The sequence below is a fragment of the Pelophylax lessonae genome (genome assembly GCF_965119305.1).
Source record: "Pelophylax lessonae genome assembly, chromosome: 10".
In the NCBI taxonomy this organism is placed as follows: domain Eukaryota; kingdom Metazoa; phylum Chordata; class Amphibia; order Anura; family Ranidae; genus Pelophylax; species Pelophylax lessonae.
This window is the reverse complement of record NC_138777.1, coordinates 70852001-71140358: the sequence shown is the minus strand read 5'-3', so window position 1 is coordinate 71140358 and position 288358 is coordinate 70852001. Positions and strand designations below refer to the sequence as shown.

Below are 288358 nucleotides of genomic sequence, written 5' to 3'. Positions count from 1 at the left end.
CAACCCGGGACAGATCAGAGGCTAGCTATTGTGGAATGCACTAGCCCTGACTGTCCCGGGGGTATTCTTATTAAAAAAACTTTCCCAGGGTGGAACTCTGCTTGAAGTGACACACTGCAGAGCTCTGAGAGCTGATTGGAGGGAAGTGAGACACACCCCCCTGTACACAGGAATAGAGCTGAGGCTGTCAATTTGCTGGAGGTCTCTTCCCCCTGTCACAATTTTTCTTGGTGTCAGGAAAAGTTGTTAGAAGTGACTTATGCTGATAGCAGATGAAGGAAGCAGCAGACAGAAGTTATACTTAGCCTTTGTTTACAATAGTGTGTGTAGAACACCACATGTGATGTCGCCCCCACGTTCCTGTGCACATCACATGCGATCAGTGCATCTGCAAAGTATTCACAGCGCTCCACTTTTTATTATACAGCCTTATTCTAAAACTGATTAAAGCGGTAGTATACTCAATTTTTTTACTTTTACCTACAGGTAACCCTATAATAAGGCTTACCTGTAGGTACAATTAATATAATCTACTAAACCTGCACGGTTTAGGAGATATTTGCCTTGCATGCTGACTCTAGTGGCGCATGCGCTCTGAAGGTCAGAGTTCCCTGCTGGCTACTTGCCGGAAAGTGACGTCATTGCGGCCTCGGCCACACACAGCGCTGGAGACGCCGAACCCGGAAGAGACGCAGAGGGAACATGACAGCTCCCGCAGTGGTGTCCGGGCATCCGTGTCGGGGCTTCGTTCTAAGGTATTTCATAAAGCGCTAGTATGTGATGCATGCTAGCTCATTATGCCTTTGTCTTGCAGGGTTTGTCCTTTTTTTTTTTTTTTTTTTTTTGTTTTTTTTTTTGCAGTATACAACCGCTTTAATTCATTATTTTCTTCAAAAGTCTACAAACAATGCCCCGTAATGACGTGAAAGAAGTTTGATTGACCTCTTTGCAAATTTGTTAAAATAAAAAAAATCCCATGTACATAAGTATTCAAAGCCTTTGCTCAATACTTTGTTGAAGCACCTTTGGCACCAATTACAGCCTCAAGTCTTTTTGAGTATAATGCTACAAGCTTGGCACATCTATTTTTAGGCAATTTCTCCTATTTTTCTTTGCAGGACCTCTCAAGCTCCATCAGGTTGGATGGAGAGCATCGGTTCACAGCCATTTTCAGATCTCTCCAGCGATGTTTAATTGGGTTCAAGTCTGGACTCTGGCTAGATGACTCAACATTCAGAGTTGTCCTGTAGCCGCTTCTTTATCTTAGCTGTGTGCTAAGGTTGTTGTCCTTTTAGAAGATGAACCTTCCCCCCAGTCTGAGGTCAAACACCTTGGAGCAGGTTTTCATCAAATCTGCATTTATCTTTCCCTCCACCCTGACTAGTCTCCCAGTTTGTGCTGCTAAAAAATATCTACACAGCATGATGCTGCCACCACCATGCTTCACTGTAGGGATGGTATTGGTCAGGTGATGAGCAGTGTTGGTTTCCTCCAGAGATTACTTCTTGCCATTCGGGCCAAAGAGTTCAATCTTTGTTTCTTCAGACCAGATCATTTTGTTTCTCATGGTCAGTCCTTCAGGTGCCTTTTAGCAAACTCCAAGTGGGCTGTCGTGCCTTTTACTGAGGAATGGATTCCATCTGACCACTCTGCCATACAGGCCTGATTGGTGGAGTACTGTAGAGATGGTGGTTCTTCTGGAAGGTTCTCCTCTCACCACAGAGAAATGCTGGAGCTCATGTCATCAGGTTCTTAGTCAACTCCCTGACTAAGGCCCTTCTACCCCGATTGCTCAGTTTGTCCAGGTGGCCCGCTTGAGGAATAGTCCTGGTGGTTCTAACCTTCCATTTACAGATGATGGAGGCCACTGTGCTCTTTGGGACATTTAATGCTGCAGAAATTTTTTGTACCCTTCCCACAGATCTGTGCCTCCCTACAATCATATCCCGGGTGTCTACAGACAGTTCCTTGGACTTCATGTCTTGGTTTGTGCTCTTACCTGCACTAATTGTGGGACCTTGTATAGACAGGTGTGCCTTTCCAAAAAAATGTCCAACTGAATTTACCACAGGTGGACTCCAAGTTGTAGAAACATCTCAAGGGTCCTTTAACATGGGCTTTCCGCCCAGCGGACTCGGCTTTGCTCAGTGGAGGATTGACCTGCCAATCCTTGCTGAGAAGGCAGATGACAGATCAGTCTCCGCTTACTGTGCAGTGATGGGACCTGTCGGAGCCCCGCTCTCCTCTATGGGAGATTGGATGAAAATGGGCCGCCTGTCCGATTTCATCCGATCCTCCAGACGGATGGAAAATAAGGTTACTATCCATCTGGATTTCACGGATAGGATAGCAGCGGGTATCGGCGAATGTCACTGCTGACATCCGCTGCCCCATAGGGGAGCATTGAGCATTCGATCTGGTCCGCTTGGAAAAACTGACAGGCAAACCTGATTGGAAAGCCCATGTGAAAGGGGACCGAGGATGATCAGTGGAATCAGGATGCACAAAGCTCAATTTTGAGTGTCATGGAAAAGGCTGTAAATACATATGTACATTGGATATGTTTTTTTTTTTTTTTTTGTTAATTATAAATTTGCGAAGGATTTCAAACAAACTTTTTTTTTTCACGTTGTCATTATGGGGTATTGTTTGTAGAATTGTGAGGAAAATGATACATTTAATACATTTTGGAATAAGGCTTTAACATGGCAAAATGTGGAGAAAAGTGAAGTGGTGTGAATACTTCCGGATGCACTGTATATTTTGCTGCACCTGAATTGCATTGCATGGGTATAAACACCCATTTGGTGTGATTCTGGCAATCGCACTGCATTTTTCGATCCGCTTTGGGGTGACGTTAATCTAACATTGACACCTGCAGCAGATTGGATGGACGCTGCGCGATTGCTATGCAAGGAAACGCAGTGAATCTTGTTTCCCGCATTCATCAGTGTGAACTAGGGCTTGGTGCCCTGGGCTGAGCCAAGTACACAATATATAATATAGACAGATATACTTTGTTCATATTTCGTGTCTCAGGTTTACAGCCACTTTAATCACTTGCTGCAAAATCCAAACCTGTATATCATTCTGCTTCAAATATTTGTACCAGGGTAATGTCTGCAGCTTTTGTAGAGCAGACGGGTCGGCCTACTTGTTAAACAACCCATGTGGCTAAGTCCCCCTCCCCCCTACTCCGCCTGGGTCTCCCGTCGTATCGGTAACCCTGAGCCACCAGCCGTCACGTCCGCTGGCTGGCTGGAGACCCGAACAAAGCCAGAATCTGGTTTCACCAGGTCTCTGATGTAGTAACCTGGAAACAACGACCCTTCCGCTTTACTCGGCAGCCAACGCCGCCAGTTTTTAAAAAAAATCAAAAGTATTTAAAACCGCTGATTTTGGCGTTTTGGATATTTTGAAGTACAGAGGAGGAGTTTTGGGTCTTCAAGACCTCAGATCCTTTCATAAAGAGTACTGTCACTGCCTATTACTGTCACAAGGGATGTTTACATTCCTTCTGACTAAAAAAAAAAAAATTTCTGATCATTTTTATTGCAAAGGGACAGGGTAAAAAAAAAAAATTTTTTTTTAAAGCGCCCCATCCCTCCATGGCAGAGCACCAAAGCAAATGCCTATATAAGTCACGCTTCAATTGTAAACAGTGTTCAAAACGCATATGTGGAGTATCGTCATGATTGTCGAAGCGACAGCAATATATCTAGCACAAGACCTATGCTATAACAGTTAACCATTAAAATGTTAAAGCAGGGCTCAACAAACCCCAGGCGCCAGGTCTACACTGCGGCAGGTGTCCTCTCCCCATGCCAGGCATCCCAATTCTCCTGCGAGGTGTGGGAGTCTCCCGAATGCGGTCTGTGGCTCCCTGACACCCCCCAGGTGCCATGCGATGTTCTGGCTCCGGGCTGTTAGAATGGAGCTGATGCTTCCTGTATAGTTCCGGCTACGTACTGTCACAGGCGGAGTGATATCAGATGCACTCTGCCTGTGAGAGGAGAGATACAGGAAGCCTTGGCTTTGCATGCTTCCTCCAGCTCCACTCATCACTCTGTTGGTGCCTCTCAGAGCAGCCAGCAGTACCAGCCAGCAATAAATCACATGTGCTAGGGGTATAACTAGCCTCCAGCACATAATTGTTAATATCCCAGCATGTGCAGTGTTTCTGACTCCTACCTCCACCATGACCATTTCAAATCACTGAAGTGGTCATGGTGGTTAGTGTTCCTTTAATATTGCAGAAGAAGTAAACCCCTGTATGCTGATTGCATTTCATTTGATCATCCTCTAGTTGTGTTGAATTGGGGGGATTGTCAATGAGTTTGCCACCTTTCTGAAATTAGTTTTTGCAGGTTGGGATGTCTGCCATGCCACCCCCGCCCCTGGGTGTGTGGATTAAGATGCTGCTTGATTTTACTTGTAAACAGAAATGTCAGAAATATGCCAGGTCTTGAAGTTAAAGTGTTGTTCTTAAGGCTCAAGATTTTTTTTTTTTCCTTCGTGCGTTGTATGGGTGATGGTAAAAAAAACCTACCTGAGCGTCAATGGGATCCAGTGATGTGCTCGAGAGCCTCTCCTTGGCTAAGACAGCAGTGGGAGCCATTGGCATGTTTGTTAAGCCTTTAATATCACTTTAAGGCCTCGTGCGCACTGGACGTTGGGTGTCTGGTGACTTTTTCCTCCTCTAAAGGCCCCTGCATGTTATGCTTTAGTGCATGTGTCTGTGCACACCTTGGCGTTTAGAGGCACAATAAACCCCCACTGCCAACATATTCAGGAGCAGCAGCTTTTTTGCAGAAAAAAACGATTGGCACGTCTAAAGTGTTATTGCTAGGTGGGTAAGAGCTTGAATGTTAATTTTGATGGCTAAAGTACATTTTTATGTTGAATTAAAGCCCAAGAACTTGACACACCTATGCATATTACATTAGACATGTTTTTTCTCAAGTCGTCTTCCAGGACAGCCCATGAGACCTAGGGCTCCTCCCACCAGGACAGGAAACGCGTTAACCCCACCAGATAAAAGGCGGTCCTTTAGCCCTCTCCCTTCAGTATTGGTGTTTCCTCCGTACGGGGGTAACCTGTTTCCTGGTACCTGGTTTTTGGGTCTCATGGCCTGTCCTTTGGAGACTTTGGAAATAATCCTACATGGACCTCTCCTGCCCAGTAAGATACCTCAAACCTGCAGATTAGTGGTGGCTGCTTTTCTCCTGCCCCCAAGTGCCTGGGGAGGGCCAAGACAGCTGGTGGCATCCGGGGAAGCAAGAGGGATCCTCTGTCCCACCCAGTGGCCGCATCCTTGCAGGCAGCATGGCTGGCTGTGCAGGGGAAGGAGAGTGTTTGCAGATTAAAAAGGGGGTTTCCTGTGCACAGCTCCTGCCTTCCACCTTTGCCCAAGGAAGTGGTGAAGGTAATTTCCCTTCACGGGTGACATCAGCGAGCACCGGAGACGCTGGTTCCTGTCTCCTTAAAGCGCGGAAAGGAGGCGGCTGGTGTTTGTGGCACCCAGCAGAGGCTGTGGAACACAGTAAAGAGCAGGATGAATTCCTCTGCAGCTACTGCTTAGGCAGCGGACGCAGGCTCCTGCGCCAACACCTCTCAGGTAAGCCTGGGGATTCTTACCTCTTGCATATCCTGTGGGGCTTTTTCTCCTCCATCATTGCTGTGTTGGACTTGGTGAAGGGGCACCTTTCCCTTCTCCTGCTACTGGGGTGTTTGGAGACCTGGATGGTCTGTTTTCTTAAACTAGGTTTTTCTTTTATATGTTTGCAGACAAGGGCTCCAGACAAGGTCCAGATGCAACCACCCAAAAGGAAATGTTCAAATTTCAGGGAAAAGCTGAGCTCTTCGTGGAGTAAGTGGTCTGCCCCTCGTGCATAGACAGTTTAGTGAAGGATGACCCAACTATAGCCTCTCAAAAAATGCTCACTTTAGTTGGAAATGAGCTTTCCTCTACATTTATTTCCTTTAAGGCCCTTATTGGCAAAATGCAGAGTTAACTCAGTCAGTCCTCTGATAGGACTGTGGCTGGAGCTCCGCCGCAGGGTGTGGGTTGTGAGGATCCAAGAGAGGAGTCTGCGTCTCCCCATTCCTCACTGGGGGAAGAGCCTAATGCTAGCCATACACTAGCCGAAAAATCATTTAAACTCATTTTTCGAAAAACGAACACTCGGCCGTGAGAGCAGACAGTTGTGCCATCATGTAATGACCAAATTTTGAACGATAAATCGTTCAATGGACATGAATGAATCAGTTTTTCATTCATTTTGTCACATATGCCTAGTGCAAACAGTACAGGCTAGAAACACTTAACCTTTCGATTTATCGTTAGTTCGGCAGAATTTTCCAAACTGTTCCTTCGATTTTTCAGCTTTGAACAATTTTCTATTTGTGCCCGTTAACTGGACGAAAAACGGTAAACGATTGAATGGACCAAATGACAAATTTTCAAACGATTTTTCGGCTAGTGTATGGCTAGCATTAGAATAGGGAATCCGTCAGGTACAAGTTGTCACTAGAAGATGTTGATGATTTGTTAAAGGCTGTCTGTTGCACTTGAAATTGAAGAGAAGGTTCAATTATCAAAGCATGATATGTATGGGGGAATACATAAGAAGACCAGGGCTTTTCCTGTGCACAGCTCCCTTCTGGATACAATTGGATTAGAATGGGAGAATCCTGAAAGGAAACATTTTTTTTTTGTTTTCCAGCAACCTGAAAAGGTTGTCTCCTTTCGATGACACGGCGCAGCCGTGGAACAAGTATCCTAAGTTGGACGCACCTCTTTCAAAAAATTTCCAAGAATATGAATCTAGCCTTTGATGATATTGGTACGCTTAAAGACACCATGGATAATATAGGGGATATCTTGTTGCACAGGGTCTGGGAGGCATCCAGTACTGGTCTAAAACCGTCCTTAGCATCTACTTGTGTAGCCAGAAATCTTGACAGACTCTCCTGTCTGCCGGGGCACCAAGGGATCAGATCATTAAATCTTTCCCACTTCTTTTCCGGGCGGTAGGTTTTTTTAGCTGATTCCTCTGCTGAAACAGTCCGAATGGCAGCTAGGACCTCGGCTTTGGTTAATTCGGCCAGAAGAAGTCTCTGGCTTAAAACCTGGTCAGGAGACTCGTCCAAGTTGCGCTTGTGTAGTCTTCCCCTTACAGGCAACCATCTCTTTTGCTCCGGGTTACAAGAAGCTCTGGAAAGTACGGCTGACAGAAAGACGTCGTTCCCAGGAAAGAAAAAAAGCCTGACTCCCAACAGCAGGGTCTGCATGAGGAGGCGGCCATACCCAAGAAACATTGGACTGGCCACAAAGAGGCAGAGGTGTGGGGGGGGGGGGTATCTAACCCGGGAGCCGCCGAACCCGGAAGAGACGACGAGGGACCATGGCAGCGCCCGCAGCGATGTCCGGGGGTCCGTGTCGGGGCTTCGTTTTAAGGTAAGTTACACATAATGGGCTAGTATGCGATGCATACTAGCTCATTATGCCTTTGTCTTGCAGGTTTTTTTTTTTTTTTTTAATTGAGTTTACAACCGCTTTAAGGTATGAATTCCCTCCAGTAAAGGGAACCCTGTGGTGGGGGAGGTCGTCACTTCACCTTACCAGGGGGCTGGAATGAGTCATTCCAATATCTCAGGAAATGACAACGGATGCAAGCTCTTTTGGATGGGGAGCCCATCTTTGAAACGAGATAGCTAAGGGAGTATGGTCCACGATGGAAGAAAGAGCATCATCAAATCTAAGAGCTTCTGGCAGTGCAGAGAGCCTTAGAGGTTTTTCAGGCAGAGGTCAGAGGACACCATCTGCAGATTCAATCTGACAACATTGTAATAGTAGCGTACCTCAACAAAGGGGGGTACAAGAAGTCAGACCTTGCAGTTCATAGCCCAAAAGATTCTACCTTGGGCCGTGGCGAATTTAGCCTCCATTTTTTAGCACTTTTATCTGAAAAGGATTCAGATTTGTTTTTAAAGACTACCTCCGCTGCTTCCAGGTACAGTCCGGTACATAAATATTGAGACATCGACAAAATTCAAATCTTTTTGGATTCATACACCACCACAATGGATTTGAAATTAAACAAACAAGATGCGCTTTAACTGCAAGCTTTCAGCTTTAATTTGAGGGCATTTACATCCAAATCAAGTGAACGGTGTAGGAATTACAACAGTTTGTATATGTGCCTCCCACTTTTTAAGGGACCAAAAGTAATGGGACAGATTGACAATCATAAATCAAACTTTCACTTTTTAATACTTGGTTGCATATCCTTTGCAGTCAATTACAGCCTGAAGTCTGGAAAGCAAAGACATCACCAGACGCTGCGTTTGATCCCTGGTGATGCTCTGCCAGGCCTCTACTGCAACTGTCTTCAGTTCTTGCTTGTTCTTGGGGCATTTTCCCTTCAGTTTTATCTTCAGCAAGTGAAATGCATGCTCATTCGTATTCAGGTCAGGTGATTGACTTGGCCATTGCATAACATTCCACTTCTTTCCCTTAATCTCTTTGGTTGCTTTCGCAGTATGCTTCGGGTCATTGTCCATCTGCACTGTGAATCGCCATCCAATGAGTTCTGGAGCATTTGGCTGAATGAGCAGATAAATATTGCCCGAAACACTTCAGAATTCATCCCGCTGCTTTTGTCAGCAGTCGCATCAATAAATACAAGAGAACCAGTTCCATTGGCAGCCATACATGCCCACGCCATGACACTACCACCACCATGCTTCACTGATGAGGTGGTATGCTTTGGATCATGAGCAGTTCCTTTCCTTCTCCATACTCTCCTCTTCCCATCACTCTGGTACAAGTTGATCTTGGTCTTATCTGTCCATAGGATGTTCCAGAACTGTGAAGGCTTTTTTTAGATGATGTTTGGCAAACTCTAATCTGGCCTTCCTGTTTTTGCGGCTCACCAATGGTTTACATCTTGTGGTGAACCCTCTGTATTCACTCTGGTGAAGTCTTCTCCTGATTGTTGACTTTGACACACATACACCTACCTCCTGGAGAGTGTTCTTGATCTGGCCAACTGTTGTGTATGGTGGGCACTGTTTTTTCTTTACCAGGGAAAGAATTCTTCGGTCATCCACCACAGTTGTTTTCCGTGGTCTTCTGGGTCTTTTGCTGTTGCTGAGCTCACCGGTGCGTTCGTTCTTTTTAAGGATGTTCCAAACAGTCAATTTGGCCACACCCAATGTTTTTGCTATCTCTCTGATGGGTTTTTGTTTTTTTTTTCAGCCTAATGATGGCTTGCTTCACTGATAGTGACAGCTCTTTGGATCTCATATTGAGAGTTGACAGCAACAGATTCCAAATGCAAATAGCACACTTGAAATTAACTCTGGACCTTTTTATCTGCTCCTTGTAAATGGGATAATGGGGGGAATAACACACACCTGGCCATGGAACAATTGTCCCATTACTTTTGGTCCCTTAAAAAGTAGGAGGCACATATACAAACTGTTGTAATTCCTACACCGTTCACCTGATTTGGATGTAAATACCCTCAAATTAAAGCTGAAAGTCTGCAGTTAAAGCACATCTTGTTTGTTTCATGTCAAATCCATTATAGAACCAAAAAGATTAGAATTGTCGATGTTCCATATATTTTTGGACCTGACTGTATGTCAGGACAATTTGTCCCTCAACTGGAAAATTTTTACGGAAGTTACCGGCAGGAGGGTCTCTCAGAGCTGGACCTTTTTGCAGCCCAAACAGAAAAACAGAGATTATTTTTCCCTAAACCCAAGGGACAAGTCTCTGGGGATCTATGCTTTTGGTCATTCAGCCTCTGCTACGCTTTCCCACCAAGCAAACAAATTCCGAAAGTCCTCAGGAAGTTTCTTCTGTAAGGCACCAATTTGTTCCTGATAGCCCCCTCTTGGCCCACAAGGCCATGGTTTTCACGCCTGCAGGTGCTGGCCTTGAAACCCATTTATGGCTCCCACTTCTGTCTCCTGTGAAAGGTGGTGGGAGAACAAGTAGTTGGAAGTTTTTTTTACTTTTAAAGTGGTTGTAAACCTAAATCTTTTACTTGTGCCTATAATAAGGCTTACTTATAGGTACTGTAAATATCTCCTAAACGTGCAGTGTTTAGGAGATATTTACTCTAAATGCAGGTGATGACGTTTGGCAGTTTATTCAGAATCCTGTCCTGTAAATGGCCGCTGCCCTGCGCATGCGCGGGAGTGACGCCATTGAGGTTTCCGGCCAGTCACACAGCCAGAATCCATGGACCCAGAAGGAAGACAGGTGAAGAAGGAAGTCGCTTCCAGCGATGGCATTGCTGGAATGCTTAGTTTTTCACATGTGCTAGGATGCGATGCATCCTTGCATATTTTGCCTTTACCTTGTAGGTCTGGAAAAAAGGCACCCAACCGCTTACAACCGCTTTAATGTAGAGAATGTAGAGGCAAAAAAATACTTAGACTTTACAACCACTTTTACTTCCTATCCTTTAGAAACAGCAATAGGTGAATCCCCTCTTGTACAGCGGCTACTTCCCATTAGAAGATTCCCCTCTACTGCTCTGGCGGAAGCTCCAGTATTCAGGTTTTACCTTGCTTTTAGTCCCAGGGGCAGTGATCATCAGAAAAAATCAGAGAGGCTGTTCTGGTGCGCAGTCAAATTACGGCATCCCAGGATAATGGCTACACCGCTCCTCTGTCATTTGACGGTGGGCGGGTAGTAAGTGGTTAAAGTATTACTAAACACAGATCCTGCATTCACTAGATCTGGTCTCCCACAGTACATGGAAATACAATTACTTTAGTAAATCTAAACTGATAAAAAAAAAAGGTATTTATCAGCTGTATGTAGCAATTAGAGCAATCTTGTGACTTGTATCAGTGAGTGCTGATTGTAGGAGTTTTAATTTCTCCTAAGATTGTAGGAGTTTTCATTTCTCCCATGATTGTCCTTTCTCCCATGATTGTCCTATCAGGCTTCAAGACCCTTGATTCTCTGTCTGGACAGTGCTGTTTTGAGCCTGTGCTGATCACATGTACCCTCCCAAGAAAAAAACTCTTAACAATACACACCTATCTGTGCAGCCTGACTCTATAGACTGTAAATATTATGTTTTTGGAGCCTGTGGAGGAAGGAGATGATCAGCCTTTTTACACAATGCAGAGGATTTACCTCTTAGGATCCACACAAAGGGGTATAACAAGCATGCTCTCCTGCATATACAGACTGATTTTTATTGTGGATTAAGTAACACTTTATCATTCACCTGGGATGGCATCTTTATTAACATAGTGTTTCAAATTTTAATTTGACCAGGTTAAACACCACCACACTTTTGTGGGGAAGAGACCCTTGTCCTCTCAACATTGGCATAAGCTGCTTTCCCAATGCAGGTGTTTGGAAACTGGCAGTGGGTTATAGGTGGGATCAGGGTGACTGGGTAGTGTATTATGAAGGCATCAGTGGTGTGCCAGGTGTGATGAGGATGACTGGGTGGGGTGTTAGTAAAGTTGCAGTAGGATGGCAGGGGGTGGGGTCTTAGCAAGGTTGCAGTGGGTTACAAGGTGTGATGAAAAGGAGGATGAGGGGGTGGGGTGTTAGCAGGGTTGCCAGGTGTAATGAGAACGACGGGGTGGGGTGTAAGTTGCCAGGTGGGATGAGGATGAGAGGGGGGGGGGAGAGGGAAAAGAGGAAAGAGAAGAATCACAAATATGAAAAGAAAATCCAACACATTTTTGTCATGATCTGAATTTAGAAATTGGGGGAATTTTTTATTTTTTAAAAGTTTTTAGAAATCCTATTTCCCTCAGTATGCACATATGTAGGCTGTAACTGACACTGCAAAAAAACATGTACAGTGGTGTTAACTTTCTGTGAATCACTGCCTCTTGAAATCTACAGCCTGTGTCCACATGCTTTTATGGGAGGCGAAGCATCCATCAATCAAGATGACATCCCACCCACTGTGTTTATTTTTATTTTTGTTACTGGGCATGGAGGAGGAGGGACTGGGCTGTCATTTAGGATCTGTATTCACGCCCAAATGTGTGACGTTAATATCATGTGACCTGAATAGCTCAGCTAAAACCAGGAAGTGTCCTATCCAGCACTAGAGACCAACTGGGCATGTGCAGCTGAACTACACTTATTGTGCTTATCTGGACTTCTCAAAAGTGAACGTGCTGGAGGGGGAGGATCTGTGCATACTTGATCAGAAAGCCTTTTTACACAATGCAGAGGATTAATCACTGAAGTTACACAGTGAGTATAACAAGCATGCTATTCTGCATCTACAGACAAATGACCTAAATGTGATTTATCAGAGGTAGCCTTGTGTTAACGGACACTTAAACGTTTACATCTGGCCACTCTTAGAGCTATCACAGGTTCACCCTCAGATTCTCACGGGGTCCACTCGCCAATGAACAAAGCAGGACGGCTCTGTGGGAAAGCCCAACTTCAGGATTTGTACAAAAATCACCTTTGCATTGAGGGGTCCCTCAGCACTTCGAGGGCTAAAGGCTCGGTAAAGACAACCATTGACAGAGTGATTTTTCATACCTGCAGGAAAGAATCGCTTGATTCCCCCATCAACAGTGTTGGGGGGGGGGGGGGGGGGGGCGGGGGAATTGGTTAGTTAGTGCTAGTGGCTACAATAGTCACTAGCAATATTTGCAAGTAAAATCCTGTAAGCTTGGTTGTAACCAAATTGATTAACTTTTGTACATGGAGCCTGCCCATACATGGTTAGAAGCTCAGCCAGTTCTTGCTGAACTGAGCAAGCCAGTGCTTGCTGAGGAATAACGCGTAAAGCCTTGTACACACAATCAGATTGTCGTGGCAAATTTTCGTCCGTTTTCTTGCATGCTAATCTTGTATCGAAAGTTAAGAGGTTGCTTTCATATGAAAATTCTCGTACAACAGAATTCAACTTCAGAAGCGATGTAATGTGTTGAATTGTTTTGTGTGTATTCTTTTGTTTCCGAGCATGCTTAGTCTTGCTCTTATAACTTTTTTTCGATGTACACTGTACTAAATAGGCAAAAAACGGACGTTGTGTTCACGCGTGCTAAAAAATTTTGTAGCCTGCACAAGTGCACGTTCAGTTTTTTTTTTTTTTTTTTTTTTTTTTTTTTTTTTGTGCAAAAATTCGTAATCTGCTGTCGCAAGCCCTATACTAACGATCTGAATTGAGATTGTCAGATGAAATTTTACTTCTGATTTTCTTATTGTGTGTACTGGTGATAAATGGTTTGTCTCCACTTGAAGGCCCCATTCTCATGGGGCGATTTGCTCCGTACCCTGTGCATGACTGTCCTTTACCATCGGCATTGGTGGAGACCCATTTTACTGTATTTTTTGTCTAACAGCCACTTGCCTTTCCCACCATCCAGCGATGTCCTCACCCCAGCCGTTTTCCTCCGTGTCCTCTCACGCTGGCACCTTTTACTATGGGTACCTGGCTGTGACAGCTTGCGGCTTCACAGCCGGGTGCCTGCTGCACATGTGCGAGCAGTGTCTCACACAGTGAATAGTCCTGCAGGCTTCTGGGACCTGTCGTGTCAATGAGACACCGCAAGACTGACAGCCACAAGCATGACACCCAGAGGCACGATTGTACTTGTAGTTTTGCAACAGCTGGAGGGTCACAGTTTGCATATCCCTTGCCAAGGCGGGTAGAATAAGTGGAACTGGGTACCCGCTCCACCCCCTCCTCCCTAATAGCTCTATTTCATAAACGGGCTGGGGATGAGGAGGCCTTAAAGTGGAACTTCCCCCTTTTTGGATGGAGTTCCGCGCTTTAATGCAGCAAATACATTAACCACTTTAGCTCCGGAAGATTTAACACCCCCCCCCCCCCCTTAATGACGAGGCCTTTTTTTTTTCTTTCAATTCTTTTGACGAGCTTTCTTCTGGTGGTATTTGATCCCCACTGGGTTTATTTGCGATTCATAAATGAGAGAAGACCAAAAATTCTGGAAGTATTTTTTACTTTATGCTATTAAACACATGTAATAAAAGTTTAAAAAAAAAAATGAATTTCTCTTGCGTCCTCTGACACACAGCCACTTCAGTTTCCTCACAAATGGGTAATGCGCCACCTACAGGAGTAGACTAGGCAGTGAAACTAATTAGAAAAACTTTTCACTAGACACACCCTTGGGGGCTGTCCCCTCAGACATTTCCCCAGACCCATCCAGCTTACTAATCAGTTTTCTTGCTGCCTAGTTTTAGGAGTCGGACCTAGGTTTCCCTGCTGCGACTCCGGTCTCAGTTTTATTTTCTTTTGAGAAATGCATCCTCGTTCCTTTTTGGGGGCGAGGGCCTTAGCTTCTTGCAGAAAGGTGTGGAGCAACGTTTGGCTTTGGGCATGCTCATGGGTCAGGTTTCGGCCTTGGCAATTTACTTCCAACGTCCCTTGGCGACTAATTCCTTGATTCGCAACTTTGTTCAAGGGGTGCGTCATCTAGCTCCTCCAAGGAGATCCCCCTTGCCTCCGTGGGATGTGAATTTGGTTTTGTCCACTTTGCAACGGCCTCCCTTTTGAGAATATCAGAGAAGTTCTCTGCCTGTGTTGTCCCAGAAGGTTGCCTTTCTGGTGGCTATCACCTCTGCTCGCAGGGTGTCTGAGTTGGCGGCGCTGTCTTACCGTTCGCCTTATCTGGTCATTCATAGGGATAAGGTTGTTCTGCGACCCAACCAATCTTTTCTCCCTAAGGTGGTGTCTGCTTTTACCTCAAATTAAGTTATTGTGTTGCCTTCGCTTTGTGCGAAGCCCAAGCATCCCAAGGAATTTGCTCTGCATACACTGGATGTGGTCCGGGCGGTCAGGGTTTACTTGTCGGCCACGGAATCTTTTCGGAAGTCTGATTCCCTGTTTTTCCTTCCTGAGGGACCTTGTAGGGGTTCAGCTTCATCCGCTGCAACCATTTCCAAATGGATCAGACAGACTATTCAGGCTTATTCACAAAAGGGTCAGGTTCCTCCTTTCCCTGTGAGGGCACATTCTACAAGAGCCACGAGTGCCTCTTGGGCTTTTCGCCATCAGGCTTCTGTGGCCCAGGTGTGTAAGGCGGCGACCTGGTCGTCAGTGCACACTTTTACAAAATTCTACAAGATTGTTTTTTTTGGCTTCCTCTGATGCTTCCTTTGGCCGCAAGGTTTTACAGGCTCCCGTTTGCGGAAGAGACTTGTTTTTCTCTTCCTGGGGTGATTTTTTTTTTAATTTTGAGGTTGGCTCCTGTTGGTTGAGCTTATGTTGCCCTGTTGGCTACGTTTTTGTTCTGGTCTTGATGGATCGTTACCATTTAGTTGGTTGCGTTTGGTTGCGTTTCTTCCCACCCATCATGCCTACACTGCTTTGGGACATCCCATTTGTGAGGAAACTATGAAGTGGCTGCGTCTGTCAAAGGACGTGAGAAAATAGAATTTTTGTAAGAACTTACCGAAAAATTATTTTCTCTGAGTTCTGTGACAGACGTAGCCCCCGCCCCTCTATTGGGGTTGGTTGTCTTTTTCCTTCACTGCTTGCTTCGAAACTGATTAGTAAGCTGGATGTGTCTGGGGTAATGTCTGAGGGAACAGCCCCTAAGGGTGTGTCTAGTGAAAAGTTTTTTTCTAAATGGTTTCACTGCCTAGTCTACTCCTGTAGGTGGCGCATTACCTATTTGTGAGGAAACTATGAAGTGGCTGCATCTGTCAGAGGACTCAGAAAATAATTTAACGTTAAGTTCTTACAAAAATTCTATTTTCTTTTTTATTTACTACTTATGGCGATCAGCGACTTTTTATAATGGGACTGCGATAGTGTGGAATGGCAAACTGACACTGGGGGAACTGCCACTGACCTCACCAGTGACATTAATACAGCCATCAGTGATAATACTCTAAGCTGTCACATCTAGGGTTAAGTGTGCCTGTGTAATGTGTGTAAAGTGTGCTGCTTTTACTGCTAGATCTGTTTTTCATCCCTGACTAACCCTGAGCTCTGGGCTGTGATTGCACACAGCGGATCAGGAGGTCCCAACCAATGATTGACTTGCTAACACGCTCCCACTGTGTACAGTCACAACATGCGCTGGCCTAGAAAAGATCTGAACGTAGGCAGCAGCGTATGGATGTATCACTTTGCCTACAGTGACCCTCACCCAGAGTACTTTGGGGGGGTGTGATCGGTGATTTGGTTAAGGTAAAAAAAAAAAAGTGTACCATTTTTAAAACCACTTTTAACATCATAACACAAACTGAATCAAATGTGAAATGTAGAGAGATTTGATCACATGCCGTGGGGTTTTGCGATATTTTAAGTGTTTTAGATCAGACATTTTATGACTGATCTGCTCCCATTTAAGACATTCCTTCTAATCCCTATGTTAGCTGGCTGTTTTGAAAGCTCTGCGTGATGGTGTCACATGAAATGTTGTACAATCCAAACATTGAAACTGTATTTAGAAGACTTTGTAACATAGCTGCTGTAAATTCTTATTTGCAGTTGCTCTCATGCTGCAGTCATGTGACATTGTTGTGCTGGAGTTTCAGGTGTTTGCGCTCAGTTCTGCCTGCACATGTGATGGCATTTTAAGTGGTATTGGTCTTGAGTCATGGGTGACTAATGCAACTCTAGAAATATTTGTACAAATGTGAAAACGGTGTGAAATCATACCAGTTACCTAAAATGCTGATTTGCTCAGTTTTTCTTCCTCCTGACAGCATCAGGTTGGTTGACTCAAGCAGTAATCTGATGGTAATATTCCTGCCCTCCTGCTTGTTTGTCGCAATTGTGTGTTTTCTCATGCATGTTGATGACTTGGCCAACTCCATTTTAGAAAACTATTGATATGTCTTGTGAACATCAAGCAACAAAGTTCTACTGTAAAACGAATATCCACAACCGCTCTAAGTAGAGAAATTATGAATAACCCAAGCGCTTTAGGAAATGTCAAGCCTAATGATATGCTGCTACTTGGGGCTCATGTACACTGCAACTTGTAAACGGCCGTTTAGGAGCAGTTGGGCATTTTTTTCAGAAGCCTCTGTTACCTTATCTGTCAATGTACACTGAGTCATTTACAGTCAGTTGAGTTCAGTGATGTTTTTTGGAAAGCAATTATTTGCGTTCAAACGTGTTTCCCGGCATTTACCCGCGTTTAGGGCTTGCGTTTTCAGGAGGCCTTTGTGTGTGTGTGTGTGTGTGTGTGTATATGTGTGTGTGTATATATATATGTATATATATATATATATATATATATATATATATATATATATATATATATATATATATTGCAACTAATGATTATTTTCATAATCGATTAGTTGCAGATTATTTTTTTTCAATTAATCGGATAAAATCCTAAAAAAAACTCCATGCCTTTTTTTTTTTTTTTTTTTCTCAACACCAGTGATGGGGCACTGTCTCCCCCCCCCCGGCAACACCAGTGATGGGGCACTGTCGGAAGCGTGAGAGGCGGGTCACGTGACGTCCCCCGTACGCGTTGCGCCCGTAAAAGTAGGCGTTCCACCCTCGCTGAAGTCCTGCCTACTTTTACGGACGCAACGCGTATGGGGCATGTCACGTGACCCGCGGCCGCCTCTCACTTTTCCGGGTTGGTGGACCTGATGCACGCCTGCTTGCAAACTCTGCAGATATGCGCTATTTTCTTCAAAAATGTAAGTTGTTTACTTGTATGGATTAAAGAGTGTATGGATTAAAGAGTGCTTGATTGCATACAGAGAGCATTAGATCGTTCTTTCTTTTCTCCTACACATATTGGTAACATTGTTTGAGGAGCTGACAGTGCATCGGAGGTGTAATCATTTACTACGCTTAAGGAAGAAAGTGTGAGGATGCTTTGATTTTGAGATGACATGCTGGTTGACCCTGTAGGGTCTCTTTGTTAAGGTGAGCGGCAGTGTGAACAGGTGGTGGGATTGCATGAGCACTCGTGGAGACAAGCACCTTATGGAATTGCCCTAGGACCACTTTACACTGGAGACTTTTATCTGTTTATATGGACACCTATTAACATTGGGACTCTGCATGATTATATGATTTATTATATTACCACTAGGATTGCGCTTCACTATTTTTTTCTATTATGTATTCAGAAGGTGTTTTGGAGATATTGCCCTTGAGTGCTTAGCTGCTGGTTCATTCATTAGTGGTGTGTACAAGAGTCCAGCGCTGAATATTTTTCTTTATTTGATAGTGTTTGATGTCCTGACAGTCCGCACCACTTTAAGTGCTTTAAAATGTAAGTGCGATTTCATTGTTTTTGCATAATAAATAGCCCTACAAAGCAGAGAGCACTAGATCTTGTTTTTATTTCCACACCGATGCTGTATACACCCGGAGAGAGTATCAGGAGGCGGTGATTTGCTGAAACGCAGCAGAAGCACCCTTTATCTCACTGTTTTCAATCAAAGCCAATCAGGAGAGAGGGCAGGGTCGAACGACAGCTCCGTGTCTGAATGGACACACGGAGCCGCAGCTCGGCTCAGGTGCCCCCATAGCATGCTGCTTGCTGTGGGGGCACTTGACGGGGGGGGGGGGGCCTGCGAAGAGTACCTGAGAGGAGGATCCAGGCCAAAACCACTTTACAGAGGAGGCAAGTATAACATTTTTTTTTTAAAGGGACTTTACAACCATTTTAAGTAGAAGTTCTGGCAAAACCTAACTAAAGCCCCGTACACACGTACCGATCGTCGGCCGAACGATCGGACGTCTTTTGTCCCCGGGCTGTCGGTGTCTGTTGAAAAGTGCAAAGACAGCACAAGAATTTTGTCCGCCGACTGCAGAAGTGATGTCATGTAATGGTTAACTTTCCCTGTTTTTTCTTTTCTGAGCATGCCCAGTCTTGCAAATCTGCAGTCTGTCGGCCGAATTCTGTACTGACAGGCGAACAATCGGCCGCTCTGGTGTCGGGAAAAAATTTTAATGCTTGCATGACAGATTCGTTTCGGCCGAATATGCGCTGTCAGCTGTTGGAGGCATCATACTAACAAGCCGACAATCGACCGATCGTTCGGCAGCCGAACATTTTCGGCCGACAATCGGTACGTGTGTACGGGCCTTTATGCTAAACCTACTCTTTGCAAACCTAATCTATCTAACCCTGTAACGCAAACATCGCTATGCTTAGCTTTTTTGCAGCCGATCTGGTCTGGTCCCAGCATCGACTCTCAGTGGCAAGTACAGGAGTGGTAGCTGACAATGGAAGACTCATCGTAACTTTATGGGTGACGTCACTTCCCAGGCATTTCACAGCCGTTGTCAGTCCTCTCCTGTACATACCTTCTGCCACTGAAGACAAGACTGGATCGGACAGGCTTGCCAATTCTGGTGTTCGATAGCAAATGCCAATCTAACTCTACTGTGCCTGACAGTGAGCACAGGGCCCAGTAGAGGATGTCTGGCTCTCAGGCCACCCTCATGAAGTCTGTTTGATTGTTTGGTCAGAGACCTTAACATCAGTGGCCTGCTGGAGGTCATTTTGTAGGGCTCTTGCAGTGCTCATTTTGTTCCTCCTTGCAAAAAGGAGCAGATACCAGTCCTGTTGATGGGTTAAGGACCTTCTACAGTCCTGTCCAGATCTCCTAGAGCAGTGATGGCGAGCCTTGGCACCCCAGATGTGTTGGATCTACATTTATATTGATGCTCCACTACACTGCAGAGTGCATAAGCATCATGGGAAATGTAGTTCCAAAACACCTGGGGTACCAAGGTTCGCCATCACTGTCCTAAGATAACTGCCTATCTCCTCCATGCTCTTAAGATTGTGTCGGGAGACGCAGCAAACCATTGGCAATGGCATGTATTGATGTGCCATCTTGGAGGAGTTGAACTATCTGTGCAACCTCCTATAGGGTCCAGGTATTGCCTCATGCTACCAGTAGTGACACTGACCCTAATGCAAAACTAGTGGGGGAAAAAAAGTCAAAATATGGGTAGGGGAAAAATGTCAGTGGCCTCCACCTGTAAAACCATCCCTGTTTTGGAGGTCATCTCATTTGTTGCCCATCTAGTACAGCTGTTAATGAAATAAACACGGAAGCAGCTTAAACTGAATAACAGCCCCCTCTGCTACTTAACTGACCTTTCATTTGTTTCTGAGCAGTGCATGTATATACAGTATGTGCATACATACATAATGTATTAGTCCTGGTGTGTGTGTGTGTGTGTAGTTTGTAGACTCCCATCACTTTTTTTTTTTTAACAGACTAAATATACTGATTTGGATTACTTCTACAAAATATTTGTAGCAGAATACGTTTCTAAAGTATTTTTTTTTTTTTTGTATGGCTAAAAAAATGGCTATACCACGACAAATAACGTCATCTGGGCACACTGTTGCATGCCTGAATAATTGTCATTAAAAGTGTGACGGTGCGGAGAGCTGAAAATTGGCCTGGGCTGGAAGGGAGTGAAGGGGATTTATACATTCAGTGCATTAAGGTGGTTTTGCATTCAATGAATTGGGGTAAAAATGGGGTAAAAATCCTGTAACCAGTCTCCCCCCCCCCCCCCCCCCATATTTTTACCTAAGCCCAATCTCCATCCCAACACTGTGCCTAAAAGCTGCTATATCCTTCGGTCCTCACAAGACTCGGATGGAACAACAGGAGTCATTGACTTCTGCTGTCAATCATATTCCTAGTGCATTACCAAAATAATTCTTAAAAACCCCCAACAATATAGTAATCCCAAAAGTAGATAAATCAAGCTTTTCAAATGCACTGCTCCAGCAGGTGGTAGAAGTAATTTTATCTGATGCTACACAGTGGAGAAGCATATGCGTTTTGGGGGACAGGCACCCTTAGCGCTCTGATGGGTGCTGTCCCCTGAGATGCACAAGCTTCTCCATGAGGAATCGGATGGGGTTACTCGTCCCACCTGCTGGAGCTGTGTATTTGAAAAGTTTAATTTTAATTACGTTTTGGAAGTACAATATTTCTGTGTGTGTTTTAAAGGTTATGGTGGTAATGCACTAGGCGTTTGTGTCCTCGTGTGTGTTTTTACAGTACTTTAAAGATCGTCCAGTCAGAGGAGGGCTGCATCAAGAAAACCGTTTCTTACCATAGTAATTTTAAGAAGTTCCTTGGACTGTGTGTGCTGCATAGTTCCTAATTCATTTGCATTTAAAGTGGTAGTATTGCAATTTGTTTTAACTTTTAACTACAGGTAAGCCTATGATAAGGCTTACCTGTAGGTACAATTACTATCTCCTAAACCGGCACTGTTTAGGAGATATTTGCAGTGCATGCAGCCGCTCGCACGAGCGGCGCATGCGCTCTGAAGGTCCGGCGGACCTTCAGCTTCCCTTGCCGGCAGCTTGCCGGAAAATCGCTCCCGCGCGGGAGTGACGTCATCGCGGCTCCGGCCAATCACAGCGCCGGAGCCGCCGAACCCGGAAGAGACGCCGTGGGATCATGTCAGCGCCCGCAGCGGTGTCTGGGGGTCCGTGACGGGGCTTCGTTCTAAGGTAAGTAATTCATAATGAGCTAGTATGCGATGCATACTAGCTCATTATGCCTTTGTCTTGCAGGGTTTTTTTTTTTTTTTTTTTTTTTTTTTTTTTTTTTCCTGGGTTTACAACCGCTTTAATGACCTAAAATGTATGCAGAAAAGACAAGGGGAACCCTAAATGGCTTTGGCAGTGAAAGGGTTAACACACCAAAAGGGAGCAAATTGAAGTATCTTACTTTACGGCTCAGTTCAGCTTCCACACCTGCTCGGAGTGCGAAAGGTACCGTCCGAGCTTTGAAGAACCGAGGCTGGGCGTTGGGTTTCAGCCTGAGTCTCACACAGTCATGCTTTATTTTCCCCAAATGGTTATCAAAGACTTGTGGGAATCGCTGTTTCAGGGATTCCACCCATCCCTCTTTATCTCCTGATGGGATGGTCACGGTGTTGCAGGGGTTTATGGCGATGTCTGGCATGCCAAAGTGAGCAATCCAGTCTCTTCCCAAAGAGAGGGGGTCCCCCATGTTCTAGGATATATAATGGCATTCTCTTCGTATGACCCTTGTAGGATACCTGTACTTTCACGTACCCCAGTGGGTGGAGTATCTGCTTTGAGTATGTCTGCAGTTTGGTGTTGGACGGACAGTTTTTTGGATCAGAAGTTTTCTCCATTGTTTCTGGGTGATAACTGAAACTGCTGCTCCTGTGTCTACATCCATCTTGCGTTTCTTTCCTTCCACGGTTACCTCTACAGTCATTGCTAAGGGTGCTGAATGCATATGATGTATCTGTGTAATCTGTAGAGCACTTCCTCATCCTCTGATTCAGATGAAGATGTATATCTTCCCACATATATGCCTTTGTCCTGGTGTTCAGAGGTTGTTTATTTCGCACCTTCTTACTACGGCAGACTCGTTTCAGATGGCCTGCCTTACCACAATTATGACAGAACTGATCCTCAAACCCGCAGACTTTGTGATCATGGTCTGTATTCCCACAACGGTAGCAAGCTGACTCCCAGCTTGGTGAGGGGTCTATATTTACAGTTTGCGGCTGTTGGCTTGACTGCTGCTCTAAAAACTTCCTCTTTAAAGCGGTAGTATCCCGCTTTTTGACACTTTTACCTACAGGTAAGCCTATAATAAGGCTTAGGCTCCATGTACACGGGACGCTGGAAATGGCCGTTTAGGAGCAGTTGGGCGTTTTTTTTAGAAGCCCCTGAACCCATCTACATTTTATCTTATCTGTCCATGTACACCAGGTCGTTTACAGTCATTTGCAGGCAGTTGCGTTCAGGGACTGTTTTTAGAACGCAATTATTTGCATTCGAACGTGTTTCCCAGCGTTTCAAACGCACAAACGCGTCTGAACGCGATGACCCGCGTTAAGCGTTCGCGTTTTTCCATTTTAAAGGAGAATAATTTTTTTGACCTCTAGGAACGCTTCTAAACGCAAACGCTGCTAAACGCGGGTACAAACGCGACCGAACGGACGTTTCAAACGTCCTAAAAATTCCAGCATTCAAAGGGACTTTTAACAACGTCCCGTGTACATGGAGCCTTACCTGTAGGTACAAATAATATCTCCTAAACCGGCATGGTTTAGGAGATATTTACAGTGCATGCAGCCGCTCTCGCGAGCGGCGCATGCGCTCTGAAGGTCCGGGGGGACCTTTAATTAACTTGCCAGGAGCTTGCCGGAAAATCACCCCCGCGCGCATGCGCGCGAGTGACGTCATCGCGCCTCCGGCCAATCATCGCGCCGGAGCCGTCTCTTCCATCCAATCACCGCGCCGAAGCCGCCGAACCCGGAAGAGACGGCGAGGGATCATGGCAGCGCCCGCAGCGATGTCCGGGGGTCCGTGTGGGGGCTTCGTTCTAAGGTAAGTTACACATAATGGGCTAGTATAAGGTATAAGGTCTTTCTCTGTTAACAGTCTCTTTTGGCTAGACTCACCATTTAGTCCCATGACAAACTTATCCCTCAGTGCAGTCGGTAAGTACTTCCCAAAAGAACAGGTTGAGGCTAGTCTGCGAAGGGCGAGCACATAAGCCTTAATATCTTCACCCGGCTGTTGCTGCCGCTGATAGAACCTGAATCTCTCTGCATTCTCTAGTGTTTTAGGCTGGAAGTGATTCCCTAACAGTGTCAGGAGCTCTGCCAAAGTCTTCGTTGCTGGTTTTTCAGGGAAAAGGAGATCCCTAAGAGTGTCATATAGGTCCTAGCACCAACCACTGTCAGAAATACTGCTACTTGCCTGTCGCCTGGGATGGCATTTGCACAAAAATACTGTTCCAGTCTCTCGATTCCAGTCTGTCTGTTCTCCATCAAATTCACTTAATGTCCCAATCAATTACATTTTCCTGCTGGGCTCTGTGGGTGTTTGTATCCAGCTGACAATGCAGAGTTTTTTTTCTTTTCTTTTCTCACACGGATAGTAACCTTGTAAATCCCATCCTCGTCGCCACTGTTCTATTCTCCGTGTTGTGAGAGACACAGGACTCTGATCTGGAACAACGGATGTTTAGTCAGGACTCACTGTACACTCCAACATGCATTACAGGGCAGCTCTGTATATCAATGCATCTCTTACATGTCTCTATGATGGCCACTCTGCCCCTTGACCCTAGTCATCACTCCTGGGTGGAGTCAGCCTTAAAGTAACAGTACATGTGAAACCCTTCAGGTATAACAGAACAAACCCTTCCACTGAATATTGACAAATAAGCAATCAATAAAAGTTTAAAATCAAAGTGACAAACAATCTTATAAGTATCAAAATTGTGAGTCCATAAAAGATAAGTGAATGCTTGTCCAAAATCATGTTCCACTGACATACATGTGAAGAAAATCCAAGAGTGCAAAAATCCAAAATGGATGTGGGCAGTGAAACCTCCACTGTGATTGGATAAGCCCCTTACCAGATGAAAATAACACAAGGGCGTATGTGTTATCGGATCCTATATAGTAACCAGGAAAGATAGGAACACCCTCTAAACCCTCTCTCCAGAAAAGAGTAGGTCAGCCTCTTACCAGATGGTAAATGATTGTAGGCATGGAAAGGTGAATGACGTCTGCATTGGCAGCTTGTCCTGTTCCCTGGAATGAATGGATCTCTAAGATCTGGTCCTTAGATGTAGTCACCCCGGTGGCCAAGAAAAGAAAACAGCTGATATTGTAATACTTCCAACAACGTTAAATAAAGGAAAGGTATGCACTTGCAGTATGTCGACTTGTAATTAGCATCAATGACATTAGTACCGGAGAGAAATGTTGGTGAACCGAGGCTGCCTGCAGTGCACTCCGCTGCGATGGATCGTGACGTTGCTGCGCTCCTCTCTGACACGTTTCCTCCTACGACTGACGTCAGTTTGTAATGCCTTGTTGAATGTGACTCCTTTTGATTTCCAGACTGTTTGTCTCAGCAGTGGTCCTTCAGTGTTGTATCTGGCTGAAATGCTGGTCTGCGGATCAGACTTCTAAAAAGGCCTTCGGAGCTTCCTTGGATAACCTCATTAGGGCCTCGCCGGGGGGGGGGGGGGGTTGGAGAACTCTTCTTCCGCAGACTTCCAAGGGCAAGGAGCCCCGTCCTAGACTTAGGCCATTCTTGGCTCAAAAGAGGCATTTTCGTCAGGGTGTCAAGACAAGGGATCTAAACCCTTTAGAGCATCCACTGGAGACTCCAAGAGGACCTGGTCTGGAAAGCCATGAGCGGACTCTTCCAGACCTGCGGACAAGGCTTCCTATGCATGAAGGGACGTCCTCTCCTGTATCTTGGGTGGGGGGGATGTCTTCGCTGGTTTTCGGATCCGTGGACTTCCCTAGTAAAGGATGAGTGGGTCTACGAAGTCATTCGGTCTGGCTACAACATCGAGTTTCGGTCTCCTCCTCCGGAAAGGTTCTTTTCCAACCTGCGCTTGTCTTCAGATCGCTTTAGGGGGTCTCTGGGGCAGTACTAGACTTGTTCAAGGGGGTGATTGTACCAGTTCTGACTTTGGAACGTTTTCAGGGGTTTTACTCAAACCTGTTTTACAGTTCCCAGGAAGGAAGGCAAGGTATGTCCAATTCTGGACCTAAACTGCTTTATACAGGTACAGAATTTCCAAATGCGGTCCATTCGCAGGGTAGTGACGTCCCTGCATCAGGGGGATTTTCTTGTTTCTATCCTACCTTCGCATTCCCATATGTGCCGGTCATCAGCGATTCTTCTGCTTTGCCGTGGGCAAGGAGCATTATCCATTTGCGGCGTTACCCTTGGTCTCGCCTCCACTCCTTGTGTCCTCACAAGTGTTGGCCCCAGTACTAGCATTGTTGTGCCAGTGGGGAATGGCAGTACTTGGGTACCTGGACTATCTTCTGCGAGCGGAGTCTCCGACTGCTCTGATGGACAACTTGGAGATTACTCTGCAAACTCTGCAGGAGTTGGGTTGGATTCTGAACCTTCGGAAGTCTGCTCTGGTTCTCTCCACAAGACTGGACTATTTGGGTTTGACTCTGGTCTCGGCCTCAGCCGAGTGTTTCTTCTTATGGAAAAACTCCAGAAATTGCAGGAGGCAATCCAGCTTCTGTTGTCCAGCAGACGGTCGTCCCTCCGGGCTTGCATGCGGGTGCTGGACCTGATGTCTGCCTTCAGGTTGGTTTGCACAGTTCCACACGAGATCTCTGCAAAAGGGTATCCTGGTGAAATGCGACAATCTTCAGTCTCTAGACAATCTGGTCCTGTTGAGCCGAGGTACGAAGGGGTCCCTGATCTGATGCCTTCGTTCTCTGGCACTTCGACATGGAAAATACTTTCTCCCACCTGTACTGTGTACTGGACGGTTGTCACTACGGATGCCAGCTTGTCTGGGTGGGGAGGTGTCCTCAACACAGAATGTGCTCAGGGAGTCTGGACTCTGGAAGAGTCCAGACTGCTGTTCAATGTACTGGAGCTCCGAGCGATCAGACTTTGTCTGGATCAATGGACAATTAGTCTTAAGGGGTGTCCGGTACGCATTCAATCGGACCATGCCGTGGCCTATGTCAACCAAGGAGGCACAAGAAGTGTCATGGTCGTGGGCAGAAGGATTAGTTCCAGCCTTCCCTGCTGTACACATTCCAGGGGTAGAAAATTGGCAACCGGATTATCTGTTGACACGCGTTGGACCATGGGGAATGGTTGCTTCATCCAGAGGTTTTTCATCAGTTGTCTCCGGTGGGGTACTCCCTGTGGTGGACCTTTTTGGCCTCTCATCTCAACATGGAGGTACAGAGGTTTGTGGCATGGTCTCGGGAACCTCTAGCCGATGCCTAAATGGCTCCTTAGAGCCAGTATCGTCTGATTTGCGCCTTCCTGCTGTCTCAAGGGCTGATCTTCCATCTTACAGTTGCTGGCTTTAACAGCTTGGCTGAAGGATAGAGGTTTGTCTGAATCAGTCATTACTACTACACTGTTGAGGCTAGAAAATGTACCTCCTGAAAGACGTACATTGCGTCCTTTGAGTCTTTGGGCCCCCCCCCCCCCCCCCCCCCGCTCCTTTTTTGGTGACTGATTTTGGCTTTCCTCCAATAGGGGGTTTTAAGGACCAGGTTTCAGCCTTAGTGATTTTCTTTCATCGTCCATTGGCCACACTTCTTGGTGCGCCCTTTTTTTTTTTTTTTTTTTTTTTTTTTTTTTTTTATCCAGGGCGTTCGACACTTGGCTCCTCCCCCAGTGCGGTCTATATTTCCACCGCATGACCTCAATTTGGTGCTGTCAGTTCTTCAGAAACCTCCCTTCAAATGTTTTTAGGAGGTTTCCTGGCTTACTATGTCCCAGAAGGTGGCCTTTTTGGTGGCTGTTACTTATGCGCGCAAGATGTCGGAGCTGGCGGCGGTGTCTTGTCCACCTTAACTGGTGGTTCACAGAGATAAGGTGGTTCTTCCTTCCTGTCTGTTCCTTGCAAAGGTTGTCTGATTTTTCCATTTGAATGAAGAGCTTGTTGCCTTCCCTATGCCCCAGGCCTAAACATTCTAAGGAAATTGCCCGAACCACATCCAGAGAATGCAAAGCAATCGGTGTACTTGGCAGCTACAGAGTCTTAAAATCACTATTTGTACTCATGGATGGACATCGGAAAGGGTTGGCTGCTTCTGCTGTGACCATTTCCAGATGGATCAGACTGATTCAGGCCTATTCAATTAAAGGTCAATTTCCTCTTTTCCCTGTTACTCAGGTGCTTAGTGCCTCCTGGGCCTTCCATCATCTGGCGTCAGTGCTGCAGGTTTGCAAGGCTGCCTCTTGGTCGTCTGTGCACACTTTCACAACTTTTTAAGGTGGATGTGTTGGCATCTGCAGATGCTTCAATGTTTTGCAGGCTGCTGTTTACCTGGTCCTCTTTGAGGGTGTATTGCGTTTTTTTTTTTTTTTTTTTTTTTTTTTTTTTTTTTTTCAGGTGAGCTCCAGTTGTTTATGGTTTGAGCTCCATGTTACCTGGTTGGCTACAGTTTAGCCTTGGGGAATTTTTTCTTACTGTTCCCACCCCTCATGTTTGACGCTGCTTTGGGACGTCCCATTGGTTAAGAAGAATCAAGAGCTGTGTCCAGAAGAATCAAGAGCTGTCCATCAATGAACGGAAGAGAAAATGGGATTTCTGACTTGCGGTAAAATTCATTTCTCTGATCATTGATGGACACAGCTCCCACCCCTCTGGAGTTGGCTTTCTTCTGACACTGCTTGGCACAAAACTGAGTGCCTATAGGTAAAAGTGGGAGTATACCTCCTAGGACTGCCCCATAGACTTAGTCGAGCTTTTTCCTGCCTAGTGTCCTACTGCTGTAGGGAGCTGTATGTATGTATGTATGTATGTATGTATGTATGTATGTATGTATGTTTTTTTTTTTTTTTTTTTTTTTTTTTTTTATAGTTTTTCAGAAGAGAGCAAGTTAACAGCAATTTTTAAATGGATTATACTATGAATGGTAACATGTAACAAATATATGTAAGTAGAAGCTATTATAGTTGAAAAAGTGGAAATCTAGTTTAACCTATTAACGGCCAGGCCTGTATGCTCATGGTAATTTCAATGAAGCCAGCTTCCCCCCTCTGCCACTCCCACCAGCTTCAGGTGCTGCAGGGGCTTAGAGGTGATAAAACCATGTGTCCCCCAAACAGCGCCCATCTCCCACCTCTCCGCTTCTCCCTCCCCCCCCAGCTGCTGGCTGGCACTTGGCTCCGGCAAGATTTCAGGCTGGGTGGGCTGGTTGGCACCCTCCCTTCAATACAGTGTATACAGGCATCGATCACGACAGATTGCTCCTGTGTCCGGTGATAACTGAGCATAGTAAACCGTGTTTACTACTGAATGTGTCAGTTTATGAATGAATTGCAGTCTCTATAGGTTCATTTATGTAATGTGCTGCAGAGAAGGGGACTTGTCTTCACTCCCTTTCTGTCTCAAAAAAGAGACATCGGGGGTCTGTTTGGACCTCTCTCGCCAAAGATCAAAAACAGTACAAAATATAAAAAAATATAATTGGGGGGGGGGGGGGGGTTGTAAAAAATTTGTGACTAGTAAGGCCCCTTTCACATGGAGGGAACTCCATCAAGCCGGTCAGCCTGATCCCCCATGTGTCTGTTTTTGGCAGATCGGAACAAGTTCAGGCGGGTGTAAACGGAAACATGACTTACATTTGCCTCTCCATGGAGAACAATGGGTGGTCTGATGAGGTCTGCCTGAGAAACACAGGTGGACCTGATCAGTCTTCTGTGAAAGGGGCCTAAGGCCTTGTTTAAACAGCGTGCACCCTTTTCAAGGCTGTGGTAACCTGTACAGAGATGAACAGGTGTTCCGTGCAGGCAGTCCCATGGATGTGGTTTTGGATGTAGCAACGGCGCGAACTGCCAACTAATTTGACATTCACGTAGATCAGGGTGCATATCCCTTAGCATCCCGATTGACCTAAATGGGACTGCCTGCATGGGGATGCAAGAAACACCTATACATCCCTGTGCAGGTAAACCTGGCCCTCCAAGAGCATACACTTTAATATGCTTCATGTGAACAATGCTTTAGTAGCAATTTGGCAGGAATTTTGTAAGTTAGATTGTGTTTGTGCGCACTAATGATTTTAGTGATTTTTAGTGAAAATTGCAATTTGATGAACATTTTGTGCAATTATTGCAGGGTTTTTACAAACTCTGAAAGCTGTAAGGGAAAACTTTTAAGTGATGCAAAAATGGTCTGCCCAGCTGATTGAAGTCGAGCATAGGGCCTTACAGCGAAAGGGTTTAAAGCTGATCTCTAGGCAAATTTTTAATTATACATATATAGATACAATCTTAAAGTGGAGTTCCACCCATTTTAGTAATTTTAGATTTATGTAATCCCCTTTTAAAACTACTTGTACCAATGGAAACTTTTTTTTTTCCTGCTAGGAAATACCTTATTTTCTTCTTTATTCATCCTCTCCTCACTTCCGGGTCCTTCCGCTGATCGATTACGCCATTCCGCGATTCGCAAGGGCTGCTGGGATGTATCTCATGGAATGAAATCTTGCATTATTACACAGGTGTCCTGAGCTGTACTTTGTATGGGATTGAGGCCGTGCTCTTACCCGCCTCCGCCCCGCCTCCTCTCAGTGAGCTCAGTGAGGATATAATGCTTTCAGTCCTCGCTCACTGAGAGGAGGCAGGGCGGAGGCGGGTAAGAGCACGGCCTCAATCCAAAACATACAGTACAGCTCACGACACCTGTGTAATAATGCCAGATTTCATTCCATGAGATACATCCCAGCAGCCCTTGCGGATCGCCGAATGACGTAATCGCCGATTGGCGGCTGGACCCGGAAGTGAGGAGAGAATGAATAAAGAAGAAAGTAAGGCATTTCCTAGCAAAAAAAAAAAAAGTTTCCATTGGTAAAAGTAGTTTTAAAGGGGATTACATACATCTATGTAATCCAAGTTATTAAAAATGGGTGGAACTCCACTTTAAGGGCTCATGCACATAGGACGTTTTTGCAGCTGCTTTTAGGGGCGTGTTTGGGTTTTTTTTTTTTCTGCCTCTGAACTCTATATTTTAGCCTATGTGTCCATGCACGCACAAACTTTCAGAGGAGTTTGGAGGCATAAACGTTTAGTGACAGTAAAGACTGCCAGTGTGTCCTGAAGCAGAGGTTTGGTTGTAAAAATTAAAAATGTGGCTAAATGCTGTAACAAGCTTTTAGCTGCGTTTGGATTTTTTTGGCGTGGTTTTTTTTATTTTTTTTTTTTTTTTTTTTTTTTTATTTTAGGGAATGCGTTTACTGTAAAAACACTAACACTAAAACTTGCATAAAAACTATTCAAAAATGCGGCTAAAAGCACATTTTTAATGCTGCTTTTTCCAGACAGCGCTGGCGTTTTTTTAAACCTCCTGTGTGCATGAGCCCTAACAACCAAAGCATGTATAGTTATGTTCAGCCAGTCATGTGGCCCAGGCTTGCCAGCCAGACAGCACAAGCAATTAAGCCTTGAATTTCTGTACTTGTTCCATAAAGCTTTGTCATTGAGATATCCGCAAACGGATTGGATAGTGATGGAGCAGAAGCTTACTCTGTTCTTGTGCAATAGAGGGGGCTTATAAGGCAGGAAGGGGTTAGGGCCAAGCTTGAATTTTTACAGGAAAAGTAGGGATGTGTTCAGCACTTTAGCATATTGTTGGATGTGTAGATGCTTTTAGACTATATGGAATAAGTGGCAGGAATGTATGAGTTTGCGGAATAGAACGGTATGCCTTGTTGGAGTCCAGGAAGTTCCTGGTATCTATCCAGCACTTAAGTTTTTTTGGTGGCTTTAGTATTTTAAATATTTGCATCATGGTCACTTGTTTTTTTTGTTCCCTCAGATTACCGTCCTGAAGAAATTTTGCCTTTTAATGTAGTCGGGATACCCTGTAATGGGCCAGAAGTTGAAGGAGCAAAGTGTGGTTTTATTTTCTTAATATTTTACCTTTTTATCAGGTGAGTTAATAGTTTTTTTTTTGTTTTTTTTTTTAAAAAACTACAAATGTGTACTGTGTAATTTTTTTCTTTTCTCTATAAACTCAATGGGAAATGAGGTATAGAAAATAGTTTAGTATCCCCTTATCTCTTAAGTTGCGGTATCAAACAATTGTTTGCCTATTGTACAGAAAATCTGTCTCCATTCATTAACATGTCATATCCATCAAATATTCTACTAATCACACTTTTAGTACTGCATGCATCATTCGTACACGTGCCTTTGGGATATGCATGTTGGATAAACCCCCATCCTGCTATTTTTTTCTAATTTGTAGCTTATACTACCTACCCCTGACAAGCGATGTTTCCCCACCGAAAGCTGTTCGGAGTCTGCATATGCCTCGGCTTTAGCCACAGAATCCTTTTGAACGATTTTTTTGATACAGGAGCTTTGCCACATAGGAGAAAATTTAGTAGAATCGCTATTACTAAACTGGTCTGAAGATGGTGTGCAGGGTGAGCTGTTTGCTCTTCAAAGTAAAGTAATGGCTTTTTCTAATGGCTGACAAAAGCTGTTAAGCAGGTACCATTTTAATTCAGCATTTGTTTGCTTAGCGCTGCATGCTAAAGCGCTGCCATACAAATCTAATTCTGAGTTCTTATTGTTGCTAAGTGCATTTACTCACCCGTAAATGAAAACATTGTGGATTTTTTTTAGATTTAATGTTGGGCTCTATGTATTAAATTGTCGGATGGGGACTAGGGTTATGTCTTAATCAGTTTTTTTTTTTCGGATTAGCTATAGGCAGCAACTGTAGAGAAAGGTACCTACTGAGAACTTGTATTGTCAGCTGGTAGTGGTTTTTTTTTTTTTACACAAGTTTGCGTTACGAACATTTATGGTTTCTAGTTGGATGAAAAGGAGTACACACTTTATTGGCTCGTGAACATGAGTATATTGCATGTTTACTTTTTTCTTTGGCCCAGCAGATTGAAGCATAAACATGCTTGGCTCTCCAGACTGCATTTATAGCAATGAAGTTGGAAAGGGGGTAGAATGGCTAGTCAATAGCTGACATTTCCTGGGGTGGGAAAACCATACTTATTGTCAGAAATTGGGCATCACACTTGATAGCAATTTCCCTCTGACCTTTTGACAAGTCGTTTTAGTTTGACCTGCTAGTGGTCTTAGGCAGACACTTGGAGCCCAATACAGCTGAAAAGATGCCTTTGGAGTAGGCATGTGGAAACTGCTATTGTAACATTCTTATTTTTCAAGGTGTATTATTTTGGGATCCTTGCTTAAGTACATGGAGAGTCATTAATCAAAGATGATCAAATGTCTGGAAATCTTTAAAAAAAAAAAAAAAAAAAAAAAAAAAAAAAAATTCTCGATTGTTCAAAAGATGCAGCTCTTTATCTTCATGACTCATAGGGTTATGCTTCTCCTCCTAGGGATAGGCACTAGGCGTAAGTAATGCAGCCGTTATGGAGCTTTTGTTGGAGATGGATTGTCCAGGATGGATCCCTGGATAGGGACCTTTAGATGCCTATTGTTCTGGGATCCCTTTGGGGGGGGGGGGGGTCCTGGAGACTGCATGGCGTGCCGTGGGGACTGCCATTTTGCTGTGGTGCATTATGTTCCAATTAGCCATTTTCTATACTTCCCCATTTGTATGAGCGGCCGTTTTCTTGAGGTCCGTGAGATGGAAAGGCATGCGCCATGGCTTAGAATGATGGAGGCAGAGCTTCTTCCTCTTCCTGTGCAGACAGTGTTAGTTTCGTTTTTACCCTGATCAGGCTGGATGCTTCTCTGTGGTCTGGTAACATTCCTGGCTTTCCCTGTGGGTTTTTTCCTCTTCTGCTCTATTACATAACAATCGGGGATTGTGAATCCGCAGTAATAGTGGTGGTACTGCGTTTTTCGCGGTCTTAAAGGGATATTAAACAAAATTTTTTTATTTCAGCAATGCAGTCCCAGGATAAAAATTAACCTGCAGACCCCCTGGCAGCAACTGCGGGACCCTCGGGTTCAGTGGCAGCCAGAAATTGCAGTTTTTTTTTTTTGCAAAGCCTGATGTCAAAAGTGGATTTTGTAATTTCTGGTGCTGCCAGCCGCAAACTTCCTCCGCCCTCACCTCCATCGGCAGGGTCTTCGGATTCTGAGACAGATATGGTTGTCGCGGACGCAGACCACCTTGAGGGGTCGGTGTCTTCACATTCTGACAGTGCAGAGGACCTGTCCTCATCAGCCGACACGTGGGAACACTCATTGGTGGAAGCCCTGATAGTTTCTGTGTGGGAAACCCTAAAATTGACTGATGAACCTACAGCATCAGATACGCAGGTGTCTTTTGGCTCCCACAAATCCCGTAAATCGGGCAAGGTATTCCCTTGTCCAGATTTTTTTCATACTATTGTGGTTGAACAATGGCGATGCATTAATCACATGTTGGTGCCTAAGCATTTTGCACGCCGTTATCCTTTTACGTAGGCGGCGTCCAATATGTGGACTGTACCACTGAAAATGGATTCTCCGGTGGCCAGGTTGAATAAAGACTGGTACCAGTGGTGGAAGAGTCTCCAACCTTTCCGGATCCTGTCGATAGAAGGGTGAGATCCTTGTCCTGCCATTTACATGTGGTGGCAGGTCACATGTTAAAGGCTACCTTTTGTGAATGTTTTAGTAGCGTATACTGCTACTGAATGGATGAAGTTACTGAAAAGTAACTTGGAAACGGCATGGCTTCCCCCTGCGGTACTGTAACTAATAGACCATTTTACCCAAGCCCTGGTGTTCGTGTGTGATATGTCCCTGGACTCAGCTTTGTTAGTGGCCAGAACGTCAGCAGTGGGGATTGCTGTTAGGCGCACGGTAGGGCTAAAATGCCGGTCGGCTGACCAGGCTTTCTAAGAAGGCTGTGACTGATCTTCCTTTTACAGGGGAGAGGCATTTGGATCCTCCCTGGACGAGTTGATCAAAGGTATCGCAAGGGGTAAGTGCACTAATCTGCCCCAATCCTCTAAGGGCAAGGCGCCGCGAGAACCAGGCGGGGGGCCTTCCTTAACTGCTCACAAACATCTTTTTCATGCCTCCGGGTCGCGGCGCCTTGAAAAGTTTTGGGGGTTCCAAAAAGCCAAGGTTGGGAAAATCTAAGTCCAGTCAATCTGGACTGCATGAAGGGGCACCCTCACCCAAGTACCCAAGTCTGGGGGGGGGAACCTCTTTGATTCTTTCAGGAACTCTGTACCTCCTTTCACCGTGCTCAGAAAAGAAGGCAAGGTGCGGCCCATCCTGGATCCCAAGGCCCTGAACCACTTTGTGCGGGTACAGAGGTTTTGGATGGAGTCCATCGGCACAGTAGTAGGGTCTCTGCATCAGGGAGATTTCTTAGCCTCCATAGATATCAAGGACCCAAATCTACACATCCCGATCTACGCTGGACACCAGCAGTTTCTTCGCTTAGGTGTAGCAGAGGATCATTATCAATTTGTGGAGTTAACCTTTGGTCTCTTCTTCGCTTCAAGAGTGTTTACCAAGGCCGGCGTGAGTTTTCAGTACTGGGGTACCTGGATGATCTGTTGAGAGCGGACTCTCATTCAGTTGGGGGATCTGGCGATCACAGTCACAACTCTGCAGGAGTTCGATTGGAACATCCATTTTCAAGAAATCTGCGCTGACTCCGTTTCCGAGACTAGATTATCTGGGCTTGACTCTGGATTCAGCCTTTGCAAGGGTTTTTCTTCCCCCGGACAAGCTGCTAAAGTTGCAGGGGGCGATCCAGTTGTTGGACAATAATCTTTTCTCTCTACAAGTTGCATGCGAGCCTTAGGTCTGATGGTATTGACCTTCGAGGCGGTTCCATTTTCTCAGTTCCATACAAGGCCCTTGCAAGGGAGATTCTTGTAAAATGGAACAAGGATCCAAAGTCCTTTTGGATTCTGTGATTCAGTTGAGCCACGACACAATCTGCTCTGTTGTGGTGGATTCAGTCTCCAGCACTGCGCCAGGGCAAGTCATTCCTTCCGTTGTCTTGGACGGTGGTAACCACAGACGCCAGTCTGTTGGGCTGGTTACTGGGGAAGCTCTGTGCCCAGGGTACCTGGACGATGGAGAGTCAAAACCTCTGATAAATGTTTTGGAGCTCAGAGCGATAAAGCTTTGTTTTAGTCATTGGCTGATTCGTCTGCAAGGTTGTCCGGTTCGAATTCAATCAGACAATGCCATGGCTGTGGCTTAAATCAATCACCAGGGGGGGACCAAGAGTGTCTTGGAGGCCAAGGAGGTGGCTGAGATTCCGGCCTTGGCGGAAAGCTTTGTTCCAGCCCTTTCTGCTGTACACATTCCAGGTGTGGAAAACTGGCAGGCGGTTTACCTGAGTCGTCAGGTGTTGGATCAAGGGGAGTCATCCCTACACCCGGAGGTGTTCCGCCTCCTGTGTGTTCGGTGGGGGACTCCTGAGGTCGATCTGTTTGCCTCTCGCCTCAAGAAGGTGCAGAGATTCCATAGCCAGGTCTCGAGATCCTCTGGCTGACGCCACAGGCGCACTGGTGGCTCCTTGGGGTTGGTATCGGCTCACTTATGCATTTCCCCCCATTGACACTCCTATCCAGCGCGGAAGCCTCAGCAGAAGTGAAAAACATTGCAGTCATTCTGGTGGCTCCTGATTGGCCTCGCCAGTCTTGGTATGCAGACCTGATAAGGCTGGTCGCTGATACCCCTTGGAGACTCCCTCTCAGGGAAGATCTGCTGTCTCAAGGTCCGATCTTGCATCCAGCTTTACAGTCGTTGGCTTTAATGCCATGGCTGTTGAAAGTCAGGTGTTGAGAGATGGGGGTCTTTCATACTGTGTGATTCCTACACTCTTGAAGGCTAGGAAGTCCACTTCCAGGAAGATCTACCATCGTACGTGGAAATAGTATGTTTCATGGTGTGAATCGATGAAGGTGCACCCTCGCTTGTTTTTCAATCGCTAAGGTTTTGGCCTTTTTGCAGAAAGGGTTGAACAGCGGCTGGCTTTGGGTACTATCAAAGGCCAAGTTTCGGCTTTGGCTATATATTTTCAACGCCCCTTTGGCCATGCATGACTTAATCTGGACTTTTATCCAGTATGGCTTCTCCGAGGTGATTCCCGTTGCCTCCGTGGGATGTAAATCTGGTGTTAATCTGTTCTTCTTCAAAAGCTCCTGAATTTTTTCAAAAGGAGGATTTTGCTGCTTTCTTTGTCTCAGAAGGTTGCTTTTTTGGTGGCGATCATTTCCGCAGGGTATCTGAATTGGCGGCATTGTCTTGCCTCTCACCTTATCTGGTGGTACTTCGACCTAATAAGTCATTCCTTCCTAAGGTGGTTTCTAATTTTCATCTGAAAGGAAGACATTATGTTGCTTTCACTTTGCCCTAAACCTCAGCCTCCTAAGGAGTATGCCTTGCATTCTTTGGATGTGGTTCGGGCGATTAGGGTTTATTTAGAGACCACTGAGTCCTTTAGAAAATCAAATGCTTTTTGTCCTTACTGATGGGCCCTGCAAGAGATTGGCTGCATCTCCTGTGACCGTTTCCAGATGGATCAGGCAGATGGTGGTACAGGCCTATTCACTGAGGGGTCAAGTTCCTTCTTTCCCAGTGAAGGCTCATTCTACGAGACACTGAGTGCCTCTTGGGCTTTTCGCCATCAGGCGTCGGTGCTACAAGTTTGCAAGTAGGCAACTTGGTTGTCTGTGCATATGTTCACAATATTTTACAAGGTAGGTGTGGGCATCCGTGGATGCTTCTTTGGCTGCAAGGTTTTGCAGGCTGCAGTTTAAAAGCGAACTCGGTTTAGTTTGTTTGAGGGTTACATTTTTTCCTGGTTGAGCTCCATGTTACCTGGTTGGCTACATTTAGCTATTGGGGACTTACGTTTTGTTTCTGCGTTGTTTCCCACCCCTCATGATGCTGCTTTTGGAAATCCCTATGATTCATGAAGATAATGAGCTGCGTCTGTCGATGCGCTTCAGAGAAAAGGCTTTTACGGTAAGTTCTTACAAAAATCCAGTTTTCTCTTTCCTTCATTGACGGACACAGCTCCTGATTCTTAACCATTGAGTTATACTGCTCCCTACAGGAGTAGGCTACTAGGCAGGAAAAATCTTGACTATGCCCATGGGCAGTGCCAGGGGGTATACACCCACTCAGCTATAGGCTCTCATTTTTTTTTTTTTTTCTCTGCCTAGTCAGAACCTAGTTCCTTGTTGGCATCTCTGGTCCTGTTTATTTTATTTTTACATGGGATTTTTTCCTCCTCCTATTTGGTTCCTGTGATCTACAATCAAGTGCTGGACTGGGCCATAAACTGGATATTCTTGGTCAGGGGTCTTCAAACTATGCACATCCAGTTTTTCAGGTACTGCAATTTCCATTCTGCCTAATCATGTCTGTGAATGTCTGCCCGAGTTTTACAATGCCTCATGAGATGTGTAGTTCCGCAGCAGCTGGAGGGCCGAAGTTTAAGGATACCTGATCTAGATCCTTAGGGCCCCCCAGTCCAGACAGTGAGCGTGTGCAGACCGCATCTCCATGCTAGGTCAGCCGCGACATAGCCCCACTGGACGTGGGGCTGCCCTGTGAGTTAAACGTCTCTTGAGGGTGCATACAAACTGGCTTCGACCGGAGTCGTAGCATTTACTCCTGGCCGGCAGCACCCAGATTACGATGAAGCGGTGTCCTGTCCGGAGCGGTGTCCACCCTGTTTCTAGGGTGGTAAGTAGCTATCCCCCCCACTACCCCTGAAGAGTTTTGGGGTGGACGTGGGACTACCGGGTTCCCCTTTCCCCTCAGCCCCTCTAGAATTTTAGTGGTCACTGGGTCTTTTGGACCCTCCACTCCTCCCTCGGTGAGAATATGAGCTGGCTGTTGCCACATGCTCTTAAGGGGAGTTGGTTCGATTTGCTGCTGACTGGGTTTTCCTGGTGTTTAATAGGGGTGGGGTTGAGCAAGGCTCCCTGCCATTTTGGGGGTAGGTGACTAGGGCATGGATGCTTTCTGGGCTCCATGCAGCGGTTGTTGGGCTGGGGGAGCTAATGGTATAGCATCTGTGGGTACACTCCTCACGCAGCCGTATCGGGCCAAAAATTTAGGCCGTGGCTTTGCGGCCCACTCAATGGAAACTTTGTGAGGCAGCCCCTGTGAGGGTGGCCAAGACCACTGCCTCCTGTTTGAGCATCTGCATTCCCCCTCCGCTGCCCCTGGGTGGTCGGCTCCGCTAGGGCTCGCGTCCAAGCAGCTGGGCACCCACAAAAGTTTAGGCCGCGGCTGAGTCGGGCGCCTTTGTTGTGGTCATGGCCCCAATGCTTATCTTGGCTTAAGCCCCCGCTCTTCCTTTGAGCATCTGCTGAGCGGAGGATCCGTGCAATTGAGGCTAGGCCTCCACAAATTTAGGCTGCGGCTTGGCCATTTGGTCAGCTTGGCGCCTGTCTTTGAAGGGGTGGCGCTGTGGGGGGCACTTCATATGTGAATGATAGCCTTGCCCCTTTTAGCGCTGCAGGACCATCAGGGTACCCTGCCTGTGCATCCCTGTCCCAGTGGGCAGCCCCTTTTTTAAGGGGGCTATTTCCTATTATGCCCTCTAAGGAGGGCTCTGAGGGTGACCCCTTGTGTGTGTTTTTTTTTTTTTTTTTGCGGGGTCCAGTACGTGAATCATTCATGGGCCCTTGGTCGGTGTCCCCCTTTGCGGGTTCGCAGTGGCGGCCTCACCTGATGTTTTCGGAGTGAGCTTGGTATGTAGCGACCCTAATGGGTCTGCGTCAACGCACCCTGAGTGCTCAGATAATGAGGGTGATTCCTCTGCTCCTCTAGCCTGCACATGAAAAGGCGCTGGTGGATGCGCGGTTTGTGTCAGTGCATGAGACTTTAAAATCGGAGGTTGCGGCTGATGCTGCGTCGGATGCGCTAGTCCCTTTTTGGCACCCACAGGCCCTCCAAAGCAGCAAGGGTGTTCCCTTTCCGCTCACTTTGAAACCATTGCCACAAAACAGTGAGGTTGTGCAAAACGCAGTGGTTCCAAAGCACTTTTTTTTTTTTCTTGCAGTGTCCTTATGAGGATAACTGCGTTTTTAAAGGTGGACGGTCCTACCTGTAGTGGACTCGTCGGTTTAAAGGTTAAATAAAGTTACCTTAATTCCGGTTGAGGAATCCCCGGCCTTTAAAGAGTCGGCTGGTAGGAGGGGGGGGACCACTCGCGCGCGCCCCCCCCCCCCCCCCCCCGTCCTTTACAGAGCTGGCGGATCAGTTGGTCCAGGGGCTACAGTTTATCTGTGATGCCTTTTTGGATGCGACTGTCATCAACAGTGGTTCTTCAGCGTATTATCTGGCTGAACTGCTGGTCTGCGGACCATACTTCTATGTAGGCCTTATCTGATCTCCCCCTTGTAGGGGGATTGCCTGTTTAGAGCTTCCCTGGATGACCGAGTTAAGGGTCTCTCAGAAGTACTCTTCCGCAGGCTACCAAGGGTAAGGAGCCCCGTTGTAGATTTGGGCCATTCTTGGCTCATAAGAGGCATTTTAGTCTCGGAGTCTCAAGACAAGGGGTCAAAAGTCAGGGCCTCCACCAGAAGTTCCAAGAGGACCTTTTCTGGCAAGCCGCGAGCGTGCTCTTCCAGTCCTGTGGACAAGGCTGCCTCTGCCTGCAGGGTTGCCTTCACCCGTTTCTGGGGAGGGGGGGGAAACGCCTTCACTGGTTTCCGGATCTATGGACCTCCCTGGTACAGGACAAGTGGGTCCACAAAGATATTGGGTCAGACAACAAGATCAAGTTCAGTCTTATCCTCCCGGAAATGTTCTTCCCTTCCAACCTGCACTTCTCTTTGGGGCAGTGCAAGACTTGTTACTTCAAGGGTGATTGTTCCGACTTTAAAAAGTTTTTCAGGGTTTTTACGCAAACCTCCCTTCAGTCCCCAGGAAGGAAGGCAAGGTACATCTGATCCTGGACCTCAAGGCGCTAAACTGCTTTGTGTGATTGATTACAGAAGTTCCGCATGGAGTCCATTCACATGGTAGTGGTGTCCCTACCTCAGGGGAATTTCTTCTTCTATTGAAATCAAGGACGCCTGCCTGCACATTCTAATATGTGCCGGTCACCAGCGCTTCCTCCGTTTTGCCGTGGGCATGGAGTATTATCGGTTTGTGGCATTGACCTTGATCTCCTCTCTGCTCCTCAGGTCTTCATAGGAGTGTTGGCCTCGGTGCTGGCATTGTTTGAGTCAGTGGGGGATCGCCGTACTGGGGTACCTGGACGATTTTCTGTGAGTGGAGTCTCACAGAAGGCCAACTGGAGATTGCTCTGCGAACTCTGAGGGAGTTTGCTGGGATTCTGAACCTTCAGGAGTCTGCTTTTGGTTCTGTCCACAAAACCTGGACTATCTGGGTCTGACTTGGCCTTAGCTGGAGTGTTTCTTCCTCCTGGAAAACTCCAGAGTTTGCAGGAGGTAATTCAGTTTCTGTTGTTCATCAGAGGGTGTCCACCCTCGATGCAGTCGGTTTACACTGTTCCACACAAGATTTCTGCTGAAGAGATTCTGGTAAAATGGGACCGGATCCACAGTCTCTAGAGGTGGCTTGGTTCTCTGCACTTCAACAGGGAAAACCCTTTCTCCCCCTGTACTAGATGGGTGTCAACACAGATGCCAGCCTGTCTGGGTCAAAGGCGTCCTCGGCACAGACGTGCTCAGGGGGTCTGGGCTCTAGCAGAGTCCAGACTGCCGATTTTAGTCTACTGGAACTACGAGTGATCAGACTGTCTGGCTCATTAGACAACCTCGTTTTCAGGGGTGTACAGTACAAATTCATTCGGACAATGATATAGACCACGGCAATGGCAATCACCAAGGGGGCACAAGAAGTGTCCTGGCGGCTTAGGAAGTAGCTGGCATTCTAAGGTGGGCTGACCAATTCGTTCCAGCCTCTCAAATTTCTGCCACGACTCCTGTGCAGGATCCAGGCAGAAGGGAATCCGGTCATTCTAGTGGCTCCAGACTGGCTTCGCTGGTCTTAGTACGCCCATCTGGTACAGCTGGTCGCCGATGCTCCTTGGGGACTTCCTCTCAGGGAGGATCTGCTGTCCCAAGGACCAATCTTTCATCCTGCTTTAGTCGCTGGCTTTGGCGGCTAGGCTGTTGAATGCCAGGTGCTGAAGGATGGAGGTTTGCTGAGTCGATGATTCCTACGCTGTTAAAAGCTTGGAAATCTACTTCTAGGAAGATCTACCATCATATGTGGAAGACATGCATTGCGTGCTGTGAGTCTCTCAGGGTTCATCCTCCCTCCTCGGTGGATCGGCTCTTAACGTTCGTTCAACGGAGGGGTTGAACAGTAATTGGCCTGGAGTACCATCAAGGGCCAGGTATCTGGTTTTGGCTTTTTTTTTTTTTTTTTTCTCCTTTAACGATTTTTGGCCACACTCCTTGTGCTTTCAGCTCCCTGCTTCGCTGCCCCAGAAGGTGGCCGCCTTTTGGTGGCTATCACCTCTGCGCGCAGGGTGTCGGACTGGCGGCGTTATCCTGTCGTTCACCTTATGGTGATTCCCAAGGATATGGTGGTGCTTTGCCTCTGTCCATAATTCCTTCCTAAGGTGGTCTCTGACTATTTGAATGAAGACATTGTGTGGCCTCCCCTGTGTCCCAGGCCTAAACATCTGAAGGAAATTGTGAGTCAAAAGGCTATCAGCGCAACCAAAAGTGATTACTAAATGCAAAATCAATCAGTAGTGCAACAAATATAAAATATAAATTGTGCCAAAATCAATAGTGCAATAAATAGTGCAAAAATACTAAATATAGACCGGCAGCACACACTTAATTGTGCCAACACCTCACAATGTAAACTAAAATCCAAAATAATAGTGTGCCAGATTAAGATAAGAAAAGAAACAGTGTATATCAATACTAATGTTCACAACATATATAGTGCACTATCCAAAGAAATGTATACAACTCTTAAATAAGTGTCCATATACAAGTGCAATCATCCAGAGTGTCGTATGAAATAAATACAAAGTGCAGCTATCCAAAGTGTCCACATAGAAACGATCCAGTGTTTCCTAGTATACACCTCCTGTGAGTGATACACAAAATCCCATCACCATGTGAAATGGTCTCTCACCTCCACTATAAACCCGATCACAGGTCAGTAACAGCTTATATCCGCTCCGGAGGTGAGGGGCTGGGAATAGCCCCCTGGGTTTGTGGATCTCTGTGCAAAGATATAAGCTGTTACTGACCTGTGATCGGGTCTACAGTGGAGGTGAGAGAGCATTTCACATGGTGATGGGATTGTGTATCACTCACAGGTGGTGTATACTAGGAAACACTGGATCGTTTCTATGTGGACACTTTGGATAGCTGCACTTTGTATTTATTTCATATGGACACTCTGGATGATTGCAATTGTATATGGACACTTGTATAAAACTTTTAAATATTTCTTTGGATTGTGAACATTAGTATTGAATATACTGTTCTTTTCTTATCTTAATCTGGCGCACCACTATTAGGATCTGAAGGAAATTGCCTTGGTTGTGGTTCGGGCAATTGGGGTGTACCTGACAGCTACGGAGTCTTTTCGGAAGTCAGGCGCTTTTGTGCTCACAGACAGACTTTATAAAGGGTTGTCTGCTTCTTTTGTGACCATTTCCAGATGGATCCAGAGGGTGGTTCAGGCCTAGTGCATCAAGGGTCAGGTTCCTCCGTTCCCTCTCAAGGTGCACTCTACTAGGGCGCTTATTGTCTCCTAAGCTTTCCGTCATCCAGCATCAGTGACGCAGGTTTACAAGGGAGCAACCTGGTCATCAATGCACACTTTTACATGTTTTTTGTAAAGTGGATGTGTTGGTATTTGTGGATGCTTCTTTTGGCTGCAATGTTTTTCAGGCTGCTGTTTAGAGGACCTGCTCCTCTTTGAGGGTGGATTTTTTATTTTTTTTTTTCTCACGTGAGCCCCAGTTTATGGTTGAGTACCATGTTGCCTATGGTTAGCTCTTGGGAATTTTTTTCTGCGATTTCCCACCTCTCATGTTTGACACTGCTTTGGGACACCCCAATGGTTAAGAGGAATCCGGAGCTGTGTCCATCAATGAAAGGGAAAATGGGATTTTTGACTTGCCGTAAAATCCATTTCTCTGATGTTCATTGACGGACACAGCACCCACCCCTCTGGTGTTGGCTTTCTTCTGACACTGCTTGTAACAAAACTTGAGTGCCTATAGGTGTGTGTGTGTGTGTGTGTGTGTGTGTGTGTGTGTGTACCCCCTGGGACTGACGCATAGGCGTAGTCAAGCTTTTTCCTGCCTAGTTTCTTCTTTTGTAGGGGGCAGTATAACCTAATGGTTAAGAATCAGGAGCTGTGTCCGTCAATGAACATCAGAGAAATTTTTTTTACGGTAAGTCAAAAATCCCATTTTTAATATCTGGATCGTTGACTCACTGGAGAGAGGACAAGGATGGCCAAAAATTAAGCCTACAGATTGGCAACAGCAGCTCCCACGTTTCCTTTTTTCACAGGTTACAGTAAAGGGTAATTCTCACTTTTGTTGTAATAAAAAAAAAAAAAAAACACAATCCCATCTGATTCTTCAATGTACATTGCAAGGATTTTAACAATATTTGTTAGCAGATCCCTGCCTTGTTTTTTTCTGAAGAAATCGCTGATTTAGCTGAAGAAATAGCTGGTTCTGGTGCACTTTCAAAGTGTTGAGGAACCTCATTCCTTCAGTAGATAACCCTTGGAGTATCATGTCAAAAAATAAAACTGCTATGGCAGGGTATGCCTTACTTTTTTTTTTTTATAAAAAAATCTATTTAAGAATATGTGCATTGTTTCAAAAGACTTCAGAATCACATTTAGTATATGTAGAAATAATTGGCGCTACATTGTGATATGTCATAGAAATTGTACATGTACTAGAGCTGCACAATTCTGGGTAAAATGAGAATCCCTATGTTTGTTTTTTTTTTGTTTTTTTTTTTCTTGGCATAAAGCTCACGATTCCCGGCGTAACCTTTTAGATAATACAAAAAAAAATTGGGCTGACTTTACTGCTTTAGTTTTTTTTTTTGTTTGTTTTTTTTTTTCCCCCCAAAAAACTGCGTTTGAAAGACTTCTGCGCAGAATACAGTGTGACATAAAAGATTGCAACGATCACCATTTTATTCTCTAGGGTCTCTGCTAAAAAAAAAAGTGCTCTCCTTTTGATCGAAAAGAACAAAATGATAAATTGTAAAACATTGTTTTATAGTGATCTAGCAGCCTTAACAAGCTTGATAAACATTTGCCAGAGGCATTTTTTTTTTTTTGACAGCTTTGAGTGAGCAGAAACAGCTCTGTAAGAATCGAGGACATGCTGTTTTTAAGATCGTGAGGGAGGGGTGAATCGAGATCGTTTTTTTTTTTTTTTTTTTTTTTTTTTTTATGATCGTGCAGCTCCAAGAGCCGGTTCACACTGGGGCGACTTGTCAGGCGACCTGGTCGCCTGACAAGTCGCCGCGGGTTGCCTGCCATTGAATAGTACAGGACCCATTCTAATAGGAGCGACACAAGTCGCTCCGACTTAGAAAAAGGGTCCTGTACTACTTTGGGGCGACCTTGAGCGACCTGCATTGACTTCAATGATATGAAGTCCGTGCATGTCGCTCCGAGGTCGCGGTGCGCGCTGTGCACTGCGACTTCACAGGTCGCCCCGGCAAGTCGGGTCGCCCCTATGTGAACCGTCTCTAACATGTACTTAACCGTACAGTGTCCTGAAGCGAAGTTGGAGAAAGTTTCCCTAAACCAAGTGGAAGATGCCAAAAATGTTACCTGTACCTTAGTGCAGACATTTGAGAAACTTGGTGAGCCAATCACACAAGCAGGAAATGACATTTCTGGAGGCATTGTGCAATCTGCACCAACATTGTGCAGAAAGCCTCCAGGTTGCCATATTGCATTGAATTTTTTTAATGGTTTTTAGAAAATTACAAGAACTAAAGATTTAGATGCAAAAGGTCATATTTAATACCGTTAAATTACAAAAAAGCTTGTGAAGCAATTTTATATACTATATATTTTAAAAGTTTAGTCCTTTTTTAAAACCATCCCACTTAGTTGACAACTTATTTCTACAGCCACTGTTTTTATTCCCTATTTAGTTATGTGCTGAGACAAGTTCTAGTATTCAGCGACAGTCTCTTTGCCTCACATACAGAACTGAACTTGTGGTTCTACTTTTCACAGTTTTTTGTTTTTCCTTGTTCCAAGGCACCTGCTTTCTGTTGGAATTTGATGGACTAATCTTTGCCTCCACCTGCCCCCGTTGACTGAGAATCCCCTAATGTCATCTAGCTTCGGAGCAACATTCTGACATTTCACAGTAACATGTTTGCCGCAGTACGAGCCTTTTATTTCTCCATTTTCATTTCATGTCCTTGTTTTTATAGTGTTTTTCTAAGTCCGATGTTCCCTCCGTATAGCAGAATGAATCTTCTAGCTACTTTTCATTAGCACTGTATATGACAGTCATCTATATTCTTAAAATATGTGCTTTAAGTTAACATTTTAAGAGGCTATATTGTTTTTAACTCAAAAGCTGATTATTCTGCTCTTCTGTTTTCCCTAACTACACATATTGTATAGTGATCTAACATTCTGCAGCAAACTTTACCTGTTATGTTTGAGCAATCATTCAGATGTTGAAAATGTACATGCAGTCTTAGGCCCCTTTCACACTTGTGCAACTTGTCGTGCAACTTTGGACATCAAAGTTGCACGACATGTCATTCGCCATGTTTTCCGATGATGCCCATTTCTGATGATGCCGTTCATATATGTGCAACTTAAAGTAGTCTCTGCACTACTTTGACCTTCTTTTTTTTTTTTTTTTTTTTTTTTTTTTTTTTTTTTTTTTTGCGTTTTGAGGTCGCAAATAGGTATTGCTTCAAGCCCAGTCAAAATCGCATAAAAACATGGTTAAATCGCGTGACTTTCAAGTCGCACAAGTGTGGAAGGGGCCTCATTCCTGTTTACAGGACGTACGTAACTTTTTAGGATACTTTTTTTGGTTTAAAGCTGGACTCCTGGCAGATATTAAAGGCTCACATTAGTAGAGATTTTTTTTAATATATTAGGTTAAATCAGTTAGCCAAGATTGCATTAAGTTAAAGCTTCCCTGTCCCCATAAAGGTAAATTCCTTTCCTGCTGCTGCTGCAAGCCGCTGTAAAATCTGCTGAGAAATCAAACTTCAACAGTTTGTCCTTTTATCTCCTGCTTTGCTCAGTGGTTCCTTGAATAAGATATGTTACATGAGTAGTCGGTATGCAGTCAGGCATACATTTATTAACACCCTACACATTTCATAGTCTTCCCTCCACTTTTCTTGTTGCAGCAGGTTTTCTGGGTAACAGGCTAAGACATACGTACACAAAGAGATATATATTCTTCTGATGGCTGTATCTGCTGATGATTTGTCATGCAGTCTCGAAGGGCCTTTATTGGGCATCATGCATCATTTAGTTTTAACAAAGCATGCTGATATGTAACCTGTAAAGTAAGAAAACCCCGGCTCTCTGTTCATGTAAATCAGCAAGATGGCATTCCCCAGCTTTCTCAAACAGTTTGAGAAAGCTAGGGAATGCCGGTCATTCATCAGTGACAGACTTAGAAAGTTCTGTATACTCCTGCCATGTGCCTTTGTTTATGCTGTGTAAATGCTTATAACAAATGCGCTTCAAATAAACCTTCACAAGAACACCCAGACATCCGATACTGGGTGTGTTTGTATACCACTGGATTTCAAAACCTGTTGGGAGCCAGTGGGTGAGTTCAGCCAAAATGAAGCCCCTAATGCCAGCCAATGGGTTTTTCATTCTTTTTCAGTTTTGGATAGGTTATGGAAATGTTAGAACTTCAGTCCTTCCCCCCCCCTATTTCCTCACTTCCTGCCCAGGTGGCTGGTGTCAAACAGGAAATGGGAGGAAGTATACCCAACAGGAACACCTGGTAGAATCTCTGTTTTAAGCTCAGTTTCCCCCACTCTCTCCAGAACTTCAGCTGAACTAGAGCATTAGCTGTTCAAGTTTTATAGAAGTCGTATAAATTTAAATGTTAAAGGCAACAGCCTCGCCCCTTAGCCTTTTTATTGCCATTTCTGTTGTCACTTTGTAATTATTTTGTGTTGTGCAATATCTCTATGTAATAACTGCTTAGGAGCTAGAATTTGGATTATGTAAAAGGACTTCTTCAATAAAGTTGCAAATACTTTAGGGTAATAAACTATAACTTGCATAATGTATAAGCCTAACCCCACCGTTTTCTACAGGTTTTGGAGTTTTGTTTGAAAATTTTACAAACTCATTTACATAACCTTCTTTAGGTTTTCCATTTTATTTTCAGATTGCAAAAAAACCTGTTCCAAATAACTGCATGCGTTGCATAACACATACGTCATGTTCCATTTTAATTGTTTGTGTTTTGCATCTTTTAAAGGACTTCTTCAAGAACTAATAACTGTTTTGATGTTTTTGCTTTTCAGCAATGCAATTCCAAAGTAGTATTAAATCCCTCAAAGTGATTGTAAAGTCTTTGTGGTGGTTGCTTTTTTTTTTTTTTTTTTGTTAAAAATAAACATGTTCAACTTCCCTTCTCTGTGCAGTTGGTTTTGCACAGAGCAGCTCGAATCTTCCTCTTCTCGGGTCCCTCTTTGATACTCCTGGCCCCTCCTGTTGCGTGCCCCCACAGGATGCAGCTTGCTATGGGGGCACCAGAGCCGAGTCACAGCTCCCTGTGTCAAGACAGAGCTTCAACCCGGCCCCTCCCCCTCTTTCTTGGCTTACTGAATTTGACAGCAGTGGGAGCCAATGGCGCCCTGCTGCTCTCTCGGCCAATGTGGAGGCAGAGTCCCTGGCAGTTGAGACACTTCTGCATCGTCGCTGGATGGGCTCGAGTAAGTAAAAAAAAAAAAGGCTTTTTCTCGATCGTTCATTGACAGACGCAGTCTCTGATCTTCATATCAGTAGGGTTATACTGCCCCCTACAGGAGTAGGACACTAGGCAGAAAAGTTCTGGCTCTGCCTATGGGCAGTCCCAGGGGGTATACCCGCTCTCCCTGCTATAGGATGTCAGTTTTAATCTGCCTAGTCAGGAGTAAGGACCCAGTTCCTTGCTGGTCTTTCTAGATAGTTTTTTTTTTTTTTTCTAGTTAGCTTTTTCTCAGGATTTTCTTCCCGTGAGATGTACAAGCAACTAAGCCGGATCTGGGCGACGTTCCGATTGACCGACAGCCCCCCCCACTTCAGCAGAGGGGTTCTGTCAGGGGATGGCGCCCGCCTGTTCCTAGTATGGTGGGTGAATGTCCCCCCACCCCCCTGGCAGATTTTGGGGTGGACGTGGGCCCCTCCCTAGGACGGTCAGACCCTCACAACCCCAGGGTTCCCCTCTGTCCTGTCACTACCCCCCTCCCCCCCCTCTCCTCACTACTGGGGCTGTGGGACGTTTGGGACCAAGTTTCAGTTGATTTATGTAGAACTCATTAAAATAGCCATGTAGTTATGTCAGGCCTAGTAATTAAAGCACAAATCTTGACACGAAGTCCCTCTCATGAGCATGGAACTCTCGCACAATGAGGTCTTGCTACTAAAATTACTGAGATTCACAAGACACTAAGAGCCGGTTCACACTGAGGCGATCCGACTTCAGGGGGCGACCTGTGAAGTCGCTGCACCGCGACTTCGGCGCGACTTGCAGGGACTTCACACAATGGAAGTCTATGCAAGTCGCTCCCAGGTTGCCTCAAAGTAGTACAGGACCCTTTTTCTAAGTCGGAGCGACTTGTGTCACTCCTATTAGAACGGGTCCTGCACTACTCAGTGGACCGCGACCGACCGCGACTTGTCAGGCTGACAAGTCGCCTGACAAGTCGCGCTAATGTGAATGGGCCCTAAGAGTAAGGCTGCAACTAACTATTTTCATAATCGATTTAGTTGGCTGATTGTTTCGATTAATCTATTAGATAATAACCTTTAAAGTGTGGTGTTGGGAAAGTGTAAAAAAAAAAGTGTGAATATCTGTGTGTGTGTGTGTATTATGTGTCCTATGTTGGTGGCTTGATGAATGCTACCTGTGCCTGCTGTCACTTATGCTAATCATAAAAAAAAAACATCTTTCAAAACAAATTTATTTCAAGAAAGTTTGTTCGATTTTCTAATTGTTAGTGGGGTTAAATCGATGTTCGTTTTCGACCAAAGTGATGGGAAAATTCGAAAGAGCAAAATGGAAATCTTCTTGGTCAAATTCATTTTCAGACCGTGTATGTGGTTTTCATTCAAAAATTACATTTATTTTAAAACCTTGTTAAAAGCAAGTGATATTTTCAAACATTCTTTCTTTCAGCGAATGTACAAAGATTTTTCGCATAAATATTCTAGTCCGAAAATCGCGGCAATAAAGCAGTTTTGAGTTTTGAAAAAAATACTTGACCCTTCTAAATATGCAGCGGCTAAAAAAAGCATAGATGTGAACATGTCCCATAGGAAACCATGTTAAATGAACTGTAGTGTGTTTAAGGCACCAAAAAACGCGTTGTCGTGAACCAGGCCTATGCCGTTTAGTAGCAGTGGCATGCTATTTTCTTTGTATCTGTCATAATGGGGTTATTAGCCCTTTTTTATAGTAAAAAAAAAAAAGCAGATAACCGCTACTATAAGGGGTTCATTAAGGCTACGTTGACATGTGGGCGTAGCGGATCACGGGCAGAATCACTGCGATTCTGCCTGGAATCCGGAATCATTGCAAATTGCGGGACGCCTGTGCGATGCCCGTGATTTGCAATGGCACCCCAAACGCTGTGCGATGTTGCCGCGATTTCCGCCTGCCGAATTGCGGTAACATCGCACAAACAGTATCGCATGATGCCCAAAAAGGTACAGGAGCTTTTGTGCGTCATGCATCCCGCGATTCTGTTTGCGCGATGTTACCGCGATTCGGCAGGTGAAAATCGTGGCAACATCGCACAGGGTTTGGGTGCCATTGCAAATCACGGGCATTGCACAGGAGTCCCACGATTTGCAATGATTCTGGATCTCGGGCAGAATCGTGTTGATTCTGCCCGTGATCCGCTACGCCCACATGTGATTGTAGCTTTATACGGTGAAAAAGTGAAAGTCCTAATATAGATTATATCATATAAATCATAATAAATACACCCAGAAGTAGGATATATGGGCATTTTAACTAGGAGTCGGTGCCGGTTCACATTTGTGCGGCTTGCGAGATCGCATGTAATTCAGAGCGCACTGCTCCTTCATTACATGCGATCTGATGTGCGGATGCAAGTTCAGCCATACACTTTGTATGGCTGAATTCGCACAGTATCAGCACCAAACACGCACATGAGGCATTTTTTCAGCCGTATCAGAATCTGCTCGCACAGTGGTTCACACTTGTGTGATCTGACAGTTCGCACAGAATCGGATCGCATTGCGATATGCGATCAAACTGGGGGTGTCCTTAACATTTAATTGACACCCCCTGCGTATCGCATATGGCAGTGGGAACTGCCAGATGTGCGGATGCGATGCGGGATCACACTGCATATTCGCAGCGTTCCCGCATCGCACAAGTGTGAACCGGCACTCAGACATGAAGCTATATGAAAGGTGGAAAGGAAAATATAAATCTTTTATATTAAAGTAGTACTAAAAGCTGAGACTTTTTTTTTTTTTTTTTTATGGATATAATTTTAAATGTAATTACAGTAAACTTTTGCCAGTTTTGTGCATTATAATGTCTTACCCTCCAGTGTATTAGCCTTCATCTTCTCTGGGTTCAGATGCTGATTTTCTCTGCACAATCTTTAAAGTGTGTGTGGTTTTTTTTTTTTTGTTTTTTATTTCCCCAACAAACCTGTTTATACATACCTGCTCTGTGTAATGGTTTTGCACAGAGCAGCCCTGATTCTCCTCTTCTGGGGTCCTCCTTTGACGCTTCTGGCTCTTCCTGCCTTCAGAGCGCCCCAATTGGAAGCTGCAAAGTATAGAGTGCCCCTATAGCAAGGTAAACTAAAACTTCTGCCCAGGACTATGTGCCCCATAAGGCCATTGCTCCTCACACATTCACAAGTTCTCAGGCACTTACTGACATGTATGGAGGTTGTACTGAAGCTGTATGTGTGCTTCACTGTACTTCCTGATATGTAAACAATGTACAATGTATTTTGTATGCAGGCCAACTAATTGGCTGACCAGCTAATCAATTATGAAAATAGTTGACAACTATTTTTTCAAAATTGATTAATTGTTTCGACCCTAGCTAGGAGCATTGAAGCCTAAATAGTTTCTTGATAAAGTACATTCAGATCCATAAATATTGGGACATGGACACAATTCTAATCTTTTTGGCTCTATACACCACCACAATGGATTTGAAATGAAACAAACAAGATGTGCTTTAACTGCAGATTGTCCGCTTTAATTTGAGGGTATTTACATCCAAATCAGGGGAATGGTGTAGGAATTACAACAGTTTGTATATGTGTCAGAAGTAGGCTTGGTCCTTAAGTGGTAAACAAACACTGTCGCTGGTTTTCATTTTAAAACCAAAGCCATGACCTAAAAAAAAGTTTAACCCTTTGGGTGCCCTATGCTGCTAAGACTTGCTGTTTTCCGGAGTTGCACTAACTGAAACCTCTTCAGCATCTGGCACACTTCGGGTGTGTCTGATTCCCGGTCAACCACTACAGGCTATGGTTTCTTTACCATGTCATTACTATGTCCTTTGCTGATGTAGAGGCTGAAGAAAGTAACCACAACTTTTGGTTTCTGATTCTAGTCAAAGGGTCTTTTTAAATCTCACATTTTACCTAGTAGCAAAAACTAAAGTTCAGGCAAAAATTTACTAGGCAATAGCATATGAGACACCCATTTTATTACTTTCTCAACTTGCATGCATTCAACCTGTGCAGTATACAGAGGCAAATGCTCTCTCGCGTTTACGCATTACCCAAAACCTTTTCCCTCATGTTAATGATCTGGAATTGACATTTATAGATGTGTATACTGATATTGTACAAATGTTCTGCTCCTTTCCATCTTTACGATCTACCTTTTGGAATCTACACCAATCAGCTATATTATGACCAGCCACCCAATATTGAGTAGGTCCCCTTTTACCACCAGAACAGCCTTTACTGTTTGAGAATATGTACTTTAAAGTGACATCCATGTGAATGGCAAGACCCAAGGTTTCCCAGCAGAACATTGTTCTAGAATATCATACTGCCTCTGTTGGCTTGCATTCTTCCCATAGGTTATCTTGATGGCTTCTCTTCCCTAGGTAAATGACGCAAACGCAGCTGGCCATCCACATAATGTAAAAGAAAATGTTTCGTCAGGCCACCTTCCATTGTTTTGTGATCCAGTTCTAATGCTTGTGCCCATAGTAGTTGCTTTTAGGTCAGCATGGGCACGGACACGGGTCAGCCTGGGCACCCTGACTGATCTGTGGCTATGCAACCCCATACGCATCAAACTTCGATGCACTGTGTGTTCTGACGCTTCTTTTCTGTCAAAACTAGCATTACCTTTTTCAGCAATTTGAGCTACAGTAGCTCTTCTGTTTGGTCGGACAACACAAGCCAGCCTTCGTTCTCAATGTGTATGAATGAGCCTTTGCAGCCCATGACCCTTTCCTTTCTTGGACCACTGTTGGTACTTTCTGACCACTGCAGATGTGGAACATCCCACAAGAGCTACAGTTTTGGAGTTGCTCTGACCAAATCTAGCTATTGCAATGTGTCCCTTGTCAGTCACTAAGATCCTTACACTTGCCCATTATGTCTGCTTTCAAAACGCCAGGGACAATGTGTTAATTTGCTGCCTAATACATCCCAGCTTTAGATGCCATTGTAACAAGGTCAAAAATGTTAAACTACCTGTCAGTGGCCATAAAGTTATGGCTGATCAGTGTATATTTTCATGATTTAACTATGTATTGTATTAAATGCTATACTTAAGCAATAGTGGTGGCTACATGCATCTATTATTTATTTATTTTTCTTTTATTCCTTTTTAGTAGCAAAGATTCTATTTTCTGCCAGCAATTACCATCACTGGCCTATATCTGAGGAATGTCTGTGTCACATTTTTAGGTTTTGCTAGAAATTGTAGATTCTAATCAATTAGTGGAGGCCCACCGTGAAATATGACGCTGCCATCGTCTTGTTTTATGTAAAAGTGCAAGCGCAAAAGCTGTCACACTTGTCTTTCCTTTGAATCGTAAAGTGGCTCTAAAGCCTAAACCTTTTTTACCTTCATGCGGTAGCACTCAAACCCCCCCCCCCCCCCCTTTTTTTTTTTTTTTTTTTTTTTATTTATGCCTGAGCCCTAATTTGATCAAGCTCTGCAAGTCTGCAGCCCTTAACAGTGCTGTTAAAGCCAGTGACGAGGGAGCGAGGCTGAGTCCCGCTGTCAATGGACGCTGCAGCGGGCTCGGGAGCGAGCATGCTCAAGTGCCCACTTTGGGAACTGGTTTCCCTTAGGGGCACTGGAGAGAGGGAAGGGGCCAGGAGTGCCACCAAGGGACCCTAAAACGAGGTTCGTGGCCGCTCTGTGCAATTCAATTGCACAGAGCAGGTAAGTATAGACGTGTTTTTTTTTGTGTGGGGGGTTGTTCCCCCATTTTTACCTTTGCAATCATTTGAAATGAGAGAGTAAATGGGGCAATCAGTTGGTGGGTGTCTCTTGCAACTTTGAATAAATCATGGCAGCCAGTATTAATCTGGCTATGCTAGAATCCAGTCATGAGTGCTTTCCAACTAGCTCATAAATGAGGAACAAATATAAAGCACATTGCATGGTACACAATATTTAAAACTGTACATTTTACAATCCAGAAGGTAAAGTTCATCTGATGTTGGAAAATCTTTCATTTCTGATCTAGAAAGCTTAGAACATGGCTCGTATGCCGACTCTGTCAAAGTAGTTGTCAGATGTCCTTCCAGTTTTGTTTTCATTTTTTCACTTGTTGGTTTATCTTTCAAGGTATGTCAGTCTTCCTCTCATGCTTAAAGTACAATGAGGCATCATATCTCCGCAATGTTAAATTAGGCAATTGCGTAGGTGCTCTCCAATGTCAAATGTTGAAATGTGACTTTTTCTCATCAGCCAAGTATGTTTTGGAAGTTCGACCTGCATTCTTCATCTCACATAGACACCCTCTTAGAGAGAGATGAAGTGACCCTAAAGGAGTTGATGGATGAAGAAGATATATTGCAGGAATGCAAGGCGCAGAATCGTAAACTTGTGGAGTTTTTATTAAAATCCGAGTGTTTGGAAGACTTGGTGACCTATATTACAGAGGAGCCACCCCAAGACATGGATGAGAAAATTCGTTACAAGTAAGATATGCACTAATCATGTTTGCTGTTTTCAAATGGGTGTTCTGATATACATTGAGAGGTATTTCCCAAGATTGAAGCAGACAGAATCTGGAGTAGCTGTGTATGGTAAATCAGCGAACTTCTATATTTCCTTTTTTAAAATTTTAACTGAGCAAGCTGAAGTTGGAAGCTGGTTACTATGCACCACTGCTTCAAGATTCCTTCCCTACTAATGTGCTGTACCTTATTAAAAAGAATGGAAGCAAAGGCTTCCAGAAACATTTTGTTGCTCTGGAAGCATCCCTGTTCTTCTGGCTTATTTTGGTTGACTTCTGACACTTCTGTGCTGCCCTATGCAGCCAGCTCTACAGTTGACAGGCAGTCGATGAAGAAAAGTTTCATAGCATATTTAAAAGGGAAAGGTCTCAACTAGAAATAATTTATACAGCAATCTATTCCTAAGACAATGCAACAAATTTCCTGAGCAAATACTTAGAAGCATGGAAAGCTCCATGACATTACTGGCCTAGTCTACGGTTACACAAGGCTTGTGGGAGAGACTAATGGGCCATACACACTATAAGATTTTCTGAAGACTTTTTTTTTCCTTTAGACTTGCCAAAACCATATAATATGAGGTCAAACCTAAACACTTTCAATTTGTATGCAATCTGGCAGGCCCTTGCACTACATAGAAAAGGTAAATCTGAAGGAAAAAGTCTTCAGAAAATCTTAGTGTGTATGGCCCTTTAATGTATGCAAGGTCAAAAAATACTTCATAACCTCTCTACAATACCTGTACTTTTTTTTTTTTTGTTCCATGTTCTCTTTTTAACCACTTAAGCCCCGGAAGATTTTACCCCCTTCCTGACCAGGGGGTATTTTGCGATTCAGCACTGTGACTTTAACGGACAATTGCGCGGTCGTGCGAAGCTGTATCTAAACGAATTTGGCGTCCTTTTTTCCCCACAAACAGAGCTTTCTTTTGGTGGTATTTGATCACCTGTGCGGTTTTTTTTTTTTATCACGCGCTATAAACCAAAAAAGAGCGTAAATTTTGCAAAAATAGCAATATTTTTCACATTTTTTTTTTATTTGAAATTCCCCCCAAAAAAGATGTAAAAAATAAAAATTTTATTAACATTTTCGGCCAATTTGTTTTATGCTACCTATGTTTGGAAAAAACGCAAAAAGCGTATTTTGATTGGTTTGCGCAAAAGTTATCGCGTTTACTAACAAAGGGAAAGATTTTTGTCATTTTTGGTGTTTTTTTTTTTTTAACGCGTAATGGCGGCGGTCTGCGATTTTTTTTTTTTTTTTTTTTTGCAGTACTGCGACATTGCGGCGGACAGATCGGACCCTTGACTGACATTTTTGCCACTTTTGGGGTTACCAGTGACATTTCTACAGTAATCAGTGCTATACATATGCACTGTTACTGTAAAAATACACTGGCAGTGAACGGGTTAACTTTTTTGAAAGGGAGGGGCTATGTTTTTCCCTAGGGGCGTGCTTTCTACTGTGATTGGCTGTGGCTTCAGATGTATGAAGAGTGATCAACGGTTCTACATAGTAGAACCGTATGATCATCCTTCATACACAGGGGAGAATGACAGGCAGCTTGTTTACACAAGCTGCCTGACTTTCTCCCTCTCCCCCTCCGATCGCAGAGTGACCGGCGGACATCGGGTCCGTGACCACGCCTCCGGCGGCGCGCGCTCGCTCCCTAGACCCTCACAAGCTAGTGACGTAGCCCTATGTCACTTTGCCTGTGAGGGGCTGACCGCCGACGTAGATAGTCGTGCGGCGGTCGGCAAGTGGTTAAATGCTACAAGTACACAACAGTACCTGTTTATTTTTTTTCAATTTCTTAATTTTCACTGTTCACAGCCTAAAGCAGGACAGATGAGCTTTGTTCTATCTTCCCTATGCAGCAGTGGATCATGGTTATAGGCCAATTACAGGCGCCCTAAATGGATCCTTTTTTCTATATCTGTTGCGGCATATGGGGAGAACTCCATTAAATAACTAGGGACTCCTCCTAGCGTTACAATGGGGGGTACTTGCTTTGTGAAGCATCCTGCTCCACAGTGACTAATTCTCAGTGAGATTAGTAAATGGCCGGTGGGACCCATAAAGATTTTCATGGTCCAGTTCCCACTTTAATGAAAATCAACCAAACTATTTTTTTGTTCTTCAGAAATAATTCATCGAAGCATACTTCTTAATGGCTCTGTAATCTAGTTTCACTAAATTGTTTTCTTAGTGTTTTTCTGCCTCCTTGTAATGTCCTTTTGGGCGCTCCAGAACGTCTCACTTTTCCCCATCCAGTGCACATTGGTTGCAGTCCTGTGCATTGCTCTGTCCTCTGCAAACCCTTATAGTGAATGCCAGGAGCAAGCAAGAGGGTGGCTACGTCCCTACAAACTAGGTCACTGTGGAGAGTAAACATGGCCACTTTCTAGCAGGAAGCTGGATCATAGTAAAAATTAAAGGATTTGGAGGAGGCGAAGAACAATAGACACTTTTTTCGCTATCGTTCATCGACAGACGCAGCTCTTTTTATTCATAGACTCATAGGGTTATGCTCCTCCTTCTAGGGATAGACACTAGGTGGAAAAAAAGACTTGTCCACCCCTATGGGGGCTGTCCCAGCAGGCATAACCTCTGCTAGTCTGTTTTGTTCTGCCTAGTGTCAGGGATAGACCTAGCTCCCTGCTGGGACTTCGGTCTTAGCTGTATCAGGGAAGAATTTGTGCTTTTTATATTTGAACTAGTTAGTTCCTGAGGACCAAGATCCAGAGGAACTACAAGCAATAGCTGGCTGGTATTCGCACTGGATAATCTAAATCCTTAAGGTCTCCCAGCCTGGCCATCGAGTTTGAGCAGGTTATAGTCCAGAACTAGGCCTCGCCACGACAGTGCCCTGCTGGATGGGGACGAGCCTGCGAGTTGATCATCTCGCCGGAATGCAAACAAACTGGAACGTTCTGAGTCACAGCTTCTCCTTGGCTAACAGCACACCCATCCCGGGTGGGAGGTGATCTGTTTTGGAGTGACGCCCACCTGGCACCGTGGTATGGTATGTAATATGCCCCCCCAAAACCCCTGGAGGGCACTGGGCGGGTGTGGGCCCCTTCCTGGAATGGTCAGACCTTGGGGGTTCCCTGGCATCCTTTAGGATATACCCCTGACTTTTCCCTCCCTTAGCAGGTTTTTTACCTTGGGGGGCAGTAATAATGTGGCCGCTTCGGCGCTTATTTGAGGGGTGTGGTTGTTCTGAGTGGATCCCTGGTTAGGGGCCCTTTTGATGACCTCTATTTTGGGACCCCCCTGGTCCCGGAGACCGCATGGCGTGCCGCGTGGGCTGCCATTTTGCTGTATTTCATGATCGGTTTTCCCATTAGTTTGTATGAGCAGCCATTTTAGGTTTTACCCCCATTGAGAATGTATTTGTGACCATTTTCTTGAGGTCCGTGGGCTGGACAGACATGCAGCAGGCTTTTTTCAGGATGGAGGCAGAGCTGCTTCCTCTTCCTGTGCAGCTCATTGTTACTTTCATTTCCTACACTGATCAGACTGGACGTTTTCCCTCTGGTACAGTTTTCTTGGGGTCTATATTCACACACACACAATCAGGGTTGAAGGTCTGCAGTATTAGCGGTGAGACTGCATTTTTGTTTGTTGTGCTCTTAAAGGGACATACACAAAAAATGTTTAGTTATAATGGATTCCCTGGATGTATTTTCTTCTGCAGACCCCCTGGAAACGACTACGGGACTCTCCAGTTCACAGTTGCAACCAGAAATTGCAGGTTTTTTTGCAAAGCCTGATGTCAAAGTGGATTTTGTCTCTTCTGGTGCTGCCAGCCGCAAATGTCCTCCGCCCTCACCTCCATTGGCAGGGTCCTTGGATATGGTCGCCACAGACCTCCTTGGGGGGGGGGGGGGGGGTCAGTGTCTTTGCATTCTGGTGGTGAAGAGGACCGGTCCTCATTGGCAGCCGCGCAGGAATGTGCATTGGTGGAAGCCCTGATAGTTTCTGTGCGGGAAACTTTAAAAATGGTTGATGAACCCACAGCGTCGGGTACGCAGGTGTCTTTTGGCTCCCGCAAATCCCATAAATGGCCAGGTTGATTAAAGCGACTCTGGTACCAGTGGAAGTCTCCTACCTTTCCGGATCCCGTGGATAGATGGGTGGAATCCTTGTCCGCCATTTACACATGGTAGCAGGTCACGTGTTGAAGGCTACCTTTTGTGACTGTTTTAGTAGCGCAGACTGTTACTTTTAAGTAACTTCACCCATTCAGTAACTTGGAAGCTGAACGGTTACCCCCTGCGGTACTGGATCTATTGGATCAGTTGCTCAAGTCCTGGTGTTCATGTGTGATACATCATTGAACATAGCCCTGTTAGGGGCATTGGCAGTGGGGATTGCTATTAGACGCATGGTGTGGCTAAAGGGCTGGTCTGTTGACCAGGCTTCCAAAAAGGCCTTGACTGATCGTCCCTTCACTGGGGAGAGGCTGCTTGGATTGTCTCTGGATGAGCTGATCAATATCTCACTGGGGGTAAGGAGTACTTCTTCCCCAAGCCTCTAAGGGCAAGGCACCACGGGGGTCTTCTTTTGCTGCTCGTGGGCGACCAGTTCTTACCTCCGGGTCGCAAGGGAATGTTCAGGTCTTCTGGGGATTCCAAGAAGACTTGCTCAGGTAAATCGGAGATGGACCAGTCCGGATCTGCAGATGAATCTGCGTGATGGGGCGCCCTCACCAGTTTCTGGGTTGGGGGGACGTTTCAGATTTCTTTCTGGAGCCAGGCTCCTCTCAAGTACACCTTATCAAGTACACCTTATGGTGGTACTTGGAGATAAGGTGGTACTTGGAAGCCTGTTCAGTTGTTTGATTTGTTGGCTACTTAGCCATTGGGGAATTCAGTTTTTGGGTCTTGTTCCCACCCCTCATGATTTACTGCTTTGGGACATCCCTATGAGCCCCTCTACTTCTGCATTATGGGGTTCTTTCTAACACTGTAACCAAACTGTTTGAGACTAGCAGAGCCTGAGAGGGGTTTATGCCTGCTGGGACAGCCCCCATAGGCGTGGACAAGTCTGTTTTTTTTTTTTTTTTTTTTCCTGACTAGTGTCTATCCCTAGGAGGAGCATAATCATATGAGTCTATAAATAAGAGCTGCATCTGTCGAACTTCAGAGAAAATGATTTTACGGTAAGTTCTTACAAAAATCCAGTTTTTGTAAGTTAAGCATACATAAATGGATTTTGTTTCTTTTAAAACCAGAGTTAAGTGTCGCATTAAATAGTAATATTGTGGTTATTCTGGAATCTCCAATGATCTGCACTAAATTTAGCACTAACTGTTTTTTGTTCAGAGTAGGACCAATATATACTACTTCTGTGCTATTCTTCCTTTTTGTAATATATATACTACTACTTCTGTACTTTAGCAAGAGAACATCAGTCGCACAGCAAGTCTTTGCTTAAAAAGTAATCTTCCAGCACCGCTACCTAAGATCATTGTCTCGATCTTGAATAGAAAATGTAAACCAAAAGGCAATTAAAAACCCCTCCCTGCCCCTCACCCTCAATTGTTTTTGACCATCCAGGAGTACAAAGTAAAGTTTTTGTTCACCCTGGCTCTGGTAGTTTTAGTTATCACGGCTCCCTTGGTGTAGGGGGTTCTCCATGTTAGTGTCCTCCTTACCTGAGAGTGTTTGATCTGGCCTTCAACAGCGGTGTTTAGAGGCAACTCTGGCAGTCCTGCATAGTAGTGTGTCCCCTCTGACTGTGACGGAGAGCTGTGGAAACTTTGGCTCTAGCAAGTGTTTCTCCTGAGGTTCCCACAGCCTGCAGGAGAAGGCTATGTATTCTGCCTGGGAGAACCAAGATGGCACCTGTTGTATTCCCGGCACCAGGAAATTGAGTAATTCTGGCATGACACACACCTTTCCGGTCAGCACCAAAAGAGTTCTCAATCGGTCTAAGATCTTGAAGGAAAAATGTTGCTACCTCATCTGCCTGGGATTCTGGTCCAGACATTTTAGTAAATGGTGTAGGAGAATCTGCTCATGCAAATACATTTGGTTTCCATCTCTGACTGTAGTCCTTTCTAGGTTACCGAATATACAGTGCAGAAAAGAAGGTTCTAAACATATTTTCCTCTGAAAAGGAAAAGTATTCTACAGAAAGGCTCTGTCTGGCAGTTATTGCAGATTTTAGAATTCCTAATGCTGGCAGTCTTGGGTGTAGTATGGGTCCAGATGTCTTCCAGAAGGCTATAGAATTTCCTGCTGGGGGAATGGAATCGCAGGCACAATTCACGAAGTACGGATAGTGACCTTTACCCAAGGGGATTTTCTGGGTCTCACTTGGTGGGAAGATCCACAATCTGTGAGTGACTCTTTTCTGCAGTATACCCCTACAGGAAAACTAGGTACCAGTTCATGGCTTACAGGCTTGTGAAATCTGGGAGTCAGTGTTAATTGGAACAGCCCTACAATCACAGAGCACTTCTAGCAATGAGGAGAGTTTGCTGGTCTTCCTTTGAAGAATGTTTAGATGAAAAACTATTCAGACAATGCTACAGTGGTAACATGTATTAACAAATTGGGAGGTACATGGTCTGATCCCCCTCTTATCCTTGAAGAAATTTTACATGAGCAGAGCAACAACTATTTTGCTCTTGGCGCTCCATGTCAATTGAACGTTCTCCTAGTGAACTGTATTGACTACAGATTTTCTTCCTATCTATCCAAAACAGGAAAGTAGAAAATGTTATTTTTTTCCCCCTGGAAAAGGAAGTCTAGCTCTAGGGACAGATGCCCTGCCTCATCCGTGGGGGTTCATATTTGGATATGCTTTTCCTTTAGTAATCTTGCATCTTTTGGTGTTCAGGAAGGCCATTCAGGATGGGGTGCGGGTAATTCTGATTGCTCTGTGGTGGCTGAGATGTTGGTTTTCAGCGCTGTGTATTGCAATCTCCCCATCGTGAGTGCTCTAATCTTGGGGTCTGATGTTTACACCCGAATCCTTAGCTCTTCTGCCTTACCACTTGGAAGCTGAGAGGGGGATTCTCAGAAATGCCCTTCACTTCCAGGAAAATATGCCCTAAAGTAGAGAGAACCTTTTGTTGCTGGTATAGGTTAGGCAGCTATGTTTGATTCCCACAGTTCTAGATTTTAAGAGGGTGTTTGGAAAAAAAAAAAAAAGTTTTATATATTTATTTTCTTTAGTTCATCCTGAAGTACAGGCGGCAGGTCTTTTTGGAAACTGGACCCCGAAGATCCCTTAGCTAGATTTCCTGGTGGGTGGGAAACTTTGCATGTTTTAAGACTACTGCTTCCTGGAATTTGTACTTGGTAATGCTAAAAAACCTTTAGAATAGATTAGATTAATAACTGGACTAATAATGCAGACCTAAAGAGAGGATATTTCCCCCTTCCAATGCTCCATTGCTGGTGCTGGCATCTTCCCCCTGTGTGCAGGGTTTAGTTCATTTTCTTTGGCTGGCGCAGAATGACTCTTCTGCAATACCTACCAGCTTAGTGTATCATAGCAGAACTTTCGTTCAGCTTACGTTTCTTGCACTTAAATGGTCATGTGCTAGCTGTCACTTAGGCCTATGCAGGTTGCAATTTGAATTTTCAAGGTGCATTTTGCGTTTTTCAATACATGGGTGTCTATGGAACCAGAAAAAAGTCCCTGGCTGGCACAATTGCGGTGATCTTACCTGTAAGTGGGAGCATGGGTACCTGGTTTTGCATTCTGGCTTGCTTCTGTTGAAGATGGAGCCAATCATCTATCATGTAGCTGTCCTGAAGATCCTTAGAAATAGTAATAAAATATTTTGAAAAAAGTGGAGTTCTCCTGTCCAGACTTTTCGCGATAGTATTTTTTGGTACTCAAATCAAACTGCATAACTAGTAAAATTAAATCTGTTAAATAGGACCTTCCACTTCTCTTTTGCACATTCTAAACTAGATTATGCATCATAGATGGTTTTTTGTTTTTTATTCCTGTGCTTTTTAGTCAGCATGTTAGCTTCTGATCTGTTTTTCTTCTAGGTACCCAAATTTGTCTTGTGAGCTATTAACCTCAGATGTATCACAGATAAATGACAGACTAGGAGAGGATGAATCTTTACTCAAGAGGCTCTACAGCTTCCTTTTAAATGACTCCCCGTTGAATCCGCTGCTTGCTAGTTTCTTCAGCAAAGTATTAAGCATTTTAATCAGCAGGAAGCCAGAACAGGTATGTGTGAAGTCTCATCCATCTGGCCTTTTTTCATTTTTGGCATTCTTTCACATGCATGCAAAGAAAAAAATGATAGGTGTCATTTAAAGGAAAACGAATGGCTTTAGTCAGCTTTATGCTAGTTTTTGATCTTTTTTTTCTCTCTAAGGGTTTCTTTAACAATACGGTTTCTTGGTTTATCCTTTTACGCATGTTTAACATGTAAACCTTTTTGCTTCACTTTGCAGATTGTAGCGTTTTTAAAGAAAAAAGATGACTTTGTCGACTTGATAATAAAACATATAGGTACCTCTGCAATTATGGATTTGCTGCTAAGACTTCTCACATGTATTGAGCCACCACAGCTAAGGCAAGATGTCTTAAACGTAAGTTTTGGTAACTTCTGTCCTTTTAGCCAATAACGCATATGTGTTTATGCAGGATATGTGCCCAAATGTCCCATAACTTGAAATATTCAAATAACTTAAAGCGGAAGTTCCACTTGAACACCACCTCCTCCCCCATTTTTGGAGGTTTGTTTTTTTTTTTTGGGGAGCGGGTACATAGCTTTAGCAGGTACTTGCTCCCACTTCTGTTTCTGTGGCTTAGGCGATTGGAGCAGAAGCTCTCCCAAGCAATGCACAACACCCCTTCTCTTTACCCCCCCATGCGTAATTTGAAGCCACAAGCAATCAAAGCCGGCTTCCCTTCGTAAAAATGTAGGCACTGAGGACCCAAAGACCAGCGAAGCACTGGTAAAATCAATGCTTTTTTTTTTTTTGATTAACGAACCACTTTAAGATCAAATGTAAGTTACTGATCAGAATACATTATTTGATTGCAGCTTGCACATTTTCTGGTTAAATACAATGTATTGTTTTTATATTATCTAATTTCAAAACCTATATGGTTTATTACTATGTTATCTAATTTCAAAAATCTCTAACATTTTATTGTGCACCCCTAAAATCCTGTTCTTGTTTTATTCTATTTGAACGCCAAGATGGCAGGATGTTGATCATTTTGTACACCTGATCAATAGTTTAGCGCCTTTTTTCTTTAATGCCGAGAAGAACTTCTGATCCTTGGATTAAGTTTTCTTTCGAAGTTATTTACTTTTGGTCAGAAGCTAGATATACATTTTTTTCCCCATTTTGTCTCTTCCTCTATAGTGGCTAAATGAAGAGAAGATTATCCAGAGACTTGTAGAGTTAGTGCACCCTTCTCAGGATGAAGATGTAAGTATGACATTAATTGTTTCCACAGGGTTTTCTGCAAAATCCCTCTAGCTGTCTTAGTAGCTTTGCTAGGAACTTGTAGTGACTTCTGACTTTTTTTTTCTCTATCGTTCGACAGACGCAGCTCCATCTCTTCAGAAACTATAGGGTTATGCTCCTCAAAATCAGGAATAGGCACTAGGCAGGAAAAAAGCTTAACCACGCCTATGGGGCTGTCCCTGCAGTCATAACCCCACACACTCTATCGGCATCAGTTTTTCTGCCTAGTTTTAGGAATAGGACATAGCTCCCTGCTGGGACTTCTTTCTTAGCTTTTAAGAGGGAAATTTTGTGTTGGTATTTTTTTTTTGCACAGGTTAGTTCTTGATGTACCAAGATCCAGAGGAGCTACAAGCAACAGCCAGCTGTGGTTTTACACTGGATAATCTAAATCCTTAGGATCTCTCAGCCTGGCTAGCTAGCGTGAGCAGGTTATAGTCAAGAAGCAGGCCTCGCCACGACTGTGCCCTGACAGATGGGGGCGAGCCTGTAAGTGGACCGTCTCGCTGGGACGCGACTACCTGGAATGCGTCGCAGCTTCCCCTGCCTGACAGCACCCCCATCTCGGGTGGGAGGTGTTCTGTTTCAGTGTGGTGCCCACCTGGAATCCTGGTATGGTGAGTAGATTGTCCCCCCAAAACCTATTGATGGTCTCGGGGTGGACGTGGCCCCCCTCCCTCGAATTGTCGGCCCAAGGGCCTTCCTCCGTTCGCCTGGCCTAACTGAGGACTGGACCTGTATTCCTCTTAGCACTACCTTACCCCCCCCCCCCCCCCAGCAGTTTACCTTGAGGGGCGGTAATATTGCTGCCATTGTGGTGTGGGTGGCTTGTCCTGATAAGGTCCTTGTTTGGGGCCCTTCCCATGACTACTGTTCTGGCACCCCTTTTGGGGGTCCTGGAGACCACATGGCGTGCCGTGGGGGGGCTGCCATTTTGCTGTGGATCATGTATGTTTCTGTTCCCATTGTATTGCCATTTTCTATAGTTCCCCATTGTGAATGCTTTGAGCGGCCATTTTCCTGAGGTCCACAAGCTAGACAGGCGTGAGGCATGGCTTTTTTAAATGTAGAGGCAGGGTTTTTTCCTTTTCCCGTGCAGTCAGTGTCACTTTAGTTTTGCATGAGCACATGCTGGCAGTCTCCTAAAATTTTTCTGTGTTTCCCTGTTTTTTTTTTTCCCCTCATCCACTCTATTAGTGCTATTAGTCCGGGATTGAGGGTCCGCTGTAATCGTGGTGGGATTGTGTTTTGGCGGTTCTTAAAGGGACACTTTTTTTAATTTTACAATCAGTGTACCATGGATTCCCAGGATAAACTTTCACCTGCAGACCCCCTGTGAGCGACTATAAAACCTTTTGGGTCACAGTCCCTGCCTGAAATCGCAGTTTTTTTGCAAAATCTGATGTCAAAGGTAGATTTTGTAATTTCAAGTGTTGCCAGCCGCAAACTCCTTCTGCCTTTGCCTCCATCAGCGGGGTCCTCGGACTCTGCGGCTGATGTGGCCTCTGCAGACGTAGCCCACCCTGAGAGGTCAGTGTCTTTGCATTCTTATGGTGAAGAGGACCTGTCCCCCCCTCAGCCGCTGCGCGGGAACGCACATTGTTAGAAGCCCTCTCATAGTTTCAGTGCGGGGAAACTTTAAAATTGGCTGACTGTACAGCGCCGGGTACACAGGTGTAAATCGGGCAAGGTGTTCCCTTGTCCAGAATTGTTTCACAATATTGTGGATGAACAATGGCGGCGCATTAAGAATATGCTGGTTTTGCCTAAGCGTTTTGCACGCCGTTACCCTTTTGCGGAGGCAAAGTCCACTAGGTGGACTGTACCGTCGAAGGTGGGTCACGCGGTTTTCAGGGTAAATAACGCGAGTCGGGTACTGGTGGAAGCGTCACCGACTTTTGGGGACCCAGTGGATAGACAGGTGGAGTTCTTGTCCCGCCATCTCCACGTGATAACGGGGTCCATCTTGAAGACTACCTTTGTGAACATTCTGGTGGCGCAGACGGCTATTGAATGGGTGAAGTTACTTAAAAGTAACTTGGAAGCTGAATGGATTTCCCCTGCGGTGCTGGAACTACTGAACCAGTTGGCTCAAGCCTTGGTGTTCATGTGTGATACGTCCCTGGATTCAGCTCCGTTGGTGGCCAAGGCATCGGCAGTGGGGATTGCTATTAGGCGCATGGTATGGTGCTTAAGCATTTTTGCATAGTTATCCTTTTGCGAAGGTGGTGTCCAAGAGGTGGACTGTACCACCGAAAGTGGATTCTCCGGTGGCCAGGTTGAAGAAAGCGACTCTGGTACCAGTGGAAGAGTCTCCTACTTTTCCGAATACCGTGGATAGATGGGTAGAATCCTTGTCCGCCATTTACACATGGTAGCAGGTCATGTGTTGAAGGCTACCTTTGTAAATGTTTTAGTAGCGCAGACTGTTACTGAATGGGTGAAGATACTTAAAAGTAACTTGGAAGCTGAACGGTTCCCCCCTGCGGTGCTGGATCTATTGGATCAGTTGGCTCAAGTCCTGGTGTTCATGTGTTACACGTGTCCCTGGACATAGCCCTGTTAGGTGCCAGGGCATTGCTAGTTGGGATGGCTATTAGGCACATGGTATGGCTAAAAAGCTGGTCTACTGACCAGGCCTCCAAAAAGGCCTTGACTGATCTTCCCTTCACAGGGGAGAGGCTGTTTGGATCTTCTTTGGATGAGTTGAGCAAAGGTTTCACAGGGGGTAAGAGTACTCCTCTTCCCCCAATCCTTTTAAGGGTAAGGCGCCACATCCTAGGCGGGGGCCTTTTGCTGCTCATAAATGGCTTTTTCGTACCTCTAGGTCACAAGACAAAGGAAAGCCGTTCAGGTCTTCTGGGAGTTCCAAGAAGCCATGGTCAGGTAAATCAAAGACCCGCCAGTCCGGATCTGCAGACAAATCCTCGTCATCCGGAGGTGTTTCATCACCTGTGTGTCTGGTGGGGAACTCCCGAGGTTGATCTGTTTTTTGCTTTTCATCTTAACAAGAAGGTGCAGAAGTTCGTAGCCAGGTCTTGAGATCCTCTACCTGACGCCACAGACGCACTGGTGACTCCTTGGGGTCAGTATCAGCTGATCTATGCGTTCCCTCCGCTGAAACTCCTGCCAAGGCTTCTCGGTAGGATAGAGTTGGAAGGGATTCCGGTGGCTGCAGACTGGCCTCGCCAGTCTTGGTACGCAGGCCTGGTAAGGTTGGTCACCGATGCTCCTTGGAGACTTCTCTCAGAGAATATCTGCAGTCTCGAGGCCCGATCCTACATCCTGCTTTGCAGTCGCTGGCTTTAACGGCATGGCTGTTTAAAGCCAAGTGTTGAGAGATAGAGGTCTTTCTGATTTGGTGATTCCTATGCTTTTGAAGACTAGGAAGTCTACTTCCAGGAAGATCTATCATCTTACGTGGAAATCGTACGTTGAAGGTGCACCCTCGTTTTGCTTTTTATTGCTAGGGTTTTGGCCTTCCTGCAGAAAGGGGGGTTGAACAGCGGTTGGCTTTGGCTATAAATTTCCAACGCCCGTTAGCTTTGCATGCCTTGATTCGTACCTTCATGCAGGGAGTGCGCCATATGGCACCTCCGAGACGGCAGTCCCCGCTACCACCGTGGGATCTCAATTTGGTGGTGTCTGTTCTTCAAAAGCCTCCCTTTGGGAACGTTTGGAGGAGATTTCTCTACTTTCATTGTCCCAGAAGGTTGGTGGCTATCACTTCTGATCGCAGAGTGTCTGAATTGGCGGCGTTATCATGCCGCTCACCTTATTTGATGGTACAGAGATAAAGTGGTACTTCGACCTAATCAGTAGTTTCTTCCTCATGTGTTTCTGATTTCCATTTGAATGAAGGCATTGTGCTGCCCTTCACTCTGTCCTAAGCCCAAGCATCCCAAGGAAATTGCCTTGCATTCTTTTGGATGTGCTTCGGGCCATTAGTTTACCTGGCGGCTACTGAATCTTAAAGGAAATCGGACTTTGTTCTTACCGAAGGACCTCAAAGGATTGGCTGAGTCTGTTGCGACCATATCCAGATGGATGAGGCAGACTTTTTTTCAGGCTTATTCACTGAAGGGTCAGGTTCCTCTTTTCCCTGTGAAGGCGCATTCTACTAAGGCACTAAGTGCCTCTTGGGCTTTCGCTATTAGGTGTCAGTGCTGCAAGTGTGCAGGGCGGCAACTTGGTCATCGGTGCATACTTTAACAAAATTCTATAAAGTTGATGTGTTGGCATCTTCCCCTGTTAAGCGAATTCTACGATGGGGCTTGGTGCCTCCTGGGCCTTCCGTTATCAGGCGTCAGTGGTTTCAGGTGTGCAAGGCTGCTACGTGGTCATCTGTACACACATTCAAAAAGTTTTATATGGTGGATGTAGTTGCATCTTTGGATGGGGCGTTTGGCTGCAAAGTTTTGCAGGCTGTGGTTGCGGAGGCTTCTACTGCTTGAGGGTGTAAATTTTTTATTTTTTTTTTTTTTTTGGTGGTGAGCTCCAGTTCCTGGTTGAGCTTTTTTACCTGGTTGGCAATGTTTAGCCTTGTTGGCTAAACAATTCTGCGTATGTTTTTTTCCAACCCCTCATATTGAGACTGCTTTGGGACATCCCAATGGTCTGAAAACATGGAGCGGTGTCCGTCAGTGAACGAAAGCAAAAACTGGATTTTTGTCTTACCGTGAAATCCTTTTCTCTGAGGTTCACGGACTGACACAGCACCTGCCCCTCTGTTGGGTTGTGTTATATGTTCTTCTGACACTGCTTGCTACAAACTGGAGTCCTATAGCAGGAAGTAATGGTATACTCTCTGGGAGTGCGTCGGGTGTGTAACCAAAAAGGTTTCAGCCTAGTCCTACTCCTGAAGAGAGCAGCATAAAGCCCAATGTCTGAAGACATGGAGCGGTGTTCATTAGTGGGGAGATATAGATGGATATCCCTAGGGAATAAAAGGGCAATGGTTTACATTTTTTACGTTGCATGGTATTTGCACAGCGATATTTTACGAACAATTTTTGGGATGGGGGTTGGAATACATTTTAATTTAAAAAAAAAAAAAAAAAATTATATATATATATATATATATATATATATATATATATATATATATATATATATATATATATATATATATATATATATATATATATATATATATATATATATATATATATATATATATATATATATATATATATATATATTTTTTTTTTTTTGATATAGAATGTTACACAAGTAAATGATGCCTAACTTGTCGCTTTAAAAAAAAAGTGCACGCTCGTGGATTGGCTTTAATTTTTTAACATGTTACCGGTTTAGGGTTAGTCTAATGCTAAAATGATTGCTTTCGCTTTAAAGGTCGCAGCGATGCCTCACGTGTGGTGCAAACACCCTTTACATATGCATGCGAGAGAGAAATTCCTTGTAATAGAAAAAAGGATGACAGTTCCTCTTTATGGGGAGATCTGGGGTAAAAAGACCCAAAATCTCCCTTTTTTACCTATAAAAGCAAAAGATCAAAACCAAAAGTTAATGGTTTTGCCTTAGACCAGAAGTAATGTCATGACATCGCTCTGGTCCTCCAAAGCCATAGAGACTATCTGGTCTCTGTGCGGCCCGCTTGTCACAGAGGCGGACAATCAGATCGTTCTGGCGCACCAGTAGAACCAGCCCAAGAAGCAGTGTTAATGAGCCACTCGGACTGCTTTCATGAAAGAGCCGACTGAAAAATGAATTTCTGGGAGGTTTGGTGTACAGCTTCAGCCATTACCCTGGTAAACCACTTGCAAACTGCAACGTGTGTGTGTGTGTGTGTGTATACATACAGGCATACCCCACTTTTAACCACTTGCTGATCGCCCCACGCAGGTTTACTGCGGCAGGACGGCTCGGCTGCGCATAATCGCATAGATGCATGTGATTAGACACAGCAGGAGCCAGCACTGTATTGGTGTCACTGGTCCCCAAAAGCATCACTTAGTGTCAGATTTGTCTGCTGCAATGTCACAGGCCCGCTAAACGCTAATCACCGCCATTACTAATGAAAACAAAAAATCGATTCCATAGTTTGTAAATGCTATAACTTTTGCAAAAACCAATTAATATACGATTTTTTGCTTACAAAAGGCAGAAACTGATTAAAAAAAAAAATTTTTTTATTGGGAATGTTTATAGCAGAAAGTAAAAAATATATATATTTTTTTAAGCAACACAGTGACGAACCGCAAAAAATGGCCTGGTCAATAAGGGGATGGGGCTGAAATGGTTAAGTACACAATGGGACCAGAGCATGTATGTAAAATGAAAATGTGCTTAAAGTGAATCAATATAATTTTTCACTTCTCAATGCATGTAAATACACTAGCTCTATAGGAAATCATGGTCAGCTTGACAAGGCACTGCTCCCAAACCATAAGTCGCAAGGACAACCAACTTGGGAAGCACAATAAGGGGACCCAGGAATACAACATGGAAGATTACCTAGGCAAGGTGGCCGACCCCAAAATCCAATATGTTGTATTCCTGGGTCCCCTCTTTCTGCTCCCTAAGTTTGCTGTCCTTGTCACTTATAGTTTGGGAGTAGTGCCATGTCAAGCTGACCCAAGATTTCCCATTGACGCCAATGTGTCCGTACTCGCGAGTGTACATAAAGTGAGGGTATGCAAAGCAGGGAATTCCTTTGTGGTCGGCAAGTGGTTAAAAAATAATTTCCATATAAATTACAGAAGGTACACACAGCTTTCTCTTTTGTCCATGTGCTTTGTATCCAAAGGAAATATATATTTGTAAGGGCATTCTGCAAAGTTTTTATAATGCATGTAGTTGGAAGCTGGATGCTGTGCAGCTTCCTCCTGCCCTATCTTGCCTCCTAATTATACCCCCATCTATTTCCAGAGAGCTTTTAAAGACAGTGTTATTTCTTGCATTTATTTGAAGATCTATGGGAATATATGTAACTGTTATTTTCTCCATTCACAGAGGCATTCTAATGCATCACAGTCCCTTTGTGAGATTATACGTCTAAGCAGGGATCAGTTGTTACAAGTGCAGAACAGCCCGGAACCAGACCCTCTGCTGGCCACATTAGAGAAGTATGTTTTTAGCTTTTTATATTGTAAATTTAAAAAGAACCTGTTTTGTGTGTATTTGTTGGAAGCTTGCTCAAATGGGGAATGATCAATGCTGATTGCTGATTGAAGCTTTTTTTGATGCACAAAATTTTGACTCCTAGTTACTCTGCAGTACAGTGGCAGTTATTCCACTTTAGTTTGACCATAGCTCAGAACACTATGGGGGCAAAAACTTCCAATGAGATCCATGCCTTTGCCTTGGTCCCCCCCCCCCCCCCCCATAAAACCCCCACATGCCTGTAACTACAGCTGACTGAGTTGCATTTCCCAAGATTTCAGAGCCTTCGCTGCAATTTAGTCTTCTAGGCTCTATCTTTTGAAATGGGAAGCAAGACATTTATTTTTAATGAAAATGCCGATTTTGTGTTTAGCAATGTTGTCTTTTACTCTGATGCTTTGATATCCATATTACTCGTTAAATCAGGAAAAATCTTTGTTTCTAAATTCACAGATCTTCCTCCAATTATGATGGTTTGGGTTAATCATTATTATTCAGGATTTATGTATTACCAGTAGTTTACACATCGCTTTAAAACATAAGGGCAGACAGTACAATTATAGTACAGTTTAATACAGTAGGAATCAGAGGGCTCGGCTCGTTAGCGCATACAATCTAAGATCTTGGGTTTTATTTAAATGTGTTCTTTACTCTCCCCTCCTATGAGTATCATTGGAGATACAGAAGTCATGTCTGCTGTCCTGTCTTACACCAACATTGTAGGTTTTTATTGATAAGAGGGTTACGTTCCAGTGTTATCAAAGTATTAGTTACTACTAGCTATGGCACAGATGCAGAATGTTTAAAATTTGGTTCTCATTTTTACCTCCTGATTATTCATTTTGTTTTTAGGCAAGAAATTTTAGAGCAACTACTATCCAATATATTTTTAAAAGAGAAGAATGACTCTGCAATTGTCAGTGCTATCCAAATATTGCTGACTCTCCTAGAAACCAGACGGCCAGCGTAAGTTAAAATCTAATCTTTCAACCCAAAAAAGAAATTCATCCAGTTCAACCCAACAGGGAAAGAGAAAAAAAACACACATTGAAAACCTCCATATACAAAATCCTATACCCACAGTTGATCGAGTAAGGCAAAAAAAATAAAACCTCATCCAATTTGCTTGAATCGGATATTCCCTGGATAAATTTATATTTTGTCATTTTAGGAAAGAATCCAGGCCTTTTTTTTTAAAACTATCAGCGATGGACGGAACCAACTCTTGAAGGAGTCTCTTCCACATTTTCAGAGCTCTTACTGTGAAGAAACCTTTCCATATTTGGAGATTAAATCTCCTTTCCACCAGACTTAGTGTGCCCCCTTTCAATAACTTCACCAAGTTCACTATATGAACCACTTACAGTGGATATAAAAAGTCTACACACCCCTGTTAAAATGTCAGGTTTCTGTGATGTAAAAAAATTAGACCAAGATAAATCCTTTCAGAATTTTAATGAGACCTATAAAACTGTACAACTCAGTTGAACAACAGACTGAAATATTTCAGGTGTAGGAAAGTAAAAATAAAAAACTTAAATATGGTTGCTTAAGTGCACTCCCTTAAACTAACACTTTGTTGAAGAACCTTTTCGATTTTATTACAGCACTCCGTCTTTTTGGGTATGAGTCTATCAGCATGGCACAGCTTGGCTTGGCAATATTTGCCCACTCTTCTTTGCAGAAACACCCCAAATCTGTTGGATTACGAGGGCATCTCCTGTGCACAGCCCTCTTCAGATCACCCCACAGATTTTGTCGGATTCGGGTCTGGGCTCAGGCTGGGCCATTCAAAAATGCTAATCTTCTGGTGAAGCTATTCCTTGATTTGGATGTATGCTTTGGGTCATTGTCATGCTGAAAGATGACCTTCTTCAGGTTCAGCTTTCTAGCAGAAACCTGAAGGTTTTGTGCCAATATTGACTGGTATATCAGAACTGTTCATAAGGCCCCTGTTTTTTCTGAAGAAAAACAGCCCCAAAGTAGGATCCTGCCACCACCTTGCTTCACTGTGGGTATGGTGTTCTTTAGGTGATGTGCAGTGTTGATTTTGTGCCAAACGTATATTTTAGAATTGTGGAAAAAAGTGCTACCTTGGTTTCATCAGACCAGAACACCTTTTCCCACATATGCTTTTGGGAGACTTCAGATGTGTTTGCAAAATTTAGCTGCTCTACCCCATAGCCGAGACATACGAAGAATACTGGAGATTGTTTGTACATGTACCACACAGCCAGTACTTATCAGATATTCCTGCAGCTACTTTAACCGACTGCCGACAGTAATCCTACTGTGGCAATGCGACTCCCCTGGGTCCAGCGACGTACACCTACGTCGCTAGACTCCTAGTGGTCCCTGTGTTTAGACACAGCACGAGTCGGGTCCGAGGAGAGGCGGCGATCGATGCCTCTCTTCCCCAATCGTTGGGGGAAAGTGAGAAGACCTGCCTGCTTATTTAAACAAAGCAGGCGGGTCTTCTCAGTGACAGACAGGGAGAGATTACAGGAACTGCGATCTTGGTCTGTGTCACAGAACCCCCCACATGTCAGTAAGCATGAGGTATACATTTAACCCTTTGATCCCCCCCCCCACCCCCGTAGGGTTAACCTCTTCCCTGCCAGGGTCATTATTACAGTAACAGTGCATAGTTATACCACTGATTACTGTAGTAATGTCACCGGTCCCCCCAAAAGTGTCAAAAATGTAAGTGGTCCGATCAGTCCGCCGCAATGTCGCAGTCCCGCAAAAAAAATCGTAGATCGCCGCTATTACTACTAAAAAAATAAAAATGACAAATCTTTCCCGTAGTTGGTTAACGTGATAACTTTTGCGCAAACCAATCAATACGCTTATTGCGTTTTTTTTTTTTTTTTTATTTCTTAACTTATTTTTTTGCAAAATTGTCGCTTTTTTTTTTTTTTTTTTGTTTATAGCGCAAAAATTTAAAATTGCACAGGTGATCAAATACCACCAGAAGGTTCTATTTGTGGGGGAAAAAGGACATCCGTTTTATGTGGGTACAGCGTCACACGACTGCACAATTGTCCGTTAAATTGACGCAGTGCCAAATCGCAAATTTGGGCCTGGACAGCAAGGAGGTCAAATCTTCCGGTCTTAAAGTGGTTAATATTGCTGTAGCCTTCTTGACCAGTTCTCTTTTCATCTTTTCATCCAGTTCTTTGTAATTTCACTGTTGTGCCGTATTTTCTCCACTTGATGATCACTGTGTTCCATGGTATATCTAATGCCTTTCTTTCGTACTCTTCTCCTGACTGATGCATTTTAACAATGAAATCCCTCTGATGCTTTGGAAGCTCTCTCCGCACCATGGCTTTTGCTGTAAAATGCAACTAAGGAAATGTCAGGAAAAACCTACTAGAACAGCTGAACATTATTTGGGTTTAATCAGGCAGGTTTGTACTGACTCACATACTGACTATTTAACATGAGTTTGTATGTGATTGCTTAATTCTGAACACAGCTACATCCACAGTTATAGGAGGATGTGCACACTTATGCAACCACATTATTTTAGTTTTCCATTTTTAACCACCCCACCCTAAAATATTTCAGTTTTTTAATTGTGTTGTGCAATTTATGGTCACATTAAAGGTGGAAAAAGTTCTGAATTGATTTCCACGTCGTTTTTTTTTTTTTTTTTCTTTTTTCTTCGCCCCTGACCTTTTTACAGGAGTGTGTAGACTTTTTATATCCACTGTATGTATTTGTACATGGTGATCATATCTCCCCTTAATCTCCACCACATGAGAATACATTCAGTTCCTCTTAACTTTCCTCCTAGCTGAGCTCCTCCATGCCTTATCAGTTTGGTTGCTCTTCTCTGCACTTTCTCCAGTTTCCCCCCTCTCGCCTCCTCCTCCCCCCCCCTCTCGCCTCCTCCTCCCCCCCCCTCTCGCCTCCTCCTCCCCCCCCTCTCGCCTCCTCCTCCCCCCCCCTCTCGCCTCCTCCCCCCCCCTCTCGCCTCCTCCTCCCCCCCCCCTCTCGCCTCCTCCTCCCCCCCCCCTCTCGCCTCCTCCTCCCCCCCCCCCTCTCGCCTCCTCCTCCCCCCCCCCTCTCGCCTCCTCCTCCCCCCCCCTCTCGCCTCCTCCTCCCCCCCCCTCTCGCCTCCTCCTCCCCCCCCCCCTCTCGCCTCCTCCTCCCCCCCCCTCTCGCCTCCTCCTCCCCCCCCCCTCTCGCCTCCTCCTCCCCCCCCCCTCTCGCCTCCTCCTCCCCCCCCCCCTCTCGCCTCCTCCTCCCCCCCCCCTCTCGCCTCCTCCTCCCCCCCCCCTCTCGCCTCCTCCTCCCCCCCCTCTCGCCTCCTCCTCCCTCCCCCCCCCTCTCGCCTCCTCCCCCCCCCCCCCCCCCCCCTCTCGCCTCCTTTTTAAACAAAGGATTTTGCCTGCTTTGGAAACAGCTTGGCATTGCATGTTAATGATCTACCAGAACACCCAGATCCTTCTCCACCATTGATTTCCCCCCAATTGCTTAGCATATCTTGGTGTCCTCTGCAAAGACTGAGATGGTACGTTTAATCCCAGACTCTATATCATTTATAAATCTATTAACCAGGTGCCTGCTGGGCATGGTGGCCCCCTTCCTGCCCAGGCCAATTTTCAGCGCTGTCACATTTTGACATGCTCCCTGATGGGACTGCACTGGTATTTAGCACTGTTGGGACTGCACTGAGATAGCTACAGCCTGAATCTTGGTGTTTTTATTATACTGTCTCTCCCAACACTTGTCTGTTAATTTTTTTTCCTCCAATGAACAAGTCCAATCCCCCCCGCCACTCTACCTTGCACAGTAGCATTCTTTCATGAATCCATGCTGTCTGGTGCTTTAAAAATGTATTTTTTTTATGCAAAGTTCCTCTATGTGGTCTTTTTATTAAACTCCCAGCATCTTCCCTACTATAGAAGTTTAACAAAACAGGTCTGTAGTTACTTGGTAAAGACTGAAGTGATATAAACTGTCTAAGTAGAATAAAAACCTAAGCTGTTACGGAACATGCGATGTTACTAATCTGGTTATCCTCGAGTAGATTTGGATATACCTTTTTATATGACAAATATATAGTCATAGCCACCTTTTTCAGACTTCTGGACTATATATATGTAATTTTTCAAATATATATGTGCTTGCAGATATTGATGCTTTGTATTTTATTTTTACAGTTTTGAGGGTCATATTGACCTGTGTCCACCTGGTCTCAATCACTCCGCATTTTCAGTTAACAAAACTGTCTTGACTGCTATTCAGGAAAAACTTCCATCCTTTCACCAGCTACTCCTGGACCCTCCAAAAGTAATTGAACTTCCTTAATATGATCTAGCTATGAAACTGCAATCACCCTTTATATTTTTATTTAATCTAGTTGTGTATATTGACCTTTTAATCAGTAGGTTTGGGGGGACTTTGTTATGGAAAACTAAAGTATGCAATGGTAGTTGACCAGCAAACCAGGATATATTCTTAAAGATGGAAACCCAACATGTCATTCTTCTTGATTTGTACCTGCTGTACCATGTACTTGCAAAGAAAACAGGATACCTTTTTCATACAAGTGTGTGAAGTCTTTGGTGTTTCTGTCAGTCTTTCTGAATTCTTATTAAAACTGAGCACACTAGGCATGAGAGCACAGTGTGGTTAGTTTTCTAGCTGTGCTGAGAACCTTGCTTGCTCTCCTCCAGTGATCAGACTTGTCCTGACAGGCTCCCCCCTTGCCAAAGCTGTTCACTGGGAAGACCACTGTGCTGCTATTTATGCTCCTCCAGCTCTGTGTGTTCCTTATGCAGCTGAGAACAGAGATTGTGATTACTTTTTAGAAAAAAAAAAGGTGTGGGGGGGTTGGCAAAATGTATTTATAATGTGTGAGATATAAATATAGTATCACACATTTTGCATTCAATTTCTACTTCTCTTTCGTTCATTGATGGACACAGCTCCTGATTCTTCTTAGCCATTGGGTTATACTGCCCCTACAGGAGTAGGACACTAGGCAGGAAAAAGCTTGACTACGCTTATGGGCAGTCCCAGGGGGTATGCACCTACACTTGGCTGCCTAGTCAGGAGTAAGGACCTAATTCCTTACTGGGATCTCTGGTCCTGGCCAGTTTTTTTTCCTATCTTTGTTGCTGTGAGAATCTACAATCACCTGCCGGACTGGGCAATGGACTGATTAATCTAGATCCAGAGGGGTCCCCCCAGTCTGGCCGGCGAGCGTGTGAAGGGCCTCAGCCCTGCGCTAGGTCAACCGTGACATAGCCCCACTAGCCGGGGGCTGGCCTGCGAGTTAAACGTCTCACAAGGGCGCATATGACCTGGCCTTGGCCTGAGTCGCAGCGTTCCTCCTGGCCGACAGCCACCCACATCCCGATGAAGCGGTGGTCTGTCGGGAGCGGTGCCCACCCTGTTCCTGGTATGGTAAGTAGCTGTCCCCCTTCTACTCCTGGAGTGTTTCTTCTAGGGTGGACGTGGGCCTGGAACAGTGGGACCCCCGAGCCCCCCCCCCCTAAAAATTCAACTATTACTGTGTGTTTCCATGCTAAAACCCCCCCACCCTTCCGTGGGTGAGGTTATGAGCTGGCTTTTGCCACATGCTCTTAAGGGGGGCTTTTTTCGAATTGCTGCTGACCGGGATTTTTCCTGGTGCACAACGGGGGGGGGGGGGGGGTGTTCAGCAGGGTTCCCCTGCTAACCTGGGGGTCAGTGATTATGGCAAGGATGTCTTCTGGGCTCTCTGCTGCAGTTGTTGGGAGCGTATTGTTTGGCATCCGGGGGTCCGAGCCTCACACGGCCGGATCCGGCCCCAAATTTAGGCCGCGGCTTTGTGGCTGACTGGTCCGGAGCTATGTGGGGCAGCCCCTGTGAGGGTGGCTGAAACCACTACCCTCTGTTTGGGCATCAGTCCCCCCCCCTATGCTGCCCATGGGTGGTCTGCTTCGCTGAGGCTCATGCCCAGGCGGCTGGGCATCCGCAAAAATGGAAGGGCGCATCCTGTGGCCAACTAGGCAATGCAGCTGAGTTGGTCTTCGTTAGTGGGTTGGCCCCAGTGAGCCTTGCTGGGATGAGTGCACTTGTGGCTGCACCTCCACACAAATTGAGGCCACAGCCTACTAGGCCATGCTGTCAGCTTGGCACCTCCCTTGGAAGGGGTGGCGCTGTGGGGGCAGTTTAAGTTTTGAGGGCAACTATGCCGCCATTATTGTGGAGGGCACCTACCCCTTTTAGTGCTGCAGGACCATCAGGATACCCTGCCTGTGTGCCTGCATCATGGCGGGCCACCCCCTTTATATGTAGGCTATTTCCTATTGTGTGGGTTTCTATGGACCCCCCCTTTTTTTTCTTTTTTTTGCCGGGTCCAGTAGATCGTCCATTCCTGGACTCTGGGTCGGCGTCTCCCTTGTGGGATCGCAGTCGGCGACCCTCCCCTGATTGTTTTTCCTGGTGATCTTTAGTATAGCGTCCACCGCCCTCCCCTGCCTCATCTGTCCATCATATCCTGAATCTGTTTCGGTTGCCGTGGACGTGAGTCACCCAACTGGGTCCACGCACTGAGTGCTCAAACAGTGAGGATGTTTCCTCTGCTCCTCTAGTCGTGCAGGATAAGGTGCTGGTGGATGCACTAATTGTGTCCAAAGGGTAAAATTTTAAAAACCTAGCAGAGATGCTGCGTCTGAAGCGCCAATCCCTTTTGGCATCACAGGTCCTCCACTGTGGCGGGGGTGTTCCCCTTTCCCGCTTACTTTGACAACATTGTCACATAACAGTGGGGTTGTCCAAAACGCACTCTGTCCCTAAGCATTTTGCTATGCGGAATCCTTGTAAGGATTTCCTGCTTACAAAGTGGATGGTCCCACCTGTAGTGGACTCACCGGTTTTCAGATTAAATAAAGCTACCCTAATTCCGGTTGCTGAGTCCATGGCCTTCAAAGATCGGGTTGATAGGTGAGCTGAGGCTCTGGCCAGCCATGTGTTTTACTATGGCTGGTTTGGCCTAGGCCGCTATTTACTATTGACCTGGTGTCGCAAACTGAGGAGTGGGCTAAACTTTTACGACAGGACCTGGAGGGGAAACAGCTTCCCCCCCCCCCCCCCCTGCCTTTGCAGGACTGGTGTATCAGTTGGTCCAGGGGCTACAGTTTATCTGTGATGCTTCTTTGGATGCGGCTCCTTTGTTTTTAGGCTGTCTGTATCAGCAGTGGTCCTTCTGCGTCTTATCTGGCTGACGATGCTGGTCTGCGGACCAGACTTCTTAGAAGGCCTTATTTGATCTCCCCTTTGTGGGTTATCGCCTGTTTGGAGCTTCCTTGGGTGACATAATTAAGGGGCTCACAAGGGGGAAGAGTACTCTTCTTCCGCAGGCTAACAAGGGCAAGGAGCCCTTGGATTTCCGGATCCGTGGACCTCTGGTACAGATCAAGTGGGTCCACTAAGTAATTCGGTCCAGGTACAAGATGGAGGAAAAGACCAAAACTCTGTTTTAAAGTTCTTCCCTTCAAACCTGCACTTGTCCCAAGAGCGCTTTCAGGGTTACTTTGGGTAGTGCAAGACTTGTTACTTCATGGGGCGATTGGTCCGGCTTCGGAATAGTTTCAGGAGTTTTACTCATACTGGTTTACAGTGCCCTGGAAGGAAGGCAAAATACATCCAATTCTGGACCTCAAGGCGCTAAACTGCTTTGTGTGGGTACAGAAGTTCCAAATGGAGTCCATTCGCATGGTAGTGGCGTCCCTACATCTGGGATTTTCTCGCTCGTATAGACAACAAGGACTCCTACCTTCACATTCCAATATGTGCCGGTCACCAGCGCTTCTTCTGCTTTGCCGCGGGCGAGGAGCATTATCAGTTTGTGCAATTTACCTTTGGCCTCCCCTCCGTTCCTTGGGTTTTCAGTGTTGGCCCCGGTGCTAGCATTGTTGCATCAGTGGGGGATTGCGGTACTGGGGTACCTGGACAATCTTCTGCGAGCAGAGTCGCCGACTGCTTTGATGGACACACTGCGATTTGAGGGAGTTTGGTTGGATTCTGAATCTTCAGAAGTCTCTGCTCTGGTTCCCTCCAGAAAACTGGACTATCTGGGTGGATTTGGCCTCAGCCAGAGTGTTGCTTCCTCTTGGAAAAACTCCAGAAATTGCCAGAGGCAATTCAGCTTCTGTTGTCCAGCATGCGGGTGCTGTGCCTGATTGTGTCTACCTTCTTGGCGGTTCCGTTTGCCCAGTTCCACATGAGATCTTGGCAAAAAAAGATTCTGGTGAAATGGGACAAGAATCCATAGTCTCTAGAGGTGGTTTTGTTCTCCAGCACTTCAACAGGGAAATAGTTTTCCCCCTGTACTGGGCAGTTGTCACCATGGATGCCAGCCTGTCCAGTTGGGGAGGCATCCTTGGCATAGCTTGTGCTCGAGAATAGTCCCGCCTGCCGATCAATGTACAGGAACTCCGAGCAATCCGACTTTGTCTGGATCATTGGACAATTAGTCTTCAGGGGTTTCCGGTACGAATTCAATCGGATAATGCCACGGCCGTGGCCTATGTCAATCCCCATGGAGGCATAAGAAGTGTCTTGGCAGATCAGGAAGTAGCCGGCATTCTAAGGTGGGCAGAACGATCGGTCCAGCCTTCTCTGCTGTACACATTCCGTGAAAGGTACAGAGGTTTGTGGCATGGTCTTGGGATCCTCTTTAGTATCGTCTGATTTATGCCTTTCCCCCTCTCAAACTTCTGCCAAGACTCCTGTGCAGGATCGAGGCAGCAAGGGTTTCTGGTGGCTCCAGACTGGTCTCGCCGGTCTTGGTACGCTGATCTGGTCCTGTTGGTCGCCGATGCTCCTTGGAGACTTCCTCTCAGGAAAGATCTGCTGTCTCAATGACCAATCTTCTATCCTACTTTACACAGACAGGAAATGGAGACCCGTGGGACTTTAACGAGACACGCAACAAATAGTCTTAGTTATTACCTGATAACTTCCTTTCCAGGAATCCTCCAGGACGGTTACATGAGAGAGATAGGCTCCTCCTCCTACAGGAAACACAAGCACAGATATGTTTAAAATGGCCGCCCACCGGCTGCCCCTCAGTTATACAAAGATGAACTGGACAGCGTAGGCTTTTAGCCTCCAATAATCTATATCACAGTTATTCAATAGGGTGGGGGTCCACCGTCCTGGAGGATTCCTGGAAAGGAAGTTATCAGGTAATAACTAAGACTTTCCCAAGTCATCCTCCAGGACGGTTACATGAGACCCCAACGATGTATATCTAGGGTGGGACTACCGCTTGCAGGACCTTTCAACCAAATCTTTAGACCTTGGTTGGAGGCCAGAACAACCCTGTGGTAACCTACCACCGTAGAGTCCCTGGACCAGGAGGCTGTTCAGCCGATTTGACAGATGGAACCCCCAGTCTCTGCTGCCCAATCAATAAGAAGTGCCTTGACATATGAATGAAAGGTGTGACATAAGGCCGCTCCTATGGCCACTTTGATCCACGTGGCTACGGAGTTCTACAAGGCTGCTTTGGTTATGTGAGTGGTAAAAGCAAAACATGATTTAGTAGCCTCCGGATAATGCGGGGCGTCCTTCCAGACTCCTAGTATGTCAGCAAATCCTACCTCCTGGTTTGAGGTATTTTCCAGACGGGAGCGCTACTAACGGATCGGTGAGAGTCAATGCGACCTTTGTAGCCAGCAAATGGTCTGTTCAGCGTACCGATCTAACGGGACCGGACTTTGATAGGTTTGAAGAACTTGTTTTACTACTGATTATCATGTGCCAGCCTGTCAGTAAATACCGATAAGGCGGCTCCTGGAGCTTGAGTGTACTCCCAACAAGCCCCTGCTTTTGTGCCATCCAGGAGGAAATCTAGAGTGCCTAGGTTTCCCGGATTTCCTAATTTGTTGTAAAATTTTCCTGGTGAGCTTCCTACTTTACAGTAGGGTACTAGCTATCCGGCCGAGACTCCAGCTTGCTAGTACCCGCTGTTTCGGATCCATGCTGCTAGTTTCAAAGTGCAGATGTGGGAGTGATGGGATCCTGATAGAATTTAGAAGGTTGCCCCTGTTCAGAATGAACTAGAAGGCTGTTCGGGGAGGAACCAGGAGTCGTCTTCTGCTATTATTTCCCCCGGTGCGTAGCCTGGGTCGGAGGAAATGTATGGGCGAAGCGTGGGTGTGCGCAGCCTATGCATTAGGGTTTGCACCCCAAAGTTTAAATACACATGCATGTATTTGCCTACATGTATATGGCTGCGGAGCATTACTCTCCCTGCTGGCAAAGTGAAATAGAAGTGTGTGGCACTTCTCTTATGGCCGAGCAGGTCCGAGGGAGATCCTTCCCATCTCCTCACTGGCAAACGGGATAATGCCAGTGTGCCCTGGGTGATTAGGGTGTGCCCAGGCACACCCCTATGGGGTGAGGCTGAATTGTCCCCCCCCGGAGCCCAAGGGGTTCTATCCCTAGAGAGTCCCCTTATCTGTAGAAGAAGTAATCTGCCCTCTTATTGAGTCCGCCGTTCTCAATCAATCGCCTTCGAGAAGACCCCCACTCCGAGGGAGTGCCTTGAAGACTTCGAGGTTCAGATTCCATTCCCCCGGGTCAGCGATTTAGAAGGTCCTCCAGTCCAGTGATCTTCCTTTTTGTGGACTGCTGACATGGACCTGGCGCATCTCTGCCCCTAACAATAAGTCGAGGGCTACTCCTGAGATATTATGATCGTGGACCCCCCCCTTGGTGGTTGGTGTACCCCCTCATCGTGACTTCGTCATAAAGTGACTTGACTGAGGTCTCAGGATGTCCGTGTGGGGTTTAAGCATCACTTTCTCCAGTAATGCCCCATACACACGTGCAGACCATCCGCAGACCCCCGTCTGCAGACCCACCAAAACCACACCATACAAGGTCAAACCGAAACACTTTTAATTTGTATGCAATCCGGCAGGCCCCTGCACCACATAGAAAAGGCAAGTCTGCAGACAATCCACACCCGTGCATGGGGCTTTAGTCTCCTTATGATTTCACTAGCCTTTAGAAACTTGATCTGCGAGTCCTCTTACTGAAGTGTATACGTGGTTCTGCTGATCAGGTGGATTGCGGGCTACCTCTGGAGCGGATATATTTTCCCCCTCTCACGGGTTTACCTGTGGAGTTGGGCCCCTTAGACTGTTTAAACTGAGGCCGACATGCGATCAGGTGTGATCAAATTGAGCCATCTTGTAGCCCCTACGCTGGCAAAAGTATCCTTAGGGCTGCTATGTCGATGGTGTAGCCTCAACCCCCCCACTGTTATGTGGTACTGTTGACGTATGTTGCTTTACCAACCCGAAGGTAAGCAATATTTGTTAAGGGGTTCTTCCGATACCGATGAGGGCATCATTCCATTAAGAAAATCCCCCTTTCATTCTAAGCTCCTGGTTCAGTTCTACCACCATTTTGGTGAAAACTGTGTGGGCTGCCTAGATCCCCAAAAGGGGAGAGGCTGATGTAGGAATCGGCAGCTCTGCCTTTCTGCACTTAGTAAATCTGGGGTCTGCCAAATGGCTGGAACGAACCAGAGCAGAAAAATAGGCCTACTTCAGGCCTAGGGTAGGCAGTAAAGTTTTCTCAGGAAACAGGTGTCTCACTGGCAAGATGTATTTACATTTTCTGTACTGAATCCAGTAATAGAGGCTTTTTAGGTTCCTGCTTGGGCATAGTTTGCCCGAGGCTTTTTGCTCTTAGCGGAACCAGGGAGTAAAAACCCCCGATACTCTGAGAAAAAAGGCGCTCTTTGATCCCCTTACCAACCAGTAAAGTCATGACTGCTACCTGCATGGCTTTCCCTTAGACGAGGAGGTTCGAGAAGGGGTGAGACAGAGGTTGGATGGCGAATTTGCCATAAGTTTGATTTCTGTCCATATCTGGAGAAAATGTCAGTCTGTCCTGCCCTTCTGGAGAACTGGCCTCCGCTGGGATATGTTCCTGAAAGTTCCACGATTGGGGAAGAGGAGGTCTACCCCCAAGACCTGATGAGATAAGGAGTGTTCAGGGTGATGTGGTATAAACTGCGATATTCCTTATCAAGTGAGTTTCTCCCCTGGTGCCTCCAAAGCCCTTTAGGCTTCTCTATATATATTTATTTATTTTTTTTTTTTTGACTGGAAACCCCTGGCCTTGACCGTTGTTCTTGCCAGTGCTATGGTTGAGCACTGGACCAAACAGGTTTCTCTCAAAGGAGATGTTGCACCACTCGCCCATGTCGAGTCTGGGGCCCGAAGGCCCCCGGGGAGACTTCTTACATCGAGTACATTATACCATGATGACTCTGTGAAGCTATTTAATTAACTCATCTTTGTCCAAGTTTGGACTCATGGTTGCGCGGTGCATAGCAAACCGCTATAACCACTACGCCCCTCAGGTCCACCCTGGAAGAAGGGGGGGGGGAGTGGGTGCTGGAAGTCGACAGTATGTATATGTATACATACACGCACATGTGTATTACATACATGTGCCCCCACTTCTACCTACAGCGACTGATGTTCCCGGGTGGATCCCCCTCCAGGTACTAACCCTGCCTGATCCTGCTCGGCTCGGGAGCAGATGTGGTCGTAGGTGAATAGTGTCGAAATTTCACACTGCCACACGCCCCACGTAGGGCTTTCCCCTGAAATAGGTGCTCTGGGTGGGGAGATAATAAGGCGAAAGAGAGATCTATTTTTCTTCCTACCTTGTGACCTAGCTGGTGCTTGATCACTCGGGTAGGGGTGTAAATATATGATGATGGGGGGAAGGGCAACAGATCTATGCAATCTCCTGCACCCGGATGCTGCTCTACACTTCCCGCTGAGTGGCTCAGTAGTGTAGCCTGAGGGACCTGGCTTTACTCCCGCCGCTCGCCATGCCCAGGTAAATGTAACGCCATTATTGATGTGTACGCTAACCGTCTGCACAATACTGGCTTGGTCAGGTAGAGAAAAAACCCGAAAACCAAAACAGCGTAAAAAATGGCCGGAAAGCAAAGGTCAGTGCCTCCCCATTTTTCCCTTTAGGAAACCCCCCCCCCCCCCCCCCCTCATTTCCAACTTACCGTACCAGGCTGGCCTGCTCCAACAGCCTCTGGTAGGTGGCTAGGTCCTCCGCCACAGGGACCGTCTGGAGGGGAGGTAGCACGCCATTGCTGAACCAGGGAACCGACGCTTTTCTGTCCCATGATGGGGGGTCAGCCCAGGGGACAGCCGGTGGTGGTCGCACGGGGTGGCGAACCAGAGCTGTTGCGTCTGTTCCGGGCCTGTCCTGCCAAGATTGGAAGCCCACTGAGGGTGGGCGGGAGGCGCCATGGCCCAACTGGTTTTGTGTATTGGCGGGGATAGGCAGGGAGCAACGCTAGCTGCTATCTCCCGCACCTTCCCCAGCTCAAGCTGGCCGCCGGCCTACTTCCGGTCACGGCGCCATTTTGAGAGTGTCACTTCCGCCGCGCCAATGGCGCGGCCGGTTGGCGTGCTGCACACGGGGTCCCCAGTCCTCTGGGGCCCGGTGTGCGAGCCTTCACTGGAGGGGTGGCGGGCAGCCTCACCAGGACCTCCGGCTGGCTGACAAGTAGAAACTGCTCCTCTTAGGCTCTTCACTTACCTAGTCTGGCCTCAGCAGAGGTAAGTGGAATTTATTGCTTGATGAGGTACAAGTCCTCCCCCTGCCGCCATCCAAAACACCACCTGGCGCCAGATAGGGTAACCGGGGATCAAGCTGAGGGGGAGTCCTGAAATACAGGTCTCCCCCCAGGAAATCCCACCTTCCTTACCCCAAAGAAACCTGGAACTGGTGGCCTCACCAGTAGTATCCAGGTGTAGGAAGGGGGTGCCCAGGGACGCCTGCCTTGGACAAGGAAGAAAAATAACAAACAGGGGATGAATGTCTTCTGCAGCTCATGCCTGTAGGACAGGAAACACAAGAACTGAGGGGCAGCCGGTGGGCGGCCATTTTAAACATATCTGTGCTTGTGTTTCCTGTAGGAGGAGGAGCCTATCTCTCTCATGTAACCGTCCTGGAGGATGACTTGGGAAATAAAAATACATTAGTTTATTACATAAAAAGGATATATGAAAATACATGCACAATACTACAAAGATGATCGTCAAAAAGAAGATACAAAATACATACATGTAGTTGCTTCATCTATTTCTGACAAATCAGAAGTACTAATCAGTCTGTGCTGGGTGGATCCTGACGCGTTTCGCAAAAACACTAGTTTGCTTCATCAGGAAAAAACACAAATATAAATCTGAAAACCGATATCATTCATAAAGCAAAGACATGCGGGGAAAAAAAATCTTTGTGTACTTCATAGGGGACTGAGACACACCTGTATTCCATACATATCCGCTCAGTATTTCTGCATTGTTTCCTACTTTAGTCGCTGTTTAACGGCTTGCCTGTTGATTGCTAAGTGCTGAAGGATAGAGGTTTGTCTGAATGGATGATTCCTGCGCTGTTAAAGGTTAGAAAACCTACCTCTAGGAAGATCTACCATCATATTTTGAAGACGTGCATTGCGTAGTGTGAGTCTTTTGGGGTTCTCCCTCGCTTCTTTTCAGTGGCTCGGAGCTTGGCTTTCCTCCAACAGGGGGTTTGAGCAGCGCCTGGCCTTAAGTACCACCAAGGGCCAAGTTTTGGCATTGGTGGTTTTTCTTTCAACATCCATTGGCCACACTTTCCTTGGTGCATACCTTTATCCAGGGATCTCTACACTTGGTTCCTACAGTGCGGTCTCCATTACCACCGTGGGTCCCCAAATTGGTGTTGTCCATTATCCAGTAATCTCCCTTCGAAAATATCGGGAGGTTCCCCTGCTTATATTATCCCAGAAGGTGACTTTTTTGGTGGCAGTGTCAGCGTTGGCAGCGTTGTCTTGTCGCTCACCTTACCTTTTGGTTTACAGCGCTAAAGTGGTTCTTCCTCCCTGTCCGTTGTTCCTTCCAAAGGTCATCTGATTTTCCATTTGAATGAAGACATTGTGTTGCCTTCCTTATGTCCCAGGCCTTAACATCCTAAGGAAATTGCTCTGCATTCCCTGGATGTGGTTCGGGCAATCCTAGTGTACCTGGCAGCTACAGAGTCTTTAAGGAAGTCAGGCTCCCTATTTGTACTCACAGTTGGACCTCAAAGGGTTGGCTGTTTTCTGCTGCGACTATTTGCAGATGGATCAGACAGTGATTCAGGCCTATTCAATTAGGGGTCAGGTTCTTCCTTTTCCTGTTGAGGCACACTCTACTTGGGTGCTTAGTGCTTCCTGGGCCTTCTGTCATCGGCCGCCTTGCAAACCTGCATCACTGGTGTCTCTGTGCACACTTTTTTACAAAGTTTTTTTTAAAGTGGATGTGTTGGCAGCTGTGGATGCTTCTTTTGGCTGCAAGTTTTTGCAGGCTGCTTTTTAGAGGACCTGGTCCTCTTTGAGGGTGTATTGTTGTTTTTTGTTTTTTTTTTTTTTTTTTTCAGGTGAGTTCCAGTTTTGGTTGAGCTCCATATTACCTGGTTTGCTATGGTTAGCCTTAAGAATATTCTTTCTGCAGTCCCCCCCATGTTTAACACTACTTTTGGTTGTCCCAATGGTTAATCAGGAGCTGTGTCCTTCAATGAACGAAAGAGAAAATGGGATTTTTTTTTTTTTATGGTTTGCCATAAAATCAATTTCTCTGATTATTTACGGACACAGCACCCGCTTCTCTGTGGAGTTGGCTTTCTTCTGACACTGCTTGTAACAAAACGGAGTGCCTATAGCTGTGAGTAGGTGTATAGCCCCTGGGACTGCCCATAGGCTTAGTCATGCTTTTTCCTGCCTAGTGTCCTACTCCTGTAGGGGGCAGTATAACCTAATGTTTGAAGAATCAGGAGTTGTCCATCAATGAACATCAGAGAAATGGGTTTTACAGTAAGTCAAAAATCCCATTTTTAAACTGATTGAGTGGTTTTACAAGGTGAGTGTTTACATGTGAAATTTGATCAAGAAAAATTGTAACTCTGGCCTTTTAACAAAACATCTAGGATTGATTAAAATTCCCGGCTACAGATACTCCCTGCTGCTAGGATCCTTGTTTTGGCTTGTAAACTTTTAATCCCTGTACACCCACTAGTACAATAAAGTAGGATGACCTTTTTTTTGGTGTTTATTAGCACTTTAACCACTTCCACACCGGGCCATTTCTGGCACTCCGCTCCTACATGTAAAAATCATTTTTTTTGCTAGAAAAGTACTCAGAACCCCCAAAACATTATATATATTTTTAGCCAGAGACCATAGGTAATAAAATGGCGGTCATTGCAACTTTGTCACATGGTATTTGAGCTATACCTTTTTAAATTTAACGCTTTTTTTTTTTTTGGAATAAATTTGTGAATTAAAAAAAAAAAACACTAAAGTTAGCCCAATTTTTTTGTATATTGTGAAAGATGGCCGAGTAAATGGATGCCTAACCTGTCACGCTTTTAAAATTACGCACACGCTTGTGGAATGACGCCAAACTTCTTCGGTACTTAAAAATCTCCATAGGCAACGCTTTAAATTTTTTTTACAAGTTACCAATTTAGAGTTAGAGGAGGCCTTGGGCTAGAATTGTTGCTCTTGCTCGAACTGTCGCGGCACACATGTATGGATTGAACTCGTTTACATATGTGGCCGCGACGTACGCATGCGTTCGCTTCTGTGTGCGGGGACAGGGGCACTTTAAATTTTTATTTTTACTTTCCCTTTAATTTTTTTTCTGATCACTTTTTATTTCTAATACAAGGAATGTAAACATCCCTTGTAATATGGATAGTGCTTGTCGGGTCCTCTTTATGGAGAGATCTGGGGGTCTATAAGACCTCATATCTCTCCTACAGGCTGCAAAGCCTGAAGTAAAAAAAAAAAGTGTAAATATCTTGGCTATCCACCCGAGATCACGGCAGTATTGAGAACTGCCAGGCCGGGGGTGACATGATAACATCATGCCTGGGCCTCAGTCAGACTGCCTGGGACCATCTGATCCTTGGCAGTCTCTATGCGTACTTCCGCCAATGGTGGATTCCTTCTCAGGCTCGCTGATCGCATGGGCGAGGCTGTAGAAGCCGCTATGATCTTGCGGTGCAGGGAATTGGCGGCTGAAAAAATATCTGAATTAGGCCTGCAGCTGCAGGCATCATTCAGATATCCCTACTTAAAGCCTAGGACGTCATTTGATGTCCAGCGGTAAGGAAGTGGTTAAAAAGTGCATACATTACATTTTTCATTGTCCCAATTGTTTTCATTGAAACCGCTATAAACTCCCTATTTTTGTCAAGTCAAATTTACCCGTATCTGCTTTACATTAGCTGTGCTAAGAGTACACGATTTGTTTGAAAGTGAATTTTAAACGTGCTTTGTTTTTTTTTTTTTCTTTGAAGACTGATGTCATGAAGACAACTTGGGGAGTCCTAGATCCTCCTGTAGGAAATACTCGGTTACATGTGATCAGATTGATAGCAAGTTTATTGCAGACAAATGCGCACAGCATTAATATAGAGTTAATTGAGCTAAACACTATAGGAGTCATTCTGGTAAGTTCCCATTAGTTTTATGTTTAATAAAATATTAAGATGTATAGAGCTAGATAAAATCCTAACAATGCTTACATGCTCGGATACTCTGCATGTTTAAAGACACCCAGTGCATAGCTTAGAATGTAACTGTCAGTTGATGTAGGTATCGCCGTCTTAGTAATTTTTGCCATTTTCTTACCCACATGTGTCTCCTGGGTATCATACTATGTATTATGGGGTCTTTTTGTTTGTTTGTTTTTTCCCCAAATGCATGCAATAAAATCTGAGCTGCAAATTTTGTGCCAAATAGCTAAACTTTTCTGAGAAATACTTTAATACAGGGTGCCCTCTGGGTCTTAAAGTGACCACTAGGAAAACTTTTCGGTCGCTCATGCAGATAGGAGGAAGACAGACAAATTATACTTGCTTCTCTGGGCTAAGACAAGTACATACTATAGTGAGATGTGCATTTGTGTTGATAAACCCTGCATGCTGCATCTGTGATGCACCTTCCATTGTCTGTCAGTAGGAATGCATCAAAAGTGCACCGTGTCTGCATTTTTGGTACTTTTGAGTCACGTGCCAATGTTTCACAGGTGCATTATTTTTAGAGTTCGGAAACTAGAGCACACACACGATAACATCTTAAGTGTATTAAAAATGCGTTATGCGCGTTATGCAGTTTTGGAAAAAAAAAACATACTGTACTTTTAAATGCACCAGTGCAAAATGGCCCTCAATATAAAGACCCTTTCCAGTCAAGGGATCCAGCGCTGTCATCACCTGGCCTGATTCTTCGCTGGACTTTGGGTCCCCACCACCATCATCTTGCTTGAGGGAAGCTGACTGACTTTTTAGTGTTTCACAATTGGCTTCCCACTGCGCATGTGAGAGAGGCACTGTGCTTTATCAATGGTTCTGCAGGTTGCGGAAGGGGGGCCAAACTTCTGCTCTGCTTGCCTAGGCAGAGTGAAAGTGGGAGCAATTAAATTACCTGTCAGAAATAGGTACCCGTTCCCAGGGAAAAAAGTTGACCACAATGATAAAGGAGGATGAGCAGAACTTCCTCCTTTCAGGTGAAGTTCAGATTTTAAGAAAAAAAGCTACAGTCACTTGCTAAAATGTTTAACAGGTGGTTTTTGTGAAAGCAAACCATGAATAATTGCCGTCCTTTGTTCTAGCGCTGCTATTCTTGGCACTTGCAGAGTTTAGCTAGCCACATTCTGCATTCAGCATTTTCAGTGACTCGTGTAATATTCACTCCGGAATTTTGGTGTGCACCTTCCCAATCCCCCCCCCCCCCCCAGCTATGTATGCATGTCACTCTCCAACCAAAACACTAACTCCAATATACCAAGACACTACCCCATATAACAGATATGAATTTCAGGCTAGTCCTGAAAATATACATAGCTGGGGAGAAAAGTGATCAATGTCACACAAGATATACATATAGCTCACAACACAAACCTCTAGAGCGCAAATGTGAACCCCAATAACCACACGTGTTATATGTGCAATACTGTGTATAACTAAAATATGCAGTTTAAACTGATCAAATGTGAATGGTGAATCTTTTTATCTACTTGTGCGCAAGCAAATAAGGTTTCCTTTTTCAGAAAATGTGTAGAAAGCACAAAGTATAGCACATCAGTTTTATATAGACCTTCACTCACTAATATCGCCAAAGCCCAAATAAAACAAATTCACATAGTGTAATACCATCTAAGGAATACATTTAAAAAGTAGCTAAAGTCTCAAACGGGTTAAAAATAAACTCCACAATAGACCAGTGCAGTGTTTTGTCTCCCCCCCCAGGAGTTTGATACATTTTCATAGGTGATCTCAATTAGTCTTCTTATTGGTTCTGGGGACCTTTTACTTTGTATCCCCACTTCTTTAGGAGGTACCTGCTACCAGTCTGTGCTTTGTGCCTTCGATTTTACCCTAGTGTCCTTTTCTCACATCCTCATTGCTAGTGCTTAGTAGATCTCTGATTTTTGCATCACTGACATCTGCAAGACGAAGCTAGGTGTAGGGGTGTTGCAGGTACGTGAATAGCTACCTATTGCTGATGAGCAAGGCTATGCATCGCAAGGGCTACTCCTTGTGTACCATTGGAAACTTTGGCAGCAGGCAGGGAATCCCCCCCCCCCCCCCCCCATCCCAGGTAAAGTTATTTACGACTGATGGTGCTCTGCTTTCATGGTCTTGGCCATCATGTTGCTCTTGTCCTGTATCTGGTTACATTCAGGTGATGGTTCCTCAGGTGGTCCTGAGTTGGAGACAGTTTCTAGTCTCTTGAGAACCTTTCATTAGCTGTTGCCCAACTGACTGCTTTTGGACATCCTCTCTGTATTTTTCTGTGGCCCTTCATTGATTCAGTATTGCCCAACTTGAATCTAGATAGTCACTCTTAGTGCTGGTTCACACTACGTCGCTCCGACTTAGGGGGCGACCTGTGAAGTCGCGTGCAGCGCGACTTGCACGGACTTCATAAAATGTCTATGCAAGTCGCCTCAAGGTCGCCCCGAAGTAGTACAGGACCCTTTTTCTAAGTCGGAGCGACTTGTGTCGCTCCTATTAGAACCGGTCCTGTACTACACTATGGGAGCGACGGTGCGCGACTTGTCAGGCTGACCAAGTCGCCTGACAAGTCGTACCAGTGTGAATGGACACTTAAGGTTTAACAGCAGGTGGCACTTACAATGAAGTGTCTCTCTTAATGGAACAGTATGTTTCAGTGACATTCATGTTCACCCTAATAAACCAAGCTATTTATTTTTTCTTTGAAGGATATGTTTTTCAAATACACCTGGAACAACTTCCTTCACACGCAAGTTGAAATCTGCATTGCCTTGATTCTTGCTAGTCCTGGTGACAATACAGACAGCTTGATCTGCGAACAGAACTCTGCAGGAGAGCATATCTTATTAAGACATGTAGGTTTTCATTCATTTATTTTTCCCTTCACTTACTGTGACTAAATGGGACAAAATAGTCAATGCAATATTGTTTGTTTTTTTTTTTTTCTAGCTCTTTTTGAAATGCCACTTAATAGACAGAATACTTGACGCATGGGCCTTGAATGAAAAAAGACAGTAAGTTTTTTTTTTTTTTTTTTTTCCCCTCCTTTCTAAAATGTTTTTGTCTCCTTACTTTTTAAAGCGAGTCAAGTGCATTATTTTGAGATTTACAACGGTACTAAACTTTAGAGAGTTTAAGAGATCTAATAGTTCAGTGGTGGTATCAAGTCTAAAGTGTAATAGTGGAATTTTTAATGTGCTTTAGGTCTGAAGGCGGGCAACGATGTGGATACATGGGACACTTAACGAGAATAGCAAATTGCATAGTTCACAGCATTGAAAAGGGGCCAAACAGTACACTAGCACATCAGCTTATTAAAGGTACGTAGAAATTTTGTTCAATTCCTCATTCTGTTTGCAACCATTTTGAAATTACAATTTTATAAAGTGGGGTAGGGGGGGGGGGGGATACATAAACCCCTATGTTTGCAGCATTGATTCAATGCTGCTGTCCCAGTCTGCTCTAAGAGCAGAGTGTGGTGACTCCCTATCACTGGCTCCACGCCCCCTGCCCCTTGAGCTCATTGGAGTGCCGAACTGTGCAGCACGCTGGGAGGCTGAACCAGCTGCCAGTCAGGCATCTGAGTAGATCCTGACCTTAAAGCAGACATCCTTGCAGAGCCTGGATTGGCTCTGTGACATTTGCCGACAGCAGGCTTTAGCCAACTGTCTGCTGATTCTGGGTCACAGGAGAGCAAACGTTAGTGCATTTCTGTGACCCAGAAGAGAAGTGTGGCCCAAAAAGCTTTGGCCCTTATCTTTGAGAGAGACTGTCACACTTAAACATAAAAAAAGCACTGCCTGGGGAAAAAAAAAACACATTGGCCCACTGCCTACATCTCCTGTCTTTGTTCTCATAAAAAAATACAGTGGCTGAGGAATCTACAACATCCTACACTTCAGGGATTGAATTTGTCAGGGGCCTGGTCAACCCCCTCTCTGCAATAAGTGCACTTCCATGACCAGAAAAATCTTTGGCCATACTTGCTCTTTTAATGTCCTGTTCTAGTTTTTGATTTTGTGGTTTTTGCATATATTTTACTCCTAAAAGATTAATATACTTAAGCAATGTCTTAAAGGTTTCCGAAGTTCCCTTGACAGGCATTATCCATGACTACACGTGACCCTGCACTGGTGAAGCTAAGCTATTCGCAGCATTCATGCATAATTGAAAAACTGGACACTAGTATACAGCCTACCAATTTGTTTTTGGGAAATTTATTTTTTGATACTTGGCATGAAGCAGACCTTTTTGAACCGCAGGCATATTAAGTATCTGATGGGCATTTAAGATGGGTACCTAGTGTTGCAAGCCAACTTTACTAACTAGCTACTGTTGTCCCCCCTGCCTATCCCCTTCATTTATCCCAAAGCAGCTCTGTAATTGACCAAAGACCACAAGGTGCGATGTTTGTTGGAAGTCCCTTATCTTGTTCACAGCTTCTTCTGTCTTAAGCTGGATACACCCTATCCAACTTTTGTGGTTAGATTTCCTTCAGATTTACCTTTTCTATGTAGTGCAAGGGCCTGCCAGATTGCATACAAATTGAAAGTGTTTAGGTTTGACCTCATATTATATTAGTTTTGGTAAGTCTAAAGGAACAAGTCTTCAGAAAATCTCTTATAGTGTGTATGGCCCATTAGTAACTGGTTGCACATTATTTGGGCTTCAAAGAATTGTCAAATGATGTTAAAAGATCAGTCCAACTGTAAAGGCGATTTTAGTAGTTGATGGTGCTGGGTGGGCCTTTCGCTTGCTTACTCAAGAGCTCTCTACTATAATTCCAGACTGTTCTGCTTAGCTGAGAATTGTGTGTTCCTACCCAGCTTTTGCATGCATTTCGCCACTTCTGTTGCATCTGGAAAATTATAAATGTTAAATATCCAGGTCGCTATACCTCTCGGTAACTGCAGTAGCTCTGCAGACACCGTAGTAAGCGCAGATGTCTCACCAGTAAAATATCAAGCAAAATGTAGTGCTACTGTATCTTTTTTATTTTTTTTTGGGCTGATGCTTTAAATTGTTGGGTTTAAAGAAGATATAAAGTCACAGCATACTTCTTCTTTTTTTTAATAGCATTGTAATTGCAATACAGTTATATTTTACAATACAGTATAACCTTACTTGAAAATCTTTTTTATATTATGTGTTACCTGTTTGACAGTCTTTCAACAATTTCCTGGATAGCCTGCATGCTTTGTGGCTTCTCTGCACATTCATTTAGTTTACTTTCAATTTCTAAGGACTACATAGCCAATAATGCCTTTCTGCCTGCAAGCAGGTGTGGTGTTTTCCTGTATTGAATGTGCCTCCTGATTCGCTGTCCTTCACCTCTATAGTTTAGACAGCAGGCTCTGTGAATGATGTGACACACACAGTTGCATATTAACAGAATGTGGTGAATGTTCATGTAAATGTGTGGGACTCTTCAAAAAGTGTTTTCTAAATTGCTTAAATTACTCAAATTATTAGGAGTAGGTTAAAAATAACTGGAATTCAATGTGGAAATTAATACAATTTAAAATTTGACCATAGAAATACTTTTAATATGTATGTTTATATATATTCCAGAATTGCCAACCGAAGCTCAGGAAAAATGGGAGACTTTCTGCACAAATTCCTTAGGTGAAACAAACAAGAGGAACACTGTAGATCTAGTAGGTTTCTGCTCTACGTGTCTGATTGTTCATCGTGCTTATGCCTCTGAAAGCAAGTCTGCATGGAGCCCTATGCCATGCACATAATGCTGCCTGAAAGATGGATCTCTGTAATTTTGTCCTTTCAGCTGATTTATGTCATGTCTAGGGATGTTTACGTATGACCAAGACACTAGATTTTTTTTTTTTTTTTAAGATCAATGTAAAATTAAAATTATTCCTGGTTAATGCATTAATATAATACAATGATTTGTGGGATAAGGATAAATGTAACAGTATTTTAGAAGCCACCTCTACTCGAGGACTTTGCAAGGGATGCAGGGCCAGGTTTTTTTTTTTCCCCTGAAATACTCTGTCACTGGGTCACGTACAATAATTTCAATCCGGTTTCAAATGTAACTGATCAAGGTGACCTGCCACCTGATCATTTTACCATCTCCAAACCCTTAAGTTCATCAATTTTGGGTATTTCTGCAATTGAATGTAGTAGGAGTTTGTCACTATTGTCATGTTTGGTCCCAGCATTACTAATCTACTGCCAAAAAAAGGAAACAAAAAATATGCAACAGTAGAAACACTAATCCATAATTTCTAATAAATTTATCCTTTTAAAAAAAGTTTTTCCTAAACACTGAATGCCCCAGGGCCAAGTACTTTGTATACTAACCAGATTAGCAAGTTAGAATTTCTGTCTAGTTACAGAGGGCACCTCTACTGATTTCCAAAGTTTAATTTCTTTACAATTCTGCAACCATTATTATGGTTGACACCCTTTTTTGATCTGGTAAATGTTAGCTGGATTAGCCTGACATTAAAAGATAGAACTACTTTTGTATAATTACTCTTTAAATGACATGCACCCTATAAGATCTTACACTCACCTGTCATCAATTCTAGCAAATCTCCTCTGACACATTGGAAACCACAAAGCCACCACTGAAAACATTCTGGACGCTTCTTAAAGCAGAACTACACGGCATCTGAGCACCACAAAGTAAAAATGCTATTTCCTTCATTTTTATTATTCAAAGCAAACTCCTGCCTCCATCCATATTTCCATGCTTTATTTAGCTGCGAAATACCCCCCCCCCCCTTCATGGCCATCTTGAGCAAAGGTAGACGATTCATGTAGCATGACTTTCTGGAATCCATCTGCCCTTAGTTGAGGCGTACTGAGGAGCAACCCTCCTCCCCTGCAGAAGACTCCTGGGATGTATGACATTGTTTGCCTAGGCAATAAACCAGGAAGTAACTGAAGAAATATATAAAACTATTTTTTTAAAACAAGTAAATTATATATGTTCCTATCTATTTACGAACACTAGCAGCATAAGGATTATAAATAGTCCATGTTGATTGGGGGGAGTGAAGTTCCACTTTAAATCTTCTGCACAGACAATATCCCATTCTTTTCCTTTTGGAGAGTCAGTCGACCTGGGACATATTTATTCTTTCTCTTGGGGAATGAATAGGCTACGTCTATGCACTCACAAAGGCTAAGAGTGGTCAGGAGAGTTTTCCGCAGCAACTGTGTAGTCCTGTGGGCCATGCTGCCTGGAGCATTGATTGGCATGTACAAGACCTTTGACAGGAATTATTTAAAAAATAAAAAAAAAACCTAATCTTGTCTGGTATAATGTGCTGACAAATCACTTGGGGGTAATTGTACCTCAGTTTGGCAAGAAAATAATTAATCTTCGCTTATAATTAGACTATTTTTAAACCTGGGATCCCTGGCATTCATTCCACATTATTAATAAAACAAGTAGAGATTCCACTGAAGCACTGAGCGTCACTTTGACAGCTATCTATGATGAATGGATGCACCAATGCTGATGGCCTGGAAAGGAGGAAAGAATAAATTTTTTGTCACACATTTCAAGGAGTTCCAATGAAATTGAGCATACATACGTATAGCTAACATGCTGAACAGATCATAGACATCTAGTTCTTCAGGAAATAAGTTGCTTGGGATGTTTATACATAATTGACAGCTACTGTGTTCCTGTAGCAGAGATCAGGATGGAGTTCAACAAGTATCTGGCATTTATTATCTGGATAATTGAATTTGTGGTTTCCTTTGGCTGTAAAAATCTCATTCAGTCAGTTTTTTTATTTAATGGTCAGCCATGTGATTTGGTTCCTGAACTGGTCTTGTTAGGTTATATGTTAAATGACATGAAGCCACAATTATAATAGCCACTTAGTGGTTATCTGACTGGCTCTACTGAGGGTGCTAATAATTGTGACTATTCCAGTTTGTTTGGAATCGATATTCCCTTTTAATTTTCTTACACATGTGGGTTCAGTAAAACAAGTTTCAAAGGAGAGTAGAGATGAATTTGTGAAGGAGCGAGCTAATGGAGGAAAGTACCCTGAGGTGAGGTGACCACTGTAAATGCAGGCATAATGGAGATGAGCTGTACTTACAATTAGAGTTGGTAGTAAATTATTAACCATAGTTAGAGCTGCACGATTCTGGATAAAATGAAAATCACTATTTTTTTGCTTGGAATAAAGATCACGATTCTCGGCGTAACATCCTTTTATCTTTTACAAAAAATTGGGCTAAATTTACTGTTCAGGGTTTTTTTTTTAAAATTCATTAAAAGTGGTTTTTTTTTCCAAAAAAAAACTGCGTTTGAAAGACTGCGTAAATACATTGTGACATAAAAAATTACACCGATCGCCATTTTATTCTCTAGGGCAGGGGTAATGAATTAAAATTCATGGAGGTCCGCTTAGTAAAATCTTCTTCCAGCGGAGGTCCGAATCACGTTTGTGATTGGATTCAGATCCTTTACATCAGTGGTCCTTAACTCCGGTCCTCGGGGCCCACTAAGAGGCAAGATTTTAAGTATTACCTTGGGGAGATGAAGACTAGAATACTGCTGTCACTGAGCAGCAAATGAGATCACCTGTGATGTAATTTTAGTTATCTTGCACACCTGGCCTGTTAGTGGGCCCCCGAGGACCGGAGTTGAGGATCACTGCTTTACATTACAGCACCCTCTCCTAGGCGTTCCCATCTCTGCAGCTGGGGAACGTAGGTGAAATTGCCCATGTTCCCGGCCCGCAGAGGAACACGCCACACTTCAGCACAGCTCGTTGCTGCGCAATTTATAAAAAGGGCCAGGGACTTGTTTTCCTGCATTTCTCATGGGTAGTGCAGCCCATTACAATGAATGGAGTGACCCACCTGTGACACTGAGCCCCATATCACAATCCCATCCTTACTTCCGTTCCACATCACAGTTTCCTTCACATCAACACCCCCCCCCCCCCCCCCGGTGTTCTCATACCCCCCTAATATCAACACCCTTCTTATCCCCCTCATTACAGTACTCGTATCCCCCACATTGTCCTCAGCCCCCCAAAAAAGTATTTAGCTCCCCCACATTACAGTCCTCAGCCTCCTCCATTACAGTAACCAACTCCCCTACATTACTATCCTCAGCCCCCATCATAGTACTTAGCCCCCCAAATACAGTACACAGCTCCCCCACATTATTGTCCCCCCCCCCCCCACATTACTGTCCTCAGCCCCCCCCCCCTCCCTGACATTGACATTTACAGTACTCAGCCTTAACCCCCATTCCCCCCACATCGGAGTCCTCAGCCCCCCACACACATCAGAGCCCTCTTCTTTGCATTACTCAGTGTCTCTCCCCCTTCCTACAGTATATCTCCCCTACCTCACAGACAGGAGGACTCGAGGCATAGCAGGTCTGAATGGAGGAAGGAAGCTGCAAGATGGTGATTGGTTGCTTAGATTGCCATTCATCTTGGCAACCAATCACTGGCTTGTTTGTTTACCTCTGGCAGTTCCCGCCCTCCCTCCAGAACTGTCCCGCCTCACGCTGTCGGCTCTGCAAAGAAAGAAAGCATGACAGCTGAAAAAATAGGCTCCTAAATGGAGCGACCGCTGGGGTCTGGGAGGGAGAGTGATGGGGGCCGGACTCGGGACCGCCATTTAGTGATGCCTGCTCTAGGGTCTCTGCTAAAAAATACATATATATTGTTTGGGGGTTCTAAGGAATTTTCTAGCAAATACTGATTTTTAACTTGTAAGCAACAAGTGTCACAGGTTTAGTCTTTAAGAGGTTAAACTGCCCTCACTTAGGCCCTGTTGACACCTGAGCGTATTTCAGCTCGTAAAATGCTCATCTCTAAGGTCTCAATACGCCCAACAAGCAAATTCCTTTTCATTTCAGTGGCCCCTGTTTAGATATGAGCGTTGTCTCCTGAAGCAAAATGCCCGAAGCTCAAAGTACATAAGCTTCTTTGGCAGATTACAAGCGTTTTGTTAGAAGTCAACGCCTTCCTCCAAACACCTGCAAAAACGCCTGAAAACGATAGGCGTAAATGGAGCCCATCTACACTTGAACATATAGTTTTCAGGTGTTTTTTGCAGGTGTTTAGAGCCATGCGTTGACATCTAACAAACGCTTGTAATTTGCCAAAAAAAGAAGCCCATGTACTTTTTTTGAACTTCAGGCATTTTGCTTCAGGCAACAAAATGCTCATATGTTAACAGAGGCCATTGAAATTACTAGGATTTTGCTTTTTGGGGGTTTTTGAGCTAAAATACTCAGGTGGGAACAGGGCTTTACAGACAGTTCATTCCTTTGATCTAAGGCTGCATTCACATTTGAGCGTAGCGTTTTTTACCGCGTTTTTTACTGCGATTTTACCGCGATTTTTTCAGGCTTTTTTCATTGACATCTATCAAAAACGCTGGTAATCAGCCCAAAAAGAAGCTCATGTACTTTTTTCAGCTACAGGCGTTTTGCAAAACGCTCAGATGTGAACAGGGGCCATTTAAATGAATGGGGTTTTACTTGTTGGGCGTTTTGGAAGCGTTTCTTTTGAGCGTTTTTGGAGCTGAAAACGCCCAGGTGTGAATGGAGCCTAAAAGAAAGAAAAGCTACATTGTAAAACATTGTGTTTATAGTTATCTAGCAGCCTTAACAATGTTAAACATTTGCCAGCTTTTTTTATTTTTTGACAGCTGTGAGTGAGCAGAGAACAGCTCTGTAAGAATCGAGGACATGCAGTTTTAAGATCGGGGGGGGGGGGGGGGGGGGTGAATCAGGATTGAAATTTTTTTTTTATTTTTTAATGATTAATGTGCAGCTCTAACCATAATGTTTAGGGCCACTTCAGTGCAACATCCCAATATTCGCCATCAAAATCACACGTAAGTCAAACTTTACTGGCACAGAAGGGAGAACAAATGGTGTCAAATAAAACTTTGCAAATATTTAATACAAAAAACATTTCAGACCAAGAGAAGGTCATAAGAACATCTCTGCACATATTCATGTTTCTTCACTGCACTTGCCTACTACAACATACGTTAGCGGAATTATTCTTAAGTTTATTAACCACAGGAGCAGTAATTGTCTCATGTCGATCAGTCCTCATCGGTCATCGCGTTTCCCTATTGCTTCCTTTAAAACATACAGATGAGCAGTGATGACTAAATAGAAAAATATAAACATTAATAGCATGTTGCCACATACATTACATATAATGGAACCTAACATGAATAGCAGGTTAATAAAACTTATTTGGATAGTAATGAGTTATTCATGTGTCCAAATTGTTGTTTTTCACTGTATAATGGTGGATAGCTGCCATTTTTTTTCCTTTTTGCATTAGTTTTTTTGTATTTTTTTTTTTTTTTTTAGTAAAGTTCTTCGGATATTTAATTATCCAAGATAACTTTTGGATATTTATTACTTGTTACAAATCCATATAGCTAGTTTTGATTACTTTAAATAAAATTAATAGAGGTTTTGTACACACGGTTTTCTCAATGGGTAAAAAAATTGCATTAACAGAATTACACACACACACACACACACACACACACACACACACACACACACACACACACACACACACACACACACACACACACACACACACACACACACACACACACACACACACACACACACACACACACACACACACACACACACACACACACACACACACACACACACACACACACACACACACACACACACACACACACACACACACACACACACACACACACCTTCTCTCAGCCTTCATGAATGAAATCCACGAAAGTTTCAGGGCAGTTAGGCTCGAGAGGCAAGGGCTTAGATGATGCAGGATGTCCTCCACCAAAATAGGAGGTAGGTTCTATGTGATTTGCTACAGCTTTTTTTTTGCACACTGTGAGAAGCTCTGTGTGTAGTTAAATCAGAGTGAGTAATTCAGTACAGGAAAAGGAGACTTTGCAAGACTGAAGGTAAGGCTGGAAATCTCCTTTTTAAAGCAGTAATAAACTGCATAAAAAAAAGGAAATAAGGCACCTGGCAGTTGAAGTCATAATGTGCTAGTAAGCATCGAATACTAGCACAATATGACAGATTTTCCTGTAAACCAAGCCCTCCAGCAGCGTGTTGTCACCACTGAAGGTGCTTCCATCTTCACCAGGCTTCTTTCTGGGTTCTCAGGCTTGGGAAAATATGAATGGCCGAGCCGGTAATTACGTTAATCCCACACATACGTGCAGGAGTTGGTGCTTACAGTACATCTCTAAAGGAACGGAACAGATATGCCGTTCCTTCAGAGCGCATGCACCAGTGACGCCACCGGCTGCATCTAAAGTAAATATCTCCTAAATGGTGCATGTTTAGAAGATATATTTACTGTACCGATACGTAAGCCTTATAGGTTTACCTATAGGTAAAAATCATACAAGGGCATTTACACCCACGTTTTTTTTTTAGCGCCAGAAGAAGCATATTCTGTGGCGTAATTGGATGGAGCCCACCTGTTCATGTAGTCCCAAAGCACATACAAGGAGCTGTAGGGTACAGCCTCGGAGTAAAACTAGTGGGAAATGGTTAGTTAAAAAGACGGCTAAATGTTCTAGCTCTGTGTAAAAACTTATCACAAGTTCCTTTTACTAGAACCTGATCCAAAGTGAGCCACTACACCAGGGGTCTTGAATTAAAATTTACTGAAGTCTAGTTAGTAAAATGTCTTTCGTTCATTGACACACAGCTCATTATCTTCTTGATCATTGGCTTATATTGCCCCCTATGACACTAGGCAGGAAAAAACTTGACTACGCCTATGGAGCAGTCCCAGGGGGTATACTCTCAATCTCAGCTATAGGCACTAGTCAGGAGTAGGGACCCAGATCCTTGCTGGGATCTCTGGTCCTGGCATTTTTTTTTCCTTTTAAGTGGAACTTTTTCCTATCTTTGATATTTTGTTTCTGCGAGAATCTACAGTCAAATGACGGTCTGGATAATCTATATCCAGTGGTCACCCCAGTCTGGCCAGCAAGCGTGCAGGCCTCGGCTCCACGCTAGGTCAGTTGTGACATGGCCCCACTAGACGGGGGCTGGCCTGCGAGCTAAACGTCTTGCAAGGGCGCATACGACCCGGCCTCAGCCTGAGTCGCAGCATTCTTCCTGGCCCACAGACCACCGCTCCATCAAAATGGGAGGGCTGTTAGGAGCGGTGCCCACCCTGTTCCTGGTATGGTAAGTAGCCTTCGTCGCCCCCCCCCTTCTTTCCCTGGAGGGTTTCGGGGTAGACGTGGGCCCCTCCTTGGGATGGTGGGACGCCTCTAAAAATTTTGGCGGTCACTGGGCCTGGTGCGCAACGGGGGTTTAGCCGGGTTCCTCGCCACCCTGGGGCTTGGTGACTAGGGCAGGGATGTCCTCTGGGCTCCCTGCTGCAGTTGTTAGGCTGGGAAAGTGGATGGTTTAGTATCCGCGGGTCAGCACCTCACACGGCCAAAAATTTAGGCCGCGGCCTACTGTTCGGGAGCTATGTCGGACGGCCCCAGTGAGGGTGGCTGTAGCCATTTCTCTCTGTTTTGGCATCCGTCCCTTTTGGAAACCACAGGCCCTTCAAAGCGGCGAGGCTGTTCCCTTTTCTGCTTACTTTGACCAAAACACACTCTTGTGGTCCCTAAGCATTTTGCTATGCTGTATCCTTATGATGATTCCCTGCTTAAAGTGCACGGTCCCACCTGTAGTCGACTTGCTGGTTTCCAGGTTAAATAAAGCTACCTTCATTCTGGTTAAGGAGTCCATGGCCTTTAAAGATCCAACATATAGGAGGGCGGAGGCTCTGGCCCGCTATGTTCACTGTGGCTGGTTCGGCACTTAGACCGGTATTTACTATTGCCCTGTTGTCGCAAACTCTGACCGCGTGGGCTAAACTTTTATGCCAGGACCTAGAGGGGAAACCACTTCCCCCCTGCCTTTTGCGGAGCTGGCGGATCAGTTGGTCCAGAGGCCACACTTTATCTGTGATGCCTCTGGATTCAGCTCCTTTGGTTCTAGGCTGTCTGTATCAGCAGTAGTCCTTTGGCGTATTATGTGGCTGAAATGCTGGTCTGGGGATCAGACTTCTAAGAAGGCCTTATCTGATCTCCCCCTTGTAGGGGATCGTCTGTTTGGAGCTTCCTTTGATAACCTCTTTAAGGGTCTCTCGGGAAAGAGTACTCTTCTTCCGTAGGCTGCCAAGCAGTGTTAATTTTGGCAGCAAATTTCAATTTAGTTTTAGTCTTAGTCTTAGGACTAAAATGGCATTTTAGTTTTAGTCCCATTTTAGTCTTCTGCAAGTGTTTTAGTTTTAGTCGTATTTAGTCGACTAAAACTCCAGTATATTTTAGTCGACTAAAACGCCCTACATTTTAGTCGACTAAAACTCATTTTAGTCATCTATAATCGAATGGGTGTAGTTCAATTGTAATTTGTAATGCATTATTTAAGCATTTCTCTACAATTTCCAAACTCATTATATACTACTGCTGGTCCTGGAGTGAAAAATCTAATATGTTATTATTTATGCTTTGAGCATGCACCAGTGTTAATTTTTGGCAGCAAATTTCGATTTAGTTTTAGTTATAGTCTTTTGACTAAAATGCCATTTTAGTTTTAGTCGTATTTTAGTCACCTGAATTGTGTTAGTCGACGAAAACGTTTTAGTCGGTTTTAGTCGACGAAATTAACACTGCTGCCAAGGGCAAGGAGCCCGTTGTAGACGTTGGCCAGTCTTGGCTCCCAAGAGGCTTTTTTGTCCCTCAGGGTCTCAAGACAAGGAATCAAAGCCCTTCAGGGCCTCCACCGGAGGTTCCAAGAGAACCTGGTCTGGCAAGCCATGAGTGGGCTCTTCCAGAGTTGCGGACAAGGCTTCCTCTGCATGAAGGGGCGTCCTTACCCCTTTCTGGGGTGGGGAGAATGTCATCGCTGGTTTCCGCATTCATGGACCTCCCTGGTACAGGACAAGTGAGTCCACAAAGCCATTTAGTCCGACTACAAGATCGAGTTTTATCCTCTGGAAAGGTTCTTCCCTTTCGACCTGCACTTGTCCCCAGATTGCTTACGGGGTCTCTTTGGGGCAGTGCAAGACTGGTTATTTCAAGGGGTGATTGTTCAGGTTCAGACTTCAGAATGTTTTCAGGGGTTTTACTCAAACCTCTTTACAGTTCCCTGGAAGGAAGGCAAGGTACGTCCAATTCTTGTCCTCAAGGTGCTAAACTGCTTTGTGCGGGTACAGAAGTTCCGAATGGAGTACATTTGTGCAGTAGTGGTGTCCCTACATCAGGGATTTTCTCGCTTCGATCGACATCAAGGACTCCTACCTTCATCCAACATTCCTACATTCCAATATGTGCCAGTCACCAGCGCTTCCTCCGCTTTGCCGTGGGTGAGGAGCATTATCAGTTTGTGGCGTTACCCTTTTAGTCTTGCCTCCCCTTCTTGGGTTTTCACAAAAGTTTTGGCCAAGGTGCTAGCATTGTTGGCTCAGTGGGGCATCTCGGTACTGGGGTACCTGGATGTTGTTCTGCGAGCAGAGCCTCCGACTGCTCTGATGGACAATTTTGGAGATTACTCTGCGAACTCTGAGGGAGTTTGGTTGGATTCTAAACCTTCAGAAGTCTTCTCTGGTTGCATCCACAACTGGACTATCTGGGTCTGACTCTGGACTTGGCTTCAGCCAGAGTGTTTCTTCCTCCTGGAAAAAATTTCAGACATTGCAGGAGGCAATTTAGCTTCTCTTGTCAAGCAGATGGTCATGCCTCTGGCCTTGCATGCGAGTGTGGGGCCTGATGGTGTCTATCTTTTTTGAGGTGGTTCCATTTGCACAGTTCCAGAGAGATTCTGGTGAAATGGGACAAGAATCCACGGTCTTCAGAGGAGGCTTCGTTCTCCGGCACTTCCAACAGGAGAAATCCTTTCTCCCCCTGTACTGGACGGTTGTCACCACGGATGACAGCATGTCCGGGTGGGGAGGCATCCTCGGCACAGATCGTGCTCAGGGGGTCTGGACTCTAGAAGAGTCCAGACTGCCAATTAATGTACTGTAACTTCGAGCGATCAGACTTTGTCTGGATCATTGGACAGTTCGTCTTCAGGGGTGTCCGGGACGAATTCAATTGGACAATGCCATGGCCGTGGTCGGTCAATCTCCAAGGGGGCGCAAGAAATGTACTGGTGGCTCAGGAAGTAACCGGCATTCTAAGGTAGGCAGACCGACTAATTCCAGCCCTCTCTTCTGTATGCATTCCAAGGAAGGTACATAGGTTTGTGGCACGGTCTCAGGATCCTCTGCCCGATGCCACAGACGAATTCTAGTGGCTCCAGACTGGCCTCGCCGGTCTTGATATGCCGTTGCTCCTTGGAGAATTCCTCCCAGGGAAGGTCTGCTTTCTCAATGGCCAATCCTTCCATCCTGCTTTACAGTTGCTGGCTTTAGTGGCTTGGCTGTTTTAAAGCCAGGTGCTGAAGTATAGAGGTTTGTCTGAATTGCTGATTCCTACGCTGTTAAATGCTCGAAAATCTACATCTAGGATGATCTGCCATCGTACTTGGAAGATGTACATTGCGTGTGATTCTTTTGGGGTTCCCCCTTTTTTCTCTGAGGGGTTGAGCAGTGCCTGGCTTTGTGTACTGTCAAGGGCAAGGTTTCGGCCTTGGCGGTTTTCCTTCAACGTCCATTGTCCACACATTCCTTGGTGTGCACCTTTTTATCCAGGGAGTTCTACACTTTGCTTTTCCAGTGCGGTTTCTATTGCGCCCGTGGGACCTCAGTTTGGTTGTCAGTTCTCCAGAGACCTCCCTTTGAAAATATTTGGGAGGTTCCCCTGCTTACGTTGTCCCAGAAGGCACGTAGGGTGTTGGAGCTGGCGGCGTTGTCTTGTCGTCCACTTTACCTGGTGGTTCACAGAGATAAGGTGGTTCTTCGTCCCTGTCGGTCGGTCCTAACTTTTAAAGGTCATCTCGGATTTCCATTTGAATGAGGACATTGGGTTGCCTTTCCTATGTCCCACTCCTGAACATCCCTAAGGCAATTGCCTTGAATTACCTGGATTTGGTTCGGGCAATTGTGGTGTACCTGCCAGCTAGAGGTGTTTTTTTTTTTTTTTTTTTTTTTTTTTTTTGGAAGTCAGACTCCCTATTTGTATTCACAGGTCGACCTCAAAGGGTTGGTCGCTTCTGCTGCGACCGTTTCCAGATGGCTCAGGTCTATTTAACCACTTTACCACTAGCCACTGTGCTGCTACTGCGGCACAGTGGCTCGTTATCGTCCAGCGACATAGACCTACGTCGCTGGACTCCTCTCCCTGTAGGCGGCACTCGCGCGCTGCCGGAGGCGCACTCCCGCTGTTTTCATTCACAGTGGGAGTCGGGCCAGGGGAGGAGCGGCGGCGATTGCCGATGCTCTGCCCCGATCGTCGGGGAATCCAGTTTGGAGATCCGCCCACCTGTGTAAACAGAGCGGGCGCATCTCCTAAGTGACAGGGAGTGACAGATCGGAGTGTTCAGCATAGCTGAACATCCGATCTGTCCCTGGCTCACTCAGTCACCTTCCCCCCCCCCCCACACGTTAGTAAGCACCAGGCATACATTAACCCCTCCCTCTCCAATAAAATTAACCCCTTCCCTGCCAGTGTCATTTTTACAGTAACAGTGCATATTTATAGCACTGATTACTGCAGTAATGTCACTGGTACCCCCAAAAGTGTCAGTCAGTCAAGGATCCGATCTGTCCGCCGCAATGTCGCAGTCCCGCAAAAAAAATCGCTGATCGCTGCCATTACTCGTTAAAAAAAAAAAAAACCAAAAATGACAAATCTTTCCCTTAGTAAACGCAATAACTTTTGCGCAAACCAATCAAAATACGCTTATTGCGATTTTTTTTTTTTTTTTTTTTTTTTTTAACCAAACATGGGTAGCAGAAAACAAATTGGCCAAAAATTTTTAAAAAAATTGGTTTTTACATCTTTTTTGGGGGAATTTCATATAAAAAAAAATTTAAAAATATTATTTTTTTCAAAATAAACGCTCTTTTTGTTTATAGCGCAAAAAGTAAAAATCGCACAGGTGATCAAATACCACCAAAAGAAAGCTCTGTGGGAAAAAAAGGACGTAAATTTCGTTTGGGTATGGCGTCGCATGACCGCGCAATTGTCAGTCAAAGTCGCACAGCGCCGAATCGCAAAAAGTGGCCCAGACGTAAGACCGCAAAATGCTCTAGTGGTAAAGTGGTTAATTAGGGGTCAGGTTCCTCCTTTCCCTGTTTAGGCACACTCTGGCGCTTAGTGCCTCCTGGGCCTTCCGTCATCAGCCGCAAGGTTTTGCATGCTGCTGTTTAGAGGACCTGGTCCTCTTTGAGGGTGTATTAAGTGAGCTCCAGTTATTTATGGTTGAGCTCCATGTTACCTGGTTGGCTACGGTTTTAGCCTTGGGAATTTTCTCTTGGTGTTCCCACCCGTCATGTGTTACACTGCTTTGGGGCGTCCCAATGGTCAAGAAGATAAGCTTTGTCACCGAACATCAGAGAAATGGATTTCACGGTAAGTCAAAGATCACATTTTTCTGACAGATCCAAATCTCATGTTTGGTCTATAGCACATAACAGCCCCCCTTCACATTGTCTTCATATCAAAGCCCCCTATACATTTGTGTCCACTGTTTCACCCCCCCCCCCCCACCATTCTTCCTAGTCCTTGTTCTCAACCCTTCTTCCACATCATAGTCCCCTCTTTACATCTGTCCTTGGCGCCCCTCCTTCACATCAAAGGCCCATCCCCCTTTTTACATCAATGTCGTCAGCCGCCCCCCCACTTTGCATCACAGCCTCTTTACATTGGTGTCCTCAGTTTTCCCTTCACATGACGACCCCCCTTAACATTAGTTTCCTCCCTTTTACATCGGTAAAAGCCACTCGATCGTTACCCCGGCGAGTGGGAGGGGACACCCCCCCTTCCCGCCCCCTTCCTTGGCTCTGCCCGGGTCTCCCGTCCCACCGGCTGGATGGAGTCCCGATCTAAGCCAGGTGCGGCTTCGATCGGGTCTCCGATGGCGTAGCCCAGAGGCGGCGTCCATGACGTCGCATCCGGGTTACTCGGCTGCTAAAGGCAGTTTCAAAAGGCGAATGTGTTCAAAAATGCAGTTTTTGGGGTTTTGAATACACGGAAGTGTAGTGGAGGGGTCTTTTAGACCCTCGATCCCTCCATAAAGAGTACCTGTCACTGCATATTATTGTCACAAGGGATGTCTACATTGCTTGTGACAGCAATAAAAGTGATCACATTTTTTTTTAAAAAACCTATGTTAAAATTGAAAAGAAAAAAATAAAATAAATGGGGAAAAAAAAATTTGTCGCCATGAGCTTGCACATGAAAGAAAACTTATATGGAAGTCGCGCCGCAAATGAAATCGCTGTTCAAACCACACATGTGAGGTATCTCCGCGATCACCAGAGTATGAGCAATAATTTAAAAAAAGCTACACTTTAACTCTAAACTGGTAACCGATAAAAAAATTTTAAAGCGTCGCCTATGGAGATTTTTATTGACCGTAGTTTGTCACCATTCCACGGGTGTGCGCAATTTTAAACCGTAACATGTTGGGTATATATTTACTCGGCCTGACATCCTCTTTCACAATATACAAAAAAAATGGGCTAACTTTACTGTTTAGTTTTTTTAATGCAGTGAAATGTGATTTTTCGTAAAAAAAATGGCGTTTGAAAGACTGCTGTGCAAACACCGCGTGACAAAAAATATTGCAATGACCGCCATTTTAGTCTTTGTTAAAAAAATATATATAACGTTTGGGGGTTGCAAGTAGTTTTCTAGCAAGAAATACTGACTTTAACTTGTAAACCAAAAGTGTCAAAAATAGGCCTGGGGCTTAAGTGGTTCAGTACTCACGATACTGTTTTTCCAGAAGTCTTCTGCCCAGCAGCTCCACGTGGTCAGCACACTGGATCCTCTGCAGCACAGCTCAACCCCTGGCCCTTAGGCCGACTGCCTGGACCACCTTCCTCACTTCAGCAGGAGGCGAGACAGTCGTCCACCTCCTCCTGGGACTTTGCTCCCCCCAAAAGACCCTCTTCCTCAGATGCTCTCTGCTTTTATTTCCAATCCCATGATGCACCTTTCCAGGAGCCAACCCATTGCGATGGTTACAAAAGCCTGTGTATCATTGGCCAGGTTTCCTCCACCGTCCAACAGGCCTCCCTTTTGGACGCAGTGGGGAAACTCCCTCAGACCAAATAAATACACACTGAGCAGGTCTAACTAAAGATCAAATTCCTCTGATAAGCGGATGAAGCAATTATGGTTTTCCTGTTAAAGAGGAAGTAAACCCTCCTCAGGAAGTTGTACCTATAGGTAAGCCTATGATAAGGCTTACCTATAGGTACTGTAAATATCTCCTAAACTTGCACCGTTTAGGAGATATTTACCTTTAATGCAGCCAGTGACGTCACTGGCGCATGCGCTCTGAAGGAACGGCTGATCGTGCCGTTCCTTCAGAGCCCCGTGCCGTGACCGTCGGCTCCCGCGCGCGTGCGCGGGAGTGACGTCACCGCGGCTCCGGCCAATCAGATGGCCGGATGCCGCGATCCCGGAAGACGGGCGACATGTCATATCGCCCGTCATACAGGTAAGAGAGCGGCACGGCGGGGGCTCGTTCTAAGGTAAGTATTTCATAATGAGCTAGTATGCGATGCATACTAGCTCATTATGTCTTTCTCTTGCAGGTTGTAAAAAAAAAAAAATTTTTTTAAACGAGTTTACAACCTCTTTAAGCAGAAAATACCAAACTATATCTTCTATTTAGTACCTGACTAGGAGGGTGCTACACTGATTTGTTAAAAAAATAAATAAATTGCATAATATACACTTTAGGGACTTCCTGTGTCCCTCCAATGGGCGCCAAAAACGGGTCTAAATGACGATAATACAAACCCTACAGGTTTTCATTGCACTCGTGTCCTTTACGATCATCGGTTGCAATTACCAGGGTAACCCCTAAAAACTTAAGGAAATGCCCTAATTCATGAATATAACAAACCTTACAATCTAAGAAAAGGAGCAAAGACTTTATAAATGATAAAGCAGGACACTATTCATCATAAACTAAAGCTCATAAATTTCTCAGCCACATGCAGATTTAGAAATTAAGTGTAGTAGTAATGAACAAACTTTTATAGTACACTCTATTGTCAAAAGTATTAGGACGCCTGCCTTTAGATGCACATTCACATTAATGGCATTCCAGTCTTAGTCTGTAGGGTTTAATATTGAGTTGGCCCACCCTTTGCAGCTGTAACAGGTTCAACTCTTCTGAGAACGCTGTCCACAAGGTTTAAGAGTGTGTCTATGGGAATGTTTGATCATTCTTCCAAAAGGGCATTTGTGAGGTCAGGCACTGTTGGATGAGGAGGCCTGGCTTGCAGTCTCCGCTCTAATTCATCCTAAAGGTGTTCTATGGGGTTGAGGTCTGGACTGTCAAGTTCCTCCAACCCAAACTTGCTCATCCAGGTCTTTATGGATCTTGCTTTGTGCACTGGTGTGCAGTCATGTTGGAACCGGAAGGGACCATCCCCAGACTGTTTCCACAAAGTTTGGAGCATGACATTTTTCCAAAATGTCTTGGTATCCTGACGCCTTAAGAGTTCCCTTCACTGGAGCTAAGGGGCCAAGCCCAACCCCACACCATAAACATCCCAAGCCCCCCCAACCAAATGATTTGGATCAGTGCACAAAGCAAGGTCCATAAAGACATGGATGAGCGAGTTTGGGGGGTGGATGAACTTGACCTGGCCTGCGCAGTCCTGACCTCAGCCCGACAGAACACCTTTGAGATGTGTTAAAAAGTGGAGCCAGGCCTTCTCATCCAACATCAGTGCCCGACCTTACAGATGCGCTTCTGGAAGAATGGTCAAACGTTCCTATAGACACACTATTAAACCTTGTGAACAGCCTTACAAAAAGAGTTTAAGCTGTTCTAGTTGCAAAGGGTGGGTCTACTCAATATTCTATGCCACGGACTAAGACTGGGATGCCATTAAAGTTCATATGCGTGTAAAGGCAGGCGTCCCAATACTTTTGACAATATAGTGTACAGTATATCTCTATAGTGTAAATCTAACCCCCAAACTTTTTTTTTTGCTATTTTTATTGGAGGGCTAAAACTACGGTTGAGTTTTTTGTTTTGCCATCTGTTGTGTATTTTAACCACTTGTCGCCGGCCCACCATCAAATGACAGTGTAGCGTTGCTGCTCTTGTTCTGGGATGACGGCGCCCTCAGAACGACCGATCGCGGCCGTGCCGTGTTCCTAGGACACGGCGCGAACCCCATCTTGGTAAAGAGCCAATGACGCACTCCTTTCCTATGTGATTGGCTGTGTCCAATCAGCCAGTCACATGTAAATGCAGGAGTGACATTTATCCGCCCTCCTTGCCTCACACTGTCAGTGTGTGGCGAGGAGAGCCAATCGGTGTCTCCTCCTCGGAGTCCAAAACAAGAAAACAAGGCACTGTTCATCAGTGCCCTGATTACAGTAAAGCCAGAGCAGTGCCCATCAGTACCACCTATCAGTGCCCATCAGTGTGACATATTTGCTTCGTAATCAGTGCCACCTCATCAGCGCACATCAGTGAAGGAGAAAAATTACTTATTTACAAAATTTACTGGCAGAAGCTAAGAAACCTTTTTTTTTCTTTTTCCTAGTAAAAAATAAAAATCAGCGGTGATTAAATGCCACCAAAAGAAAGCTGTGTGGGAAAAAAAATTATAAAAATAAAATTTGGGTATAGCATTGCACGACAGTGCAATTTTCAGTGTGACAGCGCTGAAAGCTGAAAATTGGCCTAGGCAGGAAAGGGGCTGAAAGTGCCCTGTATTGAATTGGTTAAGGGAATTTTCCTTAAGGGTAACTCCACTTTTGGGGGAAAAACATCCCCCTTCTGGGTGATCTCTGTACATTGCAGGGTTTTTAACAAACTTTCTTGCAGATTCCTACCTTTTTTGTTCTGAATAAATCACTGTTTGTTCCTCAGTGTCTCTGTGCTGAGAGGGTCTAATGGGAGTGGTTTCATAATTGTCTATCAACTGTGGCAGCTGCAGGGCCTGCATCACTTTAGTCGTGTTCCTTTTGGGAGTATCTCAGCAAAAATTACATTTTTGCTGCAGGGGATGCCAGAAATCTGACTTGTATCTTAGTGCAGACTTCTGGGAAAGTTGGGGAGCCAATCACGCAAGCAAGAAATGTTTCTGGGGTGTGGTCAGTACAGAACAACTCCAGGTAGCCATATTGCATTTTCAGAAAATTACAACAGCTGCAGATTGAAAAGGAAAGGTCATTTTTAATATTCAATTACAATATGATTTGTGTTACATTTGTATACGCCATATGTTTTTTTTCTATATTTGCTGATCTCCTCCCCCCCCCCCCCCCTACGAAAGTGGAGTTACCCTTTAACTTCCTGTCCGATAAAACTCAAAGTAAGAGGGTATTTTTTTTTTAATCGGAGAGAGGAAAATCCCTTTTTTAGATGTTTTGCCGAAGAAAGCACCCCTGTTGAATGCTTTCCTCGCTCTTCCTGTTCTAGTGTAGCTCATTGTTGGATTTATCAACTTTGTGATCATGACAATTAACGCCCATTCACACTATGTACAGCTAGTTGCATTTTTCCATGAGAAAAAATGCAGGCAACTGCAGCGATCACTGCTGCAAACTATAACCTGCAATGCTGAACGTTGTATTCACATGCAGCTCTGCATGGACGTTTCCCACAGCTTATAACGGTTTTCTGTGTGTCATGTTCAAACTAGAATGTTAGGTTATGCTCCTTTTACGTGGAGCGGATTTGGTTCGATCAGAAGAGGATCCACTTACCGATTCCCTGCTGTTGAGAGCAGAAGGGGCAGATGACCTGTCTGTGTTTGCTCAGTTTCTGCAGAGCGGACACCGACAGAGCCCACTCTGCTTTATGGGCAGCCAGGAGTAAATGGACTTCTATGTCTACGCCTGACTACCCACCGATCTGATCCATCTAAATGAGGACAGATTCCCCTTCCCCCAGTAGAACGGATCAGACCCTGAAGTGGGCAGGTGTAAATGGACACAGGTTCATGGACCTTTTTTGATCAAGATCACCTGAAAAATGGAAAGGCCTACCTGATCAGATCACCTGTGTGAAAGGGGCCTTTCACTGCGTTCCAGGGCAACATGGTTGCATAATTTGCTTTGCATGGCCTGCATTTTACTGCACAGCGCAGTGCACTGCTCTGAAATTAATGCAGTGGCACCTTTTTGTGTACATATTGTATAAAGTTCTGTCAAAATAAAAGGATCTGCGTCCTGCAATGAACATGTATCAAGCTGCCACACAGCTCAAACACTGCAGGCAGCAGCGTTTTGGGCTGCAGGACATGGCTAACGGGTCTTTTAGAGTGAATCTCCTCAATAGGGGACACCGCAATAAAAATTAGTGGTTTTACCCCCTAATAAAAATAAAAAAAATAGTCTTTAGGACTCATTCACAACAGGCGTGTTGAGCTGCATTGATCAATGAAGGCTCAATGCAAGGGTAGATATTTAAAAAAAAAAGTTTCCTATTTGCCCTTTTCGCACCATACTGCTGCATTGTAGTGCACTGCATAGCAATGCTTTTCTGAACAGCACAATGCACCTCACCACTAAGGCTCCTTTCACACGAACAATCCGATCAGGTCCGCCTGTCAGTTTTTTAGGTGAATCTGATCAGATCCTCCATGCATCCCTATGGGGCAGCGGATGTCAGCGGAGACATGTCCGCTGCCATCCGCATCCGATCCTGTCCGTGAAATACGGACGGATGAAAACCCTATTTTCCATCCGTCCACGGGAATGGGATGGGATGAGAGCGGACAGGTGGTCCGCACTCATCCGATTCCCCATAGAGAGTAGCGGGGCTCTGACACCTCCCTCTCCGCAAACAGTGCGGAGATGGAGCTGTCATCTGCCTGCTCAGTGGGGATCGCCGGATCGATCCCCGCTGAGCAGAGAACGGAGCTCATCGCAAGGTGGATCGTATGAAAGGACCCTTAATGTTGCAACACAGTGATACATAGAGCTGAATTAAATGTTTTGTGACATTTCAATAAAATGATATTCTATATACAATAGAAAAAGGAAACTTGATATGTTGTAACAACGTATTGCACTGCCTCTTCACAATGCACACTAGCAGATGTTCGTTATACACAGCATAACATGACTGCTAGCTTAAACAAGCCCCTAACTAGATATTAAATAGCGTACTGTAAAAAATATTTTACCTGTTGTATTATGGCAATCCTGATGAGGTTTTGAATAATTAAGGGTTGTTGAAAAAATCCTCTCCCCTCCAGTTGCTTTGATGAAAGTGAAATAAGCACTCCTTCGCACTCTATGCCTGCCTCTACTCCGGTTTTTAGGGCTCTGTGGGCTTTTTGGTTTTGTTTTTTTTTTTAACAGATGGCCTTGGGCCTATCTCCTTCTGTACATTGCACAGTTGGTGTGTGACAATCCTGTTTTAAGCATCCCCCCCACCCCCAACTGTTTACTTGTTAAAGTCCACCTGTGCTTGGAATGTTTATATTTGGAGACACTTGTTTAATGGGTGTGGTTTACAATGTTTGCCTATTCATGCTAAACGTGGTCAGTCCAATTTTACATTCGTTTTGGTTTACTGTTAATCAAATCAAGACTAAAGCTGGCCACAGATTATCAGCCTATTCCTGTTGAACTGGCCAGATTTCGATCTGGCTATGGTTTTAGTCCATGGCTTTACGATTTCAAGCTTTGCTTGGGATTATCAAACTGCATCTGTGTGAGATTGGGGTAATCAGAACCTCAGGCAGTCAGAAGCTCTCAAGGGTCATAGTACTTGCGTATATAGCATACAGGATCAGCCAGCGTTTCTGGAGGGCACTGTAGCAGTATTATGCCAGGCTCTATTGGGCCTTGTCTCTGTGGCAGCTTTGTAAACGGTTTAGGAGCTGGGCATGTGTGTGTGCCGCTCAGCCTATTAGCTCCACGTTAGGTTGGCCTTGACCTAGCCCCACTGGACGGGGGCTGGTTGGTGAGTGAAACGCCTAGTGAGGTTGCATAGCCCTGGTCACGACAACGGTCACGACCAGAGTTGTAGCATACCTCTGGCCCATTCCCAGATGGCGTGGTGCATTGCCGGGAGTGGTGTCTGCTTAATTCCAAGGTGAGTAGTGTCCCCCCTCTTTTCCCTGGGAATTGCTGGAGTGGACGCCGGCCCCTCCTGGGGATGGTAGCCCCCACCCCCCTGTTTCCTTCCTACCCTCATGCCCCCCCCCCCCCTCTCCCTAGTGGTACTGGTCGCCCTCCGCTACCCCCATTCCTCTCCCTTAGTCCCCCTTTGGGGTGTTTCTAGGTGGGGGTGTTGGCTATGTGCTCGACCGGAGGGGGGTGGGAGCTTCCTTTTTAGGGGTGCCTTCATTTTATGCCTGGTGGACTGCTAACTCCCTGGGGTCCTAGGTCTCGCACAGTGCCATATGGCGCTGCCATTTTGCTGTGGATGGTTTTATTCAGCCCTGATGGCCATGTTTGTGTATTCCGCAGCCATGTTTTTGGGGTTTCCTATTGTAGTCTATGCAGCGGCCATTTTCTTGAAGTCCAGTGCGATGACGTGCGTGGGGGCCTCTAGTGACCATGTTGGCACTTCCTCTTCCTTTGATCGCAGCGTGACAGGCTGTTTGGCGCTCTGGATCCAGCTCTGGGTGCATGGTGGTGAGTCCTTCTCTGCTATAGACCGTGCCATAGGTGTGCTGATCCTTGTGGTACCTCAGCGGTAGTGGTGTACAGGGGTTTTTTTCTTTTGTGCACAGTGCAGTTCAGCTTTTAACCATGAAGCCCCTGGAACTTGTATCACCACCTGACTCACTCTTTGAAGCTGCTGGACTCTCTGGCTCTGTCTGCCCTGGCGGCCCTGCAGTCACTTGTGTCAAAGGTTGATATGGCCCTGTAGAGGCAGCCTAGCAAGAAGCGTCCCCCACCTTCACCTGTATCCTCCGCCGGCCAAATCCACCTCAGACTCTGAGGAGGCAAACGCGAGTCGACCCACTGGGTCTGCGTCCACGCACCCTGAGTGCTCTAACAGTGAGGATGAATCCTCTTCCTCTGCAGCCGGTTATGAAAAGGCACTGGTGGAGACACGGATTGTGTTAGTGCAGGAAACTTTAAAGTTGGAGCACTCGGCTTATGCTGAGTCGGTGACGCCGGTGCAGTTTGTCACCCGCAGATCATCTAAGGTGACTAAGGTGTTCCCCTTTCCTGCCTATTTTTACAAGATTGTATCTAGTCAGTGGGGCTCCCTGAAACGCATGGTTGGAATACCTAAGCATTTCGCTAGGAGATATCCCTTCGAGGAGTTCAATTTTGAGGCCTCTGTTTGCCATCACCTTGGTATCCCAGACCCTAATGAATGAGCAAAACTTTTACGCCAGGATCTGGAAGGTAATCCACATCCTCCTGAGCTGGCGGTTCAGTTGATTCAGGGGCTACAGTAAATTTGTGATTGCATCTTTGGATGTGTCCCCTTTGGCTGGCAGAGTATCTGTGACGGCGATGATCCCTCGCCACATGATTTGGTTGAAGCACTGGTCGGCCGACCAGGCTTCTAAAGAGGTGCAGACTGATCTACCTTTTTGTAGGTGACCATTTTGTGTCTATGGCGGAGATCATTAAGGGCCTTAAAGGAGGTAAGGGTACTTCCACAGGTTGCTAGGGGCAAGGAATCTCATCGTAAACATGGTCTGCTTACAAGCGGCCCTTTTGTCCAACTGGATCATAGGCAAAGGGTTCAAGATCCATCCGTACTTTCGCGGGAGGCTCCAAGAGACCGTGGAAAGTGGGCCATGTGTGTTCCGCAGACAAGCCCCCCCCCAGCCTAAAGGAGCACCCTCACCCAAATCTGGGGTGGGGGGGGACATCTTCGTTTCTTTCCAGAACTGTGGACCTTGCTCATTCAGGACAAATGTGTCCACAAGTTGATTTGGTTTGGTTACAAGATTGCATTTTGGTCCTTGACACCGGCAAGGTTCTTTCCTTCCACCTTACGCCTGTCTCACAATCGGCTACAGAGCCTCTAGGGGCAGTGCAGGACCTGTTAGAACAAGGAGTCATTGTGCCGGTTCCAGAGTTTTTTATTCAAATCTGTTTACCGTTCCCAGGAAGGAAGGCAGGGTCCGCCCGTTTTTTGGACCCCAAGGCTCTGAACCACTTTGAGGGTTCAGAAATTCCTTTATCAAGGGGATCTTTTGGCTCCTATCGATCTCAAGGACCTTCATATTCCAATATATGTCGGGCACCAGTGTTTTTTCTTCGATTTGCCTTAGGCGAGGGACGCTATCAATTTGTGGCGTTACCTTGTGGTCTCGCTTCAGCTCCTCTGTGTTCACAAAAGTATTTGCCCCGGTGTTGGCCTTGCTCCGGCAGAAGGGGATCGCGGTACTTGGTTACCTGGATGATCTGCTTATGTTTGCAGATTCTTCATTGGCTCTAGAAGTTGACTTTGACATTACTGTGCAAACTCTACAAGAGTTCAGATGGACACTGAATTTTCAGAAATCTGCTCGGACTCCGTCCATTGAGCTGGACTACATGGGTCTAATGCTGGATTCAGCCTCGGCCCGGGTATTTCTTCCACAGTCGAAACTGCTGAAGTTTCAGGATGCGATTCGGCTCCTGTTGTCCAACTGTTCGTTTGTCGCTCAGGACTTGCATTCAAGTGCTGGGTCTGATGGTCTCCACCTTCAAGGCGGTTCCATTTGCTCAGTTCCATATAGGACCTCTGCAAAGAGATATAATTGCCAAATGGAACAAGGATGCGCAGTCTCTGGACAATCTGATCTGATCCTGTTGAGCTGGCGTACAAACGGGTCTTTGATATGGTGGCTCCGCTCTCCTCCGGCGCTTCACCTGGGAAGTCTTTTCTTCCCCTGTTTTGGACAGTGATTTCCACGAATGCCATCTGTCCAGGTGGGGAGGTGTCTTGGGAGTATACTCGGCCCAAGGTGTTTGGACTCAAGAAGTCCAGTCTGCCGATCAACATCCTGGTGATTCAAGAGATCAGGCCTTTTGTCTCAGTGGACGAATCGTCTGCAGGGATGCCCGGTGAAGATACAATCAGACAATGCTACAGCTGTGGCATATGTCAATCTTCAAGGGGGAGAAGTGCCCTGGTGACCCGGGAAGTATCCGGCATCCTGAGGTGGGCAGAACAGTATGTTCCGGCCCTCTCTGCTGTGCACATTCCGGGGGTAGAGAATTGGGATCCGGACTATCGGTCGGCAGATGCTGGATCAGGTAAAATGGTCTCTTCATCCAGAGGGGATTCATCATATCTCTCGTGGGGGACTCCTTATCTGGACCTGTTGGCCTACCGTCTCAACAGGATGGTTGAGGTTCATGTCAAGGTCTAGGGATCCTCTGGCCGACACCGCAGATGCCCTGGTGGCCCCCTGGGGTCAGTATCGTCTGATTTGCGCTTTTCCTCCAATACAACTTCTGTCGACTGCTTCGCAGAATTGAGGTAGAAGGGACTTCAGTCATTTTGGTGATGCCAGACTGGCCTCGCCAGTCTTGGTATGCAGGCCTGGTAATGCTGGTAGCAGATGTTCCTTGGAAACCTCCTTGCAGGGAAGATCTTCTTTCTCTGGGACCAATCTTCCATCCTTTACAGTCGCTGGCTTTAACGGCCTGGATGTTGAAAGCCAGGAGCTGAAGGACAGAGGGTTGTCTGAGTCGGTGATTCCTACGCTGTTGAAAGCTAGGAAATCTACTTTTGGGAAGGTTTATCATTGAGTTTGGAAGGCGTACATTACTTGGTGTGAGTCTCAGGGGAGGGGTTTCTCCCTGCTCCTTTTCTGTGTCTCGCCTGTTGGGAGTTTCTACAACTAGGTCCTTGGTTCACACTTTTGTGCAGGGAGTTTGCCACCTGGCTCCTCCGGTGCGATCCTTGATACCTTTTGTGGGATCTCAATTTAGTACTGTTGGTACTTCAAAAGCCTCCTTTTTTGAAAATATTTCAACTTCCTCTGCTCACTGTCGCAGAAGGTGGCCTTTTTGGTCGCTATTACTTCTGCGCATAGGTTGTCTGAGTTGGCTGTGCCTTACCTGGTGATTCAAAGTCTCTAGGGACAAAGTAGTGTTCCGATTGCTCTTTTTGCCTCCTGGGCCTTCTGTTATCAGGCGTCAGCGGTTCAGGTGTGCAAAGCGGCTATGTGGTTGTCTGTACACACATTCACAAAGTTTTATAAGGTGGATGTAGTTGCACCTTCGGATGCTGCGTTCAGCCACAAAGTTTTGCAGGCTGCGGCTGCCTCTTGAGGGTGTATTTTTTTCCTCGTGGTGAGCTCCAGTTGTTTCTGGTTGAGCTCCTGTTTTACCTGGTTAGTTATGTTGATCCCTAGTTGGGAATTGTATGTATTGCTGTGTTTTTTCCCACCCCTCATATTGACGCTGCTTTGGGACATCCCAAGGGTCTAAGAAGACATGGAGCTGTGTCCGTCGGTGAACGAAAGAGAGCACTGTATTTTTGTCTTACCATAAAATCCTTTTCTCTGAAGTTCACTGACTGACACAGCACCCACCCCTCTGTTGAGTTCAGTTGTGTTCTTCTGACACTGCTTGTTACATACTGAAGTCCTATAGCAGGAAGTGATGGTTTAACCCCTGGGACTGCCTCCAGGGGCGTAGCCAAAATTGTTTCCCCCCTAGTCCTACTCCTGAAGAGGGCAGCATAAGCCCAAGGGTCTAAGAACACATGGAGCAGTGTCCCTCAGTGAACCTCAGAGAAAAGGATTTTACTGTAAGACAAAAAGCAGGACTCCACACGGGGAAGTTCCGCTTAAAGGACTCCTCCCCCGCTCTGGATCGGAAGTTCTCCTCCCTCCCCCTACTGTCTTCTGGGACATTGACAGGTCCCAGAAGACTGCATCCACCATTCAGGATGCGCAGCGGCCACCCGGCTGTGAAGCTGCAAGCTGTCAGATGGGTGCCCAAAGTGCAAATGCCGGCCCTGCTGAGGGAGGACTGAGGAGGAAGATGGCTGGGGTGCGCTTACCGCTGGACAGTGGGACAGGTGAGTGGCTGGCTTTTTTTTTTTGTTAAAGTCAGCAGCTACACTTTTTGTAGCTGTTGACTTTTATTTTTTTGATGGGTGTCTGGAGCTCCTCAAGTATGTGGTCCATAAAAAATTTGAAGCTGTCTTGAAAGAACCTTTCAGGGCTTAAGGAGACAGGATGCATAGGGAAGGGTTTTGACAATTTTGGCACTTTCCACAATCCTAACCATAACATTGAGGTTCTGTGCAAGAACTTGGGCCCGTCTAGATAGTGTTTGTTGCCCCAGTGTGGTTTGCACAACACTTTCTGATAAGACTGTTTATGCAAAAAGTGGACTTCTTTGAATAAGACTTAAGTGCTGGTGGACAATGTGCCAGTGTTAATGGACCCGGCAGACAAAATGCTTGAAATCATCTTGAAGGCGGTCGTCCAACTCCTTTTTGTTTTCATGAGGATTTGTCAAGTCTTGCTGGTCAGAGCTAATCGCATAACAAAAGAACCTGGGACCCGGAAATATGTTTTCTCACTAGACAGCCCATAGAGCTTTTTCTCAAAGCATTAAGCTTTAGTGTGCATGAGCTGACCATAGACCATTCGAATCCTTCTTGCTGAATCAGTCAAGATTTGAACAATGTATGGGAAGGCTGAATGTACCCAAGTTAATTGATCAACCAGACTGCCGGGATTTACATGCAGTTATTGCTAGTGGCTAGCAATAATCATTGTTTTGCTTTTGTTCATTGACTGACAAAGCTCCTGATCTTCATGACCATTGGGTTAAAAAAAGAATCTGGCTATGCCTATGGGCAGTCCCAGGGGGTATACCCTCTCCCTGCTATAGGTACTCAGTTTTTTATTCTGCCTAGTCAGGAGTAAGGACCTAGTTCCTTTCTGAGGCTCCTGGCTAATTTTTTTTTTAGATATTTTTTTTTCTTTTTTTTTTTTTCCCCCTGTGAGATCTACACTCAACTGCCAGACTGGGCGATGGGCTGGATAGTCTAGATCCAGTGGTCGCCCCAGTCTGGCAAGCAAGCGTGCGCAGACCTCAGCTCTGCGATAGGTCAGCCGCAACATAGCCCCACTGGACGGTAGCTAGCCTTCAAGTTAAGCGCCTCGCGAGGTTGCATACGATCGGGGTCTCAGTCTAAGTTGCCGCATTCCTCCTGGCTGGCAGCCCCTATTTCGATGGCGAGGGATTCTGTCTGGAGCGGTGCCCGCCTGGTATGGTGAATAGGTGGAGGTTGTCCCTTTGCAGTGTTTTACACTTTTTCTGGGTTCCCCTCGTGACTCACGGAGTCTTTTGGAGCACATCTCCCCACTGAACCCCTGCTCTGAGGCAGCGGGGGGCCCTCCGGGTCCCAACCATCTAGCGATGCACTGACAGGGATCCTGGAGTCCTTTTGTGTTCCCGGGTGTAGGACCCTGCTGAGTCTGCGACCACGCGCCCGAAATCCTCATAGTGAGGATGATTCTTCCACATCTGCAACCGTGGATGAAAAGGTGCCGGTGGAAGCACTGATTGTATCTGTATCTGTGCGTGAGACCTTAAAGATTGGGGACGCAGCTGCGACGGAGGCGCAGGTTCCCTTTGGCACTCAAAAGCCATCCAGAGTATGGAAGGGGTTTTCTTTCCCCACCTATTTTGACAGAATTGTCGCTAAAGAGTGGGAACGACCAAAGTGTCCCCTTAGGGTCCCTAAGCGATTTTACTACATGTTGTCCGCCAAAGACGAGCCCCTTAAGAAGTGGACTGTTCCACCGGTGGTAGACCCTCCAGTTTCCAATTTGAACAAGGCAGGCAACCATGATTCTGGTTGAAGAGTCCCTGGCCTTTAAGGATCCGGCTGACAGGAAGGCGTAGGCTGTGACCCGTAATATGTACACTGGCTGGTTTGGCACTGAGGCCGGTATTCACTATTGCCCTGGTGTTGCAAACTCTGACCGAGTGGGCTAAGCTTTTACGTCTTGACCTATAGGGAGAGCTCCCCTCTGCCTTTGCTGAGTTCGTGGACCAGCTGGTCTAGGAGCTGCAATTTATCTGTGATGCCTCTTTGGATGCAGCTCCCTGCTCGGTTTTGGCATGTCTTGGCTTAAATGCTGGTCTGCGGATCAGGCTTCTGAACTTTTTCAGAGTTTTTACTCAAACCTGTTTACAATTCCCAGGAAAGAAGGCAAGGTGCGTCCAATCCTGGACCTCTAGGCGCGGAATTGCTTTGTGCAGGTGCAGAAGGTTAGGATTGAGTCCATTCCCACAGTGGTAGCATCCCTGCATTAAGGGGATTTTCTTGCCTCTGTCAACATCAAGAATGCTTACCTTCACATGCCAATGTATGCTGTCACCAGCACTTCCTCCGCTTTGCCGTGACACTGAAACATTATCAGTTTGTGGCGTTACCCTCGGGTCTTCACAAAAGCGTTAGACCCTGTGCTAGCGTTGTTACGCTGACGGGGATTGCGGTGCTGGGCTTTTTGGAGGACCACGTTCCGCGAGCGAAGTCGCCTATTGCTCTGTTGGAAAGCCTGGAAATCGCCATACGAACTCTGAGGGAGTTCGGCCCGATTCTGAATATCCAGAAGTCTGCTCGAGTTCTGTCCACATAGCTGGGCTATCTGGGTCTGACTCTGGATTCGGCCTTAGCTAGAATGCTCCTTCTAGACAAACTCCAGAAATTGCAGGGTGCAATTCGTCTCCCGCTGTCCAGCAGATGGTCATCCCTCCGGACTTGCATGTGGGTGCTGGGCCTGATGCGGTCTACCTTCGAGGCGCTTCCGTTTGCATAGTTCCATACGAGGTCCCTGCAAAGAGATTCTGGCCAAATGGGACAAGACTCCGCAGTCTCTGGACCACCACGGATGCCAGCCTGTCCAGCTGGGGAGGCTTCCTTGGCAAGAATTTTGCTCAGGTGATCTGGACACTGGGAGAGTCCAGACTACCGATTTTAACTTCTTTGAACGCCGAGAAATCAGACTGTGCCTGGACCATTGGACAGATCGTCTTCAGGGATGTCCAGTGCTCATTCAATCAGACAGTGCCACGGCCGTAGCTTATGTCAATCACCAAGGGGGGCACAAGAAGTGTCGTAGCGGCTCAGGAGGTAGCCGGCATTCTAAGGTGGGCAGGACGGTTCCTTCCAGCTCTCTCCGCTGTGTACATTCCCGGGTGGGAAATTGGCAGGCGGATTACCTCAGTCTGCAGGCGTTGGACCAAGGAGAGTGGTCCCCCCTCTTCCCCTGTGGTAGACGTGAGCACCAGCCCCTCTAAAATTTTTGTTGTCATTGTGGGTCTTCTGCCCTCACCTCCCCTGGGTGAAGTTATGAGCTGGTTTTTGCCACAGGCTAAGGGGGGCTTGTTGGAGTTGCGGCTGGCCGGGTTTTTCCTGGTGCACAACAGGGTTGAGCAGGGTTCCTCATCACCCTGGGGGTTGGTGACTAGGGCAGGGATGTCCTTTGGGCTCCCTGCTGCAGTTGTTGGCCACATGCGGTCGTATCCGGCCAGGAATTTAGGCCGTGGCTTTGCTGCCTACTGGTTGGGAGCCATGTGGGGCGGCCCTAATGAGAATGGCTGAAGCCACTACCCTCCCTTTGGGCATCCGCCCTCCCCTGCCCTGGGTGATCAGCTCCGCTGGGGCTTGCGCTCAAGCAGCTGGGTGGCTACAAAAATGTAGCGCCCCTTTTTAATGCGGTGGGACCATCAGGGTACCCTGCCTGCGCATCTGTGTCACGGCTGGCGGCCTTCTTTTAACCACTTTACCACCGGAGGATTTTGCTGTCTTACATCCAGGCCACTTTTTGCGATTTCGGCACTGTGCGACTTTAACTGACAATTGCGCGGTCGTGCAACGCCGTACCCAAACAAAATTTACGTCCTTTTTTTTTCCCCACAAACAGAGCTTTCTTTTGGTGGTATTTGATCACCTGTGCGCAGAAAAAGGCGCTGGTGGATGCACTGATTGTGTCAGTGCGTGAAACGTTAAAAATGAAGGATGATTCTGCGTCGCAGGTGCTGATCCCTTTTGGCACCCACAGGCCCTCCAAAGCGACCGGAGTGTTCCCCTTTTCTGCTTACTTTGACAATATTGCCAAAAAACAGTAGGGTTGTCCATGCAATGCAGTATCATTATAAGGATTCCCTGTTTAAAAAGTGGATGATCCCACCTGTAGTGGACTTGCCAGTTTCCAGGTTAAATAAAGCTACCTTAATTCCGGTTGAGGAGTCCCCGGCCTTTAAAGATCCTGCTGATAGGAGGGCGGAGGCTCTGGCTCTCCATGTTTATTGTGGCTGGTTCGGCACTTAGGCCTTTATTACCTATTGCCCTGGTGTCGTAAATTCTGACCGAGTGGGCTTTTTTTACACCAGGACCTGTAAGGGGAAACCACTTCCCCCTGCCTTTGCGGAGCGGGCGGATCGGCTGGTCCAGGGGCTACAGTTTATCTGTGATGCGTCTTTGGATGCGGCTTCTTCGATTCTAGGCTGTCTGTATCAGCAGTGGTCCTTCGGCATATTATCTGGCTGAAATTCTGGTCTGCAGACCAGACTTCTAAGAAGACCTGATCTGATCTCCCCCTTGTAGGGGATCGCCTGTTTGGAGCTTCCTTGGATAACATTAAGGGTCCCACAGGGGGAAAAGTACTCTTCTTTCACAGGCTATCAAGGGCAAAGAGCCTAGTTGTAGACGTGGGCCATTCTTCTCGGCTCATAAGAGGCCTTTTTGTCCCTCGCTGTCTCGAGACAAGAGATCAATGCCCTTCAGAGCCTCTAGCGGAGGTTCCAAGAGGACCTGGTCTGGCAAGCCATGAGTGGGCTCTTCCAGACCTGCGGACAAGGTTTTATCTGCATAAAGGTGCTACAGTTCGGCCTTGGAAATTTTTTCTTGCTGTTCCAACCCCTCATGTTTGACACTGCTTTGGGATGTCCCAATAGTTAAGAATTAGGAGCGGTGTCCGTCAATGAATGAAAGGGAAAATAGGATTTTTGACTTACCGTAAAATCCATTTCTCTGATGTTCATTGACGGACACAACGCTCACCCCTCTGTGGAGTGTCAGAGCCCGCTGCTCTTTATGGAAAATCGGATGAGAGCGGACCGCCTGTCCGCTCTCATCTGATCCCCTGGGCGGATGGAACAAAGGGTTTCGATCCGTCTGGATTTCACGGATAGGATTGGATGCGGATGGTAGCAGGTGTCAGCCAACTGGTCTCCGCTGACATCCGCTGCCCCATAGGGATGCATGGAGGATCAGATCTGCCTAAAAACAGACAGGCGGATCGGATCGTTCGTGTGAAAGGACTTAGTGCCGGTTCACACATGTGCGGCTGCGGCGATCGCATATAATATCGGAGCGCACTGCTCCATTATATGCGATCGGGTGTGCGGTGCGAACTCAGCCATACACTCTGGCTAAATTCGCACTGCACCCGCAGCAAAGACGCACAGGACCCTTTTTTGAGCCGCATCAGGATCGGATCGCACAGTGGTTCACACTTGTGCGATCCGATCCTGTGCGAACTGTAAGGTGCGTTTGCGATGCGGGAACAGGCTGCGAATTCGCAGCCTTCCCGCATCGCATAAGTGTGAACCGAGCCTTAGTCTTTAAGTGGTTAAACTAACCTCCTTTACAGACTGAAGTTCATCCCCTTGATCTAAAGAACGAAATGGTACTTTGTTTATAGTTATCTCCCAGGGCTGAGAAATGTTGATAAACAGTTGCAGGAGGCTTTTTTTTTTTTTTCTTTTTTTTCTCGACAGCTCTGAGTGAGCAGAGAACAGCTATGCACTGTATGAATTGCGGTAATGCTGGATTAAGATTGGGGGGGGGGGGGGTTGAATCGATCGCAACTTTTTTTTTTTTTTTTGATTGTGTAAATACTATGGAACATTTCGATAAAGTTAAGTAATATATGCCTTACATTGTAAAAATGCATGGTTACAGCTCAGGTTAATGCAAGGTTATTTTATTTTTGTTCCTCTCTCTCCATTTGCAGGTCACAACACGACATATCCACTCCTCCAGCGATGATGAAATCGAGTTTAAAGATCCAGGCTTCTCGCAAGATTCTTCCATACAGCAGGTTAGGCATAATTATAGTTTCAACATGTATTGTGGTGATGTCCTATTCAGAATCCGTTTTTTCACTTTTCACTTTTTGTATGGCCTCTTTTACAGTAGCGGTTGGGAGAGGGTAAAACCACATGGGTGAGCTGTGTTTTTACTGCTCCCCTTAGCTGCAAAGGCAGTGGCCAGGGGTCTACACATGCCACGTTAGGAATTTATACCTCATTTTGTGTTTGCTGGGCACCGTCACCCGCCAAACATGACCTATTCAAGTGAATGGGTCCTCAGTGCATGTGGTTGTGACGTGGTAGTGCGACATTTCGGGGGCTAAGACTGGCGAGAAAATGAAAAGTGATCCCAGCACAAATCCCTTTTCAGAGGAAGCAGCAGTTCTTTTGGCTAGTGTAAACAAGCCTTAAAGCTGTAGTAAACAGCCTGAAAAATAAAAAACAATGGGCCCCCCCGCAGGATTAAGTCATAATGTACTAGTATTTACCGTACACTAGAACATTATGGCAGACTTACCTGTACACGGACTCCCCCAGCGCAGTTCTGTCATGGCTCCCTGGCACTGCCATCTTCACCCGGTCTTCCATCCGGGTTTGCGGCCTCTGGATGCATAAGTGGCCAGGTCTGCAATGTTGCACAGGAGCCCTCTGCTCCGACACAAAGCTCTGAAGGTCCAGCATGGTATGCCATCCCTTCAGAGCACATGCGTCCGTAACGTCACCGGCTGCATTTTGTGTGACTATCTCCTGAACAGTGCAACATATTCACTGTACCTACAGGTAAGCCGTATTTTTGGCTTGCCTGTAGGGAAGCATTCAAAACTGAAATGTCATTACAGTTTAAAATTATTTTTGCTTTTGTGATGAAATATAAATCAAAGTATGTAGTCTGTAATGGTGGTTCTGGGCCGATCCTTGTTAAATTTACACAAGCACAAGTCGATTATATGTTTTTATACTATATGATAAATCATTTCAAGAATTCCTGGAATATTCTGTTTTTAATCTTTACATTGGTCTAGCTTGGGTACCTGTAACTATCTATATGTCACATCAAGAACACTGCAGGGGAGTCCCAAAATACTGTTTCGGCTTTGCTGGAGAAACTTTTACTCTGGTAAAATGAATATGGGAAGTCAATTGTTCGACACCGCACCATTCAAAAAAAGTGGTGTTTTGGTCTCTGATTGGATGAGAATAGATTGTCATCTGCTCATCCTCTCCACCTTGTCCGTTTAGAACACCTCACATTATTATCATTATACAGGATTTTTATAGCACCGCCAGTTTACACAGCGCTTTAAAATATAAAGAGGACGGTACAATTAGAATGCGGTTCAATACAGAAGGAATAGGAGGGCCCCGCTCATGGAGCTTCCAATCTAAAGGGAGGGGGTGGTGGTAAAAAAAAAGGTAAAGCCTAGTACACACGATGAGATTATCGGACGAATAATTGGCCGTTTTTTTTTTTTTTTTTTTTTTTTTATTGCATGCTGGTCTATATATGGAAAAGCGGTTGCTAAGGTACAAAAATTCTTGTACGCCAAAACAAAAATTCGGAAGCAATGTTATATATTGTATTTTTGGATGAAAACTACTGATTAAACGAATATATCGTAACGAGAAAATTGTGTTTGTCCCTTCGGGTAATTTCGGGCGACGGCTGTGTACGAACAATCAGATTCTCACCGCTTTGAAAGCAGTATTTTTTTTTTTTTCTTTTATTTACGATTTTTTTGATCATGTGTACGGGCCCTAATGGCTGTGGGGATGATCTGATGGAGGCGACTCAAGTACAGTTCTTAGCTAGAGGCAGGGTAGGCTTCCCTAAATAAATGAGTTTTCAAGGATCGCCTAAAGGCGGACAGGGTAGGAGCTGACTGGACATACTGGGGCAGGGAGTTCCAGAGAATGGGAGAGGTTCTGGAGAAGTCTTGGAGACTGGCGTGGAAGGAGGTAACACAGAAGCATGCATTCAAAAGATTACAACACATTTTCTGAATGGCAGAGGTGCCAAGCGAGCAGCTCCCTGTGTTTAGTTTACCAGATGGGGAGGAAGTCTCTCTAGCACTGTCATCAGAAAAGCAATTCCTGTTGGAGGCACAGACTGCTACGTTGGTTTTGAGATTCCCCTTCAGCCCTCCTAAAGATGTTCCATATATCAATAAGCTGGCCCAATGTACATTTTAAAAATAGGTTATTTACTAGAGTTCAACGGTCAGTCACCGCTCTCTGCTCTATCCCCCCCTGCTCATTGGAATGCCAGGCAGTGGAGAGAGCAGAGCGGCTGGCTCAGCCATTGACCCGATCTTGCCTGGGCTAGCTTTGACTGTACTTCTCCTTTTTAATAGCACAAATTAGTCATCTGGGGGGGAATAATAAAACATTTGTATTAATATGAAACAATGGTGAATGAGACCTTCTCTTTCGTTCATTGACCGATAGAAATTCAGATCTTCATAACTGTTGGGTTATACTGCCCCCTATACACCGCAGCCATGTTTGTGTAGTCATTTTGCAGTGGTTTGCCATTGAAAATAGCAGCGGCCATGACAGAGGAGTCGGACACATGCAAAAATCTGGAATATTGCTGCACTCCTTGGCAACTTTAGTGAAGCAATAAAATCGCATCACAGGTATAACAGGAACATAGAAGGTAATGCGTTTCAGGCTAAAGTCAGTGCCTACTCAAACCTCAAAATGAGGTTTGAGTAAGCACTGACTTTAGTGGGAAATGCATTACCTGCTATGTTCCTGTCATATCTGTGATGTGCAGCAATATTCCCGATTTTTGCAGGTCTCTGAATCGGACGAGCTGTGCAGCACCCTGGGTTCCTGTTCACAATGTGTGAGAGTCACCTAGAGTGGCATTTCTTTGGCTTTACTGACCATTACAGTGGAGCCCTGTGGGCGGCAATTTTTTTGCGGTTTTTACACTTCCTCATTGTCGCGTGTGGAGTGCAGATTATCCTGACTGGCTGCAGGGAGGTGAGTCTAGTGGGGTCCTCTCCCTCTGAGGATGCATGCTTGGTGCTTGTGCCTAGTGACTGGGTGGTGCTGCCAGCGTGGTAGGTGTTGTCCCTTGCAGTGTTTTACACTTTTTGTAGGGTCCCCCCCTGGTGACTTATGGAGTCTTTGGAGCACAACTCCCCACCTAAACCCCTCTGAGGCTCCATGCAATGACGGCGCTCCTGGAGTCCTTTGTGTCCTGGGTGGAGGTGGTCTTTGGGTGACAGGCTAGCAAAAAGCGCCGCCCGCCTTCCCCTGCCTCTTCTGTCTCATCAGATCCCGAATCTGATTTGCGGACGTGGGTCACCCTTCTGGGTCTGCAACTACACTCCCGCAATCCTCTGGTGAGGATGATTCCTCCATATCTGCAACTGTGCACGAAAAGGTGCTGGTGGAAGCACGGATTGTATCTGTGCGTGAGACATGGAAGATTGAAGATGCAGCTGCGACAGAATCGCCGGTTCCTATTTGCCCTTACAAGCCATCCAGTGTGACAAAAGGTGTTTCCTTTCACTGCCTATTTTGAAGAATTGTTGCTAAAGAGTGTGGACAATCAAAGCGTCCCCTTGGGGTCCATAAGCGCTTTACTAGGTGTTACCCCTATGAGGAGTTCCTTATTAAGACGTGGACCCTCCAGGTTCTAAATTGAAAAAGGCAACCATGATTCCAGTTGAGTCCCCGGCCTGTAAGGTTCTGGCTGACAGGAAGGCTGAGGCTGTGGCCCGCAATATATACACTCTGGCTGGTTTGGCACTGAGGCTGGTTTTCACTATTGCTCTGGTGCCGCAAACTCTGACCGAGTGGGCTAAGCTTTTCGCCGTGACACTGAGGGAGAACCGCTCTCCCCTGCCTTTGCTGAGCTGGTGGACAAGCTGGACCAGGGACTGCAGTTTGTGATGCCTCATTGGGTTCGGCTCCCCTAGTGGCTCGGCTCTCTGTTTTGGGAGTGGTCCTTCAGCGTGTCTTTTGGCTCAAATGCTGGTCTGCGGACCAGACTTCTAAAAAGGCCTTGACTGATCTTCCTTTTCAAGGAGATTGCCTGTTTGGAGCTACCCTTGATGACATAAAAGATCTGAGGTGAGGAGTACCTTTCTTTTGCAGGCTATTAAGGACAAGGAACTTCATCATAGACCTGGGCCTTCCTTTTCAGCTCACAAGCAGCTTTTTTGTCCCTTTAGGGTCGACAGACAAGGGCTCAAAGCCTTTCAGGGCCACCTCCAGAGGATCCAAACGAACGTGGTCTGGCAAGCAGAGAGTGGGCTTATCCAGACCTGCAGACAAGGCTCCTTTAGCATGAAGGTGCACCCTCACCCGTAACGGGGGTGGGGGGGGGGGGACATCTTTGCAGGTTTCTGGACCTGTGGACTTCCCTGGTGCAAGACAAGTGGGTCCATGAAGTTATTTGGTCCTTTCAGTCCCATTTCGGCTACAAGATCAAGTTTCGCTCTTGTCCACCGGCAAGGTTCTTACCTTCCAACTTGCGCCTGTCCCCGGACCACTTACAGGGTCTGTTTGGGGCGGTACAAGACGTGTTCAAGGGGTAAGTGTCCCGATTCCGACGGAACGTTTTCACAGGTTTTACTCAAACCTGTTTACAGTTCCCAGGAAGAAAGGCAAAGGGAGTCCAATCCTGGACCTCAAGGCACTGAACTGCTTTGTGCGGGTGCAGAAGTTCAGAATGGAGTCCATTCGCACGGTGGTGGCATTCCTGCGTCAGGGGTATTTCCTCGCCTCTATCAACATCAAGGATGCTTGCCTTCACATTTCAATATGTGCCAGTCACCAGCACTTCCTCTGCATTGCCGTGGGAGAGGAGCATTATCAGTTTGTGGCATTACCCTTTGGTCGCGCCTCTGCTCCTCTGGTCTTTTCAAAAGTGTTAGCCCCGGTGCTTGCTTTGTTACGCCAATTGTGGGTTGCGGTACTGGGCTACTTGGACAGTCTCCTTCTGCTCTGGTGAAAAACCTAGAGATCACAATACGAACTGTGTGGGAGTTGGGCTGGATTCTGAATTTTCAGAAGTCTGCCCTGGTTTCATCCACAAAGCTTGGACTATCTGGACCTGACCCTGGACTCTGTTCAGAGGAAGGAGCACTCTGGCTAAGGCAAACTCCAGAAATTGCAGGCTGCAATTCTTTTTCTGCTGTCCAACAGATGGTCATCCCTCCCGACTTGCATGTGGATGCTGGGCCTGAGGGTGTCTACCCTCAAGGCTGTTACGTTTGCACAGTTCCATATGAGGTCCCTGCAACAGGAGATTCTGACCAAATGGGACAAGACTCCGCAGTCTCTGGACAATCAGATCCGGCTGAAGGAGTCCCTGATAATGGTGGCTTCGTTCTCTGGCGCTTCGGCTGGGCAATCCTTTTTCTTCCCCTGGTATTGGACATTGGTCACCAGGGATGCCAGCCTTGTCTGGCTAGGGAGGCGTCCTCCGCAAGCATTCTGCTCAGGGGATCTGGATGCTGAAAGAGTCCAGACTCCCGATCAATGTCTTGGAAGTCCGAGCGATCAAATTGTGTCTGGACCGTTTGACGAAAACTCTTCAAGGTTGTCCAGCATTCAATCGGACAATGCCACAGCTGTGGCTTATGTCAATCACCAAGGGGGCACAAGAGGTGTGCTGACGGCTCTGGAGGTAGCCAGCATTCTAAGGTGGGCAGAACGGTTCCTTCCAGCCCTCTCCGCCGTACACTTTCCCGGGGTGAAAAATTGGCAGGCGGATTACCTCAGTCGGCAGGTGTTGAACCAAGAGGAGTGGTCCCTTCACCCGGAGGTGTTTCATCAGTTGTTATATGCTAAAAATAGCGCTTGCAAAAAAATTTGCAAATTATAATGATAAAGTGCAATAAAGCAAAATACAAATTGATCTATACAGTAGATGTTGAAATTCCAAGTACAATGGTGCTGATATGATATAAATCAGTGCAAAGTGCAATATTGTTAAGTGCAATGCATAAATATTAAGACAGTCCAATATAGCTGTATAAACAAATGCTGAGTGCAACATGCTCAAAAAGGTGCTGCTGTCATAAAGTGCAATCAGTGCTCTAACAAGTGCCTAGATGCCACGAATCCCTATGGTATGTTAAGGACTCCAAGGCAAATGCACCAGTAGAATCCCCTTTTATGCCTTACAAAGGAAAGAAGGAACCAGCATAGTGAAGCCTGAATTATATGTGTATCAATTACTAAATGGAATTACTCACAAGGATAAAATATAGATGCGCATGTAGGAATATATAATATCACAGTTCTTCCGGGAACGCAGCCGGCTGCGTTCCCAGAAGAACTGTGATATTATATATTCCTACATGCGCATCTAGATTTTATCCTTGTTAGTATTTCTATTTAGTAATTAATAAACCTATAATTCGGGCTTCACTATGCTGGTTCCTTGTTTCCTTTGTGAGGCATAAAAGAAGGGGATCTTTTGGTGTATTTGCCTTTGAGAGATATAAGGCTCATTTGACCTTCCAAGAAGGTCCAGCAGCTCTGGTGAGTGGATTCTCATAGGGAATTGTGGCACCTTGGCACTTGTTGGAGCACTGATTGCATTTTATGACAGCAGCACCTTTTTGAGCACGTTGCACTCAGCATTTGTTTATACAGCTATATTGGACTGTCTTAATATTTATGCATTGCACCCAGCACTATTACACTGTTTTTTTTATCATATCAGCACCATTGTAATTGGAATTTCAACATCTATTGTATATATCAATTTGTATTTTGCATTATTGCACTTTATTATCATTATTATAATTTATTATCATTATTATAATTTGCACATTTTTTTGCAAGCGCTGTTTTTAGCATATCACCTTTTTCCTAAGTTCACACTTGGTGAACAGCAGCTGCAAGAATTATTTCAAATATTTTTACAATATATTGCACTTTTCTTGTTCTTAGGCGTGGGTTTAAAATTATACATTTTATTTCATCAGTTGTGTCTTCGGTGGGGCACCCCTAGGTGGATCTGTTGGTGTCTCGGCTCCACCGAAAGGTGCAGAGGTTTGTGGCTCGGTCAAGGGATCCTCTGGTGGACGCCAAAGGCGCGCTGGTGGTCCTGTGGAATCGGTATCTGATTTGCGCCTTCACTCCTCTCAATCTTCTGCCAAGACTTCTACGCAGAATCGAGGCAGAAGGATTTCTGGTCATCTTAGTGGCTCCGGACTAGCCTCGCCGGGCTTGGTATGCTGATCTGGCGCGGCTGGTCGTCGACACTCCTTGGAAGCTTCCTTTCAGGGAGGATCTGCTAAAGACCAATCCTCCATCCTGCTTTACAGTCACTGGCTTTGATGGCTTGGCTGTTAAACCTCTATCCTACAGCACCTGGTGTTCATTTGATTTAGTGATTTCTTTGCTGTTAAAGCTAGGAAATCTACTTCTAGGAGGATCTGCCATCGTATGTGGAAGACATACATTCCATGGTGTTGAGTCTCATTGGGTTCATCCTCGCTTCTTCTCGATTTGCTCGGATCTTGACCTTCCTTCAAAGGGGGGTTGAACAGAAACTGGCTGTGAGTACCATCAAGGGCCTGGTGTTGACTTTGGCGGTCGTCTTCCAACATCCTTTGGCTAACCACTCCCTGGTGCGTACCTTTCTTCAGAGTGTATGACAATTGGTTCCTCCAGTGCGGTCTCCGTTGCCACCTTGGGACCTCAATTTGGTGCTTTCAGTCCTCCAAAAGTCTCCCTTTGAAAATCTTCGGGAGATTCCCCTACTCACGCTGTCCCAGAGGGTGGCCTTTTTGATGGCTATCACCTCTGCGCACAGGGTGTTAGAACTGATGGCGTTAACGGATGGTTCACCTTACCTGGTGATTCAGAGATAAGGTGGTTCTTCGCCTCTGTCCGTTTCTGATTTTCATTTGAATGAAGACCTTGTGTTGCCTTACCTGTGTCCCAGGCCAAAATATACGAAGGAATTTGCCTTGGATGTGGTCCGGGAACTTAGGGTGTTCCTGGCAGCTACGGAGTCTTTCAGGGAATCAGACTTTGTGTTCACAGATGGGCCTCGTAAAGGGTTGTCTGCTCCCTCTGTTACCATTTCCAGATGGATCAGACAGTGATTCAGGCCTGTTCTATTAAGGGTCAGGTTCCTCCTTTCCCTTTTAAGGCGCACTCTACTCAGGCGCTTAGTGCCTCCTGGGCTTTCCGTCGTCAAGCGTCTGTGACGCAGGTTTGCAAGGCGGCCACTTGGTCCATCGGTGCACACTTTCACAAAAGTTTTATTAAGTGAATGTGTTGGCATCTGCTGATGCTTCTTTTGTCGCAAGATTCTGCAGGCTGCTGTTGAGAGGACCTGATCCTCTTCGGGGGTGTGTTGTTTTTTTCAGGTGAGCTCCTGTTGGCTGTTTAGCCTTGGGAATTTTTTGGTGTTCCCACCTCTCATGTTTAACACTGCTTTGGGACGTCCCAACGGTTATTACGATCTAAAGCTGTGTCCGTCAATGAATGAAAGAGAAAATTGGATTTTCGACTTACCGTACAATCCATTTCTGTGGTGTTCATTGACTGACAAAGCACCCACCCCTCTATGGAGTTGTAATTCTTGTAACTAAACTTGAGTGCCCCTAGCAGAGAGAGGGAGTATACCCCATGGGACTGCCCATGGGTGTAGCCAGACTTTTTTTCTGCCCCTGTCCTACTCCTGTAGGGGGCATTATAACCCAACAGTTATGAAGATCTGAAGCTGCGTCTGTCATTGGACATCAGAGAAAAAGATTTTACAGTAAGATCTTACAAAAATCTTTTTTTTTCCTTTCCCACCTGCCTATGGCTTTATGAAGGAGCATAATCATGTTTGACTGGATTTTAGTTTTTTCTTATATAGCCTGAAAATTTTAATTTCTTGTATCTTAGTCAGTAAACTATGGTTCACCATTGTTTAAAATTGCTAAATACATTACTACATTTTTAAAAATGCTTAATACATATTTATGCAAAAACATTAATCCTTCAGGTATTGCATATGTAATGGAAGACACTTCCACCAGTGTAGAAGCATCCTTTACAAAGTTATTTTCAGGAGCAGTTTAGAATACATGTTATACCACTGTTGTTGGTCCTGGGATTGCCAGGCCTTTTCTGATTATCAGATGCAACAAATGACGTCCAATTTTATTGACCAGTTTGGCTTCAACGATGAGAAGTTTGCTGACCAAGATGACCTTGGGAAGTGAGTATGACTTGTGGTTTTAACATTTTGCTGTTTGTCTGCTGGTGATTTTTCTAAATACACTTGATCTTTCATTCTGTTTTAAATCTGTTATCACAGCACAATAACCTATCAAATCGCTTGTGATTAATTGGGCTTTCACGCAGAACCTAATTTTGTAAACCCACAAATCTGTTAACCATAATTCTGATAGTGTAATTGCTTTCCGCTTTTGGATTTTTTTGTCTGTATTTTCTGGAATTGGTGGTGGGTAGTACTTAGCTTTCACCCAATGGGTATCCAGTGTTCAAGTATCACATGACCATTATGTTGTAGATGTACTGGTTAGTGTTGCCAGGATTGTGTATAGTTTAACCACTTCTGGACTAAAAGGTTTTACCCCCTTAATGACCAGGCAATATTTTTGCGATACGACACTAGGTTACTTTAACTGACATTTGCCTGGTCGTGCGGCCCTGTACCCAAATAAAATGTATGCTTTTTTCTTCTTGCAAATAGCTTTCTTTTGATGACATTTAAACCTTTTAGTTTTTGCTTCAAAAACAAAGCGTCCCTTTTTAAAAAAAAAAAAAAAAAATACATTTCTCTCTTTCATCGATGGACGCAGATCCATCATCTTTAGACCAATGGGTTATGCTGCTCCTATCAGGAATAGGCACTAGGCAGGAAAAAAGCCTAACCACGCCTATGGGGTTGTACCTGCAGGCATAACCCCACACACTCTATCAGCAATCAGTTTTTCTGCCTAGTTTTAGAAATAGGACCTGTCTCCCTGCTGGGACTTTGGTCTTATGTTTTAATAGTGCAATAGAAGTTAGTTTATTTTTTATTTTCACAATTTAGTTCCTGAAGGACCAAGATCCAGAGGAGCTACAAGCAACATCCAGCTGTGGTTTCACACTGGATAATCTAGATCCTTAAGGTCTCCCAGGCTGGCCAGCGAGCGTGAGTAGGTTATAGTCCAAAACTAGGCCTCACCATGACAGTGCCCAGACAGAGGGGACGAACCTGCGAGTGGACAAGTCTCTGATACGCGATCGACCTGGAACAATCGACCTGGAGTCGCAGCGTTACCCCCTGGCTGGCAGCACCCCCACCACCGGTGGGATGTGGACTGTTCAAGAGTGGCGCCCACCTTGTACCATGGTATGGGGGAGTAATACAGTCTCCCCAATCCTCTGGCGGTCTCAGGGTGGGATGGTCGGACCCCCGGTTTCCCTTCCTTTACCCCAGCTGCTCTAACAGTCACGGGGGTCCTTTGACCCACTCCTGGGTTTAGGTAGGAGCTGGCTTTGTCACTTGCTCCAGTAAGGGGGCATGGATGCTGTTGCTCACCAGGCTGTCCGGATCGCACCGGGGGTCTTTGAGTAAGTTCCCAGCCCCCCGGGGATTCGTCTCTGGGGCAGGAATGTCTTTTGGGCTCCCTGCAGCAGTATAGGCTTGAGGGGGGAGCGACTGTTTCTTCATCCGCGGGTCTGCACCTCACGTGGCTGGATTGAGCCAAAAATTTAGGCTGCTGCTGTCTGGGTACCATGTCAGGCTGTCCGAAGTGCCTGACTGGTGGATGCCGATGGATCGCCTTACACGGCCGAATTGGGTCGAAAATTGAGGCTACGGTATGTGGCCTACTGGCGGCTGTCCGGGTACCATGTCAGGCTTTCAGAGCTGTCCAAACTGCTGATCAAGCTAAGGCGGACCCGTGACCGGATTGGGCCCCAAGTTTAGGCCGCGGCTTTGGGGCCTACTCGAGGCTGGCTGACCAGGCGGTTTGAGCTGCTGGCTAAGGGTGATAGAGCAGCAGATGCTCATCACTGTATGGACTCTGCAAGAGTTTGATTGGAACATAAATTTTAAATCTGCCCTGATACCTTCATTAGGACTTGATTATGTGGGCCTGACTCTGGATACAGCTTTGGCGAGGGTCTGTCTTCCTCCGTACAAGCTGCACAAGTTGCAGGAGGCGATCTGTTTGCTGTTGGCAAGCAATCTGTCCTCTCTGCAGACTTGCATGCGGGCCTTGGGTCTGATGGTGTCCACCTTCGAGGCGGTTCCGTTTGCTCAGTTCCACGCGAGACCCTTACGAAGGGAGATTTTCATCAAATGGAAAAAAGATCCAAAGTCCTAGGACGCTTTGATTTGATTGAGTCACAACACAGAGACTGCTCTTCTATGGTGGCTTCACGTGTTAGCACTAAGCCAGGGCAAGTCCTTCCTTTCATTGTATTGGACGGTGGTAACCACAGACGTCAGCCTGTCAGGCTGGGGAGGAGTGCTGAGAAAGTTCTGCTCCCAGGGGTCCTGGACAGTAGAAGAGTTCAAAACGTCTGATAAAATATTTTGGAGCTCAGAGCGATTAAAGCTTTGCCTAAGCCACTGGACAAATCATCTGCAAGATTGTCCGGTCCGGATTCTATCTGACCATGCCACGGCCGTGGCTTATATCAATCACCAAGGGTGTGTTGGCGGCCCGGGAGGTGGCCGTGATCCTGGATTGGGCAGAAAAGTTTGTTCCAGCCCTCTCAGCTGTGCACATCCCAGGTGTGGAGAACTGGCAGGTGGATTACCGGAGTCTGTCAGGTGTTGCATCAGGGGGACTGGTCCCTACACCCGGAGGTGTTTTTCATCTCTTGTGTGTCCGGTGGGGGACACCCGACGTCGACCTGTTTTGCTTCTCGACTCAACAAGGTTGAGATTCGTAGCCAGGTCTCGGGATCCTCTTGCCAACTCCACAGACGTGCTGGTGGCTCCTTGGAGTCGGTATCGGCTGATTTATGTATTCCCTCCGCTAAAACTTCTGCCAAGGTTTTTTCCTCAGGATAGAAGTGGAAGGGGTTTCTGGTCATTCTGGTGGCCCCAGACTGGCCTAGCCGGTCTTGGTATGCAAACCTGTTAAGGTTGGTTACCGATTCTCCCTGGAGACTTCCTCTCAGGGAAGATCTGCTGTCTCAAGGACCGATCTTCCATCCTGTTTTACAGTCGCTGGCTTTAACAATGTGGCTGTTGAAAGCTAGATATTGAAGGATAGGGGTCTTTCTGATTCAGTGATTCCTACACTACTGAAGCTCAGGAAGTCTACTTCCAGGAAGATCTATAATCGTACGTGAAAATCGTACATTTTGCAGTGTGAATCATTGATGGTGCACCCTCACTTGTGCTCGGTGGCTAGAGTTTTGACTTTTCTTCAAAAAGGTGTTGAACAGCGGTTGACTTTGGTCACTATCAAAGGCCAAGTGTCAGCTCTGGGTGTGATTTTTTTTTTTCTTTTTTTTTTTTTTCCAACGCCCTTTAGCTACACATGCCCTGATTCACACTTTTGTTCAGGGTGTTCGTCATATGGCTCCCCCGAGATGATCCCAGCTACCTCTGTGCGATCTGAATTTGGTATCTGTTCTTCAAAAACCTCCCTTTTGAGGAACATTAGGGAGATTCCTCTGCTTGCCTTGTCTCACAAGGTTGCCTTTTTGGTGGCTATTACTTCTGCCTGCAGAGTTCTGAATTGGCAGCATTGTCCTACTCTTATCTGGTGGTCGACAGATAAAGTGGTACTCCGACCTAATCAGTCGTTTCTTCCTAAGGTGGTTTCTGATTTTCATCTGAAGTGAAGACATTGTGCTGCCTTCACTCTATCTCAAGCCCAAGCATCCTAATGAATTTGCCTTGCATTCTTTGGATGTGGTTCGGGCAATCAGGGTTTACCTGGAGGCCACAGTCTTTTAGACAATCGGACGCTCTTTTTGTCCTTCCTCTTAAAGGATTGGCTGCATCTGCTGCGACCATATCCAGATGGATCAGGCAGATGGTAGTTCAGGCCTATTCACTGAAGGTTCAGGTTCCTCCTTTCCCAGTGAAGGCACATTCTACTAGAGCGATGAGTGCCTCTTGGGCTTTTAGGCGCTGCAAGTTTGCAAGGTAGCAACTTGGTCATCTGTGCATACTTTCACAAAATTCTACAAAGCAGATGTGTTGGCATCATCGGATGCTTCCTTTTGGCCACAAAGGTTTTGCAGGCTGCTGTTAAAGAGAATTTTCTTTTTTTTTTTTTCTCTTTTGAGGGTGTATGTTTTTTCTAAGTGAGCTCCAGTTCCTGGTTGTGCTCCATGTTACCTGGTTGACTAGGTTTAACCTTTGGGGAATTATGTCTTCTTGCGTTGTTTTACAAACCCTCATGATTATACTGCTTTGGGACATCCCATTGGTCTAAAGATGGAGCTGCGTCTGTTGAACGATAGAGAACTGGAATTCTGTAAGAACTTACTGTAAAATCCTTTTCTCTGAAGTTGGACAGAAGCCGCACCTGTCCCTCCTACTTCTGAGTAAATGTTTTTTTTTTTTTTTTTTTTTTTTTGTCTTCTAAACACTGCTTGCAACTAAACTGATTGCTGATAGCTGATGTTGGGGGTTGATATGCCTGCAGGGACAGCCCCACAGGCGTGGTTAAGCTTTTTTCCTGTGTAAGGAATATACTTTGGTATATGCCCCGCGCCCAGTGTTCAGAAATAAATATGTGAATAGATATGTGAGTAATAAATTAATTTAGTGAATGATTTAAATGAATACAAAATTGTGCGTTTGTAGCAGCTGCTATAGAAATATGGTAAACGTGTTGCAGGTAAGTAGTCTATAATGGCTACCTATAGCGCTTGCTATAATTGATTGCAATAAATATTAATAAAGATTAAAAAGTGTTATACATAAAATTCATACATAAGTTTCATAAAGGTGATAATAGTGACAAAATGGTGATAAATACAAATTATTCCGTATATAAAAAATTCATATTAAAAATTCCATAAGGTGACTGTAGTGAAATATTGGGGAAAAGAAAGTCCAAAAAAATGTTTTCAAAGTTTAAAAATCCAATAAATAAAGTGAGTCTCTTGTGCAAACAGTGCTTATTTCCAAACAGTAGGTGCAAGTGCTCAGCGTAGTGATTTCTCAATCCGCTCTGTGGTGCTCAGTGCAGCTTTTATTTCCACCGTGACAAATGGTAAGATTGAATCACTTACCAAATAGCGTGGGTCATGTATGCCTTATGGCACCAAGACCAACCAAGCTTGGGTAGCCTTCCAGGCTATGATGGAGTCTCCTCGTGGCTTGCTTTGGGTGGATAGGATGGCGGGCTCCCCCTCTCTCTCCTCTCACCTCAGGCCAGGTATGAAGGAAGATAAAAAAATAGCTCTGGATAGTGTAGTATCTCCTCTGCTGCCACTTCCAGCAACGTCTCCTCGCTTCTGCCTACCTCATGGAAGTTCCTACCTGCAATAAGCTTTTTTCCTGCCTAGTGCCTATTCCTGATAGGAAGAGCATAATCCATTGGTCTAAAGATGATGGGGCTGCATCGGTGTTCAGAGAAAAGGATTTTACGGTAAGTTCTTACAAAAATCCATTTTTTTTCTTTCGTTCATTGGCGGGCACAGCTCCTGATATTCTTAACCATTGGGTTATACTCCCCAACCCCCCCCCCCCCTCCCCAGGAGTAGAACACTAGGTAGAAAAAGTCTGGCTACGCCTATTGGCGGCCCCCAGGTATACACTGCCTGTCTGCTATAGGTACTTTTTTTTTTTCTGCCTAGTCAAGAGTAAGGACCTAGTTCCTTTGCTTGGATCTATGGTCCTTTCAAATTTTTTTTTTAGATACATAGACATTTTTTATCTCCTGGATTTTTCCTGTGAGATCTACAATCAACTGCTGGACTGGGCAACGGTCTGGATAATCTAGATCCAGTGGTCATCCCAGTCTGGCAAGTAAGCACGCGCAGACCTCGGCTCCACGCTAGGTTGGCCTTGACATAGTCCCACTGGACGGGGTCTGGTCTGCGAGTTAAATGCCTCGCGAGGTTGCATACGACCGGGTCTCGTTCCTCGATGGAGAGGGGTTCTGTCTGGAGTGGTGCCCACCCAGTTCCTGGTATGGTGAGTAGCTGTCTCCCCTCTCCACATGGAGGTCTTTGGGGTGGACGTGGGCCTCTCCTTGGGACGGTTGGACCCCCAGGTTCCTCTCCACCCCATCAGGCACCCCCCTTTGTCATCTGTCCCCAATCTTATGTTGGGGATGTTTGGGTGGTCTGTTTCCTGTCCCTCCTCCCAATTTGGTGCTTTAAGCTCTGCAGAAGCCTCCCTTTGAAAATATTCGGGAGATTCCCCTGCTTATGCGGTCCTAGCCTTTTTGATGGCTATCGCCTCTATGCACAGGATGTCGGAACTGGCGGCGTTCCCCTGTCGTTCACCCTATTTGGCAATTCACAGGGATAAGGTTGTTCTTTGCCCCTGTCCGTCGTTCCTTCCTCAGGTTTTCATTTGAATGAAGACATTGTGCTGTCTTACCTGTGTCAAAGGCCTAAAAATCCAAAGGAAATTGCCTTGGATGTGGTCCTGGCAATTGGAGTGTACCTGGCAGATACAGAGTCTTTCAGGAAGTCAGACTCTCTCCGTTTGTGCTCACGGACGGACCTCAAAGGCTTGTCCTCTTCCTTTGCAACAATTTCCAGATGGATCAGACAGAAGGGGGTTCAGGCCTATTCCATCAGGGGTCGGGTTCCTCCTTTCACTGTCAAGGCACACTCTACTAGGGTGCTTAGTGCCTCCTGGGCCTTCTGTCATCAGGCATCAGTGACGTAGGTTTGCAAGGCGGCCACCTGGTCGTCGAAGCACACTTTTTGCAATTTTTTATAAAGTGGATGTGTTGGCATATTCGGATGCTTCCTTTGGCCGCAAGGTTTTGTAGGTTGCTGTTGATCCTCTTTGAGGGTGTATTTTTTCAGGTGCGCTCCAGTTTTTTGGTTGAGCTCATGTTACCTGGTTGGCTACAGTTTAGCCTTGGGAATTTTTTCTTGCTGTTCCCACCCCTCATGTTTGAAACTGCTTTGGGACGTCCCAATGGTTATGAATACAAGGAGCTGTGTCCGTCAATGAACTAAATAGAAAATGGGATTTTTGACTTACCGTAAAATCCATTTCCCTGATGTTCATTGACGGGACACAGCACCCACCCCTCTGTGGAGTTATTCTCCTGACCCTGTAACAAAGCTGAGTGGCTATAGCAGGGAGAGGGGAGTATAACCCTGTGACTGCCCATTGGTTTAGCCAGAATTATTTTCTGCCTAGTGTCCTACTTCTTTAGAGGGCAGTATAACCCAATGTTATGAATACCAGGAGCTGTGTTCCGTCAAACATTGAGAAATAATTTCTTAAAAATATTGCATCGTTCGCAGACTCTATAACTTTTGCGCAAACTAATTATACACTTATTGGGGTTTTTTTTACCAAAAATATGTAGCAGAATACATATTGGTCTAAATTGATGAAAAAAATTCTTTTTTTTTTTAATTGGCTGTGTTTTATATCAGAATGTAAAAAAATGTGATTTTTGACTTACCGTAAAATCCATTTTCTCTTTCGTTCATTGATGGACAGAGCTCCTGATTCTTCTTGCCATTGGGTTATACTGCCCCCCCCCTACAGGAGTAGGACACTAGGCAGGAAAAAGCTTGTCTACGCCTATGGGCAGTCCCAGGGGGTATACACCCACTCTCCGCTGCAGTTTTCTTCTACCTAGTCAGGAGTAAGAACCTAGTTCCTTGCTGGGATATCTGGTCCTTGCAATTTTTTCATTTTAAATTGAATTTGTTTTCCTCTATTTTGTTACTGTGAGAACTACAATCAAGTGCTGGACTGGGCGACAGACTGGGTAATCTAGATCCAGACGGTCTCCCCAGTCCAGCCAGCAAGCGGATGCAGATGGCAGGTTCGTGCTAGGTCGGTAGTGACATAGCCCAACTGGACGGGGGCTGGCCTGCGAGTTAAATGTCTCGTGAGGACGCACACGAACTGGTTTCTGCCCGAGTAGCGGCGTTTCCTTCTGGCCCATAGCACCCACATTACGATAGGGCTGTGCCCACCCTGTTCTGGTGTGGTAAGTAGCTGTCCCCTTACCACCCCTGGAGGGTTTTGGGGTGGACGTGGGCCCCTCCCTGGGATGGTCGGGTTCCCCTCCTTTCCCCCCAGTCCCTCTCCTTTCCCCCCAGTCCCTCTAAAATTTCGGTCACTGTGGGTCTTCCTGGTGCACAACGGGGGGTTAAGCAGGGTTCCCTGCCATCCTTGGGGTTGGTGACTAGGGAAGGGATGTCCTCTGGACTCCCTGCGGCAGTTGTTGGGCTGGGGGAGCGGATGTTTTTACCATCCGTGGGTACGCACCTCATGTGGTCGGATCCGGCCAAGAATTTAGCCATCCTCACAGGGGCAGTCTCACATAGGCCCTACTCGTCAGGGCCTATGTGAGACTGCCCCTGTGAGGATGGCTAAAGCCACTGCCTCCTGTTTGGGCATCTGCCTTCCCCTCGTTGTGGCTGGTGGTGGGGCGCCCTTAAAAATTTAAGCTGTGGCCTACTAGGCCATGCGGCCGAGTTGGGCGCTGCCATTGGGGGCGGCCCCAGTGCGTGTAGCTGAAGCCCCCACTCTTCCTTTGGGCATCTGTCAGATTGAGGATCTGTGCGATTACAGCTGGACCCTCACAAAAATTTAGGCAGCGGCCTGCTGGGTCATATGGTCAGCTTGGCACCTCCCTTGGACCAGGTAGCGTTGTGGGGCACTTCAATTTTAATGACAGTCTTGCCGCCATTTTTGTGTGGGGCATTTTTCTTTTAGCGAGGGTACCCTGCCTGCGTGTCCGTGTCACGGCGGACGGCCCCCATTTAGGGGGCTATGTCTTCTATGGAGGGCGACCTCCTTGTTTTTTGCAGGGTCCTATAGGTTGTCATTTGTGGACCCTTGGCCTGCGTCCTGTTTGGGGGATCACAGTCGGCGGCGGCCTCCCCTGATTGTTTTTGGTGTTAGCTCAGTATATATAGACATTACTGGGTCTGCGTCCACGCACCCTGGGTGCTCAGATAGTGAGGATGATTCCTCTGATCCTCTAGCCGTGCTTAAATAGGGGCTGGTGGATGCACGGTTTGTGTCAGTGCGTGAAACTTTAAAAATGGAGGTTGCGGCTTATGCCGCGTCAGAGGCACTGGTTTCTTTTTGCACACACAGGTCCTCAAAAGCGGTGAGGATGTTCCTCTTTCCGCTTACCTTGACAACATTGTCTCACAGTGGGTTTATCCAAAACTTTAGATATCCTTGAGGATTTACTAAGTTAAAGGGGGAATGTTACACTTGTTGTGGACTCGCAGGTTTCCAGATCAAATTGAGTTACCTTCATCCCGGTTTTGGAGTCTCCGACCTTTACAGGTCCAGTTAATAAGAGCGGATGCTATGGCCCGCCATATCTGCTCTGTGGCTGGTTCGGCAATTAGGCCGGTAATTACGATTGCCCTGGTGTCGCGAACTCTGACCGAGTGGGCTAAGCTCTTACGCAGGGACCTGGAGGGAGAAAAGCTTCCCCCTGTCTTTGTGGAGCTGGCGGATCGGTCGGTCCAGGGGCTACAGTTTGTCTCTGATGGCTCTTTGGATGCAGCTCCTTTTGATTTCTAGGCTGTCTGTATCAGCAGTGGTCCTTGGGCGTATTGTCTGGCTGAAATGCTGGTCTGCTGACTAGACTTCTAAGAAGGCCTTATCAGATCTCCCTCTTGTAGGGGGTTGCCTGTTTGGAGCTTCCTTGGATGACATCATTAAGGGTCTCAGGGGGGAAGAGTACTCTTCTTCCACAGGCTACCAAAGGCAAGGAGCCCTGTTGTAGACGTGGGCCTTTCTCCTTGGCTCCTAAGCGGCCTTTGTCTCTCAGGATCTCAAGATTAGGATTAAAAAGTCAGGGTCTCCTCCAGAGGTTCCAAGAGAACCTGGTCCGGCAAGCCACAAGCGGGCTCTTCCAGACCTGCCTCTGCATAAAGGGGCGCCCTCACCCGTATCTGGGGTGGGGACATCTTCGCTGGTTTCTGCATCCATGGACCTCCCTTGTAACGGTCTAGTGGGTCCACAAAGTTATTCGGTCAGGCTATGAGATCGAGTTTGGTCTTGTCCTCCGGAAAAGTTTTCCCAACGTGCACTTGTTGCCAGATTACTTACGGGGTCTCTTTGGGGCAGTGCAAGACTTGTTCCTTCAAGGGGTGATTGCACCGGTTCCGGCTTTGGAACAATTTCAAGGGAGTTTTTTTTTTTTTTTTTACTCAAACCTCTTCACAGTCTCCAGTAAGGAGGGAAAGATGCGTTCAATTCTGGACCTCAAGGTGCTAAGCTGCTTTGTGCGAGTACAGAAGTTCCGAATGGAGTTCATTCATATGGTAGTGGTGTCTCTACGTCAGGGGGATTTCTTCTCACTTCTTTCGACCTCGAGGACACCTTGCTGCACCTTCTAATATGTGCTGGTTGCCAGCGATTCCTCAGTTTTGCCGTGGATGAGGAGCCTGATCAGTTTGTGGCGCTGGCCTTTGGTCTCACCGCCACACCTTGGGTCTTCACGGAAGTGTTGGCCCCGGTGCTGGCATTTGTTGAGTTAGCGGTACTGGGATACCTGGTCGATCTTCTGCGAGCGGAGTCTACTTCAGCTCTCATGGACTACTGGAGATTGCTCTGCGAACTTTGAGGGACTTTGGTGGGATCCTGAACATTCAGGAGTCTGCTTTGGTTCTGTCCACAAAAAAATGGCCTTGTCTGGGTCTGACTCTGGACTCAGCCTCAGCCAGAGTGTTTCTTCCTCGGGAAAAAATCCGGACATTGCAGGAGGCAATTCAGCTTCTGTTAAGCAGATGGCCATTCCTCCGGGCTTGCATGCATGTGCTGGGTCTGATAGTGTTCACCCTCGAGGCGGTCTGTTTGCACAGTTCCACGCAAGATCTCTGATAAAGACATTCTGGTGAAATGGGTCAAGGATCCACGGTCTCTAGAGGTGGCTTCGCTCTCTGGCACTTCGATAGGGAAAAATCCTTCTCTTCCTGTACTGGGCGGTTGTCTCCACGGATGTCAGCCTGTCCGGGTGGGGAGGCGTCCTTCGCACAGACGTGCTCAGGGGGTCTGGACGCTGGCAGAGCCCAGACTCCTGATTTAGTGTACTGGAACTCCGAGTGATCACTTTCTGGCTCATTGGACAAATTTCTTCAGGGGTGTCTGGTACGAATTCATTGGGACAATGTCATGGCCTATGGCAATCACCAAGGGGGGGGGTGCAAGAAGTGTCCTGGCAGCTCGGTGAGTAGCCGGCATTCCAAGGTGGGCTCACTGATTCTTTCTAGCCCTCTCAAACTTCTGCCGCAACTCCTGTGCAGGATTCAGGCAGAAGGGATTCCGGCCATTTTAGCAGCTCCAGACTTGTTTCAACGGCCTTGGCATGCCGATCTCATACGGCTGGTCGTTGATGCATCTTGGGGACTTCCCCCCCCCCCCCCCCCCCCCCCCTCAGGGAGGATCTCCTTTGTCAAGGACCAATCTTTCAGCCTGCTTTACAGTCGCTGGATTTAACGGCTTGGCTGTTGAACGTCAAGTGCTGAAGGGTGGAGTCTTATTAAATCGCTGATTCCTACGCTGTTAAAAGCTTGGAAATCTGCCTCTAGGAAGATCCACCGTCATATGTGGAAGAGACGTACATTGTGTGGTGAGTCTCTTGGGGGTTTATCCTCGCTCCTTCTCTGTGGATGGGATCTTAACCTTCCTTCAATGGGGGGTTGAACAGAAATTGGCCTGGAGTACCATCAAGGGCCAGGTATCGGGTTTTGACGTTTTTTTCCAACGATCTTTGGCCACACACTCCCTGGTTCGTACCTTTTTTTTTTTTTTTTTTTTTTTTTTTTTTTTTTTTTTTTTTTTTTTATTCAGGGTGTCCAACATTTGGTTCTTTCAGTGCGGGCTACGTTGCTGCCCTGAAAACTTTAATGTGGTGCTTTCAGCTCTGCTGAAGCTTCCCTTTGAAAATATTTAATGCAAGTTTCCCTGCTTACATTACCCCAGAAGGTGGCCTTTGGTGACTATCCTCTCTGCACGCAGGGTGTCGGAACTGACGACGTTATCCTGTCGTTTACCTTATGGTGCTTCACAGGGATGAGGTGGTGCTTTGCCTCTGTCAGTCATTCCTTCCTAAGGTGGTCTCTGACTGTCATTTGAGTGAAGACTTTGTGCTACCTTCCCTGGGTCCCAGGCCTAAATATCTGAAGGAAATTGCCTTGCGTGTCTTGAATGTGGTCCAGGCAATTAGGGTGTACCTGGCAGCTATGGAGTCTGTAGGGAAGTCAGATTCTATTTGCACTCACGGACGGACGTCATAAAGGGTTGTCTGTTTCTTCTGCGACCATTTCCAGATGGATCAGACAGACTGTGGTTCAGACCTATTGCATCAGGGGTCAGGTTCCTGCTTTCCCTCTTTAGGTGCACTCTACTAGGGTGCTTAGTGTCTCCTGGGCTTTCAATCTTCATGCGTCAGTGGCGCAGGTTTTGCAAGGCAGCCACCTTGGTCTTCTGTGCACACTTTTTCAAAGTTTTTTGTAAAGTGGTTGTGTTGGCATCTGCAGATGCTTCTTTTGGCTGCAAGGTTTTGCTGGCTGCTGTTTAGAGGAGCTGGTCCTCTGAGGGTGTCTTTGTTTTTCAGGTGAGCTCCGGTTGTTGTTTATGGTTGAGCACTGTTACCTGGTTGGCTATGGTTGGGCTTGGGGATTTTTTTCTGATGGTTTCCCACCCCTCATGTTTAACACTGCTTTGGGACGTCCCAATGGTTAAGAAGAATCGAGAGCTGTCAATGACCGAAAGAGAATATAGGATTTTTGACTTGCCGTAAAATCAATTTCTCTGATCGTTGACGGACCCAGCACCCACCCCTCTGTGGAGTTGGCTTTCTTCTGACACTGCTTGTAACAAGACCCCCTGGGACCCATAGGCTTGGTCAAGCTTTTTCCTGCCTAGTGTCCTGCTCCTGTAGGGGGCAGTATAACCGAATTGTTAAGAAGAATCAGGAGCTGTCAATTTTTTTATTTTTTTTTGTAATGGCAGCGATCTGCCTTTTATTTTTGTTTAGCAGGACTGCTACAGGCAAATCGGACATCTGACACTTTTGGGGACCAGTAACACTAATACAGTGATTGGTGCTAAAAAAAAAAAATGCACTTTCACTGCACGAATGACACTGGCAGGGAAGGGGTTAACATCAGGGGCGATCAAAGTTTAAGTATGTCCCTAGGGAGTCCTTACTAACTGTGGGGGGAGGGGGTTGCACTGATTGTGGGAAGACACAGATTTCTGCTTAGAAGGAACACAACATCTCCATCTTATTCCCTTGCAGAACGGCACTCTGCCTTGTTTACATAGGCAGATCGCTGTTCTGCTTCTCCTGGGGATGATCGCGAGTGACCGGCAGACATCAGGACCCGCTGATTGATATCCCGCTAGCCAATCACGGCGCGATGGCGCCTCCGGTGGCGCGATCTCACTATCTAGTGGCTATTAAATGAAAGGACCTAAATGTACGAAGTTTTGCACCACATTGCCGCTGTAAATACACGGCGTCCAGTCAGCAAGTGGTTAAACTAGTTTTCCACTCCCTCAACCCGTTAGGTCATTACATGTACTGCCTACCACACTTGGCTGTGCAACAGCATGTATGACTCCCATTATTAAATGGCAATGTGCATGCCCCACTTAATCTCTTCCCTCGCCCAGGTTTTACAGTACCATTGCTGCTGCTTTGCCTCTGTGAATTTTCTTGAAGAAAAACTGCTACTTCTATTAGTTTTTCTTGCCTTCCTTTCCCCAGAGTTAGAGCTGTAGCCGGCTGTCCTGTACAATAGCACAATATGTGCATTAATATCACCTGTTAATAATTTTATGCATACAATTTTGTCATTTTACAGTGTCTCATTTGATCGTGTCTCAGACATTAACTTCACTCTCAACGCAAATGAAAGCGTGAGTATTGAACAGATTTCTGCATCTTAGTACTTTGTGTATATGTTGTGCGCATGTCGGTTTTGCACGTTTGCTTCCCAAAAAGTCTTAAAATGCTTGATTTGTTAAACAAATTTATATCTGCCATGTGATGAGACAGAAAAATGCTAACATTTCCACTGTCCTCTGGTGTTTCCTTTTTTTTTTTGTTGTGGTTTATCACCCCACTCAGACTTCTACTGTGGGTAAAAGTATGCGTTTTAAGGCAGCGTATTCAAATGGGCCACCAAGAGACCAGTAAAAAATGCACCTGTACTTTGTCCCAGCCTATCGTATTACAATGAACTGTAGTTTAATGCACATTTCTACCCACATGCATCCATTTAGTTCGTTGAGGTGCCATATAAAATGAACGACAATGCAAAGGCCCATGCATGGTGTATTGCAGTAATGCAAATACATTTGTGAAGTGGGCTCAATGACAAATAGCCGAAAACATATCTGACCATTTTCTGTACTGTGTGCTTTTCTCTGAAGGTTCCCCTAGGTTGCTCCCCCAGTCATCACTCCCTTCCTCATTAGGGCATCAGTGAAAAAATGCAGCACTTAAACAAAACAGCACTTGTGTACTTATTCCTCTAAGTCATCTAATCGCTTACCGTTAATTTTAAAATGAGCATTTCTAAATCTTTTTTTTTTTTTTTTTGTTTAGGCCAACATTGCTTTGTTTGAAGCTTGCTGCAAAGAGAGGATACAGCAGTTTGATGATGGCGGATCAGATGAGGAAGATATTTGGGAAGAGAAGAATCTTGCATTCACACAGGATACTCAAAGAAGATCCAGGTGCAGAACTGTTTATAACTTGCCTCATTCATGGTAGTCTTGCAGAGCTTTGGGCTTTGCATTTATTTCATACCCATAATTGTGAAAATATGGCATATAAATTATAGTTGGGAGCTAATTTTGTCATGCGCCAGAATGACCAGAGTTCCTGTGTTAGAGATAAAAGAAAATATAACTGCGCTAACTACTAAGAAACACAGCAGCAACTTAAATTGTGACAAGCAAAAATAGGTAAGTGTAAGGGCTAAGTTGCGCTAACGGGTACTAAATCCACAGATAAATGTCAGATGAAGCACACTAATGATAGTCCACAGTAATGACAAGTCCGTATCCAAAATGAAAAAGGCACAGTCCAAAAATGAATGATTCCAGTGGTGGATGGTTAAACCAACATTCAAATCTCCTTACCGGAAAGCAGAATGGAGTTCGCCCAAAAACTCAAGTCGGATTTAAAACCTCAGCCTTCAGTCAATATGATCAGAAGTCCTCACATCCACAGGTGGTGGTCATATGTAAAGATAAATAGACAATCCATAGCGTAATACTGTTGAATGCTATTTCATCACCCAGAGGAGTGCACACCGTCACCAGATGGTTAATAGTAGAAAACACCAGTGACCTTAAGTCCCAAATGCTTACCAGATATTGTGTAATTAAAGGTAATGATTGGAAATTGAAGTGCCACACAGAGCCCTCTCCCGATACCACTGCCTCTTACCAGATATAAATTAGTGAGAGCCACACAAACTGTCATCCAATCCCCGGAGCCAGTAGCTCTAGTGGTACTTCCAAATTATGCCAGGTTCTCCCAGATTTCCATGGGTTAAACCACTCTCTCCAGAAGCCAATCCTTGGAGTAGATGTCACCAGGAGAAAATTCTATTGCTGACTCGATCATGTATCATATGGTATATAAAAAACAAAAGGCACTACATAGTGCATTACCAAAGACACTTTTAATAAAGAAAAGACAGCAACTTACAGAAGATGAAACAGATATCAGCGAGGATATAGGCAGGCCGCCGGCCGGTCGGCTCCTCCGCCCGTCCTATTCAACACTCGTTCCCACAAGCAGGTGACGTCAGCACGCCGCGACCGACGCACGTTTCGTCAAATGTGACGTTTTCAAGGTACCTTGAAAGGAGAAAGGCTGAGGTTTTAAATCCGACTTGAGTTTTTGGGCGAACTCCATTCTGCTTTCCTGTGTTAGAGATTCATTGAAATGTGCCATATTGATGTACTTTTTATATCCATTTTTGCTGCGCCCTTGTATAGAACGATTTACCAAGGATCTCCACTGGTAATAACCAGACTCATGCTGGGGCTACAGCTGCTGCTATGGAACCTTCCCTTTTTGTGCGCCCATAAAAAAATGTACCAGGTAGTAAAACACAATGGGCCTAATGGCAAACTGAAAATTTTCATATAATATATATATATATATATATATATGTATGTATGTATGTATGTATATATATATGTGTATATATATATATATATATATATATATATATATATATATATAATGTGTGTGTGTGTGTGTATGACAAATTTTCTCTACAGTGAATTTTGATATCGATTGCCCTTTTTGGATTTAGTATAGCTAAAAGCTTAAATAACAAGTGTGTAACCGCACGCTAGTAAATCTAAAAATCAACAGCTGCCACTTTGGAGTAAGTTAACACCAAACATAAAGTAAAGGAAAAAGAGGCTGCGCTAATCTGAAGGAGAACTGAAATATCTCATATGTGAATACTCAAAAAGAATAATGGCGCTTTTCCATTGCATGGTACCGAACGGTTCGGCTCGCTTTTGCACTTTTCCACTGCATGGTACGGTGTTGGAACGGTACGGCGGCACTTTTCCACTACATGAAACCGAACGGTACGGCTCGCTTAAACAGTACCACCTCAGTTGTGGTTCCAAGAGGGCCGTACCAGTACCATATCCCACAATCCTTTGCATGCAGTCTTGACTGTTTGTCACTACTAGCCACTGATTGGTCAGAGAATCGTTGTTATCCCACCCACTTTACTTTAGTGGAAAAGCAAACCGTACCGAACCATTCCAACACAGTACCATGCAGTGGAAAACCAAACAGAGCCAAGCAGGGCCGAATGGAGCCGAGCCGGTACTTGCAGTGGAAAAGTGCCATAAATGTGACCAAATATTGCAAATAAATACAATAAAAATCACAAAAATTATAATAAAGAAATTGGTAACCAAAATTGTGAACAGATATTGAAATCAATAAAGTGTCTCATATATACGTGTACGAAGTCCAAAATAATGAAAGTCCCAAGGTAGTAAATGGTTATAAAAGTAAAGTTGAAGTAAAGGTAAATGGCAGCGATGCTGACTTCACCTGCATATGAGTTTACCAGAGAACACAATGAGATAAGCTTGTATGGAGCAGTATGCTCATAACACCAATTCTCCTGAGAGATCACGTTTCTCTACAGATCCAATGTAACCACAGATGGCATAAGACACCAGGACAGCGATATTCCAAAGAACTATTCACTGATATTGCCTCCGATGGCACCATGTAAAAATAGAATATGCTCCATAGTGTAATAACGTAAAACACATTTATTATATATAATTACACTCACATGAAGCAGGAGATGAGACCGCATAAAAACAAAAAGCCGGCCGGCTCGTAGTATAGCCCGTCCTGGTGACGTCACCACGCAACCCGGAAGGACGGGCTATACTACGAGCCGGCCGGCTTTTTGTTTTTATGCAGTCTCATCTCCTGCTTCATGTGAGTGTAAATATATATATATATATATATATATATATATATATATATATATATATATATATATATATATATATATATAATGTGTTTTACGTTCTTACACTATGGAGCATATTCTATTCATTGTGTTCTCTGGTAAGCTCATATGCATGGTTTGTTGATTGGAGCACTGTGGTGGAAGTCAGCATCATTGCGATTTACCTTCACTTCAACTTTACTTTTATAACCATTTACTACCTTGGAACTTTCATTATTTGGGACTTTGTACACGTATAGGAGAGAGACACCTTTATTGATTTCAATATCTGTTGACAATTTTTGTTACCAATTTCTTTCTTATAATGTTTGTGATGGCTACAAGCTTAGTACGGTGTAACAAGCATATTAAGTCACTTAGCGTTGCCTAAAATGTGAATTTTAGAGTTGAGCATTGTAGGATACACAGATAATCGTAGAAATGTTGGTTGTTAGAGGCTTGTTTGCATCCTGGTTTTTTTCAGCTTACCTATTGTTAATACAGCTCAGGAAGCACAGACAGTGAAGAGAGTACAGATTCTGAGGAAGAGGACTCTGTTAAACAGGGATTATTTGAATCAAGCACAGTCAACCAAGAAGATAAAATGGAGGTGGATGCTAATGAAGGCAAGTCTTATGAATTTACAGTTTTCCATGTTATACATGTGGAATTTTTTTCTCCCAGCATTTAATCTGGTTTTAATGTCAGATAATCTAAAATTGATCGCTTAAGGTAAACTTCACTTGAAAATCAGAACTTGCAGCAGTGTTTGCTGTATGCCGCCAGTCTATCCTGTATTTTTGGTTCAGAAGGTACACTGTGGTATAATTCTATTTAGGCCCCCATTCATGCCTGCACATTTTGTTTGGGTTTACGAAACTTGGTAAGAAAGACATGTCGTTTGCGGTGACATTAATGGCACTGTTGATGTGCGTTTTGACACCTGCAAAAACACAAAGCAAACACCCCAAAATTCTCAAAAATAAACGCAACAAAAAGCTACACGAGATACTTTGTTGTATGCTCGGCAGGGCACATTACAGTAGTTTCCCTTTTCGCCCATGCAAAGTGGCAAAGGAAAGCTGCTGTAATGGTCCTGTACTGATCCCTGCTGGCCCTAGTCTCTCGTAAGTGATATCACATACATGCGCCTGGGAAAGGCAGGATGGGAGGGCTGGCAAGGAACAGCACAGACGCTTAGCATGTTGCTTCTCTGTGCTGCTTTGCATGTACAATAGGAGCATTTCATGATGGATGGTCAACTAGGTGGGGACACAATCTATCCATCACCTGCCTACAGTCGACAGGTAGAATACAGCGGAACTCTGTTGAGAAACCCTGCTTCTTGCATACTTGAAACCTTGTCAGAATACAATTTCAATTTGTTCTAGAAGTTTGCATTGGGTAATGGTGATACAGGAAGCTAAAAGTTTGTAACACTACAAACTTCAGGAATTACACTTATGTGAACCTACGAGATGGTTTTGGGTAGGTTCAGGTAACTAGTTTTGGCAGAATCGCAGTGGTCAATGGATGGCATTAGTAGCTCGCTGATTGGCTTAATATGTTGGCTGTAATTGCTCTTCAGGTTTGAGTCTCTGCACCTGAGTCTTTCTATGACAGCCACAACGAAAGTCTGTCATATAGAATGTAGCAGAAAGTTTTTTTTGTTTTTAGAATTTGCAGGGAAAACTGATCAGTGGGTGCTATTTGTGTAAACCAAATCCTGAGCAATAAGAGTAATATAAATTACTATAAGAGTAATATTGAGCTTGTATTGCAACATAATTAACACACAGCTGAGTGCAAGCTACCCAGGCAGTTTAGTTTTAAAGTTATTGAAAATGTTAGGTTTGTTTAAAAAAACAATTCATACATACCTGCTTTGTGCAATGGTTTTGCCCAGAGCAGCCCCATTTCTCCTCTGCTGTGGTCCCCATCCGGAGTTCCTGGCTCCCCCCCCCCCCCCCCCCCCAATGCCAAGTGCCTCCATAGCAAGCCATATGGGTTCAATCCTGAGCCATGCACGAGTGACACACACACATCGGCTCTGCCCTGCCTCCCACTCTCTGCTCACTTGGTGTGATTGACAGCAACTGAAGCCAAAGGCTTCCACTGCTGCCTCTGTGTCCAGCAAGGGGAGAGAGCAGAGCAAGCCGCTGCTCTTGGACAACAGTGCTGGATCGAGATTGGGCTCAAGTATTTGGGGGGAGCTGCACACAGGAGGTCCTACCTTAGTGCAGAAAATGCAATAAGGTTACAAATAAGAAAAAAAAGATACCTTTTTACAAGCATTTTAATATTGCTACTGACACACTTGCTGGCAGTACAAAGGCATATGCAAAAACATTTTGTATTTCAATGAGCCTAGTTTACATCATTGCGGTGCTTTCTGGTGCATTTAACCACTTCAGTTCTGGAAGATTTTACCCCCTTATGTCCAGGCCATTTTTTTTGCGATTTGGCACTGCGTTTTTTTAACTGACAATTGCGTTGTCTTGAATTGATGTCTTTTTCCCACAAATAGAGCTTTCTCTTGGTGGTATTTGATCACCTCTGCTTTTATTTTTTGAGCTATAAACAAAAAAGCACAATTTTGAATACAAAAAACATTTCTCTATCATTCGACAGACGCAGCATCTTATCATCTTGACTCATAGGGTTATGCGCCTCCTTCTAGGAATAGGCACTAGGCAGGAAAAAAAACGTAAACACGCCTATTGGGGGGGGGGGGGGGGCTGTCCCTGCAGGCATAACCCCTCAGACTCTTATCAAACAGTTTTGTTCTGCCTAGTGTTAGGAATAGGACCTAGCTCCCTGCTGGGACTTCAGTCTTGACTGTAACAGGGAAAGTTTGTTGTTTTTTTTTTTTTTTTTAACTGGTTAGTTCCTGAGGACCAAGATCCAGAGAAACTACAAGCAACAGCCGGCTGCGGTTTTGCACTGGATAATCTAAATCCTTAAGGTCTCCCAGCCTGACCAGCGAGCGTGAGCAGGTTATAGTCCAGAACTAGGCCTCGCCATGACAGTGCCCCCATGGATGGGGACAAGCCTGCGAGTGGACAGTCTTGCCGGGGACGCATCGACCTGGAACGCCCTGAGTCACAGCTTCCTCTTGGCTGAGAGCACCCCCATGCAGGGTGGGAGGTGATCTCTTTTGGAGTGGCGCCAACCTGGTACCAAAAACCCTTGGTGGGGCGGACGTTGGCCCCTCCCTGAAATGGTCAGAGCTTAGGGGTTCCCTGACGCCCCAGAGGACTAATCTGGTGTACCCCGTGACATTCCCCTACCCCTGGCTGGTTTTACCTGGGGGAGGGGGGGGGTGGTAATAATGCGGCCATTATGCGCTTATTTGAGAGGGGTGGATTGTCCTGGGTTGCCTTTAGATGCCTATTGTTCTGGGGCCCCTTTGGGGGGGAATCCTGGAGACCGCATGGCATGCCGTGGGGGCCGCCATTTTGCTGTGGTTCATGATCTGTGTTCCCATTATTTTGCATGGGCAGCCATTTTCTATACTTTTATATTGACCTTCGAGGCGGTTCCGTTTTCTCAGTTCCATACAAGGCCTTTGCAAATGGAGATTCTTGTAAAATGGAACAAGGATCCAAAGTCCTTGGATTCTGTGATTCTGTTGAGACCCAACACAAAATCTGCTCTCTTGTGGTGGATTCAGTCTCCAGCACTATGCCAGGGCAAGTCGTGCCTTCCGTTGTTTTGGACGGAGGTAACCACAGACACCAGCCTGTCGGGCTGGGTGCTGTGGAAGCCCACATGTTTTGGAGCTCCGAGCGATAGCTTTTTTGAGTCATTGAATGATTCGTCTACAAGGTTGTCCAGTTCGGATTGAATCAGACAATGCCATGGCTGTTGCTTACATCAATCACCAGGGGGCCCCAAGAGTGTCTTTGAGGCCAAGGAGGTGGCCGAGATTCTGGCCTGGGCAGAAAGCTTTGTTCCAGCCCTCTGCTGTACACATGCCAGGTGTGGAAAACTGGCAGGAATTGGATCAAGGGGAGTGGTCCCTACACCCAGAGGTGTTCCACCTCCTGTGTGTTCGGTGGGGGACTCCCGAGGCCGATCGGTTTGCCTCTTGCCTCAACAAGAAGGTGCAGAGATTCGTAGCCAGGTCTTGGGATCCTCTGGCCGACGCCACAGACGCACTGGTGGCTCCTTGGGGTTGGTATCGGCTGATTTATGCATTTCCCCTATTGAAACTCCTGCCGAGGCTTCCGCGCAAGATAGAGGTGGAAAGCATTCTGGTGGCTCCAGACTGGCCTCGCCTGTCTTGGTACGCAGACCTAATGAGGCTGGTCGCTGATACCCCTTGGAGACTTCCTCTCAGGGAAGATCTGCTGTCCTGCTTTAGTCGCTGGCTTTAATGGCATGGCTGATCAAAGTCAGGTGTTTGAGAGAGAGAGATGGCTCTTTCTGACTCTGATTCCTACAATCTTTAAGGCTAGGAAGTCCTCTTCCAGGAAGATCTACCATCGTACATGGAAATCGTACATTTCATGGTTTGAATCGCTGAAGGTGCACCCTCGCTTGTATTTGATCGCTAGGGTTTTGACCTTTTTGCACAAAGGGGTTGAACAGCGGTTGGCTTTGGGTACTATCGAAGGCCAAGTTTTCGGCTTTGGCTATAGATTTTCAACGTCCGTTAGCCACGCATGTCCTAATCCGGACTTTTATACAGGGAGGGAGTGCGCCATGTGGCTCCTCTGAGGCGATCCCCTTTACCTCTGTGGGATCTAAATCTGGTGTTATCTGTTCTTCAAAAGCCTCCTTTTGAAAAAATATGGGAGATTTCGCTGCCTTCTTTGTCTCAGGTTGCCTTCTTGGTTGCAATCACTTCTGCCTACAGGGTATCTGAATTGACGGCGTTGTCTTGCCGCTTACCTTATCTGGTGGTACACAGGGATAAGGTGGTACTTCGATCTAATCAGTCGTTCCTTCCTAAGGTGGTTTCTAATTTTCATCTAAATTAAGACATTGTGTTGCCTTCACTTTGCCCTAAACCTCAGCATCTTAAGGAGTATGTCTTGCATTCTTTGAATGTGGTTCGGGCGATCAGGGTTTATTTAGAGACAATGGAGTCCTTTAGAAAATCAGACACTCTTTTTGTCCTTACTGATGGACCTCGTAAGGGATTCGCTGCGTCTGCTGCAACCATTTCCAGATGGATCAGGTGGTACAGGCCTATTCACTTAGGGGTTAGGTTTCTCCTTTCCCAGTGAAGGCTCCTTCGAGATCGCTGAGTGCCGCTTGGGTTTTTCGCCATCAGGCGTCAGTGCTACAAGTTTGCAAGGCGGCAACTGGGTCGTCTGTGCATACGTTCACAAAATTCTACAAGGTAGATGTGTTGGCATCCGCGGATGCTTCTTTTGGCCGCAAGGTTTTGCAAGCTGCAGTTTAAAAGAGAACTCCGTTTAGTTTTTCTTTGAGGGTTACATTTTTTCCGGGTGAGCTCCAGTTGTTCCTGGTTGAGCTCCACGTTACCTTGTTGGCTATGTTTAGCCATTGGAGACTTTTTTTTTTGTTTCTGCTTGGTTTCCCACCCATCAGGATTATACTGCTTTGGGGCATCCCTATGAGTCATGAAGATAAGGAGCTGTGTCGATCCTCAGAGTAAAGGATTTTAGGGTAAGTTCTTACAAAAATTGTTTTGTTTGGTTCATTGGTGGACACAGTTCCTCATATTCATAGCCATTGGGTTATACTGCCCGATACAGGAGTAGAACACTAGGCAGAAAAGGATTCTGGATACACCCATGGGCAGTCCTACAATCCACTGCCGGACTGGGCGATGGGCTGGATAATCTAGATCCAGTGGTCACACCAGTCTAGCGAGCGCGTGCAGACCTCAGCTCCGCCGTGACTTAGCCCCACTGGACGGGGGCTGGCCTGCGAGTTAAATGCCTCGCGAGGTTGCATACGACTGGGTCTCGGCCCGAGTCGCAGCGCTCCTCCTAGCTGACATCCCCCTATTTAGAGGGAGAGGGGTTCTGCCTGGAGCGGTGCCCGCCTGGTTCCTGGTGTGGTGAGTAGCTATCCTACCCTTTCCTCCTGGAGGGTTTTGGGGTGGACGTTGGCCCCTCCCTGAGACTGTCTGACTCACAGGTCACCCTGCTGGATCTGCAACCCACTGGAATCCTCTGATAGTGTGGATGATTTCTCCATATCTGCAACCGTGCACGAAACTTGATTCTATCTCTGTGTGAGATTCTGAAGATGGTGGATGCAGCTGAAGCTGTGACGGATGTGCAGGAGCCCTTTGGCACTCACAAGCCATCCAAAGCTACAAAGGTGATTCCTTTCCCTGCCTATTTTGACAGAATTGCCGCTAAAGAGTGGGGACGACCAAAGTGTCCTCGTGGGGTTCCCAATCGCTTTACTAGGCGTTACCCCTATGAGGAGACCCTCCTTAAGAAGTGGACTGTGCCACCGGTGGTGGACCCTCTGGTTTCCAGATTAAACAAGGCAAGCATGATTCCGGTTGGAGAGTCCCTTGCCTTTTAAGGATCTCGCTAACCAGAAGGCGGAGGCTGTGGCCCACATTATGTACACTGTAGCTGGTTCGACAATGAGGCAGAGTATACACCATTTCCCCAAGTGTCGCAAACTCTGACTGAGCGGGCTAAGCTCTTAAGCTGTGACCTGGAGAGGGACCAGCTCCCCCCTGCCTTTGCAAAGCTGGTGGACCAGCTGGTCCAGGGGCTGCAGTTTATCTGTGATTCCTCTTTGGATGCCGCTCGCCTCTGTTTTGGCAGTGGTCCTTTTGGCGTGTCTTTTTGGCTCAATTGCCGGTCTGTGGAGACTGCGTCAGACTTCAAAAAAGGCCTTGACTGATCTTCCTTTACAAGGAGATCGCCTGTTTGTAGCTACCCTGGAAGACATTAAAGGTCTCACAGGGGGGAAAAGTACTTTTCTTCTGCAGGGTACTAAGGGCAAGGAACCTCACCATAGATGTGGGCCTTCCTTCTCAGCTCGGTTACTTTCAGGGCCTCATCTGGAGGATCCAAATGAACCTGGTCTGGCAAGCCAAGATCAGGCTTCTCTTGACCCGGGGACAAGGCTCCTTCTGCATTAAGGTGCGCTCTCACCCGTGTTGGGGGTGGGGGGATATCTTCGCTGGTTTTTGGACCCGTTGACATTCCCGGGTGCAAGACAAGTGGGTCCACAAAGTCATTGAGTCTGGCTACAAGATTGCGTTTAGCTCTTTTCCCCCGGCAAGGTTTTTTTCCCTCCAACTTGCACCTACCAGACCTGTTCCTTCAAGGGGTAATTGACCTCGGAACGTTTGTTGGGTTTTTACTCAAACTTGTTTACGGTTCCCATTAAGGAAGGCAAAGTGGGTCCAATCCTGGACCTCAAGGAGCTAAACTGCTTTGTGCGGGTGCAGAAGTTCAGAATAGAGTTCATTCAAATGGTGGTGCCATCCCTGTGCCAGGGGGATTTTCTTCCCTCTATCGATGTCAACGATGCTTACCTTCACATGCAAATATGTGCTGGTTTTCTCCGCTTTGCTGTGGGAGAGGAGCATTCTCAGTTTGTGGCATTACCGTTTTGTCTCACATCTGCTCCTTGGGTCTTCACAAAAGTGCTAGCCCGGTGCTAGCTTTGCTATGCCAACGGGGGATCAAGGTTCTGGGCTACTTGAACGATCTCCTTGTGCGAGCGGAGTCTCCCTCTGCTTTGGTGGAGAACCTGGAGATCACAATACGAACTCTGCAAGAGTTCAGCTGGATTCTGAATTTACAGAAGTCTGCTCTGGTTCCGTCCACAATACTGGACTATCTGGGCCCAACTGTCAAGAGAAAGGAGTACTCTGGCTAAGGCCGAGTCCAAACTCCAGAAATTGCAGGCTGCAATTCGCCTGCTGCTGTCCAACAAATGGTCATCTCTTCGGACTTGCATGCAAGTGCTGGGCCTGATGCTTTCTACCTTCGAATTAGTTCCATTTGCACATTTCCATCGAGGTCCCTGCAAGGGAAATTCTGACCAAAAAGGACAAAATTCCGCAGTCTATCTGGACAATCAGAGCTGGCTGAGTCTGGTACGTGGTCGCCACGGATGCCAGCATGTCCAGCTGGGGAATGTCCTTGGCAAGCATTCTGCTCAGGGGATCTGACGCTGAAAAATTGCAAACTCCCAATCAATGTCTTGGAATTCCAATCGATCAGACTGTCTGGATCGTTGGACGGATATTCTTCAGGGTTGCATTCAATCAGACCATGCCACAGTCATGGCTTATGTCCATCACCAAGGAGGCACAAGAATTGTCCTGGCGGCTCTGGAGGTAGCCGGGATTCTAAGGTGGGCAGAACAATTCGTTCCAGCCCTCTCAGCCATACACATTCCTGGGGTGGAAAACTGGCAGGCAGATTACTTCAGTCGGCAGGGGTTGGACCGCAGGGAGTGGCCCCTTCATCCGGAGGTGTTTAATTAGTTGTGTCTCTGGTGGGGCACCCCTGAGGTGGATCTGTTGGTGTCTCGGCTCAACAGGTGCAGAGGTTTGTGGCTAGGTCAAGGAATCCTCTGGCGGATGCCACAGATGCACTGGTGGCCCTGTGTTGTCAGCAGCGTCTGGTTTACGCCTTCCCCTTCTCAAGCTTCTGCCAAGACTTCTATGCAGGATCGAGGCAGAAGGGATTCCGGTCATCTTAGTGGCTCCAGACTGGCCTAGCTGGGCTTGGTACGCTGATCTGGTGTGGCTGGTCACCGGCATTCCTTGGCAGCTTCCTCTCAGAAGGATCTGCTGTCCCAAGGCGCAATCTTCCATCCGGCTTTACACTTGCTGGCTTTGACGGCTTGGCTGTTGAACGCTAGGGGTTTATCTGAGTCGGTGATTCCTACACTGTTGAAAGCTATGAAATCTACCTCTAGGAAGCTCTACCATCGTACATGGAAGAAGTACATTGCATGGTGTGAGTCTCTTGGGGTTCTTCCTCGCTCCTGAAAAAAATAAAAAAATTTAAGGAGTTTCAGGCCAGTATGTATTCTGCTACATATTTTTGGTAAAAGAAAAATCCTAAGTTTATATTGGTTTTCGCAAAGGTTATAGTGTCTACAAACTATACATTTAATGGACTTTTTTTTTTACTAGTAATGGCGGCAATAAGCGATTTTTAGCGGGATTACGGCGGACAAATCTGACTTTTTGGGGATCAGTGATGCCAATAAAATGACCAGTGCTAAAAAAAAAATGCATTTTTACTGTACAGATGACACTGGTTAACACTAGGGGTGATCAAGAGGTTAAGTGTGCTCCTAGGAAGTGATTTCCAACTGTACTGGATGGTACTAGAGGAAAAGAGCAATGCGAGACCTCTCTCTGCCTCTGAGACTGACAGAGTTGTATAAAGTACTCGAAACCCATACTTGAGTAAAAGTACAAGTGCTCGATCAAAAAGTGACTTGAGTGGAAGTGCTCGATCAAAAAGTGACTTGAGTAGTAGAAGTACTAAAGTATTCAACATTTTTTGTACTTAAGTATTGCAAGTAGTTTTTTAAAAAAAATTTGCTACTCAAGTACTGAAAGTAAAAGTACCAGTAGTTTTGAAAAAAAAATTGCTACTCAAGTACTGAAAGTAAAAGTACAAGTACTGTTATGTAGTTATTAAAGAAAGAAGTCAAAAGTTTGAACATCATATTGTTTTATTATTTCAAATGCAGCTTTTATTTATACATACAGTAGCTTTTATTTTCGTATGCGCTGATAATACACGTTTTGAGCTTCATGAAACCTGCCATCTACTGTTCTGGCAGTGGTCATTTTTATAATAGTAACTAGTAACTATGCAGCACAAAAAAAAATTGGAGTAGAAATATTGAAATCATTGAACAAATGTAGTGAAGTAAAAGTGGAAGTAGGAGAAAAAAATTCTACTCTAGGAAAGTACAGATACCGCCGTTCGGTACTTAAGTACAGTAATGAAGTAGTTCTACTTAGTTACTATACATCTCTGGAGACTGAACAGAGGCCTTCTTTATTTACATAGGCAGACTGCCGTTCTGTCATTCCACGGAACGATTGCCAGGTCTTACCCGCTGACTGGCTTCTGCTGTGTGCAATGAAAATCCCTGCAAAAAATCACGTACATGTACGTTTTTTTGCGCAGCCCGGCATTCCTGCTGCAGTATCACATACACAGCACTATTGCCACTTTGATGGTTTGTTCGAAGGTGTTACATTTGCACCTGCACTAGCTCATTTGCACAAATTTAATTTATATGTTCACAAGTAGATATATTTTTACATTTTTTATTTTATTATTTTTGGTCATTTATGTATCGCGTATTTATTGTCGCATCTATATCTGATCACAGATTGATTCATTATTAATTGCGCAATTTTTTGGATATATAGTCTTGCCGCAGTATATATGCGGTGGGCGGTCCGAAAGAGGTTAAAGTATAGCATGCTGCATTTTTTTCACACATATGAACCAGAATGCACATGAATGCACCTCGATTGCATGTAAATGTAGTTCATTTAAAAAAAAAAAATCATAAAAATGGCTAAAAAAAAAAAAAAACAGGAAAGCAAATGTGTCAAATGCACCGCAGCTTACATTACAAGTGCATGTAAATGCGCAAGCATAACTTCGCACTGAACATAAAGGTTGTGGTGTAAAGAAGCCTTTTTTTTCAGATCTAGTAACTATGAGCAGGAGCGGTTACATTTCTATTGCCTTATGTAGCTTACCTGAAGAAAAAAATATTTTACACTCTCGAAGTGCCGGTTCACACTATTGCGATGCGGGAACACTGCGAATATACTGCATGTTCCCGCATCACATCCGCAGCACAGGCAGTTCACACTGCCATATGCGATACGCTTGGGGTGTCAATTCAAAGTTAACGACACCCGCAGATCAGTTTGCATATAGCAGTGCGATCTGACAGTTCGCACAGGAATCGGATCGCACTGGTGTGAACCACCATGCAATCCGATTCTGCTGCGGACCAAAAAAGGGTCCTGTGCGTGTTCACTGCGATTGCAGTGCGAATTCAGCCATACAACCTGTGGCTGAATTCGCACCGCACAGACATCGCATGCGATTTTAGGAGCAGTGTGCTCCGAATCCTATGCTAGGTCTGTGATCGCATTAGTGTGGACCGGCAGTTATGCAAAACTAGCTCTGATTAGTTGCTTTTACTTGAACATTTTCCGTCACTTGCTATCTTTTCCTTTTCCTCTTAGCAAGCAATTGGCCAGCAACCTTTGATATACCAATGGAAACTGCACATGTAGCCAATTTAGATTCAGTGGGATCAGATGTGTGGAGCACAGAAGAGCCATTGTCTACAAAAGAAACGGGCTGGGCCTCATTTTCTGAATTCACATCCTCGGTTAGGTAATTATGATTTACAGTTGCTATAATCCCGTCTTAAAAGGTAATTTATTTCCCGCTGTAAGACACAAGCTAAAACGGCCTCTTTTGGGGCTTTTTCATGCAGGCCTTGAATTCTAAAGCAGACTTTAAAGTGTATTAAAGCACCTATAGGTTTATTGAGCATTTTGGATGGGTTTGTTCAGGCATTCATTTTGTCAGGCAAAGCTCTTCTTCAAATGCCCTGTGAAATGTTTTTTTTTTTTATTTTGTACAAGGCTAAAATGGTGAATGAGAACTTTTGACGCTTTGCAATTATTGCACCTTGAATGCACTGTAAATGCCATAGTTGTGTTTACAGTGAGTTTATGGCACACCTCTAGTGCGTCTCAATAGAATTGAATGGAGGCAGGTGCAAAGCGTCAACGCCTGCCAAACTTTGTAGTGGTGCTTTATCCTCACTGCAACGCTAATGCTAGTGTGAACGCCTCCATCTGCTACCTATTTTACCAATTTTGAGAGCCAGTGAGAAGTGTTTGGGAAGCAGTAAAAACGCAAACCCAACTACCCATTTTCAACACTTGTGTGAAAGAGCCCTTAGAGGAATACAGCATTTCTCATCCTAATTGAAGGACACCTGTCACAGGGCAAACATCAAGGCTGCCATTTCCTAAATATATTACTTGTTTGCTGCAAGGTGACTCCTTTCCAACTGCATAATGAATTAAATCCAGAAAAATTATGCAGATATGAGGTTCTGACTTATTTAGACTTTCCCAATGTGTAAGGGTTTTTCAACGTATTGCAGCCAACCTGTCAGTGTAATAGCAACAGAATCTACATTCTTTGGTCTCCCATGGTAGGTTTACATTAAAATATTTACCCTTTTCAATTAAGTTTTCATCTAATCTCCTTGCCCCTACATAGACATATGTATATGTATTATTCTGTGATGCTGTATCAGTGTGCACACAGCCCTCTATTTCATCGATCCCTAAATACTAGAGTGGTTTAATTTTTTTTGTAATCCTTGGCAAAATTGTAATCCTCCTATAATTTGCTTTATCAAGCAGACGTAAAAATGGTTTAAAACCTGTAGAGTAATGGAGTTGTTCTTTTGATAGTGCAAAGGACACAGCAAGAAGTAGTTCTCCGGTTGAAATGGAAACCAGTACAGAGCCAATGGATCCTCTAAGTGTCAATACCTCTGCACAAACTGAACGTAAGTGATGTTTTTTGAACTTTAAAATACAAGTTCGTGATTGTAACAAATACTGGCCTAGTTCCCTTCAATTACATCCTTAACTAGCCCCTTCCATTCCCCATGGTGTGCATACAACTTCCTCTGACAAAAGTAGACTTGGATTGACAGCATGTCCAGTACAAATATAGTATTGGACTTGCCATGGCTGCTTGTTGATGTCCCATAAACTTAAAGGAACAGACCCTTACTGCAGGAGTAATACTCTAAAGATTTAAGTGACCGCATTGCACTCGACTCGCAAACAGTTCACACTGCCTTATGCGAATCGCTGGGGTGTCAATACAGGGTTAACCACACCCCCTGATCAGTTCGCAAATCACAGTGCGAACTGTCAATTCAGAAATGAATCAGATTGCATAGGTGTAAACACCCATGTGATATGATTCTGGTGTGGACCAAAAAGGGTCCTGTGCGACTTTGGCCTGAATGTGATGCAAATTCAGCCATACAATCTGTATGGCTGAATTTTGCAACTCAGACATCTCATGTGATTTGAAATAAAAGTGAAAAAAGGTGCGCAAACCAATACAAACGTGTAAAAGCAGCACTGTGAAAAATAGAAATGTGTGAAAAAATAACTGAGAATTACAAAAGTGCGCTAATTACTAAATAATAAAATGAAACTAACAACAAACATTGTCCATAGGTGAATGAATCGAAGAGGAGTCTATTCCATCTGAGAAAAGGGTGTTCTCAAGTAAATACGTGCCAAACAAACTCTTGTAAGGTGATGGGTGAATTAACCTCTTACCGAAACAAAAATCCAACAAAGCATAATATAGTGCAACGACTGTGAATTAAAGTGACACCCAGTGATGTAAATGGACCCTTACCACATTGGAGAGAAAGCGGAGCATATGCTGTGGTGCCAGGGAATCCAAACGGCCACACTAGGGAAAAGGGATGGATGCAGCTTCCCAATATCTTTATGGGCTTCCACGGGTAGAGTTGCCAACAGGAGGACCACAATAGAAAAGAGGAAGGGACTGATGGTGCATTACCCACGATTTTATTGTTTAAAGAGATAAGAGAACACTTACAAGCATCCTGTGTAATATACAGCGATATTTTCCTTTACCCAAATGGGGTCGTTTTGAAACGAACCCCTGTTATTTCCAAACGCATGGCTAGGTGCTATCCGTTTGAGGAATTCCTCTTTATAGGATAGACAGTACCACCTGCTGTCTTACCACAGACTGTTAGGATAAAAGGACCTCGTAACTAACGAGGACCTTCCTTTTCTGCTCATAAAGAGTTGTTCGTTCCGCCAGGGCGGGCGATAAGGCAAAACCCTCCAAAGCCCCTTTTAGAGGGGGGTTCAAAGGGCGCTGGTCGGCTAAACAAAAAGTCCGGCTCAGCCAAGCCTGAAGATACAGCCTGATGCGCCCCTACCCATCTCTGGGGTGGGGGGGATGTCTTCACCGGTTTCTGGAGGACACAGGATCGAGTTTCGATCACTTCCACCGGTGCGATTCTTCCCTTCTAACATTGAACGGTTTCAGGGGTTCTATTCGAACCTATTCACAATGCCCAGGAAAGAGGGCAAGGTGCGTCCAAATCTGGACTTGGGAAGAAATAGAGTCCATCCGTACAGTGGTGGCCTCTCTGCATCAGGGGGATTTCCTGGCGTCCATAGACATTTAGGAGGCCTATCTTTATATCCCCATCATTGCAGGACATCAGCGTTTTTTCGCTTTCCCAAAGATCATCCCTGGTTCCCACCAGGAGACTGAACTATCTGGGCCTAAGGTTGGATACATCCTGGGCAAGAGTTTCTCCTTGCGGAGAAACTCCAGAAGGTTCAGTCAACGATTCGGATGTTGCTGTCCGTCAATTGGCTGGGACTGATGGTGGCCTTCTTAGAGGCAGTACCGTATACCCAGTCTCATACCCGAATTCTCCTGAAGGAGATTCTTTTTTAATGGAATCAGAATTCCGATTCCCTGGACAATCGGATCCGGTTGAGCGAGCGGACCAGGAAGTCTCCGATGCTCAACCAGGGGAAGTCATTTCTTCCGATAGTATCCAGATTACCAATAAGGGTATCGGAACTGAGAGCGATCAGATTTTGTCTGATTTACTGGATCGAGCAGCTCTAGAGCAGCCCGATTCGGATCCAATCGCATATGGCCTCTTCATCCAGAGGTTTTTCACTAGCTGTCCCTTCATTGGGACGTCCCGGATGTGGATCTGTTGGCACCTTGGCTTAACAGGAAGGTGCGGAGGTTTGTAGCTCGCGCCGCGATCCTCTAGCGGACGCAGCAGAAACGCTGATCGCCCCGTGGGGGCAGTATCCGCTACGGCATGCCTTCCATCTTCTCAAGTTGCTGCGGGAACTTCTTCGCAGGATAGAGGTGGAGGGAATTCCAGTTATACAGGAAATTCCGGACTGACCTCGTCGAGCCTGGTACACCGACTTGGTGAGGCTAGTCGCGGACGCTCCTTGGAGACTTCCTCTCAGGGAGGATTTGCGGTCTCAGGGACCGATCTTCCATCTTGCTTTACAGTCGCTGGCTTAATGGCCTGGCCATTGAGACCCAGGTACTGAAGGACAAGGGAGTGTCAGCTTCAGTTATTCCTACCTCCAGTTAAAGCAAGGAAAGCGACTTCCAGCACATGGAAGTCTTATTTCTCTAGCGCTCATTGACAGACGTAGTCCTCGGTGATACGCCACCTTCGGGTTATGTTGCCTCCACAGGAGCAGGACTAGACAGGAAATTAAAAAGCTCTGGCCACACCCTAGGGGCAGTCCCAGAGGGTATATCCTCTCTCTCTGCCTCAGCAAATCAGTTATTTTCTGTCTAGTTAGGAGTAAGGACCTAGATACCTTGCTGGGATCTTGGGTCCTGGCAAGATTTTTTTCTTAAAGGATTTTTTAGACAGCTTTTTTTCTCCAGTGTTCCTGTGAGATCTTCAAGCAAGAAAGCTGAACTGGGCGACGGGCTGGATGTTGAGATCCGGTGGTCACCCCAGTTCAGCCTACGAGCGCGTGCAGGCCATAGCTCCGCGCTGGGTCGGCCGCGACAAAGTCCCATTAAAGGACTGACCCCGCGAGTTAAACGTCTCGCTGAAACGCCAAAGACCATGAGTCACGGCGTCCATATCGGTCGACAGCCCTCCCGCCCCGGTGGAGAGGGGTACTGTCCGGAGTTGGTGCCCGCCTGGTTCCGGTATGGTGAGTAGTATGTTCCCCCTTTTCCCCTGACGGGTCTTGTGGTGAACGCGGGCCCCTCTCTGTATGGTAAGATAGTCCCTCTCTATCCTATAAATGACACAGATCCTCCTACTTTGAGTGTGATTTATGTGCAAAAAGCCAGGAGGCTTGGTTTGGGAGCTAACAATCTAATTGTATACATGTTAAAGAGATTATAATCTGTGGCATTCTGGGAATCTTACGGTGATAAGAATAAGCTACCTACCAGTCAGAAGCCACGGACATGTAGACTGCCTTCCTAATCAGATCTCCAGCTATTAGCAGGCCTCCCGAATGGCCATGCGGTCCGCCAGGGCCGGTACCGCCAACCACGCCAAATCCCCATGCAGAGAGAGTGTTGTGTGCCCTGCAGCACACCGCTATTCAGTACAGGCCGCCGCCATTTTTTTTGCTGGATCGCACGAGCCGCCATTTTGGCGTAGCCTCGTGTCTCCAGCATGGGGGCGGCCATGTTTGAGGTGATCCAAACACCTCGTGGAGCTAGGGGAGGCGCCGGAAGGCGTGCAGAGGGGCGGAGCCGCCTCCTTTCTTCCTGGGCAGCCAGCCAAAAGACTTCCTGTTTGTCAAGACAGCGCTGTAACCTGTTGCAGTTAAACTCTGAGCATCAAGTGGTGAGCCTGGGGGTCTATCTCTCTCTCTCTCTCTCTCTCTCTCTCTCTCTCTCGATCGATAGGGATCCCTAGCAGGTAACACTAAGGGGCTTTTTGTGGCGCTGGGGGTCTGAAAAAAAAAAAAGTTTTTTTTATTTTTGAATTATATTATCAAGTGACTGGAATTATCATGGACCCTGCCACACATATTCCCCCACCTGTTTCCCTCGAGGGGGCCACGGGACCCGCCGGTGCACAGAGTGTAGAGTCATTTACAGCAATTTTGGAGTCTATGGTGGCTCGGGTGGAGGCGGCCTGTCAGGGACGGGGGTCAAGGAAGCGACCCCCGCCTACCCCTATACTATCTGACACCTCTGTCTCTGATTCAGAGATGGTCACTGCAGTTGCAGGTTCCTCTGCAAAGGCTGTTATCCCAGGTAAAGCCCCCTCAGACAGTGAGGAGGACGCTTCTTCTCCTGCTATAATTCAGGAAGAAGCATTGGTGGACGCACTAGTTGTGGCAGTGCAGGAAACCTTAAAACTTGAGGCTTTACCGGCAGAGGCAACTGAAACAGAGATTCCTTTTGGTACTAATAAGCCCATCAAAACGGTGAAGGTTTTTCCTGTACCCAAATGTTTCGGTAATCAGATTAAAGGAGAATGGGAGCATTCTAAACGTACCTTTACTATTTCCAAGCGTATTGCTAGACGCTATCCGTTTGAGGAATCCATCATTAAGAAATGGACGGTACCACCAGTGGTGGATCCACCTATTTCCAGGCTGAATAAAGCCACGGTTATCCCAGTGGAGGACACTTCGTCCTTTAAGGATCCGGTGGATCGAAAGATGGAAGCAGAGTCCCGCACCATCTTCTCTCTGATAGGGTCAGCATTTAGACCAGTAATTGTTATTGGTCTAGTTTCCCAGACACTTACGGAATGGGCGAAAATGGTACGCCAAGACCTTAGGGGAAAAGATATTCCCCAGGAGACATCTGATTTGATGGAACAGATTATACAAGGGCTACAGTTTATCTGTGACGCAGCCTTGGACACTACTCCCTTATTAGGGCATGCATCTATGTCAGCGGTGATCCTCAGACGTGTGCTGTGGTTAAAATGCTGGTCAGCTGACCTAGGTTCCAAAAAGACCTTGACAAATCTCCCTTTTCAGGGGAATCGTCTATTTGGGGCCAACCTAGATGAAATCATCAAGGATGCCACTGGGGGCAAGAGCACTTTTTTGCCACAGGCTGCTAAAGCTAAGGGACCTCGCAACAAGCGAGGACCTTTCTTTACCGCCCATAAAGGGCGCCCGGCTGGTACTAGCGGGAAAGGCAAGACTCCTCCAGGAGGGTTCAAGAAGGGCTGGTCGGACAAGCAGAGGACCAACCCAGCCAAACCCGAAGCAAAGGAGTACACAGCCTGAAGGTGCGCCCCCACCCGGTTTCAGGGTGGGGGGACGTTTTCACCGGTATTCAGGACATTAGATCGAGCTTCAACCACTACTACCGGTGCGATTCTTCCCTTCCAACATTTAAGTACTACAGGAAGCGGTAGTTACCGTTCCCTGAATAGATCTTTTCCTTTACCTTTTCCTAAGATTAGTCCCTATACCTCACAGGAATCGGATCTGGTTGACCAGATAGGCCAAGTAGCCTCTAGTCGGGTGACTTCGGTCCCTGAGGTTCAACCAGAAAAGATCACCCTTCCTGATAACAATCAGGTATCTGATAAATGTGTGGGAACAGAAAACGACCAGACTTTCTCGGATGGTCGGGGCCAGATACCTCTAGGGACGCCTGGTTCAGATTCTATCAGCGCCAGTGGTTCTAGAAATTCTAGGCTGGCCTCCTCAAGCCGGCCTGGCCGACTTGGACATGCTAGTCGCAGACGTTCCGTGGGAACTTCGTCTCAGGGAGTGTCTGTGGTCTCAAGGACCAATTTACCATCATGCTTTACAGTCGCTGGGTTTAATGGCCTGGCCATTGAGACCAAAGTACTGAAGGACAGAGGTTTGTCTACTTCAGTCATTCCTACCCTTATTAAAGCAAGAAAAGCGACTTCCAGCAAGGTCTATTATCACACATGGAAGACTTATATTGCGTGGTGCGAATCTTTAGGATTTCCTCCACGTACCTATTCGGTGACTCGAATATTGGCCTTTTTGCAACAAGGGGTTGAGCAGAAGCTAGCCTTGAGCACCATCAAGGGTCAAGTTTCAGCATTAGCAATCTTCTTTCAGAAACCTTTAGCTACCAAGTCCTTGGTGCGGAATTTCATCCAGGGGGTGCGGCACCTGGCTCCTCCAGTCCGCGCGCCCTTACCGCCCTGGGATCTTAATTTGGTTTTGTCGGTTCTACAGAAACCTCCCTTTGAAAACATCAGGGAGATTCCCTTGCTTGCTTTATCCCAGAAGGTGGCCTTCTTGGTGGCTATTACTTCTGCTCGCAGGGTGTCAGAACTGGCTGCATTATCATGCCAGTCCCCATACCTAGTGATTCATAGGGATAAGGTAGTACTTCATCCTAAGCCATCTTTTCTTCCTAAGGTGGTTTCAGATTTTCATCTGAATGAAGATATTGTACTACCTTCCTTGTGTCCTCAGCCCAAGCATCATCGGGAACATGCGTTGCATTCCTTAGATGTGGTTCGGGCAATCAGGGTATACCTGAAAGCTACGGAATCATTCCGTAAGACGGATTCACTTTTTGTGATCACGGATGGCCCCAGAAAGGGTTTGCCTGCATCTGCCGCGACCATTGCCAAATGGATTAGACAAACGGTGGTACAGGCTTATTCTATTAAGGGTCAGAGTCCTCCGTTCCCTGTTAGGGCGCACTCCACTCGAGCGCTCAGTACTTCCTGGGCCTTTCGCCATCAGGCGTCAGTGGTCCAGGTATGTAAGGCGGCCACCTGGTCGTCGGTACATACCTTTACAAAATTCTATAAAATTGATGTGACGGCATCGGCGGATGCCTCATTTGGCCGCAAGGTTTTGCAGGCCGCAATTTGAGGAGACCGGTGGTCTACCTCGAGGGTTTTTTCTGTTTGAAAAAAAAAAAAAAAAATTTCTTTTTTTTGTTGAGTCTCATCATTAAGGATGAGCATTGTAAACTTCTAGTTGGCACCGGTTGGGCCTTCTAGATTGGGATTTGATTTCCATTTTCCCACCCCTCATTTGTGATACTGCTCTGGGACGTCCCGAAGGTGGTGTATCACCGAGGACTACGTCTGTCAATGAGCGCTAGAGAAAAATGGATTTTTGTAAAATCTTACCGTAAAATCCTTTTCTCTTAGCTCATTGACAGACGTAGTCCCCGCCCCTCTGTTTTTGAGTTGGGTTGGGTTAAAATCTCTAAAGACTGCTTTTTCACATAACTGATTTGCTGAGGCAGAGAGAGAGAGGATATACCCTCTGGGACTGCCCCTAGGGTGTGGCCAGAGCTTTTTAATTTCCTGTCTAGTCCTGCTCCTGTGGAGGCAACATAACCCGAAGGTGGTGTATCACCGAGGACTACGTCTGTCAATGAGCTAAGAGAAAAGGATTTTACGGTAAGATTTTACAAAAATCCATTTATTGCATGGTGTGAATCTATTGGATTTCCCCCACATACCTATTCGGTGACCCGAATTTTGGTCTGTCTGCAACAAGGGGTTGAGCAGAAACTGTCCTTGAGCACTATCAAGGGTCAGGTTTCAGCGTTAGCAATCTTCTTTCAGAAACCTTTGGCTAATCATTCCTTGGTGCGGAATTTCATCCAAGGGGTGCGACATCTGGCTCCGCCAGTGCGTGCACCCTTACCGCCTGGGATCTTAATTTAGTGTGGTCGGGTCTTCAGAAACTTCTCTTTGAAGATATTAGGGAGGTTCCCTTGCTTACATTATCCCAGAAGGTGGCCTTCTTGGTGGCCATTACTTCTGCACGCAGGGTGTCAGAACTGGCCGCATTATCTTGTCGTTCCCCATATCTGGTGGTTCATAGGGATAAGGTGGTTCTTCTTCCAAATCCATCCTTCCTTCCTAAAGTGGTTTTCAGAGTTTTTCATCTGAATAAAAGTATTGTGTTACCTTCCCCGTGTCCTAAGACTAACCATCCTTGGGAGTTTGCATTACACTCCTTGGATGGGGTTCAGAAGGATACACTTGACTACTACGAACTTGTTTTCGTAAGACGGACTCACTTTTTGTGATCAAGGATAGCCCTTGAAGGGGGTTGCCTGTGTCTGCCGCGACCATATCTACATGGATCAGTCAGACGGTGGTACAGGCTTATTCTATTAAGGGTCGGAATCCTCCGTTCCCTGTTAGGGCGCACTTCACTCGAGCGCTCAGTACTTCCTGGGCCTATCGCCATCAGGCGTCAGTGGTCCAGGTATGTAAGGCGGCCACCTGGTCGTCGGTACATACCTTTACAAAATTTTATAAGATTGATGTGATGGCATCGGCGGATGCCTCATTTGGCCGCAAGGTTTTGCAGGCCGCAATTTGAGGAGACCAGTGGTCTACCTCGGGTTTTTTTCTGTTGAAAAATTTCTGTTGTCTCATCATTGAGGATGAGCATTGTAAACTTCTAGTTGGCACCGGTTGGGCCTTCTAGATTGGATTTGATTTCCATTTTCCCACCCCTCATTTGTGGTACTGCTTTGGGACGTCCCGAGGGTGTTGAATCACCGAGGACTACGTCTGTCAATGAGCGATAGAGAAAAATGGATTTTTGTAAAATCTTACCGTAAAATCCTTTTCTCTTAGCTCATTGACAGACGTAGTACCCGCCCCTCTGTTTTTGAGTTGGGTTGGGTTAAATTCTCTAAACACTGCTTTGTGACATAACTGATTTGCTAGAGCAGGAAGTGAGAGGATATACCCTCTGGGACTGCCCCTAGGGTGTGGCCAGAACGTTTTCTTTCCTGTCTAGTCCTACTCCTGTAGAGGGCAGCATAACCCGAGGGTGTTGAATCACCGAGGACTACGTCTGTCAATGAGCTAAGAGAAAAGGATTTTACAGTAAGATTTTACAAAAATCCATTTTTTTCACACACACATCACACACACATCACACACACATTAGCAAAGACTCTGGAGAATAAAATGGCAGGCATTGCAATATTTTTTGTCACGCGGTATTTGCGCAGCGGTCTTAAACGCAATCTTTTGGGAAAAATAAATGTCACTGCATATAAAAAAACTAAACCGTAATGTTAGCTCAATTTCTTTCCTTTAATGTGAAAGGTAATGTTAAGCAGAGTATATAGATACCAAACATGTTATGCTTCACAATTGCGCACACTCGTGGAGTGGCGACAAACATTTGAACCAAAGAGTGCGTGGCTAGGGGTCGCTGAAAGAAGATTACAAGATAACTTGTAAACAACAAATGTCAGAAATAGGCTTGGTCCTTAAAGGGGTTGTAAAGACAGAATTTTTTTTATCCTAATGCTTTCTATGCATTAAGATAAAGCCTTCTGTGGGCAGCAGCCTCTTGATACTTACCTGAGATCCCTCTCTGTCCAGAAATGTCCTTGGGTGTCTCAGCCATCCATTGGCGGCCGCTGCTGTCAGTCAGCTAACCAATCAGGAGAGGGGGTAGGGCCAGGTCAGGGCTCTGTCTGAATAGACACAGGGAGCTGTGATTTAGCTCAGGTGCCCCCATAGCAAGCTCCTTGCTGTGGGGGAACTGAACAGGAGGGGGGAGGGACACCAGCATCCCAAGAGGGTCCTGGCCACTCTGTGCAAAACCAACTGCTCATAGCAGGTAAGTAGAATATGTTTGTTATTTTTATAGGGAAAAAAAATGAGACTTTATAATCACTTTAAAGCGGAGTTCCGGCCACAAAATCGACATAATCTATTTGGGCCATCCGCTTGCTATTGGTCACCTGAAAAAGAAATGGATGGTTACGATTTTTTTTTTGTTTACTTACCTTGTTATTGAAGAAAAATATACTCACCTTTCTTCCACTTCCTCCCTCTGCAGCCGCGGCCCACGCCGTCACTTCCTCTTTGCATTGATTCCTGGGAGCTGAACGTCATTACTCCCAGGAATCAATGCACCTGCATCGGCCCCACTCATCACTTCCGGTGCGGCGCCTCATTCCCTGCTAAACAGTTTTTGGGCATGCCCAGAATCTGTGGAGGGATGACGCGCACGCACCGGAAGTGACGAGCGGGCCGGTGCAGGCACATTCTGGGAGAAGAGGACGCGCTGGCTTCAGCTGCCCACATCCGAGATGGCAGCGCTGGAAAAGAAATTTTCAAGGTAAGTATTTCTTCTAAAAGGTAAGTGCGATCCGGGACAGTACAGAGGCTATCCATTGTGGAATGTACTAGCCCTGACTGTCCCGGGGGTATTTTTATTAAAGAAAAAATGTTGTGGCCGGAACTCCGCTTTAAGTAGTTAAACACCATAGGTGTTTAAAAAAAAAAATCAGAATTCAACTTTATGGTATCTGGGAATTTAGCCACAGGAGATGCTGAAATGAGAGCAGGTCATTGCATGTAAGCTTTGAGCACTATAATACAGTAAAGTTGACAATGTGGCATTTGTTTCCAGTTACTGTTGCAATGGATGCCAGCTCTGATGGAGAAGAGGAAGTGGAAAACTCTGATCAGATGACAGAAACTGTGATGAATGGAAGTATGAAGGAAACACTCAGCCTTACCGTAGATGCAAAAACAGAGACTGCAGTTTTTAAAAGGTAAAATGGCTTTTATGAGAACTTTCTTGATTTTAGGTAATTTTTATATTTTTTGTTTTAAACTTTTTACAAATCATGTAAGGGTACACCCAAAAACACTTGTATAAACATGCTTCCTCTATAAAGGGAGCTTCAGAGAGGCTCGCTGATTGAAGTTTCCTTTGCAGTCTTAAGAGCGTTGGAAATCATCCAGGACTTGTTCACACCATATTCATTGAGTTGTTTTCGTTCTGCACATTGCCACGCATGTATGACATGAACAAGGCACATAGAATACGGTTTATGTGCTGTGTTTACACCATACATGTATAGTGGCATGCAAAAAAATTCAGCTCAATGGGCATGATGCGAACAAGCTCATGTGTGTACAATTTCAACTTGAGCTCCTGAGCCCTATACACAGGTTTTTGGAACCTGGGCCACCAGCTGTTGGCTGGAATTACATGTACTTAAATGTGCAAGATATTTACATATGAATCTACTGGTACTAAATAGCGTTTTTTATCAATTTTAAATAGCTCACCTGGAGCAACTCTAGAAGTGTAAAAATTTGAACGTAAAAGAAAACCTGCTAAAGAGACGTTTATACTTTCCTGTCCCTCTTCCTGTTTCTCAAATGTTTCACCTAAGAGCTGCTGCATTACTTTGGGACACAATAGTAGATTAGGGGCCAGTTAGTGAAACCGATATAGTTTTAGGTAATTTAAAGTAGTTTAATTTAAAATTAATACATTTAGTGTGTGCATGTGTAAGACAATAAATATTTAAAAAAAAAAAAAAATGCTTCACACTAAATGAGAAATTTAATCGGTATAGTAGGCACTCAAAGGGATTTCACAGGTGAACAAGATCGATGGTATAATAGCTTTATTACACCTTTTCGAGGAGCTACAGCCCACCTTTCTCAAAGGCCCTGAGAGGCAGGCTGAACAAAGCTATTACACGGTCGTTCTTATTCACCTGTGGAAGCTCTTAGATTGCCTACTATAACTGTTGCGCTAGAGAGCATTTTTTTTTCCTAATGTTTTCTCTTCTGGTCAGAAAAGTCATATATCCTATAAAACTCCACTTTTACAGGCATTTGACATTTTTTTTTTTCAGCATTTAAAAGCACTTCTCTTATCCACTTACCAAAAAGCGTATATATTGATTGGTTTGTGCAAAAGTTATAGCGTCTTCGAACTTTGGGATATTTTTTTTTTTTTTACTAGTAATGGTGGCGATCAGCGACTTATAGTGAGACTCCATTTTTGGGTCGGACAATTTGGACACTAAAGGCCCGTACACACGTAGCGATTGTCGGCCGTAAATATTTGGCCAACGTTCGATCGGCCGATTGTCGGCTTGTTAGTATGATGCTTCCGACAACCGACTGCGACTTTTCGGCCGAACAGAATCTGGTGTGCAGGCTTTAAAATTTTTGTTGGCCAACACCAGAACGGCCAATTGCTGTTTGTCGGCCGAATTCTGTACTGACTGGGGAACAGATGAGCAAGACTGGGCATGCTCAGAGAAGAAAAAACACACGACATCACTTCTGCAGTCGGCTGTTGTTGGCCGACAAAATTCGTGTGCAGTCTTTAGCACTTTTCAACCGACAGGACAGCACCGGACAAAAGACGGCTGATCGTTCGGCCGACAATCAGTGCGTGTGTATGGGGCTTAACACTTGCCACTTTTTGGGGACCAGTAACATTACAATGATCAGTGCTATAAAATATGCACTGTCACTTAATGACACTGGCTGGGAAGGGGTTAAAAGGGGCAATCAAAGGGTTAAATGTGTTTCTAGCCAGTGCTTGTGTACTGTGGGGGAGGTGCTTTTACTAAAGGAAGGCATAGATCTGTGTCCTTGCTTTGCCGGAACACGAGTTCAATGTTTACAAAGGCAGATCGCTGTTCTGCCTGTGTACTGAACAATCAGCGGGTGCTGGCGGATTTTGAGTCCCCTGGGCTCCTGCTCCCAGTGGAAATGAACCGCCGCCAACACTCACCCTATCCAACAGAGCCAGCTCATGTATATATACACGTGATCCGGCGCACATGTGCCACCCTGTAGCAGTAATACTGCTATGGGGCGGACCTGAAGTGGTTAACCTGTGTGTCCATGCACACAGGTGTTTACAGGCTAAAAAAAATGCATGTAAGGCACTTTCAGGAGAAGGGTCTAAAGAGCAAGAAAATGCTAAACGCATGTAAACGTGCCTAAACACTAGATGTTTTTAGGTGCATTTGAGCAGTACTGCGTTCTAGTGGCCAGATTAATATTCTGGCCAGTGGAATCCATCAATGCTTAAATGCAATACACGTGGCTTTAGTTGCGGTTTTTAAGCAGCTTTTCTCCTGCCATTATGGCATTCAGAGGTGCAAGGTAAACGCCTTGTGTGCATGAATCCTTTGTGTTTTAATCTCCCTTTTTGTATAAATTCTACTTTGCTCAAATAATTTTTTTTCCTGTCTCATGCCAAATAGAGATTAAAGTAGATCTACAGCTGCACCGTGAACGATATGTAAATTACTGTATAATTTGCCAAACTGTTTTTGTATTTCTGTTCAGCCAATTCTGTGATTCACACACATCCAGGGTTACAACAGTATTTCCTGTTGCAACTTTCCTCTTCGGTTACCTGACTGCTTACTGGCTAGTGAGCATATTCACACTGCTGAAGGTCCTCTTTGCAGTTATTTAACCGTTTCCCGCTCGCATGATGTTGTGGACTTTTGAGTGGAGATATCTGGGTGATGCCTGCAATGTAAAGGCCATCTCATGCTTTCCAGGGTAGAGGAGATATCTCTGGGGTCTTATAGACCCCAGATCTCTCCATAAAGAGGATCTGTCATGCCTTATTTCTATCACAAGGGATTTTTACATGTCTTGTGATTAGGAATAAAAGTGATAAAATAAATTAAATGGACAGTATTAAATATAAAATAAATAATAAAAAAGTGGTTTTAAAGCACCCCCGTTCCACCATGCTCTCACGCAGAAGCAAACACATTTGTAGGTCTGCATGTAAACCATGTCCGTGCCACACTTGTGAGGTATCCCCGCGAACGTCGGAGCAAGGGCAAAAATTCGAACTCTAGACCTCCTCCCACTCTAAACTGGTAACCTGTAAAAAAAAAATTGAAAGCGGCGCCTATGGAGATTAAGTACCGTAGTTTGCCGCCATTCCGCATGCACAATTTTAACGCTTGACTTGTTTAACTATTTACTCGGTGCAACATAATCTTTAAAATTTTACAAAAAAATGGGTTATATATTGTGGGTTTTTTGGTTTAGAAATCATTCGTGTATTTTTTTCCAAAAAAACTGCATTTGAAAAATCACTGGGCAAATACTGTGTGACACAAATTGCAACAATCACCATTATATTTATATATATATATATATATATATATATATATATATATATATATATATATATATATATATATATATATATATATATATATATATATATATTTATATTTATATTTATATTTATCTCATGTTTGGGGGTTCTAAGTAATTTTCTTGCAAAAAAAATAGTTTGTTTTTTTTTTTTTTTATGTAGTGGGGAAATGTCAAAATTGCCCTGGGTGGGAACTGGTTAAAGTGCCCTAAGAAGTCCCACTTTACCGCTAGTGACTGAAAGCAAGATACTGTCAGCACTGTAAATTGCAGTAGGTACAAATTATCTCACTGGCCACAACCTCCCAGTTCAGGTAGCCTTTTGATACACACTTAATATCTTTGAGAGTGTGTGTTCTGTTCTTTATTGAAGGTATGTTTTAAGTGTACATAGACTGCTCATTTGAATGGGGCTGAGGCCTGTAGTTGCTGCAATAAATGATCAATGTGCTTTATTTATGCAGCTGTGCCCACACCACACACTACCTGTACTAAGTAGCATTCTTTTTATGCCTGCTTCTCCTCCTTTCCCTCTTCATTGCACACTATTGGCTTCAGAGTGTTGAAATCCTATTGGTATGTATCTCTTGTACACTGTGCAGGTTTTCTCATATATTCCCCTATATACCAGATCTCCCTTCTAAATATTTTGCATCCTCACTTTGTTGGTTGGTTTGTTTTTTTGTTTTGTTTTTTTTATCAGTCCATGGAACATGCATTTTTTTTTTACGTAAATCTGCTGCCAGAAACTAATCTCTCATTCCTGATTCCAACCACTGACCTCCATTGCATGAATTCATCATTTTCAATACTTTATTGCATGATACTTTATGTATTTACACCTCACCAATGACTCCCTCTTTTGCAGTGAGGAAGGGAAACTGTCTACCTCTAATGACCCAGCCTGTAAATATGTTGTGGAGAGCTTCGATTCCTCTATGGAAAACCCTCCAGTTTCTCAGCCAAACAGTAGCAACCAAGAACAGAAGTAAGTAGATGAATACTTAAATATACTGGTAAGCAGTGTATACGGTCAGTAGAAGGTTAAAACTGCTACTAAAATAAAATTGGTTGTAAACGTTAGGTTTTTCTTTAATTTTTTTTGGCTCAACCCGCTGGTTGAAAAAAAAAACACGATCCCTGCATCAACCCAACTCTTTGATGTGGGGATCTCACTGACTGTGCTCTTGTAATCTGACAGGGGGCCATTGTCTGCAAGCGCTGATCGAATGCTGGTTTTCCAGTAAGACCATTCGACAAAAGCAAGTCATTAGACCAGCTTCTGTTGAACAGACAGTGGTACACATGTACAGAATGTTGACCGGTTCCTGCTGAAATCTCCAGGATTAGGAAATCTGCGCTTTTTCTAACTTATGTTCCTGCTGGCCGCTGAGGCACGGAAACAAACAGGCCAAAAATTAGTTTTCTCTTATGTCCTCTGACAGTCGCCGCCCACTCATTCAGTCTTCACCAATGGGTATTGACCTCTTATCCATAGGAGCAAGCTAGGCATAAGACTTGTTAAAAACAAAGTAATTTACATAGACACACCTATGGGGGCTGTCCCACTGGTCCAATATCCCCCTGCTATCAGCATTCCCAACTCGGTTTGTCTTCTGCCTAGTTAGGAGTAAGATAGGCTCTCCCTGTGCTGGGGGTGCAGTCTCAGCCTTCTATTTATTGCTTTATTTTCTGCTTAGTGTTTTTTCTTTACACTAGTAGCGTTTTTATTTGTTTCCTGTGCTTAGTTAGTCGGATCTTCGGAAGACTACGGCATTTGCGGAGCTGAGAGTCGGACTGGTTGTCCTGGTGCTCCAGGACAGAGGGCCTTATGGAATCCCAGCCCGCCATCGAGCGTTTAGCAGGCTATGCGTACGCCCTGGCCTAGCAAACGACCTGTCCCTGTCCTCAGGGACCAAAGCCCGCTAGGTGGCCACCTCGATTGGACGTCTTAACCGCGGCTCCGTGCGTTGCTAGAGTCCTGTATTTTTGGCTGATGGCACCCCCACCACCTGGGGTGGGAGGCTTCCCGTCGATGAGGCGCCCAGAACATCTGGTACGGTAAGTACGTTCTGTGTGGGGCCTCTGGGGATGGCAGTCTGCTAGGTCTGTGTTATCCCCTCATGTCTGTGTGTATGGGGCTCGCCTTACTCCCGATCCCTGTGGGGGCTCTACCGCGTTTAGGACGCTATGTTGGGGGTTGTGGGGGGTCCCTACCCTCGGTGACACTGTTGTGACTGTGCTGGGTGCAGACATGCATGGGCGACCCACAGCGGTGAGAAACCGCGGTTCCGCCATTTTAGGTGTGGGCGGCTGCTTGGCTTCACTGTTGGCACTTCTGTGTAGTGTTTTTTGGCGCCTTCGGGCGCCATCTTGTGTGTGGCAAGGTGTTTTGTTCTGTGCACATGTTCGGCGGCCATTTTCCCGGAGCCTCCCATTGTTTTCTATGGGCAACCATTTTCCCTTAGTCTGTGTCCTGTTCAGCCTCATGCGTTGTGACATTACTTCCTTCTTCTTACAGAGAGAGATCGTCAGCCTCATGCGGTGTGACATCACTTCCTTCTTACAGAGCGAGATCGTCAGCCTGCATGTTAACACTTGTGGGGGTCTGTTCTTGCTGTTTTGTGGGGAATATCTCTGGCTATCAGTTCTATTCCTGCCTGAGGGGTTGTGAGTATAGTCCCTAATATCGGTGCATTGCGGCGGGATCACCGTGTTTTTGCGATTTAAAGGGCCAGCACCAAAATTTTTTATGGAGTCCCAGGACAGCAAATTTCCCCCAGCTTTGGTGGATGACTCAGGCTCCTCTGAATCGTCTGCGCTTACTGCTGCACTTGCAACTTTAGCGTCCAAGGTGGATCTTTTAATGGCTGAACGGGATACTAGAAAAAGGCCTAGGTTTTCTCACTCTTCTGATTCTCAGTCTGACATGGTTGCCGTAGATAGTGTACCCCTTGAGGGGTCTCATTCCTCCCTGTCTGACGGGGAGGCGGAGGACGAGGAGGGGGATGATTCCCCCCCTGGGACGGCCAGAGAATGCGCTGCTATGTCTGCGCTGATTACCGCTGTAAAAGATACACTACATTTGGAGGATGAGCCCAACCCTCCGGGTAAGCGGCCCTCTTTTGCGACCCGCAGATCCCAAAAAGCGGCACAGGTGTTTCCTTGTCCCGCTGAGTTTCACGAGATGGTGAATGAACAATGGCGCAATTTGAAGCGCAATTTTGTGGTGCCTTAACGGTTCCAACTCCGTTACCCTTTTGCGTCTCCTATGGATTTGCGCTGGTCTGTGGCTCCTAAAGTGGATCACACGGTGTCCAGATTGAACAGGGCCACTCTGGTACCCACGGAGGATTCTCCAGTGTTCAGGGAACCTACGGATAGGCGGTTGGAATCTCTCGCCCACCACGCCTATATGGTGGCGGCTTCCTTGCTGAAACTTATTTTTCGCCTCCGTCATGGTGTCTCAAGCTGTGGCAGATTGGACCAAGGTGCTTAGGTGCACCCCTGTGGCTGATTCTGCCCCTCCTGCTACTTTGGAGATGGTGGACCAAATTAGCCAGGCGGTTATGTACCTGTGACGCGGCCTTGGATGCGGCCCCTTTGGCCGCACGCCTATCTGGTGTCGCGGTGCTTAACCGCCGCTTGGTTTGGCTAAAGAGCTGGTCGGCTGACCAGACTTCCAGGAAGACGGTGTCTGACATCCCTTATTCGGGGATTCGTCTTTTTGGGGAATCCCTGGACGAATTGGTTAAAGGAGTCACTGGGGGGGCAAGAGCACTCTGCTGCCCCAGAATCCTAAGGGTAAGTTCTTCCGCATTAAGCGGGGCCCTTCCTTTAAACCGAACCAGGGGTCCTTTCTTGCCTTCAAAGCACAAGACAAGGGGAAACCCTTTAAGGGCCATGGTGGCCAGAGGAAGCCTTGGGCGGGCAAGTCAAAAGCCACCCAGGCTGGAACGGCGGCCCAGTCCGCCTCAACCTGAAGGGGCGCCCTCACCCGTTCCAGGGCTGGGGGACGTCTACACGGTTTTCTCGAACCTTGGCTGCTCCGGATTCCGGACAGGTGGGTTCAGGAAATCATTCGATGAGGCTACAAGATCGAATTCCTTTCGCGACCAGCGGACAGGTTCTTTCCCTCAAATCTTCATTTGACCCCAGATCGGTTGCAAGATCTTCATCGGGCGGTTCAGGTTCTTCTCGCCCAGGGGTTGATAGTCCCGGTGCCGCATCGGGACAGATCTCAGGGGTTTTACTCAAATCTGTTCACTGTGCCCAGAAAGGAGGGCAATGTGCGTCCGATTCTGGACTTGAAAGCTCTGAACCGCTATGTGCGCATTCAGAAATTCTGCATGGAATCACTCCGTTCGGTGGTAGCCTCCCTGAGCCCGGGAGATTTCCTGGCTTCCATCAACCTCAAGGATGCATATTTACACATCCCCATATTCGAAGGTCATCAGAGGTACCTCCGTTTCGCAATCGCGGAGGAACACTATCAGTTTGTGGCGTTACCTTTCGGTCTCGCTTCGGCTCCAAGGGTGTTTACCAAAGTGTTGGCTCCTGTTTTGGGCCTGTTACGGGCACAGGGCATTGCGATCTTGGGATATCTGGACGATCTCCTGTTAAGGTCGAGTGCCAGTCAGAGCCTGCTGCGCGATCTGTCCACTACAGTTCACACGCTCCAGGAGTTCGGATGGACCATCAACGTTCAGAAGTCGACTGTCTCCTTCGGTTCGTCTCCTCTATTTGGGGATGGTCCTGGACTCCGCCCAAGCGAAGGTGTTTCTGCCAGAGGACAAGCTCCGGACCTTGCTGGACAAGGTCAGGTCCCTCAGGGACAACGAGTCCTCGTCGCTCAGGACCTGTATGCGGTCCCTGGGGTTTATGGTGTCAGCCTTTGAGGAGATACCGTTTGCACAGTTTCACACGCGGTCTCTCCAGGCGGAGATACAGGCCAGATGGTACAGGCTTCCTCAGCCCTTGGACCTGAGGGTATCTTTAAGTCGCCAAACCAGAGTGGATCTTCTGTGGTGGCTCCAGTCTCCGGCTGTAGAGGAGGGGGAAGTCCTTCCGGCCGTTGCTGTGGATGGTGATTACCACGGATGCCAGCCTGTCGGGCTGGGGTGGCGTTCTGGGCACCCTGTCTGCCAAGGGCACTTGGTCAGTGGAGGAATCCTCCCTGCCGATAAACAGCTTGGAATTGAGAGCGATCAGACTGTGCCTGCTCCATTGGTCGGATCGTCTTCGGGGCCGCCCTGTACGGGTGCAGATGGACAATGCCACTGCGGTGGCTTACATCAATCACCAAGGGGGCACCAGGAGTGCCCAGGCGGCCCAGGAAGTGACCAGAATTCTGTCTTGGGCCGAGACATGTCCCGGCGATTTCGGCAGTTCACATTCCGGGTGTGCAGAATTGGCAGGCCGATTATCTGAGTCGCCAGACCCTGGACCAGGGGGAATGGTCCTTGCACCCGGAGGTGTTTCAAATGCTGTGTGCGAGATATGGATCCCCGGATGTGGATCTGTTCACATCCCGGCTAAACAAGGTAGGAAGGTTTGTGGCAAGAACGCGCGATCCTCTGGCAGACGCCTCGGATGCGCTAGTGGTGCCTTGGAATCAGTATCGCCTGATTTATGCCTCCCCCCCCCCCCCCCCCCCCCCCCGATTCAGTTGTTGTCCAGGTTCCTTCACAGGTTGGTCTCGAAACCGAAGTTGGCGATTCTGGTGGCCCCGGACTGGCCACGCCGGTCTTGGTACGCAGACATCATTCAACTGGCCATCGAGCCTCCATGGCGGCTACCGTTACGAGACGATCTACTGTCTCAGGGACCGATCTTCCATCCTGCTTTACAGTCGCTGGCTTTAACGGCATCGCTGTTGAAAGCCAGGTCCTGAGAGATGGGGGTCTCATCGGAGGTCATTCCTACCCTGCTCAAGGCTAGGAAGGCCTCATCTGGTAAGATCTATTACTGAACCTGGAAGGCTTATTTTGCCTGGTTGAATCCGGGGGCCTCCCTCCTTGCTCCTTCTCGGTGGCGAGGGTGTTGGCTTTCCTGCAACTGGTGTGGACCAGTGCCTTGCGTTGACCACGATTAAGGGCCAGTTATCTGCACTGGCTGTCCTTTTCCAGCGCCCCATGGCGTCCAACTCTTTGATTCGCACCTTTATTCAAGGTGTGCGTCATTTGGCCCCCCCTCGGAGGGCGATTTTACCTCCTTGGGACTTGAACTTGGTTCTGTCCGTTTTGCAACGCCCTCCCTTTGAAAACATCAGTGAAATTTCTTTGCCTCTGCTGTCGCAAAAGGTTGCCTTTCTGGTGGCGATCACTTCTGCCCGCAGAGTGTCGGGAGTTGGCGGCCCTGTCTTGCCGCTCCCCTTACCTGGTGGTTCATAGGGATAAGGTGGTCTTGCGACCTAACCAGTCCTTCCTTCCTAAGGTGGTTTCTGATTTTCACCTTAATGAGGACATTGTTTTGCCTTCGCTATGTGCGAATCCTAAGGAGTTTGCTTTACATTCCTTGGATTTTGTCCGGGCGATCAGGGTTTACCTGTCGTCCACTGAATCCTTTAGGAAGTCGGATTCTCTTTTTGTTCTTCCTGAGGGACCTCTGAAGGGTATGGCTGCGTCTGCAGCAACCATTTCTAAATGGATCAAACGGATGATTGTACAGGCCTATTCGCCGCCCTTCCCTGTCAAGGCGCACTCTACCAGAGCGGTAAGGCCATCCTGGGCCTTCCGGCATCAGGCTTCGGTGGTCCAGGTGTCCAAGGCTGCGACTTGTTCGTCTGTGCACACCTTTTCCAAATTTTACAAACTTGATGTTCTGGCATCAGCTGATGCCTCCTTTGGCCGCAAAGGGGTTGTTTTCCCCTTGTTTCTTTGCTTTCCTGGGTTGTTGCTCCAGTTGAGCTTTTTTTGTTACCCAGAGGATTTACCTTTCTGTTTGAGTAAGGTTCCTTTCTCTGACTTGGGTGCTGCGTTGCCTTTGTGACGGTTACGTTTCCCACCCCTCATGTCTACACTGCTTTGGGACATCCCATTGGTGAAGACTGAATGAGTGGGCGGCGACTGTCAGAGAAAGGAATTTTACGGTAAGATTTTACAAAAATTCAGTTTTCTTACGTCCTCTGAGTCCTCTGACAGTCGCCGCTCCGGCCCCTCTATTGGGGTTCTTTTGGACTTTAACTGCTTGCTACCAAACTGAGTTGGGAATGCTGATAGCAGGGGGGTATTGGACCAGTGGGACAGCCCCCATCGGTGTGTCTATGTAAATTACTTTGTTTTTACCAAGTCTTATGCCTAGCTTGCTTCTATGGATAAGAGGTCAATACCCATTGGTGAAGACTGAATGAGTGGGCAGTGACTGTCAGGACTCAGAGAAAGGAATTTTACGGTAAGATTTTACAAAAATTCTGTTTGTTTTTTTTTTTTATCTAAAGTTGGTATTTGCCAGCAGAATGTAAATGATTTTGAGAATGGAGCTCTGTTATGCAGTTTACATTTAAGGATCAGTGCAGGTGTACTTTAAAGGTCTAGTACTATGTGCCTCTTGGCCTACTAACCCCAGGCTTTATCACACACAACAGGTACACTTCATGTGAAATTTGCTGAACAGCAGTTCTCTAAGGTAAAGACAGAGCAGAAGCTCTGGGAGGGGGGAGCAAGGGGAGCTGAGCTGCCAACTTTAAATGACTTTAGTGCTTCTAGTGTAAGCTTGAGGAGGAATTGCTCCACAATGCTTAAAGAATAAGGAAAAATTCCAAGATGGGATCACCTTGTCCCACTACAGCAGTCAAAAGTGAATCTTTTTATTACTTTGAAGAAAGGAGGACACGGCTTACCTTCATGACATGTTCGATGTTGCCACCCTAAAAGCAGAATGCTAGGTGCAACTAAATTAAGAGGCAACCCTCTGGCAGTGGCCACCCCACCCCGCATCTGCAACACAGTCCAGTCGTTCCCTAGGAGTAGGGCGTAGAACTTTTCTTTCTTCCTATTTTTGCTATTTTTTTTTCTTTGGATGTTTTTTGTTCCAGTTGATTAAGAGTTTTTTTTAATCAATTAATGGTGGTGCTGGGTGTCATACATCTGGATAGCAATGTATACAATTACTCCCAATATTATGTAAGTTTACTTTGTATAACCAGATTAAATTATATTAGTAAAAAAAATTACTTGTCCATGCAAGGCTATACAATTTTACTGATATAAATAGCCCCTCAGGTGGAGGGTAGTGTAATCTCTTCTGACTGTATAGAGATTTTTGTATTCAATAAACTCGGAGTAAAGAATTTTTCAGTGAAGGACACAGCACCCACCCAGTCTTTCCTGCCTCTCTCAAGTTATTTTCCTACTACTGCTCACTACTAACTGAACACCATGTTGCAGGTTTGGGAGTTAACCATCACCAGAGGCGTGCTTTTAGTTTAGTTACATCGAAGGTGTTACACCTAGGGTTTCGCTCCTGAAGGTGGCGACATCAAACCCATATTTTATAAACCTAAGCTTTGTCCTTCAATTAACGCAGAGAAAATCATTTTATGGCCAGTGAAAAATTATACTTTTGGCTCTTGTTTCCCTAACTCCTGGTGAAATTCTCAGTGTATTGTGGTCTGTCCCTAATAAAAAAATGTCCCCTTACCAGTGGTGAAGGGTTCTAACCTTTCATTACTCTGAAAAGGTTTGAGCTGGAGTTCCTGTTAATTTTTACTAGTTCGTCATCATGTTTCCTGATTACCTGCTTCCACTACCTGAATTCTAATTTGTTTACCAGCTTGTACCCATGTTTCCTGGTTGATTTTTTTTCTTTCATACAGTCCAACTAACTGATTTTTCATGGCTTCTCTAGGACACCGGAGCAAATTCTTCTAGACGGAGCTCCTGCAAATGGCCCAGTATGATGTGCAATGCCTATTGTTAGTGGAAGATTGCAGACTGATATCCATTGGGATTCTAAGTGGTGTTACTTGAGGATATTGGCAAAGGCCTGCCGGCGCCAGTCACTGCTGCACTAACTTTGCAAGGGATCAGGACCAGCAACATTTTATTTTTTTCTTAGGGTTTAAGGTGTTGTACAGACTTGAAAGTGTAAAAAAAATATTGCACATTGCAAAACGAGACTTTTGTGTATGTTTATATTGTATTGTATTCTAAACAAAACCGGTGCCCTATGACTTAAGAACTCACCACTTCAGTAATAGTGATACTATGGTTAAAATGGTTGTAAAAATAGTTTTTATAAAGTGTATACAAAAAAAAAAATCTAATGTATTTGAAAGCATAACTATTTGACAATTAGTGTGACCAAAGTATTTACCAGTTCATGCATTTAACTTTATTTTTTGTTCCACATTGTACAATAGTCAATTTTCTCTCAAAAATATTCTTTGATAGAACTCTTCCTGTAAATGTAATAATTGTATTTAGGTTACCAAAAGCGATCCAAATATGGGTATTTTTTTGTTCCAGTGTTTTAAATTTTGCAGCAAATCTTATCTGGTTATCCATTGCTGTAATTTTTTTTTTTTTTTTTTTATTCAACTCAAATGTTTATTGGTAGATTTAAGTATTTATTACTACAGTTGACAGATTGTTATTGTAAAGCCATATGTTCTGTCTTGGTTTGCGCAAGTCACAGGTGAAAAGTTTCATTTCTGTGAAATCGGCTCACCTGCCAATTTTTCATTTGGGAGTTTTTTTTTTTTTTTTTTAATACAGGTTTTTTAGTTTTTAATTTTATGCTGCTCCCATATGACAGCAGGGAAGGCATTTTTATCATACATTTTTAATATCCAGATCAAACTTAAATTTGCATGTCAGGTGTTTTCTGTGCCGATCTGTGAATTATTTTTATATACAAGTTAAAAACCAGTTATTTTATTTTATTTTTTTTGTCCAAAACTGGTTGTACATAAGTAGTGATTACAAAAAAAGCTAATTCTATGTAATTTATAATGTTTCTATATTCCTCCAGTTCGCCTTCTTGAAGCAGGAAAAGCAATGTTCTGTTCCCAGTCTGACACAAGCGTTGCCCACCTCTTGCACATCTTTTTTTGTAGATGTAAATCTAATTTTCTGAATAGATTCTTATTGGTTGTGAGACCTCTCCTAGACAGGTATTTTGAGAGAAAAAGACTCTACACAGAGGCCAACAAGTTTTAGGCGTAGTCTCCCATGCAACGTGCCTAAGCATTACATTGCATATTACAATAAAAAGAAAAATATGCTTTTTTTCTGGGTGTCTTTTACCTTGTTTAGTTTGATGCACATTTTTTCTAAAGAGTTCTGTAAAGCCAAATTATAGCTCTGCCACCTCAATGCATAACTAAATGTGAGAACAAAAATGTTATTTTAAGGTAATACTGTACCTGAAGGCAAAACTTTTTTTTTTTCTTTTTACTTTTGTTCATTTACAGACGCAGCTCCTTATATTCCTAACCATTGGGTTATACATTCCCCACTACAGGAGTAGGACACTAGGCAGAAAAAGTCTGGCTACGCCTATGGGCAATCTCAGGATATACTCCCACTCTCTGCTATAGGTTTTTTCTGCCTAGTCAGAAGGACCTAGTTCCTTGCTGGGATCTTTGGTCCTGGCAATTTTTTCTTTAGATAGAAATGTTTTCCTGTCACATGTACAATCAACTGGTGGACTGGGCGACTGGCTGGATAATCTAGATCTAGTGGTCACCCCAGTCTGGCCAGCCAGCGCGCGCAGACCTCAGCTCCGCGCTAGGTCAGCCACGACACAGTCCCACCAGAAAGGGGAGGGCCTGCGAGTTAAACGTCTTGCAAGGTCACATACAACCAGCTCTCTGCCCGAGATGCAGCGTTCATCCTGACCGACAGCCCCCCATTTTGATGGTGGGGGGGTTCTGTCTGGAGGGGTGCCCGCCTGGTTTCTGGTATGGTGAGTAGCTGTTCCCCCCCTGGAGGGTTTTGGGGTAGGACATGGGCCCCTCCTTGGGACGATTGAATCCCTGGGTTCCCTACCTTCACATCAGGCCCCCCCTTCCACTTATGCTGGGGCTGTGTGGGTATTCTGGTCTGCCTCCTGGGGTGGGGGCAGGGCAATGGGGGCGGTGGAGTGCGCCGACAGTGACCGGGGGGGGGGGGGGGAATTGTACCTGGTGGGGGCTCCTGCCTGGCCTGTCCTTGATCCCTAGGGATCCCTCCCTGGGAGTCTTGTGGTGCTGCCTTTCTGTTGTAGCCTGTGTGCTCGCACAGCGGCCATTTTTGTGTAGTCCAGGGGCATTTTGTGGTAGTTTGCCATTGAAAATAACGGCGTCCATGACTAGAGCCCTGTGGGCGTCGATTTTTGGCAGTGGGAACCCCTGGTGCTGACTCTTGGATCTTTTCACTTCCTGATCGCCGCACATGGAGTGCAGATTATCTTGGTGGCTGCGGGTGCCTGTTTCTGCTAGAAGGTTGGTTTGATGGGGTCCTCTCCCTATCTGCTGAGGATCGCTTGGGGCTTTGTGCCTGGTGACCGGGTGGTGCTACCAGCGCGGTGGGAGTTGTCCCTTTAGCACTGTTTTTACACTTTTTGTAGGGTCCCCCATGGGAGTCTTTGGAGCACATCTCCCCGCCTGATTCCCGCTCTCTGACTGACGGGGTCCTCTGGTTCTCAACCATCCATCGATGCACTGGTGGCGGTCCTGGAGACCTTTGTGTCCCTGGTGGCAGGTTGTTCTTGGGCGACAGACTAGCAAAAAGTGCCCTTCCCTTGCCGCAAAAAGTGCCCTTCCCTTGCCTCATCTGTCTCATCCGAATCTGAATCGGCCACCGCAGACGTGAGTCTCCCTTATGGGTCTGCCACCACACGCCCGGAATCCTCAGATAGTGAGTATGCTTCCTCCTACATCTGAAACCGCGCACGAGAAAGTGCTGGTGGAAGCACTGATTGTATCTATGCGTAAGACATTTAAAAAGGGGAGGCTGCAGCTGCAACAGAGGCGCAGGTTCCCTTTTGCCACTCCCAAGCAATCCAGAGCGGCAAAGGTGTTTCCTTTCCCCGCCTATTTTGACAGAATTGTCACTAAAGAGGGGAGGGGGTGACCAAAGCGTCACTTGGGCTCCCTAAGAGATTTGCTAGGCGATACCCCTATGAGGAGTCCCTCCCTAAGAAGTGGACTGTTCCACTGGTGGTGGACCCTCCCTGGCCCGCAATATGTACACTGTGGCTGGTTCAGCTTTGAGGCCTGTATTCACCATTGCCCTGGTGTCTCAAACTGACTGAATGGGCTAAGCTTTTACGCTGTGACCTGGAGGGAGACTAGCTCCCCCCTGCCTTTGCGAAGCTGGGGGATCAGCTGGCAGTTTATCTTGCCAGGACTAGAGATGGACCGGTCTGCAGTTTGTGATGCCTCTTTTGATCCGGCTCCCCTTGTGGCTCTGCTCTCTGTTTTAGCAGTCGTCCTTTGTTCTGTTTTTTGGCTTAAATGCTAGTCTGCGGATCAGACTTCGAAAAAGGCCTTGACTGATCTTCCCTTTCAAGAAGAGTACCTCTATGGAGCTAACCTGGATGACATTAAAGGTCTCGCAGGGGCAGAGTACCTGTCTTCTGCAGGCTACTAAGGGCAGGGACCCTCGTTGTAGACGTGTGCCCTCTTTCTCGGCTCATTTTATTTCGTCCCTCGGTCAACTGACAAGGGCTCAAAGCCTTTCAGGGACTCCGCTGGAGGATCCAAATGAACCTGGTCTGGCAAGCCAAGAGCGGCCTTCTCCAGACCCGTGGACAAGGCTCCTTTAGCATGAAGGTGCGCCCTCACCTGTATTGGGGTGGGGGGACCTTGTTAGTGGTTTCCGGACCCATGGACTTCCCTGGTACAAGACAAGTGGGTCCACAAAGTCATACGGTCCGGCTACAAGATAGAGTTTCCCTTTTGTGCCCTGGCAAGGTTCTTTCCTTCCAACTTGCACCTATCCCTGGACTTCAAGAGGTGATTGTGCTGGTTCCGATTTCGAAGTGTTTTTACTCAAACCTGTTACAGGAAGGAAGGGAAGGTGTCGAATCCTGGACCTTAAGGTGCTGAACTGATTTTGTGTGGGTTTAGAAGTAAAGGATGGAGTCCATTCGCACGTTGGTGGCATCCCTGCACCAGGAGTATTTTCCTGCCTCTATCGCTATCAAGGATGCTTACCTTCACATTCCAGTATGTGCTGGTCACCAGCGCTTCCTCCACTTGCCGTGGGAGAGGAACATTATCAGTTTGTGGTGTTACCCTTTGCTCTTCCCTCTGCTCCTCGGTGCTACCGTTTTTACGCCAATGGTGGATCCTGATACTGGGCTACTTGGACGACCTCCTTCTGCGAGCGGAGTCTCCTACTGCTCTGGTGGAAAACTTGGATATAACCATACGATCTCTGAGGGAGTTCTGAGAATTTAGAATCCAGCCGAATTTTGCTCTGGTCCCGTCCACAAAGCTGGACAATCTGGGTCTGATTCTGGACTCGGCCTTAGCCAGAGTGCTCCTTCCTCTGGACAAGCTCCAGAAATTGCAGGCTGCAACTCCTCCTGCTGTCCAGGGCATGTTCATCCCTCCGGACTTGCATGTGGGTGTTGGGCCTGATCGTGTCTACCTTGAGGCGGTTCAGTTTGCACAGTTCCATACGAGGTCCCTGCAAAGGGAGATTCTGGCCAAATGGGACAATAATCCGCAGTATCTGCTATAGTTAGCCTTGAGACTTTTTTTTTTTTTTTCTTTGCTGTTCCCGCTCAGATCCGGCTGAGCCGGGGGTTGAAGGAGTTCCTGATGATATTGTGGCTTCGTTCTCCGGCGCGTCAGCTGGGCAAATCCTTCCTCCCCTTGTTTTGGACAGTGGTCGCCACGGATGTCAGCCTGTCCGGCTGGGGAGGCATCCTCAGCAAAAATTCTGCTCAGGGGCTTTGGACACTGGAAGAGTCCAGACTACTGATAAATGTCTTGGAACGCCAAGCAATCAGACTGTGCCTGGACCATGGGACAGATCGCCTTCAGGAATGTCCAGTGGGCATTTAATCAGACAATGCCACGCCCATGGCTTATGTCAATCACCAGGGGGGGACATAAGAACTGTCCTGGCGGCTCTGGAGGTAGACAGCATTTTAATGGCTATACACATTCCTGGGGTGGAAAACTGGCAAGCTGATTATCTCAGTTGGCAGGCATTGGTCCAAGGGAAATGGTCCCTTTATCTGGAGGAGTTTTGCCAGTTGGGTCTCCGGTGGGGCATACCAGAGGTGGGTCAGTTGACGTCTCGGTTTGTGGCTCGGTCACTGGATCCTCTGGCGGACACCACAGACATGATGATGGCCCTGTGGGGGTCAGTATCGTCTGATTTTATGCCTTCCCTCCTCCTCAAGCTCCTTCCAAGACTTCTACGCAGGATGGAGGCAGAAGTGATTCCGGTCATCTTAGTGGCTCCGGGCTGGCCTCGGTACGCTGATCTGGTGTGGCTGGACACTCTTTGGAAGCTTCCTCTCAGAAAGGATCTTATGTCCCAAGGACCAATCTTCGATCCTGCTTTACAGTCACTAGCTTTTGACGGCTTGAACGTCAGGGGCTAATGGATAGAGGTTTGTCTGCGTCAGTCTCTGATTGCCGCCTTGTGACCTCAATTTGGTGCTCTATCCTTCAGAAGCCTTCTTTCGAGTATCTTCGTGAGATTCCCCTGCTTACGCTGTCCCAGAAGGTGGTCTTGGTGGATATTACTTCTGTGTGCAGGGTGTTGGAATTGGTGGTGTTTTCCTGTCTATCACCTTACTTGGTGGTTCAGAGATAAGGGGGTTCTTTATCCCTGTCTGTCCTTCCAAAGGTTGTCTCTGATTTTTCATTTAAATGAAGACATTGTGTTGCCTTCCCTGTGCCCCAGACCAAAACAGCCGAAGGAAATTGCTTTGCATTGAATGTAGTCCGGACAAGTAGGGTGTACCTGGCAGCTCCGGAGTCTTTTAGGAAGTTACACTCCCTTTCTGCTTACGAATGGGCCTGGGAAAGGGTTGTCTGCTTCCTCTGCGACCATTTACAGATGGATCAGACAGACAGTGATTCAGGCCTATTCCATCAAGGGTCAGGTTCCTCCTTTCCCTGTCATTGCGCACTCTACTCGGACGCTCATTGCCTCCTTGGCCTTTTGTCATCAGGCGTCAGTGACGCAGGTTTGCAGGGCGGCCACCTGGTGGTCGGTGCACACTTTCCCAAAGTTCTATATAGTGGATCTGTTGGCCTCTGCGGATGCTTCGTTTGGCTGCAAGGTTTTGCAGGCTGCTAAGAGGACCTGGTCCTCTTTGAGTGTGTTTTTTTTTGTTTGTTTGTTTTTTTTTTTCAGGTGAGCGGTTGTCCTTTAGGCTACATTCACACCTGAGCGTAGCGTTTTTCGCGCGTTTTTTACCGCGATTTTACCGCGATTTTTGCGGCGTTTTTTACCGCGATTTTTACCGCGATTTTTGTGCAGGCGTTTTTAGATTGAATAGAGATCAATGGAAAACGCCTGTAATCTGCCCAAAAAGAAGCTCATGTACTTTTTTGAGCGTTGGGCGTTTTGTATACAGCGTCAAAACGCTCAGATGTGAACAGGGGCCATTGAAATGAATAGGATTTGTCTTGTTGGGCGTTTTGAGAGCTGATCCTAGAGCAGAAAAACGCCCCAAAAACGCCCCAAAACGCCTAGATGTGAACGGAGCCTAAGTTAGCCTTGAAACTTTTTTTTTGCTGTTCCCGCACCTCATGTTTAACACTGTTTTGGGATGTCCCAATGCTTAAGAATATCAGGAGCTGTGTCCATCAATGAACAAGAGAAATTGGATTTTTGATTTACTGTAAAATCCATTTAACTGATGTTCATTGACTGACACAGCACCCACCCCTCTGTGGAGTTTTATTATTCTGACACTGCTTGTAACATAACTGAGTACCTATAGCAGAGAGGGAGTATAGCCCCTGGGACTGCCCATAGGTGTAGCCAGACTTTTTTTTTTTTTTTCCTGCCTAGTGTCATGCTCCTGTAGGGGACAGTATAACCCAATTGTTAAGAATATCAGGAGCTCTGTCTGTCAATGAACATCAGAGAAATGGATTTTATGGTAAGTCAAAAATCACTTTTTTTTTCTAATTTTTGATTGAGTGGTAAGGGATTAGAACACCTCATGCTTTTTTTTTTTTTTGTCTGTCTTTGTTAGTAGGTTACCCTCCCCCCCCCCCTTGTTTTTTTGTCCTGGTAAAACCAAAAATAAAAGAAAATCCTACATTTTGAGTGGTAACCAGAACAGGAATTAAGGAGAAATTGTCCAAAGAAGGGCACTCATTTCTGCTGACACAGCGCTTTCCCTCAGTTCCTGTTGGGGCAAGTGCATAGGAAGGGAAGGGGGAATCTCCTCAATGTGGCAAAAATCTAATGGGGGTGTAACCCTCCCTTACGCCATCCAAAATGGGAAGTCTTGCCTTCAGTTCTACAGTAATCATTTGAGGAATGCAGGGTAATGGATTATGCTGTAAAAGAAGTTTGGGAAAGCCCACTTGTTCTATGCAGGGGACAAACTGCACTCTTGCCTCAAATATCTTGGCAATCAATATGTGAAAATGATATGCAAAAAGCTTGGTGAGGCAACAAGAATTAAAACTGACTACATTGTCATTAAAACACCCCTGGAGTCTCATCCACACCCATACTCAGACCAACGAGTTAACACAAGCTGTATTAACGTGTAATGATTAATTCTAAGGGTCAAGTGAGATCCTGGGAAAATACCCAATAAGTGCATGAGCACTGCCATACAAATCTGTGGATAACATCCAGGTTCACTATTGCCTCGTTTCCACTGAGTGTGACTGTTCGGGTCGTAACAGTTTGGTCCGGCCTATTCAGGTAAGCGTTTCCACTGCAAGTCGGAGCGCCAGGGGCCATACGGGGGTTTACACCAAACGTGGTGTTTGTTTTGTGCTTTTGTTCGATGTGAGTATTGACGTTTTCCTGTCCCCCAATTAGTGGAATGTATTGTGTGATGCCAGTAGCTCTGCCCAAACCATACCATTTCCTATGGCCCTACATCTGAAGCAGGACCAGGAATTGTGTGGTTTGGTTCGGTTGTATGGGCCACTTTCACTCACTCAAAATTGCGTACCGACCTGAACCGATCCGCTCAGTGGAAATTGGGTATTAGTCACCCATAATGGACCCACAAATGATAGAACTATAAATGAATGGTTTCCCACTAGACATCCTCTGAGGGTGTCAGAACAGGGGCAACAGAGTGTGTCTCGTATGTGGGCTGTGGTGGATCCACAGATACTGAAAGTGCTTGTTTAGTCACCCAATACTGACAGGCCAAATGGTCTAATATATGGAATCACCAAGTGCACTGAGTGGTGACCATAGTGTCAGTCAGAGTGGCAGGCTGGTGTTGAACACTAGAAACTGCAGCATGAAGTCTATATAAAGTCTAGTAGTGGAATATATCTACAGCCTGAATGGGTCCTGAGCATGTATAGACAATTGGTTGGAGCCACGTGCAGTAGATCCCCATAGACTGGGAGACACTCAAGTCAAAAAGTCTGTCCTCACAGAGGGTAAATCATGGGTACACCTGAATGCCTAGGTTAAGGGCTCACTTGAGAAATGCACTTCTGACGGATGTCTCTGCTGGTCAGGGTATGCTGGTGCTCAATCAATGTCACTCAAACGGGCATGACACTGCTCAGATGGTTGAAATGGTCTTCTCACAGCGCATGACCAAAAAACGGATCTACGATTAGGTAACAAGGGATTGTCATCCTCATTTATTGTTAATAAAGATATTTGAGGAGAGATCACATTTCTCAACTTATTTCACTGTCTATTATCTAATTTGTTCTAGGGGGCACCACCTATACATTTAAAGGTGTCCTGATACTCCTCTATGGCTGGCCCTACATATATTAGACCTGCCTGGATCCAACTATATTTATATTATGTTTATCATCGATTATGCTGCCTCTTGCATCAAACAATTGTTGAACTGGCAATATACCCCTTACACACCTATCATTCTTCAGTTTTTAAGCTAGTGGCCTAGGAGAATGGGTGTCCCCCCCCCCCCCCCCCCCTTCTAAATATAAAAAAAAATTCATTAGAGCCAAGAACATCTTGCAGTTGTTGTGGGGCCAGTCTGTAGTTTGATGCTAGGGCATTGGCTTTTGACATTTTCAAGGCACCTAGTGATCTGCTAGTGTTACCAACAGATTGCTTTTTACAGGTCTAGGGGTGTTTTTCATCTGCCATTTGTAAGCCTTTACCTGAAAAGTTCTTTGCCCACTGATGGGGCAAAAACTGTCTGGAATGTGATTGTTGCCAGGTTCTACCTGGAGATCTGGAGCCTCCAGAGTCTCCCCCTTGCATGATACTACTTGCTTTTTATGTTCTCCAAAGCTCCAGTGTCACAAGCACTTTGGGTTTTCCATTGGGGCAGACTTTACTGTGTTGCATAGCTCTGTGGAGTGTTTTCAATCCCGGGGGATCTCCTATCTGGTGGAAGCCGAGTACCACACTGAGACACATCATTTATTTTGTATTTGATGCAAGCACTTTGGGGAACATGACTGCAACACTTTTTAAACGCTAAACATATTGGGTGTGTCCTATTGCCTGTGTCGGGGCTCGACAATCCCCAGGCGCCAGGTCGCATTGGCGACTTGAATTAGCAACCTGGCGCCTGGGGTGCCCTGCAGGAGGTGTCCTGTCCCTTTTGCGCCCACCTCCTCCCCGAGTGCACGGACTACCGTGCCGTCTGAAAATTGAGGCCCCGACTTTTCGGCCTTCTTCTGTGAGATGAGAAAGGCTTCCAACGGGGAACTGGTGCCCTCTTGTGGTGCCTGGGAGTTTCACAAGCAGTCACTAATTATCGTTTTCACTGCCTGTTCTCAATGCCTGCCCATCTCCTTCCCAAGAGGAGATGAGATGGAAGTTTTTGCAGGCTTCATCTCCCTGTCCACTTAACCTTTGCTTAAAGGTAAGTGGACAGGGAGTGTGGTTATTATTTATTTATTTTTTAAATTATTTAAAAAATAATTTTTTTCCAATTATTGAAATATAAATATATATATATATATATATATATATATATATATATATATATATATATATATATATATATATATATATATATATATATATATATATATATATATATATATATATATATATATATATTTCTCCCTGCCATGCCACAGCCATAGGCCCCTTTTCACACAGGCTGTCTGATCAGGTCTGCCTGTCAGTTTCTCAGGCAGACCTGATCGGACCCTTCAGTCTCCTCTATGGAGCAGTAATCTGCCACCATCTGATTCTGTCCGCCAAAAACAGACAGATGGTGGTTCTATTTTCTATCCATCCCGTGGATCGGATGGAAACAGACGGTCTGTTTCCATCCGATTGCCCTATAGGGGAGAGTGGGGTTCTAGTCGTATTTATGTGTAAATTTAGTATAAGTTTTTTTTTTTTTTTTTAAATAAAGCTTGGTTGTTTAAAAAAAAAAAAAAACTACTGGCATTTTATGCGCAATCTTAGCCACACACAGTGGCGTACCAATGGGGGGGTGCGGACCGCCCCGGGTGCCACGCACAGGGGCGGGGGCTGTCAGGCCGCTCAGGGGTGCCCACCGGTGCCGTCGGGCCGGCACGCATCTCCCTGTGAAGGCAGCTGCAATAGCAGCTCCTTCAGTCAGCGGCGCGCTGCTCACAGGGGGCGGGAAGAAAGAAGGTAAGTGCTGTGTGCTCACTGTGCTGGATAGGAGAAGCGGCCGGGACAGCTGCATAAAGAGGAACTGCTCTTTCCATATATCTCCTGCGCCCGTTGAATGACTGATTCTCCTCCTCTCCCTCCTGCAGGCATTCAACAGACGCAGGAGATATATGGAAAGATCAATTCCTCTTTATGCAGCTGTCCCACCGCCCCAATATACAAATTCCTTTGCTGGCCCCCCAGTGCTATCCAGCACATCCCCCCCCCACCCCAGTGCTCTTCAACCCCCCTCCTCCCAGTGCTCTTTAGCCCCCCTCCTCCCAGTTCTCTTCAGCTCCCCCCAATGCTCCCTGGCTCCCCCAGTGCTTTCCACCCCCCCTGTGCACCCTGCTCCCCCTCAGTGATCTCCAGTTCCCCCAGTGCTCTCTACCCCCCTGTGCACCCTGGCTCCTCCCCTCAGTGATCTCCAGTTCCCCCAGTGCTCTCCACCCCCCCCCCCTGTGCACCCTGGCTCCCCCCCTCAGTGATCTCCAGTTCCCCCAGTGCTCTCCACCCCCCTGTGCACCCTGCCCCCCCCCTCAGTGATCTCCAGTTCCCCCAGTGCTCTCTACCCCCCGTGCACCCTGGCACGCCCCTCAGTGATTTCCATTTCCCTCCCACAGTGCTCCATACCCCCCTGTGCACCCTGCCCCCTCTTTAGTGATCTCCAGTTCCCCCAGTGCTCTCCACCCCCCTGTGCACCTGCCCCCCCCTTTAGTGTTCTCCAGTCCACCCCCTGTGCACCCTGGAATCCCCCCCTCATTGATCTCCAGTGCTCTCCACCCTCCTGTGCACCCTGCCCCCCCCCATCAGTGATCTCCAGTTCCCCCCCCCCCCCAGTGCTCTCCACCCCCCCCTGTGTACCCTGGCTCCCCCCCCTCAGGGATCTCCAGTTCTCCACCCCCTGTGCATCCTGGCTCCCCCCCTCAGTGATCTCCAGTGCTCTCCACCCCCCCCCCCCCCCCCTGTGCACCATGTCTCCCCCCTCAGTGATCTCCAGTCCCCCCCCCAGTGCTCTCCACCCCCCTGTGCACCCCCCCCCCCCCCGTGCTCTCCAGCACCGCCCCCCTCTCCACCCCCCAGTACTCTCTACCCCTCACACTTTCCAACCCCCCTGCAATGCTTTCCACCCCCCCCCCTTAATTCTCTCCAGTGCTCTCTGCTTCCTCTGCTCTCCGGCCCCCCTAGTGCTCTTCTATCTTGTATCATGTCTGCAGTCTCTGACCAGCTCTTGTATCATGTCTGCAGTCTCTGACCATCTCTTTTATCATGTCTGCAGTCTCTGACCATCTCCTGTATCATGTCTGTAGTCTCTGACCATCTCCTGTATCATGTCTGTAGTCTCTAACTATCTATTGTATCACATCCTCAGTCTTTGACGATCTCTGGTATCATGTCTGCAGTCTTGAAAACATTTTTGGGGGCGTTTTTACATTTTAAAGGGGGGGGGGGGGGTGCCAGATATAGGATCCGCCCTGGGTGCCAGATGCTCTAGGTACGCCACTGGCCACACAGCACCCACTCTTCTAACCACTTGAAGACCAAGTCTTTTCTGTGACTTTGTTTACATGAAAAAATATTTTGTTTTTACTAGAAAATTACTTTGAACCCCCAAAAATTATATATTTTTTTAAAGCAGAGTCCCTACAGAACAAAATGGTGGATGTTGCAATTTTTTTCGTCGCACGGTATTTGCGCACAGATTTTCCAAACGCAATTTTTGTGAAAAAAAACGCTACTTTTTTAAATTTAATGCACAAATACACTATATAATTCCTAATTGTTTGGTAAAAGATTATCTTAGGCCGAGTACATAGATACCAAACATGGCATGCTTTAAAATTGCACACGCCCTGTGCAGTGGTAATAATATACGTACATTTTTAAAAGCATTTAAAAGTCTTTACGGGTTACCACTTTGGACAGAGGAGGTCTACTGCATGAATTACTGCCCTCGACCTGGCCTTCGTAGCGATACCTCACATGCATGCTGCAATTGCTGTTTACATATGACACTAGACCAACACTTCAGTGCACCTTTGTGCGCAAGCACGGAGGGGCAGGGGTGCTTGAATTTTTTTTCATTATTATTATTATTTATTTTGCTTTTTTATGTTATTTTGACACCTTCCCTTTCATTTTTCTTTTTTTTTTTAATCATTTTTATTGTTATCACAGTGAATTTAAATATCCCCTATGATAGCAATCTGTAGTGACAGGTACTCTTTTTTTAAAAAAAAAAAAATTGGGGTCTTTTAGACTCTAGATCTCTCCTCTGGCCTTAAAGCATCTGACCAAACCAAGATTGGTGTAATAAGATGCTTTCCCAATTTCCCAATGGCGCTGTTTGTTTCTGGCGAAACCAAAGTCATGAAATGCTTGTAGCTTCTGGTATCTTAGGCCATAGAGATGATTGGAGCCATTCTCGTCTCCAATCAGCTCTATGATTAGATTGAACCACCGGCTGCACTTTGTGGTTACCTGGTGGGACAGGAGAGCCCGAGAAAAACCGCGGAAGGCGGTGGGAGGACAGGTAGTCCCCTCCCACTGCTTGTAAAAGCAGTATAGCGGCCAATTATCCACTAGGATCGCTTCTACATGTAAGCCGACCACTGGCTGTGAAAAACGATACCAAGATGATGCCTAAATCTTCAGGCATCATCCTGGTATAACCACTCAATGTCAAGCAACATACCAGTACATTGCTGGTCCTTATTTGGCATATATTGTAGTTTTTTTTTTTTTTTTTTTCATGCAAGCCTGTGGGCTGAACGAAAAAAAGAGAACCTAACAGATTCCTTCATCCACATCTATCGATGTAGATGAAGAGATATCCGCCAGAAAATGTGAAGTATACCCACCATTAGCTGCCCAAAACATCCAACCCACTTTCTAATGATGGGTATACGTGACCAACGCCATATATACCTATTTTTTTTTTTTTTAACTGTGGTGGTGAAATCACCTCCTACAGCGCTGCCATCAGAGATTTACATATATACTGAGCGAAAATGCTGTTTGTATCAGAATATATAAAATCTGTGGCAGCTGATGAGTGTACCTGCAAGGCAAACTGGTTAACAATAGAATAGAAATAAAACATTACATTGGTACCGTAAAAGTAAAAAATGGTTACCAATGAAAAACAGTAAAAAGTACAGTAAAAGTAGGAAGAGTAGAAGAGCAGAGTAAGAACAGAAAAATAACTCAAACGACAACTATTTTTGGCTTTTATTATTTTATATTTTTTTGTATTTTTTTTTTTGAATTTTTTTTGTAACTTTTTTTTTTTTCTCACACTTTTTTTCAACTGCAAAATTCCAGCTAAGGGTCTCTCAAAATGACAATAGCCATCGAACATCTTGTGAGACCCTGTGTAAGTGTGCCATGCTGTACCCTACGCTAATACTCCACTAGTGTGTGGTAGCGGCGGAAACAGTCCCCGATGCAGAGAGACCAGGTTGGCCAGGACAGTCAGTACAACAATAACGGGTGTCACGCCTAAATCTGCGCTTACTACAGACACGACATCTTTTTTGGGGGTGTCTTTGGGTAGGGGTACTCGGGATGGCATAAGGAAAATGCCTCTCATGCAGCCGGCTCACTGCATCTGGTAGGGGAAGTTGGATACAGGTAGGCTCTGATGATCTCAACCTGGAATTTCGTCCTGGCACTTTTGTATAGCACAAAAGTGTTCAGCGAAGCCAATTGGAATAAATAAACAGACACTTTTTTGTACCAGCATTTTTAGGCTTTACGGCAACTAAGTATAGCGCCAAAAGCTGGTCGTTGAAGTCCACCCCTCCCATATTAAGGTTGTAGTCGTTAACACAGAGGGGCTTCTCCAAAACACCAGTTGCCGTATGAATTTGGACCGTTGTGTCTGCGTGAATGGAGGACAGAACAAAAACATTTCTTGTATCCCTCCTCTTCACTGCAAGCAATTTGTCAGTTTTCAAGCAGGCTCTCTCCCCCCGACTAAGACGGGAATCTACAAGCTGTTGGGGGGGGGAAGCCCCGGCAATAAGGTCACACGGTGCCACATGTGCCAATTAGTAATTCGAGCAGGTGACTAAAAAGTGGCGCACTTGAATAAAAATAGTCCATGTACAAATGGTACCCCTTTCCGAATAAGTTTGACACCAAGTCCCACACAATCTTGCCGCTGCTCCCTATGTAGTCTGGGCAGTTGGGGGGCTCCACAGTGCTATCTTTTCCTTTGTAAACACGGAAACTAACTGTATAGCCTGTTGCCCTGTCACACAGCTTATACAGCTTGACCCTGTATCTGGCACGCTTGCTAGGGAGAAACTGAAAGCAAGGCGGCCAGAAAACGTAATCGGGGTCTCATCAACGCAGTCAACTTGTTGGCGGGGTAAACCAGGCTACAAACCGCTGATTGAAGTGGTTTAAGAGGGGCCTAATTTTGTGTAGCCGGTCATATCCAGGGTCTCCCCGAGGACAACAGCGTTCATTGTCACTGAAGTGCAGAATTTGCTTGTATCTCCCCCTGGCCATGCAAGCAGAGAACATATAGAGCGCATATAGAGGACTGGGTCAGTGGACCAATATGACCACAATTCACTCCTTTTTAGTTATGCCCATGTTAAGGGATAAGCCCAGAAAAGTTTTAAACTCCGAAACCGTTATAGGTTTCCAGCCAAATTCTCTGGCAAGGGACGAATTTGGATTGGCGGCAATCTATTGACCAGCATATAAATTGCTTTGGTCCACAATAGATCTGTAAAGATCTTCTGTGAAAAACAACTCGTAAAAGTCAAGGGAATTAAAATTGGCTGTTTTCACGTGAATTCTGGGTTGGGCAGTGAACGGGGGAAGTACGGGCGCTGTAGAATCTGGGGGCTGCCAATTAGGATATGCCAGCGCATCAGGGAGGGCTCTACGGGCCTGTCTTCAAATTCTCGGTGGCTGCGGGCCACTACTCGTGCTAGCCACTGCACCAGCTTAAACTGCACTTATGGGACTCGCCACGTCACCAAGTGTTACTGCAGTGCTGGTATGTCTACGATCAGGGTCTACTAGGCCACTGGTGCTTGCCAGTTCACCAGAAGTGTTTGAGCGGCACTAGTACCAACACTCTGCTGCATATGAGCACCCTGCGTTCTCTGCACCTCAGCAACTCCAGAACGGGGTCGGGTACGCCTGACCTTAGCAGGGACCCCTCCGTCGTCGGAGCTATCTGTCAGGGAGCCACTGCTGTCTACAGGCTCGTATACTGACCCTGATTATGCCAGTGAGGCTTCCCCATCGCTCTCATCTGACATGGTAAGTATGCTGTAGGCCTCTTCACTAGTGTACCTCAGTTTGGACATTTTATCCACTAAATTTACAGGTACACTAGTGAGACTCACAGGTAAAAAAGCACCTGGTTGTCGAGGACTATTTCAAGCGCTACAAAAAAAACTGCTAGTGCTAGCAGGGATCAGGCCTGACTCTGCTAACGCAGCGGTTTCGTGCGTTTTTGGAAGTGACCGCAATCTATTGATTACTGCACTTGCCTGGGTGGGGTGGGCTGGGCGGAGGGGCTAAACGCAGGTGCTGGCAGGTGTCGTGACCAATCCTGCTAACGCTGCGTTTTGTGAACCCTAAACTATTGGGAACGCTAGTATAGTTCTGATCGGATCAAAGATATTGATCCGTTTAGATACTATACTAGTAATGGAGGTGTTTAGTGTGTGTATGTGTGTGTTACTGGTAATCAAAGGGTTAAATTATATTTCTAACTATGCGGCGGAGATCTGCGCTGTCCTAGACTGATGCTAACTAGCGTTAATGCTAACTAATGTCACCTGTGACACTAATAGTGATCAGAAATAAAAACTGTACACTATAAAAGTCACACTGTGACAGGGCAATGAAGGGGTTAACTGGGGGTGATCAGGGGGTAAAATCTTTATCGGGGGGTGGCGGGTACCGTAAACCTATTTGGGTCAGAAACAAACTCGCTAGCGCTAACTGAAGTCACAATCACACTATCACAGAAAACCACTATATTACCTGTATATAGTGTGCAATGTGACAGGGGGTGAAGAGGTTAACTGGGGGTGATCAGGGGGTTAAATCTTTATTGAGGGGGTGGTGGGTACCCTAAGCCTAAAACTAACGGTCGCTAGCGCTAAATGATGTCACAAGGCACGCTATTACAGAAATATAGAAAACTGCTCTATACTGTGTATAGTGTGCAATGTGACAGGGGGTGTAGGGGTTAACTGGGGGGGGGGGTCGATCGGGGGTTAAATGTACCTGGCTAGGTGTGTGTGCTTTGTGCAGTACTCACAATTTGATCCTCTCTCTTCTCACGATGAAATCCAAAATGGATTTTGGGAGGAGTGAGAGGACCTTCTCTGTGCCTGTGTTTATTTTTCACAGGCACAGCTAGGTCTGTGAATTGGTCAGGACCGATCAGCAAGTCCAGGCCAAAAATCATTGGCCTGGACCTGATGACTGATCAGTTCTGAACCGAATCAGACCATCAGCGGGGCCGGGGGCACGCAAGAGCACGCCCCAGAGCAGCGGGAATGAGGAGTGACCGATCACCGTTTATTTACATGACTTTGCCTTTAGGTGCTGCTCTGCCGACGTAAATGTACAGTGAGCGGTCGGCAAGCAGTTAACTAAAACTTTTTTTTTGGCTCCTTGTTCTGCTTCTCCCTCTAACTCTCCAGCACTTCTGTACTGGGACCGCTAGACGTTGATATTAAGTCAAATTCAACAGAGCTGCATTAAAGTAGAACTAGAGGCATTTTTTTATTTTATTTTCATTTTCGATAGAGCAATGGAGGGTTATAACCCCTTTCAGATTTTTTTTTTTTTACCATCGGTGTCCCATTGCGGAGATTAACCTTCACTTCCTGTCCCATAGTCAAACAGGAAGTGAGAGGAAATCCCTGAAAATTAAGGGAATTAATTGGGGACCCCTAGGTTACCAGAACTAGTTTCCCCATTGGGAGATATCCCCTGAGGACAGCACAAAATGTGGGTTTTTTTTTTTTTTTTTTTACTTTCAATGATAATGATAAACAGGACAAATAGAGAGAGTGAATCTCCCTAACGGGGGCACAGACAACAATAACTCTCTATCCAAAACGAAAAAAAAGAAAAATTGCCTTAAGTTATACTTTAGGCCCCTTTCACACTGTCCGGTCTGTTGGCGGACTCCGTTTTTCTCAGCGGGGGATCGATCTGCCGATCCCCCACTGAGCAGGCGGATGGCAGCTCTGTGTGCGGAGACAGAGCTGTCAGGTCTCCGTTGTCCTCTATGGGGGAAATCGGATGAGAACGGACCGCCTGTCCTTTCTCATCCGATCCACCAGACAGATGGAAAATAGAGGTTCTATCCGTCCGGATTTGACGGACAGGATCGGATAGGATGTCAGCGGACATGTCTCCGCTGACATCCGCTTCCCCATAGAGATGCACTTTATTGAATTATTTGCACGATTTTTTTATATCTTGATTGTATTCATTTATTTTCCACAATTTATTGTATTCTTTTGATATATGTTTTAGAAAGTTTTTACTCGGATCATTTTGAATTTAGCACCAATTTTATTTACAATAATCTTTACTGTAGTAATGTCACTGGTCCCCCCAAAAGTGTCAAAAATGTCAGGTGTCCGATCTGTCCGCCGTAATGTCGCAGTCCCGCTAAAAATCGCTGATTACTAGTAAAAATAAATAAGTAAACATTACATAAATCTTTCCCCTAGTTTGTAGACGCTATAACTTTTGCGCAAACCAATCAATATACACGTATTGGAATTTTTTTTACCAAAAATATGTGTCAGAATACAAATTGGCCTAAAATTATGAAAAAATTAGATTTTTCAATTTTTTTTTATTGGTAATTTATCTTCAGAATTGTCGCTCTTTCTTTGTTTATAGCGCAAAAAATAAAAATCGCACAGGTGATCAAATACCACCAAAAGAAAGCTCTATTTGTGGAAAAAAATGACATAATTTCATTTGGGTACAGTGTCGCACAACAGTGCAATTGTCAGGTAAAATAACTCAGTGCCGTATTGCAAAAAATGGCCTGGTCATTAAGGGGGTAAAACCTTCCGGTCCAGCAGTGGTTAATGAACTTTCAATTGTGCCCCCCTCCCTTTTGATTTGTGTACAAGGAATAATGGGGTCAGCCCCTTACAGGCAAAGTGACGTAGTACTACGTCGCTAGCCTGTGAGCCTCTAGGGGACGAGCACGCGCCGCCGGGGGCGCACTCCCGCTCCTGCTCGTTCCTTAACAAGTGCGCGCGTGTGACCGGCGGACCCGATGTCCACCGGTCACTCGCGATCTCCCCATGGAGAGGGAGAAAGGCAGGCGGCTAATGAAAACGAAGCCGCCTGTCATTCTCCCTGATCTAACTGCAGAGATCATACGATCCTGCTATGAAGGATCGTATGTCTCTGTGGTTACATCACTAGCCACACCCCTTTACAGTTAGAAGCACGCCCCTAGGGACACACTTAACCCCTACATCACCAATAAAGTTAACCCCTTCCCTGCCAGTGTCATTTTTACAGTAACAGTGCATATGTATAGCACTGATTACTGTAGTAATGTCATTGGTACCCCCAAAAGTGTCAGAAACGTCAGTCAAGGGTCCGATCTGTCCGCCGCAATGTCGCAGTCCCGCAAAAAAAATCGCAGATCGCCGCCATTACTCGTTAAAAAAACCCCCCAAAAATGACAGAAATCTTTCCCTTAGTAAACGCAATAACTTTTGCGCAAACTAATCAAAAAATGCTTGCGATTTTTTTTTTTTTTTACCAAACGTAGCAGAAAACAAATTGGCTAAAAATGTTAAAAAATTTTGATTTTTACATTTTTTGGGGGGGAATTTCATAAAAAAAATGTGAAAAATATTGTTATTTTCTCTTACGTCCTCCGACAGTCGCCGCCCCTTCATAATCTTCACCAATGGGTAATTGACCTTTGCTCCGCAGGAGTAGCTAGGCAACAAGATTTGTTAATATCAAAGCTTTTAGCATATCACACCCCTAGGGGGCGGTCCCCTCAGTCAATACCTCCCTGCTTCCAGCATTCTCAACTCAGTTTTCAATTGCCTAGCTTAGGAGTAGCTGGCTGTTCCTGTGCTGGGGCTTTCAGTCTCAGCCTTCTATCCTCTTTTAGATTTTATTTCAAGTGTTTTTCTCTTTCTTTTACTTAGCTGTTTTTTTCTCAGCATTAGTTTAGTTTTCTTCGGATGAAGATAGATCATGCGGAGCTGGGTCTCGGACTGGCCACCCTGGATCCCAGGGCTGAGAGCCAGGGGTTTCTCCAGCCTGCCATCGAGCGTTCAGCTCAGTTTTTCCCTGGCATATTGAACGACCCATCCCTGTTTGCTGCAGGGATGCTGCCTGTGAGGTGGCTACCTCACCGGACGCCATTTGCGGTTTCGCACCGCAATCCACTGCGTCCTGGGTGCGACACTCCCTGTCCTCAGTACATCGGTTTGGTTGCTGGAGACGGCTCCCCACGCCATCCGGAATGGTAAGTAAAATTCTATGTGGGGACCTGTCTGTTTGGGTGTCAGTCTGTGACTGTGTGACCCACATGTCTGTGTGAGTGCGCTCCCTGTCAGATTCCTGTGTGGAATAGCTGCCTTTCTGTGGGCTGCGGGGGGGGGGGGGGCTCTCCCGCTCTGCTATGTGTACTGTATGGGCAGACTGGGCTCAGACATGCTGTGCGGCGGCCGCTGATGCGGTCCGCCATTGTTTCGGATAAAACTGTGGTAACCGGCCTTGTTTAATACAGCGGTGTGTTTTGGCGCCAAACGCCGCCATTTTAGCGGCGGTCGATCATGCAAGCACATGTCGGCGCCATTTTCTTGTTGCCTTAATTCCTCAGCCGAGCGGCCATGTTTGTGGAGCCTTCATAGGCTATATAGGTCGGTCAGTCATTGCATCACTTCCTTTTTCACTGGAACAGTGATCAGTGGCAGCAGCTGTGTGCTCTCTCCAGGTTTTTACCTTCCTTATCCTGTATTTCCTTGCTCAGTGCTCCTTATCCCTGCGGGGGTCGGTACATACAGTAGTGTGCGGTGGGCTGCGCTCACCGCGGTCTTAAAGGGGCAGTCCTTTATTTCAGTTGATACTGGGGCATGGATTCTCAGGATTGCAAGTTTCCTCCCACCCTGGTGGGGGGCCAAGGGGCTGCTGCATCCCCCGAGGGGGCTGATCTGGCTGCTGTTGTAGGGAATTTGGCTTCTCAGGTGCAGATGCTAATGGCTGATCGATCCGCAAAACGGCCCAGGTTATCTATTTCCTCTGATTCAGAGGGCGATGGGGCTGCTATGGCTGGAGTGCCCTTCTAAGGGTCTAGTTCATCTCTGGACCTTGTGGGGTCCGAGGGGGAGGCTGAGGTAGAAGGAGTTGATACTTCTCCCCCTGGCTGCCCTGAAGAGCTTGCACTCATGGATGAGTTGATTACTTCTATCAAGGAAACCTTGCATCTGCAGGATGAACCATGTCCTCCTGCTTTGATGTCCTCTTATGGGACGAAAAGGAAACGCAAATCAGCGCAGATTTTTTTTTTCCTGCCCTGCGGAATTTCAGCGCGCGGTTGATGAGCAATGGCGCAATTTAAAGAAGCCCTTTACTGTGCCAAGTAAGTTCAAGCTGCGTTATCCATTTACACCCACCACTGATGAGCGTTGGTGTGTGCCGCCTCAAGTGGATCACGCGGTGGCAGTTTTGAAAAAATCCACTGCGATTCCTGCTGAGGATACCCCGGTGTTCCGGGACCCTATGGACAGGAGATTGGAGTCTCTGGCCCGTCATGCTTATACAGTTGCTGGTTCTATGCTGAAGCCTATTTTTGCTTCCATCATGGCAGCCCAAGCTATTGCGGATTGGACGCAGGTGCTCAGGCGCACCCTGGTGGCTGACTCTGCTCCGCCGACAACATTGGCTATGGTAGATCAGATTCATCAGGGTGTCATGTATTTGTGCGATGCGGACTTGGATTTAGTCCCTTTGGCTGCACGCCTCTCCAGTGTAGCAGTGTTGAACCGTCGCCTTATATGGCTGAAATGTTGGTCGGTTGACCAATCCTCTGGCAAGACTCTAGCTAATCTTCCCTACGCGGGATCTCGCCTTTTTGGTGAGTCTTTGGATACTCTGATAAAGGGAATTTCCGGGGGTAAGAGCACTCTCTTACCCCACACTCACAAGAATAAGTTTGTTCGCGGTAAGAAGAATACCTCGTTTAGGCCCTCTCAGGGGTCCTTTTGTGCCTTTCGGTCGCAATACAAGGGCAAGCCCTTCAAGGGCCAAGGCTCCCAGAAGAAGCCGTGGGCAGGTAAGCAGAAGTCCGGCCAGTCCGGGTCCGCTGCCCGTACCAGTTCGGCCTGAAGGGGCGCCCTCACCCGGTTCTGGGGTGGGGGGACGTTTGCTCGGTTTTCTTCAACCCTGGCTGGCCCGCATTCGGGACAGGTGGGTTCAGGAAATCGTTCGATCTGGATACAAGATCGAGTTTCTCTCTCGGCCGGCGAGCAGATTTTTTCCCTCAAATCTTCAGCTGTCTCCGGAGCGTTTGCAGGATCTGCACCTGGCGGTGCGGGACCTGCGGGCCCAGGGAGTGGTTTTCCGGTGCCTCATCGGGACAGATTTCGGGGGTTCTACTCCAATCTGTTCACTGTGCCCAGAAAGGAGGGCAAGGTACGTCCGATTCTGGACTTGAAAGCTCTGAACCGCTTTGTGCGGGTTCGCAAGTTCCGCATGGAATCCCTGCGCTCAGTGGTGGCTGCCCTGAGTCCGGGGGAATTCATGGCCTCCATCGATCTGAAGGATGCGTACCTTCACATCCCCATTTTCGAGGGTCACCGGAGGTACCTTCGATTCGCCATTGCGGAGGACCATTACCAATTTGTGGCGTTACCCTTCGGTCTCGCTTCGGCTCCGCGGGTTTTCACCAAGGTGCTTGCGCCGGTCCTGGCCTTATTGAGAGCCCAGGGCGTCTCTGTCTTGGGATATCTGGACGATATCTTGCTTCGGTCTGCGTCCAGTCAGGGCCTGGTGAACGACCTGTCCACCACGATGCAGACTCTGCAGGAGTTCGGTTGGACGATAAATTTTCCAAAATCAACGTTGTGTCCGTCGGTTCGTCTTCCCTACCTGGGGATGATCCTGGACTCTGCTCAAGCGAAGGTCTTCCTGCCGGAAGACAAGCTCTGGACCCTTCAGGACGAGGTCAGGTCCCTCAGGGACACTCAGTGCTCGTCCCTCCGGACATGTATGAGATGTCTAGGTCTAATGGTCTCGGCTTTCGAGGTGATTCCCTTCGCCCAGTTTCACACGCGGGGTCTTCAGGCGGAGATCCTGGCCAAGTGGGACGGGCATCCGCAATCTCTGGATCGGCAGCTTTCGTTGAGCCGCCACACCCGAAGGGGTCTTTTGTGGTGGCTCCAGTCCCCGGCGGTGTCGGGGGGGGCAAGTCCTTTCTCGTGGACGGTGATCACCACGGATGCCGGCCTGTCGGGCTGGGGTGGCGTTCTGTGCGTTCTGTCCGCCCAGGGAACTTGGTCGGAGGAGGAATCCTCCCTTCCGATCAACATTCTGGAATTGCGAGCGATAAAACTTTGCCTTCTGCACTGGTCGGAACGGCTTCAGGGCCGTCCGGTTCGGGTTCAGACGGACAATGCCACAGCGGTGGCCTACATCAACCATCAAGGGGGCACCAGGAGTGCCCGTGCTGCTCGGGAAGTAAACGGCATTCTGTCGTGGGCCGAGGACACACGTCCCGGCGATAACGGCTGTGCACATTCCGGGGGTGGAAAACTGGCAGGTGGACTATCTGAGTCGCCAGGCCCTGGACCAGGGGGAGTGGTCTCTTCACCCGGATGTCTTCCAGATGTTGTGCGCGAAGTGGGGTCTTCCGGATGTGGACCTGTTCGTGTCTCGTCTGAACAACAAGGTGGAAAGGTTCCTGGCAAGGACGCGCGATCCTCAGGCAGACGCCTCAGACGCGTTAGTGGCGCCCTGGTATCAGTATCGTCTGATGTATGCCTTTCCAACGATTCAGCTGCTGTCCAGGCTGCTTCGCAGATTGGTCTCGGAACCGCACGCGGTGATTCTGGTGGCACCGGACTGGCCTCGCCGGTCTTGGTACACAGACCTCGTAAATCTGGCAGTCGACGCTCCGTGGCGCCTGCCGCTTCGGGAAGACCTTCTGTCTCAAGGGCCGATATTCCATCCTGCTTTACAGTCGCTGGCTTTAACGGCCTGGCTGTTGAAAGCCAGGTCCTGAAGGATAGGGGTCTCTCCCCTGAGGTCATTCCCACTTTGATCAAGGCTAGAAAAACCTCTTCGGGAAAAATTTACTACCGTACTTGGAAAGCGTACTTTGCCTGGTGTGAGTCTAGGGGGTGTTCCCCTCGATCATACTCGGTGTCGAGAGTGTTGGCTTTCCTCCAAACTGGAGTGGACCAGCGTTTTGGAGCTGGCCACAATTAAGGGTCAGATTTCTGCGCTGGCCGTTCTTTTTCAACGCCCTGTGGCGTCTAATTCATTGGTTAGCACCTTTGTTCAGGGGGTGCGACATTTGGCCCCTCCTAGGAGGGAACCTTTGCCTCCATGGGACTTGAACTTGGTTCTGTCCGTGTTACAACAGGCTCCCTTTGAAAAGATCAGGGAGATCTCGTTGTCTCTGTTGTCCAAAAAGGTTGCCTTTTTGGTGGAGATCACTTCGGCTCGCAGGGTGTCGGAGCTGGCGGCTTTGTCCTGCAGCTCTCCCTACCTGGTGATTCACAAGGATAAGGTGGTCTTGCGACCTAACCCATCTTTTCTTCCGAAAAGGATCTCGGAGTTTCACCTGAATGAGGACATTGTTTTGCCTTCGCTTTGCGCGAAGCCTAAACATCCGAAGGAGGTGGCTTTGCATGCCTTGGATGTTGTTCGGGCGATCAGGGTTTACCTGTCATCGACTAAGTCCTTTTGCAAGTCGGATTCCCTATTCGTCCTTCCAGAGGGACCTCGGAAGGGCATGGCGGCGTCGGTTGCTACCATCGCCAAATGGATCAGACAGACTATTGTACAAGCCTATGCTTTGAGAGGGGAGGTTCCTCCTTTCCCTGTGAATGTGCACTCTACCAGATCTCTGAGTACGTCTTGGGTCTGTCGTCATCAGGCTTCTGTGGCCCAGGTGTGTAAGGCGGCGACTTGGTCGTCCGTTCACACCTTCTCCAAATTTTACAAAGTGGATGTTCAGGCATCGGCAGATGCTTCCTTTGGCCGTAAAGTTCTTAGTGCGGCAGTGCCTTAGGGTCCCTTGTTTGGGCCCTTGGCTGCTGAGGTGATTTTACCCCTGGGTTACTTGTTTTTCCTGGGTTGTTGCTCCTGTTGAGCACGTTTTCCTGTTGCCAGGTTGGTTCTCTTACCTTGGTAAGGTTCCTTTCTCTGATGTGGGTACTGCGTTGCTTTATGCGCGGCTGCGTTTTTTCCCACCCCTCATGTCTACACTGCTCTGGGACATCCCATTGGTGAAGATTATGAAGGGGCGGCGACTGTCGGAGGACGTAAGAGAAAACGGAATTTTTGTAAAATCTTACCGTAAAATTCCTTTCTCTGAGTCCTCCGACAGTCGCCGCCCCCGCCCCTCTTTTGGGGTTTTTTTATGTACTCTACTGCTATGCTACTGAAACTGAGTTGAGAATGCTGGAAGCAGGGAGGTATTGACTGAGGGGAACGCCCCCTAGGGGTGTGATATGCTAAAAGCTTTGATATTAACAAATCTTGTTGCCTAGCTACTCCTGCGGAGCAAAGGTCAATTACCCATTGGTGAAAATTATGAAGGGGCGGCGACTGTCGGAGGACTCAGAGAAAGGAATTTTACGGTAAGATTTTACAAAAATTCAGTTTTTTCAAAATGTATGCTCTTTTTTTGTTTATAGCACAAAAAGTAAAAATCGCATAGGTGATCAAATACCACCAAAAGAAAGCTCTGTTTGTGGGGAAAAAAGGACGTCAATTTCATTTGGGTACAGCGTTGCACGACTGCGCAATTGTCCGTTAAAATCACGCAGTGCCGAATCGCAAAATAGGGCCTGGTCAGGAAGGGGGTAAAATCTTCCGGGGCTTAAGTGGTTAAGACAGAAGATGAATAAACTCACATGGGTAAAAGCAAAACCAACATATCTCTTTAAAACCATCCAGCGCTGTTGCCAGTACTGGCAGTAAACTGTGTCACAACATGCATCCGCCCAGGTATCCCATCCCCAGCTCTCGCTCCAGAATCACTGTCCTCCATGCCAATTAATGACCTACATGTTTCATGACACTAATGTCATGGGGGGGAACACAGCTGAATGGCGCAGAGAGAGACATTTATGTTACAACCCTCCCTTTGCAGCTCCTCCTCTTAACATACATATTCGCCCAATGGGGAGACTTGTTCACAGAAAAAACAATATCTAACGCACACTACTTTGAAATTGAAAGAGCAGCCTCCACCATTGCTGCTACCTGTCTAGGATCCGAGGTCCTAAGACTACCAAGACCTTCGGGGACTGGGACATTCCTGATAAGCTTTTCACTCCTCCCAAACATTTGGCAGCTCCTTATCCATTTGAGGAGTCCTAAAGAGTGGACGATTCCTGCTGTGTATCTGGAATAGTTCATCTTAATAAAGTGTAACAATCCCTGTAGAGGATGCACCTGTTTGTAAAGATTCTGTTGATAAGTGTTTGGGGGTAAAATACCTCTGTTGCCACAGCAGAAGAAGCCTAGGCCTAAGGCAGAGAAGACTCATCTTCGCTCAGAGACCAGAAATATATTTTTTTTTTTTTTTACTCCCAGGCCTCAACTTCAAAACTCAGACTCAAGCCAGGTGCCACCTTCAACTTAAAACCTTGGGCCTTCAAACTCCTGAAACCTGCTCACAAATCCTCTTCAGCATGAAGGGGTGCCCCAATTTTCAAAGTGGGAGTACTTTCTTTTCTTTATGGACACCTAATCAACCAGCATCTCAGATGCCTGGTACGGGACTTGAGTTGATTTCTGATCAATAACATGCTGTGGACAGTTTAGACCTTGAAAATGTTTGGTTGAATCCTGAATTTTGAGAAGTCAACATTGGAACCAACTCATTACTTGAAGTCTCTGGTTCTTATCCTAGACACAGCTCAAGTCAGATTTTGCCTTACCCAAGAGAAACTTTTAAACTATCCACTCCAAGACTGAACTCTTAAATCTGGAATTCAAGACTGATGGCAGCCTCCTTTGAGGCAGTCCCATTTGCCCAATTCTACTCCAGGGCTCTACATGCCAAAAATCATGTCATCATGGGAAAAATCAATTCAGTCTTTAGATAAATGGATTTTTATGACACCAACACTAGACCTATAGAAAGCCATTCAATCCGATGAAGTCAGACAATACCACAGCAGTGGGATATATAAACCATCATGGGAAACTAGTCTTACTGCAGCAAGAGTGGTAGAAATGATTCTATCTTGGGCAGAACTTCATGTTCCATTCTTGTCTGCTGTTTATGGTTCCGTGCACACAGGCATTTAGTAACTTCAAAGTCCTTAAGCATAACATCATCATTAATTTATTGCCCTCAGGAAGCCACTGATAGTGCTTAACAACCTGCCATACAAGTGAATGGCTGTATGCACCCATACCTTTGTAAACAGCAATGCTCTTGTGGATCAGAGTTTACCCATGCAAGTGTGTACAGTGGTTTTACCCAAACATAAGACTGACGCACAGGAGCATCTGCATTTACAAGAATATGGCTGTGTACAACCATTCACTTGGATGGCAGGCTGTACACACCACCTGCGGTTCCCCAGGTGTGTAAAAGCACCAGGTATGTCACACTTGAGGACTTTGGAGCTAGTAAATGTCTATGCGCATGAGGTCTTAATGCAAAGGGTGGACAGTTGGCAGGCAGACTCCCCTAGCCTTTAGATGCTGGACCTGGGAGAATGGCCCCTACACCCTGAAGTGATCCAGGCCTATGTCATAGGTGGGGAATGCTGAATGTGGACCTCCTAGCCGCCCGGTTCAACAAATAAAACTGGACAGGTTTGTCTCCAGGTAGAAAAATCCTCTGTAAAAAGCAGTATGAAGCCTGAATTATGCCTTTCCTTCTCTAAAATTCATTCCTTGTCTGCTTTGTAGGATCTGGTGAATACTCATAGTTTCCAATTGATCCTGGCAGATGTGGTATTTTACCCTGATCAAATTCTTGGCTGATGATCCACCTAGATCTTTTGTTCCAAGGACCAGTTTACCATTCTGCTTCACTTCAATGGCATGACTTTTGAATCCCAGTTCTTGAGGTACAGGGTCCTCTTTAAATTGGGTGTTTTCCATGATGTTAAAAGCTAAGAAGTCTACTTCTCCCAAGGTCTACAATCACACTTTATGGGCATACTTTACTTTGTGCTAGGAACAAAGCTTTTATCCTAGAAAATAATCTGTGTGAAGTATCCTGACTATTTTGCAATCAGGTCTATTGCCCTAAGTGCAATCAAGGTTAAAATCTCAGCATTTGCAATCTTGTTCCAAAGACTGCTAACCTACCTTTTTTAAATTCAAATTTTGTACAAGTCTGTCATATAGCTCAAATGATCAAATATGACTCCATGGGAATTGAAGTTGGTTCCCACAGCTATTGAAAAAACACCTTTTTAATCTAGAATGGATATCCCTTACTCACAAGGTTTCCTTCCCTGTGTTTGAGTTGGTGTTCTTGTCCTATGAAGAACTATTTCCAGCCTTACACAGAGACAAGGTGGTGTTGAGGCCCAGAGCCTCCGTCATCCTTAAGTTGGCTTTCCTGTGCGATTGGGGACCTGGAAAACAGATCCAACGTTGGCGCCGGATTACCATCGAGCTGGCCGTCCAAATGGTCCCGGCCAGCTCTATGATCCTGGGAGGCCAGACTGCCAGTTTTTTTTTTTTTCATCTCATGCTTTCCAGAGTAGAGGAGAAATCTGAGGTCTTATTGACCATAGATGTCTCCATAAAGAGACCAAAAATGTGAAAAACTATCAGCGCAGTAAGATACCTAAAAAAATGTGATCAGCTGCACACACTAAATGTGATCCAACTACACAAATAAATGATTCAGTAAATAATATGTGTTGCGCTAAATCAAACAAAGTGCATATGAAAAATATTAAGACTCGATTCACACTAGAGCGACTTGTCAGCATGACAAGTCGCGGTCCCTCGCAGTCCATTGACTGCTACAGGACCCGTTCTAATAGGAGCGACACAAGTCGCTCCGACTTAGAAAAAGGGTCCTGTACTACTTTGGGGCGACCTTGGAGCGACTTGCATCGACTTCCATTATGTGAAGTCCGTGCAAGTCGTGCCGAAGTCGTGGTGCACGGGACTGCACAAGTCACCCCCGAAGTAGTACAGAGTCGTGCCGCCCCAGTGTGGAGCGACTCTAAAGATATTCAATCTCAAAATATTGCAACAAAAGTCCATGTGATTAAATACGTGACATGAATATTGAATAAGACCTTTCGGAAATGACATATATAAAAATCCACATGTATATAAAGTGCTGTGATCTCTAGATAAAGGACTCCTCCAACACAAAGGTGACCAAAACTTCTCAGTGACTGTGAGAAAATCCACCACCAGAAGTGCAAGCCTCTCACCTTAATGTCTGACCCAGGTGCCACCCAGGGTCAGTCAAAGCAGTCCCCTAACAGGGGTAATCAGTTAACAGCAACAAGGTATTAGCAAATGGGTCTGGGATCAGCACAGCTCATCCATCCATATATACAGTATATATAAAATGTTGGGGGTTCTGCGTATTTTTTTAGCAAATAAGTGATGATTTTTACATGTAGGAGAGACATGCCAGAATTGGACCGGATGCGGAGTGATTGAGAAAGACTGACTCTCCCATTGTCATCCTTTATGGTCCCTAGATTTTTTGCTTCACCATTTCTCAGTGGCAGATTATCATTCAGGCCTATGGTCTTATGTATCAGGATCCACTCTTTTCCTATCAAGGCTAGTGCCTCTTGTGTTTTTGGCATCAGGCAACTATTTCCCAGATTTGCAGGGCTGTCAGCTTGCCCTCTAATAACATATTCTCTAAATTCCCCCAGGTCAATGTTCATGCCTCATCTAATTGCTAAGAAGATGTACACCCCTCAGGTGGATCTATATCCACAATCAGCCGTGGGTGCTGGACCTCGGATCGCCACCGGATAACAGGAACATGAAGAGAAAGTGGCCGCACACCAAAACGATAACTTGATAGTAGCAAAGGTCCTCGCTTCGGCAGGACATATACTAAAATTGGAACGATACAGAGAAGATTAGCATGGCCCCTGCGCAAGGATGACACACAAATTCGTGAAGCCTTCCATATTTAAAAAAAAAAAAGGTAGCAAAAATTTATTTGTACAAATCTGGATACAAGGTACAACAGAATGGAAATAGTAGAGGCGTTTCACACGACCAACAGCGTGCTTGTTCTTGTGTGAAATGCGTCTACCATTTCCATTCTGATGTACCTTGTATCCAGATTTTTACAAATAAATCTTTGCTACTATCAAGTTATGGTTTTGGTGTGGAGACACTTTCTCTTTATGTTCATCTAATTGCTAGCTTTAGGTGTAATGTCTTTAAGACATTCCCTGTTTTTTTTTTTTTTTCCTTATTGTGGGGGTTTAGTTACTATTGCTCACCCCCCAGTTGGACTGTTTTTGTAAGTCTCAACTGTTTTCAAATCCCGTGTCCATCAACCAACATAAAATCAATTTCTTGGAGATCCCTTAGGGACACAAAGATTCTACAAACCTACAAAGCTGAGGCATGCAGGGAGTGAGAGAGGTTATGCTGGTATGGTTATTTTTTTGTTTGCCAGTGTCAAAATCTTCCCATAGGCGGCAGTATTATCCTAATTATCCCGGATTTCTGTGTCCCTCAATGAACTCTAATACAGTGGGTACGGAAAGTATTCAGACCCCCTTAAATTTTTCACTCTTTGTTATATTGCAGCCATTTGCTAAAATCATTTAAGTTCATTCTTCTTCCTCATGAATGTACACATAGCACCCCATACTGACAGAAAAACACAGAATTGTTGACATTGTTGCATATTTATTAAAAAAGAAAAACTGAAATATCACATGGTCCTAAGTATTCAGACCCTTTGCTGTGACACTCATATATTTAACTCAGGTGCTTTCCATTTCTTCTGATCATCCTTGAGATGGTTCTACACCTTCATTTGAGTCCAGCTGTGTTTGATTATACTGATTGGACTTGATTAGGAAAGCCACACACCTGTCTATATAAGACCTTCCAGATCACAATACATGTCAGAGCAAATGAGAATCATGAGGTCAAAGGAACTGCCTGAAGAGCTCAGAGACAGAATTGTGGCAAGGCACAGATCTGGCCAAGGTTACAAAAAGATTTCTGCTGCACTTAAGGTTCCTAAGAGCACAGTGGCCTCCATAATCCTCAAATGGAAGATGTTTGGGACGACCAGAACCCTTCCTAGAGCTGGCCGTCCGGCCAAACTGAGCTATCGGGGGAGAAGAGCCTTGGTGAGAGAGGTAAAGAAGAACCCAAAGATCACTGTGGCTGAGCTCCAGAGATGCAATCAGGAGATGGGAGAAAGTTGTAGAAAGTTAACCATCACTGCAGCCCTCCACCAGTCGGGGCTTTATGGCAGAGTGGCCCGACGGAAGCCTCTCCTCAGTGTCAGACACATGAAAGCCCGCATGGAGTTTGCTAAAAAACACCTGAAGGACTCCAAGATGGTGAGAAATAAGATTCTCTGGTCTGATGAGACCAAAATAGAACTTTTTGGCCTTAATTCTAAGCGGTATGTGTGGAGAAAATCAGGCACTGCTCATCACCTGTCCAATACAGTCCCAACAGTGAAGCATGGTGGTGGCAGCATCATGCTGTGGGGGTGTTTTTCAGCTGCAGGGACAGGACGACTGGTTGCAATCGAGGGAAAGATGAATGCGGCCAAGTACAGGGATATCCTGGACAAAAACCTTCTCCAGAGTGCTCTGGACCTCAGACTGGGCCGAAGGTTTATCTTCCAACAAGACAATGACCCTAAGCACACAGCTAAAATAACGAAGGAGTGGCTTCACAACAACTCCGTGACTGTTCTTGAATGGCCCAGCCAGAACCCTGACTTAAACCCAATTGAGCATCTCTGGAGAGACCTAAAAATGGCTGTCCACCAACGTTTACCATCCAACCTGACAGAACTGGAGAGGATCTGCAAGGAGGAATGGCAGAGGATCCCCAAATCCAGGTGTGAAAGACTTGTTGCATCTTTCCCAAAAAGACTCCTGGCTGTATTAGATCAAAAGGGGGCTTCTACTAAATACTGAGCAAAGGGTCTGAATACTTAGGACCATGTGATATTTCAGTTTTTCTTTTTTAATAAATCTGCAACAATGTCAACAATTCTGTGTTTTTCTGTCAGTATGGGGTGCTATGTGTACATTCATGAGGAAGAAGAATGAACTTAAATGATTTTAGCAAATGGCTGCAATATAACAAAGAGTGAAAAATTTAAGGGGGTCTGAATACTTTCCGTACCCACTGTACGTGGATTTTTTGGTGAGTACAAAGAAACACAAAAAAAACAATTTTCCTTATGTCAGTAGCTCACTGCTTTTCCTCCGCTTCTTTCTTTTTAAATGCTTTTTTCCCACACCAGCAGATGTTACATATGAAACTGTTCAGGAAGAGCCTACTGACACCAGGGACAATACAGACTGTCTACTGCTTCTTGCGGTTGTAGTTCTGTAATGTGTTGCATTTTCAATGTGACCAGATTTCCTTCATCAAACATTTGTTTTAAGCAAGCAGTAGCCAGGCAGGAAAACCACAGTGATATAGCAAAGGTGCTACGTGACAATCCACATTTTTTTTGTTTTATACACTGTAGATTCCTATACAGTATCATTTCTCATATAAAGGAAAGCTTTTCTGTCACCAACGATAAAAATAAGTGGCATCATTTTGCAAAAAAATGGATAAAGTTGAAGCCTATATTTGTTCTGTATTATATTGTGCTTGCAATTAATGAAAAAATATTAAATATTGGTATTAACCACTTTAGCCCCGGAAGATTTTACCCCCTTCCTGACCAGGGGGTATTTTGCGATTCGGCACTGTGTGAATTTAACGGACAATTGCGCGGTCGTGCGACGCTGTATCTAAACAAATTTGGCGTCCTTTTTTTCCCACAAACAGAGCTTTCTTTTGGTGGTATTTGATCACCTGTGCGATTTTTTGATCACGCGCTATAAACAAAAAAAGAGCGTAAATTTTGCAAAAATAGCAATATTTTTCACATTTTTTTATATGAAATTCCCCCCCAAAAAAATGTAAAAATCAAAATTTTTTAACATTTTCGGCCAATTTGTTTTCTGCTACCTATGTTTGGTAAAAAAATCGCAAAAAAAGCGTATTTTGATTGGTTTGCGCAAAAGTTATCGCGTTTACTAACAAAGGGAAAGATTTTTGTCATTTTTGTTGTTTTTTTTTTTAACGCGTAATGGCGGCGATCTGCAAATTTTTTTGCAGTACTGCGACATTGCGGCGGACAGATCGGACCCTTGACTGACATTTTTGACACTTTTGGGGTTACCAGTGACATTTCTACAGTAATCAGTGCTATACATATGCACTGTTACTGTAAAAATACACTGGCAGTGAAGGGGTTAACTTTTTTTGAAAGGGAGGGGCTATGTGTGTCCCTAGGGGCGTGCTTTCTACTGTGATTGGCTGTGGCTTCAGATGTATGAAGAGTGATCAACGGTTTTACATAGTAGAACCGTATGATCATCCTTCATACACAGGGGAGAATGACAGGCAGCTTGTTTACACAAGCCGCCTGACTTTCTCCCTCTCCCCCGCCGATCGCAGAGTGACTGGCGGACATCGGGTCCGCCGGTCACACGCGCGGGGGGGTCCGTGACCACGCGGGAGCGCGCCTCCGGGGGCGCGCGCTCGCTCCCTAGACCCTCACAAGCTAGTGACGTAGCCCTACGTCACTTTGCCTGTGAGGGGCTGACTGTCGACGTAGATCGGCGTTAGGCAGTCGGCAAGTGGTTAATAGGATTTCTGAATATTTTTTTTTTTTCATATTTTATATTATATATTTGCAGTGAGGTCACACAAACACAATCCAAAGAAACACAGGAACACATACACAATGTGCTAATAATTGATAATTTTGTCGTCCTTTTTTTTTTTTTTTTTTAAGAATAAAGTTTCTTAAGTTTCTAAACATGGTGTGACAAAATGAGAGCAAATACATATTCGAAAAGATACATCACAGGACAATAGTCTTATCAACAAAAGCCTAATTGCCATTCTTGTCATTTCCAGCCTTCAACATCCTAGTGCTCTGATTTAGGGGGTTTCCAATGCCTGGGGATCAATATGCTTAATAGGAAAACAGAGTGACTGGCAGGAACATCAGGGATTTCCCACATAGGAGGCAAAACAAAGAGAACAGGAGACTTTTTCATACAAGTACATAGTACAGCACACATCTTTTAGGAATATGAAATGTTGGGGTAACAAACAAGCATTCCCTGAGGGTTTTATCCCAGAGTTACCTAGTGCCTGAATAGCAGGGGATGGAAGTGGGTTCCTCCAGCACATGAGCATATACAGTGCATTCCTGGTTGGAGTTCTGGGTTTCCCAGGATTGGTGTGAGCTGGTCAATATATGAAGAGATGTTATAGTTTTTCATTGTAGAGTCCCAGCAGCTGTAGGGATTGCGAAAGGCCGGTCAAATCCATGGCAAAGATGCTAAGGGTAATACAGTCTTGTTTCTTTCAAAGTTCACCCAGAGCTTAGTCTGATCAGGATGAAACCAATTTGGACCCTACACAAAACTGGCACCTAGTAGTATAACTCCAAGTATGGTAGCTCTGCCCCATGCTCTGTTATATGCTTCACTGGTACAGTGCTGTATCTTGGCCTTAGGCCAACGGCAGCACTTTGCAGGGGGCAGCAAAAAAGCTGCACCTTGCACGAAAACAAAAACAGTCTCCTCCCAGCTCCCATGCGAAAAGGGTCCCCGCCGGCTTGCACTACACTTTTAGTATAGTGCCAGTCTTATGGGGCGAATTGAGCTGGAGGGCAGGGTTCAGGAGCCAAATCAGTCTGGCACCCCTATAAAGCGGTCACACTGCTACCTGCCGGTATGATAATACCGGCCGGTGAGGACATTCAGACAGACCGCAGGCTGCTGACCACAATTAATACAACTGGCCCAACGGCCGCCAATGCTAATAAGTGTGGAACTGCAACTTAGTGCTCCGCCTACCCTCCTCCACCCCCAGGTATAGAAGGCATCCTGTTAATAATTTTGTTTCTCTAAACATCGTTGTCCTTGAGCATGCATATTGAATTGCATCATATACAATTAAGACTTTATCGCAATATCTCACTGGGTTAGTAAGATTACTCCAATCTTATAAGATATTTAGACTCGTGTTTGCTGCTACTGACTATTTCACTTATTGGTATAATGACTATGGACTTCCTAGTCAATTTACAAATAAGTGAAATAATCCTATGAATACAATCAGCGGCAGAAAACACAAGTCCAAATATCTTAAAAGAAAGGCGTAATCTTACTAATCCAGTGACATAAGGATGTACTAATGGGCACTGATAAGGCTGCACTGATGGCAACTGATGAGGTGGCACTGATAAACTGCACTGATGGGGCTTCACTGATAAGGCAGCACTGATGGGCACTGATATGCTGCACTGATGGGCGCTAATAGGCTGCACTGATGGGCACTTATACTGCTCTGAAGGCCACTGATGAGGCGGCAATGGTGGGTACTGATAAACTGCACTGATGGGCACTAATGAAACTGCACTGATAAGGCAGCACTGATATGCTGCACTGATGGGCATGAGGTGGCACTGAAAAGCTTTACTGACGGGGCTGCACGGATATGCTGCCCTGATGGGCACTGATGGGCACTAATAGGCTGCACTGATGGCCACTGATGAGGCAACACTGATAAGGCAGCACTGATAGGCTGCACTGGTGGCCACTGATGGGGCTGTACCAATGACCACTGATGGGGCCACAGTGATATGCTGCACTAATGGGCAGTAATGAGGCTGCACTGATGGGCAGTGATAAGGCTGCATTGATGGGCAGTGATAAGGCTGCACTGATGAGCCTGCGCTGATGGGAACTGATGAGGCTTCACTGATGGGCACTGATAGACTGTGGTTGTGGTCTGTGGTTTACAGATGACAGGGCGGGTCATAAGCAGGAAGGGGTGTGGCCTTTACAGGAAGGGTGGGTCATATTTAAATTAGGGGGTCACAAGTTTAGTCAGGCCTAGGGCAGCACAAACCCTAAATACACCACTGACTAGTATGTCATGTCGAGCCTGGGCTAGGGTACGAGGACAGAGATATTTAAGCAGAGCTGATCAGACAAAGCAGAAGAACTGCCTGAGAACTACTACTGGTAAAGTTTTTGGAAAACCAATAGGAAGTGAGGCAGGATGTCCATCTTATTGTGGGACATCCTGTCCAACCAGGAGTGCTTTAGATTTAGAGATGACTAACTCAGAAAGCTGTGCTTGGTTGGTGCCATTAAAGGTTAATAGTTAGGCTCAAATGTTATGTTTAGTTGCACAGGGATTTGAACTCCCAAATTTTTAATCAAGGTATGTGACCAGCCAAATAATTTGCTCTGTAAACATTTTTGGTCAGTTGAAGACAACATCAAATTAAGGCATGAAAGTTGGTTGCGCTGTCCTTTAAGTTTCTAAGTGTTCCAAAATGTTGTAATTCCTTAAAGAGGAAGTAAACCCTTCTCTGACACTTTTACCTATACAGTAGTTAAGCCTGTATTAAGGCTTACCTATAGGTACTGTAAATATCTCCTAAACATGTACCGTTAAGGAGATATTTACCTTACATGCAGCCAGTGACGTCACTGGCGCATGCGCTCTGAAGGAACGGCCGCTGGTGCCGTTCCTTCAGAGCCCCGTGCCGTGACCGTCGGCTCCCGCGCGCGTGCGCAAGAGTGACGTCACCGCAGCTCCGGCCAATCAGATGGCCGGATCCCGGAAGACGGGCGACTGGACATGTCGCCCGTCATACAGGTGAGTGGGCGGCACAGCGGGGGCTTGTTCTTAGGTAAGTATTTCATAATGAGCTAGTATGGGATGCATACTAGCTCATTATGTGTTTCTCTTTCAGGTTACAGAAAAAAAAAAAAACCTTTCATGGGTTTACAACCTCTTTAAGAATGAATGGAAATGCAACTCAAGGGCTTGCAACATAAGGAATCAGGCCATCCACAAATAGGCTCAGTATGTGCTTGCCTTTTTTGTCAATGCCTAGTATGGAGTCATTGGTGCAAGATAATGTTCCATTGCAAGTATATACAAGTGGGGAAAGGATCTGAGTGTAAGCCATTTACTTTGATTATAGCTGTAGGACACGTGTACAATGCTTGAATTTCATGAATGAATTTAAGGCAAAGTCAAATCTGTTCTGATCAGGCAAGGAGTAACTGCCAGTCAAAGCGATCCAACGATTTTTCTGCGTCTAGGAATAACAGACACAGACCCATTTTTTGGTGTTGAAAGTGTGCGATCAGCGCCAGTGTTTTAATTGTATTATCACAGGCTTCTCTTGAGGGGACAAATCCCATTTTGTCTAGGTTAATAATGGAGGGTACAAGATGTTGTAGGCGACATGATAACAGTTTTGCTTAAATATTAAGGTCTAGGTTAAGAAATCAGTCTATTACTTGCTCATTGGATAGGATCTGAGCGTAATGTGAGCTTTCTGGGCCTGCAGTTGGAAAGTCCATGTCTCTGAGACCATTTTGAATGTGGTGTTTAGAATCAGAGCCAGAGATTCCTTAAATTGCTTATAAAAGGTGTTGGCATAGCCATTAGGACCCAGGCTTTTGCTTAACGGCAAGGACTTACTCATTTGGATGATTTACTCAGTGAAGAAGGGGTTTAGCAAGGATTGTGCTGTAGTTTGATCTATTGTTGGCAGAGCCTGGCGAGAAATGTACCCTGCTTGTTCAAAGGGACTGTGAGAGGGTTTTTTATGTTGTAGAGATCTGAAAGAAAATGCAGAGGAGTGAACTATACCCTTTTTTCGGGCAGTGCATTTTGGGGATATACAGTATATCTGTAGCACCCTTATAGATAGGTGTTTGAGATAGAGCATAGTTTTTGAATCCTGTCTGCTTACCAGAGGGACTGCAGGTAAATCTATTTTGTTCTCTGCCTACCAGAGAGCAGGATCTGCTATTGAGGTCTGCTCATTGTGATCAGGTGTAACTCAGTCTGTCTGCAGAGTGTTTTACACTGGTCCAATAGTGGGAAGGACAGTGGGAGGAAACCTGAGGAATGAGTGCACAGGAGTTTAACACAGCCCTAGTAATTTGGCAGAGGAAAGTTCCTCAGTGCATGCTGGGATACTGTATAAATGCCAGGAGCACATGTGCTCGGGGGTCTTTCGTCTGGATAACGGAGTCCTGGATTGAAGGGGCGGCTGCCTCCTTCTCTGTAAAGGTGCCATGTGGCCTCAGGTAGTTAACCTGAAGGCCTAAACAGCTAGAGAGGAACTGAGCCCAGAGGTCCTGTGGAGCTGACAGAGGGGAGACACTGGAGGATCTGATTCTGCAGTACAGTGAGCACATATCTGTGTCAAAGAGCCTGACATGAGGGGGGCCACCCCTGCAGCTAGAAGAGTTAGTGGATGGGTGTAAGTAAATGTGATGCTAGTGAGTATTCTGAAGAGAATGTAGATCATCAAGTTTATTGCTGGAGAGAGAGAGCAAGGAGACTTAACCCTTTGCATACATGTGGCAGTATGGTTTAACCACTTTACCACTAAGTACTGTTATAGTACTGCGGCAAAGTGGCTCGTTCCCGTCTGACGATGTAGACCTACGTCGCCAGACTCCTCCCCTGTAGGCGGCGCTCGCGTGCCGCCGGAGGCGCGCTCCCGCTGTTTTCATTCACAACGGGAGTCGGGCCAGGGGAGGAGCAGCGGCGATCGTCGGGGAATCCAGTTTGGAGATCCGCCCGCCTGTGTAAACAGAGCGGGCGGATCTCCTCAGTGACAGGGAGTGACAGATCGGAGTGTTCAGCATAGCTGGACATCCGAACTGTCCCTGTCTCACACAGTCACCTCCCCCCCCACACGTCAGTAAGCACCAGGCATACATTAACCCCTCCCTCTCCAATAAAGTTAACCCCTTCCCTGCCAGTGTCATTTTTACAGTAACAGTGCATATTTATAGCACTGATTACTGCAGTAATGTCACTGGTACCCCCAAAAGTGTAAAAAATGTCAGTCAAGGGTCCAATCTGTCCGCCGCAATGTCGCAGTCCCGCAAAAAAAAATCGCAGATCGCCGCCATTACTTGTTAAAAAAAAACCCACCAAAAATGACATAAATCTTTCCCTTTGTTAGTAAACGCAATAAATTTTGCGCAAACCAATCAAAATACGCTTATTGCGATTTTTTTTACCAAACATAGGTAGCAGAAAACAAATTGGCCAAAAATTTTTAAAAAAATTGTTTTTTACATCTTTTTTGGGGGGAATTTCATATAAAAAAATGTGAAAAATATTGTTATTTTCTCAAAATAAACGCTCTTTTTTTGTTTATAGCGCAAAAAGTAAAAATCGCACAGGTGATCAAATACCACCAAAAGAAAGCTCTGTTTGTGGGAAGAAAAGGACGTCAATTTCGTTTGGGTACGGCGTCGCACGACCGCGCAATTGTCAGTTAAAGTTGCACAGCGCCAAATCGCAAAAAGTGGCCCAGACGTAAGACAACAAAATGCTCTAGTGGTAAAGTGGTTAAACAGTGTGACTGCTTCCACAAGCAACCTGGTGAGGCCAAGTGAGTGTTGTCCTTATCCAATGTGCATAGTTCCAGTTGGAGTATCCCACTATTCCCTTCTCCCATCCAATTTCAACAATACATACTAAAAACAAATACCCCTGGACTGTTTATTGAGCAACAAGCCATTGGGAGTAAGGATGAATGTGTGAACTGTACCCTAAGTGACTGTTTGCTGGTACTCAAAGGAGGCTCAAAAAGTCATCATACAGCAAGCCCTACAGAGACAGTGCTACACTTGGGGCATCGTCTGAGATTTCCTCTGAGTTACAGCAGCGGTTGCTACCGGCTACGGCCGAGTATTTGCCCAAGTAACGCCATGTCTTCTCAAGTAAAGTGCTGGAATGTCGATGGAGAAAGGATGTTCTGTACTGTGGAAGAAAGTAATGTCTGCTTTACAGTAACCTCTGTAAGTGTGCTTTCAAGTTATGGTCAAGAAAACAGTGCTACATGTCCTTACTATTTTAGCACTACTCCCTGGGGAGCTGCTTGAAGCGGATTCCCCTGGGTTACCCATAGCAACAACTTATCAATTCTTAGTGCTTTAAATGTTTGACTCAGTCAGGAAACAGTCCAGGGGATTTGGTTTTTGTTGTTTTTATTTTAGAACTTGGGATGGGAGAAGGGATGAGTGGGATACTCCAACTGGATGAATTATGCACAACTTGAGGACTTCTAGCTATGTTGAGTGCGGCAAGGCCGCTGCTTCACCTTGCCACTGTAGTGAAGTACTTGATAAGTGAACTGTATTGTGAATTACTCTTCAGGGCCCCGCTTGGTACCCCCTTTACCCTTACTCTTCAGGGTTATACTTGGCACCCCCTTTACTTTTGCTAACTGTGTGAGCTGACTTTCTATCCTCTGTCTTCTCTGGAATGGTCCCCCTTCCTGGGCAGACCCCATGGCAAGCCCCCTGGTACTCACGGACACTGTTTTCCTCTATGACTCTGCCAGCAGCTCCACCGTCAGTTTTCCAGGATCCTTCAGGCTCAGCTCTACACCTGGCTCACTAGGCCGACTGCCAGTGGCCACCTTCCTCAGACAGCAGGAGGAGAGACAGCCGTCGCCCTCCTCCTAGGACTCTGCTTCCCGCCAAAGACGCCCTGTCACATGTGCCCTCGGCTTTTATTGTCAATCCCAGGATGCACTGCAGTGGTGCCCTCCCACTGGGACTGCCACAAAAGCCCGTTTGCCACTAGCCTGGTTTCCTCCACTGTCCAACAGGCTCCCCTATTGGATACAGTGGGGACACTACCTTAGACCAAGTGACTCACACCTGGACACATGTAACAGGCGCATAACTAACAGATTAGGCTCCCCTGATAAGCAGATGGAGCATAATAATGCTTTTAACCTAGCACCTATCTAGGAGGGTGCTACACTCTTTTAGCCCTTATTGAAAGAGTAAGGGATCAGCTACATTTGTTGCTGTGCTCATATATAGCCCTGAGGGCACAGTCCCTATGTCAGAGATAGGTTTGATCAAGTAATTTGTGTAGTTCCAATCTCTTTTGTTCAAGAATCTGAAAAGTAGTTGTGTCTTTGAGGTGCTTATGTTGGAGTTTAAGGGTGTGAAAATTAACCATATGCGGCACCCTCTCTCTTTTCAACTGTGCTCCTTCGAACATCAATGTGTTCCTGAGGACACATTTCAACGTTTCCGAACTGTTCTGGGATGCCGTGGAGTCTTGGGCATGATCCGAGAAATGGTTCAAGTAACTGCTGCTGGAGTAGACCCCTCTCTTTGTGCAGAAACTCATTAAGTGGCCTCCAGGATGCAAAAGATTTAGAAGATTGAAAGAGCTAGATGAAAAAAAATAAGGAAAATGATCAAACCAAATCCCCAATATGGGCTCGGGGGTTTCCAGCTGAACATACAATGCGAGAAATCAAAGTAGTAGTCAATTCTGCTGTATGTAGATTGGGTCTGAGAATGGCAAGTGCATTCCCTAGCTGAGGGAGGGAGAATTTGGTATATATCAACTAATTGTAGCTTGTGATAGGAAAAAGGGGGAAGGGGAAAAAGTGCACTTAATTGTATTTTGTGGATGTGTCGTTTTAGTCTGTTAAGTTGGGATAGAGAGACTCGGGGGACATTAGAGTTAGTGTCAAGAGAGAGTTCTAAGGTCAAAAATCACCGCACAGAACAAACCTTCTGTCTCCAAAGCCTTCCAGGACCTGCAGTAGGATCACCAACATGGTATTCGGCTGTGGCTAGGAACATAGATATTGACCAAAATAAATGGCCTGCCATATATAAGGCAGTTGAGTGGGTATCATCAGGGTAAATATGTTCCTGTTCGTCCGAGACTGGGAGAGAGGAGTGGAAGCCTATAGCCACCCCTTTAGATTAACCCAAAGGGTTGTTGCAGAAACACCATTTGGAGCAGCATCTAGTGGGCATGCTCGTTGGAGGATATTTGGAAGTGAGTTTCTTGAGGAAACAATATCTGAACCCGTTGTTTGTGCATATTGCACAGGACCTTGGATCATTTTTGGGTTGACTGCAAGAGAGATGAAGGAGCAAACAAGCAAATGGACATGAAGAAAAGCAGGCACAAGGGTACCTTGATTGGGTAGATTTAGACTAGGGGGATAGGGTAGGAGCAGGGTGTATAGGTAGGTGGAAAAAAGGGGAAGTATCAGGGGAAAAGGGAGGAAGAAAAATTCAGTTAGGAGATGTCTAATCAAGATAAGAAGACAAAATTTGGTCTTTTCCAAATTTAAGGCCTATTGGGGGATGAGGTCCTTCAAGGGTCGTGAGCTTTCACCCAATGAAAACCTGTACTAGAGTAGGGGGCCAGTGCTTGGATAATGGGGTAAGGAAGCCTTCTAACTGCTGTGAGCCAATAACTGACCCCCGTTCAAATGTTCCTCTGGGTTTAAAAGTCCTGACCAGCAGGAGTACAAGACAAGGTGGGTTCAGAACGTGACCCATTGCTATGGTAGTCCCCAGGAACATACGCCGCTACGCGACGTGCACAGGTGGTGAGGGCGGGTCCGGCCCTGGCGATCCAAGAAGCCCATCCTGGACGCCAGCTGTTGCCAATTCTCCCCCACATTAATCGGTTAAAAGCACACTTCCCCCCAGCATTCGGGCAGCATAACCATTGCTGTCTGATGGCTGGTGAGGATCTGTCTGACTGATCAAGCTAAGAAAAGGTAAATGCTGCTTCCATTACTATTCACTCGAAAATTTTGCACAGTGAGCATTCATTTGGTTTTACTTTCATTACAAGCATTTAAGTCCAGATAAGATCAACCCTGTGAGTGCTCTTATTATATCTTTTAGATACAATGTGTCAATTATATATATATATCAGATATAAAATCATTGTTATACAGCATTCATATTCATATTTTTCTATTAATAGAGCACTTTTATGAGCTACCCCTGAAGAAGAAGAAAAAGTTGTTATCTTCGAAACATGTCGGGTTCTAAGTTCTAGTGCATGGTTGTATATCGTACATCTGTTTCATGCTTGTATATGTTTTTACCTTGATCTTCTTCACATGTATTAAATAAACTAATATTTTTTTGATCTACATATAACCTTTTGATTGTTTTAACCACTTAAGCCCCGGAAGATTTTACCCCCTTCCTGACCTGACTTTAACGGACAATTGCGCGGTCGTGCGACGCTGTATCTAAACGAATTTGGTGTCCTTTTTTTCCCACAAAGCTTTCTTTTGGTGGTATTTGATCACCTGTGCGATTTTTTGATCATGCGCTATAAACAAAAAAAGAGCGTAAATTTTGCAAAAATAGCAATATTTTTTCACATTTTTTTTATATGAAATCCCCCCCCAAAAAAATGTAAAAATCAAAATTTTTTTAAAATTTTCGGCCAATTTGTTTTATGCTACCTATGTTTGGTAAAAAAAAATCACAAGAAGCGTATTTTGATTGGTTTGCGCAAAAGTTATCGCGTTTACTAACTACAGGAAAGATTTTTGTCATTTTTGTTGTTTTTTTTTAACGCGTAATGGCGGCGATCTGCGATTTTTTTTTTGCGGTACTGCGACATTGCGGCGGACAGATCGGACCCTTGACTGACATTTTTGACACTTTTGGGGTTACCAGTAACATTTCTACAGTAATCAGTGCTATACATATGCACTGTTACTGTAAAAATACACTGGCAGTGAAGGGGTTAACTTTTTTTTAAAGGGAGGGGCTATGTGTGCCCCTAGGGGCGTGCTTTCTACTGTGATTGGCTGTGGCTTCAGATGTATGAGCAGTGATCAACGGTTCTACATAGTAGAACCGTATGATCATCCTTCATACACAGGGGAGAATGACAGGCAGCTGGTTTACACAAGCCGCCTGACTTTCTCCCTCTCCCCCGACGATCGCAGAGTGACCGGCGGACATCGGGTCCACCGGTCACACGCGCGGGGGGGTGCGTGACCGCGTGGGAGCGGGAACACGCCTCCGGCGGTGCGCGCTCGCTCCCTAGACCCTCACAGGCTAGCGACGTAGACCTACGTCGCTTTGCCTGTGAGGGGCGGACTGGCGACGTAGATTGGCGTTAGGCAGTCGGCAAGTGGTTAATATACCATTTTGCCTAAAAAGTCCCATTTAGGGGAACCTCCTCTGTCTTGTATCTTGCATTAGGGATGTGGCACTATGAACACTGGTCACTTACACCCCCAATAAACCAGTACAGGTAGTAGATACCGTCCCCGCTGTTTTGTGACCAGTTGTTCGCTTTCATTTTTTTTCAAAAAAAAAAAAAATTTGTTATAACTTTCAGTATCACATACTATTATTATTTTCTTGACCAACATTCAATTGTGTACTTTGGACCAACTATTTGAAGTCAATGACACACGACATCACCATGTCGGGTTTCATTGGGGACGAATGGAATACCTTAATGGATAAATATCAGGAAGAATTCGAACAAAAAGAGTTCATAGAGACAGAACTAACCTCATTATTCTTTCAACCCTCCAAATTATTAGAGAGAAAATCCACCTATTTTTGGCACATTAGGTCATTCCAAGAACATATTAAAGAGAAAATTAGCCCATTTGGACTCAGAGCTCAGGTGTTTCCTATCCTTGAGGATTTAACACCTGCGTTCAAGACCAGATGGGAAGAATCCTTACATCCTTACAACAGTGCTCAACTGCCTTAATGAACCTCCTAATTGAGGAATATACAGTAAGGGCAACCAACTAAATTAGATGAGGATATTGCCATGACTTGTGACAAAATCAAAAAATTTAAAACCCATAATACGTTTTTACAACGTGAGGCCAAATTAAAAGAACAGCTCGACAACTTCAACAAGAACATTTTGATCAAAAAACAAAAGATCCTAAATAAAGATAGGAATACGTTTCAGCAGGGCAAAGCCTTTAATTGGGCTATGAATAGGAACAACACGAGAATCCCTAGAAGGGATACAAATATACCCCCTACCCAGCCTCCTTCCAAGGAACTGTCCAACTCTAAATCACACAAAACTCCAGGAGACCTCTCCAAACGTCCCTATCAAAATGACTCTGCTCTGGAACAGAGATCTAAAAAATCCAATGTTAAACAACATCTTAAAGATGGTCTCTCCCTTTTTCCATCACCTACTATATCCAGTGGTGGGATTCAAAAATTTTAGTAACCAGTTCCGACTTTCCCAGCAGAATGACCAGCGTGCCCCCTTTCAATGCACAGAGACCAGCGTGCCCCCTTTCAATGCACAGTGACCAGCGTGCCCCCCTTTCAATGCAGAGAGACCAGCATGCCCCCTTTCAATGCACATTGCCCCCAATGATTGCAGAGTGCCAGCCACAGCATTGCCCCCAATGATTGCAGAGTGCCAGCCACACATTGCCCCCAATGATTGCAGAGTGCCAGCCACACATTGCCCCCAATTGCAGAGTGCCAGCCACAGCATTGCCCCCAATGATTGCAGAGTGCTGGCCACACATTGCCCCCAATGATTGCAGAGTGCCAGCCACAGCATTGCCCCCAATGATTGCAGAGTGCCAGCCACACATTGCCCCCAATTGCAGAGTGCCAGCCACACATTGCCCCCAATGATTGCAGAGTGCCAGCCACACATTGCCCCCAATTGCAGAGTGCCAGCCACACATTGCCCCCAATTGCAGAGTGCCAGCCACAGCATTGCCCCCAATTATTGCAGAGTGACAGCCACAGCATTGCCCCCAATGATTGCAGAGTGGCAGCCACACATTGCCCCCAATGATTGCAGAGTGGCAGCCACACATTGCCCCCAATGATTGCAGAGTGCCAGCCACACATTGCCCCCAATGATTGCAGAGTGCCAGCCACACATTGCCCCAATTGCAGAGTGCCAGCCACAGCATTGCCCCCAATGATTGCAGAGTGCCAGCCACGCATTGCCCCCAATGATTGCAGAGTGCCAGAACACAGCATTGCCCCCAATGATTGCAGAGTGCCAGCCACAGCATTGCCCCCAATGATTGCAGAGTGCCAGCCACACATTGCCCCTAATGATTGCAGAGTGCCAGCCACACATTGCCCCCAATGATTGCAGAGTGCCAGCCACACATTGCCCCCAATTGCAGAGTGCCAGCCACACATTGCCCCCAATGATTGCAGAGTGCCAGTCACACATTGCCCCCAATGATTGCAGAGTGCCAGCCACATATTGCCCCCAATGATTGCAGAGTGTCAGCCACACATTGCCCCTAATGATTGCAGAGTGCCAGCCACACATTGCCCCCAATGATTGCAGAGTGCCAGCCACACATTGCCCCCAATTGCAGAGTGCCAGCCACACATTGCCCCCAATGATTGCAGAGTGCCAGCCACACATTGCCCCCAATGATTGCAGAGTGCCAGCCACACATTTCCCCCCAATGATTGCAGAGTGCCAGCCACACATTGCCCCCAATGATTGCAGAGTGCCAGCCACACATTGCCCCCAATGATTGCAGAGTGCCAGCCACACATTGCCCCCAATTGCAGAGTGCCAGCCACACATTGCCCCCAATGATTGCAGAGTGCCAGCCACACATTGCCCCCAATGATTGCAGAGTGCCAGCCACACATTGCCCCCAATGATTGCAGAGTGCCAGCCACACATTGCCCCTAATGATTGCAGAGTGCCAGCCACACATTGCCCCCAATGATTGCAGAGTGCCAGCCACACATTGCCCCCAATTGCAGAGTGCCAACCACACATTGCCCCCAATGATTGCAGAGTGCCAGCCACACATTGCCCCCAATGATTGCAGAGTGCCAGCCACACATTTCCCCCCAATGATTGCAGAGTGCCAGCCACACATTGCCCCCAATTGCAGAGTGCCAGCCACACATTGCCCCCAATGATTGCAGAGTGCCAGCCACACATTGCCCCCAATGATTGCAGAGTGCCAGCGATCCCCCCGCACTTACCCCCCCCGCGTCTCCGAGTCTTCAGTCCTCCCGTGGCGCCTCCTCCTCGTCCATTGGCACGGTGTTTGCCTTTTGGCCAATCAGGAAGCGGGAGGACCCGCTCCCTGATTGGCCAGGAGGAGGATCTGTGTGACAATAGCGAATTCTCATTCGCTATTGTCACAGAATGGGCGGGTCGGGGCGCACTGCTCCGCTCCTTGGCCGCCACGTCTGCGGCTGCGCGGTCTGAGCGCGGGACATTCAATTGTACTGCGCTCGGACGCGCAGAGGGATTCAGCCGGTTCTGCGAACTCGCAGAATGTTAGTAACCGATTCTATGGAACCGGTGCGAACCGGCTGAATCCCACCACTGACTATATCACAATCACAAGATATTTCCCTTTCACATCCATCACAACCCACAAATAGTTCCATCCCCCCCCACATTGCCCACCAATCTTTCCTCTACAATAAATTTACAAGATCAAACTTTTTTAGATCTCATCCACCAGCGCGCCCTCATACTCACTCCCACACCCAACACCCCACCTACTCCTCCCACTTAGTTCAGAACTCTTCCCTCACACCATTAGATCCATCTGATTTTTCTATTATTAATTTATCCAAACACAATCTCACGGAGGACGAATTAACTGTGCTCCAAAAAGGCCTTAGTTTTTGCCCAACAGCAAACATTAACAAATTCAAAATGATCAAAGACCTCCATTTGTTCGCACGGAAGTTGAACTTCAAGTGCGTTTTTCACAAGGAAAACACAAAAATCGACAAAAAAGACCCCATCTTAGACACACTCATCTCTCTATTAGAAGAGAATGAAGACCTTATAGACCAGGTGGATCTAGCCTCTCTACTTGCTGGTACATCCACTGATCCAACTGAGAAAATAACATCAACTAGTGATCTCCGCAAGAAATCCGATGCATACCCCACAATTCAGAACGCAAATATAAATGCGTTTTTGAAAATTGTCTCTAGTGAAATTGAAAAATTGAACGTTCGAACCATCCCCCAATCCAACATCTCTTCATCACAAAGGGAAGCCATTAACAATCTATCTGCCAACAAATCAATCACCATCAAACAGGCAGATAAAGGTGGCAACATCGTCATTATGGACAATGTCCAATATGTACAGATGTGCACCAATATATTAAAAAATCCAAATTGGTATAGACGCATCACACCCGACATCATTCTTAAATTCCATCAAGAATTTTACCATTTAGTAGACTCAGCCTACTTAAATAATATTTTCCGAAAACATACTTGGGAATACATTCGGATGAAGTTTCCTATAACTCCCACCTTCTACGGGCTCCCCAAGGTGCACAAAAATTCTAGCAACCCCCCGGGGAGACCCATCATTTCGGGTCGAGGATCCATTTCAGAAAACGCGAGTAAACTGATAGACGCCTTCCTCCGACCATTTGTTCAAAATTTACCCTCATTCACAAAAGACACCATCCATTTCCTCAACAAAATTGAGAACATTTGGATTCCCCCTACTGATACCCCCTACAGAGGTATCGCAGCTGTAAAGCACACTATATCTTGCAATGGACAGTAGGGCGCCTACAGTGAATTCATTTTGGATCTACTTCAATATATTTTGACCCACAATGTATTCACCTTCAATGGCTCCCACTACCTCCAGGTACAGGGAGTAGCGATGGGCACTTGTTGTGCACCATCCTACGCGAACCTGTACCTGGGGTAGTGGGAGGAGTTTTTCTTGAAGGATGAAACATTGTCTGTTTACACTGACCACATCAATTTTTGGGCTAGGTATATAGACGATGTTTTCTTGATTTGGGACGGTCCCATTGAGTCACTCCAAGCATGCCTAGAAAGGATGAATAGAAATAACTTAAATTTGTCGTTCACTATGAATGTAGATCCAAACCGCATCAAATTTCTAGACGTAGAAATTGTCAGGGGCGAAGGGGGCACCCAACACAGTGGACTCTATCGGAAACCCACTGCGGGTAATACGATCCTTCACGGATCCAGTTTCCATCCGGAACCCCTCCTCCTCTCCATCCCATTCAGTCAATACCTACGACTCAGGCGAAATTGTTCAGATCTGCAATCTTTCCAATCTGCAGCCGATGGACTGCGTAATAGATTGTTGCGGAGAGGCTATTCCAAAAAGTCTCTAAAGCAAGCCTATAAACATGCTCTATCAAGTGACAGGCAAAAATTACTAGCCCCTAAAATCTTAAACACAGACAACAGCAGCAGTAAACTCAGAATCATCACCCCATACATGTACAAACATTCTAAAATCAAACAGATTGTGTCTAAACACTGGCACCTCTTATCATCTGACCCTATTTTGGGTCAATACCTTTCAGATGTACCCAATTTCACTTTTAAAAGAGCCTCCGCGCTAAAAGATAAGTTGGTCCGCAGTGAGTATGTGGACGATTCCTCTGTTGCATGTTGCAAATACAAGGGGACTTTCATTTGCGGTAGCTGCAATTATTGCGGCTATATGTTGACGCAAAAGAATCCCATCTTGCCTAATGGTCTCACCTTTAAAGCCAGACATTTTGCAAATTGTCGTACTGTGGGTGTTGTCTATTTACTATTATGTGATTGCAAATGCTTTTATATAGGCAAAACAAAATTGGAGTTCTGGCGACAGGCTTACCGTCATATTGCCAGTATGAGGAAGTCCGACCCAGAGCTCCCACTTGGACGACACGTAGGCACAGTACACTGTGGCAAATTTCCAAAAGTGAAATTCCTTAAAGTGAAAATCCTGGAATAAAAGTCTCCTCCAACTTGAGCTGAGGTGGATTTATTCCCTCAAGGCTACTGAGCCCCCAGGATTAAATGGCATGTTATCTTTCAAGCCATTCCTGGAAGGCTTTAATTCAGGGGGAATGGAACTATAAGATACTGCTCTACCAGCATTCAGAATTTCTTTGTATTCCTGGGCTGCATTGTTATATATGACATGTCCATGTTTTCTCAGATATTTTGTATATGCCAATGAATATATATATGTTGCTTCCCTATCTGTGTGATGTATCGATGTCATTGTTCCTTTCCAATTGTGTGCCCTTGTACTCTGGCTCCTTGATCTCTAGCGGTGCTTATTTACATACAAAAAGACACATCTCTATGGTTGATTATTTCAACGATTAGTGTCATCCATCCATTCAATATAGGCGCCATATCCATTTCCCATTGTTTTCTTTGGTATTATGGCAATTGTATAATTTTCATCTTTTACTATCCAGGTCACCCCCGTGGTCCCCATTCGCAGCTATCCTGGCACTGTGAGACACACCGCTACTCGGCGGTGTATCTCATTGGTGCACACTCCAGCTAGCACTGCCCCCCATGCCGGGACAGCGCGCACCAATCGGAAACCGGGTCGTCCTTGAACTTCCGGTTTTCAGCTCCCGTGCCAGTGGAACGCAAGCGCCAGCCCCGCCCACACGACGTCACGCCGCTACGCGACGTGCACAGGCGGTGAGGGCGGGTCCGGCCCTGGCAATCCAGGAAGCCCATCCTGGACGCCAGCTGTTGCCAATTCTCCCCCACATTAATTGGTTAAAAGCACACTTCCCCCCAGCATTCAGGCAGCATAACCATTGCTGTCTGATGGCTGGTGAGGATCTGTCTGACTGATCAAGCTAAGAAAAGGTAAATGCTGCTTCCATTACTATTCACTCGAAAATTTTGCACAGTGAGCATTCATGCTCACTTATGCAACAAACCTTTTTTCCTTTATTAAGGAGCTTAAATTTTATTTTTTCTATTTTTTTCTTATTTTTCAACAATAGTGGAGGGGACTTGTGGCACCTTTTCTGGCTTCCTATTTTTGGACTTCAGATGTCTGCTTTTGGGGACACTCGTCTGACCTTATCCAACAAGGTCTTACATGTATGAATATATAACCAGGAAATCCCTGTCCACACCGCCAGTCAGATCAAGCTCAGCCAGTTGGTTTTACTTTCATTACAAGCATTTAAGTCCAGATAAGATCAACCCTGTGAGTGCTCTTATTATATCTTTTAGATACAATGTGTCAATTATATATATATATCAGATATAAAATCATTGTTATACAGCATTCATATTCATATTTTTCTATTAATAGAGCACTTTTATGAGCTACCCCTGAAGAAGAAGAAAAAGTTGTTATCTTCGAAACATGTCGGGTTCTAAGTTCTAGTGCATGGTTGTATATCGTACATCTGTTTCATGCTTGTATATGTTTTTACCTTGATCTTCTTCACATGTATTAAATAAACTAATATTTTTTTGATCTACATATAACCTTTTGATTGGTTTAATATACCATTGTGCCTAAAAAGTCCCATTTAGGGCGAACCTCCTCTGTCTTGTATCTTGCATTAGGGATGTGGCACTATGAACACTGGTCACTTACACCCCCAAAAAACTCTTATGTATAACAGTTCATGTTTCTTTGTCATGGCAACAGTTGCTTTCACATGTTCCTGCTCCCGCAAAACCACCTCGACCACGATGTCATTAAAGGTAAGGGAGAGCTATGCTCTTACTCATTCCTGCAGGGCTCTTCTGACAGGGTGGCCTTCATCCTTACCGCAAACTGGTCCCACCGGAAATTATCTGAAGCGCTTATGTCAGCACAGCCAAGCACAACTTTCTTCTCTAACTTCTTCCAAAGATTCTAGAGGGCTACTGCAAAATCGGTGAGACTTTTGTTCTGCAGTCTGTGGATGAAAAAGCTGTGTCCCAGTTCAGGGATTGTCACATTTTCCCCAAGCAGGCCTTCCAGATATGCCACAATTTTGTTCTAAATTGGCCTGGGAACCTTCCACTCTCCTGTCTCTGCTATCACTCTGATAGAGAGATGTTTGACCCATTAAACAATAGGGCCAAGGCCACTCCTAATGGTTCCATAGTGGTCCCCGCTCCTCCATCCGCACCACCTCAAAAGAGGGGCATATCCTGCTGACTGCTGTTAGGTGTGAACAGGGTACAGCGTGGTGTGTCAGTGAGCAGAAATTACACAGAGGCCGAGATAATGAGAACAGTATATTAAGAAAATCCAAAAAATGCACATCTAGGCCTGGTGGGTAGGTACAGCCAACTGGAGCCACTCACTTAACTGTAACAGAGGGGCATTTCCTGAGATGATGCTGACAGCTTCTGCAATTAAGCTGTTGACAGCTTTCACATCCAAAGAGGAGGCTTCCTAAGTGGAGAAAGCATAGTCCCTGTACTTTCCCTATTCCTCTGGGACCTCTCCCTGCCGCTATGCTCTGTCTCTGACAGATGAAAAACCTGTCCCTACACTAACCAGTCGCCAAAGCGCACCAAACCCCGGGGGCCAGAGTCCTTAATAGACCATGCTTTTCTGTTGTTGCAGCTGTGCCGGTGCCATCCGCAGAGAGAGCAAGTAGCTACATAAGCCGATATCTCCTCTGTAGTTCTGGTGATATTAACTGCACTCCGCCTCTTACCCCTGCTAATAGAATCCAGACTGCTGGTAGCAGCAGCTGCAAGGCAGAAAGAAGAACAGCAGAAAGTGGACTATTCTCACTCCTGTATTACCAGGTCAGTGTGTCTTACTCATATTGAACTGGGCATAATAGCATTTGTAGTTTTTTTTTTGGGGGGGGGGGGGCGGGAGGGCAGTAAAATCCCAGTAAAATCCCATAGTTGAGCTGCGTTTTTACGACCCCCCACTGCACCCTCTTTAGCTGCAGTGGCCAGAGGTGTACACATGTTGTGGCCGCAGCAAGAAGTATACACCGTGTCATGCTTGGAGGGTGTAGCGCCCTGTGACCTATTCAAGTAAATAAGGCTGCTCGTCATACGCTCTGCAACCTTGTGCACTACAGGGACCAAAGGGTTAAAGCAGGAGGAGGCATTGTATCAAATCCTCACCACCTGCTTTAACCCCTTCTACTCCGCACAAGCATGCAGTTGTATGGCATTTGCAGAGTGGCCCCATTTATTTAAATGGGTCGTGATTGGTAGATGGTAGGCGGGCACCAAAAACATCCTTGGCTACTGCCTCTGGAGTTGAAGTTGGTAGGGATTGGGGTTGCTTAAACCTTGGCTCAACCGCAGGGTTTTACAACCCACAAACCTCAAATATGAAGGAGAGCTAAGGGTGCTGCTACCAAATGCAACTATTTCAGTGCTCATTCACAAGTGTAGCAGGCAGTACTGCTTCTCTGAGTTTGACAGCTGGTAAGTAGCTGATATGTTGCCTCCTCACCACCTGATTTAAACCTATAATTGCTGTACAACGATTGTGGCAAATAGAGATTTCCTATCCCTGCAGTAGCTTGTCAATCAGCCCTTCGCTGAACCTAGTCTTGCCCACTGGATTGACAGCCCTCCCACTGTGAGCTGTGGTGCCTGGGAAGGGATAGATGATTTGATGCCATGCTCAGTATGTACTGTATAAGCGATTGGGTCAGAAAGCTGGCAGTTGGAATAAAAATTTATGTAGCACTACCCCTGAAGGAGCCGATGAATTTCGGGCCTTTGTCCCCCACACAGCACCCACAGCCAAGCAAAAGGAATTTTCCACACACTCCAGTTGCCTCAAGAAACAGTCTAGGGGTTTGTTTGTTTTTTTTGTGTTTATTTTAGTGTGTGGAACTTAGATAGGGGTTGGGGTAAATGGGATACCCAGAACTGAAGAACTGTAAACTCCATACAGCAAATGAGAACCAGCTAATGTCACTGGGTACTTTAATCCAAACTGTAAAACTGAGCAGCAACAGCAAAACAACAAAGTTAAAACAATTATTGCACAGCACCTTGCTGCTCTAAGCCCAAAGTAGAGATATTGGGGTGCTCCTGGCTGTCTTGCAATGCACTCAAGCTGTCCCCTAGGTCCCCAGACATGTGCTGTATTGAACTACACTGTCTTCTCTGTGGCTTTGGGTATGATGCTGGTTTGTATTCACTCCCCTTTAAGTAGTTTCTTAAATCCAGAAGGTTGCTGCACTGGCGTCTCTGCTGAGCAGACTGTTCCTGGCCTGGCTTGGTGTCTGCAGCTAAGTCTAGCTGAGACCGGGCTGAGTGCAGACTTAAAAATTTCTGCTTCGCTCTCTTTCTGCAGCTCCAGAGGCAGAGCCCCCAGCCAAGGTATTCCACCAGATAGCAAGACCCCGGATTCTACTCACAGACTGCCAGGCTTCTGAGTATTTATAAGTTGTCTCCCCACCTTTTGGGCCCTGCCTCCCCTGAGATTGGTGAAAACTTCAAAAATATTCAGGTTGCAGCCTCTGTCCCTCCACCCACTATGTTCTGGAAATATCCAGAGAGTTCCAGAAGACAAGGGGAGGTAACAGAGCCACAGCCTTTGAAGCACTGCACAGTCTCCTAAACAAAATGAACACATGTTCCTCTGCCTACAGTAGAGGCAAACTAAATGTACCTATACATGTTATTATAATAGTTATATTGATGATAGAAAAGTTCAAGACATTCCAGTGGATTCAGTACTGACTGATATGACTTTACTTGCTGTGTACTTATTTTACATCAGTGACTTAGAAAGTATTGAAGCTGAAGGCTGGAATGAGGCCAGCAACTTCAGCTTCAATGCTAAAATTGGAACAAGGAGAGCACTAGGGCTAACTAATGTTATTCAGATAAGAGTTTCATCCGAACTTCATCTTTTGTTAAATCTCAACGCTGCCAATCTCTTGCAGCCTCTTTGTGCCCACATTCTGTCTACATGCATGCACCCCAGCAATGGTTGCATGGTGTGCTTGTGAGTGGGTTTCCTGATGGTGACATCAGGGTGTAAAAAAAGACACATGTAGTCTCCATCAAAAGCCAATATGGCAGGGTAACAACGCAAAGGCAAAACTCAAAGACAGGAACAAAATGCTGTCAACACACAGCAGGAAGTACCTGAACAAGGAACTTTATTACAGGATCAACATGTATTTTAATAAAAGTTGAAGATTTTGAAATATATGAAATTTCTTTTGAAAGTACAGTATATTACCATGTTAACGTATATATAACATTTTAGGCATTGGGATTACATACCTAAAATCATCATAAATTCAAACTGTAGGTCAACACATCCTTAACCACTTGACCTCCAGAAGATTTAGCCCCCTTCATGACCAGGCCATTTTTTGCGATATGGCACTGCGTTACTTTAACTGATAATTGCACAGTTATGCGATACGGTACCCAAATAAAGTTTATTCTTTTTTCCCCCGCAAATAGAGCTTTCCTTTGGTGGTATTTGATCACCTCTGCAGTTACTACAGAGAATTAAAAAAAAAAAAAAAAAACAACAATATTTTATATCCTGCTACAAAACATATCCAATAAAAAATTTAAAAAATATAATTTCTTCATACATTTATTATAATATAAAAGAATAACCGCGCTAAGCACAGAAATCAATAAAATGTGTAATAAAGCTGCAGCTGTAGTGGGAAAACGCTAAAAGATAAATGCAAAAGAAGAGCCGCGCTAAATTGATGTGTTGATAATAAATCAAACTTATAAAAAGCAATAACAATGAACTGTGATAATGATCATCTAATGCCGTGTACAACACTAAACAATCAGTGATGAATGTTCCATGAAAGCAAACAAAAATCTGTATTAAATAAATTAAGTGAATAATGTCCAAAAAGAACAACAAAGTCCGATATAGGGTGCCAAGTGCAGGAAAAAGAATCCACCACCAATTACTGTGACTTCATCCACGGTTAGTGCCGCATGCTAGAAGCACACTAAACGCTTACCAGAACCAAGATGTATATAGGCATCCAACAAATGATGGGAACACCAATGGAATCCTGCAGGTGGCGTGGTACCTCTCTCAGGATGGTCTATGCATTCAGCAAGGAGCCGCGATATATACCAGTCACCACACTAAATGGTCCAAAGCCCAGTAGGGATATTGCATTAAAAGGGGCCACAATAGTGTAGTATATCGAGAACACTTTATTATAAACAAGGTAAAATAACTCACATTTATGTTGTAGTCAATAGCGCTATTCTCAGCTCGTTCAACAGAACACCGCCACCCGACTTCCGGGTATCACGTGGTGACGTCAGCACGCCTTCCCGACGCGTTTCATCATAGATGACGTCTTCCTGGGGATAATACATTTAAGCCAATATGTATTCAGCTACATATTTTTGGTAAAACAAAATACTAAAAAGAATATATTGATTGGTTTGCACAATATTTATAGTGTCTACAATCTTTTGGATATTTTTATTTATTACATTTTTTATTTTTTATACTAGTAATGGCTGCGACCAGCAACTTATAGCGGGACTGCGATATTGCGGCGGACAGTAGGACACTAATGCTGGCCATATATCGTGGTGAAGTCTCACTGCCAGACTACTTCAGCTCCAGGTAATTGAGTCCTAGGATTCCATCTTCTGGCCTTTAAATCTGGAGGCTTTGCATATCTGTCTATTGGCTTGATATTTCTTCTCTCCGCAACTTCTGGTGGGAAGAGTTGCACTTTTAAGAGGAGGAAGGATCTTTCTTTTATCATCTGCTCCCACAGCCGAGTGTTCGTTTTTCAAAAATGAGTGTGAACGATTTTTCGTATAGTGTATGGCCAGCATTACTGACACTTTTGACATTTTATGGGGACCAGTGACACTAATATAGTGATCTGGGCTAAAAACATGCACTGTCACTGTACTAATGACACTGGGTAGGAAGAGGTTAAATAACAGGGGCAATCAAAGGGTTAACTGTGTGCCTAGCTAGTGTGTTTGTGTACTGTCGGAGGTGTTTTTACTAGGGGAAGACATGGATCCATGTCCCTAGTTTTAGGGGGGTGTGATGCGCTTCAGGGGTGTAGGTGAATTTATATGTATATAATCTAAATAAAAGTGCTTCTGTGCATCTCTTTTCCTCAAAACAATTATGTAAATAAATATAATATAAAGTGCTATTGCATATATTGCGTTTCAATCCAAATAAATAAATACATTAATATCCTAAATAATACATATAAATATTAAGGGTTGGTGTCTATATCATACTCAAAATGCTTATATTTAATAAAGGTAAATCTGTGCAACTTATAACAATATTCGCGCTCTGTGTATAATGGTGCCAATATTATCTTCTTATCCAGAATATAAAAATATATATAAAGAAAAAAATATATATAAAATACAAGTAGTGTCCAATCCAGATGATGAAACAGAAAACTCAAAATTACATCTGGTTTTGCCAAATCAGATACATGAATAAGATAAATTAAGGTGATTTTATAGTGCAAGTTCTCTTCCTCCACCTTTAACCTTCTTGGTGTGGGCTTTATTCAGTGCTCTCCCTTCTAGGTGTACTAAATTCTCACCTCAATGAGGACAATAATATGCCTGTATTATTTGATCTGGACTAGCAGTGGTTCCTCTCACTCCTTTTTCCAGCGTGGTTTGTAGCCTTTTCTGCGAGAAATTACTCTTCTTTCCTGGAATCCGTTGGTTCTTTTCAGGGGTTGAAGTTCCTATGGGAGTTTTTTGTGGCTTCCATTGGATACGACCTCTTAATTATCTCTCTCCTCCTTGGGGCTCATTAAAGCAATGGGGCCATCATTGTGTAGTATATTAATATATTAATATATAGCAAACTTACATAAAAAAATGTTATCTTCTGTATATAGTTGACTGCTGTGGGAGCTCCGTCACGTCACTTCCGGGTTTCCTACGCGTTGTGTCACGGTATCACGTGACTTCCTCAGGGGTTCGCAGGCTTTGCAGGAACACAGGATCAATGCCTTCCCTACTGACAGAACGGTGATTTGGCTTGTTTACATAGGCAGACCGCTGTTCTGCCTCTGTGCTGGATGATTGGCGAGTGCCATCGGACATCGAGTCCACAGTACCCGCATATTAGCTCCTGTGTATAATGACAGTGAGGGCGGGTCGCTGGCTACGTGCATGCGGGCCCCAGATGCGAAAGTGTCAGATCACATACTAGGTACGTGATCTGGCGCAGCAGTGCTTAACGTGGTAGTAAACCTCAGGAATTAAATATAAACAAAGCATATCTGCTGCTTTGATCTTCTGCTATCAGCATAAATCACTTCTGAGTTTTCCTGACACCAAGAGAAAAAAGGTGACAGGGGAGGGACCTCCAGTTGATTAACAGCCTCAGCTCTGATCCTGTGTGCAGGGGTTGTGTCCCTTCCTTACAATCAGCTGCCAGATCTCTCCCCACTGAGCTCTGCACGGTGTAATTTCAGCTCTCTGCCCCCCTTTTTCTGACAGCTAAGATAAGCTATTTAAATTCTGGACTTTGAATGGATGTAGAGAAGAGAAGCCAAATAGGTACAAAAGGGTTTATTTCATCTCTGTGTATCACCTGAGGCCAGTCACTTTACTGGGTATGTGTAAGGTTTTACAACCATTTAAAGTGCCAAGTATTGGTATCAGCAAGTTTTGTTGACAGCAATGGATCTTCTTGTGTCTATGAGATTTATCTCCAGTGAAACTGTAGCAAAATGCATGGTGACATATCTGGTGTGAGCCAATCCTAAGCATGCATTGCCCTTACCTTTGTGTAGGTCTGTTAATGTTCTACTTTCTGTTTGCATTTATTGCTTTTTTCTTTACTTTGATCTTCTAAACTTGTATCTGTTTCACAATGATCTGTCTGGTCTTTAGAATCTGGAAGCTCAGCAAACCACATTACAGAATAACGTCACTAAATACTGCTAGATTTTTTTGAGCAATGAGAATAGTGAAATAAACTTGCTATGTATGACGTTCCATACTCTTCTACAATCTTCAAAAACATATCTTCCTCCCACAGCTCTGCAGAAGGTTTCATCCACAAACTGATAGCTTTCTTCCCTTCCTTGTGAAAATGGAGACTTACGATAATGAATCGTCCTCTCAGCAACTAATGAAGACCTCTGCTGAAAGCTTTACTTACTGTGACAGCAAGGAAGATGAACTGCTAAAGGTGGAGATGACCCCATTGCAAGATGCCAGTGGCCAAAAGGAATGTACGGTGTTGGCCATAACATCCGACCAACGTCCTGTGCAAGATCACCTAATCTGGTCTATATTTAACACCATCTACATGAACTTCTGCTGTCTGGGATTTATTGCACTCATTTTCTCAGTCAAGGTGAGAGTTTGACATCTTCATCTTAAAGTGTGGCAGCATTTTTGAAGGGTGGTATTCCCACCCAAATTAGGCAAAAACATTTTTTTTTGGTAAAGGTTAGGGAAGTAGGAGGAACTTGGCAGAGGTTCTAACTCTTACCCACTCTGCTGATATAAGTTTTTAATGCTGTCTGTATTTATGGTAGGAGATTTCAACTCACTTCCAGTTCTGTCTGACACCTGTCACATGCACAGGAAATGGGCAGAAATCTATCCAATAAAGAAAGAGACAACTATAAAAGCTATATAGAATATATAACATTTTCCCACTGTATCTAAAGTCCATCATTAGATTTTAGACTTTTTAGAGCAGGGTTCCTCAACTAGGGTTCCTCCAGAGGTTGCTGGGGCAATGAGCAATGAGCAATTTCTGCCTCTCGGAGAAGTGCTCACCATCACCATTGATCTTTTTAGCTATCTGTAAGGGGGTAATTCTTCCCAATGACCACAAGTGTAAGGAGCATTCTTCCCACTGACCATCACACTAATGTATCATAAGTTGCAGATATAGTCATTATTAGCAGGGGTTTCCTTGAGACCAGAAAGGTATTTAATTGGTTCCTCTGTGTTGAAAAGGTTGAGAAAGGCTGCTTTGGATGATGGCCAGATGTGTATTTTAAAGTGAACCTGTATTGCAATAGTCCAAATTTAACAGCGGACACCCAATGATAATTACATATACTGTATGTGCCTGATAAGCCTGTATGCTAGGGTGACCAGATGCCCCTGGTTTCCGGTGACAGTCCCCAGACTGAGGACACTGTCCCCGGACCAAGTCTGTCCCCGGTTTTGTCCCTGGATAGGGTTACCACCTGTTTGGTATTGCCCCGGACAGTACAGGTTTCGACACTTGTGCCCAGGCCTCTGTCCACTGTGACTCAGACTAAACATACTTCCAGTTCCATTTATCCATCCAGTAAATATTACCTGGGGATGGAGCTAGTGCCAGACCAAGTTCCCCTTGGCTCCCACCTGGTGCCTCTCTCACCCCCCGCCGCCACTGCCGCCACCTTGATGATCTCCTTTGCAGTCATTGGTTGCTGTCCTAGCAACCAATTACATGCTTTTTCTGCCGTTCACACTGAATAAAGGGAGGTAAATAGCCATAGAGCGTCTCCACCTCCAGGCTCAAAACCAAAGAAATTCCAGCGCTGGAGCTGTGGCAGTCTCTATAGATGATTGATAATAACTCCACCTGTGGTGCTGCTAATAAAGGTGCTGAACCAGCACAAAAGTACACAAAAAACAAGGAGATCAGCGCTAGCCTCAGTGGATATAGAGGAACCACAGCCAACATGAACCAATATAGTTTATTGAAAAATGATAGTTGAGAATAAAAATCCAAACCGGTATGTGAAGTCCCTGATGGATGAGGGGTGTACACCAAGCATCGCCGCCGGATGAGGTCTGCTCTCTGATGCTTAAGCAGGTTGATAGTGCAGTGAGGGGAGGGGAGCACACCGAACCAGCCGGTGTGCACTAACACTTCCTCCTTCTACCTCCTATGCTGCAGAGCTCAGCGGAGCGGGATGGATGCATGCAGCCGGAGACCGGAAGGACGTCACTACCGGATGTGATGAAACAGGAATTCAGAGCCAGCTTGACTAGCAAGCAATGCCCAGTTGCCGTGACGACATGTTTCGCGGAAGTACCGCTTTGTCAAAGTCACCCTTGGTGATCAACCATTAGATCAGCAACATCCCCCTTAGATACCCCCATTAAATCAGTGCCCTCCCTTCCTTATCAGTAATGCCTGTCAATGCCACCTATCAGTGCCCATCATTGCTGCCTATCAGTGCCCATCATTGCCACCTATCAGTGCCCATCATTGCTGACTGCTGATCTAATGGTTGGTGATCAACTATTAGATCAGCAGCACCCCCCTTAGAGACCCCCATTAGCTCACAGTTTCCTTATATCAGTGCCCCCCCCTTCCTTATCAGTAATGCCTGTCATTGTCGCCTATCAGTGCCCATCATTGCCACCTATCAGTGCCCATCATTGCCACCTATCAAAACCCATCATTGCCACCTATCAGAGCCCATAATTTCCGACTGTCAGTGCTGACTGCTGATCTAATGGTTGGTGATCAACCATTAGATCAGCAGCAACCCCCTTAGAGACCCCCATTTGCTCACAGTTCCCTTATATCATTGCCCCCCCTTCCTTATCAGTGCCCATCATTGCCGCCTATCAGTGCTGCCTATCAGTGCCCATCATTGCTGCCTATCAGTGCGCATCATTGCCGTCTATCAGTGCCCATCATTGCTGCCTTTTAGTGCCCATCATTGCCTCCTATCAGTGCCTATCATTGCCACATATCAGTGCCGCCTATCAGCACCCATCATTGCCACCTATCAGTGCCCATCATTGCCACCTATCAGTGCCCATCATTGCCACATATCAGTGCCATCTATCAGTGCCCACCATTGTCACATCCAGTGCTGGCTGTCAGTGCCCATCATTGCCACCTATCAGTGCCCATCATTGCCACATTTTTATATTTTTTACCATCCTACAAGGATTCAACATGTCTTTTAAGTGTTGCTTATGACATGCCTAAACACTATGTGGTATATTTATCATAGCAAAACTGAAGAAGATCTGAGGCAAAGTGCTGAGTTTGGAGCCAATAGCAGAAACATTACATTGGTTCCTAAAACGTTAAAATTTAGCACTTTGCCTCCACATTGCTCCAGTTTTAGTTTGACAGATTTTGCCAATTGGGGATATGTATTAAGAGGACTGCTGGTGCAAACCACTTTGCCCCAGAACTGCTCTTTATGCATATGACCCATTGTGTATAACCACTCTAAGTTCAATATGTATTAATCCTATGAGCTAATCACAAATAGATCTTCAGCTTTTAGCTTTATCTGGTCCCATAAAAATGCCATGCGCTTGGAATAATAAAGGAACACTCCAAGCACCAGAACAACTTAATCTAAATGAAGACGTTATGGTGCCAGGATGTCCCTGGCACTGGTTTACCATTCTTGAATAGTTTAACACCAAAGTCTGTGTTCCAGCACCAATCTCCCAGCATCCTGACTCTGCTGGTTTAGAAATCTCTCTAAATTGGAAGGCTCCTGTAGGGCCGGCCAGCGACCCCTCTGATTGTCTGAGAGCGGTTAGCTGACGCTCTAAGCCATTCAGTGACTCAAATTTATAAAACTGGCTTGAAAAAGAAACATACCTTTTCCAAGCTAGTTTTATGAATGGGAGTCACTGGTTGGCATCAGCTGACTGCTTTCAGCCAATCAGAGGCGCCGCTGGGAGATCGACGCTGGAACTTGGGGGTTAAACCGTTTGAAAATGATTTAATCCCATAAGGTAAGACAGTGCTCAGGGACCTCCTGAGCCATGAAGCCAAGGAAGTAAGGCACGTGTAAAAAAAAGGGTAAATTGGGACTTTAACCCCTTCTGGACCGCCCCACGTGGATATACTGCGGCAGGGCGCGAAATCATGCAACTGTACGTGATTTTGTGCACTGGGTCTGGGGCGCGACGACATTGGTGACCCATTTTTGCTGTGATTGGACACAGCGAGAGGCATTCAGCGGGTCTGGCGAACCTGATGTTTGCCGGCACACCGCGATCATTCTCAGGAGAGGCAGAAGGGCGGTCTGCCTATGTAAACAAGGCAGACCACCGTTCTATGAGAGAGGAAGATGGATGCAGCAAAATGGATCCCTGTCTTCCCCCAGTCAAAGCATTCCCCACACAGTTAGAAAGCACTCCCCAGGTGCACATTTAACCCGTTGATCATCCCTGATGTTACCCCTTCCCAGCCAGTGTTGTTAGTACTGTGACAGTGCATTTTTTTTTAGCACTGATCGTTGTATTGGTGTCACTGTTCCCCAAAAAGTGTCACTTAGTGTATGATTTGTCCGCCGCAATGACGCAGTCCCACTAAAAATCGCTGATTGCCTCCATTACTAGTAAAAACAATAAAAAAATTTCATAAATATATCCTTTCGTTTTTAGACGCTATAACCCTTGCGCAAACCAATCAATATAAATTTTTTGGGATTTTTTTTACCAAAAACACGTACCATAATACATATTGGCCTAAATTGTTGAATAAATTAGATTTTTTTTTATTAGATTGTTTTATAGCATAAAGTAAAAAATATTGTTTTTTTTTTTTTTTTCAAAATTTTCGGTATTTTTTTGTTTATAGCGCAAAAAAAAAAAAAGATGCAGAGGTTATCAAATGCCACTAAAAGAAAGCTCTATTTGTAGGGGGGAAAAAGACATACATTTTATTTGAGTACAGCATCGCATGACATGCGTAATTGTCAGTTAAAGTAATGCAGTGCCGTATTGCAAAAAATGGCCTATTTATGAAGTGGGGTGAACCTTAAATTTTGTCCACTGGGATTTAAAGTGTTTGTTATTTCAGCATTTCATATTTTTGATATGTGCCTGCTGTAGCATGTACTTGTATTAGAAAGTCTCCGATTCTCTTTTTATTGCTTCCTTTGTGTGAAATCCCTGATGTTACTGCCAGTCCCTCTGTTTTTCTATTAAAAACTGACCACACTAAGCAGGCGAGCACAGCGTGGTCAGTTCTCTAGCTGTGAAAGAAAATAGGTGCGCAGTCCTGAAGTGATGAGAAGTGAAGTGAAAGCAGCACTGAAATTTGAATTAAACGTGAGAGGATGGCAATATAGGAAACATTACCAAAGTGCGCTAACAAATAATGAACCAAGTGTTCAAAGGTACATGGATAGTGTCCGGATTTATACCAAAATCATATGCATTCAGTCCAAAACAAAAGTGCAAAAACTGTGAAAAAGTCTTTCTTTTCAAATTGGAGTGAAGGTAAGGGAGTGTTGGGAGGTGGGTGGGGCCTCGTCCCAAAAAATGATCCAAAGTGATTCTCAGTGGCCTGATATACACATATGGACACCCAGTGTTAGGAGTGGACTCTTACCACAATGTGGAGAGATGTGAGCATGTACTTGGTTGTGTCTAGAAGTCTCCAACTGATCAAGCTGGCAGGGATGGCTCTCGGAATGGACCGGAACAATCAGCTGCTTCCGAAGTGGGGAGAGATCTGTAGGCTTCCAAGCAGGGGGAGATGCCAAAACAGAGCAACCCAGAGAAAAGAAGAGGACTATAGTGCATTACCTTCGACTTTAATGATAAAACGAATGAGGGTACACTTACACATTCCGGACGAACAAACAGCAAATACAGGGCGGTCGCGGGTGTCTGCAGTACAAACCGGGACCTATGACAGCACGGCTGGCTCCCCCCGACGCGTTTCCACTAACAAGTCGGCTTCTGGGATTGGAGCTACAGCCGCGCTGTCCACATCTCTCATTTAAGTGTTGGCAAGTGGAGACTTCCGGTGCGGACTCGGCGGGGACTCGGAAGTGCAATGACGCACTTCCGGTTGCGGAGTTGGCCAATCATAGCGTATTCCTCCGAAGACCCGGACGTGCAATGACGCACTTCCGGTTCCGGAGTCGACCTATCATGATCGTAATACTTCAAAGACCCGGAAATGTTACGATATCTTTCCGGATTCTTGTTGGGCCAATTACAGCGGATGTCAACAAAGCAATTGATAGGTGGTACTAAAGTGTCCAGAAAAGGAAACGCACTTTACCTAACAATGCATGGACTAGTGGTGCAATGTAAGAAGGCAAGCAGTGTGGCCATGTTTACCTTTCTTAACGGCTAAGAAGAGAATCATTTGATTAAAAGGCAAAAAATATGGTTAAAAAGTGCTAATCTTCACGGTGAAAGAATTATCTATTGGTGAGAGTAAGCAATTTTGGAGGATAAATCATAAATGGCCACAATTTGGACTAAAAACTAAAAATCCAATAAGTGGACATATTTTAATCGATGTTAAAAAACATAAAATGGATTTATTTTAAAATTATTAAAAAACTTTTATGTGTAAAACAAAATCGTTGGTTAGGGTGGATCGCAATGGAAATCTCCATCCGCCAACTGGTATATTTAATAACAATGCATGTATGAAATACCAAATTTTCCATATATAAAAATATAAAAGTTGTCTAAAAAATTTTTGAAAAAATTATTAAACACCAAATTTAAAAAAGGAGAATAATAATGAAGGAGGAAAAGATTGGCTGAAAGAGAACAGACTATGAAAGAAAGTGTGTATCAATTGTAGGAAGGACTAGTCATTATTTATATGGGCATTGATGTCCCACTCTACATTCATGCCCCAGGGCTGGTAACACTTTAATTCATGAATCCAAAACGTTTCGCGCCTGGAGATAGTCCTTTTCATATCACTCCCTCTCCAATGGGGGGAGTAGCCTTCAATCACGACAGCTTTCAGTTGTGCATAATTTTGATTATGACATCTGTCGTGATGGGCTGAAAGGCTGTGTCCAGGGAATCCGATTTGTATGTTGGTAAGATGCTCCCCAATTCTTATACTAGGGGTTCTAATCGTTCTTCCAACATACTGCAACCCACATCCACAAGTAAGGAGATATATAGCTCCCCTACTTTGGCATGTAACAAAGTTTTGGATATCGTACTTTTTCTTGGTTACTGTAGAGTTGAAGGTTTTAGTTCTCTGTGTTTTTAACTCTTTACATACCCGGCATTTTTTACAAGGAAAAAAGCCTTTCATATTAGAAAACATTCTAGGGATGGCAGGCTTCTCAACTGGAGTAGGAGCAATCAGGTCTTTCAAATTCCTGGTTCTCTTATATATGATGGGGGGTCTTTCGGGAAGATTTGGTCCTAGGATTCTATCTCCCTTAAGTATATGCCAATACTTCCGGAAAGTCTTGTTAACCCATCTGTATCCAGTGGAGAAGGAGGTAACAAAGGCATATTCGAATTTAGAAAAGGCGCCAGTTTGTTTAGGTTTAGGGACCACTAGTTCTCTTTGTGGTACATCTTTAACTTGGAGGATGCTTTGTTCCAAAGCTTCTTTTTTGAAACCTTTTTCCAGGAATCTATCCTTCAATATGTCGCTCTGAACCTTGAAGTCGTGAGAGTCCGTACAATTACGGCGGATCCTCCTAAACTGACTGGTGGGGACCGAAGATAACCAATTTGGGTGGTGGCAGCTATCAAGGGGGATGAACCCGTTCTTATCCGTGGGTTTAAAAAATGTCCTAGTGCCAAACTTACATCCTATCCTATAGATGGTAAGGTCTAGGAAGTTGATGGAAACCTCACTGAACTGGTAGGTGAGGCGAATGCCCCAATCGTTGCAGTTCAGTCGTTCCATAAAGAGTTTGAGGGAAGGGGTGTCACCCTTCCACAGCAGTAGGACATCATCTATATATCTCCTCCATAGGAAGATGTTAGGCTCACGGTTGTCATAGATGTTACGGTCCTCCCATAGTGCCATAAACAAATTTGCAAGGCTGGGAGCAAAGTTTGCTCCCATCGCCACTCCAGTCTGTTGCAAATAGAAATTCCCACCGTAATAGAAATAATTGTGCTCCATTCCGAACTGTAAAAGCTCCAGAATGAACACTTTTTGTTTGAATGGAAGGTCAAAATGGTTATCAAGGAAGGTGCTGACAGCTTCATATCCCATTTGGTGAGGTATGATGGTGTACAGGGATGAAACATCCGCTGTAACCATCAATACCTCACCATCTGTCTCCAGGTTGGTGAGTTCCTGGATGCACTGGGAGGTGTCTTTTAAGAATGCGGGGGTTTGCTGCACAAGAGGCTGGAGGAAATGATCCACATATTTACCTATACGTGAGGTGACTGAATCTATCCCACTTATTATTGGTCTACCTGGGGGCTTTATTAAGCTTTTGTGGACCTTGGGTAGATAATAAATAAGTGGGATTCTGGGGGCTAAAGGAACTAAATGTTCTTTTTCTTTTTCATTGAGGATGCCCTCTTCATAACCTCTCAAAATTAAGCGTTCAAGCTTCCTCTTGTATAGGTAAGTGGGATCATTTGGGAGGATCCGGTAAGTCTCACCATCAGACAATAAACGGTCAATCTCCTCCACATAATCATCTTTTTTCAGCAGCACAACCCCACCTCCCTTGTCAGCTGGGCGTATAATTAAATCTTTACGCTCACAAAGTGATTTAACTCCTTCCATCAAATCTTTCTGAATATGGTGAGAGAATTTAGCTTCATCAAGGTCCTTCAAAACCAAATCTTTGAATACCGTGATGTTACTACTTTTGACACCTTGGGGATTAAAGAGTGAGGCATTTTTTAAATTGGTGTGACTGTAAGGAGAAACTTGATAGCTGGTATAATTTCTTTCCTTAGCATTTGACAAAAAATGTCTCTTCACATTTAATTTTCTGACATATTTGTGCACATCTATGAATGTGTCAAATTTGTTGATGCCTTTCTTTGGTGCGTATTTCAGGCCTTTGTCTAGGGTCCGTTGTTCTGAATCTGTCAGGGTGACTCCACTTAGGTTGAAGATGCCCTGCCCTTTCATCTTTTCCTTTTTCCTGGAGTCACCTCCCCTGCACCCCCTTGTTTTTTTCTTTTGCCTTTGTTGTGGCCCTTCCCTAAAAAACCCCTCGGTTTTTGGCTAATGGGGGTGTTGGTAGAATGATTATGTTGAGGTTCATAATCATCATCCTCACTCTCGTCTGTGTCCTCTTGTAAAGATTCATATCTGTTATTGGACACTAACTTTCTTGGGTCTTGATAAGAAGGACCAAGATAGTTTCCCTCATAATCCAAAGACAATCTTCTAGATTTTTTAGGAGAGGGTGAGGTACGGTGTTTATAAGCAGATCTATGATCTTCCTCTTCCCATCTCAAATTTTTAGTTTGAGAATGGGTAACCCCTTTTCCACTTTTTCCTTTCCCTTTGGTAGATTGGGAGAGGGATTTCTCCTTCAAGGGTTTAAATTTGGAGTGGAAGGCTCCAGATGTAGAAGGTACCGGATTTCCCGCAGGGGGGAGTTTCCGGTTGTCAGGCTGTAAGTTTTCCTGCATTTCTATTGAATTTGAATTTCCAACTTCAGTATTAACTAAAATACTGGTGGTTGCACTAGAACCCTCCCCAGTGTTCAATTGCCACTTGAACACACGGGTAGAGTTGTAGTCTTCCAAATCTCGGAAATATTTTTTCCGTTTTTTTATTTTCTGTTCCTCTTCCTCCATGGTGAGGATCTCTCTTAGCTCTTGTGTATACATTTTGTAGGCCTCTTCTTCTTTAAATGGAGTCAGTTTCTCTTTGATTTCTAACATCTCCTTATTGAGTCTAATGGTCTTCCTCCTCTTTTTGTCAACAAGGAAGTTTAGCAGGCTGATGCCTGCACCATTAAAAAACTGACTCCATTCTAGAAGTTCTGTATCCCCTTGGTCAGGGTTTAAGTTCCACCTGAGGCTACGGGGAACCATTTTTTCTGCTATATATCTTTCTAGGAAGACTATATCCCATGCGGCATGTAACTCTGCCACCATTACATTTTTGAGTCGCATGAATATTCCCCTGAGATCAGTGGATTCTGGTTTGGTTCTAGTAAACACATCATCCACTGCTAGTTTGCGGGAACTGTGATATTCAAAGATGTCCATTCCCTAAAAAAGGACGCAGCTACCTGTGAAAGTGTAAATAAATTGTGAAAGAAAATAGGTGCGCAGTCCTGAAGTGATGAGAAGTGAAGTGAAAGCAGCACTGAAATTTGAATTAAAATTGAAAAATTGAATTTTTAAACCCACGGATAAGAACGGGTTCATCCCCCTTGATAGCTGCCACCACCCAAATTGGTTATCTTCGGTCCCCACCAGTCAGTTTAGGAGGATCCGCCGTAATTGTACGGACTCTCACGACTTCAAGGTTCAGAGCGACATATTGAAGGATAGATTCCTGGAAAAAGGTTTCAAAAAAGAAGCTTTGGAACAAAGCATCCTCCAAGTTAAAGATGTACCACAAAGAGAACTAGTGGTCCCTAAACCTAAACAAACTGGCGCCTTTTCTAAATTCGAATATGCCTTTGTTACCTCCTTCTCCACTGGATACAGATGGGTTAACAAGACTTTCCGGAAGTATTGGCATATACTTAAGGGAGATAGAATCCTAGGACCAAATCTTCCCGAAAGACCCCCCATCATATATAAGAGAACCAGGAATTTGAAAGACCTGATTGCTCCTACTCCAGTTGAGAAGCCTGCCATCCCTAGAATGTTTTCTAATATGAAAGGCTTTTTTCCTTGTAAAAAATGCCGGGTATGTAAAGAGTTAAAAACACAGAGAACTAAAACCTTCAACTCTACAGTAACCAAGAAAAAGTACGATATCCAAAACTTTGTTACATGCCAAAGTAGGGGAGCTATATATCTCCTTACTTGTGGATGTGGGTTGCAGTATGTTGGAAGAACGATTAGAACCCCTAGTATAAGAATTGGGGAGCATCTTACCAACATACAAATCGGATTCCCTGGACACAGCCTTTCAGCCCATCACGACAGATGTCATAATCAAAATTATGCACAACTGAAAGCTGTCGTGATTGAAGGCTACTCCCCCCATTGGAGAGGGAGTGATATGAAAAGGACTATCTCCAGGCGCGAAACGTTTTGGATTCATGAATTAAAGTGTTACCAGCCCTGGGGCATGAATGTAGAGTGGGACATCAATGCCCATATAAATAATGACTAGTCCTTCCTACAATTGATACACACTTTCTTTCATAGTCTGTTCTCTTTCAGCCAATCTTTTCCTCCTTCATTATTATTCTCCTTTTTTAAATTTGGTGTTTAATAATTTTTTCAAAAATTTTTTAGACAACTTTTATATTTTTATATATGGAAAATTTGGTATTTCATACATGCATTGTTTTTAAATATACCAGTTGGCGGATGGAGATTTCCATTGCGATCCACCCTAACCAACGATTTTGTTTTACACATAAAAGTTTTTTAATAATTTTAAAATAAATCCATTTTATGTTTTTTAACATCGATTAAAATATGTCCACTTATTGGATTTTTAGTTTTTAGTCCAAATTGTGGCCATTTATGATTTATCCTCCAAAATTGCCTACTCTCACCAATAGATAATTCTTTCACCGTGAAGATTAGCACTTTTTAACCATATTTTTTGCCTTTTAATCAAATGATTCTCTTCTTAGCCGTTAAGAAAGGTAAACATGGCCACACTGCTTGCCTTCTTACATTGCACCACTAGTCCATGCATTGTTAGGTAAAGTGCGTTTCCTTTTCTGGACACTTTAGTACCACCTATCAATTGCTTTGTTGACATCCGCTGTAATTGGCCCAACAAGAATCCGGAAAGATATCGTAACATTTCCGGGTCTTTGAAGTATTACGATCATGATAGGTCGACTCCGGAACCGGAAGTGCGTCATTGCACGTCCGGGTCTTCGGAGGAATACGCTATGATTGGCCAACTCCGCAACCGGAAGTGCGTCATTGCACTTCCGAGTCCCCGCCGAGTCCGCACCGGAAGTCTCCACTTGCCAACACTTAAATGAGAGATGTGGACAGCGCGGCTGTAGCTCCAATCCCAGAAGCCGACTTGTTAGTGGAAACGCGTCGGGGGGAGCCAGCCGTGCTGTCATAGGTCCCGGTTTGTACTGCAGACACCCGCGACCGCCCTGTATTTGCTGTTTGTTCGTCCGGAATGTGTAAGTGTACCCTCATTCGTTTTATCATTAAAGTCGAAGGTAATGCACTATAGTCCTCTTCTTTTCTCTGGGTTGCTCTGTTTTGGCATCTCCCCCTGCTTGGAAGCCTACAGATCTCTCCCCACTTCGGAAGCAGCTGATTGTTCCGGTCCATTCCGAGAGCCATCCCTGCCAGCTTGATCAGTTGGAGACTTCTAGACACAACCAAGTACATGCTCACATCTCTCCACATTGTGGTAAGAGTCCACTCCTAACACTGGGTGTCCATATGTGTATATCAGGCCACTGAGAATCACTTTGGATCATTTTTTGGGACGAGGCCCCACCCACCTCCCAACACTCCCTTACCTTCACTCCAATTTGAAAAGAAAGACTTTTTCACAGTTTTTGCACTTTTGTTTTGGACTGAATGCATATGATTTTGGTATAAATCCGGACACTATCCATGTACCTTTGAACACTTGGTTCATTATTTGTTAGCGCACTTTGGTAATGTTTCCTATATTGCCATCCTCTCACGTTTAATTCAAATTTCAGTGCTGCTTTCACTTCACTTCTCATCACTTCAGGACTGCGCACCTATTTTCTTTCACAATTTATTTACACTTTCACAGGTAGCTGCGTCCTTTTTTAGGGAATGGACATCTTTGAATATCACAGTTCCCGCAAACTAGCAGTGGATGATGTGTTTACTAGAACCAAACCAGAATCCACTGATCTCAGGGGAATATTCATGCGACTCAAAAATGTAATGGTGGCAGAGTTACATGCCGCATGGGATATAGTCTTCCTAGAAAGATATATAGCAGAAAAAATGGTTCCCCGTAGCCTCAGGTGGAACTTAAACCCTGACCAAGGGGATACAGAACTTCTAGAATGGAGTCAGTTTTTTAATGGTGCAGGCATCAGCCTGCTAAACTTCCTTGTTGACAAAAAGAGGAGGAAGACCATTAGACTCAATAAGGAGATGTTAGAAATCAAAGAGAAACTGACTCCATTTAAAGAAGAAGAGGCCTACAAAATGTATACACAAGAGCTAAGAGAGATCCTCACCATGGAGGAAGAGGAACAGAAAATAAAAAAACGGAAAAAATATTTCCGAGATTTGGAAGACTACAACTCTACCCGTGTGTTCAAGTGGCAATTGAACACTGGGGAGGGTTCTAGTGCAACCACCAGTATTTTAGTTAATACTGAAGTTGGAAATTCAAATTCAATAGAAATGCAGGAAAACTTACAGCCTGACAACCGGAAACTCCCCCCTGCGGGAAATCCGGTACCTTCTACATCTGGAGCCTTCCACTCCAAATTTAAACCCTTGAAGGAGAAATCCCTCTCCCAATCTACCAAAGGGAAAGGAAAAAGTGGAAAAGGGGTTACCCATTCTCAAACTAAAAATTTGAGATGGGAAGAGGAAGATCATAGATCTGCTTATAAACACCGTACCTCACCCTCTCCTAAAAAATCTAGAAGATTGTCTTTGGATTATGAGGGAAACTATCTTGGTCCTTCTTATCAAGACCCAAGAAAGTTAGTGTCCAATAACAGATATGAATCTTTACAAGAGGACACAGACGAGAGTGAGGATGATGATTATGAACCTCAACATAATCATTCTACCAACACCCCCATTAGCCAAAAACCGAGGGGTTTTTTAGGGAAGGGCCACAACAAAGGCAAAAGAAAAAAACAAGGGGGTGCAGGGGAGGTGACTCCAGGAAAAAAGAAAAGATGAAAGGGCAGGGCATCTTCAACCTAAGTGGAGTCACCCTGACAGATTCAGAACAACGGACCCTAGACAAAGGCCTGAAATACGCACCAAAGAAAGGCATCAACAAATTTGACACATTCATAGATGTGCACAAATATGTCAGAAAATTAAATGTGAAGAGACATTTTTTGTCAAATGCTAAGGAAAGAAATTATACCAGCTATCAAGTTTCTCCTTACAGTCACACCAATTTAAAAAATGCCTCACTCTTTAATCCCCAAGGTGTCAAAAGTAGTAACATCACGGTATTCAAAGATTTGGTTTTGAAGGACCTTGATGAAGCTAAATTCTCTCACCATATTCAGAAAGATTTGATGGAAGGAGTTAAATCACTTTGTGAGCGTAAAGATTTAATTATACGCCCAGCTGACAAGGGAGGTGGGGTTGTGCTGCTGAAAAAAGATGATTATGTGGAGGAGATTGACCGTTTATTGTCTGATGGTGAGACTTACCGGATCCTCCCAAATGATCCCACTTACCTATACAAGAGGAAGCTTGAACGCTTAATTTTGAGAGGTTATGAAGAGGGCATCCTCAATGAAAAAGAAAAAGAACATTTAGTTCCTTTAGCCCCCAGAATCCCACTTATTTATTATCTACCCAAGGTCCACAAAAGCTTAATAAAGCCCCCAGGTAGACCAATAATAAGTGGGATAGATTCAGTCACCTCACGTATAGGTAAATATGTGGATCATTTCCTCCAGCCTCTTGTGCAGCAAACCCCCGCATTCTTAAAAGACACCTCCCAGTGCATCCAGGAACTCACCAACCTGGAGACAGATGGTGAGGTATTGATGGTTACAGCGGATGTTTCATCCCTGTACACCATCATACCTCACCAAATGGGATATGAAGCTGTCAGCACCTTCCTTGATAACCATTTTGACCTTCCATTCAAACAAAAAGTGTTCATTCTGGAGCTTTTACAGTTCGGAATGGAGCACAATTATTTCTATTACGGTGGGAATTTCTATTTGCAACAGACTGGAGTGGCGATGGGAGCAAAATTTGCTCCCAGCCTTGCAAATTTGTTTATGGCACTATGGGAGGACCGTAACATCTATGACAACCGTGAGCCTAACATCTTCCTATGGAGGAGATATATAGATGATGTCCTACTGCTGTGGAAGGGTGACACCCCTTCCCTCAAACTCTTTATGGAACGACTGAACTGCAACGATTGGGGCATTCGCCTCACCTACCAGTTCAGTGAGGTTTCCATCAACTTCCTAGACCTTACCATCTATAGGATAGGATGTAAGTTTGGCACTAGGACATTTTTTAAACCCACGGATAAGAACGGGTTCATCCCCCTTGATAGCTGCCACCACCCAAATTGGTTATCTTCGGTCCCCACCAGTCAGTTTAGGAGGATCCGCCGTAATTGTACGGACTCTCACGACTTCAAGGTTCAGAGCGACATATTGAAGGATAGATTCCTGGAAAAAGGTTTCAAAAAAGAAGCTTTGGAACAAAGCATCCTCCAAGTTAAAGATGTACCACAAAGAGAACTAGTGGTCCCTAAACCTAAACAAACTGGCGCCTTTTCTAAATTCGAATATGCCTTTGTTACCTCCTTCTCCACTGGATACAGATGGGTTAACAAGACTTTCCGGAAGTATTGGCATATACTTAAGGGAGATAGAATCCTAGGACCAAATCTTCCCGAAAGACCCCCCATCATATATAAGAGAACCAGGAATTTGAAAGACCTGATTGCTCCTACTCCAGTTGAGAAGCCTGCCATCCCTAGAATGTTTTCTAATATGAAAGGCTTTTTTCCTTGTAAAAAATGCCGGGTATGTAAAGAGTTAAAAACACAGAGAACTAAAACCTTCAACTCTACAGTAACCAAGAAAAAGTACGATATCCAAAACTTTGTTACATGCCAAAGTAGGGGAGCTATATATCTCCTTACTTGTGGATGTGGGTTGCAGTATGTTGGAAGAACGATTAGAACCCCTAGTATAAGAATTGGGGAGCATCTTACCAACATACAAATCGGATTCCCTGGACACAGCCTTTCAGCCCATCACGACAGATGTCATAATCAAAATTATGCACAACTGAAAGCTGTCGTGATTGAAGGCTACTCCCCCCATTGGAGAGGGAGTGATATGAAAAGGACTATCTCCAGGCGCGAAACGTTTTGGATTCATGAATTAAAGTGTTACCAGCCCTGGGGCATGAATGTAGAGTGGGACATCAATGCCCATATAAACAATGACTAGTCCTTCCTACAATTGATACACACTTTCTTTCATAGTCTGTTCTCTTTCAGCCAATCTTTTCCTCCTTCATTATTATTCTCCTTTTTTAAATTTGGTGTTTAATAATTTTTTCAAAAATTTTTTAGACAACTTTTATATTTTTATATATGGAAAATTTGGTATTTCATACATGCATTGTTATTAAATATACCAGTTGGCGGATGGAGATTTCCATTGCGATCCACCCTAACCAACGATTTTGTTTTACACATAAAAGTTTTTTAATAATTTTAAAATAAATCCATTTTATGTTTTTTAACATCGATTAAAATATGTCCACTTATTGGATTTTTAGTTTTTAGTCCAAATTGTGGCCATTTATGATTTATCCTCCAAAATTGCTTACTCTCACCAATAGATAATTCTTTCACCGTGAAGATTAGCACTTTTTAACCATATTTTTTGCCTTTTAATCAAATGATTCTCTTCTTAGCCGTTAAGAAAGGTAAACATGGCCACACTGCTTGCCTTCTTACATTGCACCACTAGTCCATGCATTGTTAGGTAAAGTGCGTTTCCTTTTCTGGACACTTTAGTACCACCTATCAATTGCTTTGTTGACATCCGCTGTAATTGGCCCAACAAGAATCCGGAAAGATATCGTAACATTTCCGGGTCTTTGAAGTATTACGATCATGATAGGTCGACTCCGGAACCGGAAGTGCGTCATTGCACGTCCGGGTCTTCGGAGGAATACGCTATGATTGGCCAACTCCGCAACCGGAAGTGCGTCATTGCACTTCCGAGTCCCCGCCGAGTCCGCACCGGAAGTCTCCACTTGCCAACACTTAAATGAGAGATGTGGACAGCGCGGCTGTAGCTCCAATCCCAGAAGCCGACTTGTTAGTGGAAACGCGTCGGGGGGAGCCAGCCGTGCTGTCATAGGTCCCGGTTTGTACTGCAGACACCCGCGACCGCCCTGTATTTGCTGTTTGTTCGTCCGGAATGTGTAAGTGTACCCTCATTCGTTTTATCATTAAAGTCGAAGGTAATGCACTATAGTCCTCTTCTTTTCTCTGGGTTGCTCTGTTTTGGCATCTCCCCCTGCTTGGAAGCCTACAGATCTCTCCCCACTTCGGAAGCAGCTGATTGTTCCGGTCCATTCCGAGAGCCATCCCTGCCAGCTTGATCAGTTGGAGACTTCTAGACACAACCAAGTACATGCTCACATCTCTCCACATTGTGGTAAGAGTCCACTCCTAACACTGGGTGTCCATATGTGTATATCAGGCCACTGAGAATCACTTTGGATCATTTTTTGGGACGAGGCCCCACCCACCTCCCAACACTCCCTTACCTTCACTCCAATTTGAAAAGAAAGACTTTTTCACAGTTTTTGCACTTTTGTTTTGGACTGAATGCATATGATTTTGGTATAAATCCGGACACTATCCATGTACCTTTGAACACTTGGTTCATTATTTGTTAGCGCACTTTGGTAATGTTTCCTATATTGCCATCCTCTCAAGTTCTCTAGCTGTGCTGGGAACTCAATGTGCTCTCCTCCAATGATCAGACTTGTCCTGACATGCCCCCTGCTGCACAGCCTCTCACTGGGAAGCTCAGTGTGCTGCTGCTTTTCCTCCCCCAGCTCTTATGCAGCTGAGAACCGAGGGAAAAAAAAAATTATAATGTATTTTTATATCTATACAAAATTGTTTTGCCTTTCATTTCTATTTTAAACTGAATGGGTTGTTTACAAAGTGAACGTTTACAATCACTTTATGTTCAGCCAACTGTTTTTGTAAGTTACATAAAGATAACGTATCTGTCTTCTAAAAAAAAAAGAAGGGTATCAACATTGTTTTACGATGCATTCAGAAGTAAACAACATGAAGGAAGTCGCACACCAATGACATTGGATTACATCCAACTTCATGAAACCCATACACAGCAAACTATAGACCTCCTCCCCCAGCCCCCCCCCCCTCTTACATATTATTTGGTCCTCATTTCTGGACAGTTCCCCCATAGTTTTCCATTTACCCAAGCAACGTTAGTGGACTCTCTCACATCATTTATATACAATCAAAGAGCTGACATGGCTAGACAGATACTGTATACAGGAAGCCTGTCACCAACTGTATAAAGGAAGCCTGTCGCCATATTCTGATTGGTGCTGACACATTTTAATATTCTAATATAAAAAGAAAAGAGGTAATTGGCGCTGCCTAAAAGGTGTGTGCAAGATTAGGGTAAAACCAATAACTTATGTACAGGAGATCCTCTTAGATATAAAATTGATATAAATATAAATATAAAACAGTGCAATCATAAATCAATATATATACATGTATATGTATTCTGTGGAAACATAAAGTGCATTAGTGCAATACCAGTGCTCCCCTCTTATACCCAATCTATCCCGCACTCACCAGATAACAGCACCCCATACAGGGGTAATCAGCGTATATAGGACACAGATCCACTATCCGGTCATAAGGTTTTCATATGAGCTGTTTCCTCTGGTGCAATACTCTTGGAGCCGTGGGTCATATATCAAATAAACTCATGGGGAATATGTCCAGGGTGCCATAGGGGAAAAAGAGCCTCATATAGTGATGTATCGTTTAAAAGGAATATCCTTTATTAAAAATCCATAACGTACTCACATTTAAACAAGTAAAAGCAGGCGACGGGTGCTGTAGGGACCGCGAGATCCTCTTTAGCTGTGGCTTCCGGGACGCTGTGTTAGCCAACCACCGGATCTGCGTTCCAACGATGCGGAAGTGAGGTAGTTACGCTTGACGCGTTTCGTCATCAATGACGTCTTCAGAAGCCATCACCCGTCGCCTGCTTTTTCGTCATCAGTGACGTCTTCAGAAGCCATCACCCGTCGCCTGCTTTTACTTGTTTAAATGCGAGTACGTTATGGATTTTTAATAAAGGTTATTCCTTTTAAACGATACATCACTATATGAGGCTCTTTTTCCCCTATGGCCCCCTGGACATATTCCCCATGAGTTTATTTGATATATCACACACGGCTCCAAGAGTATTGCACCAGAGGAAACAGCTCATATGAAAACCTTATGACCGGATAGTGGATCTGTGTCCTATACACTGATTACCCCTGTAGGGGTGCTGTTATCTGGTGAGTGCGGGATAGATTGGGTATAAGAGGGGAGCACTGTCTCCACACCCAGCACTGAAATAACTGGAGCACCTCAAAAAATCACCTACGAAGTTGATCATTGTCATAGCTCACCTTATGGACTTTTATGGACTTTTTCTATTTTATTCATTTTGGACTTCACTATAACCAATAACTTTGACAGGAGATCCTCTTAGATATAACATTGATATAAATATAAATCTAAAACAGTGCAATCATAAATCAATATATATACATGTATATGTATTCTGTGGAAACATAAAGTGCATTAGTGCAATACCAGTGCTCCCCTCTTATACCCAATCTATCCCGCACTCACCATATAACAGCACCCCTACAGGGGTAATCAGCGTATAGGACACAGATCCACTATCCGGTCATAAGGTTTTCATATGAGCTGTTTCCTCTGGTGCAATACTCTTGGAGCCGTGTGTCATATATCAAATAAACTCATGGGGAATATGTCTAGGGTGCCATAGGGGAAAAAGAGCCTCATATAGTGATGTATCGTTTAAAAGGAATATCCTTTATTAAAAATCCATAACGTACTCACATTTAAACAAGTAAAAGCAGGCGACAGGTGCTGTAGGGACCCCGAGATCCTCTTTAGCGGTGGCTTCCGGGACGCTGTGTTAGCCAACCACCGGATCTGCGTTCCAACGATGCGGAAGTGACGTAGTTACGCTTGACGCGTTTCGTCATCAATGACGTCTTCAGAAGCCATCACCCGTCGCCTGCTTTTACTTGTTTAAATGTGAGTACGTTATGGATTTTTAATAAAGGTTATTCCTTTTAAACGATACATCACTATATGAGGCTCTTTTTCCCCTATGGCACCCTGGACATATTCCCCATGAGTTTATTTGATATATCACACACGGCTCCAAGAGTATTGCACCAGAGGAAACAGCTCATATGAAAACCTTTTGACCGGATAGTGGATCTGTGTCCTATACACTGATTACCCCTGTAGGGGTGCTGTTATCTGGTGAGTGCGGGATAGATTGGGTATAAGAGGGGAGCACTGTCTCCACACCCAGCACTGAAATAACTGGAGCACCTCAAAAAATCACCTACGAAGTTGATCATTGTCATAGCTCACCTTATGGACTTTTTCTATTTTATTCGATTGATTGATCTCTTGATTACTGTCACGGATTAATTATATATAATCTTACATTTTTTTATAGTATGGGTCTCAAGACTAGCACTTTCTAATCTGGACCATTCGCACTAATAGCACTTTAATATCACTTATTGATTATTACATCCTTCGGATTATATATAATATTGGTCTGTTTAGAACCATATTTTACTTATACACTTCATTTTGGACTTCACTATATCAATTGCACCGTTTTATTTATCATAATTTTTTACTACATAGTTTCACAATAATTTATTGCAGTGGAAGGATTAATTTATTTTTTCCATTGATTCACTAGCCATATTTCTAACTGGCTATTCTCACTATAATCAGTTTTTCTATATATATCACAAATATATACATTTCTGGTGGTGTGCGCACTGGTATTACACTAATGCACTTTATGTTTCCACAGAATACATATACATGTATATATATTGATTTATGATTGCACTGTTTTAGATTTAGATTTATATCAATTTTATATCTAAGAGGATCTCCTGTACATAAGTTATTGGTTTTACCCTAATCTTCCACACACCTTATAGGCAGCGGCAATTACCTCTTTTTCTTTTTATATTTTTAATATTGACTTCACAGTATATATTTTAGGGGTAGGCAGCAGCCATTCTACTATTTATTATATTTATAAATCTCTTCTCCATAGCGCGGATACTATTGTTTACTACCACATTTTAATATTCCTCTGAAGAAGTGGATGTGTATGTGAAGTATTGGCTTGTATTATGTCTGCACTTCATTGCTACCACAATCCTCCCCCTGGAAAATCAGTTACTGCCAGATAAGGAGGAGAATTAGAATAAAAAACCATCAGGTCTATCTCCCCATTTAGTTATGCATAACAGTTTTTATGTTTCAAAGGTAATTATTTAGGCGTCCATTTACTAAAACTGGAGAAATCTGGTGCATCTGTGTATGGTAGCCAATCAGCTTCTAATTTCAGCTTTTTCAATTAAGCTTTGACAAAAAAAAAAAAAAAACTGGAAGATGATTGGTTACTATGCAGACTTGCACCAGATTTTGTGTGCAGTGTCCTAATCATGAATCCCCATCACTAAAATCTTATGTAAGCTTTATGTAAATGTAATTTCAAACTGTGTTTTCAATATTTTTAAATTTCCAGCTTTCATTCAAAGAGTTGTAAAGTCAGAAGTTTTTTTTATCTTTTTAATCTATATTTTTAATATTTTTAATCTATGTATTAAGATAAAAAAATCTTCTGGGTGTAGCAGCCTCCCCAGCAACCCCTAATACCTACCTGAGCCCCATCTCTATCCAGCGATGTTCACGAGTCCCTTGGCTGTCCGGGACTCTCTCTCCTGATTGGCTCCCGCAGCTGTCAATCAAAGTCAGTTAGCCAATTAGGAGAGAGAGGTGGCGGGGCCTAATGGCAGCTTCGTGTCTCAATAAACACACAGAGCTGCAGCTCAGCTCGGGTGCCCCCATAGCAAGCTGCATGCCGTTGGGGCACTCTATAGGAGGGAGGGACCCAAGAAGAGAACGATCCTGGCCACTCTGTGCAAAATTAACTGCACAGCGGAGATAAGTATAACATGTTTGTTATTTTAAAAAAAAAACACAAGATTTTACAATTACTTTAAGGTAGATCTAAACCATGTCTGAATGATTCTTACTTTGCTAAAGCTCTGTGTATCATACACAACTGGCATGACTTTTACTCATAATTTATGGTTTTCATAATTTTTCGCATCTCAGCACTATAGATCTTGTCTAGTCTTTTCAGCCACCTTCCGTCTACTTGCCCCAGCATTTGTTGCACCTCATTGCTCAGAACTACCTTAAATGCTTTTGAAATCCATATACACCATCTTTCCATTTGAAAAAATGGATTTATCCTCAGCGAAGAAAGAAGGGAAATGTGGGACTTTAATTGAGTGCAGCTGGACACGTATCTTTCATCAAGTACATGGCATGGATAATCTATAAGACCCCAGAAATTGGGACCCAGCAAAAATTGAACCTTGGACATGTGATTGATAATTACTAGCATAGCAAAGATGAGTTTCAATAAAAAGACATCCATATGAATGGTATAAATACGGATAAGTGTAATAATAACACATCCAAAAATCACTATTCATAGATATTAGATTTATTGTGACAATCAATAGTCCATGGGTGCTCAGTCTTAAAACATATAAAATTTGATATACAAAGTTTAACCACTTTACCACCGGAGGATTTTGCTGTCTTCCGTCCAGGCCACTTTTTGCGATTCGGCGCTGTGCGAATTTAACTGACAATTGCGCGGTCGTGCGACGCCGTACCCAAACGAAATTTACGTCCTTTTTTTCCCACAAACAGAGCTTTCTTTTGGTGGTATTTGATCACCTGTGCGATTTTTACTTTTTGCGCTATAAACAAAAAAAGAGCGTTTATTTTGAAAAAATAACAATATTTTTCACATTTTTTTTATATGAAATTCCCCCCCAAAAAAATGTAAAAATCTAATTTTTTTAACATTTTTGGCCAATTTGTTTTATGCTACATATGTTTAGTAAAAAAAATCGCAATAAGCGTATTTTGATTGGTTTGCGCAAAAGTTATTGCGTTTACTAACTAAGGGAAAGATTTCTGTCATTTTTGGTGTTTTTTTTTTAACGAGTAATGGCGGCGATCTGCGATTTTTTTTGCGGGACTGCGACATTGCGGCGGACAGATCGGACCCTTGACTGACATTTTTGACACTTTTGGGGGTACCAGTGACATTTCTACAGTAATCAGTGCTATATATATGCACTGTTACTGTAAAAATGACACTGGCAGGGAAGGGGTTAATTTTATTGGAGAGGGAGGGGTTAATGTATGCCTGGTGCTTACTGACCTGTGGGGGGGGGAGGTGACTGTGTGACAGAAGGACAGATCGGATGTCCAGCTATGCTGAACACTCCGATCTGTCAGTCCCTGTCACTATGGAGATCCGCCCGCTGTGTTTACACACAGCGGGCTGATCTCCAGACTCGATCCCCGACGATCGGGGCAGAGCAGCGGCGCCGCTGCTCCTCCCCTGGCCCGACTCCCGCTGTGAATGAACACAGCGGGAGCGAGCCTCCGGCGGCGCGCGAAGGGGCGGGCACTTTGCCGCAGTTGCCTCCATGTGAGCGGGGCTAAAGTGGTTAATATAACCCAGAAAATGGGGACCCATGGGAAGTTGACACATGTTCAATATTCTAATTTATCATTCATCATTTGGAGCATGACATATACAAATAACCATATCAAGTCACATATACAAAACATTCAGACAGGGATAAATACATTGAAAACATATCCAGAATAATATTGTATGACAACGAATTTCAATATGAGATTGAATTCTTCATAAATATACAGTTTTAAATTAAAAGAGATTTATCCTCAGCACCCCCTTTGTTTATTGGGAAACATTCTGTCAATAACCCATTTTTCAGACCTTCCGTATGTAGGCCGGAGCAGTTTATCCCCCCCCCCTCTGTAAGTGGCTCTGCTATGGTGGCAGGTGTACAGAGGGAATGGAAGATGAGAGGAACATTGTTCCTCTGCAGCCTCTGTAGGGGTCATCAGGGGAGCAGTAGTTCGATTAGACATTACCACACTGAATGACCTCAGTGGCCATCTTTAGTAGGGGTAATGCTAATAAAGTGCAGTGCTCCGCTGCAGTTGTGAAAAGGGTAGAGAAGGGACAGGGTTCACGCTAGAGAGGATATTGTATATAAGAGCCCTTTCACACTGAGGCGCTTGAAAACTCCCCATAAAACATTGAGTGCTTTTGCAGCGCTTTTCAGGTGTTAGCAGGGGTTCCTTGACTAATGGGCAATTTCTGCCTCTCCGATAAGTTCCCAATGACACCATTGTTCCTTTTAGCTATCTGTAAGGGGGTAATTATTCCCAATGATGACAAGAGTAAGGAGCATTCTTCTCACTAACTGTCACATTAACCACTTCAATACCGGCATTTTTCGCCCCTTCCTGCTCAGGCCAATTTTCAGCTTTTAGCGCTGTTGCAATTTGAATGACAATTGCGCGGCCATGCAACATTGTACCTAAACCAAATTTATGTAATTTTTTCCCACAAATAGAGCTTTCTTTTGATAGTATTTGATCACCGCAAGGTTTTTCCTTTTTTTGCTTAACAAATAAAAAAAGACCGAACAGTTTGAAAAAAAAAAAAGTTTTCTAGTTTATGTTATAAAATTTTGTATATAAATAAATTTTTTCCTGCACCGATTAGCACTGATGAGGCCGCACTGACAGGCACTGATGAGGAGGCACTGATGAGATGGTACTGATGATGAGGCACTAATATGCAGCACCCATGGACACTGATAGGCAGCACTGATTTGCACTGATAGGTAGCACTGATATGCGGCACTGATGGGCACTAATAGGCAGCACTGATGGGCACCAATAGGCGGCACTGATGGGAACTGATAGGCAGCACTGATGGGTACTGATAGGCACTGATGGGCACTGATAGGTGGCATTGATGGGCATAGGTGGGCGGCACTGATAGATGGCAATGATGGGCACTGGTGGGCGGCACTGATAAATGGCAATGATGAGCAGCGCTGATAAGGAGGGCACTGCAGGCTCCCTGAGCACTGATTGGCATCCCTGGTGGCCATGGGTGGGCATCCTTGGTGGCCATGGGTGGGCAATCACTGGTGGCTCTAGTGGCATCCCCCAAGGGTCTGTACTGGTAATCAATGCTCTGATTACCAGCACAGGACCCCCCCCCCTGTTAGGAGAGCCACCGATCGACTCTCCTCTACTCGCCCCTGTCATGCGCGAGCTGAGGAAAGCCGATCAACGGCACTTCCTATTTACTATGTGACCTGCTGTGATTGGACACAGCTGGTCACATGATAAAGAGCCTACATCATAGGCTCTTTACCGGGATCGGAGATGCTGTGAGTCAGAGTGACACACCGCACCACCGACCCCTGGTCTATCCTGCTGGACGTCATATGACTCCCAGTCAGGATAGTGCAACCACTTTGCCGCCATCATTTTGCTATATGACGGGCGGCAAGTGGTTAATGTGTCAGGATTTGTAGATTTTTAATATTTAGCAGGGGTTCCCCGAGATCAGAAATTGAAATGGTTGAGAAAGGCTGGTCTATACCCTTAGTAACAGCATTGTGTGTTAAATTCCATTGCACTTTTCCTCTATGTATATCATTCGCTGCATATGTCAGGCATTGTATCATGTCACTTTATATTGTTCTACAACAGTGTTAATTTCGTAGACTAAAATGTTTTCGACGACTAAATTAACACAATTTTAGTCTACTAAAATACGACTAAAACTAAAACAATTCAGATGACTAAAATACGACTAAAACTAAAATGGCATTTTAGTCATAAGACTATAACTAAAACTAAATTGAAAATTGACATCATCAAAATTAACACTTCTCTGCTGGCCATTTCTAAATCGGCAACACAATTCCATCCAGAGCCTGTAAAAATAGCACATTAAAGTTTAAACATGTATTGCACCACCGCATAAGCATACAGTAAGTAATGGGCATCTACTAAGCTGCTGAAAAAAAAAAATTAAGAAAAAGGCTTTTCTTATAATTTTCCCTAATATTTAATGTTGGTAATATATTCTGGTAATATGTGCAATGACATTACAGCCAATGGAGTTTACAGTTTTTTTTTTTGTATTTTAAGGCTCCATGCACACAGGGCGTCATAAAAACGAGCTCCAAAGCTGTTTCTTGATGCCGGGAAAAAGCAGCTGTAAAAACGTGCTTTCAGTAGCTTTTTCCATTAGCGTTATTGCACGTTTAGCCACGTAGCTTTTAGCAGCGTTTTTTCTGCCTCCATTCAAAATCAATGGTTCCCTATGGGAGCCTATTGATTTGAATGGAAGTCGCACTGCAAGTCGGATCAGGATGATCCGACTTGCAGTGCAACTTGCGCTGTGAGAATCTTGAGGGGGAACTCCATGCCAAAATGACCCTTCGGGTCTGGTATGGAATTTGAGGGTCGCCCCACGCCGAAAAAACGGCGTGGGGTCCCCCCCAAAAAATCCATACCAGACCCTTATCCGAGCATACAGCCCGGCAGGCCAGGAAAGGGGAGGGGACGTGCGAGCGGCCCCACCCCCCCTGGACCATACCAGGCCACACGCCCTCAACATGGGGGGTGGGGGTGCTTTGGGGCAGGGGGGGCTCTGCACCCCCCACCTCAAAGCACCTTGCCCCCATGTTGATGAGGACAAGGGCCTCATCCCCACAACCCTGGCCGGTGGTTGTGGGGGTCTGCGGGCAGGGCGTTCATTGGAATCTGGAAGCCCCCTTTAACAAGGGGGCCCCCCAAATCCCAGACCCCCTCCCTATGTGAATGGGTATGTAAAAATCATATTTTTTAAAAATTTTTGGCCAATTTGTTTTCTGCTACCTATGTTTGGTAAAAAAAACACAATAAGCGTATTTTGATTGGTTTGCGCAAAAGTTATTGCGTTTACTAACTTAGGGAAAGATTTCTGTCATTTTTGGTGTTTTTTTTTTTAACGAGTAATGGTGGCGATCTGCGATTTTTTTTGCGGGACTGCGACATTGCGGCGGACAGATCGGACTGACATTTTTTACACTTTTGGGGGTACCAGTGACATTACTGCAGTAATCAGTGCTATATATATGCACTGTTACTGTAAAAATGACACTGGCAGGGAAGGGGTTAATTTTATTGGAGAGGGAGGGGTTAATGTATAGAAAAAAGGGAAAAAACAACTGCGCTAATTCAAAGTGATAATAAGCAGCAACTTCAAGTGCGACAGACACCCCAAAACAAAATAATAGAAAAAAGCTGCGCTGTGAGATGAACCATCAACTGAAATAGTCCATAAATGTCCAATAACAAAATGTGGATGTGAAGACTTGTGCAGATACCGCTTACCAAATAACTGGTTAAGGGAAGCCAAATGATGAATAATCCACTTGTCCTCACGGTTGTGACACAATAATTCTCCCAATAGCAATGGGCATCTCAGCAATCGGACATTAAAGATAAAGAAAAATAGACACCATAGTGTAAATCCAAAAATTAAATGGGAATAACACCAGATAAATTCAGTCAAGCCTTGTTCAGGTACCGCTTACCAGAGTTCCAACTAAATATAGCCAAACAATAAGGGATAACTCCGAACCCGCCTCAGAGGTTGGGGATCAGGGGACCTCGTGATAACGATGTGGATCTCCAGCAGCGTGTATGTTGGATTATAAAAAATAGAACAAGGCAAACGCCATAGCGTAAAACCACAAAACAAACAAAATAAACACCCAAGTGTTGTGCACACAGCAGGTCTCATACAGAGGAGAGTCAGTGCAAATAAAGAAGTGGAACACCAACCACCAGGCAGACTCCGTAGGTACCCCTTACCAAATGCTGTGTGAAGAAAAGCAGGCAAGAGAGTGTGTAGGGTATCTATCCAGTGAAGATGGCTGCTTACCAGATGGAAAAGGATTCGAGCACAAAGGGAAGGAGACACCGAACATGCAGACCGGGTGAGCGATGGTATGTATAGGTACTCTTACCGACTCCAATGATATACAAGCAGGGAAGTAAAGACTCTGCTAGAGCTTCCAAATGGGGACTCATCCAGCTCAGCAGATAGATAGATAGAGAATCCAACAGCTGAAACCTCCACTCAGGACTTCTCCGAAAGGGCTCAGGTTGTGGATTCCTTGCATGGGAGAAGTTTGCTAGCTGCAGATTCCTCTGCTAAAACTGCAATGAAGAGGTGTCAGAAAATGACAGCACCTGCAGATGGAAAAGGAAAGGTCATTTATAATAACATTCAAATACAATATGATTTGTGTCGCAATTGTATACGCTATATTGTTTTTTTTTCTTTATTTGCTGATTTTTTCCCCCACAAAAGTAAAGTTACCCTTCAAATCTACTTTAAATTAGTACTTAGTGGTTCCAAGCTGAATACACCATAATGCAATTATTGCAAATCAATTCAGGTGTGGAAAGCTGTAAACATGTACAAACACCTACTAAATGCATAGTTATCAACTGCAATACAAGGTACTGGTGATTGCCCATTATTTATTTTTGTTCTTTTTTTCCTTTTAGTCTCGGGATCAGAAGTTGAACGGAAAGCAAAGTGAAGCCAGGCGACACAGCACCTCCGCCTGCTATTTAAATATCTTCTCCACAGTACTGACCATTCTCTGGTTGCTGATCACAGTGACTGTCATCGTTTATAATTTGATTCGACTGAAGGCTGCAATAAGGAGCTGGCTTGGGCTATAAAGGGGTTAAGTGAAGTAATAATGTGAGTAGAAGAGCGTAAGGAGCAAACACAAAGTGGAAAGTGTGTGAAACAATCAGAATTCATTTTACTGACATCAGATCAGTAGAAGATTGACTGTCATTGCTATGCACTTTGCACATATCAGTTTGCCTCTTGTACTATTTTACTTGATGAGCTTAAATACACCTTTTCATATGCTTTGGGGCTCAGATAAATTTGATATAAATAAATTGAAATAAATGTTCCAAAATGTAACTTGTGCCTATGACTCAATCTTTAAAGAGGAACTGCAGTCTGCTCACATAATTCGTAATAAAAACATATTTGCCATTCTGAAGCTTCCCTCCAACCACTTTGTATATTATTTTATATATACTGTTATTCTGTACTTGCCAAATATGCTGCAGAAATCTCCCTCCATTAAGTCTGGCTGCAGCCATTTTAACTGTGGGCAGCTGAAGCTGCTGCCTGTTCACTTCCTGGATTTACACAGACACACACACATATATATACACAGGCAGACAGACACGCACATACACATATATACAGACAGACACACTCATACCACTGCTTGCCTGCACATTTCTCCTCTCTTGATAAATACTCATGGATAATTGCAGTCTCCTGTTATCTCCACCCTCATCCAGCCCCCTTCAGCTCTGCAGCTGTCCTTGGCTCTTCTATGACTCATCTCTCCTCCCTTGCTGGCAAACTCTCACAAGAGTGAGAGAGAGAGAGCTGTGCATGATATCATTAGCCTAGGCTAATCACAAGACAAGAAAGACGAAGTGGGCTCTATTAAGGTATTTACTGGCACAGCATACATATTATGTCTTTATTTTTGTCTTTAATAAAAATTGTTTGATATCTTTTATATATATTTTCTTGAGCATATCTGTCATACAGTAGCACCCCACTATAAAGTCCCCCTTTCTATGCGCCCTGCTCTTCCTCCTTCCAATATATACATTTGGGACGTGGTGCTTATATTTTGTTGGAATTATCTTTTGAGCTTGTCCCCCTCCTCTTATAGGTAGTGCCCTTGGTGAAATGGAACTCAGGATATCAGCACTGTTTGGAAGTGCAATGGAGTTCTAAACTCTTATCATACGACAAATGTAAGTGTTTGTAAAAGATTCATGTACCTATAGTGCATCTGGAAAGTATTCAAAGTGTTACAGTCTTATTCCAAAATTGATTACATTAATTATTTTCATCAAAAATCTACAAACAATACCCCATAATGACAATGTGAAAGAAGTTTGTTTGAAATCTTTGCAAATCCCATGTACATAAGTATTCACAGCCTTTGCTCAATACTTTGTTGAAGCACCTTTGGCACCAATTACAGCCTCAAGTCTTTTTGAGTATGACGCTACAAGCTTGGCTCACCTATTTTTGGGCAGTTTCACCCATTCTTCTATGCAGGACCTCTCGAACTCCATCAGGTTGGATGGGGAGCGTCGGTACAGAGTCCTTTTCAGATCTCTATGGAGATGTTCAATCTGGTTCATGTCTGGGCTCTGGCGGGGCCACTCATAGACATTCACAGAGTTGTCCCTTAGCCACTCTTTTGTTATCTTGGCTGTCTGCTTAGGGTCGTTGTCCTGTTGGAAGATGAACCTTTGCCCCAGTCTGAGGTCCAGAGCGCTTTGAAGCAGGTTTTCACCAAGGATGTCTCTGTACATTGCTGCATTCATCTTTCCCCCGATCCTGACTAGTCTCCCAGTTCCTGCCACTGAAAAACATCCCCACAGCATGATGCTGCCACCACCATGCTTCACTGTAGGGATGGTATTGGCCAGGTAATGAGCAGTGCCTGGTTTTCTCCAGACATGACGCTTGCCATTCAGGCCAAAGAGTTCAATCTTTGCTTCATCAGACCAGAGAATTTTGTTTCTCATAGTCTGAGAGTCCTTCAGATGCCTTTTGGCAAACTCCAGGTGGGCTGTCATGTGCCTTTTACTAAGGAGTGGCTCCCGTCTGGCCACTCTTCCACACAGGCCTGATTGGTGGACTGCTGCAGAGATGGTTGTTCTTCTGGAAGGTTTTCCTCTCTCCAAAAAGAAACGCTGGAGCTCTGTCAGAGTGACCAACGGGTTCTTAGTCACCTCATTGACTAAGACACTTCTCTCCCGATCGCTCAGTTTGCTCGCGGTTACCCACTCTAGGAAGACTCCTGGTGGTGTCAAACTTCTTCCATTTATGGATGATGGAGTCCTCATTGGGATCTTAAATGCTGCAGGAATTTTTTATGTACCCTTCCCTAGATCTGTGCCTCGATACAATTCTGTCTCGGAGGTCTACAGACAATTCCTTGGACTTCATGGCTTGGTTTGTGCTCTGACATGCACTGTTAACTGTGGGACCTTATATAGACAGGTGTGTGCCTTTCCAAATGATGCCCAATCAATGGAATTGACCACAGGTAGACTCAATTTTAAGTTGTGGAAACATCTGTAGGATGATCAGTGGAAACAGGATGCACCTGAGCTCAATTATAAGTGTCATGGCAAAGACTGTGAATACTTATGTACATGAGATTTTTTATTTTTAATACATTTGCAAAGATTTCAAACAAACTGCTTTCACGTTATTATGGTGTATTGTTTGTAGAATTTTGAGGAAAATAATGAATTTAATCAAATTTCGGAATAAGGCTGTAACATAACAAAATGAGAAAAAAGTGAAGCGCTGTGTTTACTTTCCAAATGCACTGTATCAGGCACCAAAGCCAGAGAAATCCAGACTCTCTGTCCTCAGTGCAACTAAGCAACACTGACCCTGATAAAGTCACAGGCTCAGTGTCTCTGAGCTCCCTCGGCCACTATGCTTGTCTTGCAGACAGACACATTGGCCAAGAAGTTTTGCTGCTGGGAAGTCTGAGCCCTGCAATAAAATTCCCCATGTTGAAGATGCTTGTTGATCTACCTGCAATCTGCAACCTGTTTGAGATGACAACACTAAAATCACAAGCAATGGTGTCAGCCCTGCCCAATGAACTTGTGATGAACTACTGAAAAGGCCACCCTCTATTCATCTCCATAACATAAGGGGGAGGCCTTCTGTAGTCAGGCTGATAACACTGCTGGAGATTGCAGCAAAGGCAGAGATGTTAGCTAACACAAGAATTTAGGAGCTCACTAGATTTCTGGCAGGAGCAATGGTATTTTTCTGTACATGCAGAGTCAACACAAAGAGAAAGGTGTATGTATTGTATTGTAGAGATGTACTAAATATGTTTTTTTTTTCATTTGCTTAGGCATACACTTTAGGCCCCATGCAAATAGGGCCATGTCCGTTCAGGGATCAGATCGGATCGGATGAGAGTGGACAGACGGTCCGCTCTCATCCGATCCCCCATAGAGAGCAGCGGGAGCTGTGACACCTCCCTCTCTGCACTGCAAGCGGAGACGGAGCTGTCATCCGCCAGGCTCAGCGGGGATCAGCGGATTGATCCCCGCTGAGAAGCATGGATCCGCCTACGGAGGCAGACCGTGTGAAAGAGCCCTTACAGTCCGTATTGTTTTCTTTTCCTATTTCTTTTATTTCAAGATAATTACGAAAAACTATTTTCTTGTGGAATGATAAAAAAATCTACCTTGGGTGTCGAATATTTGTTTTCCCGCATAAAATTTCTTTAACCACTTTACCACCGGAGGATTTTGCTGTCTTACATCCAGGCCACTTTTTGCGGACAATTGCGCAGTCGTGCGACGCCGTACCCAAACAAGTTGAGCCAGTCTTCTGAACTGTAAGTAAATATATAAGGGGATCTATTACTTTTTTGATGGGGGTAAGGGGCTGGGTGGTTGGAGGGAAGGGTGGTGGTTGGAGAAGGGGGGGAGGGGTGGATGGAGGGGGTGCGTGGCTAGTGGAAAAACAAATCAAATAACCCTAATACCACCACCTTTGTTTAAAAACACAGTCACTAAAGGGTGGCAAACAGAATAACAAACCATATGTAAAATAAAGCCCCGTACACACGTACCGATGGTCGGCTTACAAATGTTCCTCTTTTCTCCCCGGGATGTCGGTGTCTGCTGAAAAGTGCAAAGACAGCACAAGGACAGCACAAGAATTTTGTCCGCCGACTGCAGAAGTGATGTCATGTAATGGTTAACTTTCCCTGTGTTTTCTATTTTCTGAGCATGCCCAGTCTTGCAAATCTGCGGTCTGTCGGCCGAATTGTGTACTGACAGGCGAACAATCGTCCGTTCTGGTGTCGGCATACAAATATTTTCATGTTTGCACGAAAGACTTTTGTCCGCGGATTGTGCGCAGACATCTGTCGGAGGCACCATACTAACACGCGTACAATCGGCAGATCCTTCGTCCACCGACGTTTGTATGCCGACGATCGGTACGTGTGTACGGGCCTTAAGTGATATCTGTTTCACCTTACATCCACTGGTCTGGAGACTCGAATATATTTTCCAGTAATATGAGACAAATTGTTAGATCCTTTAACCACTTTCAGACTGGAGGTTTTCCCCCTTAACGGCTAGGCCCTATTTTGCGATTCGGCACTGTGTTACTTTAACAGACAATTGCGCGGTCGTGTGACGCTGTACCTAAATAAAATTGAAGTCCTTTTTTTCCCACAAACAGAGTTTTCTTTTGGTGGTATTTGATCACCTGTGCGATTTTTACTTTTTGCGCTATAAAAAAAAATTGCGTTTATTTTGAAAAATAACAATATTTTTAACATTTTTTTATATGAAATTCCCCCCCAAAAAAATGTAAAAATCAAATGTTTTTTTTTTAATTTTTGGCCAATTTGTTTTCTGCTACCTATGTTTGGTAAAAAAAATCACAATAAGCGTATTTTGATTGGTTTGCGCAAAAGTTATTGCGTTTACTAACTAAGGGAAAGATTTTTGTTATTTTTGGTGTTTTTTTTTTTTTTAACGAGTAATGGCGGCGATCTGCGATTTTTTTTGCGGGACTGCGACATTGCGGGGGACAGATCGGACCCCTGACTGAAATTTTTGACACTTTTGGGGATACCAGTGACATTACTGCAGTAATCAGTGCTATATATGTGCACTGTTACTGTAAAAATGACACTGGCAGGGAAGGGGTTAATTTTATTGGAGAGGGAGGGGTTAATGTATGCCTGGTGCTTCCTGACGTGTGGGGGGGGGGGGGAGGTGACTGAGTGAGTCAGGGACAGATCGGATGTTCAGCTATGCTAGGGGAAAGATTTGTCATTTTTATTTATTTACTTTTTACTAGTAATGGCGGCAATCTGCGATTTTTAGCGGGACTGCGACATTGCAGCGGACAGATCGGACCCCTAACTGACCTTTTTGACACTTTTGGGGGGACCAGTGACATTACTACAGTAATTAGTGCTATAAATATGCACTGTTCCTGTAATAATGACACTGGCAGGGAAGGGCTTAACCCAGGGGAGATCAAAGGGTTAAGTGTGAGCCTAAGGGGTGTTTTCTAACTGTGGGGGGGGGGGTGGGCTTGTAAAATCAATACAGAGACCTGTGTTCCCAAAAAGGAGGAACACAGGAGCTCTGCATTGATTGCTGAGAGAACAACGGTATGCTGTGTTACAACAGCAGACCGACATTCTGTCTTCACGGGGAGCGATCGCGGGTGCCCGGCGGCAATCAAGGTGTTATATTCTCCGTGTTGTGAGAGACACAGGACTCTGATCTGGAACAACAGTTGTTTATTCAGGACTCACTGTACACTCCAACATGCATTACAGGACAGCTCTGTATAACAATGCATCTCTTACATGTCTCTAAGATGGCCACTCTGCCCCTCGACCCTTGTCATCACTCCTGGGTGGAGCCAGCCTTAAAGTAACAGTACATGTGAAACCCTTTAGGTATAACACCTTCCATCCATCCCTAAAAAAAACAAAAAAAAAAAAAAACACAACAAAACGAGAACAGGCATAAAACAGTAACTCATAATTGTCCAATACAGTCCTCCAACTCAGGAGATTTACATGGCTTCTTCCGCGTCCGGATGTGAGAACAACTTCCAGGGATGCTACAGGGAGAACATGTAGGCGGATCACTTTCGGCAGGCCCGTCGAAAGTCTCGTAACCGCTCTTGCAGGTGAAACCGGTCAGGAGGGCGACAGCGTCGTTGAGGACGGGCACCCAGGGCCTCGGGGCCAGAGGAAGCAGGGCTGGCTGGAATGGACACCGGCGGGGCCAAGAGGGGATCCCCTAGCTCAGAGGGTGAACAGACCTCTGGACCAGGGCTGGAGGGCTCTGTTGGAGCTGAGTTCAAAAGTTCGGAGTCACCCCAAGCATCAGTTTCAATGCCTCCTGATCCGGTAGGAGCAGATCCTTGAGACACTGGAGGTGCAGCCGATGTTAGGGATTCGGGCAGCTGAGAACGAGAACGCAATTGGTCCGCATGCCGTCTGCAAATGGAACCATCTTCCAGGCAGACCCGATACATTTTGGGTCCCAAAGTCTCTGTGACGATAGCAGGAAGCCAACGAGTGTCAGAAGCGCCATAAGATCGAGCCCATACCTTTTGCTGGGCTGTAAACCGGGGAATCTCGTCGTGTTCGACCCTCTTGTCTTGGGACTGCCGTACATGTTCCTGGACCGTTTGAGGGCGGAGCATATGCAAAACAGTCCATGGCTGCCGACCCAAAAGAAGTTCAGCTGGAGTTTTCCCAGTGGTTGCATGTGGTGTGGTTCTGTAAGCAGAAAGGAAGGAGTCCAGCTGCTGGGGTGACAGGGACTGTTGTTTACTTGTAGCCACAGTAGCTTTGAAATAGCGTTTGAAGATCTGTACAAACCTTTCTGCTTGACCATTTGTAGCCGGGTGGTAAGGTGCGGTCAACTTGTGTTTGATGTTGTGGGCAGTCAGGAAACTCTGAAACTCCTGGCTTGTGAATTGTGCACCGTTGTCTGTGACAATTTCTCTGGGGTATCCAAACGTAGCAGTGAGATGTAGCAGTATGGAAATCATCGCCTCAGTCGTTGGCTGAGTAACAGGAATGACCTCAGGCCACTTTAAATGGGCATCAATAATGATCAAAAAGGTGTGTCCTCTGATCGGGCCAGCAAAGTCCAAGTGTAGGCGAAACCAGGGAACCGTGGGCCAAGTCCAGGGCTGGACGCACCCCCGAGGAGGGTCTCTTGCAGTTTGTGCACATCCAGCACACGCATTCACATATGTCGTGATATCGGAGTCGAGGTTCGGCCACCACACATAGCCTCGGGCCTTTTGTTTCATACGTGTGCCCCCGGGATGACCAGTATGTAGTAAGTCCAGAATGTGTCTCCGGTATCTTTCACAGCCATTTCCATCACTGAAGCTATTTCAATTGCCTTTGTAAGGGTAAGGTCTTTCTCTGTTAACAGTCTCTTTTGGCTAGACTCACTATTCAGTCAGATGACAAACTTATCCCTAAGTGCAGTCGGTAAATACTCCCCAAAAGAACAGGTTGAGGCTAGTCTGCAAAGAGCGAGCACATAGAGCGGCACAGCGCTGGATCCAGAAAAGACCCTAGTAAGTGTTTAGAGAGATGGGGTGGGGGGGGCGATACAAAAACTTGGTAATTTTTTTACCTCTTCTTCTGGGGCGCTCCAGGCCCCTCCTTTTTATCAGGTGCCCCCACGGAAAGCCACTTTCCCTGGGGGCACCCATGCAGGCTCGCTCCTGAATCCCGCTGCTGTGTCCATTGACACAGACAGCGGGACTCAGCCCCGCCCCCTCTCCCATGTCACCACTTTTGATTGACAGCAGCGTTAGCCACTGGCTTCTGCCACTATCAATATGTCTAATGTGGGGAAAGCAACAGCAGCTGGAGCCGCTGCGCTCATGCACATCTCTGGATCGGACCAGGAAAAGGGGAGGGGGGGGGGAGCTGCAGCACAGAATGTTTAGGATACTTTGTAGCGCCTCCGCTGTTGTTTTGTACTTGCTGCACATATGACATCTTCCTGATATGTTATCAGCTGTCTGCACTCTGGGTGTTAGCATTTTCCTCTAGTACAGAAAAAACGTTAAGTATGCCAATGAAGGGTCAGGAATGAGATGTAGTCCTAGTACAGAATGCTAGCTAAATGTAGCATTTGCTGTTGCAATTTACATGTTGCACCATCACTACATATTACAGTCGTATTTCATAAACACATAACGAATGACTAGATAATGGGTATGGAGTCATGTGAAGGTATTTTGTAAAATGTGCTAATATGCAGTGTAGAACAGTTTGTACACTAACAAATAGTCTGTCATTTCAAGCAACATAAATATGGCAAGGCAGCAATTATATAATGCATATAGTAATATACAAATTAATGTATGTTGTAAGTAACTCTAAACAGCACACAAGAATTCATTTTTATTTCACCGACTTCCTCTGAGCCCAGTTCTTCCTGGACCAGCCCCAGACTGCCACTGGAGAGTAAAAGAAGAAGCAGCAGAGCGATGAACTCATTTTTTGCACTATAAATAAAAAAATACTGTCAATTTTGGAAAAAAAAAACAATATTTTTTACTTTCTGCTATAAAACATATCCAATAAAAAAAATGTAAAGAATCTACCAGTAATTTCTTCACCAATTTTATGCCAATATGTATTTTGCTACATGTTTTTGCTAAAATAAAAAAAAAAAAATAAGCATTTATTGATTGGTTTGCACAAAAGTTATAGCGTCTACAAACCGGGATATTTTTATGGAATTTTTATATATTAATTTATTTTTTACTAGTAATGGTGATGATCAGCGACTTATAGCGGGACTTCGACATTGTGGTGGACAAATCGGACACTTAAGCCCCGTACACACGTACCGATTGTCGGCCGTAAATATTCGGCCGACGACCGATCGGCCGATTGTAGGCTTGTTAGTATGATGCTTCCGACAGCCGACAGCGCATTTTCGGCCGAACAGAATCTGTCGTGCAGGCATTAAAATTTTTATTGGCCAACACCAGAACGGCCGATTGTTCGCCAGTCAGTACAGATTTAGGCCGACAGACAGCAGATTTGCAAGACTGGGCATGCTCAGAAAAGAAAAAAGACAAGGAAAGTTAACCATCACATGACATCACTTCTGCAGTCGGCTGTTGTTGGCCGACAAAATTTGTGTGCAGTCTTTTTGCACTTTTCAACAGACACGACAGCCCTGGACAAAAGACGGCCGATCATTCGGCCGACGATCAGTACGTGTGTACGAGGCTTAAGTGACACTTTTTTGGGGACCAGTAACACCAATACAGTGATCAGTGCTAACAAATATGCACTGTCACTGTACTAATGACACTGGCAGGGAAGGGGTTAATATAAGGGTAAATGTGTCCCTAGGGAGTGCTTGCTATTTGTCTGGGGGTTTGCTTTAGCTGTGGGAAGGTAGAGATTTGCAGAAACACAGAATCTGTATCTTCCCTTGTCAAAGAACGTTTACATAGGCAGACCGCCGCTCTGCCTCTCTCAGGAGCGATCGGCGGATTCCAGCGGACATTGGGCCTGCCAGACCTGCTGATTGGCTCCTGCTGTGTTCAAGCACAGCAGGAGCTGGATGCCGGCGGCGTGCTGCCTAGACCTGAAAGTGCAGAATCAGGAGCCGCCGCCCCGCAGTAAATATACGTGGGGCGGTCGGCAAGGGGTTAAAATTGCTGATTACCATTTTAAGTGCTTTTTACTTTCCCAAAAATCTTTACATGCTCTCCCTGCTTTGTAATATTTAGAAGGGGGCTGTAAAGTCGACCTGAACACTGTCTGTCCCAGCAAAGGATTCCAAATGTAGAAACTGTCTTCCTGCACTGTATGTAAAAGGGAAATAAAGGTTGCAAAAACTGAAAAGGAATGAAAGGTTGCAAAAGAGAGTAGAACAAACCAAAAAATTCTTCAACTACACTATATTACCAAAAGTATTGGGACGCCTGCCTGTACACGCATAAGAACTTTAATAGCGTCCCAGTCTATAGGGTTCAATATTGAGTTGGCCCACCCTTTGCAGCTTTACCAGCTTCAACTCTTCTGTCCACAAGGAGAGTGTGTCTATGGGAATGTTTGACCATTCTTTCAGAAGCGCATTTGTCAGGTCAGGCACTGATGTTGGACGAGAAGGCCTGACTCACAGTCTTGGCTCTAATTCATACCAAAGGTGTTCTGTGGGGTTGAGGTCAGGACTCTGTGCAGGCCAGTCAAGTTCCTCCACCCCAAACTCGCTCATTTATGTCTTTACCGACCTTGCTTTGTGCATTGGTCCAAATCATTTGGTGGAGGGGGGGATTATGGTGTGGGGTTGTTCTTCAGGGGTCCTCTAGTGCCCTTAGGTAGGGTAATCATTCCAGAGTAGCAGCAAGTCAATAAGGCCCCTTTCACACATGCTGTCAGTTTGTCCGTTTTTCATCCATCCGTTGACGGATGAAAAACGGACATCAATGCATCTCTATAGAAAAACTGATGACAACGGAAGATCATCCATTAACATCCGCTTTCATCCCCTTCTGTCAATGTCTGTTTTTTGGAACGGATGAATGCCCTATTTTTCATCCGTCAAAAAAATGGATCGGATGAAAAACGGATGTAAACGGACAAACGTTGCATTGGTAGTGGATGTAAAAAACGGATGAAAAATGGATGAAAAAGGATGAAAAATGGATGAAAAACGGATGGAAAATGGATGAAAAAGGATGAAAAACAGATGAAAAAGGATGAAAAACGGATGAAAAATGGATGAAAAACGGATGGAAAATGGATGAAAGAGGATGAAAAACGGATGAAAAGTGGATGAAAACGGATGAAAAACGGATGAAAAATGATGAAAAACGGATGAAAAATGGATGAAAAATGGATGAAAAGTGATGAAAACGGATGAAAAACGGATGAAAAATGATGAAAAACGGATGAAAAATGGATGAAAAATGGATGAAAAATGGATGAAAAGTGATGAAACATGGATGAAAAACGGATGGAAAACTGATATATTTTGACGTGACTGAACTGATAAACTGAACGGACAGTATGTGTGAAAGGGGCATAAAGGCAAAAAAAAATCCATAAGTTGTAGAAGATTTATGCTGGCCATACACTATACGATAAATTGTTCAAACTAATTTTCGAAAAAACGAACACTCGGCCATGAGAGCAGACGATCGTGCCATCATGTAATGACAGAATTTTGAACAATAAATCGTTCAATGGACATCAATTTTGTTACTTATGCCTAGTGTAAGCAGTTCGGGCGAGAAACAAATTAACCTTTCAATTTATCGTTCGTTCGGCAGAATTTTTCAAACTGTTTCTTTGATTTTTTAGCTCTGAAAAGTTTAAACCCATTTCTTTTTTTTCCATAAAAAAAACATTTTCTATTTGTGCCCATTAACTGGACGAAAAAACGAACAAACGGACCAAATGACAGAATTTCAATTGATTTTTCGACTAGTGTATGGCCAGCTTTAGTCAATCAATTCGTCAGATGCAGCACACATCTACATTTTAACAATTTGCACCTGACTGGCTCATTACACTTGAGGACATGTGCATGCACAGACAGGAAAAACAGGGAAAAACAAATTAACCCCTTACAGCTTAGATTAACTTCTATAGAAGATACTTGAGAGTTTAATAAAAAGATCATATAGAAGAGTTTTTGCTAGAAAATAATATTTTAGCCACTTTACCGCTGCTCACTAGAGCTCTACTGCGGCAAAGTGGCTCGATAACGTCTGGCGACGTAGACCTAC

The 288358-nt window shown here is 45.3% G+C and overlaps 2 protein-coding genes across 7 annotated transcripts; both read left to right on the top strand.

The window, feature by feature from the left end:
* The first annotated feature begins 45623 nt into the window (after nucleotides 1-45623).
* On the top strand, nucleotides 45624-190511 carry PPP6R3 (protein phosphatase 6 regulatory subunit 3). 6 transcript variants are annotated; one of them, XM_082269817.1, is made up of 24 exons: nucleotides 45624-45783; nucleotides 54550-54782; nucleotides 62843-63029; nucleotides 63260-63397; nucleotides 64184-64249; nucleotides 71264-71376; nucleotides 72266-72379; nucleotides 76588-76717; nucleotides 89801-89953; nucleotides 92731-92877; nucleotides 92972-93036; nucleotides 93227-93342; nucleotides 95594-95679; nucleotides 127093-127179; nucleotides 136285-136364; nucleotides 150131-150185; nucleotides 150877-151007; nucleotides 154292-154417; nucleotides 164995-165144; nucleotides 166245-166342; nucleotides 176742-176886; nucleotides 180839-180856; nucleotides 181149-181268; nucleotides 189128-190511. In XM_082269817.1, exons 1-24 carry the CDS (start codon nucleotides 45772-45774, stop codon nucleotides 189177-189179), a joined length of 2622 nt encoding a protein of 873 aa, XP_082125943.1. In that variant the 5' UTR covers nucleotides 45624-45771; the 3' UTR covers nucleotides 189180-190511. The 6 variants fall into 6 exon arrangements, with proteins under 6 accessions (XP_082125943.1, XP_082125941.1, XP_082125944.1 ...); XM_082269815.1 differs by having other exon boundaries at nucleotides 136267-136364; XM_082269818.1 differs by having other exon boundaries at nucleotides 45625-45783; nucleotides 136318-136364.
* A 57589-nt stretch (nucleotides 190512-248100) lies between these two features.
* LOC309565333 (interferon-induced transmembrane protein 1-like) lies at nucleotides 248101-276786 on the top strand. The gene is made up of 2 exons (XM_082270247.1): nucleotides 248101-248427; nucleotides 276484-276786. The coding sequence occupies exons 1-2, from the start codon at nucleotides 248161-248163 to the stop codon at nucleotides 276661-276663; spliced, it is 447 nt and encodes a 148-aa protein (XP_082126373.1). The 5' UTR covers nucleotides 248101-248160; the 3' UTR covers nucleotides 276664-276786.
* The last annotated feature ends 11572 nt before the right edge of the window (nucleotides 276787-288358 follow it).

Excerpts from the sequence above, each read along its gene's own strand:
- PPP6R3 (XM_082269815.1), top strand. Across the intron at positions 93,343-95,593 it reads AGCACATCAGCTTATTAAAG|AATTGCCAACCGAAGCTCAG; the intron begins GTACGTAGAAAT and ends TATATATTCCAG. Across the intron at positions 136,365-150,130 it reads GACCAAGATGACCTTGGGAA|TGTCTCATTTGATCGTGTCT; the intron begins GTGAGTATGACT and ends GTCATTTTACAG.
- LOC309565333 (XM_082270247.1), top strand. The coding sequence starts at position 248,161 with ATGGAGACTTACGATAATGAATCGTCCTCTCAGCAACTAATGAAGACC. Across the intron at positions 248,428-276,483 it reads CACTCATTTTCTCAGTCAAG|TCTCGGGATCAGAAGTTGAA; the intron begins GTGAGAGTTTGA and ends TTTTCCTTTTAG.